Source organism: Rhynchophorus ferrugineus, unplaced genomic scaffold (assembly GCF_030347505.1).
Source record: "Rhynchophorus ferrugineus isolate W39M unplaced genomic scaffold, kcgeb_rfMv2 rfM8, whole genome shotgun sequence".
Classification (NCBI taxonomy): Eukaryota; Metazoa; Arthropoda; class Insecta; order Coleoptera; family Curculionidae; genus Rhynchophorus; species Rhynchophorus ferrugineus.
In genome coordinates, this window is record NW_027472587.1 from 14,072,790 (window position 1) to 14,355,000 (window position 282,211).

Below are 282,211 nucleotides of genomic sequence, written 5' to 3' on the forward strand. Positions count from 1 at the left end.
GACCATGACAACAGATGTTAAGCGATTATTGGATAATAAGCCGAAAGTAACCATCTATTAAATTTTAAAATTACACCGTTGTATTTACTAACATTACTGCGTGATGGCTTAAACACGATTACCAGTTTCTTTTCACATCTTGATAACTAGTAGCGTAATGTTTGACATGTGTTTCGAGCATTTTTTTTTCACTTTAAAAAGGTATTTATCGAGAAAAATTGATACAAATTAATTATGTTGGTTTGGCAACGATCGAGTCATTGAGCTATTTTCGCGTTTCTTCAGCGTTTCGAAATCGTGTGCCAACTGTATCGACCTGAACAACTGGTAGCCAGAAAGTGCTATGTCTGATGTTATCTAGACACGACAGTGTTATACTTCACATAGAATAATATATAGTGTTAACTTAAAACATATAATAGGTCAATTGAAAGTCCTTGGCCTGACACATAGATGGCGCTATTAGAATTAAATCCATATTTTTTAGTGAGCCCTAACTCTCAAAAGATGCGTGTGTAAATTTGACAGCGGTCGGATCATTAGTTTGTGACTTATAGCATTTTGAGTGAAACAACTAAAATGGATAAAACGGAATTTCAATATTGCTTTTTGAAGGGAAAAAATACAGTTGAAACAAAAACTTGGCTTGATGCCGAGTTTCCGGACACTGCCCCAGAAAAATCAACCATCAAGGATCGGTTTGCTAAGTTTAGACGTGGTGAAATGAGCACAGAAGACGGTGAACGCAATGGACGGACCAAAAGAGGTTGTTACCGACCAAAACGTAAATACCGACCGTAAATTGAAATTGAATGAAATAGCAGACACTCTAAAGATATTAACTGAACGTGTACATCATATCATTCACGAATATTTGGGTATGAGAAAGCTCTGTGCAAGGTGGGAGTTTTTGCGTCGATATGTGACAATGGATGACACATGGCTCCATTATTTCACTCCGAAGTCCAATCGACAGTCATCCCAGTGGACTGCACACGATGAATCCGCTCCAAAGCGTGGGAAAACGCAAAAGTCGGCTGGCAAGGTTCTGGCGTCTGTATTTTGGAATGCGCATGGAATAATTAATTCACCAACTGTTAGGCTGTCTGAAGGTCTCAGTCCTCAGTTTTCATCGTCATCTGAGTGGACAGCAACTGGCAAAGTTCATCCAAAACGTCTGAAGGCACATTAATCGGTTGGAAAGGTTATGGCCTCGGTATTTTGGGATGTAATATTAATAGCCTATCTTGAGAAGAGACATACCTTCAACAGTGGATATTATATAACGTTATTGGACCATTTGAATGTCGAAAAAAAGAAAATTTTTTGTTTCATCAAGGCGACGCATCGTATCACAAGTTAATCAAAACAATGGCAAAACTACATGAATTGAACTTCGAATTGCTCCCACATCCACCGTATCCGCCAGATTTAGTTCCTATCGACTACTGACTGTTCGTAGACCTCAAAAAAATGCTCACCGGTATGAAATTATTCTTAGTATTCTGCAACGCCTCTGTTAAACACATTTTAAAAATAAACGCATGTAATAATTATAACAAATACAATTATTAATCGCGGAAATGTCATGTCAGTCGCTACATATTTATTTATCTGTTTCAAAACACCACATTAAAATAATAAACAGTTTTGGTTTATGTAAAATAATTGGCATACCACAATAAGGAGTATGATTATGAACACATGGACTGAAAATTCAAGAGTGTAACAAAGAAAATGCGGTTTTTTGTTCAAAATTGGCTTTATTCATCAACGCAATCGCCATCAAAAGCCATACAATCATTTCAGCGCTGTTCTAACATTTCAGTACCATTTCTGTAGAATGATTTATCTTGAAATGATGATGGATCCACATTTCATCCATTGTCACTTATCGCAAAAATTCGGGTTAGTTACGTTTGAACACAGCCAAAGACTGCTTGGAATCATCAACACTTGTTTTTCGTCAACAATGAGCGAACGCGGCACCCACTTTGAACAGACCTTTCTTATAGTCAAATGCTCATGCAATATAAAACCAACACGTTCTTTTGATATCTTTACGATGTTAGCGGGCTCACGCAACATCACTTTTTGATCATTCAAAACGATTTTGTGGATTTTTTAATGTTTTCTAGTGTTACCTCCTCATTTGGACGTCCACTGCATTCTGCATCATCGGTGTCTCTACGAACACGTTTGAAGTCAGCAAACCAACATTTTATTGTTATTTCTGATGGAGCGGAATCCTTACAAGACTTTTTAAGGCATTAATTCGCTTGAACGGTATTTTACCCATCAAGAAAAAGTGTAAAATTAAAACACGAAATTATTTTTGATCCATTGTTTTGAAAATAACAAAAGTAATGTCACTATTAGCACAATAACTCACAAATTTACCAGTAGAATATTATGAAATTTTAACAGCTTTCTTCTGAAGGTTAGTACTAACTGAAAAAGCAGTGAATGCAATAAAAAAAAACTAGCGCCATCTATATGTTAAGCCCGGGACTTTTCAACCCATGTGTTAATGAAACCATCATAAAATGCTTGAAGGTGTTTACAAATTAAGAAGTAAATTTCTCACAATTATTAATCACTTATATTTTCGAACGAACGGCGCTTTAATTTGTCTATACTTGGTAGAAAACCAAAAGCGATAGTATTTTAGTATTTATTAATGGTGTTATTCAACTAATAAAAGTGCAAGGAGAAAATGCGGTGGGCTAAGACGATTCCCTTGAAAAATAATCACAATTAAACGTGATAAACACTGTCATATAATATGCAGATTTAACTAACGCCTACTATTAATACTGTGAGTTGGAGGACAACTAGAAAAATGACTATACGCCTTTGTAGCTTTCACATGTTGAAAAGCCTCTGAAGAAGAAATAGCAGCTGAAAAGAATCCAGTCCAATTAATAAGAAATGCATTTTAAATAAACATAAATTTATTCAATATTACATAAAAAAAGATGAGAGATTTTTGTAAATCTCAGGATGTTTTTATTATATTTTACATTAGATAATAGGTTAATTAAAAAGTCCTCGGCCTTACACATAGATGGCGCTACTAGATTTAATTCCATATGTTTTTTATTTAGCCCTAACCCTCAAAAGATGCGTGTATAAATTTGACAGCTGTCGGATCATTAGTTTGTGAATTATAGCATTTTGGGTGAAGCAACTTTTGTTATTGTGAAAAAAATGGACAAAAAGGAATTTCGCGTGTTGATAAAATATTGCTTTTTGAAGGGAAAAAATACAGTTGAAGCAAACTTGGCTTGATGCCGAGTTTCCGGACACTGCCCCAGGAAAATCAACCATCAACAATTGGTATGCTAAGTTTAGATGTGGTGAAATGAGTACCGAAGACGATGAACGCAGTGGACGCCCAAAAAAGGTTATTACCAACGAAATATTTAAAAAATGCACAAAATGATTTTGAATGACCGTAAATTGAAATTGAATGAAATAGCAGACACTCTAAAGATATCAACTGAAGGTGTACATCATATCATTCACAAATATTTGGATATGAGAAAGCTCTATGCGAAGTGGCTGCCGCGCGAGCTCACTTTTGACCAAAAACAACGACGAATTGATGATTCGGAGCAGCGTTTGAAGGTGATCAAGCGAAATAAACCCGAGTTTTTACGTCGATATGTGACAAGGATGAAACATGGCTCCATCATTTCACTCCGAAGTCCAATCGACAGTCATCCGAATGGCTGCACACGATGAACCCGCTCAAAAGCATGGGAAACGCAACAGTCGGCTGGCAAGGTCATGGAGTCGGTATTTTGGGATGCGCATGGAATAATTTTCATTGGCTACCTTGATTGGCGCCTATTACATAGCTTTATTGGACCATTTGAAATACGAAATTGCCAAAAAACGGCCGCATTTGAAGAAAAAGAAAGGGCTACTTTATTAAGACAATGCACCGTGTCACAAGTCAGTGAAAATGATGGCAAAGATCCATAAATTGGGCTTCGAATTGCTACCTCATCCACCGTATTATCCAGATCTGACCCCCAGCGACTGTTTCCTGTCCTCAGATCTCAAAAGAATGGTCGCTGGAAAGGAATGTTCGTCGAATGAAGAGGTGATCACCGAAACTGAGGCCTATTTTGAAGCAAAGAACAAATGGTATCGGAAAGTTGGAGAGTCCCCATAATCAGTGTGTCACACTTGAAGGGAATTATGTTGAATAAAAAAAACTAATTTTGCAAAAAAATGTGTTTTACTAGGGTAGGCCGGGGCTTTTCAATTGACCTGTTACGCTTAGACAACTTTGATTTGCAAATTAATTTATTGATATTGTTCATTTATGCTTACATCAATACACAAGCAAGACGAATGTGGGATAGATACATCAGTATATATTTCCCAAATTAAAATTAGATTAGATGAATTACTGTTAAAACTAACACTTAAATGCTATAGACATTCATCGCGCAGTTCTTCGTTACTTACATATACGCTTTATAATTGACTGATATCTTTAATTTTAGGTCAAGTTGAGGGTATCTTCGTGGTCGATATCTCAATAAGCCAGATCAGATATCATCTTGTTCCAGGGGACTCTTGGATTCTGATAAAACTGAATACTCTATTCGGTTTCATCAATACACTTACTCGTACCTGCGTTCGTAAGTTTCTGCTTTTTATGAATCAAGACTCGTTAGTTATTCATCTAAAGAAAGTAGGACTCATCGAGTACATTAAAACTAAGTTATCATTGAATTAAACGCTATCAAAAACCGCCAACCTGGACTACGCCGTTTTTTCAAAGTAATTCAATGTGATATCCCTCCCATAACGAGTATAATTCAAATCGGTAGTGCTAGTAATTCAAAGGAGTGTCAGTGCACTCCAATACACTTGCCAATCAGCTATGTGTGAGTAACAACAATAAAGTGCAAAGATTAAAACTTTTACTGCCACCCGATCTACTCATTTAGAGCAAGATTCAAAATAATATATTATGCATAGATCACTAACTGAAGTAATTTTCTACTTCTCATGTATATAATAGTTATTGTAAGAAACATTTACTGCCGATTAGAGGAATTGTGAATCACTAAGGATAATAAGATAATAAAAAATGTCTAAAACCAAAATAATAACAGCATATTAATGAATTATTAATCTATTTATTTCTATTAATTTTACACAAACAACATAATATTTATGGCATAGCAAATTATTTTGACTTGAGTAAATAATATATTCAATAATATATTAAGTAACCGTTGATAATGTTTTATACTTATACCTATTTAGATAAGAAGTGTTTAGAACTGACACATCATTAATTTTAATGAACAAAACTGGGAGCTTATAACAACTAACGCGCTATATTTAGAAAATTCCTATAAAAGACGGAAAACATATTTGTTTGAGTTAAATTCAATAAATTATTATGGGTAAAGTGAACCATTATGTATGGTAGCTAATAATATTTAAAAAAAAACTAACCTGAGATACGATAAATATATATAAATAAATTAACCTATATACAATGAGAAAAGTAGATAAAGGTCTATAAATCTTCTCTTAATACTCCAAACCCCAAGAAAAGTTTTAAATCAGCGGGTTTATATTGTGCAACCCGTTAATTGGATCTAATTTCCATCAATCCATCAGTGCAGTACTTAACCTATCTCTATTTAATAAAAAATAACTAAATAAAAATGTTCTAAATAATATATTTTAAGGCATTATAACCAAATCTTAATTATCTTTTAAAAGTCACATGTTTCATTAATCATTTTTAATGTTGCACATCATAAGCAGCCTTTTAATACTTTTATTAGTATATTTTAAACAACAGATTAATCATCAATAAAAATGTTATGAAATTGCATTAAAATAAGTAACTAATCTTCATCTAACGATACATTTTCAGAAAATATAATGGTTATTACATTTATATTTGACAAGTAACACGTATGCAATATATTATCAATTAAAAATTAGATTGCATTTTTAAGTTTTAAAGACTTAACCAAATAAAAGACATTTATACATATACAGAGTTCAAATGTTAATTTCTGGATAACAGTTATATTTATTAATGAAATTTTATGACTCCATCTAGCTCTTGACAGACTGGTACATACAAGTGCATATTATATTAATATATGATTTGATAAACTCTAAATATCATTAATAAACTAACTAGTCAATTATATAACTACTTATTTTACAAATATACAGTTATTTTATTTCCGTAAATTGACATTTTCTCTCAGTAGCATGTGTGACTAACTACGTTAGCAAAAACATCATTTTTGCTAGTACGAAGATCTATGGAACATTAATTTTTGCCCAAAAAATATCACCCACCCAACAATCGTTTCCTGAACTTAGTCCGTCCACGAATTACTGTTTAAGAGTTTACTACTTGTCCGACCATATGGTCAACCCACATTTCAGATTAAAAACACTTTCAGACGCCATATATGGTCATGGCGATGCCGGCTATCCTTTGCTAAGGTCGCTCTGGCGACGACCTGCCGCTATATAGTCTCGCCATTGCGAAAAGCGCACAAATACGCTCATACACACATGGTCTTAAAACGTACTCATGCTCCTTAAATTTACTTAAGCAAAAGAAATATCTTAGGGATTTTAAAAAGTAGGCAGTAAACGAGTTATGCGGTCCTTCTCCATACACAATTTTTATAATATTTGTTGATATACTATATTGTCGTGCTGATTGATTTAGATTTAAATTAATCCCAGAATGAAAAATCAGAACATGCAATAATGACAAGGTTAAACAACTATGAGTAAGAGGATAAATTAAAATAATGTTAAAGTTTACAAATCTTTATTCAAAACAAAACATACATGTTTGAAAAAGTAGAAGTATATGGAGAATAATTTAAAGATGAACAATATTTCTGACACTGCTGAACTTTTACTAATATTACATAAATTATTACTTAATTTACTATTAAAATAAAATATTACCTGATATATTTAAAAAATTAAAGACATGCAATGAAACACATTAAAAATAGCATTTTATAAAGCATATATGGAGAAATACTAATAAAACTAATTAATAGGAAGGAAATTCCAATTGTTTATCAATCTGTAAAATGGCCTTGCAATATATTATAATAAATACAGAATAATAATATGGTACTCTTTATGTTTCTGCAAATTATAGTTTATTTAAAACACTATTTCGAAATTATAATAGACAAATATGCTATTGTAAAGAATCAATGTTGTATTGAAAAATATAAGACATGATCATAAGCCATCCGTTCAATAACACATCAAATGGATAATTTTATTAGCCATGCCTTGGTTAAATTTAATTTTAATACTTACAAGTTGATAAGACATATTATTTAATCTGGGGAATAACGATAAGAAATGAAACAGCTAACTTCATGTTTATTTACTAATTGTTCAAATGCTTGAATTTGACAGTTTCGTGTTTCTAAAATTAATGATTACTGTATAGCTTCTAACACCCTTTCCAGCAAACAGTTCGAAATAGGTCACATGTAATAGTAACGATTAGAATACTAAATGCATATATATAATTAATAATATATATATATCTATAATTAATTTTCTGACATGGATCACAGATCTCCACTTGAATCTCTTTTTGGTGTTATGGGCAGTCTTCCCCATGGACATGATAAACCAGTTAAACAAGCCGTGTATAATGCTGTTGCCCTGTTCCTGTTATTTCTTTGTGGTGCAGCAGCCCTGTGTCTCTATATGATCCTAGAACCTTTCATGAAACCATTGATGTGGGCTTTACTGGTAGGTTCAGCTTTACACCCGCTTAAACGATCTTTAAGAGACAGATTTCAAAGTTGGTTTGAAAAGTTAGAACGTAATAATACACCAGCTATACTGGGTTTGTTATTGTTACCAGTAAATATCTTCAATGATGTATCTGAATGCATCGGTCAATTTCTGTGGGATAGATTAAAATTAATTATAGCAGTTACTGTTCTAGTCCCTTTAGCAATAATATTGTATAATTTTACACCAGGCGTTATGATATCAGTTTTATGGAACTTATTTTTGTGGACCTACAAATCATTAAATTTCATTATAAGCAATTCTTCAATGAGTTTGGTAAGTATTTAATTTGTTTTAATATTTTATAATGCTATACAACAATATTTCAGATTTTTCTTATTGTTATTGCTTATTTGTCATTAGTATTTATATGTTGGAAACAAGAAAACAATGTTCTTTTTCACTATGCATCTACTGCAGTGTGGTTATTAGCTTCGTGTAGTTTTGCTGGTCTATTTAACAGCTTTCAAATGCCAGTATTCATAGTTCTTCAAGTAATATTTTTTGGAGGATTTATATCTGAAGTATATGAAGTTTATTATAATATGAATGAAGCAGGTTTTTATAAAATACACACCCATTTTAATTTATTTCTTTAATGCAAGTATTTTTGTAGGTCACAAAATATCTTTTACCAAGTTATTATCGTACGCATTTCATGACAAACCAATTGATATTGATATTAATGAGGATCAAGGAATAGAAAGTAAACAAACTGTCACAGAAGAAAAACTTGATAGTAAAGAACAAGATGGGTCAAAATTGCAAGACAACAAACATTTGGGCAATGGAGACCAAACATCAGAGGCTATTAACAAAAGAGATGATGACCCATGGTCTTTAGAGCTTTTCAATGACAACAAATCAAATACTGAACAAGATCAACCAGCTACTGGTGTACTGATAACAAATCATGGCATACATCTGGTACAAGCTACAGATAGTTTGAATCCATCTCCTATAAAAATAGACAGGCCATCCTTTCAAAGATCTCTTTCGCAACCGCAGTTCTTATCTAGTCGCTTAAAAAAATCTAATTTACTCGGTCTTAGTCGTAAAATTAACTTGAGAAATTCCAATCTCTCCATTAGCGATACTACTTACGAGAGTACTTTCTATCTATATTCAGTCATATGGTGTTGTGTTATAATGTTATTCTGGAAGAACATTATGCTTCTACCTTTACTTCCATTACCTATTTTATATTACGTAGTAAAACACAGTGGTACATATTTAGGACTCTGGAGCTATTTGTTTGAAAAAATAAGCCAAATATTTCAGTCTGTTGCCAAATGGTGTGCTGAAAGGCACGATGCTCTTGTACCTGTTCCAATAAGGGGATTGTATAAGGTAATACATAAAATAAATGCTGCTGTAAAAAATGCTATAAAGGACAGTATTGACACGGTAGCAAGTTGCGTTGTTATTATTGGTTTGATAGTATTTTTAATATGTGCTTCCATCTTTACGGCTCTACAAGTAAGTAAATGATCATAGAATTATAACAAGAGCAACTGTACCTTCCTTCATCTAGATATATGCTGAAGGTATTATGCTAATACAAATGGTAGGAAATGTTATCAATCAAACTGTCGTTCAAAATCCCGAATTACGTCAATTATTACCGCCTACTTGGGATGAAACTATGGATTCTGTTTTAGACAATGCTTACCAGTATGGAAGAGAGGGTATATCTAAAGCGGTAACAAAAATCTAGACTTTAATAGGTATTACAATTAACACAACCTTTATTAGATCAAAGGTGTTGTTAATGATGCCGATTCTGCTCAAGCAGAAAAATTAGAGAAGCAAGTCCTAGAATTATGGGACAGAATTTATCAGTCATGGATGACTTCCAATCATAACGGCCCAAAAGTAACAGAAGATGCAGTAAGAACTACATGGGATGCCTTTATCGCGGATATTCAGAAATCACCTGGTAAGTCATATGCACTAAAATAAATGTCGTGTTAAATTTCATTTTTAGAAATGTTCAATATACATGGAATGGTTGATTTTGCTAAGCAGAATGTGGGGACGTTAATGTCGTTACTAGAGTCAGTGTGGGGCATAGTAATTAGTAATATTAGTCTCATTGTTGGATCGTTTAGTACTTGTGTATCTATAGTTTTGGGTGGTGGAACAGCAGTTTTGAATTTTATTGTTAATATGGTAATTTATAAATGTTCCTTATCTACAGTAATTCATAACTGAAATTCAATAGATCGTATTCCTAACAACGTTATTCTACCTACTAAATTCAAGTGGAGAATATTACAAACCCGTTGAACTAATGACCAAATTCTCTCCAAGTGGAAAACGACTTGGACACGCACTGGAAGCTGCCATAAATAGTGTTTTCTCGGCCTCGTTCAAAATGGCTGCTTTTTACGGAATGTGGACATGGTTCATCCACAATTTATTTAACGTTAAAATTGTTTATCTCTCCTCAGGTTAGAACCAGTTGGAGCTCTATTTATTGAAATAAATAAGTTTTATTTTTTAGCTTTTGCTACCATTCTGGGAGCTGTACCATTTTTAGGAACATATTGGGCCTGTGTTCCTGGAATCTTAGACCTCTGGTTGTCCCAGGATAGATGGATATCAGCCTTAATATTTGCAGGTTTTCAATTTTTACCAACATCTGTTGTAGACACAACCATTTATAAAGAAATCAAGGGGTAATATTTATTTTTGTGCGAGATATTAATAACTTATCATTTCACTTGTTAAAAATTTTAGTGGACACCCATATTTAACAGGCTTAGCTATAGCCGGTGGCATATTTTGTTTGGGTGTTGAAGGTGCTTTAATAGGCCCATTATTACTTTGTGGTCTATATGTTGCAATAGATCTTTCTTCCAACTTATTTAAAGAATCTCCGACGGAAGAATCTCTTGATATGGGCCTACATAAATTGCAACATAATTAATAATGCACAACGTTGAAATTTTTTTTGTTAAAGTCTTCTTAGTCTTCTGATCAAGCTTTATAAAAAAAGTGTGCTGTGTAAACTCAATTATTGTTGACACCTAATTTGTTTGTTTATATTTGTACATTCTACTAGTCTAATGTGAAATTATAAGGTACTTATTTGTATTTAATACACCGTTGTATGTTTTATACTTTATTGCAAATAAAAGTTATAATATGCACTGTATATCGTTATAAATTAAAGTCCTATTATTTTCTTTTAATATCTATTTTTACCGTATCAAGTGACAAATTCGAAAATTTCCTTATAAAATTTATAAAAAGGAAGGAATATTTTATTTAACAGACGATATCAGTCAGTTCCTCCTTAACATACATAAAGCAATTTATTTATTAATAACCTACCTAATGTTACATACATATACTTTCATTAAAATATTTACAATTGTTCTAAGGGCATTAGAAAATGTATAATATAAAGTTTTCTATTAATTAATACAGTATACATATAAATAAATCATAATTTTAGTAAAAAGTCTTCAATAGAAAAAAGGATAATTTTTAACTCAATCTATCTTAAAATTAAAAGTAATTATATATTTAATGCAATGTTATTTAAAACTTACCTGATTTAAAAATACTCAGTTCCAAAAGCTATGGCACTACATTCCTTAAAAATTTATATATTCTACCATAATTCACATACAGAAACCTTATTTACAAAAGTGTCTTTAAAACCTTTGATATAAGTGTTAGAGCGACACCAACAAATATTTTTTTCCATAAAATTTGGGGGTAAGTCTTTTTCTATAGTTACAGTGTCGCCACATTCATTATAACAACAATTAGTCCTTTCCGTAAATTCACAGTTAAAACAGAATACTGATTTTTTTGTGCTAGCTACATAACTCAAAGGTTGGCACGATTGGAATCCTTCATTTAAACAACTTTCATTAGCCACTGATCTCTTTAAATAGATATAAGTATTAGTGCAATTAAGAGAGCCATCAATAGAATCCATCCATGACTGAGACAAAAAAATGTTTCTTAAATAAATAATAAGAGTTATATAAATATATTTATCTTTAATACTATCTTACCTTAATATTTTTTGCAAATGTTTATTTATGTCAGACACATGGTTTTTTTCATCATGTCCCATTACTATTGCAGGTAAATTGAGTGTATATACTTCTTTTGGATAATTTGGAGTTGATCCAAATATAATTACAACCTGAAGAATAACATTGCCACTTTCACAAAACTCTTTTAATATGCCATTCATAATAGAATTAATGTTATCATAAACTGTAGAAACCATACGAAAATGATTTTCATATGTAATATTGAATTTCTTGGAACTCTGTTGCTCAGTTGTTTTTTTTCGCCTCTTTTCAACCACATTCTTTAACCAATTATATGAATAAGGTATTTGACATTTTTGAAACAATAATCCTTTCAAAATTTCATTAACTAATGTGGCTACTATAAAAGGGGTTGGTAATAGTTCGCAAATATCTACTTTAATTTCAGTTTCCTTACTTGGAGACATTTTTTACTTTTAGCCCCTTTAATGAAATTCATAGAAAAAACTTAGATTCAAAAATAACAGTTTAGGTTAACGGTTTCTTCTTCATACAAAATGTGGTACTATAGAGGTTGTCAAATAATATATTATTTTGACAACGTCAGTTAATATATCTCAAATCGGTTAAGCTATATTTACAAAACAATAGCAACAAATTTTTTATAATATACATTTTAATATAATATGAGTTTAAAAGATACAAAATGGAAATCTTGGATAAGGGTATTTGATATTCCTGATGTAAGCAAGCATCCCAGGGGTTTTACTATATATAAGATTATATCAATAGTAAGTATTAAAACAATTTATATGCATAAAAATAAGTTTCATGTTTCCAGTTATATCCTGAAACTTGTCCTGACGCTGTAACAAAAATTACGGTTTGGAAACGCTTTAATGATATTAAATGCTTGCAAAAAGAAGTCAAGGTTTTGCAAAAAAAACTAAACATAAAAGATTCCATTCCTAGCTTACCAAAGTCAGTTATATTTAAGAGGTAAATCTATGCAGGTCCATAAAATAAAAAAGAACTAATTATGTTTTTTAGGTTTGAAGATGAAACCATTAATAATAGAAAAAAAGCTATTTTAACTTTCCTTGAATATATTGGAAAACATTCTGCATTGTTTACATCAGCAATAGTTGTTAAATTTTTTGAGGTATAAAAATATATATCCTTTCCATAATACAGTAATTAATTAATAAATTACAGACAAGTCACACGCCAGTGGAATTGTTAAGTGGCAATATAAATACAATTAGAGCTAAATTAAATCTACCAGAAGAAACTGATTTCTCTGTAAATTCTGATGACGATAAAATTAGTGATACTGATTCTTTTACAAGCAGTAATTTGGGATCTGTTATACAAGTAATTTGTTTCTTATTTTAATTTCTTATCATTTAATGTATGTTAATCAGTCTCTAGATCAAGTACCTGAAGCAGCACCTAAATTTAACACAAATTTAAGGAAATTAAATTCCATGACATCCATTGATTCTCACTCATCAAAAACATCAGAATTTTCGAGTATTTTAAATGCTGAAAACAGTTTATTATTGCTAGATGGACAGTATCAAAATTTTAATAGTTCTATATTAGATGAAACTATTCAGTATTTAGTTGATGCTTCAGTTCATATTAATTTAGCGATCGAATTAGAGAGTGAAAAGAAATATGAAGAAGCTTTCAGTGCTTACAAAACGGCTGTAGAAATACTAATCAATGGTGGTCAAAGTAAGCCAGTTGATATTTATGTCGCAAATATCAATAACAGATTCTTTTAGGTGATTCTGTGTATGAAAGAAAACGAATGGTTAAATATAAGACTGAAAAGTATCTAATTAGAGCAGAAAAAATTTATAATATGTATTTAGCTCCTGAAGTCAGGGACCTTATGTCATCAGTAATGTTTAGTCGATTTACAATTTACAATTGATTACAAAATGGTTTTGTAGAAAAAAGCTGAAGTTGATAAACCTAATATTATAAAAGGACCACTTTTTAATCTCTATAAATACAAAGTTATAAAAATTATTTCCCCTTCTGGTATGTTAGTACTCCACTCAGAAAACCAACAAATATATTACATAAAGGTAAATCAATTAATTTATTTCTAGAGTAATAATATAAGTAAGTCTTTCCAAAAATACAGGTAATACACAAAAGTGTTCAGTTTTTGAATGATCATCTTATTTTACCGGAAGATGTGCCTTACATGATGAAGTTAGTTAATCATTACAACAGTGATTATGCATTGTTTCTTGTTTTAGAATATTGCAGGTAGATATTTTTAAAGCATGTAACATAAATAACATAACAAACTAATTTGCTGTTTCAGTGGTGTAAAACTAATGGATTATGTTAAAAACGAATCGGTATCTTCAGAAGTAACATATAATCAACATCTGCTACAAAACATACAAGACCAATCTGATAATGAATCAGAAATAAGCTTTTCTGAGCTTCTAAACGAGTATGCCATGACTAGAGATAAGGGTGATGTTACTACTCCAGATAAAGTAGACAGTGACAGTGATAGTTTTGTTAAAGTTGACCATAGTGATGTTAGTACTGAGATAAATTTGCCTAATATTTTTGACGAAGAAATTGAGAAGATTGACGAACCGGTAATGTGTAGTATAAAAAATGCTGATGTAGAACAGAGCACAGTTTTAACCAAACGACAATTGGACAAAATATCCAATATAGATTTGGATGAAGGCACTGAATATAATAAAGTTATTTCAGAGTTGCAGATTGTTAGATGGGGATCTCAGCTATTAATCGCTCTTGAAAAATTACATTCTATAGGAGTAGTTTGTAGGTAAGTGCTTTGGGTGGTAATATGGCAACTATATATGTGTAAATGTGCTGGTACTTTTAGGGATCTCTGTATGGATAACCTCCTTATAGATGAAAATAAGAATTTAATATTGACATATATGTGCAATGTTAAAGAATTATGTGACCTCTACACTAAAGGTATTAATTTTGATTTAGCTCCTGAAGTGTATGGCTTCGAGGAAGTAACTGTAGCAGCAGATTGGTGGAGTTTTGGTGCAATTTTATATGAATTATTAGTAGGGTTGGTAAGTAACATAAGGTGTCTGTTATCTCATGCTTCTTGGTTGTGCTCAATATTCTTGTTCCTCTTTTTTGCAACATCTCTTTGATGCCTTTGTATCTGCTTTGCTTAGGTCCTCCTCTGATCTTTTCTTTTTTTAACCTTGCACCCAAACTCTCTTCCTTACTATGTTGCTAACATCTCTGACCGATAAAGTTATTTCCTTTCTATGAGTTATTGTAACTCATGATTACTCATTATTATTTTCCAGCCATTAAGGAAAGTACATACAAACGGTATTAGCAACTACACCCATATAAAAATTCCAAAATATGTATCACCCGAAGCCAAATCGCTTCTTAGACAGGTAATTTATAATCTTATATTAATAATCATCAAAATGTTTTATTATCGGTTCGGGTTTTAGTTACTGATCTATGAACCACGTGACAGAATAGGAACAGGAGTTAATGGAATACACCACTTGAAGTCACACCCATTTTTTAGGCCAGTGGCCTGGGATTCCTTGTAGTTTCCTACTGTTTATTTTTATTATTGTGATATTAAGTAATTAAGACAAATGTACTGTTGTATCAGTCTAACTGAGTTCCCTGTTATTTCTTAACGCAAACAGTATATTAATATGAGACAAAAAGTTTTAAAAACTTTTAAGTTGAACAGTATCTTATATTTGAAAAATATACCATACAGTAAATGATATTTATATATATTATATGTAGTAAATTAAATTTTATCAATAAATAATAATACTGAGTTAAGTTTATTTTTAAATACCTTTTATAGATTAATGGCATTACTTTTAAGTGAGTCATTTGAGTTAATATGTTGAAAATATTAATGATTTTCTGAATGATTCTGGTTCACTTGATTACTCACAAATTAAAGTGATCTTTGATATCTTTGTTTCAGATCAGTCACAGTAATTGTTCTCGTGATTTTCTTTTCCTTTTCGATTTTGACGTCCTTGATACTTACAAATGAAATTTAAAAAAAAACATTTAAAATTATTGATAAATAGCCTACATAAATTTCAAGGTAGATTACTATATTGTTTTTCACAAATCACGAAAAGTATTCCCATGACATAGATACAACTGGGACATTCAATGCCAAACTACTTCCAGTGAAGCTAATAGTGCAAAAATTATTTCTATAATAAGGTAATAAAACAACATAAACAATTACTTATATGTGTTTGTTATTGATACATAAATATAAACAAAAATCCATTCAATTCAAATATGTGTATAAATTAATATTTAATTAAGACTAGGGCATTTGCTCTAGGTTATTTCTTTGATATTTAAATATAGTTATAAAATATTACTTTATAAAAAATATGTTTCTTAACAATTGTATCTCATTGCAGTTGAAATAATGGTTTAATAAAAAAAGAAGCACTGACAATAATATATAACAAAATTTTAAACTAGAATCATATATTGCTGCTACATAAAATCGTCATATTCATTGAACTCATTATAGTCGTTAACATAGGCTGAGAGCTAAAACAAAAAAAGAGTTCGAACTTGCATTAAACACATTGACAAGTGTACTTACATTATCCCTGTCGCCTTCAAGCTTCAATTTGGCTCGACCTTTGCCTTTTGTCTTTTTGTTTTTATCACCTTTCTCTATTTTTTGCTTTTCTAAATATAAGTTATCTAATGTATTTTTTATTTTCTTAATATCAGCCGAGTTCACTAAAATATAACATTAAAAATAATATAAAGAATAGCTATATAGTATAAGCACCTACTTGATGCACACAAATTCCTAGTTAAAATTTCAGTAAAGTTAACGAAATCATTTGTATGTCTTGACAGTGGTGAAAGTTTCTTTGAAAGAGTTTCTGTAAAATCTTCAAATTCCTCCTTTGTTGATGGTAATTTTAGACCACCAATTTCTTCATCATCCTTTTCTCCAAAAGTAGTTTCTAAAGCGAGTTTCAGATCTGACTCCTTTTGTCTCCTTAATTTCTCTTCGGGAGATACCTCCTCTTCTTGCTCCTTTAACCTTCGCTCTAATTCTTCTCTTTTTAACCTCTGACATACATATCAATTCACAATACAATACAAAAATACCTAAAACAATATGTTAAGCTTACCTCCTTTTCTGCAATTTTCTCTGCAATCGTTTTTTTCTTCTTTTTTACTTCTACCTCCACCTTCTTCTCCTCTTCTTCCTTTTTCTCATCATCTTCATCTTCCCAACAATCCTAAAATATTTTATGAATTAGGTTAATGAACAAAGTGTGATAACTGTGCTAATATAATTTCTGGTATGAATTAAAAGAGAAAACGTCCATCTCATAAATAAAAAAACATACTTTTACATCTTCTTCTTCATCTTCACCTTCCCATTTGTTAACCCTGGCTATAGAGCGTGGAGCAGAAGGTGGTTCAAAACTATCTTCATCTTAAATATATAATTAAAAAGCTTCAAAATAATTCAATATACAAAATGTACTAAGCTCACCCCAAGATTCCATTTTTATGTCTTTAATAAGCAAAAATAAAATATAAAATTGGCACCAAACCGAACTGAAAGTTCACGTGTGAAACGTGTGCACTAAATGTCTCCCGAGAATAGACAATTGAGGGTTGTAAATTTTTATCGATGTTTATAATCTGAGTATCACCTAACTTTCGATGGATATCAGACTACAAATTTCACTCTTTTATGCTTTTTATTCAAATTTACTATCCGATTAAAACGAGCACTTTCTTTTATACACAAATATTCAACTAATTTCGGCGTATCCATTTCACTCTTGGCAAAATTACAACATACTATTACCAACATAATAAAATGACATTTAGTGTAAAATATTTTCAATTTATTTTAAGATACTAAATTTATATAATATGTAAATATATATATTTTAAAATATTGATATATGTTATAGTGCTTATAATTTGATCCCAATTTGGCCTAGTTTTGGATTTTTCTAAAAATACTTCAAAATAATACATTTCAAATTTGTATGTTGACAACACTGAATATCATTGACGTTACTGATTAGTGATTTGTCATTAGTGTTTGCACTTATGTTGCACTTTTATCATATATAGCAAGAGGACAATATATTACAATTAGTTTTCGGTACATATTTGAATATGCGAATAAGATAAATTGGTACGTGTTTGTGATAAAGTGAAAATGGCGGTTGGAACTACAAAGGTAGTACAAGTTACTAATATCGCGCCTCAAGCTACAAAGGATCAAATGCATGTGCTTTTTGGATATTTGGGGAAAATTGAAGATATAAGACTTTATCCTACTATAAGAGATGTTTCATGCCCAGTACAATCTCGGATTTGTTATATAAAATTTGTAGATCCTGCCACAGTAGGTATAGCTCAGCATATGACCAACACAGTATTCATTGATAGAGCCTTAATAGTAATCCCTGTCCAAAATGGTGAAATCCCAGATGAATATTATGCATTAGAGGTGACAAGAAACGGTACTATTGTACCAGGACTAAATGTAAATGAACCAAAGTTGCCTCCGCATATTGTAAATTCTGTAAAAGGATCTGGCACTGAGCAAGTTATTGTAACTATGGATCCAACACTTGAAAGCAATGGATTACCTAATTATCCGCCTTTATCAGCAACATATGATAGTGTAAAAATTGAAGAGACTAGAAGAACTATTCTTGTCCAAAATATTGATAACACCATTAACCATGAAGATTGGATAGAACATTTCAGTTCAGCAGGTGAAATAAAATATTTACGCACTTGCACCAGAAGCTCAGATAATTCAGCACATCTTCTAATAGAATTTTCAGAACAGAATAGTATAATTAATGCATTAAAGCTTAACGGTACTGAATTTAAAGGATCAGAGTTGATGATTCAGCATGCTACACAGCCCATAACAAAGCCACAAGCAAAAAGCAACGAGGCTGCTCAAAAAGAGATTGAAGAGGCCATGACGAGATTTAAGGAAGCCCAAAATATGATCAATGCTTCAATCGAACCAGTCATTGGGATGTTAACTAAGGACAAAAGAAGTTCCAGGAATTCGCGATCCAGATCGAGATCGAGAGACAGGAGGCGTCGAAGAACACGGTCGAGATCGAGACGTCGGTCGCGTTCTAGGCGCAGGGGATCATCCTCGAGAAGAAGATCAAGGTCAAAGGATCGTCGCCGACGGTCGCGTTCGCGAAGGCGGTCTAGGTCGAAATCTCGTCGTCGCTCGGGATCGCGTTCTTCTCGACCGAGAAGAACGCGTTCTCGATCAAGGAGAAGGTCGCGCGATAGGTCCAGAGATCGAAAACCTAGGGCCGTATCGAAAGATCGAAAGTCGAGAGATAAGTCGAGGGACCGCAAGCGATCCAAGGAGAGGGAGAAGTCCAAGGACCGTAAATCCAGAGCTGATTCTAAGATTAAAGAGAAAACGCAGGATTCGAAGGAAAGGAAGAGCGAAAACGCGGACGTCGATAGGAAACGCTCCAAGTCCAAATCCAGAAGTCGGAGCAGGAGGAGATCTAGGTCGAGAGATAGAAGGAAGGATAGGAAGAGGTCGAGGTCGCGAGGAAGTCGTCGGAGGTCCCCATCGCCGCGCAGCTCACGGCGACGTAGTAGGTCAAGAAGTAAAGACAGAGACAGCAAGCGCAGAGATAAGAAGGATAGAAAACGTGACGTCTCCAAAACGAGATCCAGATCGAGAGATAGGAAAGCCGACAGGGGTAAATCAAGAGAGAAATCCAGATCAAAGTCCAGGTCGAGGTCTATAGTCAGATTAGTGAGAATTGAGGAAGAAACAGAAAAGTCTCTTGATCAAGAATCCATGCAAGTACATTTAGAAGAACTAGAAAAAGATTCCGGAGAAAAGTCAGATAACATGGACATTTCAAATTCTCCATAATTAAAGGAGTGTTATTTTAATCGGTGTTTAACGTGTATTATAAATTTCAGTTGTAACTATGCAAATAAGAATAACACAAACAACACAAAAAATTGTTTTATTTAAACCCATAAGTAATTTTACAGTACTTATTTTTACTGTCATATTTTAATTTGTTTTTATATATTATAGGTTTAAAAGCATAGGCTAATCGGGCATCCGATATGGGAGGTCATCCTTTTTTAATTTGTTTGTTGGTTTTGAGTAAGCTATCTGACTGTATCTCTCCATGTGATCTGGCCTATAGTGAACCTAAACCTAAAGTTCTCTTTCTTTGGTTAAAAGAGAAATATTGGTCAAAAACTTACTTCTTCAGTAGGTAGACTGAAATCGTTTAGTGGAAGTTTCCTATATTTAAACAGACATGGTATATCATCAATAATATATTCACGATCTAGCTTGAGATATTCATCAAAATATTTCTCATCATTTTTAGCTTAGGACTTAGGTTTGCTTAATGCCTCAGCAACTTTTGACTTTCTTCTTTTTTTCATTTTTTTTTGTATTTTCATCAGGTTAATTTTTATTGAATTGGGATGGATTAAAATCGGTAGCTATCTAGAGTAAATATAAAATTAAAATAAATATAAAAAAAATAAAATTTACTTGGTAGTAATTCTGTAATATGAAATAATATTGCATAATTATGGTTATATATATATAATGATATCTAAAGTACACTTAAATAAAAATAAACCGAAACAATATTGTGAAATATTATAATTAATGAATAGTTCATACCTAACTATTAACTCTTCATCAATATCAGGAAATTCTAGTTTTTATTCTTCATGTCCCTCATAAAAAGATTCATTAAAAAGAGATTGCATTCTTTCATCATACGTGTCTTTCATCAAACTCGCATTAGTATTTCCTGTAAAAAGTTAATTGTAGCGACCAAGATCGAACAATGCTCATCTGTTTTTCTTACAGACTTTTCGATTGTTGTAGGTTATTTTTTGATCTAAAACGTAATGAATAGAACCAACCAAAATAAATATGTAAGACTACAAAGCGCATCATAATATACTTAAAAATTCCTGTTCAGGTTCTTTATTTCTTTCTTTAACACATACAAAATAAAGTTAAACCAAATGTTTAATTTAAATCATAATAAATACTTTTTATTTTTACTTTAACTTTCCTCCTAACATTCCTTGTATTTTATATTTTCCTCTTTAGATGTTTCTGGTGATTTGTTCTCTCTTTTAATCAAATAATTGTCCTCATCATCCATGTTTGAAAATGAATTTTTTATATCTTCTTTTAAAATTTTTTGCTCCATTACATATGAAGAAGATCAAGTCTAAAGGATCGTCACGAAAGCGTTCTAGGTCGAAATCTCGTAGTCGCTTTCCTCCCGACGGAGAAGAAGGCGTTCGAGATCAAGAGGTCGCGCGTTAGGTCTAGAGATCGTAAACCAAGAGCTGCGCCGAAAGATCTCAAGTCGAGTGATAAATCGAGAGATCGCAAGCGATTCCAGGTGAGGGAGAAATCCAGAGCCGATTTTAAGAGCAAATGTAGGGTTCGAAGGAGCGAAGTCGCGGACGCCGACAAGAAACGCTTCTAATTCAAAAGTTGAAGTAGATCTAGGTCAAGAGATGTCACTAAAGAAGGTCGAGGTCGCGTAGCTTACGGTGACGTAGTAGGTCAGGCAGTAAGGACAGATAGCAAGCGCCGATAGAAAATGTAACCTCTCCAAAACCAGGTTGAGAGATAAGAAAGCTAACAAGGATAAATCATTGGGGAATAAACAGAAGCAAGTGTTTTGATCACGAAACCTTGCAAGTACATTTAGAACTAGAAAATGGTTCCGGAAAAAATCAAATGATATGGACATTTTCGATTCTCCATAATAAAAGAGCTATTATTTTAATCAGTTTTTACCATGTACTATGAATTTTAGTTGTGACTATGCAAATAAGAATAACAAATACAAGACACATAAAAATATTTTATTTACATCCCTAAGTAATTCTACGTTACTTATTTTTATTGCCATATTTTAATTTATTTTTATATTTTTTAGGGTTAATACCATAGGCTGATAATCGGGCATCTGATATGGTTGGTGTACTATCATCCTTTTTAAACCTTTTCTTCTTAGACTCATTATTCGAGACTTTTGCCTTCCTTTTTACATGTGTAGTCTTAGGACCATCTTGTGTTATGTTGGAATTTCCAGAAGTAACTTTTAATGACTTTTTGCCTTTATCTTTCTTTTTCTTGCTTGTATTCTCCATTTCTTTCGAGAGTTCTTCAGTAATATCTGTTTCAGTTAAACTTTCATTAGTATTACTTTCTTGACTGGGTTGATTATTAACATTGACTTCATCAGCCTCTTCAGAGAATAAACTAGGTAAAATTTTCCGTTTTAGATGTAAATTTTTTGCTTTCTTTGAGTAAGCTATCTGATCATATTTCTCCACATGATCTGGTCTATGTTGAACCATTTTTTTAAGAGAACACCACCTGTTAAGTTCTCTTTCTTTGGCTAACAGAATCTATAAATAAAATGTAGTTAAAAGAGAAATATATCCACTCAAAAACTTACTTCTTCAATAGATAGACCAAAATCATTTGGTAGAACTTCCCTATATTTAAACCGACATGGTATATCATCAATAATATCTTCACAGTCTAGCTTGAAATATTCATCAAAATATTTTTCATAATTTTTATCATTGGGATCATATTTAGGCTTGGGTTTGCTTAATGCCTCGGCTACTTTTGACTTTCTTCTCCTCTTTTTCCTTCCTTTTGTACCTTCGACAGGTTCATTTTTCTTGAGCTGGGATGGATCAAAGTCAGCATCCATCTAAAGTAAATATAACATTAATATTGCGATTTTCTTAATTAACAAGAATTCATACATTAAAATCATCATCCTCACAATGAGATTCACTTGGTAATGCATTTTCTTCTGAGTGTTCATCAGCATTCCAGCGGTCCCAATTTTCTGTAAATAACATGAAATAATATTGCATAATTATTGTTATATATTAAACATTGATAACTAAAGTACACTTAAATAAAAACAAACTGAAACAATATTGTGAAATATTATAATTGATAAATAATAGTTCATACCTATCTCTAGCTCTTCATCAATATCAGGAAATACTGGCTTTTGTTCTTCTTCAGGCCCCTCATAAAAAGATTCATTAAAAAGAGATTGCATTCTTTTATCATACGCGTTAGGGTCAAAATCTTCTTCTAAATCATTCTCAAGAAAACCCACATCTGTATTTCCTGTAAAAAATAATTTGTAGCAACCAAGACATAAAAAAAAACTAGTAACAAGACATACCTGTTATTTCTTTCAGTTTTTCAATTTTTTCCTCTATTTCCTTCCTCTTCAATTCCTTTAGCTTTTGAATTTCAGCCATTTTCTCTTGTTTTTCCATTTGTTTTCTCTGCTTTGTTTCTGCCCTTTTCATTTTTCTACGATCATCTGTTTTTCTTAAAGACTTTTCGATTGTTCTAGGGTATCTTTTGATCTAAAATGTAGTAAAATAGAACGAACCAAAATTAATAAGTAAAACTACAAAGTCCATCATAATATACTTACAAATTCCTGGTCAGGTTCTTCAAATCTAAAATTAAATTTATGCTCAAATTCTTCTTGTTCTTCAATAGCTTTTTCATCACCTGATAAACTATCATCAGAATCATGTACAATTTCATCATAAGAAGGTATATAATCAGCTTTTTCGTTATCTAAATACCTAAAATGACAGTTAAACCAGATGTTTGACCTAAGTTATACCTTTAACAAGTACCTTTTATTTAATATGTAATCCCTTAAAAATTTCTCTCCATCATCTAAATTTGGATCATTCCAGAAGTCTTTTAATGGTTTTAACTCAGATTTTATATCATTATCAGTTAATTTATCAGACTTTCCTCCTAACCATTCCTTGTATTCTGTATTTTCCTCTTGAGATGTTTCTTGCGATTTATTATCTCTTTTAATCAAATAATTGTCCTCTTCATCATCATCTATGTTTGAAAGTGCATTTTTAATATTTTCTTTTAAAATGTTTTGCTCCTCTACGTATGTTGGAGATCTATACAATTCAAAATATATAGTATATAACAAAATAAAAGGTGTGCAAAGTAATACCTAGGCCTAATAGTTTCATCATCACTTATTACACCATCATTTTCCAAAATTAATTTTCTTTCATAATCTTTAATAAACATTGATTCATTTTTCTTTTTTTTACTTTTGTTGATATTTTCATTATCCTTAAAAAATTTTATGTTATTATCATATATTTTTGGGTCTTTTTTCTTTAGATATGATAATGTCTTGAAAAAATCTTTTTCCACTTCCTCGGTTAACTCTGCACCATCTTCGTCTTCTTCTGATGATGAACTGGTATCATCTAAAGCATCTTCGCCATATTTACTTTTGACTAAAATTTATAAAAAGTTATATAAAAATACAATAATAAATCATTATAATCCTACGCTTATTTAGCTCCTCTTTTTTTCTCCACGACTCATAGTTTTTGGCGAAATCATTTTTGCTTTCAAGTTTTATATCTGAATCTAATTCAAAAATATCTGTCGATATTTTATCCATGTTATAAAATATTATCCAATATTAGGTCACAGAATACGTGTAGTATTTGCTTATTTTGTGATATTAGCTTTAAAAATACTCATGTCTAAAAAAATTTATTGGAGGTTATGTTTCTATTTTCAGTGTAGCCATAGTACTTTTTTTGGGGGGATTTTCAATCACCAAATTATCAAAAGGAACACTGAGAAGCTTTGTGAGAACAAGTTAACCTAAAATACCAATTGTATTTATAATATATTATATATTATTATATAAATTAAGTTTTTCAAACAAAATACTAAATTATTATTACATATTTTCAGATACTTTCCTAATGAATGCTTACGCTGAAAAATTGACTAAACCAAAAAATATGTCTGAGGAATTAAATGGTGTTGCAGTAGTTATTATAATAGGTTTAGGAGTTTTAACAGTGATATTATTGTTTATTTTTGCCAAAAGACAAATTATGAGATTTAGCTTGCGCTCTAGACGAGGGCCTCATGTCCCTATAGGTCATGATGGTCCAAAGGTGTGAGAAATATTTTGAATTCAGTTTTCATTTAATGTTATTTTGATTCCATATTTTAATAGTCTTTGAAAAAAGAAATTGAAAAAAGACTGGACGCAATACCACGAATTATTTGTGATCCTAAATTGATTAGTAGAGATGATCCCCGATATATTGTTTGCCCTGGTCAACAAATTCCTGCTCATTATTATAGATTAAAAGCAGTTGATGATGTAAAGGTTTTAGGTAACTAGAAATTAACATTAAATATAAAAATGAAACAGAAATTTTGCAGAAAATGAAATTACCAAACAAGATCCTATTTTGATCCGTCACCCTAGTGAAAATCTAAGGGCTTATTTATTAACCACTCTAGCAGCCCCGTTGAATGGAAGTGGTCAAAGATTGATTCATCAGTTCTGCGATTTTTATGAACATGCTCGTCATGATCCAAGTCATTTTGGGGATGAAGAATATCAGCAGTACAATAGATTGCTTCTAAAACTTGTTGATGCGTTGGTTAACACAGAAGTTGGCCAAGATATTCCATTTTATCTAAATTGTTTTAGGGCAAAACTTTTAAAATCATACAACAGTAGAAAGTCTTCACCAAACAGAACACCACAGAGAAAAGTTTTAGTTGAAAAGACCAGAAATATAAATTCAAATTATTCCACTGAAGAAGAAATACTTAGTGTAACTGACTCAAGACCTACATCTCTTTCTATGCCCCTTTCTGCAGATAATGAAACGTCAGTCTAAAATGTAAGACTAATTTAAACTATTAATTGTAGAAATTTTAAATTAAAAGTCATGTATTGCTTAAGTATCATAGTTTAATTGTACTAATAGGCATTTCACAATCAATATATTTCATCCAGACACCATTTTTTAAGAACTCTTCGTTATGTCTTAAACTACATAGAGACCACATAAAGATATTTTTGTACTCTTGGGATATACTATCAGCTGTGCTCATATAATGTAGCCATTCTAATACCTATAAGTAAATAAAAGATATCAATATATTATTACTTAAGGCAAAGCAAATTACCTGGGAGGTAGTTATAGCCCAAAGGGGTTCGTTTAGTAAAAATGTAATAGATGCCGGAAAGAAGTACTTAATACCAGTATAGTTATCTTTGGGTAAGAGAGTAAACATCCCAGAAAAATAAACAATCACTAAACTGAGGATATCACAGAAGTATTGTATTTCTTGAGGGTCACATCGATCCGCAACTTGAGCCTGTATCTGCCCAAACAGATCCATCACCCAGGAAGGTGAATGGGAATGGTTTATATTATGTATTATACATTTGCAAATATCGTCTCTATATAACTCCAACCTAAAACGTGTTTTGTTATAATTAATAATCAAATGTAATCGGCAATGTTACATGAACAGTTATACTCTTTTGACTTATACGAAGTTTGACAAAAATGCCTTCATTACTTGAAGGCATTGAGATGATGTTATTCTCATATATAAAATATTAATTAAGAAATAATAACTTACCTAATGTCACTTCTTGATGCTATAGTAAAGACGTCATTTAACCATTTTAGTGGAGTCACATCTCTTGTACTACAGGCAATTTTACACCTAATCTTTGTTATTTTCATAAATTCTTTCTCTTCATAAGCTATCATATTGTACCTCGTTATTAATTCAAGGCTACTATCAGAGAATGATGTGACACAGTTCAATAAACGACTAAAAGGCTGTAAATAATTGTAAAATGACAATCATTATATTTTGTGCATCCATTACCGTTGACGACATATCTGTAAGAAGCAAAAGTTCCCCAAGAACATCTTCGATGGATTGTTTATTACAATTTTGGACATCTTTATCAACTAGTACTGATGTTAAATCCTCCAGTATTCTATCCAACAAATTTTCAGTTTTATAATGGGTAAAAGCATATCGGATTGAGTATTCCAAAAATGGTTTTAAAATAACTGGTTGAATACTGTTAGCTATATATTTTAATTTTCTGTATATCATTAAACAATCTTCGATCTACAATATATTAGTATGACGTAAACTAACGTAAATACTATACTATTATTATTATTTATTATTTACTTACATTTCTCGTCTCTGTCAAAACCGCGATATAATTTTCTACCAATCGCCTAGCGGAACCCGATAAAACAATCTGATGACAAGCTATGTCTATACAGAAATGTTTTAGTTCTGGTTTATGAATAAGTTCTTGCAAAAAACACCAATTCAATGGCGGTAATGGCTTATTATATTTCCTACTTAAAATTTTCATACAGTCAATAAACAGACTCTCTTTAAAACCATTCACCTACATTATTGTTGAAATGTTATTAAATTAATGCTAAAACTTCATATTTAGAACTACTTGCTTGGTCTCTGTTGTCTTTAATATACTTTGCGAGTACTTTAACTATGCTATTTGTGGGCAAACCAGCATAATTATCAGGTTCTTTTTGTTTTTTAAGGTGATACACATACTTTAAATAATTGTTAATTTCATTTGAAACTAATTCAATAAGAAAATCCACAGCTGCCTCTCGACATTTACAATTAATCAAGAATTTTATCCATGTTTTACCTGAAATGTGTAATGATATTACCAGATACAGCAATGAATGAAATGATATTACCGGATACAGCTCTTTGACCAAATGATTTATCTTGTGGCTGTTTTTCCTCGTCCAAAAATTCACTGGGAATATTAAGACAGATCAATTCCACCCTGAAGGTTGTTAAAGATTCTAATGCTGCACCAATGACTTCTTTGTTATCATTTCCAATCACATACTTCCACAAATGCTGAATAACTTCATTATTAAACTCATCCTCGGATTCAGTGTAGGAAAACGATGGTACTTCACGTAGAAGTGAACAGATGCTGTAAGTAGGTGGCAAGAAACAGTTTATGCCATATATAGAATTATTTAAAAAATCCATTACCTTTTGATAACAGGTACTCTTCTTTCATTTCTAAACTGGGGGGAAATATTTTCCCAAGTTCTAATAATATCAATTATTTCAGCCTTGCATAGATATTTTAAGCTGTCAATAACTAAAGAACACGGAATAGCTCCTGTTGAATCTGTATACTCATTTAAAATTTTTGATATATGTGGTATAAGATCTCTTCCGTGTAATTCAGGTCTAAAATTCGTAAAATCATAATAAAGGACATCATTTCTTAATGCATTACCTTTTTTGTGCTATCATTTTTATTATGAATGCTTTAGAAATTATCTCTTCACAACTAATATTCTTCTTTTCTTGCAGCAACAAAGATTCTAAGTTCGAATAACAACTTGAATCAATCTCCCATACCTTATACATTAAGTATCTAGCGTGACAATTTAAGCTCTTTGTCTGATTTCCTATGGTGTGAATTGTAGCTAATACCTTCTTAAGGTTTTCTCTTTCATGAACCATTAGAGGCAATGTTTTTAATAGTTCAAAAATTAGTTGACTATCCCTTGTATTAGAGAGATGATATAATATGTTACTAAATACAATTGGAAGAAGATTTGTGTAATGTAATGAACATTTACATAAAAGAGACATAACTTCCTTTTTAATAACAAAATCTAAATTTTGCAAATGAAGTAATGCACATAATGTGGAAAAAAAATTATTTAAAAACAATATAGGTACTTTATCAAGTTGCTTTAGAAAAGCTAAGAGAACATGATGATTATCACCTATATTTTTAAGTTTCAAATCTAATTTATTATATATAAAATAAATTGGATTGCAAAACAATACCGGTTCAAATTTGTGTTCTTCTTGTTTAGAATTTGAAACGAAATTAGCAATACGGTTTTCTATTTTTAAGATATTTTTAGCTATTAATAAGCTATCTTCAGTTAGTAAAGATGGACTTGTCATCCACAATAGCAGTGAAGATTTAATAGAGAGGTAATTATATAAGCAGCAACTATTATTAATTAAGGCATGACCTGAAACAAAATTCATCAAATAACTAAAATATATTATCTGAAATATACTTACATAATTCTAAGAGATCTTTAATATATAACGGTGAACAAATAGTTATAGCTTTTGATATGATCTGTAGATAAACATCATAATTTACATTGTTAAAATGATTTTTAACAATGAATTGTTTTAATGTTCTCAGAAATAATCTACAGTCTCTCCCACATCGTATTAGATTGTTACAGGCTAATAATAGTAGTGTAACTAAATAATTAATTTCATTTTCATCTAAATATGATACAGTTAATGATTCCAAAGCCTTGTTCAATAAAATTCCTGTTACTTCACAAATACTGTCATTTTGAATCTAAAACAACATGCTGTTAGGTCGATACAGTTACTATGGGCTGACCAACCTGCATCCAGCTTAATATTTTACAAATATGTAGCTTATTATTTTGAAGATTATTTAAAATATGAGACCATAAATTATCTTTTAGAAAAAACATTTCTGGTCGTAAATTAGGGTTACATAAACAATATAAATACAGTGGATATATAATTTCTCCCAATTGTTCTGAACTAAAAAAAAAGTGTATAAAAATATATTTAATATTATCTGAAAATTATTTTAGCATAACATACCTTTTGCTGTTGTAACAGTTAGCTATGCATTTGAAAATGTTTAACTGAATTTCAAAAGTAAAGTTTCGTTGTAAAATCTTTATTATTGGATGTTGTATTAACTGATATTTTATTTGCTTTTTAGTTGAGTTAGTTTCAATTTGGTGGCGTATCAAAGAAAATATAACTTTTGTGAGTGGTAAAATATTGCTAAAATAATTTATCTCCATTATATAAATCACTTAAGTGTGCCAAAATTATACCTTGACGTTGAAATATTGGTAATAAAATCTGCTAAAACTTCTTTAATATCATATTTCCCATTCTGTATTAAAATCAGTAGTGTAGATTGAGCTGTTTCTTGAATTAGTGTATTTGAAACGGTACATTTACTTTTTAAATATAAATACATCTTATCATTATTACTATTTAATATACTTTTGTATAGATCTGAAAAGGCTTGTGCTATAAAAGCAGGGTTTTCTGATTGTAATTTTGTTTCTAGGGCTTCCATATTTCCAATTTTTATTAAAATAAGTTAAATAAAGTAAGGTTAAGTTTACAATCATAAAAAATTTACTTTTTTTTCCACCGTTTGGAACTATCGGTTGAATGAAAGTAGTCGATTTGTATTATCTAGTTACATTTATACTACTTTCATTCTTTCGAACTATTTTGTCGATAGTTCCCAACGCTAGGTCCTTTTTTCAATTAAATTTTTATAGTTTGCTAGTTTTTAGCAGTTAGCGCAAAAATTAAATTTATATAAAGTTCGAAAGTTCGTTCAAACAAAAAATATAGCTTTTTTATTTCGATATACCTGATTCCTGAAAATGTACTATGGCAATAAAGATGTGCATAATATATAAAGATTAAATAAACCAATGTTGTGTGTGATATATTTCTGTTCTGTCTATTATATATTCGAAAAGCTTAAATATCTTGTGAACTTTTTTGGTTCTACAGAATAATCAAAAATAAAGTCACTCATATTTGACATTGTCATTGTCTCTATGATTAAAGTAAAATTCCCCATTAATGCTAAACAATGTTGTGATGTGTTTATGTGATGCGGTAATTAGCTTTGCATTGTAGTTGTGGGGCTTATCACAGAATATATATCTTATGGGTGCAGCAGTGACTCTTGAACAGTCCGTGGATTTAAATAATTAGGAACCTTTGAGGTGTTTTTTTTATTATGGCTAATCACTATGATGTTCCAAATTGGTATGTTATTAATTACATTTAATATTAGAATATTACAAGATTCATTTTAATTGACAATTATATATATTTAATGTTAATGTTCTATATAACTTTTAATTATATAATTTTAGGGCTGGGAAGCCACCTGTTGGTTTACATTTAGATGTTCTAAAAGGAGATAAATTAATTCAGAAGCTCATGATTGATGAGAAGAAATGCTATCTTTTTGGTAGAAATGCTCAAATGAATGATTTTTGTATTGACCATGCATCATGTTCAAGGGTTCATTCAGCTTTAGTGTGGCATAAACATTTGAATAGAGCATTTTTAGTAGATTTGGGAAGTAGTAAGTATAATTAAAAAGATTACTTTATGTCACTATTAATATAGTATTTCTTTAAGCTCATGGTACATTTATTGGTAGTTTACGGCTAGAGGGCTATAAACCTACTCAATTACCTATCGACTCCAGCTTTCATTTTGGTGCTTCCACAAGAAACTATATAATAAGGGAAAGGCCACAAACTGGAATTAGGCCCATTATTGATGAAATAGAGAAAGCAGGAGAGGAAACCGAAGGAGGTTTATTAGGTTTGCCAGAAACTGAAACAGAACTAGATGTGTGTATTGATATTATGAAGGAAGATTTATGTTTTATTGAGTATTTTGTAGAATCTTACTGAATTCAACACTGCTCATAATAGAAGAATATCCATGTTAGGAATAAGTGATGATGTAGAAAAAAGAAATAAAAGCAGAAAAAGAAAACGACACTCAGTGTCATTTAATGAAGATGAAGAAATTATAAATCCAGAAGATATTGATCCGAGCATTGGAAGATTTCGTAATTTAGTACAGACCACAATTGTTCCTACTTCTAATAAAAGAGTTAAATTCGGTGAAAGTTTAGGAGTACCACATGGAACATCTGAATTTAAAGTGCCTAAAGTTTTACATCATCCGCAACATGATTTATATAATGATTTACCACCTGAAACCCAATCAGCTAGTATGAGTAATATGAGTATTTACAGTTCATTAAGTACCAGGTAAGTTTACTTTTTTTATGTTAAAGTGTTACATTAAACAAAAATGTTCTATAGGCTAGGTATGGTATTACCTAATCCAGCACCTGAAGTGGATATGGGTGTGCCTAACCCTACACCATTTACACCCCAACAAGTCCATATTACAGACCCATTGGAACCAAAAAAGAAAAAATATGCCAAAGAAGCTTGGCCAGGAAAAAAACCTGTACAAACTTTACTTGTGTAATACGCTCGAATACTTTTATGTTAAGTGAATTTTTCATTTGATTTGAAAAGATTTAATCATTTTTTATATTGGAAAATTTTTTTGGTTGTATTAGTATGGACATAAAATTTAAATTAAATTATTATATGCAGTACTGTTATATCACAGGAATATTATATATACATTACTTTTAAATCATATATTATAAATTAAGTAACAGGTAGTGAATCTTTATTTTGTAATTATTGTGTTGTAATAGGCCTGTATAGAATGAAGAATTTCAATGTTTAATTAATTGAAAATTTTGTTATGTTATTGACAAAGACAAATGTGTTTGAAAACATTATAAATAAAGAAGGGAAATGAATATACTATTGTTTTATTTAGAAATGGACTGTGGAATCAATATCTGGTACTTCTATCCGGCTCAAAGGATCATGTTGAATTACTTGTTTAATTCAGTAAATAATTTTCGAAACGCTGGTTCAAGTCAATAAATAAGTTGTTCTAAGATGTCAGTAATTCACGAAACTGACATTAATTAGTTCCTGGGTATCGTTCTTAAGTAAAAGTAAAGAGTTTGTTAATTAAAAAGTGAATATTTCATGAATACTTATGGTTCTTTTTTTCTTGTTTCAAAATGACCAGCTAGAACCAAATGGTCTTTTGCTGATATCGCTTCGGGTTCGGGGTAAAGAAGCTCTGCGGGCAACAGAGACCCTGTTATGACTGGGATTGTCGTAGTTGATTATCTAGCGGGGTCTATGGATGGGTAGGGACTTTAGTAAGCTGTTATTGTGTTCTAAGGTGCCTAGGGAGAACCTTACACTGAGCATGTTCGTGAAACTCTTCACGAACGGGATGCCTGGTTCGAGGCGAGTGTTGACGTTCCTTATAAACCATGGGGCATTGAGTAACGCGCGGTCTTTTTTGGACTTTAACACTTGGTGTAGTTCAAGTTGTCTTTCAGAGACGTATCTATGCTCCGAAGGGGCAGACTGGACGAACTAGCATTTTCTACAGAGTCGCTTTCTGGAGGATTCAAATTAATGCTTCAAAACATTTACATTTATATATATTATAAATCATTTATGTCTAAAAAAAAATCAGTAAATACAACGATTAGGTATTTTCAAAAATATCCGCTCTTTGAATTTTCAAGTAGTGCTTGCGTGACCAACTTTGAATATGATGTTCTGGATTCCGAAGCATCTCATATTGCATTTTAAAAAATCTAACAATTCCGAACATCTATTTCCTTTTGACAATATGTTAACGGATTCGTTTCCATCGGGTTTGCAATATATAATGTCATCACGTATGTCTTCGGGTATGTTAATTCGAATTTGGTCGCTTAACCTTTCAACAGCACCCGCAATATTAGCATTTTCGTCCATAAGCAATATGAAGTGGCCACCCAAACCTAAATAAGGAATAAAGCAGCATTAGTTAGGGTTAATAAATATATTATTACAAAATAAAGCACTATTAATTTATAATCAAATAAAGGAAATTTTTAAAATTATTTTACTATTACATTGTTACTAGTCGTTTCCGTCTAACTTACAATTTGTCTTTATGATAACTTAAATCTAGGTATATAACTATCGACAATATATATAACAATGACTATATATAATATCATATATAACAATGAGCCATCGGCCTTATATCAGTCTCTTATGAAATAATATTTATACATGTCACAGCTGTATTTTTTATTATATGCACCTCACTACACAAGATCAGATGGTTTGATTCTTTTGAGTCTGTGTCCTGTTCTGTTGGTATCCAAAAGCTGCAATACTTTAATATTCTCATGATAATGGAGTCTTTCCTCATGCCCCCTTGCAAATCTCTTGATTTCTTCTGACTTTTTTCTTGGGTTCTGAAAAATGTGTATTTTATTTATGTTACTCTTTGCAGAACATCCCCATAATTGAACTTCGTATGTCCATATAGGTTTCAGTATTTGCTTATATAACAGCAATTTATTATATACTGATAATTGTGATTTTCTTCCAATTAGTCAGTACATTTTCCTATATTTCAATTCCAGTTCTTTTCTTTTCTTCTTTATATGTTCCTTTTAGCGAAGTTTTGCATCAAGATTCATTTCGAGATATTTAGCATAGTTGCTATATGGAATGATAGTATTATTTAATGTTATTGGTGCTGGTACGGTCTGTTTATAGGTGAGCTGCACATTTACAGATTTACTTTCATTAATTCTTATTTTCCAAGCTTGTGTCCAATTATTTATTCACTTGCTTTGGTTGTAATTTTCGTGAGGCTTCTTATCAAAGCAAAGGAGGCAAATGTATCCATCGTAATATTCTCCATTTGTGGTATATCACAAGTGTAGAGTAGATAAAGCATTGGTTCCAGTATACTTCCTTGTGGTACCCCTGCTGTACGCTGCTTCATTTATTGTAGAGTTCTTGTTTGACTCTTAAACGATCTGGTTGTAATGTACGATTTTAATAGTTCGGTGTGTTGTTTTGGCAGCATTTTCTATAGTCTATGAACAAGACCTTCATGCCAAACCTTCTCGAAGGCTTGTGCTACATCTAAGAATATAGCTGAGCATAATTTTTTACATTCCTAGACTTTTTCAATAAAATCTGTTATTCTGTGGACTTGGTCAATTGTTAAATGCTTGTTAATAAACTCAAACTGGTGTGTTGGTATTTCGTTTTTTCTCTCTATGATCGGTTTTATTCTTTTCAACAGGAGCTTTTTTTCGAAAAATATTCTTTTCAAAAATCTTAGATATTACTGGCAGCAGTAATATAGGTAAAAGGTTTTTATTTCCTTTGGTGACTTCCCAGGTCTTGGGATCATTATAATTTCCGCCATTATAATATATATATATATATATATATATATATATATATATATATATATATGATATATTTCTATATATATTCTAATATATATTTCTTGGGTTAATGTCATTTTTACTGTCAACATTGGTTAGCTCAAATAAAGGACATGATGTGACAAGTATGTTCGTTATATGGTAGCCTAGTAAATAAAACACTAACAGACACTTTATTATGTAAAAATGTATAAAACAACTTATTTGATTATGATAAGATAACACATTAAAAAAACTAACTTGATAGCAAGCGAGTTTGGAGGTATATTAAAAAAAATGAAGGATTAGCGTCGTGATACTTTTCTTTTTAACCACTTTTATAGACATTTATGTATATAATGGCTGTTATTTTATATGTCGGGTAGAAAATATGATAGTTTAAAGATTACTTTGACTAAATAACTTAACTAAACTAGTAAGTAAACTAAATAACTAGAAATGATGGGTGAGAAGCTAGAAAACAATTGGTTAGACTGTAATAAAGACTCACAAAAATATTGCCTTATAATAATAATAGAACAGGTGAGGCTTGATGATCTTGTGGAATATATTTATTCATAATAAAATTTGGACGTTTACACAACACAGTGGTTAAAGGTTTTTTCTATAGTTAAAGAGAAACTGACCTAAACGTCTCATAACCAAGATAAAGCGCAAAAATCAAAATGGTAGCGGGGCTTTCGCCCCACCCTATCGTATAGCAAATAATAAAAAATACAATTATGTTAAAATTAAAAGTGGGGTTACTAAGATTTTACTAGAAATAAAAACTCAATTTCATTAATAGAAGTAGTAGTTTCATTAATAGTAGAATTGTCATAAAGTGTTGAATTATCTCTGTTGTCTGTTACAGGTACCGACGCATTTCACAAATAGAACACATGAACATATGAAACACATGCAAAAACACAGGGAGGTAGAGCCATTATCATCATTTTGAAAGGCAATAATTCAACAAAGATTACTTGCAAGCAACTAGCATAACTTTATAAGAAGTCCACAGACTAATAACATGTATGCTGTTTATTGTCCACCAAAACATAACAAATCGGAACATTTCCGAGCCTTCTTTACGGATCAAGGATAGTAACGTCAAAAGGTAGGGATGAAACGGATGAACGAGATGAAAACAGATAATTTATATCATATCGCTACTGGAGAGCCAATATATTGGCCATTAGAGAAACAGAAAAGATGACTTATAAAATCCAACGAAATAAAATCCAGTCATATAACTTTTACGCTGCGTAGAAGAAGATGTCCACCAGTCTATGTCAATAATTGTCAACTCCCACAAGCAGAGGATGCTGAACATCTTGGTATGCACCTAGATCGACGCCTAACTTGGAAGAAGCACATATTCGCCAAACGGAAACAACTTGGGCTTAAACTCTACCAAATGTATTTTATTATCGGGCGGAAATCCAAGTTATCATTCGATAACAGGATATTATTGTATAAATCTATAGTCAAGCCGATTCGGTAATATGGAATTCAACTATGGGGAACCTCGAGCAAGTCCAAATATATCCATCATACAACGGTTCCAAAATAATGTGCTGCGTGTCATTGTCGATGCTCCGTACTATATTTCAAGTAAAGTGATACAACACGATATTCTTCTAGAACTAATAACGAGTGTAATTCAATGTGTTTGTATGAAGTACTTCGAAAGAGTGTCAATGCATCCCAATGTACTCGCTAATCAGCTAAATATGCGAAGTGGCAGTGAAGTGCGTAGACTAAAACGTTTAACACCACCTGATCTGATTACTGGACATATATAAACTTTAGAATAAGCTTTAAAATAAGACTAATTAATTTAAACAGTATTTTGTACAGGAGATCACTTAATGAAGTGATTTTCTAGATGTTATAATGTAAACATAACACATGACTTATTGCCCTCTGGCAAATTGTGAAACTACTAAGAGTAATAATAAAAACATATATTTACCTTTAAAATAAATTGCCATTAGAATCCATGTTTGTCTAAAGTAAAACAAGTAAGAATAAATATTAATACAAATTCAATATATTGATTAGGTATCTTCAAAAATATAAGTTACTATTTAATTAGTGTTTAATACTCACTTTATATGTTTATTTGGGATTGTGTTGATCGAGATATGCTCGATTTCTAAGTGTTCAGATTCTAAAAATTCACACAATTCGACGCATTTCGTTCTTTTTGGTAATATGAGCATGACTTCGTTTCCATCGCATATATGACAGATAATGCAATTACGTATGATTTTGGATACGTTAATGGTAATTTGATTGATTAGTTTTTCGACAGTATTGTCCATATTGGTAGTATTTTTCTTAACATGCAGTGTTAAGCGGTAACCCACATCTAAACAAGGAAGAAAAACGTCATTAAATATTTTTAATTAATTGCTAATAAAATGATGAAATCTTTAATTACATTTTAAAGGTTTATTGCACTTTTGTGCTTAATGCGGCTCCCGACTATAACTAATAGGTCAATTGGTAAGTACCCGGTCTGACACATAGATGATGCTACTAGAATTAAATCCATATGTTTTTTAGTTTTAATTTGTGAATTATTATAGCATTTTGAGTGAAGCAACTTTTGTTATTGTGAAAAAAAAAAGGGATAAGAAGGAATTTCTAATATAATTTCGGATAAGAAAAATATAGTTGAAGCAAGAACTTGTTTTGTTGCCGAGTTTCCGAACACTACCCCAGGAAAATCAACTATCAATGATTTGTATGCTAACTTTAGACGTGGTGAAATGAGTACCGAAAAACATTAAAAAAATCCACAAAATGATTTGAATTACCGTAAATTGAAACTGAATGAAGTAGCAGACACTCTAAAGATATCAGTTGAACGTGTATATCATAAAATTAACGAATATATGGGTATGAGAAAGCTCTGTGCAAAGTGGGTGTCGCGCGACCTCACTTTTGACCAAAAACATCGACGAGTTGATGATTCGGAGCAGTGTTTAAAGATGATCAAGCGTAATAAACTCAAGTTTTTGCATCGATATGTGACAATGGATGAAAAATGGCTCCATTGTTTCACTCTGACAATAGTTATCCGAGTGGACTGCATACGATGAATCCGCTCCAATTCGTGGGAAAACGCAACAGTCGGCTGGCAAGGTCATGGCGTCTGTATTTTGGGATGCGCATGGAATAATTTTCATTGACTACCTTGAAAAAGGAAGGACCATCAACAGCGACTATTATATGTAATAACCGTTAGTGGACGAAATCGCGATAAAAGCGGCCGCATTTGAAGAAAAAGAAAGTGCTGCGTCACCAATACTGGTCTGGTCTGGATCTGGTCCCCAGCAGAATAAAAAAAACTAATTTTGCCCAAAAAGTGTGTTTTACTATAGTAGGCCGGCGATTTTTCAATTGACCTGTTACCTAATTACCTTTACTTCATCTAATATCCTGTCCAACGTCCTCCCGTCGAACACATTTAGTATTTAAGATAGAAATAAATAAGTTTTTACTCAACCGGTATTTTCTGGTAAACAATCGCCTCGACAGCCCCACATTCCGACCGATAAGACGAACAACAGTCTACGAACTGCTGCTCCACCCGTCGTATTCTCCAAATTTGACCCCGTCTGACTTATTTTTCTTTCCGGGCTGGAGCTAAAAGGAACGTATGCTGAGAAATAAATTACTACTTTTCCAAAATTTTCGTTTTTCTTTTATAGGCTAAGTACTTTTAAGCGGACTCATATTTTTTGACAAGTTTTATTTTGTTGATAATTTATGATACAGATTAAATCTATTAAGTTAAATATTACTTCATGTTTCAGAAACAACATGCTAGCAAGGAAAGCATAAATATTTTAATTTAATTTTTTTAGTGTTTTTTTTATAAAGTTTTTATATAATTATACTTATCAAACACCTATATAACATTCAGACCTTCGTAAAACATCTTTGTAGTAATAATTAAATCATAATAAAAGCAGGGTTATTTTCTCAAAACCAAATCTTATGTCATTCATGACCCCGTCAGTCTTTAGACCGTAGCGTATTGCCTTCTCGGCAAACTTCGAAATGGTACTGAGAAAGGCTGATGGGCCTGCAGTCGAATGGAGATGATTTTGCTCTATCCTTGGGAATAACCGCTATATGTTCGTGTTTTCAAAATGCCGGGGAATGTTGCAGGCTCATGGTGGAGTTAATTAGGTTTGTCAATTCCCATTGAGTTTGGAAAGGCCAGTCTGGATGATGGAGATAAAGACTTGGAAACTAGGAGATGGAAACAATAAATACACTAATTCTATTCTATAGGCGTACCCACCGACAGAATAAAAATAGACAAATTCATTCGAATCGAATATTACGTACGAATTAACGTCGAGAAATAAACGTATTACAAAACTATAAATATCTGGAATCTTTACAAAGTGCTTTATGTTACGCTTATCTGGATCGTTCAAGTTCTAGAAAAAGTGCGATAATCACTTGATTATCATCTTACTAATAATATATTACTTACCAAATTCCTTTTTTAAAGACATTGCTATTGCTTCTTCGGAATTCGCCAGTTCGCTTTTCTCCACGTTAGCAACCAGATTGCGCAAAGTTCGGCACAAACCATCCTTGGGATAGCGTAACAAATAACTCAGTGGGCTCATTAAGCTTGGATCCACATCCGAGAATGTTTCAATGCAGTAAAAAGTCTGCAAGTATGGTTTCAGATTTGTTAGCATAATCTAAGTTCTTTTATCAGACTTACCTGGCGAGCGTTTCTAATTATAGTATTATAGTAGCGGTCTTCATCCATTTTAAGACTTACCTATAATGAAAAATAGTTATATACTCGATCAGTAATAAGCAACACTTGGCGAATTTCGAAAAGTTAGAAAAGGTCTTGGTGAATGGTTTTGTTTAAAAAACAAACATTTTTTTTGGAGTGGCATCCATGAATTGCCTGAAAGATGGGCAAAATGTATAGAATCAAATGGCCAATACTTTGAATAAATACATTTTTCCATTTTCTTGAAAATAAAGCAGTTTTTTTTGCGAAAAAACGGTAATGACTTTCCAGTACACCTAGTTTTATTTATTTATTTATTTATTTAATCTGTTTAAAGATGTACAATATAAAACACCTTTACATAAGTTAAAGTATCCAATGTTATTACAAGTATAGAATGCAAAGAACAATATAAATAAATGGTCGGATATAAAGCATAAGTCTAGAGTTACATGTGTAGGATAAAGAGTATATATCGCAACATGATACGTAAAATATGTAAAAGCATACAGATGCATGAATATATGAATGCTACAGCACAATGGTCACACAACATATGACACTGATAAGGATACAAGATACAAAAAATGTAAACGAACCTGCATGAGGTGATATAGTTGCGCACTATTATATTTCTAGTAGTAGTCCTGTTACGGTTAGAAAATTATCAGCTTGTCCAGGTTCTCCAGCCTAAGACACTGGTCCATCGTCTCTCTCAGGTTGACCAACCGCCTCTGCAAGTTGTATCTTCGGCATTTAGTTAGTATGTGTTTGATAAACAATGAGGAAATACATTCGACCCACAGTGGTTTTTCCTTTAATGAGAAACTTATGGGTCAGTTTGCAGTGACCAATTCTGAGACGTGAACATAAGCTTAAGTTGCGTCTGCTGATGTTAGTGGTGTTAAGGCCCTGATAATACTATTTTTTCACCTTCCAAACCTTGTTGTTGTTTTCTGTTAGATCCCATCTGAGGTCACTTTTTCTTAATTTATTTACTATTTTGAAGGCCCATCCGCCCGTCTTGGGCTATTTTGGTTCGAGTTACAATGTGGTTTTTAAATAAAGTATACTAAACAATGACATTTAAGTTAAAATAATAAACAATACAAATTGCAATAGAGGAGAATCACAGGAGCTGTATCAATCTCGCGGCCGTTAAAAAGTTGATAGCATGTCCAAATGCTTGGGTTGGACCAGTTGCTCTAATGAACTTGGCATCCCAAGTTGCTGTCTCAATATTTCAAGCTTTCCACAGTCCAGAAGGATGTGCTTGACGCTCTATTGTATTTGAGATTCATCACATTGTGGAGCTAATCACACTACTCATGCTAATCTCTGTATCGTTCCAATTTTAGTATATGTACCGCCGAAGCGTGTACAGAGTTGGTCTAGATGTCTAAAGTCATGTTCGTGGTCAGTGCCATATCTCTACTCCAGAAGAGGAAGTTCTCCGTAGGGCTTCTTCCTTTTTCTTGGCCAATTAAACCGCTTTTTCATTTTCAATAATCCCAGAGTGAGAAGAAGAGGAAGAGTCAGTAGAGGGCGCTGTAATTTGTTCGAGTCTGTATAAAATACCAGGGATCTAAATAAAGTTTCTCTTTTGTTCCAGAGCCATAAGTGGTGAAGAAACCACGTTGTCGTTGTTGTTTGTAACAAACTTAAAGTAGACATTAGATCCGTAGAGGAGTACGGACCGAATTAACATATTGTAAAATAAGCTTTTGATGGAGATGGGAAGTCTGCGAGAAGGGCAGATCAGAGAAGATAGCAGGTTTGCTATCCCCGAACCTTTTTGGATTGCTTTCTGGATTTGGGAATGCCAATCGAACCGCCGGTCGAAGTGAAGACCTAGGTACGTGACGTTATCCAGCCATGGAATTATTGCGGTGTCGATCTTAAGTTGCGAGACGCGCACTGCGTAACGCTTCTTATGGCAAATGATGGCCTAGGTTTTCATTGGGTTGATTTGCAACCTCCAGAATTTGAACCACTTGACCGCATGATCGAGCTGCTTTTGTAAACGTTCATGAATTGTAACTTGGAACCTGGCGGCTACAAAGAAAGCAGTGTCGTCAGCGTAAAACGCGACGTCAATGTGCTCTTTTCTCGGCAGATTTGAAATAAAGAGGTTAAATAAGGCTGGGACCGGCGGGGAACCTTGAGGTACGTCAGCATCGATTTGTTTACGACTGGAAAGTGACCGATTTAATGTTAGTATGCAAAGTTTTGCATATTTCACCAGCAAACCTTGAAACATTCAAATCAAATTGGATGTTGTTAACTAAAAATGATATGAGGACATTCGAACAGCTAAAAGAACAACTTTATATGAACAACATGTTTGAAAGGAATTTTACAAAAGTTAGTGATGTAATAGTTCAACAGGAAGTTTTAGTGGTAAAATCATGTAAAGTAAATCAGGGTAACAGAATTAGAAATAAGTTTAAGGGAAAAAGTACTTGTAACTATTGCAAACAACCAGGCCATTGGATTAGACAATGTCAAAAATGGAGTGCTGATGAACGACCATCTAAGGATGTAACACTGAAGGAGGAAAAGGACAAGACAGTGGAGACAAACACGGTACTATTAACGACGTGCGGTGAGATTTTTCTGTAGAAGTAGACGAAAACAATTGATGGATTGACAATGGGGCTATGAAGCATGTGACAATTTTTTTTTATTAATCGCTTGAAACAATCTGCCCGTGGGCAATAAGTATTATTGTTTGATTTCCATTATATAACATAATCATCCTAACATGTAGAAGATCACTTCAGTAAGTGATCTGCTGTACAACTTATAATCTAAATCTTATTCTAGATGCTATTCTAACTTATTTTAAAGTCTATTCTAACTTATTCTAATGACTATTCTAACTTATTCTAGAAATTATTAAATTTCACTCTATGTGTCTATTAACCAGTTCGTATGGTAGTTTGCGTTTGAGCCTACGCACTTCACTATCATCGCGCACATTTAACTGTTTGGCGAGTGGATTGGGATGCACTAATAGTCTTTCAGAGTATTCGAAGTGCTACGAATCACACTCGTTATGGGCTCTATGTGGATATCGCGTTGAATCAGTTTGTTGGATACATAACGTGGAACCTCTGGAGGATATCTATGTTAGATTTGCTAACTGTGGGGTACCAGTTCAATACCGTTGGTCCAGATGGGCTTAAGTATTGACTTATACAGCAAAACCTTGTTATCTAATGATAATTTAGATTGAATGTGACAAATAGACCAGATTATTTTGTCAGCTATGAAGCATTCAGTCAACCACAATGCATTAAATGTGCTGGACAAGAATTTTTAAATGTTTATCGAAAAGGAACAATTCGGTTCTCATCAACAGTTAAAGACAGATGTGAGGAAATAGCATTGGAAGATGTATGGTATGTACCGAATATTTCCAAAGATGTATTTCTGTTCTAGCTGCTCATGCCTGAAATAAGAACAGTAAGTATGAGTCAACGCTTATGACCTGTTCGGCAAAGATTCATGGTCAATGATTGTGTGATTTTCGTGCAGTAAATGGTACTCTGTACAGAGCAGCCATTAAACCATTACTACTTGAATATTGAGTTGATGCATGTTCTGTTGTCGAGGGTGTTACAGTATCATGAGAGGTGGGGTCACCAAGATAAACGTCATGTGAAAGCTAAGTTCAAGAACGATTTTTGTATTGATGTCATGAGCACAAAAGACACGGGTAATTGAAGTGCTGAAGGACTTTTTAAGGCACACAAAGACATTGGAGCATTCTGTAAAAGAGATGCTGAGTGATAATGGCAAAGAGTTTGATAAAAAAGAGATTAGATCTATCTTAAACAAAAACAGAATTACACAAAGGTTGATGGCACCCTACACTCCTGAGCAGAATGAAGTTTGTTAGCGAGACAATAGAACTGTAGTTGAAATGGCCAGGACCTTGAAATATACAAATCCATAAGTGACCTATCCAGCAGGATTATGGACTGAGTTAGTTAATACCGCGGTATATATTCTCAACAGAACGGAGAAATCATCTATAGATGGTGTTAGTCCTTACGAATTAGGGAATGAAAAGAAGCCGCGATCCAAACATCTAAGGATCATTGGTTCAACATGTCATGCGCGTATCCCTAGCTAGAAAAGAAGAAAAATAGATAGAAAAGCCGTAAAAAGGCGCCTCATGCAAAAAGTGAAACCAGAAGAGAAAACTGTTAATGATGAGTCACAAGTCTGTTAGAGAAACAGTTCAAAGGAAGACTTTAATGAAGTTGTTTCAGAGCTTCAAGAAGAGGGATGAGATACCAGGCTAAGAGATCGGTCAACTTTGAAAAGGCCTCAGTCTTTGAATTATATTATATTCGTTACAATCAGGGAAGGAAGATAATACAAAACAGAAATTTCCAAACAGAGAAACAGTCGGAGCATTAATGTATCTGATGCTTGGGACCCGACCAGATCAGGCCTATAGTCAGGGACCACTAAAAACGGAATTCAACATGGCTCAACGGAGTTTTGTGTGGTGAATTTCTTGATTACTGTAATTAACAAGGGAAAGTGTTAAAGTAAATGTTTCTTCTTTAGTTAAAAGAAGGAATATGTGTTAAGTACAATAATGAAATGTGACTAGTTTCTAGGGACTTTCGAGTTTTGTAGTTGTCAGATACATAAGTGTCAGTCAAGAGAGAAACCACGTTGTTGTATATAGATTAATTAATTAGTTCGTTTATATAGAGTCTTTAACTGTTTAGATAGGTGTATTAAATAAAACTATTTGTTAAAACTAATCTCAGTATATCATTTAATAACCGTAAAATTTCAACAGAAATACCAGAAAACTAGAAACATGTGATCTTGAGTTATCAGTAGGATAGAAGGAAACATTGTATTTAATGTAGTAAATAATAATGTAATTAAAAATTTAGAAAATTAACCTTATGTATAATTTGCAAGCAAAAAAAAATTGTCTTGCTTTGAAAGCAATGGAGAAGAATTTTTAATCTGTAAGGATGAAGAACAAAGTTAGTTAGCAGAGTTTAGTTACAAAATATAAGAATTTTGATACAAATATCAATTCAATCGGAACATATGTGGAAAATAAACCAAATGATGTTTGAATCACATTTTTAAATGGAATGCATAGAAAAAATAGAAATTTCACGGTACAGGCGACCTTGGGGAAATGTTTTGTTTAGTTCAATCAACGGTAGCGCTGCGATCGCAAATTGTGATTGGCTAGTTTAAATTCCTGGTGCCGCCACTAACGTGGAACGTGATTGGTCGATCAAATTGTATGAAGTCAGCATTTTCTATGGGCGTCCATTTTTAGGTTTGTTGTTTGAAGGTCTTGGTTTTTGTTTAGATCAAGAAATCTTCGTTTTTCGTTGTGCATATTTTCTGTTTTACATTAATTATTATAGAGTAATAATATAAAAATTGATGACAATGTGTCAGTGTAGTACCGGGGTAAAAATATATTACGGAAATTAGACATCGTTTCACAAAGAATGATCTCACTCCTTTCCAAAAATGGGTTGATCAAGTAAATAGTAGTAAGTTACCACCAGTTACCAGGATAAACCACAATGCAAATATATTAACGTCATGGTGTCCGTCACGGACATTTTAGTGAAATATTTAGAATTACCCTTCCTTCACGAACAGGTATTAGGGTAAATGCATATCCAACATTGTTTTTATCAGGTACATATAGAATTATCTATCTACTACATGTATGTTTATGTATTGTTTGTTTATAGAAAATCAAAACCTACTTATGAAGATGTTAGTAGTAATAAAATTCAATTAATCTACCAAGTTGTTCGTATGCTGTCAGTATCAGTCTATACATAAAGAAGTCTTACAAGAAGGTAATAATTAAGGTAACTGGATAATTAGTAGTAATAAATACTACTTTTAATTGTAAAATATTCCTAAAATATTTGTAATACTTTAACTGTTTAGAACAATCAGTGTTCAATAATTTTATAGTAGAGGTATTGTATATTTATATTTGATTGCTTTGTTAAGAAAATATTTGTTACGGTGCCATCAGTTAAAAATTTAATTGCTACTTTTAGGGGATTTATTACCTTAAAGAAATCTATTTTGTCTAAATTTACAAATAACTACATTTGTTTAACAAATCTTAATCAAGATTGCTTCAAGAATTTTGTTGGATCTATTAGAGGTCATGGAGGTAGAAACAGCATCCTTCACCTAGTATATTCGAGAAATCTTTAAAAGGGAACATCATCACTTCCATTTTTTCACATCATTCTCCCGGGGAAAATTGTGAAGAAGATGAACATGTTAGATAACTTATATTCTTTTTTAACGGGAGATCTAGACCACTTGAGGTTGTTAAAGTTGAGTCTATATTTTCAGTTCCAGAGAACTTTGCCCTGAGAAAAACAAGAGTCTAATGTTGTATTTTAGTCTTATTTCAGGCTATTTAACAACACTTCTGAAAAAGAGACAACATGCAATATTTGTCTACATTCTATATTAAGTAGTTCCACAGATTAAAGACTCTAAAATCTAAATATCTTTAAAAAACACATACATTTTTAGTGTTTCAACTGTGCAATCCATAATGATTTTCAAGACCAAATTTTAAAAGTTATTTTGAGGTGTGATTGTATTTTTGGTTTAATGAAGTTAATGCAATATCAACAGGGAATGATTTAAAGTTTACCTGCAATATACCAAGATAAGTTAGAACTCTAATAGATCCCATAAAATTGATGGCACTAAATAAATATGGGAAGGCGTTATAGAAGAGTTATAGATATTTTAATTTTGCCTAGAATAGAGTTCATAATTGTTTTTTTTTTGCTTTTTTTATATATATTTATATTATTTACACTTATGTATATTTGTATAGGATTTTATTTTAATATATTAATTTTAAAAATTAAATTTGATTTTCATTTAAATACTATTGGCCAATAAATGTGACGTCACAAAGTAATCAGGCGAAATGCTTGACCAATCAAAGCAAAGTATTTTCCTTACAGGTTTCTACATAACTATTTTAAACTAACCAATCAAATTCACGTTGTCAGCGCCGCCAATGATTGAACTAAGCAAAACTTTGCCCCACTACTTACCATTAGAGTTACACACCCCTGATGGAATGCGTCGGCCGCCCGACATCGCCCGCGACAAGACGCTGGATTGCGTCGATTATTTTGGTGTCACTGTTTTGGTCCGAACGTGGAATGTTTCGGTATTTATATCGAAATTGTTTCAATCATTCCTTCCAACGTTGACTCGATGTGACACTTAAAGAACTTGGGGGAACTATACCATAGTACGCTGGTGGAAAAGATCTCGACAAGTGGGTGTGGCACAACATAAATTAAGTTTCGAAGATACAATGTTAATTTTCACAACTATTTCAAATTTTTACTCGATAAATGCAAATGAACTGTTTAATTATGTTTTATTCATTGATTCTAACCACTCCTTGGACAACGTTTAAAAATATAATAGTTGTTTCCAAATTACAGCTTTTGACGCAACGCATATTGTACAAGATAGTTTTTGAAATGTGTGTCAGAAACAATTTAATAAACTTTCAAACAATTGCAGATGCAAGGACAAATTTATGATTTACTAGGAGCACTCTTACTACTACTTGATGCATATCAATTTTTATAAATATATTTTATAGGCAATTGAGATGCGAAAAAACTATCAATATTCTTTTTCCAACAACTAAGAAAAATATCGGTATTTTACAGAAAATATGTCGATATTTTTAAGAAAAAATAAAAATATATATCAGTCCAAAAAATATCGACTAATGCGAGCGAAAATTACATCTTATTTAATTATTTAGCGAAACAGAAAATCCGATGCATTCATATGGATTATCAGAATAACCATCACGTAATTTAATATAAACTAGTACTTACTATTCTATACAATATCACTTGGTGGAAAGAACACTAAATAATCAGCTGCAGCTACACGTTAATGCAACGAAATAAATATAACCTGAAACAACTTTTTTTGGGAAGCTGTCTTGTCATTGCTGATAAGTATATTATATAAAATACAAGTATCACACTTTATATTAAAATAAAATGGCGCATGCGCTGGTTCACGGACCTTTTATTAGTACCGCGCCTACTGCAAATTATATTATCTTATTTTTTGAGTTTTGAAGTTGAAATAGTACAGATCGAGAATTTGTTAGGTGCGCACTAATTATTTTTGTTGTATAATAAAGTGTATAAATGGTAAGTATTTTTCGAATTCGTTTGTTAATGTTGTGTATTCGTCTGTGTATTGTTCTGTATTGTGGTGTGTTAATTCTGTTTTATTGCTGAACATATTATATATATATATATATATATATATATATATATATACATAGTTTGTTTTATTTTATTTATGTTAATGATAAAAATATGATGTCAAATAATGTAGTAATGTAATTTTTTACAACTATAATATTAATAATATATTTAACGGGATGATCTAATTTTTGCATCGGTATTTTATCTCGTCGTACGGTTCTGATAAGAATTTTAAAATATTAATGATAGTGGGGAGACATTTGGCGTGTTAACTTCAATAAACCTGGTTGGGATTGTAGGCGTAACGTGCGGCACTTTGTAGACTCTCCAGATCTTCTTCCTCGTTCTGTAGTAGGTTTTTTTGGACGTTGGCCCGTACGTACGAAAATAACATTTGGTTTCCCCGAGTTTGTCTAGATTTCTTCTGCCCTCGATGCTATTTATATCCGTAACTTGTCAGGTAAACGATCGGCCGTTACGCCTAGAGAATAGAACGAATGGCTGGTGCATCGTGCTGTATTTTTTGTTGCCATCTCCTAGTTTCCAAGTCTCGGAGGCTCGCAAGCTGACTTTCTATCCTTCATTAGAACCTTCACGAGGTTAAGGCTCACGAAAATCCATGAAGTGGATCATTGAGCGTTCTTATAGGGGGGTATATGCTTTGGATATTTGAGGATCGATTTTTTTCACCTTTTCAAAGTTTAGCCCGTACTGGAAATATTGAAATTTCAATGCCAATGTTGACAGTTGATGGTCCAATTGGAATAATTCTTTTCTTTTGCTGACAACATGCCTAAGAGTCTAGTATAACTACTGTATAACACGTCTTTTTGTTAGTGGGTAATTGTTAATGGTTTTTTTCATAAATAATGAACAAAATACATTCGTTTTTGTTATAAGAGTACTATAAAGTTCAACAAAATGTTTACTATCACTTTCGATGCATCAACTATGAGTAAAGCAAGTGGTACAACCGTTTTCAAAATTCCAACTTTGAACCAAAAAGAAAATGGCGAAGAACCCGATTAAAAATAATCGCCGAATACTATACCTGCTAGTACTTCAAAAGAATTATTAGTAATAGTCGGTAATTAATTTCCTTTTTAATTAATTTCTTTTTTTTTTTCGTTTTACCTCCATTCACCGAGCCACATCATTTACCCTAAAACAATGATGGACAATCATAACAAACAACATTAATAGACAACAAATAATATACAACGGATTCTAGCGATAATTGATAACAATGATAAAGATGCTAGGATGAAGTATGACTCATTTTCTGCTGTAATCTTCAACACAATGGTGCATTCAGATCAAGGGAAGGCAAATTTTCGACTATTCATTACTACACATCAGTTACTTTGGCCACTTTAGCGTCAGCTTATGGCTTATAAAATATTTATAATTTATAGTTTTACAATAATTTTAAAATTTTGGGAAGGATAGCAATAAATAATAAAATAGGGGAAAATAAAATATATAAAGATAATTGGGTGAATAGATAAATAGAACAAATACAATGCAATGAAATTAAAAGGTAAAAAGGGAACTATTAAGGGAACTATAGACACTAGATGGGAACTAGATGACATCATATTTTAGAAAACGACCGATAAAAAATGATAATTAGATGAAATTTTAAATACCACGAAGAAAATATCAACAATAGAAACTCGCTCTTACATTCATACTCTTAAAGGTACCCTCGTATGCTGTTTAATGATTATTTCTAAATTTAAACCGGTGACTGGTTAAATAAATAGCGACGATATACGATCGTCTGGGGTCAGAAAGGCATCGGCCTGTGTCAGTCAGAAAGTGACGAATAATTAGGCGAAAAAGAAGCCTTCTTCAGGCTATGCTACAATACCTTCCGGACCTAGAGGACCAGATGATTCGAAAAAGAAGCCTTCTTCAGGCGATTCCACAATACCTTGCGGACCTAGAGGCCTTCAAAGCCGAAAACAGTTGAAGGACCTAGGAATGATGTAGAAATAAATTATAAAACAACCGATACAAAATCATTATCAGATAGAATTCTATATAACAAAAAAACTTTTAAAAAAATTTTAAAGAAAATATAAACAATAGCTACTGCACGTTCATATTCTTAAAGATTTAAATTCTAAATTTAAACTGGTCACTTAGTTTGTTATTATTTCGTATTAAATATGTTTGATAATTTAACAGATTGTATGTTAGAAATGTACTATTTTCCTAGCAATATAAGCGGATTTTACAATAATATTGTGCATTAATAAATAAATAGCGACAATATACGACCGTCTGGGGTCAGAAGGGCATCAGTCTGTGTCAGTTAGAAAGTGACGAATAATTAAACGAAGCCAGCCTTCTTCAGACCGTCCATATAAGTAAAAGATTTAGCGAAACGTAGGAGAGAAGTGGTGGGCAAGAACGCGCAGTCCGTGGCCCACGGACTTATAACCTGTTCGACGTCGCGCTCGACGTTTCATTACGAAAACGACCGGCAAGCGGTGCGCGCCAGACCATTTTATTAGTTGCCAAGTTTTGATTTTGTTTCGTTTCCATTATCCTCCTTTCAGTTGCGCTTGTTATTTTGTTTAGTTACGCGTTTCGGTTTTGTTTCAGTGCGGAATCCCAGTGCCACCCCCGACCGAAAGATGACGGTGAACAAGAACGCGAAAAGCGCCACGGGCAAGAAGAAAAGTTCCGCGACCACCACCACGAGCAGCAGCACGTCGTGCACCACCAGCCAACAAAAGAAATCCTCGTCCACGTCGAAGACGACGTCGTCGTCGAAGGTGATCTCGTCGAAAGCGAGCAAATCCGAGAACTCGGACGCGTTATTATCGAAATCATCCTCGGCGTCCAGCCTGCAGATATCTGACGTGTCCCATCTACCGATCAGCGCGAACGCGGTGTCGTATACCGTCACCGAGGCCCTGCCCACCGGCACCGGCGAGAAGATCACCATGTACGGCGAGAGTGGCGCCACCTCTACCGAGTACCGGCATTTCGTAGTCGCACAGGACACCGCCACCTCCACCTCAACCTCCATCCAACAGATCAGCTCCACGTTGAACGAGTCTACGTCGAACCTGTCGTGCGCGTCTGGATCCACCTACACCGTGACCGAACCCAGGGAAGAGTACAAGCTGACCTACAACAAGAACGACTCGGGCTGGAACGGCAAGTTCGTGGTCGAGGACGCGGCCACGTCGACGGGCGGCAAGGACAAGAGGCAGGTGGTCCGGGACGACGGGGGAACGACGTCCGTCGTGGAACAGAGCAGCACCTCCACCTCGCACCAGCAGAGCTCCTCTATCGCCAAAAGTTCCTCCAGCAGTTACGTGATCGAGATCGTGGACGGCAAAGAGCGCGTCGTCGATAGCAAACACCACGAGGCCGCCCACGCCCAGTCCTCCAGCAACGACGAGTATCTAGCCTCGAGATCGGGCACGGACGTGGTGCCGGAGGTGCACTACAAGCAGGCGGCAAAGGAGAGCTCGACCGCCTACGACACGGCCGTTCCCGAGCTGAGACAGCCGAAGGGGCACACGTCCGAATCCACCAGGGAGGTGCACCAGGTGGGCGATCAGGTGTCGTCGTCCCAAAGCCAGATCAGCGACGGTACCCCTTTGCCCTTGCCGATTACCCACGACAGAAATACCGTCCTGAATTCTAAGAGAGAAAACATCGTTTCCGACCTCAAATCGTCCGCTCAACTCGTCGACTCGACCGTCAGCGAGAAATCCACCAAATCCACCGCGAAAAGCAGCAGGGCGGATAGCAAGACTCTGGAAACGACAAAAAACCTGGGTCAAACCGAAATCATCACCACCACCTATACGTATTACGACTCCAAAGGCAACGTGATCAAGACGGAGACCGATGTCGATACACATCTCATTCCCGGTAGCGTCTCGACTGTCGAGAGCAACGTGTCCTCCAGCAACGTTCAAAACGACAGCGTGTCTGATCAGTCCAAACGGACAACCTACTACGTGGATGAGAGCCACGTGGATTCATCAAATATCCGATCGACCGATTCAAAAAACTTCTACGGCCGTAGTACCGATTCGAAAGATATCACGACTAATGTTTACGATTCGAAAACAGTCGATAATAAAGAAACAGTCACGGTAGATCGACAGCAAAACAGAAGACAAGAACCTAGGAGGCCCGGAGAGACACCACAGGACTACGCCAAGAGAATTGGAGAAATCACGACCACCACGTATTACGTCGACGAGGACTACGTCGATACCAATAAAGTTCGTAGAGCTCAAACGTCCACCGACTCTAGAAACTTTTACGGGCACAGCGTGGATTCCAAGGACACGGTGGTGCAGAATGTCTACGACTCTACAGCGACCCAGAACACCATCGGGACCAGCGGAAAGGTCCTAAAGGATCACGTCGTCGACTCGACCGACGTCATTTATTCTTACGACCGCAACTACGGCAAGACCGGATGGAATGGACAATTTACTTACGAGCAACCGCAAAAACCGAAATCGCAAACTCCCCAGGATGTTAAGAAAGGAGAACCGAGACTGTCAACATCGCCAACGAGGAAGCCGCAACCTGGAGATAAATTTCCTCAATCTCAATCCCCGCAAGAACCAGGAAGAGCGGGACCCAGACAGTCAACATCGCCGACGAGGAAGCCGCAACCTGGAGATAAATTTCCTCAATCTCAATCGCCACAAGAACTAGGCAGAACGGGCGCCAGACAGTCTTCGCCATCAAGGAAGCCACAACCTGGAGATAAATATCCTCAATCCCAGACGCCGCAAGAACCAGGCAGATCCGGACCCAGACAGTCAACATCACCAACAAGAAAGCCGCGACCTGGACAATCATCGTCTCCGACCAGAAGACCATATCCAGGCACACCTGGAAGACCTGGGGAACCGGGTGACAAGACCGTTGTAGATGGATCCACCACCACCACATATTATGTAGATGAAAATTTTGTCGATACCAACAAAGTTCGTCGAACTCAAACGTCCACGGACTCTAGAAACTTCTATGGACACAGCGTAGATTCCAGAGACACGGTGGTGGAAAACGTGTACGACTCCAAGGCTACACAAAACACAATCGGCACTTCCGGTAAAGTTTTAAAGGATCACATTGTCGATTCCACGGACGTGATCTATTCCTACGACAGAAATTATGGAAAAACCGGATGGAACGGACAGTTTACCTATGAGCAGCCACAGAAACCGAACAGAACAAGCGATCGAACGTCTCCTCAACGAAAACCAACGAGTTCTCCAACGAGAAAGCCGAGCGACAAACGCGATAAGCCCGAAGACCATGCCAGACGCCCAGAGCAATCTCCATCCAGAAGACGACCGGAAGAATCCCCTAGTAGGAGAGGGCCGAAGCGTCCGGATGAGCCATCGTCACAAAGAGGTCCCAAAGGTCCCAGAGACACTACGGACTTTTTGTCCACCGAAATTTCCGAAAACATCAACCAGTTTACCGACATTCGGGACATCACTGATTCTACTACTACTATCATAAGAGATTCTAAAACTCTGGTCGACAATAAATTCATCACTGACAGTACCAGTGTTAATGAAAATTACGTGATCGTCGACGGCCAGAAGGTCTCGAGGGATAAACTGGTACCAAGGGGACCCCAAGGAAGTCCTCTCACGGATTCTAAGACGGTCATAGAAACATTTGAGACCGTATCGAAAACCTCTGATTCTAAAACATCGATGACAAAAGATTCCCAAACCTTCGTCGACAATCAGTCTTCTGTCGAACATTACTCTACTCATGATATTTGGGACAGTTCAAAACCTAGAGGGCCAGATGGCAGCAAACCTTTGGGTCCTAGAGGACCTGATGATTCGAGACCTAGAGGTCCAGACGATAAGAAACCTTCGGGTCCTAGAGGACCTGATGATTCGAGCCCTAGAGGACCAGGGGATAAAAAACCTTCGGGTCCTAGAGGGCCTGATGATTCGAGACCTAGGGGACCGGATGATAAGACACCTTCTGGCCCCAGAGGACCTGATGATTCCAGACCTTCCAGACCCAAAGGACCGGATGATAAAAAGCCTTCAGGTCCTAGAGGACCCGATGGTTCGAGGCCTTCCGGACCCAGAGGACCAGACGATTCGAGGCCCTCGGGCCCGAAAACCATTAAGGGACCTAGAGATGATGTCGTAGAAATAATCCTGGACGATATCACAAATCAGAAAATAACCGATATAAAATCGTCCGTGGTCGAGGATGTGAAAGTGACCACGTCTGTCGATGAAAGGTTCACCACCGAAAACATCTCCAAGACCGACGTGATCTACGACACAAAAGTGGACAAGAAAGTGACAGACGTTACCACATTCGACACCGTGGATAAAGTTAACAAGACATTCATCCAAGAAAACATCGTTGATATCAAAGACATCGTAAGTCTTTAAATTAATATGAACAAGCTTGTATCGCTGACGCATTTATTTATATTTATTTCAGAACGAAGTGGAGAACATCACCAACATCAAGAAAATAACCGACAACAAAGTCATCAACATCGTGAAAACCATCAAGGAGAAACCAGAACCCGCCAAATTAAAAGTGCCATTGAAGGAGCAATGCATCTGTGAACTCTGCACTTGCGGGTAAGTACCATTGTTTATTTTTATAATGTCGATATATTCATTCTTCATAGTGAAAAGTTATTTTTGTTTTGCTTTTATGAATTATCCGCCCAATGATTACTATAATAAAATCGATCAAGGCCTACTGCTTCGAGATAATTTGACCTGATCAAATATTATTATCCATTGTTGTTTTTCAATTATTTCTGTGATATCTTTATTTTTAGGAATTTTGATATAGCGCATTTGTTTTTATTGTTCAAATATTGATAAATATTTAAGATTACTTTGGCAGCAACAAGAAGAAATAGGGTTTTAATGATCTTTATCGATATTTGTTAAGATTTCCTAGTAGGATTTTGATATACCGATTTATTTGTTTGTTACATTAACTGATTGCTTTTGTATTGTTTGAGGTTCAAGGTCAAACTGGACAAAGTCTGCCCGCAATTTATGTCGTTTATCTAGTACTATTATTGTACTTGTGTTTTAAAACTAAATATATTTATACAATTTATCTATATAGTGGAATTTGTTCCCGTTAAATAATCTCTATTTGTTTGGGCATAGTGGTTTTTTAAACCAAACATTTGAACCTGTCATTTCCGCTTTATTCACCTGATTTAATACCGTTTTGTTATTGAAATTGTGTCAAGTTGTAAATACTTTAAAGACATATACGTGGTTTTACACACATTTTCTTAAAACGACATATTAATAGAAGGAAACCATACGAAATGAGAATTAACAGGATCCGAAATTATCATAAATGCTCAGTACCTCTTCAGTTGATTCTGTAATATAATGAAGTTCTCAGCATTAATTTACAACTTTAGAACTTTAAAATAATTTAATTCACTATAATTTATCATATTCTGAATTAATTGTAAGCAATTATTATCTATCTGTAATGTTGTGAATGAAAAATGGTAACTTTTTGTGAACATTTCGATTTATATTGTCGTTTATTTGAAACTATACACACATTTGTTTAATATATTTTATTGAAATGTCAAGAGGGTATTCCAGCCTACTGGATATCGTCACGTTTAAAGGAGAACGCGAATGCTTTTGGACCAATTGCCCGCCAAAGTGTTACCATTTTTAAAATGAGAACAAGACCTTTATTAAAAACGAAAACTGCTATCAAAGTATCAGGGATTCATTATTATTTTGACTACTCTTTAGAGTACTAAATGTTTTGCGAGGGAATACGATCGCAGGTAGACCTAGAATTCCTATCATCTATTCTGGCCGAGTCGGTTTAGATGTCGCGATACTAAATAGCTCTATTTCTAGTTCTATGTTCCGTTGTATATATATTTTTTAATGTATGATCGCTGATTTCTCCGTGAATTATGGGCAGATTTTCAAAATTCAAAATTTTTTATTCGAAAGAGTGCACTTCCGAGGTAGTCCCAATGGAACCAAGTCAGGATCTGATGGGGGTAGGGGGGAACTGGAGGGAAAACCTCAAATTTCAAAGGCACGTACAATGTTTTCACATATTTTTTATCTAAAATAATCAGATATCGGTGTATAATGTTAGTGTTGAACTGATACGGCTAAAAATTGGTAACAGTGTAAAAGTCAGTCATTTTGCTTTTTAAGCACTAACCATATCGTATGAGACATTGTAGAAACATTGTGACCAACTGTTTCTATGGCGTAATGGTTAGAACGTTGAGCTGATACGCGGAGGTCGCGTATTCGATTCCCAACAGGTCACCAATTATTTTTTGATCTAGTTTGATTGGAACGTTCTTTATATTCAATAATTGTTTCTTTATTCCTATTTTTCCTCATACGGGCTATCCATTGTAATATTTAATAAAATAACTGCGTAATTTAATGAGTAAATATTTAACACTTAAAAGAGAAAAATGAAATACTTTTAACAAAAAAATTGAACCGACTTCAAAAAATAAATAAGGAACTCACTAAAACGTAAACAATAATCAAACTTAGATTTTTAACACAAAAAGAAACCTTTTAAAATAAAATATGTACATAATAATCGTTGTAATAACTAAATAAAAACAAACAAAAATCCTATTTAACCTTTTAATCTACTACACGTATTTTATATTCTACTATATACACACAATTTTGGCTTAATACTGACCTAAATCTACTTATTTAGTTACAATATTATTTTAACTACTACCAACTGATCATTTTGATGACGGTGCCGAGCCTAAACAATACAAAAATAATAATATAATTTAGTGACATATACACAAAATTAAACTACGAACAAAACAAATCTAATTTATTGCTCGACCCCCTTATTATCTGATTATAATACTTATTAGATTATAATACCCCTTATTATCTGTCGCAGTATATGTTGAATGCTAGATGGCCCGCTGAACTTCTATATCTATCTTAAACATTTTCTTCGACTATAACACTAGTCACTAGTCAATTTTCAACACTTTGATTAAATTAATGCTCTGATGAAGGAACGTTTGTAGATCTTGGACAAGAGTTCGCTTCAGTGTTGGATTATGAGCAGAACGCTTATGAATTTTAGCATCTGGCAATAGTGGTAACAGTGCTCATAATAAGCGATTAATTTGTCCTTTCGTCTTCAATTGTTTAAGATTGTTTTAACTTATTTTTGATACAAATTTTAATTTGCGGTATCATACCCTTGGAAGTGGTCATGGAAATATCCTGTACAATATGCATTGCGCCAAATGACGTTATCTGGAAACAAGTAATATATTTTTGAATGTTGGTCAAGAAATATAATAATTTCCGACCCTAGAAACTAAGTACCAATGAGCGTAATGTATTTTATATCCGCTGTATTTTAGTGCTTTGCACTGTTGATAAATGATTGTCATTTTCCCAACTTGTGACTGAATAATAACAAATCTAAGATATATTTACAAAGTATGCTTTATTATAAACAGTTACTACATATTTTAACTCTATTCTTGACAAATGTTTACTCATTAGTTTTCGAATCGATATACCCCTTAAGAAACACATACATTTGTACGAAATATAAATCGTGGTAAAGTATAAACGGTCAGTGCTGAGAAATTATATTCAATTTTTAATACATTACACTCTAAATAATAGATAATAGATACTCTAAAGATATCAACTGAACGTGTACATCATATTATTCACGCATATTTGGGTATGAGAAAGCTCTGTGAAAAGTGGGTGCTGCGCGACCTCACTTTTGATTAAAAACAACGACGAGTTGATGATTCGGAGCAGTGTTTGAAGATTATCAAGCGTAATAAACTCAAGTTTTTGCGTCGATATGTGACAATGGATGAAAAATGGCTCCATCGTTTCACTCCGTAGTCCAATCGAGAGTCATCTGAATGGACTGCACATGATGAACCCTCTCGTAAGCGTGGGAAAACGCAACAGTCGGCAAGGTTATGGTGTCTGTATTTTGGGATGCACATGGAATAACTTTCATCGACTACCGTGAAAAAAGAAATACCATCAACAACGACTATTACATAGCGTTACTGGACCGTTTGAAGGCCGAAATCGCCGAAAAACGGCCGCATTTGAAAAAAAAGTGCTGCTTCACAAAGGCAATGCACCGTGTCACAAGTCAGTGAAAACGATGGTAAAAATCCATGACTAGGCTTCGAATTGCTTCCTCATCCAGTGGTAAAGTATAAACGGTCATTGCTGAGAAATGATATTCAATCTTTAATACATTACCAAGTCTACCGGAAAGTCATTACCGTTTTTTTTTCGGAAAAAAAACTACACAATTTTCAAGAAAATTTAATAAGCAAAATTTATTTATTCAAAGTATTGGCCATTTGATTCTATACATCTTGCTCATTTTTCCGGCAAGGCACACCTACTATTCGATGAACAACTTCCGGTCATTCCTTTGAAGTAGCATTTCACAGACGATTTTTCGATTTTACATTCGCCTGATTTGGATTTTCCCCATCGCTCGTAATCGGTCGCTACTTGTTTCTTGGGTCACATTTGACACTTCTGCCAATTGTGTTTGAATGCGGGTGGGGTCCTCATCCAATAACTCTTGCAGTTTCGCATCTTCAAACTTTTTTCGGTCCACCAGAACGTTCTCTGTCTAGCACATCGAAATCCCACTTTTGAATTTTCTTTTTAAGGTTAGATAATGGTCACCGACGACTTTCCACTGCTTTTTTCTTTTGATTAACTAAGAAAAGTAATGGGTGTCGCAAAGGCACGTTTTCAGGCACGAAACTTGACATTTTCACAGACGTGTATCTATGACGGTTTTACTTTCGTAAAATGTAATATGTATAGCTTTGAAGCTTGATGTTAGTAGAATAAAATGACATAAGTGTTAAATCATAACATTACATACTTAAGCTTTATTTATCTGCTAGAAAAACCGGTAATGATTTTGCGGTACACCTGATATCGCGTAACGAACTACGATTGGATCCTTTGTGACAGTGGACTACAAAACTGTTGTTTTATTATTTTCTTCGCAACTTTTCCAAATTTTTCCGCTATATAAACCTTCCCTGGACATCCCTAAATGTTTGGTTCTCGAGTTTTATCGAGCCAAACGAACAGCAATCCATTTTCGTACATACAGAAGATTATAATAAAAAAAATGACCTACATAGTAGCATTATTAGAAATTATAATGGTATTGAAAACTGTTCACGTCCTTATTACAATATGTTATTGTCGTGCCATCGTAAATATCCATTCTATGAATACCTTATCGCAGTGACTGTGATACAAGTGTTTTTAAAAATAGACGGTGCTTCAAACATTTTAAATACTCATCGAACTACAAAGTATTTTGTATGTTTATAAAGTCTGTTTTGCCTTTCACCTTACGACGGAAACCCGTACAACAGAGAACCCGGCGGTTTGGTGAGATCATCGACGAGAATAGGCCAATTATGTTGAGATCACGACCGGCAACGGCGGCGGTAAGATTCAACCGAAGAAATCGCGTTGTGGTTTTAGCCTGTATCGTCGATAAGGTTATTCTTACGACGCTTTGCTCACTGTTATTATTAATATGAATGTTCGGATCTGGGCCGAATACGTTATTTTGGGATGCGGTGTCCGAATCTAGGAAATAGTTCGGAAATAATATCGGGAAAATTGAAAACTTTTAATAAAAAATTCTTGTTGTGTAAGAAACACTTCTATAACCCACTTGTATTAAAATGACTGTAAAAGCGAGAGTTTTATTTGTTTATATTTTCTTGATATTTTTTTCTTAAAGCGCAAAGACATATACCACTCTTAAGATAGAATTCCATCTGACAATTGATATTTTAGGACTTTTAATAATTGTCAAATATGTCGCAACAGAAATAATTACCATTAATGGCAACATTCTTGATGCTTCTTCGTGGGTTGTATTTGCCAGATGTGGTATCTTAGCACGTCCAAGGGACGTTAGAATTTCATAAGAGTTCGTTTCTGAAGGCGCGACGATCAGAAGTCACTACCTTTTTCTTATTCAGTTTATTTTACTGTATTTTGTGCACCTCTACCTGACTTTCATCAAATGGTGACTTTGTTATCAGAGTATTTCAGCTTTTTCTATTTATTTATTTGACAATTTAGCTTAGTTAATCCTAGTGAGGCCTAATAACTCGCGCGGTGCTCCTCCTGATTTCATTGCACGTCCATTGTTGTTAGTGTTAGGGTACCTAGCTGTTACCTTCCCTTCGGTAGCATAGTTTATCATTGATATCATTTACTGTTATTGTCTGTTGTGTTATGATTGTCCATCAAAATGTTATTGGCTACTATGGACAAAGATTGTTGTTAACCATTATACCATCATTGCTATTGATTACCATTGTCCTCATCTGTTATTGAGATTAACCATACCATTTTTCATCAGTACTTGTCGGTACATTTATTTATCGATACTATTGTTTATCAGCACCAGGCGCCGCCATCATAATTAATTATCCGTAGCTAATAGATAACTGTCAGTACCGTTATATGCCAAAATGACCTCACATTAAAAGTATCTGTCGTGATAATGATCGATTATTGTTATATTTCGAGTATATTTTTAATATCACCCTTATGATTAAAAACTGGTTGCTCAGGTACATTTTCAGAACTGTCACCCGACCAACTCGACATCCCTTATCACGCACGCTTAGAATTTGCCTTATTTATTTTGCCATTTACTGTGTAAATAGTTGTTGTAATCATGTATTTTGATCTCTATTATTTTTTTAAGATGTTAAATTGTTTGATATTGTTTTATTAAATATAATTTTATACCCTATAAGTGATGCAAGGAATTTTTTCTTGAAAAAAAATTTCTTATTACACAGATATACAAATGGGCGCTGAATACGAATCTGAGGTAGAACTCAGTTATGTTTTTGTGTTATATGGAATATGTTTCACTCTTAGGCCTTAGGGTAAATGATATGGCTCGGTGAATGGAGGTGTTTACATGATGTGACCGTTATTTATTGATAATATAAAATATTAAGGAAATACAAATAAATGAAAGTTATCGGCGCTGGGTCTACCTGTTGACGAGGCTTGGACAGTCGATGGTGGCACGTCTGAACCCAACGCTGGTCAGTGACTGAATGATCCAAAGTACCCCTCAATAATCTCCCAGATAAACGTCTCGGGGGTTACCAGATATTCGTTATCATCTCGTAGTTGGCGTTGCTAACACCCCGCCCGTGTTCAACTTCTGGCATTGTATTTCTGGGTATTTTGTAGATAGTTATTCCACGATGTAAAATTCGACATGCCTCAAGGTCACTACAGTGGTTCAGCAGTAATCGCCCATCAAGCCTTCGTTCCAAAATCCTTGGTATCGCCTTCCGATTTTCGTTATGTCATGTAGTAGCTACTCTCTTTGCTCGCCGCTCGTGTTATCCAAATTTTGTGGAAAAGATCAAGATTTAAATGCAGATAATGTATTTTAAGAGACATTCGAGCTCCAATCTTATAGTAATATTTCAATAAATTGTCGATTACGTGCTTGAAAACCGGTGATTTATGATTACCGAGAACGTTGTGAACAATACTTTGAAACGATAACCATTTTGTTAACTTTGTATCAACCATTATTTTCGAATATCCTGACAAATCTTTTAAGTCGACAAATATGCCTGAATATGGTCATGTACTGAAGCGTTTTGACAATGTTCTTAACATGGTTAATGTAAAGAAGTGACAATAAAACATCCTTTGGGTTCACAAGTGATATAGAGAACGGCCATCCTGCATTTTAAAAGGATTTCGTTGGAGCTTTCCCCCAGTTATGCGGAGGGTACGACACTTGTCCAATCCAAAATGCATACCCATATCTTTGGAATGCTCTTCAACAATTTTCAGCATGGCGTATTTGGTTATTATTTGTATTTAGTAGAACCATTTTCAGTCAGTTCAGTAGTATTTGGCCGCATAACTTAAGAATGGACATTTAAATGGCACATTTTATTTCTTAATTAGCTAACCACATGCTTTAAAAAAATGCAAAAGGCTAATTTTCGAGTTATTATTTTTATAAAGACTTCTAATGTCATCAATTTCACAAATCTTTTCACATTAAATATTCATGTAAATATCTTGTTTATGCTCCTCATACTAATGTCCAAGGATGACTCAATCTCATTAAGGTGGCATCTTACGATATCATTTCTCGCAAATTATTAACGTTTTCCGCCACAACAACTGATTTTGGACGACCTTTCCGAAATCTCCGAGGAAACCGCGGCTACACTTGTAATCTTTATAACGTTTCAGAGTGGCTAAGAATTGAACTTCATCGCCAAGGGTTGAATTAAGTTGATCGATGCACTGACTACTGTCTTGATAATCCACGCCAAAAATCGTAAAAAATAATCGCACAAATATATCCAATTTAAACGTCGATACAAGTTATTTACAGGGCCTTGAATCTATATGAATTATGTTGATATACTGAGAAATAAGTAGGTCCACTGAAAAAACGATAGATATGGCAACGCGTAATATTTTGCATAGCAGTCTTTGATTCTTTTATTAATTACATCTTGTATTAGATATGCTTAGTATACTTAATTCACAAATTAATTTATTATTGCTGTTTTGTTGTATTTGCATTAATAGACAAAAAAGGCGAGTACGGTATTAATACATCAGTATGTATTTCCTAACTTAAAATAAAGCTAAACTACTTAAGATAAAGTTAAGAATAACACTTATGCAGAATAACTTAATGCAAGTTGGTGTGGTTTGACTCGCTTCAATCTTTTGATTTCCTCCGTGTTGTCCAGTGACTATATTATTTCCACGTTTGTGATTTAGCAATGTTATTTCAGGGTTTAATTATATGGTTGATAGGAGGTCTTGTGGACTGCCACTTGTACTTTTTCTAAAAGTCTATATATATATATATATATATATATATATATATATATATTTAAAAAAATATCGATATATCGTCTTCGATATTTTTTAAAAAATATCAATTTTTTAAGAAGAAATAAAAATAGATTATATTAGCATAAAAAAATCGATATTATTTCTAAATATCTCAAAAAGTAGTAATTATAATAAAATATCAGCTAAAAAAATATCGGTCTATGGATATATCGGGCAAAAGAATATCGGCCAAAAATATCGATATTTTTTCTGCACCCTAATGTATATGACTGATTTAAATTGCTTTCTAGTTTTTCAAAACAAAATAATTTATCGTTAGGGACAAATGTTAATATAAATGTCGTCTAAAGGTGATTAGAGTCGTTTAACAAATCTAAAACCATTGTCCGTTAGTAAATGGACTACTTTTATTACGTAATAGAATAAACTCGACTGCGCCAACAACTTTTATTGATGCTTCAACTTTTTGGCTGTATTTTTTTGAACAATATACCGGTAGATATCAAGGTAACACTCACATTAGCAAACTGTAATAGATTTATTATATATATAACTATACGCCAAGGCTTTTATAGGTAATTATAGACGGTGATATAATTTGTTGATCTAGATAAACTGCATTTTTTTAAAAAAGCAAAAGTCCAAATCGCTTATTTAATTATTGTAGGATTATTACTACGTTTTTTTTTCATTACAAGATGTCTTATAGACGACATAGATACTCGAACTTAATATTAGCTCACAGTAATTAATTAATATGTACTTGCTTATCACAAAAAGTGTTAAAATTATGACAAAGCTCAGTATTATTTTAATTATCAAATATTCGATTTTAATGTAAAATAACATCAAGCAACCTTATTAAATTGTGTTTTATTATTTAAAGATTTGAATTATAAAAATCCTAAAACAAGTTAAAAAAATCGTTCTTAAGAATTATAACATGGAATGCGAATGGGCTAAATCAGCGAGTCCTGGAATTAGTGTTGGGAACTATCGACTGAAAATAGTAATTACTATATTAAGTCAAATGCACGGTTCGACTGTTTTTCTCAGTTTGTGATGTCAGATGAAGATGTAGGAACGCTTTCCTGTACAAATTGTGAGAGAGGAAAGGATGGAGATAATTGCTTGGGGCAACTAATTTTATATGTGGTTATATTTTCCAACGGTAGTATAACCTTATAAATTCCTTCACTAATTAACTTTTAAAATAAAGGAAAAAATAATTACTGAATACTATTATAATAATAATACATAACATGCAATTTATAATTTAATTTTAAACGAAGTAGAATGACTTTTATATTTGAATATTCTGTGGATCTGTAAAAAGAAATGGATTTTTTCTATGGAATGGAAAAATACCCCACAAATATTTTATTGTGTTTCAATGTGTTATTTCCTATTTTTAAATAATATACTATAATAAATATAGACAATACAATAGAACTAAATCAAAACCTAAAAACTAAAGATGTTCAATAACCATAAATACTATATAAAAATTAAACATATACCTAATCATAGAAAAAAGCTAATCCTATGACATAATTAAAAATGATCTGAATGAAATGATATAAATGCTTTATTTATTCTTAAACAGATATATTTTTAGCAAAAGTCGAGAGAGTAATTCAAATATTACCTATTATTTATTGCCATAAAAACATCAAAATATTTTACTATTTATCATTCCCAATTTCAAACTTTTTATACTATTACATTAACAATCTTGATAATAAATACTATGATAAAAGCAATATATTGTTATTTACAAGCAAACTATCAAAAAATCATAAAACTACAAATATTATATATAAATCTATGTAAGCATAAATTGGGTACATTTTTGTTAAGGTCGTGGCTAGGACGACAGAGCCAGAACGTTAAAAATCAGTCGAATGAAACAAGTTGAACCAAAAATAGTAACTAAAAGTACGACTGACAAGTCGATACAATAAGTATATAGTCGATACAGTCGATAGTAAATAGTAACAAAATCGGTCGGACCGAAAATAGCGAATGAGAACAGTCGACTGAAACAGTCACTGATAAAAAGTTCAGTAAAATCAGTCGAACCAAAAATAGTGACTGAAATAGTCGATGGTAAGAAGTAGTCAATTACTGAACGGTCGATAGTTCCCAACACTACTGGGAACTAAAACTATTTCTGAGAACAGTTAACATAGATATAGTTAACATAGGATAGTTATAGTCAGTTAACATAGGATAGTACACCACAGCGAAGGTGTTCGAGGCAGAACAGCGCTAATTAAAAAACAAAATATACAGCATTTTCCAACAAGACTAGATCAAAAAAGAAGAAATACGAGCTACGATAGTTGGCACTGAAAATAACGGCGCTGAAATACACATAGGAGCTATATACTGTCCACCAAGGTACAGAATAACACAATAACAATACAGAGATTTATTTGTAAAATTAGGCCCAAGCTTTATTATTGGGGGGACTTTAATGTTAACACACAGCCTGGGATTCACGATTTATAACCCCTGGAAAAGGAAACTAAATACTTCGGAATACATCCCGACGGTGGTTTAAATTGGAAATATCGTTTAGATAAAAAGCAGAGCAGATGTACTGGTTAGTCGCAAGATACTCTCAACTTGACCTAAAATCAAAGAGATTGGTTTATTAGCCAATCGTAAAGCTAATTTGGACCTATGGTTTACAAATATGGGATTGCACTAAAGCATCAAACCAAATAGTAACCCAACGCAGCCAAAACAAATGAATACACGAAGTGATCCAAGGTTTTGCCTGAAAATATGAAATAAGGTTGCGAAATAACAGCAACGTGGAAGCAATACAGCTACTGGATAAAACGCAGGACACCAAAAGGTTTTAGCGAACCAAACCACACGAACTTGTTTTGTGTATAAGTTGTTCTTAACTTTACCTTAAGTAGTTTAGTTTTATTTTAATTTTAGGAAATACATTCTGATGTATTAATCCCGTACTCGCCTTGCTTGTATATTAATACCGGTACAGCAGAACAGTAGTAATAAATTAATTTGTAAATTAATATTGTACTAAACCATATCTAATGTCAGATGTAATTATTTTAAAAAAATATTCCTAACACGATTTTTCTGAATACTCTATGTATAAAAGATAATAATCTTCAATATGATTTATTTCAAATGATATTCAACGATGTGTGAACAACTGTGATGATAGTAAATAGTCGGAACACAAATTGACGCTTTTCGTCGAAATTAAAAAAATACTGTTCATAATTAAAACGGTTTTTACTTACAACTCAACTGTTTGCGAGTCAGAATACCTCTTCGCCTTGCTGTGGGAACCGAAATAATATCAAAAAATGTTTTCACTCAAAATAAGGCAACCGATGAAAGAATCGAATGATACTAAGCGTTTCTCAACGGATCTATTTCGTAACGCCTTAGTGCTGTAAAGATAAGAATTATGATATGCAAAATAATTATTGAATAAAATAGTCCAGGGTTTCTGGTTAAAATTTTTTTATTTAGCAGAATTGTATTATTTCGTAGTCATGAAAACATTGAGATATAAGGCTGGGGAAAATTCGGGTTTTACTGTTATTATACAATGCTTTAAAGTCGCATATCTCTGGTAATACTTATTCACTGATGTTGCTTGAAAGTTAATTATCCATAGAATAACAGTTGAATTGAAAAGTCCCCGGCCTACCATAGTAAAACACAGTTTTTTTGGCAAGATTAGTTTTTTTTTATTCAACTTAATTCCCTTCAAGGGTGATACACTGATTAGAGCGACCCTCCAACTTTCGATACCATTTTTGTACTACGATTTGTCCCTTGCTTCAAAATAGGCGGTCAAATAACGCTATGTAATGGTCGCTGTTGATGATCCTTCCTTTTTCAAGGTAGTCAATAAATATTATTCCGTGCGCATCCCAAAATACATCCCATACCATAACCTTGCCAGCCGACTGTTGCGTTTTGTCACGTTTTGGAGCGGGTTCATCCTGTGCAGTCCATTCGGATGACTGTCGATTGGACTTCGGAGTGAAATGATGGAGCCATGTTTCATCCATTGTCACATATCGACGAAAAAATTCGGGTTTATTACGCTTGATCATCTTCCAACACTTCTCCGAAACATCAACTCGCTCGCGTGGCACCCACTTTGCACAGAGCTTTCTCATACTCAAATATTCGTGAATGATATGATGTATACGTTCAGTTGATATCTTTAGAGTGTCTGCTATTTCATTCAATTTCAATTTACGATCATTCAAAATCATGTTGTGGATTTTTTAAATGTTTTCGTCGGTAATAACCTCTCTGGGCGTCCACTGCGTTCACCGTCTTCGGTGCATATTTCACCATAGCATACCAATCCTTGATGATTGATTTTCCTAGGACAGTGTCCGGAAACTCGGCATCAAGCCAAGTTTTTGCTTCAACTGTATTTTTTCCCGTCAAAAAGCAATATTATATCAACACGCGAAATTCCTTTTTTTTCACAATAACAAAAGTTGCTTCACTCACAATGCTATAATTCACAAACTAATTATCCGACAGTGTCAAATTTATACACGCATCTTTTGACGGTTAGGGCTAACTAAAAAACATATAGATTTAATTCTAGTAACGCCATCTATCTGTCAGGCAGGGGACATTTCAATTCACCTGTTACTTCTGATACTTAAATAACGCCATTTAGCTACTTATTGGTAGCTACTTTGATATACTAGGCTATAACTGTGACCCGTATTCTATCTACTTGACGTAAGTAGCAAGTTTATTTGATAGTTTGTTTATTATTTTTTAAATTGATTTAAATGAAATACTCTCGTGGGGTCATTCAAGCTAAAAATATGACGTAATTTCCAATACACCTATTTCCAATGTAAGGATGAATTCTTCTAAATCGTTTTAATATATATTCTTTTCTTCCTGGCGTGCATATTTTTTAAATGTATCAAATACCTAGTTTCTTATGATTTAGTTTCTCAATCCTCACTTTCTACTAGTACTAATTAATATTATAAAATATGCAGAAAATTAAAAATTTGGACTTACCAATGATTACTGTCACCAGCAAATATTTGCAATGAACGTTAGGATATAGGACATCTTATATATCCTATATGTAGCGATATCACATTGATATTGATAAGATAAAATTGGATTTATATATCTTAAATAAAATTTTTATTAGAGAAGTTTAAACATAAGGAATTAATATACTATTACAAGATAAAATTAACAAGTCTTACAAGTTCAAATGGTTTGGTTCGCATCAATCTTTTCTGCGTGTTATCCAATAGCTATATTGCTTTCACGTTGCTGGTTCATTTGATGATGAAGTCATCGTGCAGCTCTTCATTAGTTACGTAGCGATAAGTATTGGTAATTGATCAAATAACTTTGTTTCGACAGCGTTTGATTACTAGCTGGTTTGATGTCTTAATGCAACCCCATATTTGCACCACATAAGACCTAGTAGGTTTTGTAATTGTCTGATGGACCTATCACTCCAATCTTAGGTCAAGTTTGGAGTATCTTGGAGGTCAAAACTATCGAATTTAACAGTTAATCTGGGTTGTTTACATTAAAACTGATGTGTATAGGAAGTAGAAAATATCCGAGCTAACACAATTCATAACAAAAAGTAAAATAATTTGACATAACTAAGACATGATGAACATTTTATAAAAACGCATATGTGTCCGATGCGATATAACATAAATACTGCCATATCAATTAAAAATGCTTCAAAATTAATTTACAGTCTCGTTAAGATAATTGAATCTGAACAAGAACTGGAAATATCGACGCCTTGAACCAACTGTTTTAAGGTCATGTAAGATTGTTAAGCATAAACATTTTAAGAACAATAAAAATAGAAAATTGTTTTCGAGAAATGGCAGCGTTAGTCATCCAGTGGGACCAAAAGTGGGTGATGAGGTGGGCGATATCGGTACAGAAGGTGATTGGTACAAATATAGAGATAAAACGGAGGCCTGTAAAGACTAAAATGGTCAATACCGTTGTTATTTTTTCAACAGTAATTAAGTTCAATAAGGATATATATGAGAGTAGACCCTATACAAACAAATAGAACGAAATATCTTGTAGTTTTCCCTAATTACCGAATTTCCAGACAATATGCAATGTATGGCATTCTCCATTTTATATAATTTTTAATATATTCCTTAGTTTATTATTCTAAGCGATGGAACAATTTTCCAGATGGTCTAAAATATCTTAAAACACTTAACATATTGTCTATTTAGAGTTATTTTGTACGTACGTCATCTAAATTTGTGACGTCAAAATGTCGCAATATTGCCGCATCAACTCTATGTTTTAGTTCAGTTTGGCTTTGACAAAACAAAATTCTAATCTAATATAATTGAACAAAAATGTTATCAAATATAATTTGTTTTAACATTATAGTGCATTTAAAAATTACAGTTAGTTATACAGCCACAATAGTTTATAGGTTAGAGTTATAACCTCTTATCGCTATTGCTTTCAAGAATTTTTTGTGTTTCTTTTTATTGAATTATTGTGTCTCTTTTTAAGTAGAATATAACAAGATGGAAATATTGTTTGATTCTAAAACGAATTTACAAATTGCGGCAGGTAATACATTAAACATCTTGATGACGTATGTACAAAAAAACTTTGAATAGAATATATATTACATCATTTTATTAAATTGAAACCATCACTTTTAGAAGAATTATCTCAAACACTAATATGTTGAAATTTAGTTTAATTCCTAATTTAAGGATGAAGTTTTTAATTTTAATTTTGATGTTTATACGAGGGTCACTATTTATATTTCGGGAATTGGCAACATTGTTGTCTTGTGAGTCCATCTGACGGTTCCATCGTAAAGTTTGACATTTTTGACGATACACGTACTCAGAATATTTTGTCGCACGGACGCTATTTGTTTATTTTATATGTAGTTGAAAGTTTCGTCTTGTTAAAAAATGGAACTGAATCGCGACCATTTTCGTGCGATTATTTTTTACGATGTGGATTATCACAACAAGAGTGCATCAGTCAACTTAATTTGACTTTTGGCGATGAAGCTCCATCAAAAATCACCGTGTGTCGCTGGTTTAGTGAATTCAATCATGGTCGTAGTTCGCTGTCCGACGAGTTTCGTGAAGGTCGTCCAAAATCGGCTGTTGTGCCAGAAAACATCGATGCTGTGTGAAAAATGATTAAGCAAGATCGTCATGTCACCTATTGTGAGATTGAGGCAACCCTAAGCATCAGTTCCTCCAGCATATATGCGATTTTACATGAACACTTAGCTGTGCAAAAGTTATGTTTGTGTTGGATCTCACACAATTTGACAATCGCTCAAAAAAATAGGCTCGTGTCTATTAGTGTAAAAAAATGCTTAAGAAATTTAATCGCGGTGCTTCGAAAGACAAATTCAACAAAAGTTGAAGTTGTTCGCACATGAAACAGTTCAAAGAAAATGGCGGCCAGTTTCTTCGGGAAAACTGGTCATATTGCAAGAGTGCCTCTAAAGGATCGTAGAACAGTAAATTCTGATTGGTACACAATCATTTGTTTGCCAGAAGTCTTCAGTGAAATAAGGAAAACAAACAAGAGACGCCGGATTGTTCTTCATCATGACAATGCGAGCTCTCACACATCGGCTCAAACAAGAGACTAGTTGAGCACTCAAAACATCGAATTGATGGGTCATCCACCGTACAGCCCTGATTTGGCACCCAATAACTTCTTTTGTTCCCATCCGTGAAGAATAAACTGCGTCAACGATTTTTATCGCCCGAAGAAGCGTTCAAAAATCATGTTTCGAAGATACCTCATTCGGAATGGAATAAATGCTTTGAAAATTAGTTTAAGCGTATGCAAAAGTGTATCGATCATCGTGGCAAGTAGTTTGAAAAGCAATAAAAATATATTCGCAGTTTAACTATTCGTTTTTTTCCTATTTCCGAAATATAATTAGTGACCCTCGTATAATGAATTCTTCCGTAAATATTAATCTTATTCACTTGGTTGAGTAATCGATGTTTAAAACATAACAGGCAATATATACAAAAGTCAATCGCTTAGAGAATAACAAAATATTACGTTTGTTTTCGCATTCCCATTTCTGTTATAAACTTTCTTTTCTTTTAATGACATTATTCGATATTACAGCACACGCTCGTTAACGGGAACTAACCCAAAGAAATGTGGCTCACATTATCGAACATAATTTAAAAGATTTGAAAAGAAATTAAAAAAATATTTTCAACAAATAAAAATTGAGCTGACTTCAAAAAATAAATAAGGAACTCAATAAAAAGTAAAAAGTTATGAGATTTATTTAACCTATTTACTACACGTATTTTATATTCCACTATATACACACAATTTAGCTTAATATCTGCCTAAACCTATTTATCTATTTACAATATCAATTTAACTACTACAAATTGACTACTTTGAACTCAGTACCGAGCAAAACATTAGATTTGTATCGTTCGTAATCTTATGTTATGTATATGACTCATTATATTATTATCTTTTTATTATTTAGGCTCGGCACCGATTTCAAACTGATATATGGTACTTCTTTTCTAAAGCTTTTCCATTAAATATTTCCAGTTTCAGTGGAAAGGACCTCATCATCCTCACTGTATTTAATTGAAATTGTTCCCTAATTACACTCAAGGGAACATTGTCATATTCATCATTGGTACATAATAGATTGTTATAATTGTCAGGATTGATTAATAGGTCAGCAGTTAGGTGGTAGGTACAAGAATTAGTACATTCGCGCTCTTTTGAAGATGAAGATGAAAATCTTTTATCTACTTAAATGAAATTCTGTATGAATAATGTATCTGTAAAGTCTCTTTAATATAATCTTTATAACAAGTGGGCTGAAAAGTCTCGGACGTAACAAAGAAAACGCGTTTTTTTTGTCAAGAGCCACACAATCGTTCCAGCGCAGATTTAACATTTCAATACCACTTTTATAGAACGATTCTATTTTTTGTCTCAAAATAGGCTTGTCACCAGTTGCTGTCCACTCAGATGACGATCGTTTTGATTCTGGAGTGAAGTGATGGATCCATGTTTCATGCATGGTCACATATCGATGCAAAAATTCCGGGTTGTTACGTTAAAGATGACCAAACACTGTTCAGAATCATCAACACGTTCTTGTTTTTGTTCAACAGTTAGCAAACGCAGCACCCATTTTGAACAAAGCTTTCGCATAGTCAAATGCTCATGCATTATAAAACCAACACGATTGAGATAAAGTAACATCGTAAAGATTTCTTTTGATATCTTTACGATGTTAGCTGACTCACGCAACTTCAGTTTTCGTTAATTTAAAACAATTTTGCAGATTTTTTTTATGTTTTCTGGTGTTACCACCCTTTGAACTGGTATCTCTACGTCCACGTTTAAAATCAGCAAACCAACGTTTTATTGTTGTTTCTTTTTCAAGCCTTTCAAGCCATCGCTTCGCTTGAACGGTATTTTTTCCCGCCAAGGAACAGTGTAAATTTAAAACACGAAATTGTTTTTGATCCATTGCTTTGAAAAAAAAACCAAGAGTACTTTCACTCTTAGCACAATAACTCACAAACTTAAGAGTAGAATACCACAAAATTTTAACAGCTTTCTTTTGAAGGTTAGTACTAACTAAGAACTTCTTTGACCTTACTTCAAGTTGAGAATACCTACCGACTAACCAGCATTGCTGTTTAATTTTCAAACTGATCTGTTCAGCATTTTGTCCAACGTGATATTTTTATTTTAATTTATCACCTTTAACAATATCTGATGCGTGTTTGTTTGATATTTTACTTTTTTCGCCTGTTTTTTTATTAACGTTTCCTATTTTTTAGTATAATTAGAATTATATAGCTAGTTTAAATGAAGCTTCAGTAGAATAAAGGAGATCTGCTCTTCTTCATCTTCTTTCATCTAAATATGGAGTTTACTTTGTTGATATTTGAATTTTTTTCTCCAATTTTCTAATTTTTCTTATTTTTTCAATAAATGCTGATTATGTCGATATTACAAATTTGATATCGACAGTATAAACGCAGGTGTTTTATCTTTTATCAAAATCTGAATATTGTTTGGTTGTTTTCAATTCATTTCAATTTCAATTTTGTCCCCTGTTGTTTGTTTTTTAATGTTTTGTTTATTATTTATTTTAGCACTACTGTAACATTTACATATCGGACGTGATATCGACAGGGATATGTTATCGATTATATTTAGATAGTCATAGGAAACGTAAATAAATAAAAGAGCGATTATCCAAAACAATATTCACGCTTGTAGTATTTATATTTATATAAGGAGGTTCCATTGAATGCAAAAACAGTTTGTTCTTTGACTTGGTGCTCTTTTAAGAATACCGTTATGCTTGCGTGTTAGCTTGGCATCGCGGTAGTGATATATACCGACAGACAGCGTTAAAATTCGTAGAAAAGTTCGCACATTCTAATGAGTTAATTCAACTGTAAATATTCTTTGGTAAATTAGGCCTTGTTATGAAATATTCTGTACATTACGATTTTTAATAGTAGTTTCCATTGCTATATTACTTTTTATTTGGGTAGTTTGAACAGTCGTATCAGTTGATAGTCAAAAGTAGTCGAACGAAAATATAAATTACTATTTTAGTCGAATACATTTTTAATCCATTTGATTTAGAGGTCATCGTGCAGCTCTTGATTGTTTGCGAAGTGATGAGCATTGGTAATTAATCGTAGAACTTTATTTTGGGTACGTTGGATTACTAGTTGGTTTGATGTCTTAGTGTAACCCCATATTTGTACCCCATCGGTCAAAATTGGCTTTATGATTGACTGATAAACCAATATCTTAGTCGAATACATGCCTCGAATGTTTGTTTTCACTCGTGACATCAGATGGAGATGTACCAATTCCTTCTCATACCATTTTTGAGAGATAATATGAAATATATAAATATTCGGATCTTGTGTGCTGCCGATTTATGCTGCAGAAACCTATTCATTATAAATACATTTAGAGGCAAGTGGCAGTGTAAAATTAATTTTATATTTTAGCGTTTTGGCTTCAGTCTGATGGCTGAAAAACGTATAAATTTTGAAGAATATGTTATCAATCCAGAAGCCCGTCTGATAAAATTTTGTTTAACAGAGTTATTATAACAATCATCAATCTATGGATTCCTTTCGAAATTCTCTGTGAATAGTAACGCCGAGTATTCACTCTGGAAAGCTACTAAACATGCTCACGTGCTTTCTATTAGAAAGCCTGATGTGAGGTGGTCCGAAATAATATTGAAAAAGCAAATATATTTACAAACCATCTGGAAGAAGGATTCCATCCTAACCAAGGGGATACTTTTCAACCATGCCTCACTATCAATACCTGTTCTGAGATGATTGCAACGGTTATACCTAGGGAAGCCTGCAATATTTCGACGGTTTCTCATATGATATTATTATTGCCTAAAAAGCAAACTGAACGGCTTTTAAACTGAACGACTTCCGGTCTTCCATCATATCGGTTCAGCAATAACATTGTAGCGACCTTGAGGCATGTTGAATTTTACATCGTGGAATAACGGTCTACAAAATACCGAGAAATATAATCCCAGATGGTGAACACGGGCGGGGTGCCAGCAGCGACAACTAGGACACGATAACGAATTTGCTGGCAACCCCGAGACGTTTATCTGGGATGTTATTGAAGGGTATTTCGATCATTCAGTATCTGACCACCGTTCAGTTTAGACGTACCACCATCGACTGCCCAAGCTTCGTCACCAGGTAATACCGTTGCCATCCGTTTTATCTATGTTGTATTTTCCACATTTTTATATTACTTCAATAAATAACGGTCGCATAATGTAAACACAACTGTTTCATTTCGTTCTACCTCCATTCATCGAGCCATAATACTTACCCCAAAACTGTATATTTACATGTAAGTCTATGCGAACATAAATACGACATAGTATCTTCAAGGTCCCATCAGTTAGAAGGGAATATCAAAAACTAGTCATTATAAAACTAGTAACGAATATTTAATTTACACTTTTCTTAATATTGAATCTAGAGCAGGATTTAGCAAGAGATCTAAGTTAAAAGTGATAATAACTTGCAACATTATTGTCAGTTTTAGCCGACTTGGCGACGCAATGGTAAAGTCGATAGGACGGTCCTCCTACTGTTGCGATAGCCGCGGGTTCGAATCCTGCGGTGGCATGGTCGTAAATTTATGTTGTGTTTAATCCAACAAGGAAAATGATCCCAGTCACACGAGTAACCAGGCTGGGTAAGACCGGATGTCTTCTGGGATGATTTCTAAAGTTGGTCACTCGCCAGTCGGTAGGCTTAATGCTGAGGACCGTGGTTCGGAGCCCACGTTAAACTGTAGGTCCGGTCCAGATAAACCCATGGTTGGTAAAAGGAGATTTTAAAATAAATTTAAAAAAAAATTATTATGAGTTTAAAGTCTAAGCCTTTAAAATAAATTAGAAACCACCAATTTAATTAAGTCAGGAACATTAAAATAATCGGTAACTATTCTGTCTTTAAGTAGCTAAGCGATTTTTTCCACAATATGCAACCATGTGTACGGCGAATCGGTTTTTATATCCATTAATATTGACCCACATTGAAACGATACAAAAACAATGTATACCTTCGTAATTTTCAAACTTTTTTCCTTTAATATTCTAATTGAAATTAAAGGTGTTTCGATTGAAATCAACAAGGACGTTATCTTATGGAGGGGGAACTGATAAAAATCGTTTAAAATCCGCACTATTGTTGGAATTTTCCAAGCGTGAATCCTTTGGACGAATAAACAAAAACCTGACTTTTTTATAGTAATTCGATTTTGTGTATCGGAAATTAGATAAGACAACTAATTAATATTTTTAACGGTAACTAGTTATAATCAATTTAAAATAATAATCCAAGTCATATTCAGATAATATTAAGTCCAAATGTTACTTAAATAATGATATATCGCTAATATAATTTTGATTTATCTGTTTAGAATTGATGTTTACATTAACGAACGTGAATAGTATCTGTTACAATACACATTGGGTGTTAATTTACAGTAATATTAAAATAATTAACTAACAAAAATAACACTGCCAACATATGGTAATATTTTGAAAAATTGTCATTGTCAATTTTATTCCCAATATGTTTTTTTTCTCTTAAAAAGTTACTTGTATTTACTTGTCGTGTATTTATTAAAACAAAATGTCACGTCTTAATTCAGAAGTAGGCTGTAACATAACTATCGTTTATAGAGACCTACGAATAATGTAAATGTTAGAGACCAGGTTGCAAATACGCGTATAAATGCAATCCGAAAGCAACACAATGAACGTCTTCGAACTAACTGTATTTAGACAACAAGAGGCACGACCCGGTCGAATATGACGTTAAAATAGATAGAATATAACTCGTAACACCCAGACATCCTTATCGGACATATGAAAAAAATGCAAACATTGTTATTTATTTAAAACTGTTATTTATTTAGTTAAAAGTTAATCTACCGGTCATTGCTGCGCATCAGGAAAAATTTCACTTCCTAACTTATTATTAATTATTATTATATAATTAATTATATTATTATTAAAAATGCCAGCAGAACCGCTGAAAACAGTATTAACTACAACTTTTATTTTTTTATTAATCTCTTAGAACGTCAACAGTCTGCCCGTGGGCAATAAGTATTATTGTTTGATTTCCGTTATATAATATAATCATACTAACATGTAGAAGATCACTTGAGTAAGTAATCTGCTGTACAACTTATCATCTACATCTTATTCTAGATACTATTCTAACTTATTTTAAAGTTTATCTTAACTTATTCTAATGACTATTGAACTTATTCTAGAAATTATTAAATGTGACTTTATGTGTCTATTAATCAGTTCATATGGTAGTTTGCGTTTGAGCCTACGCACTTCACTGTCATCGCGCACATTTAACCGTTAGGCGAGTGCATTGGGATACACTAATAGTCTTTCAGAGTACTTCGCACTAGCACTTTGAGCTACAACTTAATATGCAAAATTTCTAAATTGTTGCTTATAAATTCACTTCTTTTGAAGTAACAAAAATTGTTCAGTATGAGCATGATCCGGGCTAAGAGTACCATCAAATTGGTTCTTTGTTTTCCATACGAAATCAATTCAAACTACGATATGAAGAGCAGTTAAGAAGATACAATACATGAACTCTTTCTTAATGATGTTCCAATATGTTATGGTTCTCGACCCATTTAAAGATCCAAGACAATCATCATTCCTACGATGCTTCGCAATATTCATTAATATTTTGAGAAGGATATCCATTCAAATTCAATTTCCAAGAGGATATCTTCTCAATTTTAAACAACGAAATCCACTGACAAGTTCAACATGTTCAATATTCTATTGAACAGGATAAAACTTTGTCAGGGCCTTTCTCACTATACGAGTAAATTTGTACTAGACATATACTCGTATGATGCTAATTAAATTGTTAGTATATCAATATCTGAGGATTATAATAATTTGTAGGATTCATTTAAGTCAGAATATTTTGCTGCTGCTGGTGATTTAATCTAATAAAAGCAGCTGATTTATACCCAGATCGTTTTATCAGTTTGCCTTGACATTTTTATGAATAACATCGATACTTAAAATATTTTTAACAAAAAAATTAAACCGACTTCAATAAAAAAAGGAACTCACTAAAAAGGTACTACCAACTGATCAGTTTGAAGTAGGTACGAGATTCACTAACAATAATGGACGTGCAATGAGATTAAGGGAAGCAAACACACGAAGTCCTGTCATTAAGATTAGTAGGCTTAACAGGATTAAGTTAAAGACTCAAAGAAATAAATAAACAATACTCTTTCTATTGTGTACTCACTTCGCCAGCTGCAGCTATGATGAACGTGCAATGCGTACAAGGGAAAAAGTCAAAGGCCACGAGCTAGATACGCTGCCACCAAGCGCCAGCAGAAACTTTCGGTGGCATTATGTATGCCTCAGTTATCTATACATCAGTACCTTTGACCACTTTGGTGTTAGATTCTGGATTATAAAATAGTTATAATTTATATTTATAGTTGTAACCATAGAACTATTGTCTTCAATTTACCGCAATTTAAGAATTACGGAAAGAAATAATAAAATAGAGCAGACGACCACATCCGTTCGTCACACGTACGTGCATTCCAAACTGGGATTGAATTAATATTTTGTTGTTACCAGGTCAAAGATCAATGCATCTTCACGATATCACTGCATGTCTATTCGTCATATACTCGTATGATACTAATTAAATTATTATTATCTCAGTGTCTAAGTCTATTTTAAGTCTATTTTCCAAAACTTCTGCTGCTGTTATAACCAGGTCGTTTTATCAGATACTAGATGAGATTCACCTTGAGATTTTTATTAATAATGTCGATTTATGACTCTCTAACACATATGCATTAATTTTAAACATGCTACACGATAACTAGACATTGTCTTTAACCATATAAAATGCATTTTTGCCAATAGTAGAATCAGTTACGATGAACTGGGCGTCAGTATACATCGACGCCGATGTTCATATGTGACCTATATTCCGGCCATGTCCGAAAACGAAAAACTAGACGGATTATCTTGAAACCTCGTCTGAACTCGACGGCACAACCAGAGAAATACCTCGAACGGTTATAGTGGGGGCCGGTTATACTTGATGCTACTAAATATGGTCAGGATACAAGCGACCAACCTCCAACATACGACGCAGATACATTGCATGCGAATGTATATGATATTCGTGAAAAATATTTCTAAGAAAGGACGTGGTTTGGATTTCAGCTTAAATACTGTACGATGTACATATAGATAATCTTGTAGTCTAATAAGGATCGAGATAATACGGTAAATAATGGGCAGATTTTTGTCGTTCGAAAATTGTTTAAAAACTGTTTTAATTAGTTTTGGAACTTAGGCAACGGTTCAGTCGTTATTTTGTCGTTGAAAGGTAGGAATGTCGAAAAAATATCGATATAACGATGTATCGATATTTCTTGAAAAAAGTATCGATATTTTTGGCCGATATATCGATATTTTTTCAGCTCAGGTTTAGTGATGGGCTAGAAATGATAAAGCATTATTCTAGACCATCAATTTGGCTTCTGTAATAAACACGTAACAGCAGAACAAATACATAGATTAGGCAACCAAATTAACAAAAACTTAAACGATAAAAAATATTACCCCGCTGCATTTTTCGATATTTCTCAGGCCTTCGACAAGGAGGGGCACACTGGACTGCATGTAAAATTGAAAAACCTTTTGCCTCATACGCACTTTCGAGATAAGTCATATTTAACACTTACACCTGGTATATTCGGATGTTCCGCAGGGCCGTGTTCTTAGCCCATTGTTATATCTATATTATACAGCTGACCTACCGACCTCAAAAAACACTACTGTTGCAACATATGCTGACGATACAGCGGTTTTAGCATCACACGCGGGTCCAATATCAGCCACAAGAAACCTCCAACTTCATCTAAACAAAGTCGAATTGTTGTTGAAAAACTGGCGTATCAAAGAAAATGAGACAAAATCTACCCATGTGACATTCACCCTTTGCAGAAGAACATGTCCCTCAGTAAAATTGAATAATCATGAACTTCTGCAAGCAGACAACGTTAAATATCTGGGAATCCATTTTGATCGACGTTTGACACGGAAAAAACATATAGTGACAAAACGCAAACAGCTTGAGCTTAAACTAAACCAAATGTATTGGCTGATACGATGATAAAGCAGGAAAACAAAACATATAGGGTGGGACAAAAGTCCTGTTATGTTTTTGATTGCGCGCCATCTTGATTATGTGACGTTTAGCTCAGTTTCGCGGGGTTTCATGGTAGCGGGACTTTTGCCCCATCCTATAAGTTTTATTTTAAATAATAAATAAATAAAACATATTCGATTGTTTATGGAAATTGACAATGAGGTTACTGAAAAATAAGACTAGTTTTTGTTATTTTTAGCAATTTTCATCACGATATTACTAGTATTCTGAATCATGGAACGCTAAAATACAATACGAAAGATAGCACGTCAAAAAACGAACCAGCATGTCAATTATTAATGTAAACAGTCCATTTCGTAACAGTTTGCAAACGTTGGTTGCGAGCAAAGCACGTCGTTTTTTTTTTCACGTTCCTACTCGGGTAAATTTATTTTCAATGACCCACTTAAATGCATTTAAGATAAATAAATGTTTAATTGCAGACAGAAAGCGCTGTGCACGTTACTATAGTCGGCGAAAACCAGAAACGGAGGCCAATTCAGTTTTGAGAAACGAGCGCGAGATCGTCGTTATATAAAAGGAAGTTTTTTCTCGACCAGTATTGCATATTTGCAAATATAAACGTTACATATACATAAAAAGAATGTCCATATATACAAGTGCCATAAGTAACCATCTTATGCTTTATTGTAAATTTTCTGTGAATTAGTATGAGTGTTTTTTTACTGTCGTGGACATGAAGGTTTATTTATATAAGTTGTATCATTCGCTATATACCAGGGAGTCTCCAAAATTTACAAGCAAGCGTTTGAATATTTGTGTTATTTGTAATATTAAAAGTAAAACGTTAAAACATTTTAAGTAAATATTTGGATAATATATGACTCTCTCATCACCCTATTATCCAAACCGAAGTGTTATTGTAATCCTTGTAATGCTTTCCATATATCAAAACAGTTCTTGTCTGTATATTTTTGATCTGCATATCTACTGTAGTAATTATTTGCCACATTTGCCACACTCATAACAATTTGATTTGATTGAACATGCAGTGATAGGCAGGAAGACGTTACACTCTGTGGCCATATTATTCAGCCATCTGATCTACTGTGCATCTTTTTTCAGGCCTATTTCTAAAAAAGTAAATTATATAAAACAATTAAACATTTCATTTACATTTACCAAGTGACAATTTGAAATACTTCACTCTTTAACAGGGTTTCTTCCAAATTTAATTTATGTTTTGTAAGCCAATCTTAATTATATATAATCTTTGCGGACCACTTGTTGGGTTTTTTCTTTCTAACATGAATTACAATATATATGCAACGAATTATTAAAATATATTATGATTTGCGAAACTGAATCAAATTTTATTCTAACCCTTAATTTTAAAAGCAATGTCTGGAAGTTGCACTGGATCTCTTCGTGGGTTATCTTTATACTATATTCTATCTAAATCCTATGTTTCCTAACGATGTTTGAAGTCATGACTTTGAAGAATTGAAGAATTAGAAGAAACACATTTGTCAACCGAACGACTTTTGCAGGCTGATTCGTTCAAACGTTACGGACGGCATTGTATCTCTTTTTAACTGGAATAAAATGAGAAGGAAAATATTGTCTGATTCTAATACTAATTTAAAAACTGAAATAAGCAATACATTATGACGTGAGTTCACTGCTCCTTTGAGTATACTCTATAATTTGATATATAAATTTTCTGAAATGAATATATATATATATATATATATATATATATATATATATATATATATATATATAATTCGACATTATGCATATAAATTGAATTATATTTAGATATATCAATAAAATATGTTTTATCTTTTGCAATAATATTACCACTAATCCACCCTAATACTCACTAAATCCCCCTAATACCCACTAAACCTCCCTAATACCCTTTAATCCCTCCTAATACCCACTAATGCCCACTAATCCACCTTAGTACCCACTAATCCTTCAAAACTAATATAAAATATAACTAAAGTGTGTTCTTGTGCTAAGTCTTGCACATAATTTTCATCAAATTATAGTATCTATTAACTCAAAATCAAGCCTCATTAACTAATAAATTAATATACCTCTCAAACTTTGCTAGGTTATATCTATCACACTGACGAATTTGAATAAATTCGGTGTTATTTCGTATAAAGCTGAAACAACACACATGTTATATTAGTTCAAATCAAGATATGTAATTTATATAAAATCATTTACACTTCTTGCACATTTGGCTTTATAGTCAGTCTATATAAAATGTAAACTACTAACCTCTTATATCTTATTATTTAAATTTAAGTTTCTTCTGATATAAAGCAGGATTCCTTGGGAAATAATGCGTTCAATATTCATACAACACATAGGTGTATAACCAAAATTCTAAGAAATGCTACTGACGCAGAAAATATTTAAACATTCTAGAAAATACTACAGAATATAATTACCAAATTTTTTTAAAAACCCTGTATTTATTCAATAGAATTAACGGAAATTCTTAATAATCTGAAATAATAATTCTTGAAATAAACGAAGCCTTTCTTGGTGTAGTAGTGTCATTTTGGTAAAAGTATCAGTAAAATCGCAAAAGGTGAACTGACCCGCAATCATAAACTATTCCAATTAACGGACTCGCTGCCAATAACGCACTAACGTATAATGTGAAGCTTTCATTGGACGCCAATTACGCTCCAGCGCGTTATATATGCGGAGGTCTTTCTATATGGGTGTTGACAACACAAGATTATAGGTGAGTCATTTACGTGCTTGGTTTGGATTTTTCCTTTTTGATTCATATGTATTACAAAATTGCATATGGCGGGAAAATATATCGATTTGTCAGGGCCCTCTCGTCCAAAAAGTGGAGAAATAGATATGAAACGTGCCCTAACTTTACAACAAATATCCAGGCAATCGTATTCCAATTTGCGACTTTCGTATGTCTGTCATAAAAAGGTTACTATAGGCTCCGTACAAACCTACTTCCAGAGCGGTTATCAGCCGAACACGTTTTGAAAATACGAGAGGAGAAGAAAGCAGGAAAGGTAATAAGAAAGCAATGTAAAAATTGTTATTTATCAGAAAAAAGAAGAGTCACTATTTATGTTTACAGTATATGTCCTGGATATCCTGGTTATTGTTTAGACTGCTCAAAAATTAGTCATGAGTGACCTCTTGAAGTGAAAATTTGTATTAGATTATGCTCGTTCATTTATTTCTATTGACTTCTCAATTTACTTGCATAATTATTTTGTTTGTAGTAACATTTACTTTTTTTTGTCGTTGTTCTGCTGAATATTTTTTTCTTATTTTAGTAATTGATTCATTCCCATTATATATACATAATTTTGTTGTGGTATATTAAATTATATCTTCTAATCAACAATGTATTTTCCTATTCTGTCCATTTTCATTCGCCACGCGCTCGCGCTTTATTCGGCCATCGACAATAAAATTTGACTTTGATTAGTGCCGACCACGCCCTGGCGCACGACACAAAAAAAATGTCTATCAAAAAATATTAAAATTTAGACTGGACACACGTTAAAAACTTTATTAGGAATATTTTGTTGTTGTAATCAGAAAAACGTAGTCGGCTTTTAGGGTAAATATTTCATCCCAGATCGGCAGCGAACCTGTTAAGAAAGATCCAAGCTTTAAAAAACGTCCCTAGTCAATGGATTCCCAGTATAAGCATCGCAGTTCAAGGAGTAAGGCCACCAAGGGCGGATTGATATAGTTCACTTTATCATCTGTGTTTATATAGGGTATACCATGGGAAATGGAAAGAAATTGAATCTCTGGTCCTTTTTTTGTATACTTCGAAGTAATTTTCATCAAACGACTTACCGTACCATCATTTGGTCAATGAAATAAAAGGTACAAATCCAATAATCATAGGTATATTTAAAAAAATCCCGCATATAGTAAATTCGGCAAGCCTTCGATACAATTGGTAAATTAAAACGAACCCGTTTCCGAATAAGCACAATGAACAACCCTGAATTTGAGGAAATAAACCATCATTTTTCAAAATAATTACGGATATAGTCATCAATTTCGTTCGAATAACCTCCTTTCTAACGCATAGGCTATTTTTATGATTTTTAGCACACTATCGGTGTTTGTTTAGACTCTTTGAGCGCGTATGAAAATGTTGATACAAACGTTGACCCTAATTTCATTAAACCAATCGAAATTACATGTTTTACTTGTTTATAACATCGAACACCAAAATTCGGCATAAAAATAATCAGTATCATTATAAACATATTACGAACAATTACTTTTTTATGGGCGATGTTTATTTAATTCTCGAGTATAGAGGCGGTTTTTTTTATAACCAATAAGACCAGAACAGCACACAAAACAAAAAGAGCTGGCCTTGACAACATATTACTTGTTGCACGAGAAACGTGGGTCGCTGGGTGATCAATTGTCTATTACAGATGGCGAACATTAAGTCCAATCTGTCTTAATCGAGAAGTTCATTTTAAATTATCCGATTCCAACGAGATATTCAGCGACGGCCCCATATTGTTAGGTTTGTTATATTCGACGATATTGTGATAAGGATCTCAAAAACTTCTTCTTGGGAAGTTGTTTTATTTTATGGAAAGGTATACATGGCCTCCTAAGATATGGCCTAAGATAATATATAGTCTATTCAAAATCTATCTGTATATCCGTCATCAAGATGTTTAATATCTTTCCTGTCCCGCTTTGTAAATTCGTTTTAGAATTAGACAATATTTTCATTTACAATGCTGTCTGATTAGTTCGAACGCGTAAACGAATGAGCCTGTCAAAGTCGACCGGTTGTCAGACGTATGCAAAATTCTTGAGAGCTATATCGATTTTTAGTTTGTAGTTTACGAACAAGGCCTTCATGCCGAACCTTATCGAAGACTTTTTTACTTTCGTAGGCTTTTTCAATAACATCTGTTACGTTGTGGACCTGGTCAATTGTTGAATGCTTATTAATAAGCCCACACTGGTGCGTTGGTATTTGGTTCATTCTCTCTATGATCGGTTTTATTCTTTTTAACAGGAGTTTTTCAAAAATCTTAGATATTACTGGCAGCAATGATATAGGTCTATAGGTTTTTATTTCATTTGGTGACTTGCAAATGCTTCTACTTTTTGGTGATTATCACGTGCCCAATTCTCACATAGGTCTCTTATAGGTGTAGACATGAGACAGAGTGAATAATCAGTTTTTTTATCATCTGTTAAATTTCTCAGTTAATCCTTTATTGATTTATTTTTAATTTCCAGTATTTCCCTTTTCAGTCTTTGAATTATATCGCTTGAAATATTTTTATTTTCAGATGTTCTGTTTTGTTGCCTTTTTTTCGTAATTTTCGTTTTTCAGCTACCATTTCCTTCACTTCTTTTGGATTATTCTGCTTCAAAATTTAATTGTTCAGTTATCTTGAGGGGTACATTTAATTGAATTCGTTTGTTCAATTCTTCAACAAATCCTTCCCAGTCTGTTTTCTTGTTTGTCAACGTTGGGTTTCTTTGTTTTCTTATTATATTTTCGCTGAACGTCAGAATCACTGGCGTATGTTCTGAATTTAGCTCAAAATTTTCTTCAGCTTTTATATAGATGGATGTTAGGTTTCTTACTATGAAGAAATCTAACAGGTCTGGGGTTTTCTCTTGATCAGTTGGCCAATAAGCTGGTTTTCCTTAGTTACCCTTTGTTGTTGTCATTCTGGATCCCCATCTTGTATTTTTTTCATCGAAATCACCTCCAATTACAAACTTTTCTCACAGGTTGTATTCATGAAATGATCGCAGAACATTAAATGATACACTACCTCGTCTAAAATGTTTAATAGCAAACAATGTAGGAGATACGTCGAAGGGTGACTAGACAATGAACAAACTCCCGTGACAATATCAGATGCAAAAAGGTGTTTCTCAACACTAAAGCTCGTCAAAACGTGTCTCGGAAGTGCAATGACCGAAGATCGTTTAACAGCTCTTTCCATGCTATCTATTCAAAATTTATCTATTGAAATTGTCTCCGAAATAGACAATTTTAATGGCACGGTAATTACAAAATTTGTGAACAGAACGTAGGATGAACTTAATTTATAAAGAATAGTTTTTTCTTTGAAAAAATTGCAGAACACCTTAACATTTTTTATCAGGAGGGGATTTTATTTATTATTGTAGAGAAACATTGTAAGTTAGTCGGTAACGACTAATAATATATCGATAAATTTTAAAAAAAGTAAATCGATATTTTGTGATTCCTTATTAAAGTTATAGCGCCTATTCCAAATGTGACCGAAAAAGTTAAACCAAACACGAACCTCGATGGAAAGAGAGTAAAAAAGTAGGCCGTTGTGCTAGGAGTTTCCGCTATTCGTTCAGGACGGTTCAGTGCCTCGACGCCTGGCGTAGCGGTGCCGGTCACCGGGACGCCTCGTGACCTCCACACGCCTCAAATTAGGTTAGGCCGCCGTCGCCGATTCGACAGAAAATAAGAGTGTATTGTTCCAATTATTTCGTACATCGTCGTAGGTTGTTTTTTTATCGCTATTGGTATATTTTCGGCTTCTTAGAGTGTTAGTTTCGCAGACAGTATTGTTCTTTTATGAATTGGCTTTCCAGAAATAGCAGGAAAAAGTACACAAAGAAATTCAGGTAAATTAGAACGAACACAATATAGGAAGGCGACAAAATAACGTGAGAATCCCTGTGTTGCGATGATATTTCGAGAATAAATTCGTTTTATCCCCACTGGAACTAAAATCGATCAACTGTCTATATAAATACTTAATTTGATTAATGTTTATATAGTTAACGTTTATATTGGGTTATTTGGGTAATTAAACGAGTTACTACGTTATTTTTTAAAAGTACACTGTTTAAAAAAATGTCTATTAATATGGTGGTCCAACATGTCACGTTACTTAGTAATAGTGTGAATACTATTTACATTTAAAAGCTGTATTACTCCACAATGACAGCTGATATCCTTCCATATTCCTTATCAAGTACAAATAATACAACTGGAAAGTTTGTGTTGATTTAAAAGTTGTTGCAATATTGCTTGGGCTTCAGGGAGGTTTCACGAAATATTGTTATTGTTTCTGCTTGTGGGACAGTAGAGAACTGACTCTGTTTATGGTGATCAGCAATCGATATCATCTCCATACATTCTTCTCAAGTTGTAAGAACAGGCTTGTATGCTTATTTTGTCGGTTATAACATTCATTTTATTGCAAACATTCCAATTATAATGATTTTTGAACATTGTATTGATGATGAATATGCAGCATCCCTCCCTGTACGTAGTTTATTTCCATCTAATGCCACTATTTGATTTCATTATTTAAAAATTAGGTATTTTATCGCCATATATCTATATTAAATTGTTTTTGTTGTTTCACTAAACTACAATGTTGATTATGGCTTATGGCCAATTTGCTGTTTTTTATTTTGTAAGGTATGCAAGTCTGGTTGAAACTTTTACTTCAGCAAGCTTTAGCTCACTTTCAAGTCCAACCAGTGATGGTATACCAGGCGAACAACGGTAGTATCTAGACCAACCCATATTACCTAGAATCCTACAAAGTTTGATTAATATTATTTCACCGCAATATTTTTAGACGTACTCTCAGTTTTTCTTCTGTCCCTGTCAGATAAAAGGTTCGATGAATAAATATAAAACATTATTTATCGCTGATTCTGATCTCAAATAATTATTTTTTGGTTTATAAGAATTAATGCTGTTTGTTTAGGAATCTTTTTGTCAATTCATTTTGGCCTAATATATTGTATGATAAAAATATTACAAAATGTGGTTTGGTATTGACAAGGCCACCTTATCATTTTTCAAACTTCACGAAAATTACAACAAGCAAGTGACAATATACATAATTGGACACAAGCTTGGAAAATAAGAATTAATGATGTACATGTACAGTTCACCTATAAACAGACCGTACAAGCACCAATAACATTAAATAATACTATCTCATATAGCAACAACGCTAAATATCTCGGAATTAATCTTGATGCAAAACTTCGCTGGAAGGAACAAGTCCTGAGAGGTATTGTGGACGCACCCAAATACTATAGGACTGATTACCTACATCGAGACCTTCAGGTACCCACAGTCAGTCAAGAAATTAAGAGTATTACAAAGGGGCATGAGGAAAGACTCCATTCTCATGAGAATATTGAAATATTGCAGCTTTTAGATACCACCAGAACAGGATACAGAGTCAAAAGAATCAAACAATCTGATCTTGTTGAGTGTTGTGTAGTGTGGTGCATATAATAAACAATACAGCAGCGACATGTATAAACATTATTTCACCAGAGACTGAGATAGGGCTGATGGGTCCTCCTAGTTGTATACCTAGATTTAAGTTATCATAAAGACAAATTATAGGTTAGACGGAAACGACTAGTAACAATGTAATAATTAAATAATAAAAAAAATCATTATTCATCGTTATACTTGAGCATAGCTTTTTGTTTGAAGCTAATTTCCTCATATTCTTATATTAATACAACCTTTTGCGTGATTATATGATATTTAATGTTTTTGGTTTAAAAAAATACATATATGGGATTGGCGAGAACGAGTTTTCGACTTTACACCGTGAAATTATCTAAAATAAACGTTAAATAAGTCTTTTGCCTCTATGAGTTTATGTCATTCTTATTTTCTTATTGGGAAAACAACAGATTAAGTAAATATGAGCTAGTATACCTTATCATGATGACCTGAATCATTATAAACAAGCCACTAAGCCAAATTAATCATTGTTGAATTTAATTAGTGTCATACTTATATCAGGTTTATAATGCAATATTTTCATTTTGCGATAACTTCCATTTCATCATCAATAATTTTGAAAGTCAATAGTATATATATATATATATATATATATATATATATATTAATTTTAACCGTTAACCTTTCTGATCTTTCATAAATGTCGTGAAGCATAGTTTTTAAGATATAGTAACGTTTCGTTAAATTTTGTTTAGTTTTTTTATTTAAAATAATTATGCTGAAAACATAACAAGTTGCATTACACGATTTTTAGTTATATATATATATATATATATAGTAAAGTTTTATCAAGCAAGTTCTTCATAGAAAAAGGGTTTAGAAATTCATCAATATTTTATTACAATGTGTTACTGATCTTTTAATTTTAACCATTAACCTTTCTGATCTTTCATAAATGTTGTGAAGCATAGTTTTTAAGATATAGTAACGTTTCGTTAAATTTTATATAGTTTTTTTTATTTAAAATAATTATGCTGAAAACATAACAAGTTCTTTTATACGATTTTTAGTTTCTATGGCACCTTTTTGCAGAAAACTTTTTCACGAATGCGGTGAACTTCAGTTCAGCCTGTCATCGATTGAGTAAAACAAATACCATTATGTGTTATACATACATTTAAAGGTTATCTCGCACCTAGTTATTGTCAAATACAAATATTGCTATATATAATACGTACAACATCACTGGACATGAAACATATACTATTTAGTCAGTTATTAAGAATATCATTACACCGCTAGTTTCATTGAATTGATTTAACCGTTGAACCATTGAACCTGAATTAATTTACCATTTTCTTCCACAGACGTCACAGTTGTCCACACAATCCTGATGATTACAACGATCATCTGCATCCGGAAGGTCCCATCTACGCCCAGCCAAAAGACGAATATAACGCAATAAAAGGCGAACGATTCCCCATTAAAAAACCAGAAGATCATTTACATCCAGAAGGTAATTTCCTCAATTTTTCCTTTCAATTATCATTTCTTCTCTTGATAGAGAATTTCTTTAACGGACGGGCTGAAAAGTCTCGGGAATAATAAAGAAAACGCGTCTTTTAGTTCAAAATTGGCTTCGTTCTTTAACGTAATCTCCATCAAGAGCCATACAATCATTTCAACGCCTCTCTAAGATTTCAATACCATTTTTGTAGAACGATTTATCTTTTGCTTCAAATATGCCTCATTTTCTCTGCAAACAAGCAGTAGTCGCTGGGAGCCACATCTGGCGAATACGGTGCATGTGAGAGAAATTCGAAATCCAATTCATAGTTATATTCGATCAAAAATTCCATTACACTGTAAAAACGGACGTAAATACTTTCTTAACCACTTTCTGAAGCTGACTTCACAGTTTTCATAAACTGTACACAATATACCTTTAATCCTTTTTAATAATTATATTATATATTAAAAATTGATTTCTGCAGCGTTAATTTATGCTGCGTTTGTTTTACCGCATCTCTACACATCGTGCATATATTTCCATCCACGGTTGTACATTTATTTGGTACCGACCCATATCAGCCAACTATTTAAACACTTATTTCCCTAAAAGAACAAAGGAATTGAACAAAAGAGAGATGCACGTCTTCGCGGAAGATGTACGATGCTTTCGACCTGCTATATGGTGTTTTTAATTTCTTCCTTTTTGTAATCAGTTTCTTTTTTTGTGATCGTTTAGGTGAATTCGTGAAAAGAGAACCGGAACAATGGAAACCCGGCGACAGGGCTCCCGTCAGAAGGCCCCAGGACAATCTTAAACCCGAAGGTAAGCTATGGTGGCAATTTTGAAAGTCGTTGTACGCGTGGGTTAGCGGGATATATTGAAAATAAAAAGAAAGACGTAAATCAAGCGCCGGGCAGGCAACGATGATGTCATCAGGAAATTGAAAAGATCAAAATGGAAATTGGTTTGAATCCCACCGAATGAAATAACAATGGGCGAACATGTTGTAGTGGGTGATAATATATATGGTGAAACTTAAAAAATAAAATGTAATAAATAAACAGAAAATAATGTTTATTATATATAAATATATTTATTATACTTTGCAACGTTAAGTAATCAATCTTTGTTTTACTCCAATGACAACAAAAAGGTCTTAATTGGCTATAAATAATTATTATGTCCGTATGAAAAAAAAATGAACTCATTCTAAACAGTTGTATCGCTTTTTATTAAAAATAACGTTGTCAACATATGGTAATATTTTTAAATATTGTCATTATCACTTTTATTCCGAATGTGTTTAATCGTATTAGTGAAATTTCGTCTATATTCTTATTAATATATATATATATATATATATATATATATATATATATATATATATATATATATATATTATAAGTTGATGCGATGATGAAAATACTATTCTCCGAATTTAGCAGGAAATGTGAAATCGCAAATGTGATCGCGGTATTCGTGATGCACCATTAAAAGTAAAATCTAATTACAGAGCTCCGCTATGAATATAATTACACGATAATAAAAAGTTGCATAACAATAATATATTTGTTGGTACAGCAGACGCCCGGTAACGTAAACATCGCGTTAATGTAAACACAAAATTAGACGAAAATCTTCTTAAAAGCGTTGTTACCGTTTGATAACGGACCTGGTCATCCTACAGAACAGCAATAGAACAGCAAGAATAGGTCATTTTTTGTCATGCATATGTCATCGTGCGTAACTCCATTAACCAATGGACCAGAACGTAATACTTAAGACTTACCAAATTATATTATCGAAAGTGTTTACTTTCATCTGTTCTAGCAAAGAACCTTGAAAACATATCTAAGATTTTGAAAGAGGTGGCACTACGAAAATCTGAGATAGCCTGAAACGTTCTAATAAATAAAAAGCTAATGAAATTTGTTGGAACAATATCTTTTGTACCAATGATGAAGACGGCATCAGTACAATTAGGAAACAATTGTCATCGAATGTGGATATCCTTATCATTAATTAATTTGGAACGCAAAATTACAGATTATTTTTCTTATAACTAAAAAATAATTATAGCTGTTAAAATATTTTTTTAATTAAAACGTTTAGTTAATAAAACATTTATTATTTAAATCAATTAAATCACGTCTGTTAATATAAACATTTCGATAAAGTGAACTACACTTGGTTTGAATTAGTTCACATTAAGGATTGCTTGCTGTAATATTACAGCAGTAATAATAAAATTATATCGTAATCGTATCTAATAGTTGTTATTATGCAACCCCCCATACTGCAAAATTTATCGGTTATTTAGATGGTGTACATCACTGCTAATAATATTTCCACGATTGTTAGAAAAAGTATATTAGTGGCACCAAAGTGAACTGTACTGGATAAAACCAAATTTTAAATATGATAAGGAACGACAGAATAGGTCTTATGGTGTATGACAAAAGCTAACGAGGACAGATGAACTAAAGCAACTTTTCTGATTTTTTTTAATTATTAGAACGGTGAATAAATTTTAAAGCAATAAACATATATTTTAAAATTAATTAACAGTATTTATATACCAGGTGAGTCGGTAATTCGTTTCCGTTTGTTTTTCGCTGAAAAAAACACAAGTTATTTACAAGGAATAGTTAAAATGTGTGTATTCAAAATTTTGGCGGTTTGATTATATACATTTTGCGCATCTGCCAGGCAATTTATGGATGATATCCCAAAAGAACAGTTTTGAGTTATCCTTTGAGCTAAACCATTCATCGATTAATTTTTTAGCTTTTTGGAAATCGGCGATTGGAAAAGTTGGTAGTCGGATGACGGCGGGTGCGATAAAACTTCTCATTCAACTGATTTCAACACTTCTTTGATTGGTTTTGCTGTATGAGATGCCATGTTATCATGCGCAATGATTGTAATCACCTAATCATGTCTAATTTGTCTTTGAATCAAGTTTTTAATTAATAACTAGTTAAAATTAAAAAAAATAATTGTTAACGGCTTCTCCAGGTTTCAACCTGGTCCCATCAGATACAGAGCATTGTCTTGCAATCGATGAGTAGGCTTCATCAGATGATAATTTGGAATAGCCTTGATTGCTTCGCTTGGGATTTTCGAAATAAATCCACTTTCCTCACCCGTTAGTTCTTATCTTCCCGTCGCTTGTTCACAAATTGCGATTCGGCTCACATTCAAGCTTTCTACCAATTGGTCTGAGGTTTGTACTGGTTCTTCGTCCAATGACTCGTACAATTCCAAGAAAACTAACGCGTAATGCATTTGCACGCTTTCAGGCACACAACTTGACTTGGTGGGGGAGTTTTGAGGTTTATATGAATAGAATAAAATACTTATAGATAGTAAAATCTGTTAAAAACTTGAAAGTAATCACCGACACCCCTGATAAATATCCACAGATGAAATCAGTGGTTGTTGTGATGCTTCTGAACAAGACTGATGTTTCAAAACACAATAATATCAAACAATCAACCACGCTCATTCATTTTGCAGGCGAATTCGAAAAGCGACGCCCAGAAGAATGGAAACCGGGAGATCGTGCTCCAGTAAGAAGACCCGAGGACAACCTCAAGCCGGAGGGCGAATTCCAGGTTCCAGAGAAGCCGGGTTACCGTCCGGCCGAACGTCCCACGCCCAAGAAACCGAGCGACAATCTCCGTCCAGAAGGCGATTTTGAAAGGTAAAACCACGAAAAATAGAGAGTCTCAATTGACCTGTTAAATCTCTGGTTCTCTGTGCTTCAGCGTTACTTCTCAAAATTAATTACGTCAAATTTGTCATTCATTTTCTTTTTGTACTTCTAACATTTCACTCATTACTTTTGTATTTTGTGCTTCAGGCCGAAACCCGAAGAATGGAAACCTGGTGACAGGGCGCCCGTTAGGAAACCGACCGACAACCTACGACCGGAAGGAGACTTCGAACGACCCGAGAAACCCGGTTACCGGCCAGCCGAGAGGCCGCAACAGAAGAAGCCAGAAGACAACCTGAGGCCGGAGGGCGAATTCGAGAAGAGAAAACCGGAGGAATGGAAACCGGGCGAGAGGGCTCCGGTCAGGAAACCCGAGGATAACCTGAAACCGGAAGGGAATTTCGAGTTACCAGAACCGGAGAAATGGGTAAGGATTTTAAGTCCACTTTATTCCTTCCATCAATGTTCTAGGCGAGAGAAAATATCATCAAGTCTACTCACCGATAATTTTTTGAATTATCATTTATTATAGCACTCTAGGAAACTAACACCAATAAGCTATTTGATTTTATCTTAATTTACTACGGTTTTCAAAATTACTAAGACACATATTCTACCAGGTGTATCGGGAAAAAACGACATAATTTTCATAATTCAAAGTATTGGCCATTTGATTCTGCACATCTTGCCCATCTTTCAGGCAATTTATGGATGCCAATCCAAAAAAAACTGTTGGTCCTTTGAGCAGAACCGTTCATCGAGCCATTTTCTAACTTGTTCGAAATTGGCGAAGTGCTTTTCTGCAAGCGCGTATCCCATTGATACGAAAACTTGATAGACAGACGAGGCAATGCCTACAAAGTACGTCAGATGCGATCACATGTCCCATCCAAGTCCTTTCAGCGCTTTCTTGACCGGTTTTGCTCCATGAGACGGAGCATAATGCTGTAAAATCACCTTACCGTGTCTTCGGACCCACTCTGGGCGTTTTTCGATCAATGCATGGTTCAAATTGATCATTTGTTATCTCTAGCGATTACTATTAACTGTTTCATCAGGTTTCAACAGTTTGTAATACACCACGCCACTCTGATCTCACCAAACACAGAGCATTGTCTTGCGACCAAAACCATTTGGTCTTGGAGTCGATCGGCCGCCTTCGACAGGCGATAACCATTGTTTTTTTCGCTTATATAAATCCACTTTTCATCACCCGTCACTATTCGATGCAAAAATTACTTCTGATCATACCTTTGGGGCAATATTTCACGATTTTTCGATTTTCCATTTGCCTGTCATTCAACTGATGTGTTCAATTACTCGTAATCGGTCGCTAATTGTTCCTTGGGCCACATTTAAAGCTTCTGCCAATTGTTTTTGAGTTTGGGATGGGTCTTTATCCAATAACAATTTCGCATCTACAAAATTTTTCGGTCTACCAGAACGTTCTCTGTCTTGCACATCGAAATCACTGCTTTTGAATTTTCGAAACCACGCCACGTATGTTTTTAAGGTTGCTTACTGTAATCTACCAACTATTTACGAAAAATAGAAACAATACAAAACGCTAACTTGAGAATGACTCTGGGAAACTTTAAATGTAGTCTTCTTTTGACACGGTATCGCCATGATGCCTAATAAAAGGGAAAAAGTGTAGAAAATGATGCAAATTATTTTCATTAAAATATACCGTATCATTATTTAAATATAAGCCCTCAAAAAAAATTGAAAAATTTTGAGTATATATGCAAGCATCTAATATTATTAACTGATGAAGAATTTAACAAATTTCTTAGTGCTTTTAATAATTTTAATAGAGACAAGGAATGCTCATTTCCCACGGATTATCTATTATTGAAAATTAAAAAAATAACAAAAATATTCAAAATATTAAAACGAAAAACAAAACAGTAATTTTAAAAAAATAATGAAGCGCAATAATGTATATATACTTCTTTTTCACATTCTCATTTCTTGACACTTTCATTTCAACTTTTTCTTCACTACAATTATCCAACTCTATCGATCTGACTCATTAATTTTTCAAGAGCAGTAAAAACAACGAACAAAATCAATAATGACTTTTTGTCTTGGTTACCACCATTAGATCCCGGCAGAAAGGCCGAAACAGAGGCGGCCCGAAGACAACCTGAGGCCGGAAGGTGATTTCGAGAGACCCGACAAACCAGGCTATCAACCAGCCGACAGACCGGTCGCTAAGAAGCCCCAGGACAACCTCAAGCCGGAGGGAGATTTTGTAAAGAGGACCGTGGACGATTATCGTGTGATTCGTGGAGATAGAGCGGAAATTGTTCGTCATGAAGATAACATCACTCTAGGAGGAGAGTTCACTGGTAATACAATTTTTAATTTGCGATTTTTTAATGTACCTATAGACGCAAATACATGTTTCATGTTTTAAAATTAATTCTCAGAAGTTATATTCTTATACATCTAATAATCATTATTGATATTGATGAGGGATCTCACTAGATCTTCACGTAAAGATTGATCGCCTATTCGGGATCCTGATGGTCTTCCATGTACCCTTCATGCTAATCTACCTCCTTTAGTATTAAATGTTCTATTAAGAATCTACAATGAAATATGGAATTCTCATAATTTGCCCTTTAAATTGAGACTCAGTACCTTAGTCCCAATATCGAAGCCTAACAAAACCAAAAAACGTGCTCTCCAATTACGAACAAATCTGTTGAAAAATATTTAGGAGAATGGTGGAAGTAATTCTAAATTGGTATCGACACTCTAATTTCGTTCTTTCCCTCTACCAGTTTGACATGACTAATTACAAAACATTAACAGGTCAATTGAAAAGTCCCCGGCCTGACACATAGATGGCGCTACCAGAATTATAGCTACCGACGAAAATAATAAAAAATCCACAAAATGATTTTGAATGAGCGTAAATTGAAATTGAATGAAATAGCGGACCCTCTAAAGATATCAACTGAACGTGTAGATCATATCATTCATGAATATTTGGGTATGAGAAAGCTCTGTGCAAAGTGGGTGCCGCGCGAGCTAATTTTTGACCAAAAATAAAGACGAGTTGAAGATTCGGAGTAGTGTTTAAGGATGATCAAGCGTAATAAACCCTAATTTTTTCGTCGATATGTGTCAATGGATGAACCATGGCTCCATCATTTCACTCCGAAGTCCAATAGACAGTCATCAGAGTGAACTGCACACGATGAACTCTCTCCAAACCATGGGAAAGCGCAACAATCGGCTGGCAAGATTATGGCATCTGTATTTTGGAGTGCGCATGGAATAATTTTTATCGATTACCTTGAAAAAGGAAGCACCCTCAACAGCAACTATTACATAGCGGTATTGGACCGTTTGAAGGACGAAATCGCCGAAAAAACGGCTGCATTTGAAGAAAAATAAAGTGTTGCTTCACCAAAACACCGTGTCAAAAATCCATGAATTGGGTTTCGAATTGCTTCCTTATCCACCGTATTCTCCAGATCTGATCGCCAGCGACTATTTCCTGTTCTCAGATCTCAAAAGAATGCTCGCTGGGAAGAAATTTTCGTCGAATGAAGAGGTGATCGCCGAAACTGAGGCCTATTTTGAAGCAAAGGACAAATCGTACTACAAAAATGGTATCGAAAAGTTGGAGGGTCGCTATAATCAGCGTATCACTCTATTAATTTTGTCAAAAAAATGTGTTTTACTATGGTAGGCCGGGGACTTTTCTCAATTGACCTGTTAGGAATAGCTAAAAATGGCGCACGATTCCAGTCTTCCTCAACATAGAAAAGACATTAGATCTAACCTGAAACTACTTAATTATTTAACTACACTCCTGATACATAAAGGGCAATATTCTTTATTTTAGTAAAATCATTTTTCACATTTAAGATCCGCTTAGGCAACCGTCTCGTAAGTGTAAAATGTCAACAATCATTTTCGCTGATGCTGTAACTCCCTTTTGTTTTCCACCAAGTTTGAACGAGTGAAATTATCTTAATACCATCGCTCAATGGTCTAGTTCTTCAGGTTTTAAAAACTCAGCTTCTAAATCATCTGTCATCCACTTTTGTGGAATCAGAAACTGTCCAAAACATCATTCTGGGTAATAATTTCGTACCAGCAAAACCATCTCCTAAAATATTGGGCATCAGGATGGGCTACCACGTCTGCTTGAGAAAACACATTACAGTTAAGGATCTTTATTTTATTAAATATTTGTCCTGCAGAAAAATATTGTCATTGATCAATCTTTCTGTTGACATGACCTATAAATCTATTATATAATCTGACCCAAACTATTTACTAATAAATAAAATCAACCAAAGAATACAAAATCTTGCAAGTTATCTAATAATTCATGCACAGCATATCATAAATGGAGTTAGAGTTAGTTCGCTTCCTAAACGATAGAAGTAAAAAACCATATCATACATGAACGCTAGTTTTAGCTCATAACGCAAGTTTGTCCCTATAGAAAGACAGTTCTCAATGGCAAGTTTTATTTATTCCCCGACAACAGTTTGTTTTTCTGATAGTACATTTAGAAAGCTAATATTCATGGAAGAAAATTGTTCTTTTACTTATTAATAGGCCGTTCTGGATTAGTTCTGTTCTATTTACATAACCTAATACCTGACATGTAAAGTATATATTTTTCCCAGCTCTGATTATGGCCTATTTCCTCTCATCTAGCTCACCATATTCAAATACCACCTACCAGATAAATAGGAAAAGATAGTGGTAAAACGATGAAATAACATAATTTCTGATATCGCGAAATAACATTCGCGATATCAGAAATGTATTCTTGGGCAAGTAACATCTGGTAAAACTATAAATCTTAATTTTATTTTTAGATATTACTACCACAAAAGTTGATTTCACTGGCGAATTGGTGCCACGTACCAGTCCAGTGAGGAGGAACACGTTCACGAAGATCGAAGGCGACTTCGTGTCCGACACCACCTCCAAGACTGATTTCGTCGATTACACGACAACCGTGGAACGAACCACGGTACAAAAACGACGCGACAACCTCACTGTCGAGGGCGACATGACTTTCGACACTTCTACCACCGTGGAGTACACGGAGAAGACGCCGCAGGTCGACAGGCGTCGCAGGACCTGGACCAAGGACGACGTGGAGAAGTTTTACTCGACCAACAACACGGAAATCACCACCACCAATCAAGACATCTATCGCAGTTTCGACACGACCGATTTGAGAGAAACAGTCATCATTCACAGGGACAATCTAAGACCGGAGGGACCTTTCGAGGGTACCCCCAAATCGAAGGACGATTACGCGCCCAAGTACGTCGAGCGTGCGACGCCCAAGAAACCTCAAGACAACTTAAGGCCCGAGGGTGATTTTGAGAAGCGCACTCCGGAGAAATTCGTTCCTGCCGAGCGCCCCAAGCAGAAACGGCCCGAGGATAATCTGAGACCTGAGGGAGACTTCGAGAAACGCACCCCTGAAAAGTTCGTTCCCGCGGAAAGGCCGAAACAGAAGAGACCAGAGGATAATCTGAGACCTGAAGGAGACTTTGAACGTCCGGAAAAGCCTGGCTACCAACCCGCTGAAAGACCTAAACAAAAACGTCCCGAGGACAACTTGAGACCTGAAGGAGATTTTGAAAAACGTACACCAGAGAAGTTCGTGCCCGCTGAAAGACCGAAACAAAAAAGACCTGAAGATAATCTAAGACCCGAGGGTGATTTCGAACGTCCCGAGAAACCGGAGTTCAGACCTGCTGAACGACCTAAGCAGAAGAAGCCGGAGGATAACCTCAGGCCTGAGGGCGAGTTCGAGAAAAGAACACCAGACAAATTCGTTCCTGCCGAAAGACCGAAGCAAAAAAGGCCAGAAGATAATCTTAGACCTGAAGGTGATTTTGAACGTCCTGAGAGGCCGGAATATCAACCTGCCGAGAGACCCAAGCAGAAACGCCCTGAAGACAATTTGAGGCCTGAAGGTGATTTTGAAAAGCGTACTCCAGAGAAGTTCGTACCCGCTGAAAGACCAAAACAAAAAAGGCCTGAAGACAATCTAAGACCTGAGGGTGATTTCGAAAGACCCGAGAGGCCAGAGTTCAAACCCGCCGAGAGGCCCAAGCAGAAGAGGCCAGAAGATAACCTCAGACCCGAAGGGGAGTTCGAAAAAAGAACCCCTGAAAAATTCATTCCCGCCGAGAGACCTAAACAAAAGAGACCAGAAGATAATCTTAGGCCGGAAGGTGATTTTGAAAAGCGCACGCCTGAGAAATTCGTTCCTGCTGAACGGCCGAAACAAAAAAGACCAGAAGATAACCTCCGCCCCGAGGGCGACTTCGAACGCCCTGAAAGACCCGAATATCAACCAGCAGAAAGGCCTAAACAGAAACGTCCCGAAGACAATCTTAGACCCGAAGGAGATTTCGAAAGACCCACTCCAACCAAAATTGGTCCGGCTGAGCGACGTCAACCAATCCGACACGATGATAATCTCCGACCAGAAGGTGATTTTGAAAGACCCGAGAAGCCTGGATTCCAACCAGCCGAAAGACCCAAGCAGAAACGCCCTGAAGACAATCTCAGACCTGAAGGCGAATTCGAGAAGAGAACTCCCGAAAAATTCGTTCCTGCTGAAAGGCCTAAGCAGAAGAGACCGGAAGATAACCTCAGGCCTGAGGGTGATTTCGAACGTCCAGAGAGGCCTGAATATCAACCTGCAGAAAGACCCAAACAAAAGCGGCCAGAGGATAATTTACGTCCTGAAGGTGTGTTTGAAAAACGCACTCCTGATAAATTTGTGCCAGCCGAAAGGCCAAAACAAAAAAGACCAGAGGACAACCTTAGACCTGAAGGTGATTTCGAACGTCCGGAAAGACCAGAGTATCAGCCAGCCGAAAGGCCCAAGCAGAAACGTCCAGAGGACAATCTCAGACCTGAAGGAGACTTCGAGAGACCCACTCCAACTAAAATTGGCCCAGCAGAAAGACGTCAACCGATCAGACATGACGATAATCTTAGACCTGAAGGTGATTTTGAAAGGCCAGAAAAGCCTGGCTATCAGCCGGCAGAAAGACCCAAACAAAAACGTCCAGAAGACAATTTACGCCCTGAAGGTGAGTTCGAAAAACGTACCCCTGATAAATTTGTGCCAGCCGAAAGACCAAAACAAAAGAAACCAGAGGACAACCTTAGACCTGAAGGTGATTTCGAACGTCCGGAAAGACCAGAATATCAGCCAGCCGAAAGGCCCAAGCAGAAACGTCCAGAGGACAATCTCAGACCTGAAGGAGACTTCGAGAGACCCACTCCAACTAAAATTGGCCCAGCAGAAAGACGTCAACCGATCAGACATGACGATAATCTTAGACCTGAAGGTGATTTTGAAAGACCAGAAAAGCCTGGCTATCAGCCGGCAGAAAGACCCAAACAAAAACGTCCAGAAGACAATCTACGTCCTGAAGGTGAATTTGAAAAACGGACCCCCGAGAAATTTGTGCCTGCTGAAAGACCCAAGCAGAAGAGACCTGAAGACAATCTTAGACCCGAAGGAGATTTTGAAAGACCCACTCCAAGCAAAATCGGTCCCGCTGAAAGACGTCAACCGATCAAGCACGACGACAATCTCAGACCAGAAGGCGATTTTGAAAGACCTGAAAAGCCTGGCTATCAACCAGCCGAAAGACCCAAGCAGAAACGTCCTGAAGATAACCTCAGACCGGAAGGAGAATTCGAGAAACGAACTCCAGAAAAGTTCGTTCCCGCTGAGAGACCAAAACAAAAGAGACCAGAAGATAACCTCAGACCTGAAGGAGACTTCGAGAGACCCTCTCCAACTAAAATTGGTCCAGCTGAAAGACGTCAACCGATACGACACGATGATAATCTCAGACCGGAGGGTGATTTCGAACGCCCCGAGAAACCTGGTTATCAACCTGCAGAAAGACCTAAACAAAAACGTCCAGAGGATAATTTGAGACCTGAGGGTGAATTTGAAAAGCGTACACCTGAGAAGTTCGTCCCTGCTGAAAGACCTAAACAGAAACGCCCTGAAGATAATCTTAGACCCGAAGGAGACTTTGAAAGACCCTCTCCAACGAAAATTGGTCCTGCTGAAAGACGTCAACCAATCAGACACGATGACAATCTCAGACCGGAGGGTGATTTCGAACGTCCTGAGAAGCCTGGCTACCAACCTGCTGAAAGACCTAAACAAAAACGACCGGAGGACAATTTGAGACCCGAAGGTGAATTTGAGAAACGCACTCATGATAAATTCGTCCCAGCAGAAAGACCTAAACAAAAACGTCCCGAAGACAATCTAAGACCTGAAGGAGACTTTGAAAGACCCACACCAACTAAAATCGGTCCAGCTGAGAGACGACAACCAATCAGACACGATGACAATCTCAGGCCAGAAGGTGATTTTGACCGTCCCGAAAAGCCTGGTTACCAACCAGCAGAGAGGCCCAAACAGAAACGTCCGGAAGATAATTTACGTCCTGAAGGTGAATTTGAAAAACGCACACATGATAAATTCGTCCCAGCAGAAAGACCCAAACAAAAACGACCTGAAGACAATCTCAGGCCTGAGGGAGATTTCGAGAGACCGACACCAACTAAAATCGGTCCAGCTGAAAGGCGCCAGCCGATCAGGCACGATGACAACCTCAGACCAGAAGGTGACTTTGAACGTCCTGAAAAGCCTGGTTACCAACCAGCAGAGAGGCCCAAACAGAAACGTCCGGAAGATAATTTACGTCCTGAAGGTGAATTTGAAAAACGCACACATGATAAATTCGTCCCAGCAGAAAGACCCAAACAAAAACGACCTGAAGACAATCTCAGGCCTGAGGGAGATTTCGAGAGACCGACACCAACTAAAATCGGTCCAGCTGAAAGGCGCCAGCCGATCAGGCACGATGACAACCTCAGACCAGAAGGTGACTTTGAACGTCCTGAAAAGCCCGGTTATCAACCTGCCGAGAGACCTAAACAGAAACGACCCGAGGACAATTTGAGACCTGAAGGTGAATTTGAAAAGCGCACCACTGATAAATTCGTACCAGCTGAAAGGCCTAAACAAAAACGTCCAGAGGACAACCTCAGGCCAGAGGGAGACTTCGAGAGACCAACACCAACCAAAATTGGTCCAGCTGAAAGACGCCAACCGATCAGACATGATGACAATCTTAGACCGGAAGGTGATTTTGAAAGACCTGAAAAGCCCGGTTATCAACCTGCCGAAAGACCTAAACAGAAACGTCCAGAGGACAATTTGAAACCTGAAGGTGAATTTGAAAAGCGCACCACCGATAAATTCGTACCAGCTGAAAGGCCCAAGCAGAAACGCCCAGAAGACAACCTCAGGCCAGAGGGAGAGTTCGAGAGACCAACGCCAACCAAAATTGGTCCAGCTGAAAGACGCCAACCGATCAGACATGATGACAATCTCAGACCAGAAGGTGATTTTGAAAGACCTGAAAAGCCCGGTTATCAACCTGCCGAGAGACCTAAACAGAAACGCCCAGAGGACAATTTAAGACCTGAAGGTGAATTTGAAAAGCGCACCACCGATAAATTCGTACCAGCTGAAAGGCCCAAGCAGAAACGTCCAGAGGACAACCTCAGGCCAGAGGGAGACTTCGAGAGACCAACACCAACTAAAATCGGTCCAGCAGAGAGACGTTCACCGATTAAGCACGATGACAATTTACGCCCAGAAGGTGATTTTGAACGTCCTGACAAGCCCGGCTATCAACCCGCCGAAAGACCTAAACAGAAACGCCCAGAGGATAATTTGAGACCTGAAGGTGAATTTGAAAAACGTACCACTGATAAATTCGTTCCCGCCGAAAGACCCAAGCAGAAACGCCCCGAGGACAATCTGAAACCGGAGGGAGAGTTCGAGAGACCGGAAATAAAGGAGGTGGGTCCGGCTGAAATACGCAAACCTATCAGGCACGACGACAATCTGAAGCCGGAGGGTGACATGCTGATCACTAGACGCGACGATTTCAAGGTCGTGCGGGGAGAACGAGTGGACGTGGTTAAGCGCGAGGATAACCTGAAGATCGAAGGTGAATTCATAGATACGCGCACCAGGGATGATTACAGGGTGGTGAAGGGCGAACGTTCGGAAGTGATAAGGCACGAGGACAACTTAAAGGTGGAGGGCGAATTCACCGATAGAAGAACGAGGGACGACTACCGCGTGGTTAAAGGCGAACGTGCCGATGTTGTCATTCGCCAGGACAACCTGCGAATGGAGGGCGAGTTCAACGAATACAGGAAACGGGACGAGTTCACGACAAGAACGGAGAGAACCGAGGTGATCCGCCACGAAGACAACCTGAGACTGGAGGGTGACTTCGATCGACCAACGCCAACTAAAGTGGGACCTGGCGAACGACGTCGTCCCATCAAGCACGACGACAATCTACGTCCAGAGGGCGAATTCGACCGTCCAGACAAGCCCAAGTTTCAGCCAACAGAAAGACCGACTCCCAAGAAACCCCAGGACAATCTGCGCCCCGAGGGTGAGTTCGAAAGACCCACGCCGTCGAGGATAGGACCTGGTGAACGTCGATCGCCGATAAAACACGACGATAATCTCCGTCCGGAGGGCGATTTCGATCGTCCCGAGCGACCCGGCTACCAGCCGGGCGAGAGACCGACTCCCAAGAAGCCCCAGGACAATCTACGCCCCGAAGGCGAGTTCGAAAGACCGACGCCGTCCAGAATCGGACCTGGTGAACGTCGATCGCCCATCAAACACGACGATAATCTCCGTCCGGAGGGAGACTTCGATAGGCCCCAGCGGGCGGGATACCAGCCGGGCGAAAGACCGACTCCCAAGAAACCCCAGGACAACCTTCGTCCGGAGGGAGAGTTCGAGAAGAGAACGCCCTCGAAAGTGGGTCCCGGCGAGCGTAGAACCCCCATCCGACAAACCGACAACCTCAGGCCGGAGGGTGATTTTGACCGTCCGCAAAAACCGCACTACCAACCCGGCGAGAGACCCACCCCCAAGAAGCCCCAGGACAACTTACGGCCCGAGGGCGCGTTCGAGACTCCCCAGAAACCGAAGTACGGGCCGGGCGAACGGGCCGATATCGTCAAGCATCCGGATAATTTGAGGCCGGAGGGAGACTTCGTCGGCACCCCGAAGAGCAAGGAGGATTTCAAGCCCACTAGAGGCGAACGGGTTCCAATGAAGAAGCCGCAGGACAACCTAAAGATCACCGGCGAGTTCCAAGATACCACCGTGGCAAGATCGCAGTACACCGTGGTGCGAGGCGAGAGGGCCGAAGTCAAGAAGCACGAAGATCACCTGAAGGTCGGTAGTGGTAAGATGGAGACCGTCACGACGTCGAAGGAGACGTTCGAGAAAACACCCAGGAAGACGCCGGAAAGGAACGTGGTCGACAAGAGGAGGCATATGGAGTCGCACATTAGTCTCGGCGATGACAGGACCACCATGCAGACGACGAATCAAGTCAATTACAACACCTATATTCGCAAGGTGGACAGGAAGGTTCAGAACGTGGAGAACATCGACAGGAAAGTCACTAATGTCGTCGAGTCTGTCGACAGGAAAGTGGTCGATACCAAGGTCGTTAACAATGTGGAGCAGGTAGACAAACAAATCAATAGGAAGGTGGTCTCCAACGTAGATAACGTACAGAAGCACGTCGTCAACAAGAAAGTGGTCAACAACGTAGAAAATGTCGATAAACGGGTGGTCAACAAAACAACCATCATCAACGGCACCAACAGAGACGTGGTCGATGCGGGAAAACGCGACGTCAATGTCTCTACCGATGTCAAGACACTGGATGATGGTACGATAGTTAGGGTGACTCGCACCGTCACCAGACAAACGGGACAAGCAGTGAATGAAATCAAAAAGTCTTCGTCGCAAACACACGTCCAACAAACCCAGTCTCAACAGCACGTCGAAAACAGAAACGTGGTGAGACAAAACAACATTATTCACTCCAGTAGTCAAACGAACGTATCAAACGTGCAGCAGCAATCCTCTGGATCGCATCACAGAAAGAGCACCATTAGTTCCGAGGAGATCAACAATCAGATTCTTCACCGTAAAGGAATGCACACCTCTAGTGAGGCTCTTCACGCCACTAGCTCGTCCGCACTAGACATGAGAAAGTCGGTCTGTAACATACACGACCAAGGTCGCACCGTTGTAAATAACGAGAGGCACAGTTTAAGTTCCATGCACAGGTCTCAACAAGAAGCCGTTAACAATTCCAACCGGAGGAGTCTCCAGTCTACGACATACCAAGTCATCGAAAGGCCCCAAAAGATTGTCCGTAGAGATAACTTATCCGTCGGCGGTCACTTCTACGGTCAATCCGAAGCAAAATCCTACGGCGAATTCACCAAACAACAGAACATTCAACGAGTCGAAAGAGTGACGAGACGTTCCAACGTCTCCAACATCACTCTAGGCGACACCAACGTCAACGTGGTGACCTCTTACAAGAAGGAGTACGCGCCTCGAAACATCGGACCCTGTCCAGCCGGTCTGGTTAACACACCCAAGGGACCATTCAAACACACCAGAGACACTAAATCTCACAAATTTTACATGCCCGTCGTTAGTAATTAACTTGTTTCAAAATACAATTTCATTCCGTTTAAAAGTCTCAATTATTATTATTATTATATAGACTGTTATTAACCGGATTAACTTGATATTGTGATAGAATTTGTTTATTTGTTAATCATTTTTGGAAATTATTTTATGTTTCCTAATGTTTGTTTATTATTATATTTACTCATTTATATTTTTTTCGACAAAGATAGCAATAATTAAAAGGCTTGCGGTAACTGGGTTTTATACGATAGGGATTAATTTTTTTTATATACAATTTATATATATTTACCTATAAAGATAAAATATTTTTATATATTTTGCTTGCCAAGCTTAGAAAGTGTAAAACCCAATAAATATATTTTCATTAATTAGTTTCTTGCTTATTTATTTATTTCATTTCCTTGCTGTCTTGATTTTCGTTTCGTTTTCCGACGTTTTGGTGAACTCTCCGTCTTTCTTCTTCCAAGGTACTTTTATCTGGATAAAAGTATATTTTTGGGAAAATTCTCAGCCGCACTGTAAACACCTTCAAATAAGGAAACTTATCGTGGGGGGTGTCAAAGGATTTGTGAATAAGTAAATAAATAAAGAAATCTTTTGTACTATCATATGTTTTATTTAAAATGAATTAATCGCCTCACTAACAGTAATAAATTAATGACATGTTCTAGAGCGTTAAAACCATTAATAAAGTGTTTATTAATCCAGCTAGGCGGTTTTATTTGTATGAATGAAAATCGACAGTAAGTCAAATATTTAATCAACTTATTCCTAGTAGGATATAAAATAAACAACTACCAGCAAACAGTGTTTTTTATAGCTGGTTTTGTTTTGTGAGGTTAGATTTCTGAATATCACAATTGGTAGGCAACCACATATTTCTTTATACAACAAATAAAACAGGAATTCCAAATACACTGGTATTTAAATAAATGGTTCGAGACCGAGATACCTTTAGATGTTTCGAGAAAAGTTAACTCAATAATATTTAAATGAAATATAAGATAATTATTTAACCCATTAAATAAAAACAAAGTTGAGTTAAAGATAAAAACCTCAGTTCTCAATAAAATATGAATAGATATATTTTAATTTAAAATGTTCAATGTATTTCAGGTTATATAAGTTTGGAGGTTTTTACGATTATTAAGATACTTTATAATTAAAGATATTTTTAAAGCAGTGTTAAAAAAATACCCATCTTTTGAAGCGTCCAAATATTGACTGAATTTTCTAGCTATGTTCTTTATTTAAATATAGTTCACTACAAAATATAATATGGTATACGGTCTTGAGCCTGAATTTAACCTGAATGAATGCCTGAATTTTTTTTACAACAGCAGCTTATTATGTTACTTATTCGCTGTTGTGTCATTGTCATCAGCAAATCTATCCATGGTGATATTTTCCATTTGTAATATAGTACATATTACATAGTAGGTAAGGAATTATCTACAATATACTGTATACTTGTAATATTTAATATATATTGTTCCGGTAATATTTTAAAATAATATATAATATGTTAAATCTTGTGTAAGTCTTGACCTGTATCTGAGAATATTATAATTGATACTAGAACCGCATTTTTTAAGGCTTTCCTGATTGGTCTTCATTTTACACTAGGTATGACACCTGAGTTAATTAATGACGTGCTGTCATTACGAGACATGTAATACAAGATACTTATTATGAATATATACATCGCTTTTTTATATCTTAGTCTCATGCTTATTATTCCCGACATTTGGCCGAGTGAGATTTCCGAGGAGAAGTAAGACGAGTCAAGTTAAATTAGTATTATTGTCGGTTGACACCAGGTGATTTTCAGCGAGGAAGAACAGGCTGACGCTTCCGACGATCAGAGCGAGTCGCTCCATGAAGGATACCGACCGCATCGCGTTAAAAACAAGAATTTCATCATTAAGGGTCATAAGAGAATGAGGAGGGAGTATTTCGATGGTAATTCGAAGAGAATGTGCGCTATCATGTACAAGAACGAGAATCCCATCGGTATTTTAGAGGTAGGATCGATTAAATAATAACAGCTTCTGTTTGTCACGCCAATGTCTCCTCCAGCCTTACCAGGACAGTTATAGACTGTTACCAGTCGACGCCGAAGATCAGATACCCGTCCAGATCGATCCAATAATGACCAAGCGACACGCGTCCTCGGAGACGTCAAACTTCGAACACGAAGAAGAAGACGACTACGGCAAAGGTTTCAAGTCTGCTAGTATCAACGAACGATATCCATATATATTTGCCAAATTCAAAGTTGACAGCAGATTGGACAGGGTGCCGCAAGCCAATCGGGCCAAGAGAAACTCGAACCGGAAACTGATCGGCGAGAAACACATGCATTCGCTGACTGACGCCCTGTCGAAGATCGAGAACAACGACGCCTTGGCCGAGGAGAAATTAAAGGGCATCCTGAGCGATATCGGTCTGATCGAGGGAGACGACGCGATCGCCAAGCGCGAAACTAAAACGGGCGAAGACAACAAACCCCAAGGGCAGCCGGCGCAAGCGGCGAACAAGACGGCGTTAACCGAGGTAATAAAACGACCACCCTGCCCTATACCAGTCAGTCTTATAACAACGTTACACAGAATGAAGATGGATCGAGGCGCTACGAGGACGCCAACGATGCGGAAAACGATCAAGCCGAGGATGACAGGGAGAAGCGAGATGACCTATCCGAAGAAATGAAGAACCGCATCCAACAAAAACTGAGCATGCTGAAACAGGAGGTTCAGAATGAGATAGAGCGGCTGAAAGCCGATCAGGATACCGAGAACGAAGAGGAGAGCGAGGACGATCAAGACTCCATTCAACGGTTATATCACAATTAATTTAAAGTAACCCGTTTTAACTCATCCTGATTCTAGACGAAAGAGAAATATTATAGCCACCCTGGTAGATGAAGAGACTAGTGACATAGATCCCCTGAAGAATAACGAGGATAGTTTGGTTCCCCATATAAGACGAAGGCGTCAAATCGACAATCCCGGTAACAATATAAATTCCTTGCCTCGCTATCATTTCATTCCAACTACATCATTACTTACAGAAAATATCGATGCCAATTTATCTCAGATACGTTTCCAATCTCGCCATCTACAACATTACGATGACACTGACGAGAAGCAATTAGATAAAGACGATAACGAAGAAAGGATAATCGAAGAAACAACGAGGGAGAAGAAGAACTGTAAATGCAAAGGGGAGAAAAATTGCGTGTGTCCGGCCGAGACAAACAAGCGAGCTCACCAACAACAAGCTCGCTTTCAAGACGGCAAGTACTCCCTGGATATCGACCCCGATATCTACCGGATAATCGATCCATCAAGCGACGCGATGTCTGCGCGGAAAAAACGTGAAAGTTTCGCCGACCTGGTGGCCATTCACGGGGGCGGCCCAGTGGTGAATCATCTGTTAGCGGTGAAGGAGCGCAGTATGTTCAAGCGCAGGAACAAAAGGGAATCGAGAGGGAATCAGCTGAAACTGGCCAATATGTTAGATAAGGATTTATTTGGTCCTTTACCTCAGAATTACGAAGGCGAACTAATCAGATACAAGAGAGTGAAAAGGGATTAACAACAATACAATGATTTAGCAAACTAAGTATCAAATATTTACAATAAAGAGATATATAGTATATCTGAAATATTATATGGCAAAATAAATATATACATATATACACCGACTTTTACTTGAAATAATGTATACCAAAAACATACTTGATTTTATGATATTAGCCTATAGCCTTGAAATAAAATTCTATGCTTCATTCGACTAATTTAGTTTCGCTTGATATATCAGAGCTCCAATCTTATCACAATAATTTCTAGAGCCTCTTTGTCCTGTCTGTCTCTAGCTTAATTCATAATAATAAGACTCATATTAAGAGGGTATTAGGGTCTAGAATTGATGATATATGAAGTTGTGTATCAACTTTATATTTTACATAATTTAAATTTACTTTACAAAAAACATGTTCTCAAATAGCTCTTAGAAACAATGGTCCTTTTCAGTTATTAAGTAAAAATAAACACTTGTATCGATAATAACAACCCTTCAACTGGGCTATGTTTTGATATAATTTAAAAATATTAATAAATGTTTGGTTTTTTATCAAGTTCACAAAACGCCCAATCCATACCACCGGACCCAAAAATACCTTTAAAATAATCTAAGAAATGTAAATACTATTAAAATTTACATTATTTTATAATAATGGGTGATAATGTTATTTGATGTCTTGATACTTAAAATTGGTATTCTTATAAAAATATAGTCTATTAAGGGATGTATCTCTTCATTTCATAATTGTTGTGATTTTGAAATCCTACTTATAGTTTCATTTTTTTTTTAAACCTAAAACTTGGTTTGAACATTGGTAAACCAAAAGTTCAAGCCGTCATATCAATCAATACACCCTGGGTATTCAGTTGTTTCAATTATTACTGAAGTTTTGTTATTCAAAATGGACACAATTTGAATAGATCATGCAGAACTGCTTCTTAAAAAATAAAATTACAAACGAAATAAGGCCGTATCATAACGAACAACCTAGTAAATAGACTCAATAAAACCATCATAATTATCAAAAAGATTTTTTATTAGATTTATCCGAGTAACACGAGACAATATACTTTTTCTTTGTCCGTCTAATGGACTGATATTTGTTTCTTCTTTTTTCGAGAGTAGAAAAAAACAGTTATCAGCAAAACCAAAAACCATTTATAACATGCCTTGCTGGTCAAAAGGGTACACGTAGGATACCGATTAGGTAAAAAAAACTGAAACTGCAGAACAAATGGTTTCAATTGTTTGAGCATGTAAATTTGTGCAGGATAATGCTGTTGATAACATTCAACAGAGAGTCAATGTTTCTTTTGTCATAGAATCGTTTAATCTGGATCGTTCGGGTATATAAAATTATAAAAGAACGATAATTCCTTCGTAAAATATGTTGGTCTCCTGATGTCAACACTACCCATATATACAATCTCGACCAACTCGGCTTTTGACCAGCAAAGCAGATAAAACACTATCTTGATATCTTGGAAAAATTAAGTCGACTGGTCGACGAACGCGAAACAGAACGCAAACATCTAGTACAAACATTGGTAAAAGTCGTTCCATCATTGTTTCTGTTATATTTTTTTATAAAATTTTTCACTTTATCACCTAAGATAAACAATTTATACAATATATAAAAAATTTAACCGATCTATAAACATTTTGGTAAACTAAACAAGTTGCAAGTACCGAAAAATTAAAATCATTCAATCTTCTACGATAACAGTCGTCTAAAAGACTATCCTTCAGTCTTTGATATTAATTGTTTCATTTCATGTATTTCAGCACAACGGGAGTCCCAAAAAAACAAAGGCCGAGGGGTGGGGGGGTAGAGTAGTTCGTCAACGTCCGTCCAGGATGCACCGGCGACGGAGGGAGCGCGTAGACTTCTGTTTTAATATTAACGAATAACTACTAGAACATCCGTGTAACTAGACCAGATTTGTCGATAAATTGACTAGTAGATTTGGGACTATATATTACATATACACCGGTGACGCTCAAAGACACTATTTTGATGGCGCCGAAACAGTCATTTATTTTCAAGGCCGCCTGCGAAATATGACTCATCTCGACGTAACGTTGAAGACTGGTGTCTCCAATAAACTAGTCCCTAAAAAGTGCTCTAGTTTCATTAAACATGTGAAATGTGGTATTCGTGAATCACACCTCCTGAAAGTCCTTGGGATATATAACTAAAACGATCAAAGTACGAGGATCAATGGGGATACTCTGAAGTTGGATTATTGATTCTCGCATGGTGACTATAAAGAAATATCTAAAGCTTTGTGCATTTGAAGACATTCTCGAAGAAGTGTTTTACGTTGTCCCTTTGTTAAAATCAATGAGTTAAATTTTTTTCGACATATTTAATTGATTTATTTAAATGTTAGGGCTTTTTGTATTCATTTTCAACTCGAGTGTCTGTCGAGAACCAAAAGAATAACTGTTTATTTTAGAATTGTAATCAATTTATGTAATCTTATTCTGTCTAAGTACTGAGGATAATTGCAAGAAAAATATATATCCATGACATGATTTATTTCTCTGAAAAAAATTCTACATGAGTGTATTGGATATATATGAATGTAATGATACCAAAAACTAGACCAATATGTATTGTATAAAACACTCCAACCCCAGGGAACGCTCATATAATATAGAATACTTCAAAATGGCAGTCCATCCATCCAAATATTAAGCTCATATAACAAATCTGTATGTTGATATTTGTTTTAAATATTTATAACCCTAAGATTCAGAGACATTCAAAAATTCACCAAACAAGACAAGATTCTGAATGCTTCAATCAAGGTTTATTTTGTTTCAGATTTATTTCTCTTAATATTAAAATTGTTGGAATGAAATGAATTAATTTAAAGACATCTGATGCACAATATATGTTTATAAAAAAACTTTCACAATACTCTTTTGTTATGTTTTAGTTATTCTAAGTAAAGAATAATTCACTAATTAGAAAAACTGATTTAATGTGAAAAGGTGTGTGTATCAGTGAAAATAAGTTAGTTCTCACGACTCAAAACTTAAAGCCTAAACTGATACACTACTTTGGAGAAACATAGCAAAACAATTCTTCATATTCCTTTACTCAGATTTATGGTCTATGCATGATGATATATTAAAACACAATTGCTAGAATATACTGAAGTAAAGTAACGTTTTTAACATGTACACATTTAATAAAGGTAATATTCTCACTCTTATGGTGACAGCCCTGAACTGATCAAACTTTAGCGTCCATTTGAGTAATGCAGAATATTTTTGGGGGAAGTAAAATGTCAAAAATAATTGAAATTAATCGATATCTTGGATTGAAACAAATTAACTCATTAAAGTCTAAGTCGCTTAGTCTTTTCTCCAGTCGGCGTTTTCGTTGCATTTAAGTGGTGATTCTTCCATTCATGGAGCTAGATATGAAAAAGACTCGCGTAATCAAAATAGCTTTGAGCGTCACGCTACGTGTTTTGTTTCTTTTTGTTTTTGGACGGTTTTCGTTTTACATCGTGCGCGATTCAAAGTGAACTTGAACCGGCTGCTGGGGCTGCCCCCAATGGTCTGCTGTTGATTTCACGACCAAAAACAAACGGGAGAAATCGGCAACACTTCGTTTTCTTCATCTTTTTCTTCGTCCTCTTGGCAACGCATGTTCAAAATGTCACTAATTCTAAACGATCACACTTAATAGAGGTCCAGGTAGGATATTGCGATGAACTGGACAGGTTGACTTTACTTCGTCGCCGATTCCCTGCGAACAAAACAAAAAGATGGCCGTTAGGTTAATGCTGCTTAAGGCATGAGTTAAAAAATCAGAACTGGGGAAACAAACACAGACCACACGGCAATCTTAGCACCTCACGGGGGTCCAATAATGGAATTACGTATAGACTCCAATAAGACACCTTAATAAGATACAAGTGTGGCTGAAAACTTGACGAATTAAATCCAATGAAACTAAACTTACTATGTTAACTTTTACGTTGCATGGAAGAACATTAATATTAGATAACTAACTTGGCAACTAGATAGACATCTTAGACGAAATGTAGTGGTTTATGTAACAAGACATTGCTGTACAAATTAATAGTTATGCCCAATCAACGTTTGCAAACCCAGGTGTTACGAGCTGTAGTTGATGCTCTGTACTACATCACTAGTGAAGTGATACAGCGTGATTTCTCTCTAGAACCCATAACTAATATAATTCATTGTGTTTGAATTAAGTACTTAAAAAGAGTGTCAGTGCACCCCAATGCACTTGGCAATCAGCCAAATGTAAGCAATAGTGGTGAAGTGCTTAGACTAAAACGTTTAGTATCATCTGACCTAATTAATGTAGTGATGCAGAGTTTAGAACAAGATTTAAAATTTATTTACATACTTATTAAGATAAGAAATACTTATTGCATATTGGGCTGATTTTTGAATCAAGGAAAATAAAAAAAAAACATAATCGAAATCAATACTCCATACCTTTATAAAAACATGTGGAATTTTTACACTGACAAGATGATGCAGAAAAGTAATTTCCAGCGAAGAAGAAAACTTTTAAATTAATAATATAAACAAATAAGCATCCAAATTATAAAAACTCCAATATCACACTTACTAATATTCGTAGAAATGTATATCGAAACCAGCAGCAACAACTTACTTTTGTTATGACCTGAAATCCTCCACTATATCCGATACCCCTATCGAGTTAAGCATCTGGAGTTCGTCGAAATTCAACACTCCAAGATCCTCTTTCAGTTCGTCGGTTAGAAAATCGCTGTCGAGCTGTCTGCGTAGGTCCTGATTGGCTGAACAATCTACGAAAAAAAAAACGAGTAGTTCAGGTCGCAGATAAAATAGAGATTTAACTTTGCAGGCAATTTTGTAGTAATGTTTCGCGACGTCCAATATCTAGATGTCACTACTTTGAACTTATTATTTAACCAAGGCACTCTGAATTTTCGTTTTGAATCTCAGAATTTCTTTTGAATCATAGAAATCCGCCAATTTCAGAGCGAACTGTTAGTACTGAAAGTTTTCATAAAAAACTATGGATATGCAGCTCTTCGAGAGTTATACATAATTACTTCAACTGTTACTGTTAGAAGACATAGAATTTAAATAGTATAAAAATAACAAAGAGGTCAAATGAAAGTTCCAGACATTGATTTTAAAATAATATAATATTTAAAAGTATGTTATAAGATTAAGGGATAAAAGTTACTTCAATTTATGTACAGACATCGGTATTTCAATATACATATAAGCAAAAACTGTTTGGATATGTCGAAATGATTGTCTACAATAACACCATTCTGTTTGGATGAACTCTCTTCTGTTTCTATCTTTCTGTTAGAAGAAAATAAGGAGAAATACAGTGATATCAGAATGACTTGACAAGAAAACCCATCAACGAACGAAACAAGTATTAAACATAAAAAGGTAAATTGTTCTCTAATGAAAACAAAAAAAACATTACGCAGTTGTACAATTATTAATTAGGTTGATTAAGCCTCCAGCGGATACCATAGGTAGTTTAGAAAAGAGCTCAATGTAAATATAATAAAACAACTCTAATCTACAAGCTATTGTGGCTGTTTAATTAACTGTAATTGTCAAACTTGAACGCGGCAACATTGCGACATTTTGACGTCATAAATTGAGATGACGTGTGCGTTCACTGCTATCTTGGATAATGATATATTACTCGCAACATCTCCGGATTTGGCGCATGCGCACTCTCCTGCATAGAGTAAACCATAGAAAAGAATAAACTATAAAAATTATCAACGACACCCTAATGATCAAATGACAAGGAAAATACAATGCATTATTATTTAAGAGCATAGGTAAATAAATTATTGTTTTGTAAAAATAATTATGTATCGACTGAGATGTTTTTCAGTTTTACAGCACGATCAACCATTCGTCTTAGGCCCGTAAATGTACAATATGTTAATCGAAAGCTCGACGTAGTCAATTCATTAATGGGGTTAATGGATCAAGAATAGCAGCGATAATATTTGGAGATTTTTAGGAAAACTTTACTACTTTCGTATATAGTGGTGGCTTTTTCGTTTGGTTTTAACTATAATGGCTGTGCTTGATATAAACGACTTTGGTCTTTTTTATGGTAATGTTTATTTATATGGTTCTTGGAGTTATTATTAATTGTTCAAATATAGTGTTTTTATAAAAATAGAAAGGCATATAGAAATTATTTTTATTATATCATTTTATTCAATATTTTTTTTTACATAAAATGTGTTATTCAAAATTTTTTTGTTTATTTCCCTCCTTTTATATAGTTTCAACATTAAATCAATTATATATCATATTTGTGTATTTTTATTTATAAAAAAAACTGATGTATAATATGATGTTTTTATAAAAATAGAATAACTGTTCGTATATTAATTATATTTTTATTATTTCGTTTTATTCAATCCTTTTTTAAATAAAATGTGTTATTTCAAAAATTTTACCATTTTTATTTACTTCCTGAACCTATTTACCTACTTAATATATTCGACATTAAATCTAATAATCACGATAAAAAGATAAGTAAATAAAGCTGTATGTACGCATGCGCCAAACTCGGATAATTCTGTTTTAAAATTAAATGGTCCTAATAGGCGCATTCGCAAAAACCGGAGATGTCTAGTAATGTATCGTCCTTTTATAAACTACAGTTATTGAATGTTGTGCAACTTTTCTCCAGAGACACCTATTGAGTTTTCTGCTACTTTGGCTTTGTGGTTCAAGTCTTTATAAGTAAAGATGTCATTGCTAACCTGTTAGAATTATCTCCGGCAGGCTGGTGGGCGTGTTAGGCGACGTGTTCTGCAACCCTGGCGACGGGGACGGAAACACCAGCTGCTGCGACGGCGAGGTAGGGAAGTACCCGGTCTCCGCGTTCTGGGCGTGCGACTGCATCATCTGCGCGTTGGACGTCTGGTCTCCGTACGGGATTTGACCGATGGGCGAGTCGGACTAAATAGCGCGAATAGAACAGAAAAAAAGGACACATTAAGAACGAATATCGGGTCGTGCGGGGAACTGGGGTGGGTTGTCACTCCATGGCGGTTTATTATTTCGGCATACTGGAGTCTTAAGGTAAACCCTATCAGTGCTGTCAGGAGATGCATGCTTGTAACGAAGAACACTAAAGTATTTCATGCTGCTACACAATGAACAAAGATGCGAAACGGCTGAATTATGAACAATGGAATGGAGTGGCACACATATAAGGCGTTCTGATGAACTAAAAAGGAACAAGAAGCAAGCTTGAATTTCCATATCCGTTAAAATAGTGGAAAGCAATTTGGTTTTCTCTAGGTGTCGATAGTCATCAAGTTTAACACCCAAACTTTAACTTTTCTGGCCCTTGAAATATTTCAAACAATAAAATAGTTATATATAAATAACAATCACTTGACAATATTATAATTATGTTATTTGGCTTATAAACCATAATTATAAAAAAAATACTTGTATAGGCTCATTTTCACTTAACCACAAATACAAGGTACTCTTTGGTTTATAACCAGTTACTCTAAACCAGAAAAAAAACGAATGATCTTATTTAATTTTTAAACAGAAAATATACATTTGATACAATTGATTTAAAAAGCAAAGATCATGATTAAATTCCATAATATTATTTCAACTTTAATAAATAAAAAAAATGTGTTAATATAAGAAACTGATCAAAACTCATAAATTCCATAATGTCTATATGTCTAAAAATAAAAAAAGAAGGACATATTCCACTGTATTTCATTAATATATATGAAATGCATCAAAACTGATCAAACATTCGCAACTTAAACCGGAAAAAACCAAATAATATTATGTTTGTATAAATAAAAAACCAAACATTTATATTCAAATCACAATATTGAATTTATTCTTATAATAATAATAATACGTCATAATTGTGAAGAATAATTTTTCATTTTTAAACAGAAAAAAGTCACAAATTGATTTAAAAAGCTTTAATAAACATAAATATATACCAGAACTATTCATGACATTTAAAGATAAAAGGTGCCAGAGACCGATAAAAACTTATAATGCATTATTTTTAGTAAGAGAATTGATCAAAATTCATAAAACTTTAAACTGAAGGAAATAAATTTAATATAGGAAATAATTTTTAATTTTTAACATAATAAATACACACAAATCAAAATTAAGAAATGTGATTAAATTCTATAATATTAACTCATCTTCAAAAAAATAAACAGTGAAACAGAAATGATATATTAAATATAATACGAATAGGGTGATCAAATTCATAATACATTATTTAAGATTGTGATTAATTTCCATAATATACCTGTTTTACATTAAGATGATCTTTGAAAGAGAACGTTACAAAGACACGTTATTTTTATTACATATAAAGATAAAGATATAGTGTGATTAAAATTTATAATATATTAGACAGGAGCAAACCAAATAATTTTCCATGTTTAGACGGGAAAATGTATATACACAAGTATCATGTAGCCAGTATCGTATATAGACTTAATAAAATTTACGGAAACAAAGGAAGAAGGATACAAATAGTGATAGAACATTTTGTGCTATTAATCGAAGATCGATTGAGTGCTGGGAAAGCGTTTAATATTTGGCGCGCGAACCAATATCAAAAAAAAGTAAAAATAAAAACAATAACAAATCCTTATACCTAGATATCAAAGAACTAAAATAAACAATAGTCAGAGTAAAAGGTAATAATGGACAAAAGAAACAAAATTATCTGCATATACCTCCAGTTCAGCGCTCCAAGTGCAGCCCGACTCCACTAGGCTGGCTACTAGCTGTGCCCAGTCCTATCAACACAACATGCACTCACATTTATACACTTAACAGCGCCACTGTTTGTATTAATTAGTGTTATTTTTAATTTCCGTACGGTTTATCACTCAACTATACTTTAATTATTCAGAAAATAATAGTTTTTAGATGTTTTATGGGACATATAGCATTTCATGTTAATAAACCGTGAAATTCCCAGTATTTTATATATTTGTATCTGCCAAATGTTTAAGTATATGCCGTATTTTGCTCTTTATATCAGGATGTTCAATAAGCTTTGTCGTTCGACAAGAAAATTACCATTTTATTAATTTTACTGTTGTAGTAAGTTCATGGAAAAGTGTAGTAAGTTCATATACATATTTTAATTCATACAGAGTGTTCATTGAGACAACTTAAACTTTAAATTTGAACGATTTTACGCTGCCGCTCCAACATCCGTCGATGATGGATATGGATGATCAAAGATGTATAAGGAACAGATCCTAGAACAAATTTTGCACTAGATGAATCGAAACTAACTGGAAAGTTTTTCTAGCTAGCGCAAACTAAATGACGAAATATTCAGTCTATAGTTAATTTTTAAAAGAACACATAAATTATAAACATTGAAGTTCCTCATAGAACACTCTGTACTTGAAACTTTGTGTTCACAAAAAATAGTGTCAATTAGATATAGTCGCCAAACAAAGTATTTCGATTAGTTACCAATGCTGATCGCTACTTTATTAATGAAGAACTGTATGATAACCTCGAAATCAAATGGACCTATGAATTTCTCCAAGATATGGCCTCAAAACATCAAATATAAATCACAGCAACGTTGAAGCAACACTAAACTACAAAGAACCAAACTACACGAACTTGTTTGGTGTATAAGTGTAATCTTAACTTTAACTTAAGTAGTATAATTTAATTTAATTATGGGGGAGAAATATTGATGTATTTGTCCGATACTAGTCTTGTATTGAGGCAAGTGCAAACCAGTTAAGATGTAATTAAAAAAAATAGATACAGTCAAACTTAAAACTTATTGAACAGCTTATTATTGTATATATTTTCTGTGTAGTTCATATACGATTAAAATTTGATTACCACTTTCATTAACAGACTCATATTTCAAACGCACATACTTCGGTGTTAGTATAAAACAGCCTGAAGAGATTTCGTTAAATTTCAGACCGCTTCCAAAGTCGCACAATCTATTCTAACGGGTTAACAGTAATCAAGAAAGATGATCTAAGAAGCCGGATGACGGATGACTCGATAAGATCATGATGTCAATCACGAGGAACATCGGGAATGGACATGTGTGTGCACTAGGTTATAACAAACGCGACTTACCACTCCCTGACAAGCAACAAGAGTATAACAAAATTAGTTTAAATTTCGCTATACGACTACAGCGCCCTCCCTCGATCATCCCGAAGTACTTGCGGCAATGCGGACTCGATTCATTTAAAACGTGATGCTAAAACCCAAACCATAGTATTTTAATAATAACAAGTTCTCTAGTAAATACCCGCTTTATCTCAAAGTATGATAACGAAAAAAACGTTATCACTTATGTATTAATTAGGAGAATTTCCAAGCATGCAAGTATTTATGTTGCATGATTTAACTAAATTTTACTATTCTCACTAATAAAATCTTGCCCCTTGTATATATACAAACACTAAAACCTGGTGTGTCATTCATGACGATATTAAAATACAAAAAATAAGCAAGCATACATACATCTCAAAGGTTTCAAATTTTAATATGATTTTACTAGAAATAATAAACGATTTACGGTATTAATTGTTTCGGCAAACTATTCTATAGCAAAAATATCCTACGTTCACATAATATCTGAAGGACAATCTATCTAATAAAGAAAATGAAGAAAGTATCGCATTCTTTACCCCTTCATTGGAAAAAAAACTATTTTCAGTAACTCCAATGGTTTAAAGAGAATTTGAATTTATTTAGTCCGGATGATCGAGGTCGCCCTGTAGTATATTCGTATACCATATAAATATAGCCAATATCAAAATCCCGAGGCCCTAAGGGCCTGTCCTTACTTTAATCACAACGTCTTGTTTGTTACATTGCAATTTGAAGAAAATGTACGATGAGCGGTAACGCGGGATTAAAAAGTATCAGGACGGAATCGAGGCCTCAGCTGATCCGAAATCAGTCAAAACAGATCGAAACAAAAAAGTGTCAAGGTCGAGGCCGGCGAGGTCGAGTCTCCTCGACTTGCAACAAAACAACATCGTCGTACTGGAACTGATACGTTTTAATCCTCACGGTTTTCCATAATGGTTCACGGACGCTGCCTAGAGACGACCGATACTCACCACCGTCAATTGTTCGAAGTGTTGTTGGAACTGAATGTTTTGATTCTGGAGGTGGTAGTCATTTGGTAATGAATTCGGCTCGCCCGGACTACACGGAGCTGAGTGCCTCCCGCCCAGGGTCGGCGACGGCTGGGGACTAGGTCGTGGGCTTCGGTACCCGTCGATTTGCGTCAGCTTGTTAGGGAGAGACAACGGACATTTTTTAATCACTATCGGACAATGAGCAACAGCCAAACTTACCACTGGAGAAGACGGCGAGCCTGTCTGATTATAGATCTCGGTTAAAGCGCCCAGCTGCGAGAAATCTGATTCTAAACCTATATTTTTATCACTCTGGAAAACACAGAAATCGCAATTTAAATACGGGGAAAATCAACAAAAGCCGTAGTGCGATGATTGACGATATCATTCCTAAAAATCAAGACCATCAAGTTGAAATATTTCTATATATTAGCAACATTCATATAACAATATCAAAAACTCAGATATCGCAATAGTGGTAGTTCTTATATTCTTATATCAAGTCTAGTTTGAGTCTGAATCAAATTAAAGTAAAATAAAAAAGAATGTGGTCAACAGATGTCCAATATTAACTGTTGAATCTTTATCTCAGTTATCTATTTCACATAAACTTGTTGGATTGTTTCAAGATACATAATTTCCATAGCTTACTCTTAGATTATGATTTCTCTTAGATATGTTACCTCCATTATGATCATTAATAATTGATCAAAGAATCTTCATTACTTTTGTTTTAATTTCATTTGTATTCATTTCAGGTTTTTCTAGGACACAAATCTGCATTTCTGAATTCTCTCCGTCTTTTTTGTCTTCCAAATTAATACATTTATCTGATCTACTTAAATTTTTCAGATTACTCAGACTGTCTATATTGCCATACATTATACTTTGCATTACCTTAATCGAATAGATATTTTTCATTATTCTAGTTCTTTTATTTTCTATACCTTTGTCAATATTTTAATACGCTATATTTTAATATAATCCAAAAATAATTCCAGTATTTTGGAAGAAAAAACATTGGGTTATATTTACTCAAATCTTCAGGGGATCAAATATTGTTCGAATCAATTTAAACAACATTTGTTGTCAGGGTATCATCATCATTGATCTCCACTTCCGATTCATAGTTAGAATATTGCCTTCTATACATCAATTCTTCATAGCAATCTCAGCATGTTTGATGCTAACTTTGGAGATTTTCATTATTACGTCTAATCCCGCCGCTGATTTTTCATTTCAAACAATTATATTCGAGCAAACATTATTCACAAATGACGAAATACATATATTGATAAGAAACTCAAATAAAAAACAAATAACGACAAAGAATAAAGAAACGAGACAATTCGTCGTCAATCATCCACTACAAGAACACGATGATGAGAACATAGAGAACATCAAAAAAGAAACGACACGTTAATTCACCTACCTACCTGTGACAAAGATCGATGGTGATACCTAGAATTACTGGGAACTAATAAATGATTCTGAAACAAAATAACGAAAAAAAAACGTGCAAAATAAAGATGAAATCTATCGCATTTGGAGGCAAAATAAAAATGCGCCAGCGTAAGCGGCTAATAGACAGTAAGTTTATATACAAACAAGTAGAAAACATAGTCCAGTATTGCCCATTTCAGAAATTATATGTTCGTCTTAATTAGTCTGAGCGCTGACTTAGTGAGTGAAAAAATTTAGAGTAGCGTTGCAATGTATTACTCTTGAAAACCTAAAAAAAAATGTTTATCTTAATTAGACCGGAGATTTATCAAATATGTACATCAATATTGATTAATGTTAGAATTAATTTTAAGTAGGTTGTGATTAATTTATTGAATATCTAAATTTGGAGTACGTTACTTTTCCACAACGCATAGTATTTTAATAAGTTCTCTAGTAAATACCCGCTTTTTTCAGAGTTTGATAACAAGTTGTTTTCATGAAGGATTACACTAGCCTCAAATGAAATAAAAAAACGTTATCGCTTGTATTCTGTATTAATTAGAAGAATTTCTAAGTATACAATTATATATCTTGAATGATTTAACTAAATTTTACTATTCTCACTAATCACATCTCGCCCCTCGTATATATACAGTTACTAAAATCTGGTGTGTCATTCATAACGATATTAAAATACAAACAATATTAAATTGTTCTGTACTACAATCCCTACTTATATATTTAACTTCGAGAAATAGGCAACACACATCCATACATTATATTAGAGTATCCAAGGCTAATTATAAGCAATATAATAACACGTCTGATTTATGTGGTTGGATAATGGTAGCGGGATGTCAAAGCCGATCCTCTAATATAAAATATGAGATTGTTTCATCCATGGAACGGCATCATCTTTAATAATAACGTATCCAGTGCGATTAAGTGCTTTTTTATCCTCAATAAATGGATCGAGTATTTTAAAAGAAATTGTTTTTAATAAATTTACGTCAAAACAATGAAAAATGATTATCAGACAAATAAGATATAAAACTCTTGTAGGAAATAATATTAAATGTTTTTTAAAAAAGGGCTGTGTTATTACAAGCTTTTGTTATTTTTATATTAATTATAACATTAATCTTTATTGTTGCCAGTAAATGGTATATAAAATACAAGAAAAATGCATATTGTTATCCCATTTCTATTAATTCATTTTACATCACACTAACCTTATTGTTTATTTATCAAACTTACAGATTATAACAATCATTTAAAATATTACCAAGATATTTCAAGAATGAAAATGGATCTTATATCTTCTAATAAGAGGATCTTCTCAAAGTTTGAGTGCTCTTAATGAAAAACACTATACCTTCATTAAGAATATTTTCAACGCTAGACTATCGATATTGATTTACGAATTTAAAGATGATGTTCCCAAGGAAGAAACAGGACGCAGTTATCACACAAATTCAATTTTTTAGGTATAAATACTCACACACAACACTTACGCTAGAGGTTTGCTGATAATAAGCACTACCTACCGAAAGAGGTTGTGATTCACAGCCCCCATGTGGGAAATTAAAACGAGTATGTGCTCGAACACCAGTCATCATGCTGGTGGGAGACAATGTGGATGGGCTGGTGTTAATGGGACTCTGAAAAGTTGCATGGTTTCCAGATGAGAATAACGAGAGACTATCTATTGGGGGACGGAACTGTTCTATCTTTCCTCGAGGGGGATCATCTATTAGTTTATTTCTGTGGGCTATGTGTTAAATATGTAAGTGTCTCAAAATGCTGAGCTTTTTAAAAAAAATTTGGTTTGGGGGAAAAATGGAACTCTCGATTTTTTCATTTGGTTTATTTTAATAAGCACACTTTCAATAGTGTTTTTATATCTCCGTTAAAGTTCTACTTGAGTTCAATAGGCATGATGAAGTATACCTAGATATTTAGATTTGCTGAATAGATTTTGAATATTTTTATTTATTTTCAAATTTAGATCGAAATTGATAATTCATTTGATGAAATAAAATTACAAAAGAGAGAATCACCTACTATCTAAAATCAAATAGTTCTAATTTGCTAAGGGCTAATTTGTTAATTTCTAACCTCAAGCAAAGACAAACACTTCTTTGTAGATAGATTAACACTACAGATTCTATTATAAATATTGATTTTATGAACTATATATTAAATTGTTAACTATATTCTTTATTTTTAATTCGCAAATATCAAACATTCATTCTACGCATTTTTTAAAATTAAAAAACACATTATTTTCAAAACTCGAATTATTAATTATTTTCGAACAAGATATAACAAAAATGCATAAAAAAAACAGGTAGATTTGGATAGCAATTCGTGATCAGATACCAAATCAAGGATTTCAAGGAATCTAATGAGCTTAGGTGGTTTTTCTGAGGTGAACGAAGTCTGAGACAGTGAGTGAGGCCAACGGGAGCCGCAGCGAGGGCATTGAGGAGGGAGGTTACCTCTCAGCAAATGTGAATGGGTGAATATACAATGTCCTAGAATAAGTCGGTTAAGGATAATTTAGCATGATCTGGATTTGGAAAGGTGGTTGAGAAGAAATCGTGTTTTATTCCATTCGGTCCCAGCTCACTTGAGTTAGATAATAGGTCTTTGTATTGTATGATGTAATGATAGTTAAAGCCAGGTGATATGGCGTTCTTGACGGTGAGGTCAACCATTTCGTTTTTCTCAATTCTCTTATGGCTGAGAATCCAGGCAAGTGTAATGGTGACTACGGTAAGTTCTTGGGGCGCGTAATGAGCGCTTATTAGTAATGAATTTATTTAATACCTCCTAATGTTTATGCTTTATTTACATAGACATGACATCATACCACCGGGGAGCTTTTTTGAATTCAAAAATTAATTTAATTCCTTATTAAATAGAAATAATATAATTATAAGAGATTATCATGCTTATTGCTTTTCGAGGTATTCCTTAAACTAACAAAAAGTGTACAATTTACTATGAAATTAGGTTAAGAAAATGGATTGGTTGAAGAGAGAATTCATTTAACTAAGATTATTTTCCATAATTAACGGAAAGTTGTACTCTCTTGGATCAAGCATTTTGAGGATACCTTCAATTGTAGTGTCGGTAGCGTCAACAGAAAGAAACCAACAAATGTCCCGGCCTATATAGGGCCAACTTACAGAACTGTAGGGCGAACTGTCTTGATCCTGGTCGAGGGGGGCGTGGATGGGTGATGTGAAGTCCATGTTGGTCAGGTCCGGCAGCGAACCTGTATTGTTACCGATCGGCACCTGTACGATCCCGAGATCGTGAGTTGACGGGTATATACTAGGACCATTAAATCGAAGTTAACGCATCAGACCGGTTATGGGTCGGAACAAGGGCAACTTACTGTATCCCGGGCGCTCTTGGCAGGTCGCAACTGGACCTGGGCCGTCCATCCTGGCCCCTCTCCGGTCCGTTCATCATCGACGGTAGCATGCCCCACGACACCCTCTGAGCCGCGTCATTCCTCTCCATTCCCATACCCTGCGAAAAACAGGAAAACGCTCAACGTTTGCTGGTTCTCCCTCAGAGAAGATAGAGATTTAACTTTACAGGCAACTTTCGAAAAATGTTTCGTGACGACCAATATCTAGATGACGCTACAATCGGTTTTTTGGAATGTTTTTATTGGTTTGTTTGAATTACTAGGCCAAGAGCCGCAAAGGCACTTGATTGGTTCATTTCATTTCTATAGTGAATTTGTTGGTTTTGAATATATTGGTGCCATTTTCTAGGTGTGGGGCTTTTTAGCATTTTTTTCTACGCTTTCGTGACTGTATGATGAAAATTAGTTTGATATAGTGTATTTTAGTTATATATATATATATATATATATATATATATATATATATATATATATATATATATATATATATATATATATATATATATATACATATATATAGAAAATTTAAACTAACCAATCAAATTAATAGCATGGCTGATATATTACAGCGCCATCGGGATGTTGGACGTTGCAAAACATTTCTCCAGAGACACCTGATTGAGTTTTCTCTCTGTCGTCCTATGGATTCTCCGTTCAGGAGGGTCTTAGATTTACCTGCATGGCGCTCTGGTGCAGAGCAGAGTCGCTATTCGTCCGCCTCCAACCTGTATCCGAAGGAAGACTCAAATAAGGACCGCTGGAGTACGGCGAGGGTTTTCGGTCCCGGGTGCTGCGGATGGGTCCTACGGGTGATCGCGTCCGACTCTGTCGCGTCGTCTGGTTGATCATTCTGGTCTGTGGGGATTCTTCGTTTGGCTGGAGAAGAAGAAAATAATACAATACAGTTCATATTAACCAATAATAACGAGCCACGTATATAAAAGTGAATCGATGTTCGTTAGTCTCGCTAAAACTCGAGAACGGCTAGACCGATTGGACTAATTTTGGTTCTAAAATCTTTGTGGAAGTCCAGGGAAGATATATATGGTATAATCAATTCATGAAACCTAAATAACTAAATATCACTTGAAACATGATGATATTTTTGAAACCTCAATACATGATCATAAAATGATTGTTTTATCGCAACTTGATAAATAGTTTTGTACGATTTTAATGTTTTTTTATCCAACACCAACTAATTACGGTATTAGTAAAGTTAATTATAACCGATGCATCATAACTGACACGATTTTATTTGATATACTAACTGATGCCAATCCACCGACGGCAATTATTTTTTTCACAATCGCCATCAGGTCTAGCATCGGTTAATTTCAATAAAATATAACGTTAGGCCGCTTCACGGCTAATTCAAGATAACCATCGAATACAAGCATCACAAAAAAGGTGATATTAAAGAAACGTGTGGCTATTTATTACTATTCCCAACTAACGTCGGTGCCCATTAAAACAGATACAAAACAACATAAAAACATTTTTAAAAAACGAATTGCCTAAATCGAATGAATATATTAATTATATAACTGGTATTATCAGCATAGAAACATCATTAGCGTTGGTAAGTAGACAACGAGAAAAAACGTTTAATACCAGTGGTACAAAATAAACACTCTCTGGGGTCTATTAAAAATAACACATACAAGAAAAAAATCATGAAAACTTGATTGTTCTGAAAGCTGAGTTCAAAGCTTCTTGTATTGTGATTATTACCTGTATTTTATAATAAATTCAACATTTTTTCCACAAATATCTATTTAAAAATTAATCCGCTAAATATAACTAAATGTTATTTTGGGACACCTAGTATATTATGTAAGAGGCTTGTGTAGTAGCCGTTTCCCCCCTTTTGGACCTTTCCCGCTGCATGATTCATTTTTGTCTAGGAGTTCATTGAGAGTGTGACGTCGGTTTTCATCCAATATGTCTTGCAATAATTCATCTAAAGATGCATTTGGATTGGATTTAATATTTTTATAAACATAATACAAAACAACAGGAAATTTATTATAGAACAAAATGAAAAACTCTCAGAATATCGATATCTAGAAGAACATTAAAAAAACAATAACAAATAAAAATATTGTATCAACAGTAGCCCATCATTACTTAATAAATTTAACATTTCTAATAATTTAATTAAGTCAATAACGCGCTAGCGCGTAATGTGAAGCTTTCATTAGACGCCAATTACGTTCCAGCGCGTGCCCTAACTTTAGATTAAATATTCATGCAATAGTACCCCAAGTTACGACTTTCGTTTGTCTGCCATAAAAAGTTTACTAAAGGCTCCGTACAAACCTACTTCCAGAGCGGTTATTAGCGAACATGTTTTGAAAATAGGAGAGAAGAAGAAAACAGGAAAGGTAATAAGAAAGCAATGTAAAAATTGTTACTTACAAAAAAAGAAAAGGCACTAGTTATGTATGCAGTACATGTTAGACTGCGCAACAATTAGTCATCAGTGACCTCTTATGATTTATCTGAATAGGGTTTTTATTTATTTTGTAAGTTTTAGTGAAAATTTGTATTAGCTTATGGTCGTTCAATTATTTTTATTGACTGCTCAATTTACTTAAATAGATATTTTGTTTGTTTGTAGTAACATTTAGTTAGTTTTCTGCTGAATATTTTTTCAACTTTTTTTAGTAGTCGATTCATTCCCATTATATATATAATTTTATTATGGTATATTAAATTATATCTTCTAATCAACAATGTATTTTCCTATTCTGTCTATTTTCAATCGCCACGCATTCGCGCGTTAAGCGTAGTAAATTTAACCTCAGTGGCGATCACGCTCTGACTGGACACACGTTAAAAAAACGTTATTAGGAATATTTTATTGTTATAATCCGAACAAACGCAGTCGGCTTCGAGAGTAAGTATTTGATCCCAGATCGGCAGCGAACGTGTTAAGTCATGAATTTGAAATATAAAATACAAAATACAATATTTGAACTAAATTTTATTTAAAATACAAATTACAAAATACAGTCGGGTGTTAGGTTATGTAAATAGATAAGAACTAATCCAACCCAGCCTCCTATTAATCAGTTTAAAGAAATTCCTTTCATGAACACCGATTCGTAAAAAATATATATCATCATTTTTACTAGTATTTCTACTCCTGTTTTTTCATGATTTGTAATTTGCCTTTAAAGCATGAACTGCAAGATTTTGAAGAGGCAAATACTCTCATCTGTTGTGATGCTTTGATGCTTGATCTGTTGTAACTAGGATGGTAGTGGCTCCATTTATTTCAGGTGACAGTTTAAAAAACTCATTAAATGTCCCTTATAAAAGCTCCTTTTCAGTTATCATGACGCAATAACAGTGAAACAAACCCTTAAATTGTCCACATTACTTATTATATTTTTGTTGTGTATTTGTATTTCAATTACGTATTTTAATTATAAGTAATTCAAATATTGCCGATCTCTGCTTCTGACTAAATAAAGACAAAAACAAAGATACCTCCGCATATATCATTTGTTTTTTTTTTAATTTTCAATCGACTATAACAGTCAAGCATGTTAAAATTAGTATTTTGATAAACGAATATTTGCATCGCCACACTCAGTCATTCAAATATTAAAATTATCAATAAATATAGTGGTAGCTGGTAAAAGATTAACAGGTAATATTACCCAAGACCACCAACTGAATGCTGAAATTACAACCGCAATAAAAATCGACGCGCCCAAAATCTGCTTTGTCATAGAGTCGATCCTGTTGCATTCACATTTTCGATATTTTTTTCTGGTTATGAATAAATAAAAGATCAATATCCTATTGCCGGAAGAACCAAGGTCGTGAAACTCGCAGACAGTAAAAATGATATGTTCCGACCGTAAGAAATTCCTAATTTGCTTCCAATTATTAGAGTTTCTCTAGTTGTATTATGTATTTTGTTATTTCTCACTGATATTTTCTTCGAGTCAGTCATCAACTATCACAAAAATGGTATATTTATGTTGTGATCGTAATTTATTTAGTAAAAAAACACAACCAAAAAATAGCAATCCGCCGTGATAAGTTAAACATATTGATATATCGTACGTTAAGTAAAAAATAGTCCAATTTCATAAAAAATAATGAATATTTCCAAATTGGTTGTTTACTTCTTTATGTCCAATAAATTTGCTGAAAAATCTATTCAAATTACATTTTATCTATCACAAAGTATGAAAAGAATTAATAAAAAAATTGAACAGTGATAGTAGGTAGTATATAAGCCGAATTAAAAAGTCTGGCGTATCTTGTTGATAGATTTAGCACCCTTTTGTTTGAATGCTCAACTAAAAATTATATTTTTGTGTTACTGTCATGCTGTCATTTTCATTGCAAGTTGATGAAAAACAGAGGGATTATAAGAAATGTTACGTTGAATCACATAGTAGTGTATATAATTTTATACAACCTTTAGTTTTTTTAAGTTATATAATAAACTGTTTATTAAAAAAAAACATATATATCTATTTCATATATCTTATACATTATAAATTCTAAAGAAATTTAACATTGATTTTCGTTTATATCACTCGTTATCATTCGTTATATTTATCTGGTCTAGTAGAGAATTTTACGCTGATAAATAATAAAATGAGTGGATTTCTGTCACATATCTTAAGAATTGTAAATTTTAAAGCAATTTAACATGGATTTTCATTTCTTTCGCCCCAAAACACATGTAGTTTCAGAGTTTCATCTTTATCCGAGATATTAAAAAATTAAACATTTTCTATATATATATATATATATATATATATATATATATATATATATATATATATATATATATATATATATATATATATATTCCAATATTCACAGATTTACGAACATTAGAGAACTAGTAGAACCATACAACCTTTAGTTTTTCCGTTAAACAATAAAAAGTGTTTTTGGTCACATATCTTAAAAATCATAAATTCTCAAGCAATTTAACATGAATTTGCATTTCATTCGACCCAAAATATAGGTTGGGGCAAAAGTCCCACTACCATTTTAGGTGGGTGCGAAAGTCCATCTTGGTTTGTGACATTTAGCTCAGTTTCGCTTTAACCATTGTGTTGTGTAGACGTGGACTTTTGCCCAACGTTGTACATATATTTAAGAACTTGAGGAATTTACTTTTTGTAACAAATAATCCCAGGTTAATGAAAATTACATGGTTTATAAATAATTTTATGTTGAATCGAATGGTAATATATTGATTTTTACACAACTAACACAGTTCACATAATTTGTGCGTTTTTGCATCACTGCGAATGAAACTGAATGATAATAAGTTGGATGAAAACTAGTGAAAACACCATTTTTACAAAAAAAAATTATTTGTAATATCAAGATAACCTGCTGACACAGTACAAGAAACTATCGGTAGAATCGGAGAATTAAAACACAAATCATTTCAATAACCCACTTATTCGCCAGATTTAGTTTGTGAAAAACGATTATCCTCAGACCAAGAAGTAATATATGTTGTAAAGCATACCGGAAGATCTCTATAGTGATAGAGAGATACAGAGTTGGGAAAACTTGCGTTTCTAGTAACAATATATAGTTTAAAACTTACTCTTTAAACGTTACTAAACATAAGTAACACCAATTATTAGAAATCCCTGTTGATTAGATGGCACGCCTAATAAAAATTTGATCCTGATAATCATAATGATTAATTTAATAAATTATGGAAGAAAGTTCTCGAGCTCGGAGCAAGTAAAGTACTAAAACCCAACAGCCAAGACGTCGATGGACAAGTTTATAGATCGGAAAAGGCGATTTTATTATTTATTTATGTTAGATATGAGATTAATGTAAAACGTACGAGATTTTTCTTGTTCTTAACAAGTTTTTTTAATGAAAATTACGTCAAGAAGGTGTGTTAGCTTCTAAACGTAGTAGAAAATATCGAGTTATCTACTACAATCGCAAATTATTGAAATATAGAAAAAATAGATACGAAAGAAATTGTAAATAAGTTTATGTGCTTGTTTTTTTTTTCATCATGTCTTAGGACTAGGAAAAATGGATACTCTAATAATAATATGAGTCCTAACGTACAGTTGAATATCCGAATGTATTGAAATAATCATTACTGGAAGGGTTTTCTCATAACGGTCCCTTTCAGGTAGTACCTGTATTTAGAGACCGATGCGTTCTTCTAGCGTCAGATCGTGACAAATTCTAACAGTTTTTACAGACTTTGTGTTATTGTGATTGATAAAGTGCGACATGAAGGATATTAACCATAGTAAGTACTTCATTTTGACATATTAATATAAGGGATTTGGACTTTTAAATGTGTGGAAAGCACCCATCATAGTTAACGTGTTGAATCGCTTAAAAGAAAGTAAAATTTAAATTTGCACTTGAGATGAAGTAGCATTTTTAGTGTCTTCTAGCTTTGATTCTTTCTTGAAAATGTAGCTAAAGGCTTAACGTATCTAACTTTTCTGGCACTTTTCTGCCTATTTTTAGAAATTTTAGAAATTTTTGAAGAAGTAGAATTAACTTCCAAAATTATACTCCTTATAATGTCTCTTTATAAATAAAATAAACATATATAGTTTTAGGTTAAATTTGCCTTCATTAGTGGTGGGCAAAATCAATATTGTTGTTGATTAAAAAAGTGTGTAAAATTCTTCTCTTCTTTTAACAAACGAGAAACAAATTTCTTGAGAATTACAATGTAGGTTATTCTTAAATTGTTATATATAAAAATATATGAGGCCTTAACTAATATGAGGCAATTACTTAATGGCTTAATATGAAGTTTAACCGCTACTTCTTTACATCCTTTACGAACTTTAGGGATTCCATCTCGAAAGAACGATGTATCTTTCTCATATGTCGGAAGAAGTACTAATCAGAAGGAGCAAGGTCTGGAGAATAAGGTGGGTGAATAGAGTAGCACTTCTCATTGTAATGTTTCCAATTGTGTTTTCACCGATTTTGCAACATGTTTCCTCGTATTTTGGCTATTTTCGATAGTGATCCCCATTGATGATTCCATTAGGTTTTAGAAGCTCCTTACTAGGAGGACTATACTATACTGGTATACTCACCACACCAAGCTGATCTCATCAAACATACATTATTATACAGTCTCTATGATTTTTTTTCGCTTACGATTATCGTAATGGATTTTCCGTTGAAGGCTTTGGACTACTTCCGAATTCTTCAAACGACTGGAAATTGCTTCTTGTGTTACTCCTAATAATTCTGAATATTATTCTTGCGTGCTACAAAAATCCTCTCCTTCACATTTCTTTGGCTGTCTAGATTGCTCTTTGTCTTAGGTACCAAGATAATTTTTAAAACGTCTAAACTAGTATTCACATGTTGAAATCGATGGAGCATAAACTTAGGACACCATTCAATGACCTTTTTCTTCCACATGAAGTTGGTTACAAATTACACAGTAACAGCATCTAGTAGGTCGATAGTTTTTTTAAATTCTTGTTTCTTGTATTTTATTAGTTTTTTTTTGATGGGATTTACTTTAGTATTTCGCTAAGTGGTTAGTAGTTCATTAAAGTTTCATTCAAGGGACAGAATGTATCATAAACATAACACATAACCTCAAATACCAATGAATGTCATACTCATTTTAAATCAATCACGATCCACTTCAAGCTGATGATTCAAGATTCAAGTTTGAAGGTTCGTGTAGTCTCACCTTTCCAACCGGCGCCTAGGAGTTTCCAGAGTTGTTTGCAATTGACGCCGTTCTTCCGGACCTAGAGAATATTAATCGCTACAAAAAATCATCGAGAACTTACTCAAGGTCACGTATCCATTTCGACAATGTCGCGCTATATTGTTCTCGCCAATGGCGTAATATTTCGCCGTTTAATCTTTATTATAAACACGACACTACGTTATATCACTTCTCTATATACAAATATGGTCGAAAATCTCGTCGAATTCCATGTAAAGGTTTGCGTGTCTTCGGAAACATCTTGACACAAACAACATGTTCTGCCCCATAACAAAATAAACTCGACTAGAACGAAAATAAATAGACTCAAAGAAGACGGTCGCATATGGGCGTCTGTCTCGTTGCCGTATCGTTTATGTAGCGCCATATCCGTTACAGAACGACATTACCCGTCGATAAAACAATAGGCCCGTCTCGTAAATCACTCTGCGGTTTTCTAATCAGCACGATTAATAGAAGAACATTAATTTTTCGCTAAAAAATATTCTGACTACTGATTTCTAACCATAAACCAAATGATATGTGACAATGGATGAAACATGGCTCCATCATTTCATTCCGAAGTCCAATCGACAGTCATCCGGGTGGACTGCACACGATGAACCCGCTTCAAAGACAGTCAAGACAGTCGGTTGTCAAGGTTATGGTTACACATGGAATAATTTCCATTGACTACCTTGAAAAAGAAAGGACCATCAACAGCGACTATTACATAGCGTTATTGGAACGTTTGAAGGACGAAATCGCAGAAAAACGGCCGCATTTGAAGAAAAAGAAAGTGCTGCTTCTCCAAGACAATGCACCATGTCACAAGTCAATTAAAACGATGGCAGAAATCCATGAATTGGGCTTCGAATGGCTTCGTCATCCGCTGTATTCTCCAGATCTGGCCCCCAGCGACTATTTCCTGTTCTCAGATCTCAAAAGAATACTCGCTGGGAAGAGATTTTCGTCGAATGAAGAGTCAGTCTCGCCGAAACTGAGGCCTATTTTGAAACAAAGGACAAATCGTACTACAAAAATGGAATTGAAAGTTGGAGGGTCGCTATAATCAATGTATCACCCTTGAAGGGAATTATGCTGAATAAAAAAACTAATTTTGCAACAAAAAAATGTGTTTTACTATGGTAGGACGGGGAGTTTTCAATTGACCTCGTAAGTCAAGACATGTCTGAGTAACGCTTCACTTCTTATAAAGATAACAAAAAATTAATAGATTCTAGTAGGAAAGTAGTGAGTAGAAAAAGAGAGATAGAGAAGAAAATTAGTGGTTAGCCTCAAAAGATACATCGTTCTGTCAGGATAGAATCCGTAAATTGCCCGAAATATGGGAAAAAGTAACGGCTATCCATTGACAGTAGTTTGCATAAAATACATAGTACAGAATTTTCGCAATAAATCTTCAAATAAAAAAAAAATTAAAACTAATTAATAGGCCTTTTATATTCCCAAAATGTGACCATTTCCACCATGGGAAACACATGACAGCCATTTTGCGCGGAATTAACTGCTAAATTATACAGAAACAACATAAGGCTATCTGCCGCTATTATAAACACATACACATCGATAACGCAATTAAAAAGCAAAGGATACAATATATTACAAAACAATTGGTATGCGAAAACGGAGGGGCAAGCGCGCGACATATACGATCCCATTTCCGCAGCGCACATACGAAACAAAACAAAGATTGTTGTCGTTTCAGTTTAATCATCATCTGATTTAAAAACATGGAACATCCAGTAAGAATTAATTAATTTGCATCGCATACGATACGGTGACGAATCCAACAACTGGCCCATTGAAATTTGCAAACAAAGAATTACCGTGAATTTTTTCATATAATGTGTTAAAACGGTAGTACGTAATTTTATTGTAATCGAAGAGCGCGCGATGTTGCCGGTTTGGTCAGATATTTATTAAATCATGATGATTAAATTAAATTAAATCATTAGTATTATGATTAATAAACTCTAAACTTAATTTGAATTCTTTAATAAAATAACTTTTAAGGATGGAGAAAAGGTAATTTCGGTTTTTCTAACGTGTAATTTTATATGCGCGCTAAAGCGTTACAAATCTGTAGTTGCACTACATAGTTTGCATGTACAAGTCTTATTTATACATTTTTAAAATAATTTTGTGTTATAATTAGACATTGTAATATGTATCCATGCTGTGACCTTCCCCAATGTAATAAAGTAATAAAGAATATAGATATAATAAACAGTAATATAATACAAATAAATATAATAAGAAATAAGTAATAAAGAATAATAAGAATAATTAAGATCATTCTAATGTAAGTATTTACTATCTTAACTACTTTTAATAGTGTTTAAAGTGTATGAAAGGAAATGAAAATATTTTAATAATTTTGTTCTTTTTTTTAGTTATCAATTTAGATGTAAAATTATATTTAATATGTGATGGATATATATTTATAAGTGTGCATAAAGTCAGCATATATTTCTACAATATTCGAATGTTAACCAGACAGAAAAAAAAATAGATTTTAAGAGAACACACTGAATATTCACTGCTACACCTTACTGAACGAACTTATTCTCACAATGCTAAGAAAAATATTAATTAAATACACGCCTTCAACAAATACCAATCAAATCCCACCATGGTTAGTCTTGTACGTCAAACAGTTCCATGAGCTACACTTCACCATGTTAAGGGTAAGTGACACATATTTGATAGAACATTGTAATTTTATCAAGTTTTTATAGCCTGGTATGTGTGTGTTATGACAGAGAAGTTTCCAGCAAACAATTCCCCATATATAAGTACAATCCATACAATCTGGCAACAATGCAATCTGGACTAGCTTGTCCCTTTACTTATAATGTAAAAGAAAAAGTGTCGTTTTTTACCCCTGTCCGATCATATAGTTATATTTTTTTCCAGTAGAATTACTGTATGATATTTCTGTATTTATTCTGTATTATTAGGTGCATAAATAAGATTCAGTTAAGTACCATAATTTAAAACAAAAATTTGATCATGAAAATGAAATTCAGACAAAAAACCAATAGTTTTTCATCGATAATATATAATTTCATTGGTATTGGAAAGGATAAGACGATAAATGCATTTTATGAATCTATATTAAGCCCAGTAACTCTCTGTTAGTACACTGTATGTTATTAGTGCGAAACTCATGGAAAAACCTAACTAAAATAATGAATCTAACCAAAGAGGGGAAATAAGAATTAAAGAATGTGAGAATGTATGTAAGATTATTTAGTAGGGTATGTTAAATGTGTATATATAAATTTTAGTGTCATTGTTTATAGCACTTACTAAAAAAAATGTGTAAGTACTAGATGAAAAATATAAAGTTACAGGAAAAAAGTCATACAAGGTACACTACATTAGTCCCTAGGTGGTATGAAAAAATCAAATACAAACGTAATACGTCTATAATACTTGAATCTACAAAACTGTATATCATAATACTTAAAATACAATATTTGACAATCATTTTGTTGAATTTTATTCAATTTTTATTAAGTTCCAATTTCACTAATTATCCTAATTGCAAAACTAAATCATATATCACATCCTGTTTTTTCCTGTAGTCTTACGAGATGTTACCTAAATAAGTTAATCAATGAAACAATTTCCATATCCATAATTGTTGGTTGTCCCTCGTATGCGAATATATCTCTCAAGGTAGCCGAGGATCCCGTACAATACTTATTTCACATAATTAATGCGTCACATTTCCCTTAAAACTGCAAGATTAGATTTTATATCAACAATAAAATCCCTTCCTCTTAGCCGCCGCGGTGTACACTATTACAGAATGTGGAGCAGTTCTTACGTGAATCAGCCATAATCCCCGATGTAAAATTTCGGTTTATATATTTTTATTGCTTTAATTTTAAACTCAGCCGTGTTAAAACGAGTTAAGTGTCATCTTCGTTAGTTAGAATGTGATTTAGGCGAAGACTCCTGAACGTTTATGGCGCTAATTTACGTTTAATGCTGTATTTTATTGTTTAAGATGACTCATTTAACATTATAATTATTGTTGGTGTAACTTGTCTATAGAAAATGACTTAAACCGAGATGTTTGTACAAGTTTACTTGTGTTAATAGCAGTGATATGGCTTCAAGACGAAAAAAAAACATCTATTAGTCACTGACAAGTACCTAAAATATTCTCCTTCATGGTCTGTATAGATTCTTCTTTGGAGTTTTTAGCTCATATGTATAGAACGATGATACGTTGCATATTACAAGGTTATACCAGATATGTCGACAAGAACTTTCCAGATTTTGTACCGGATTTCACTACGAAATGTTATGTTCTGACACATATGTCATTTTATTCTACTGGCATTAACCTCAGCACCATATAAGTTATGTTCTGCCAAAGTATTATGAAAGCAAAAACTTTAAATTCAAATGAAGTCTAACAGCACTGCGTCGAATATTCAATCAAAAAGCAGATTTCGTCATAAAAGTCTGTGAAAAATTCGTTCAGCTTTCATTCGACAGATATGATTGGGTTTTGCTTCTCAACTATATTCTTCGAAGTTAAAAATTAAGATTGGTAAAGCAGCAAAAGCTGTGTAGCTGTAAAAAACGAAAAATCTTAATTATACAAGGTCGTATGACTAATTATCTGACAAAAAAAAATGTCACCGAAATCAAAATAGAGATACTACGAAGAAAACCAACGAAGCCAAAGATATCGCAACGCTTTTGTCTCAACTCCAAACCAAAATCGTTGAACAAAATTAAGGTATCAGATACTACATGGAAAAATACGTATACATACAGAACCAATATTTTATTCAATCCAAAATCTGTTAGCGTTCGACAGATTATTTGAAGATCCGAAACTTGAGAAGTCGGTTTTCTATTTTTTGCATTAATACGGGAGCACAGTAACGGCAATTTTTATCAGGTGTTTATTTTTGTATTGATAATTTCGATAGTCTAATCAAGATGAAATAATTAACATGTATTATTAAGGTTATACATGATCGTTTAATATCTGGCTTAGGTGAATGGTAAGGGAACATATGTAGGGATTAATTTTAAATGTTGACATTCCTGTATTCGTATAGTACAGGATAATGGAGGCTCTCTTTTACCTATATGTTTATTTCCGTTAGAGAGGTAATTACTGATGATATTAAGTCTCTACAATTTTACTGAAAATGTTTCTTAGCTGGTTGCTGTCGCGTTAAATATTAGTGTGGGTACTGTGAATAACATCGCTTACAAAATGAAGAATAATACGTTAGATTCACCCAAGAAAACCACTCTACATACAAAGTGGGTGACGAATCTTGACCATCTTGATATTGGCTTTATTCGGGACCAAATAAACGAAATATATAAGAACAGTAAGTACACGAACTATTTTATCGAACTATTTTACAGATATAACGATAAACATAATTTAATAAAGAAAATTGTCTCTGAAAACTATACATAAAAGAATTTAGAAGTTACAATAGCATTCAATTATGTTTTGTTGGTCATTATACTCATTAATTATTACCTGCAAATATATTGCTGATCGAGAGGGATATTCCATCAAAAACTGTTCGGATATTTGGAAGGAAGCATTGTCAACCATAACACTTTCGGTTTGGATGAACTCGATAAGACATACAGAGGAAGTAATTGATAAATGGTGGAATCGTGAACATGTCTTTAGACAGATTAGAAATTAACAGTTTAGTGATTGAATTGGACAGTGAGTCGGAAAGTGACTGAAGGAGACTTTCAGGATATGTGATAATGCTGTGTAATGCTGGAAATTCCTGAGACAGAGTGATGAGAGTGGAAATAACTAAAGGTATGCACATAATTAATTGAATATAACTATAGAAAATGGTATTGTAGGGCGTGAAAGATCGCCCTACAGTAGAAGATGTCAAAGCCAAATTGAACTAAAACTCAGAGTTGATACGGCAATATTGCAATATTTCGACGTCACAAATATACATGCCGCATTACTAAAAAAAACTTTGACTATATTTGGCCCAGCTGTGTCCGTATATATTAAGCAAAAGGGTACAAAGAAGTTAGTATTTGTTTATACACTCTATTAAAATCGACAAGGAAGCAAAACGAATATCAATAACTTTCCGCATTTTTATTAATTAAAAAAACCGGAGTAATTATCGGGTAAATACCGGGCCGTGTCTAAGAAACCGACGAGGTAGGAAAAAAGCCGGCCGTTAATTATCCGTGAAATAACGCAACATCATTAAGCCGGTCGCAGATCGATCGATATTTTTCTGCTTCTTCATCGTTCGACCTTAAAATCCTTGGCCGATTCGTCGATAACAATAAAATCGCGAACGATTTAATATTAAAACCGTAAAAAATCGGGCGGCCAGATTTCGTCGAAAAACTTCACTTCACTAATGTTTCAGTCTAAACATCAGGAAGTGATCCGGATCAGATATAGTCGGTTTTGATTAGCGTTGAGAACTATCGACTGAAAATATTCGAAACAGTCGACAATCCTAAAACAATCGAACTAGTCGTTAGTAAAAAAACTAGCGACTGAAAATAGTAATATCTATTTCAATCAAATGTACACTTCCACTGTTTTTCTATTCGTGATAACAGACGAAGATGTACGAACTCAATAATGTACTAATTTTGAGAGCGGAAAGGACGGAGATAATTGTTCGATTATCTGTCCTGTACAGATCAGTTGATTTTAAATAATTTTAAATTGATAATTCGCGGCATGAAAAAAGAATTGGGGTAATGATCCCAAATATATTTAATAGTCTTTTTATATTCGAAAGTAACAATGACACAATACAATAAAAATAATAGGTTTATTTCTATTTCATTCCGACATGTGCTTATTAATTTTTTTCAACCGCGCCACAAGTGAGAAGGAGATGTACATATTCCTTTTCGAAATGTCTTTGGATAATTGCTGAAATGTATTCCCTTCAAAATAACAGTTTCATTTTGAATGATGCACCCTTTTTAAATACAATAATAATTTTATTTATCATTAATAAGACAAATTTTAACATTATTATTTGTTGAAACTTGAAAAAAATTATTTGTTGAAAAAAAATACCAGAAGTTTTAACAATCAAGGGGCTTGAACAAATGTCGAGAGATTTAGAAAATCGAAAAAAAAAACCCAATAGTTGCAAAGATAACATAAATGCAGTCAACATTATTTTCCTATTTATCAATCAAAATGTTGTTCTTTTCACCTTATTACATCAATAAATAATCTTGAAAAATGAGTTCCAAATGCTGCTATATTAATGTACAATATATTCTTATTTATAATCATACTACAAACAAAACATAAAACCATATATATTACATATAAATCTATGTAAGCATAAATTCCGCACATTATTTTCAAGGTCGCGACTAGGACTGCAGGGCCAGAACGTTAAATCGGACAAATGAAACTAGTATGTTCGAAAATAATGATTGAAATAGTCGATAGTAAAAAATAGTCAATTTCTAAATAGTCGATAGTTCCCAACGCTAGTTTTGATTTTTTTCTGGTTGAGTTCTTTCGCGAAAAATAATTTAAGTATCTCTGGTTACTGTTAAATGAAAGTCTTGGTGCAGATTAGCTCTGCAGCTCGACTATCTTTTTCGTTACCAGTCTACGTTCCATCTAAATATTTTCCAAATGTAAGGAATATGCCTGGTGACTATTTCGATATTTTTTTAAAATTTATTTATTATATTCTCACTAGTCGTTGGCGACTAACCTACAATTTGTCTTTACATTAATTTAAACCTAGTTATATATCTAGAAGGACCTATCTGCCCAATCTTAATCTCTGGTGTAATAATGTTTATGTATACTCATGTTTATCTATTAAATGCACCTCACTACACAAGATCAAATGGTTTGATTCTTTTGAGTCTGTGTCGTGTTCTAGTGCTCATCAAGAGTTGTATTACTTCAATATTGATATGAGAATGGAGTCGGTCCATCTCTTTTTGGAATTCTTTGGATTTCCTGCGTGACAGTCGGTATCTGAAGGTATCGGTGTAAGTACTCACTCCTGTAGTATCTCGGTGCACCTACAATACTTCTAAGGACTATGTTCTGAAAAACTTGTACTGTATTTATATTATTTTTCGCGTAACATCCTCCCAATTGTACTCGGTGTGTCCATATAGGTTTCAATACTTGCTTATATAACAGGTCAATTGCAAAGTCCCCGGCCTACCATAGTAAAACACATTTTTTGGCAAATTTAGTTTTTTTTAATCAATATAATTCCCTTCAAGGGTGATAAACTGATTATAGCGACCCTCTAACTTTTCGATACCATTTTTGTAGTACGATTTGTCTTTTGCTTCAAAATAGGCCTCAGTTTCGACAATCACCTCTTCATTCGTTGAAAATTTCTTCCCAGCAAGCATTCTTTTGAGATCTGAGAACAGGAAATAGTCGCTGGGGGCCAGATCTGGAGAATACGGTGGACGAGAAAGCAATTCAAAGCCTAATTAATGGATTTTTCACTGACTTGTGACACGGTGCATTGTCTTGGTGAAGCAGCACTTTCTTTTTCTTCAAATGCGGCCGTTTTTCGGCGATTTACTCCTTCAAACGGTCCAATAACGTTATGTAATAGTCGCTGTTGATGGTCCTTCCTTTTTCAAAGTAGTCAATAAAAATTATTCCATGCGCATCCCAAAATACAGACGCCATAATCTTGTCAGCCGACTGTTGCGTTTTTCCACGCTTTGAAACGGGTTCATCATATGCAGTCCACTCGGATGACTGTCGATTGGACTTCGGATTGAAATGATGGAGCCATGTTTTATACATTGTCACATATCAATGCAAAAACTCCGGTTTATTACGATTGATCATCTTCAAACACCGCTCCGAATCATCAACCCGTCGTTGTTATTGGTCAAACGTGATCTCGCGTGGCACAGAGCTTTCTCATACCCAAATATTCGTGAATGATATGATGTACACGTTCAGTTAATATCTTTAGAGTGTCTGCTATTTCATTCAGTTTCAATTTACAGTAATTCAAAATAATTTTGTGGATTTTTTAATGTTAATATTTTTAATGTTCGTCGGTAACAATCTCTTTTGGGCGTCCACTGCGTTCACGGTCTTCGGTGCTCATTTCATCACATCTAAACTTAGCATACCAATCCTTGATGGTTGATTTTCCTGGGGCAGTGTCCGGAAACTCGGTATCAAGCCAAGTTTTTGCTTCAACTGTATTTTTCCCCTTCAAAAAGCAATATTTTTACCAACACGGGAAATTCCTTTTTATCCATTTTTTCACGATAACAAAAGTTGCTTCACTCAAAATGTTATAATTCACAAACTAATGATCCGACATCTGTCAAATTTATCCACGCATCTTTTGAGGCTTAGGGCTAACTAAGAAACATATGGATTTAATTCTAGTAGAGCCATCTGTTTGTCAGGCCGTGGACTTTTCAATTGACCTAAAATTCTTGCAACTAAATATTGTTCAGTGAATAATCAAAATTACGAACATTATCAGTATCCAAAAAGTTTCTTATCATTTCCTTAGATCTCCTTTATTTCATTCATACTAGCATCATTAAAGCTAAACTGCGATTTGTATGGTCAAGAAGCATTCAATATAAACATTTTTCGTCGTCCGTAGACCTATCTTTGAAAACGGCACTAGATAGGGCGAATTTGATGTTCTAAAGTATCCTATTTAATTTACATCAAATACAATAAATAAGTTTTTCACGGCTAATCTTATAGCGCGAACATTATGATTAGAAACTGAAGCAGGATAAACATTCATCATCATCATCTCGCTTCATTATCTGAAATATTTCAATGCATTACCTGCTTTAGAACAAAACCGTATTTATTTTTGTATGTACAAAATAATAACTCAATTGTTTTTGTCATTTCTCAATCAAACTTCAATCAAATTCAATCGATCAACAGTAGAGCGTCATTAGAAAGTGCTATCTGGGAAGCCAGCTAATAATAGTCATCAACTTTCAATGATATCACATAATGCCCGATTAGCACTAAAGAGACCATAAATATATCACGAAAAATATCAAATAATAAGAAAATATTTGATCAAGTCGTAGAATAAAGGAAAACTTATACAAGAACTGCAAAAAATGAATTAAATAGCGGTCCATCACTGCCAATGTCGGGCTACTTACGCCTGGTTTAATTAACTGAATGTATCTAAAAAAAAACACTGCGTTTTAATTGCTAATCGGAAATACGTAAGATATTATGAAAACTTCTATAATTATATGTGTTAAAATATTTTAAAGAACACCTTTTTCATTTCCCATCTAACGGGTAAAAATCAATTGATGTTTGTTAGTATCACTCAGGCCCAAAAACGGCTGATTTTTTGGTTTTGTTAACTAACCTGAGACAAAAATTAATAAAAGCTGAAAAATCTAAGGTTTGAAAAGTGGCAATGCTGCATAGAGGGATTCGTCTGACATAATACACACAACCGTCATTTCTTCGTCGGGTTGTGTAAGATTTAATATATTTCCAACCGTTTTTAATTTCTCGCAAAATCACGTGATTCGATTTCACTGTGAAGGAATTATGACTTTAACGGAAAAGTGGCAAAAGTTCGTCGATCAAAACTGCACAAATATTATTGCGATTTAGTGTTGTGATGTAATTTACTCATATTTACATGATTTTTAAAAAAACCGACAATATTTTTTCCGCAACTGATTATAAGAAAGAAAAACAGAATTCTACTTCAAATAAGACAAGTACTGGCTACTTCTGGAGAATCCCAATCGTATTCGGTAAACTTCGATAGTTTCCGCCTGATTATGCGACGTTGCCATTTACAAGCAATCCAGAAGTTGATTCCAACGTACTTCAGCAGCCATTCTGAATTTGATACTGGCGTTGGTAAGAGTTCTGTTTTGTAAGGTTAAGAATTGTTTATTTGTTCTTGTAATGTTCATATTCTGATGTAGATAAATGGTAGACAGTAATGGATAAATCAATGAATCGTGACTATTGTCAACAAACATTTTATTCAGGCGCGTATTCATTCAATTTTCAACATTTCATATTAATTTTAATTTTGCAAATTGGATTCAATTCTATACCTATATTTTAGGCACAGTTGACCCTGCGAATGTACCGATACATATGACTCGATGTTCTTTGAGCATACGTCCTCAAAATCACAGCTTATTGGTCATATAGCCATTCCATAACATCAAAATGGAACAAGAAACATAGAAGTTTGGCTCGCTTGAGGATTTCTAAAGTTGGGGATTCCTATATTGTTAAAAATATTGCTACATTTAAATTTGAACGTAATCGATCAGGAATTCATAAGACTGTATAAGAGAGTGAGAGATGAATGTTATTAAAAAAAAATATGATTATAGCCACTAACTGCTAATATTCAAATGGATGCTATATTGGAAGAAACGAGCTAATTTAGGTAGTGGAAATTTGAAACGACTATATTCATTGACTCATAAAGATTTATATAACATTCAGCAAGCAAACCAATTGAATTCCACAGGTACAAAACAAGTGACGTTACGAGTGTTGAACCATGAGTAATAATTACAATAAAAGAATGACAATATGAAATATTAAGAGAATATAGTATAATAAAGTGGTTTCCATGCTGTTTTCGCATTTTGAAGAGCATACGATGAGGAAACAATGAAGGTATTTTTTAGTCCTGTGGAAGATATATTATTGAGTAATTTCAAAGATAAATCGGTGCTTGCGTGTTTATATATTGATAAATAAATTATATTTATTACCTTATATGTTGTTTTATTTTTTCTTCTTCCCTTTAAAATTAAGTATATTCATAAAAGGTTAAATAACTTAGACATAATATATAAGCTTAAAACAATAGACAGTAAACTTACTTACAAGAACTATAACTTTGGTTTGTTACTGTAATGTTTATGTATTGATAAATAATTACTTATTCTCTCATTCTCTCTTATTTTCTCCTTTTTCTTTTCAAAATTATTTTAAAATGAAACATTTCTATGTTATAGGCGACGAACAATATATAAAAACATTTTAACTTGGGTCTCAACAAAAATATTACGTTAACTTGTGAATTTAAGATAATTTATTCTATTTATATCATATTGTTCAAATATAAGTAAAATTTTCAACAACTGACAACGTTGCAAATTCAAATACTTATGCGCATCAGAGGATTCTCCTGAACTAGACTCTTGTAAATGACATACTCATTTTTGTATCAACTACTAGACTAAGCATTTAAAAAAATACTTTAATACAAATGTTCTTCGTATTACAGAAATTTACATTATCGACTCTCTAATAGTCTAATACGTCGACATCTATCAACATTAATCGCGACTAAAAAAACTCCATTTTGACAAGTTTCTCAGAATGGAACACGACAATTTTTTTCTCTATGATTTCCAACAAAGGACATGCAAAACAAGGGTCCTGCGGTGAACTGTTGAATAGGTGCTGCCGCATTGCATCGCGCTATTCGTTGTTCATGTGGCGTGAATGGATTTTTCGCCGCTATTACGGAAACCGTAACCGTTTTTCATGCATTCCCACGAAGTGGAAAAAGATACAGATACCGATAAAAATTATCGTACAAGCTAATTTGAATAATTCATCGGTGATTTGTTAATTTCCGCGACAAAAAAACGACTTCGATTTACAAGTGCTTGATAAAACGAAATAGATTGTCCGATAGTCGCATTCAACAAAAAAAAACATCCATAACTATTTATCACTACAAAAAGATGGAAACATCATCAGCAAAATCAAAGCAACAACAGCAACAGAAAAAAATTCCATCCAAAATTATAATAACGATTAAATCATATATACGGTATGATATAATCATATAATCATATATTGTGCAGCGGCTGTCAAATGTAAAACAAAAGAACGAGAGAAAGAAAAATTATCAACAAAATAAAAAAAGAGAGAAAAGGGCACTGTTGTCAGTCACCTTGTTGATTTTGTCGCTAGGGCGCGCAGCCGTCGTCGACGCTCGCTTATCGGGCGGCCGAGGTGCGGACACGTCGGGCAACGAACCTCCCCGAAAAGCGCCGAGCGACTGATTCTGCGCGGGACTGATGCGCAAGGTGTTTTTCGATTGCGAGACACGATCGAGATGTGGCGACGCCACCTGAAACAGGCAATAATTAGACACTGATCATGCTGCGAATGTCAATCTAAGAGTACGGCGAACATAACCTCGAAAAATTGACCGTTTTCCACCTACAGTCACAACGTGAAACAAAAATAATAACAGAAATAAAATCAACTAAAAAATAACCTCACACTCGACGAGCATGAATCTATAGTCTATCCAGAGTAGCAGTGAACTCAAGTCATATCAATATATGACGTCAAAACTGTGTAAATTTGCCCAATTTAACGTTGACATTTTACGCATTTTAATTTATTTTTGCTTCGATATATAACAACATATATTATCAACAACGTTTGTCGGTTTCTAACCTCTTATTATCACTAAAAAATATGAAGGAAAATATTGGCTGATATTACAAACTGCAACAGGCAATACATTATACATCTTGATGACATGGGTTCACTGCTACTTTGGAGAGTTTATTTAAAACTTCAAGAATCGTTCCTTAACTTGAAAAATATTCCGACGCTGTCCTCATTTTGTCGTTCATTTCCTGGTGCATATTAATGCGAATTTATTATTTAAAACATTAAGCAAACAATCACTGTGGCTTCTAAACTGGTTTTAGGAAAATTGCTCACTTCTAAGAATATCAAACAACTGCAGCATATTGAATAAATTCACTTACGTGCTATATATCTATGCCGTCTTTGTAAATGAACGACGATCACAATTGATTTAAATTAGTACCAAGAAAAATCATAATCGTCATTCGCCTTGTAGTTTGAAGTGAATAAAAAGACTTAACACAACAGTATCCTTCTGGTCTATGAAAGCATTACCATAAGGAAAACGGGAGAATGTAGAGAAGATACCCTAGAGAAAATAGTTCGGAACCAAATAAACAATGCGATTAAAGCAAAACGACGTCTGACGTTTACTGCGGTTTGGGAAGCACAATGGTGTATATGCGTTTAGCGGAAAATCATCTATTATTAACAATGTATTTTTCGCCAATTTTACCACTTTAACTTTTATACAGAAATCCGCGCAGAAAAAATCTCTTCTCGCATAATACTACAAACGCCAGAGGACCAGCAAAAACCGCAAAAATTAGAAAATAATTCAGGATCCGTCAAGGCCACGCGGCAACACAACGAGCGGCAACAGGGACACTTATTTAATTTAATTTATAGAAATGCTACATTTTAATATCAAAGAAAAAACCGGTTCCTTTGTATTTCGGCGCTTTATACCGCGATATTTTTTTGATGAAACCTTATGAAAACAATGTTTCCACAAATTTCAAGCGCGCCAAGTTAATTAACTAAACTAAACTTAAAATTATGTTAGATCCTAAAAACGCGAAAAGCTAAGCCACAATTATCTTCACCAAAATATAACACCCTGTATAACAAATGTCACAAGAACCAGACTTAGCATTGCGTTCGAAATATTAATGAATTATTTAAGAATAGACACAAGACAATAAACTTCCTTATAAAACATTTCTGGGAAGATTCCCACTTTGTTCCTTAATTGACACACCAAGATCATCAACGTTCACCATGACTATAAAAAATCAATTCAATACAGAAAGTACACTTAATCTAAATATAACCGAACGTCCTGAATTTATTTTAACAACCAGGTTGGTCTATCTCCCTCATATCGCATTTATATAAACTAAATGGAAGAGTCAAAAACCATTAAATCCTATAGAATCGTGGAAACCTTAATTACAATACTTAATATAATATTAGTATTTATTGTTTCGAGAAATTCATTAGTAACAAAATATCAATTAAAGCAAATCAATTGAAAATTCTCACTAAAATACCTAGTAACCTTAATTATAAACATAAAAACAAGTATATTTCTGATACTAATCCACAAACAAAATCCTTAAAATTCTATTGATTAAAAATGTAATTAAATCCAACATATGTTTCAAAAAATTGTCCAGAAATATGACAAATAAAGCCAACTGGATAACCTCAATAAAATAATCTAATATGAAATTAGTATGGGTCAAGCTGGATGAGTCAAGAAGCCTTACAACTATGAACATTTTAAACAGTTAAGATTAATGTTAAATATTTTGGAAAATATTTAAAAAATTAGTCATTCCAATACCTCCAATGAACTAGGAAAGATCACTCAAACACTATGACATGAAATTAAAAAATTCAATATCGTCACAAAATAAACGAATAGAAATTATTGAATATTAAAATATTTATATTTTAACCATTTAAGAACTATACACAATACATTTAAAAACAAGAAAACAACAAACAATCAAATAAATAATTCATCACCAGCACATAATACTAAGTTCAGTGTTAGTGTCAAAATATAATCTTAAATTCCACTATTTCAAAGTATCTTGCTCAATATTTAGACGAGGACAACACGAATGTTTAAGTTTTATTCATTTTACCAGGCATTTGTGTTGAGTTCTTCCACGATTGCCAAAAAAGAAGAATGTGTTTATGTTTACATAAATCATGCCACATTACTTATCATTGAAACATCCAATAATATCGTAATTAATGACCATTAATAATAAACAAGTTTTTCACTAAATTAAGATAATTAAATCGGCATATCGCTTTACCCCAATGAATATTTTGTTGTTACTTGTTCTGTCAAATAGATATTTTAAGTTATTGATTGTCATAAACTTCCAAAAAACATAAAGAAGACAATATTTGTGAATTGTTTCAAAAATTTATAAAATTCCACACAACAAACACTAAACATCACAATTTATTATAAAATAATTAATCCTGTGATCATTATGCTGATTGCAGCACTAGGCAGAAGAATGTTGTTTACGTTGTAGTTGGATCAGATTTGTTGCTGTTATTTTAGAGGTTACGCAAATATCTTTTCACGTACCTTAACGTCCGAAACTTCTTTCATGATTTTCTCGAACGCAGCCGTTTCCTCCGCTTGCCGGTGAGTGTGTAATGCTATTTTTTCACTAAACTTTCTCGGATTCGCCATGATTGCCATACACAATGTTCACTATACTGCACTGCGCGGTCCTTATCCGAAGAGACGAGAGTCAGTTCTGTTCATATGTCGGCACAATCGATAATGGAGTTTTCTTTATTATATATCGCCATAATTTGGTCCTTTCGGGGTGTATTTCCAGCACAACACATTTAAACCGTCATTTGCTTGAAGTAACATCACAGAACCATAACATAAAACATTTCTCTCACTTCGGTAATTGACTAATACAGAAAATTGCGTTCTCACGTTTCGACTGAGGCATATATTTTGAAGTAATACTGATGTATGTTGAGTGGCCTACACATAACACAGCGACCTATAGCGGCAATCATTATAACCACCACATCGCCAGAAATTCGCTTTTAGAATATTATAAACAATCGTTTTTTTCTATGACAATCGTGAATGATAATGAAGTTGAAATCCACATAATTTAGATTGAGGATATAACGTTTTATCGTATCATTTACAAATTAGCCATATGTGCATCAACATTAAAACATAAACATAAAAATTATATAACATCTTACAAAACAAACTTCAGATTGTATTCCAAAATAATTTAATCTTATTAAATATTATGGACACTATACATCCCAACCTTCATCATCACCTTGTTGAAAGTGATTTAATAAATTCACTGTCCAGTCGCTCTCTACTCCTTTAGTAAATTCCTTTATAAAACGATAATTACATATAAACATTTTTGACTGATACTGTGGAATCATCCCCGCATTTATAGGTATCTCTTCACCAGCTTTTCTCATGTCTGCCAGCCCTTTTAATGTATGAAAGACCATGGTAATTTCCACAAATCTTTTTTGATTTTCCTTATCTTCATCTTTAAATATCATTCCAATCTAAAAATAGTGTATAAACTAGGATAACAGAAATAGAATTTATCACTATACTTGATAGGGGAATGCAAAATATATATCTTCGGCATTAACTGATAACAATTCTCTTTGAGTTAAGGTCAGTAACTTTACAGTACTTTGTAATTTTGGGATTGCATCTGATGTGACAAGACCTTCTAAACTATTGACATCACCATCGGATAATTTATGAGATATAACCTAAAAACATATTGAGGAAACTTATTTCATAACTATATTTTATCCATACCTCAAGCGCCTTCTTTGATCCTTTCACAAAGTCAGCTATTTTAAACTCGGCATCGTAAAATGGTTTTATTATGAAAGTCGTCAGTAGAAAACTTTGAAATACATTAAATGTACTAGGCCATATAAGATGAGGAAAAGTCATTAAAGGGGGTATTTTATTGTTGTGGGGATTTTTATCAGAATACCGCCTTTTGAACGTTTCATTGTATAAAATTCCTTGTTTTGTAGCATAGGACGTACGTTGTTCCGCTGAAATGCTACTATGGGAAAAGAGCTTATTATTACATAATTTACTTCGATCGAAGATTCTGTTAATCACTTTATTAGAATTTCTTGAATTTCCAAATAAATTTTTAATAAGGTTAATGTTCATTTTTCGATGCAAAATTGACATATGAGACAATAGTTGTTCGATTATAAGTTATGCAATCGAAATCTATCGATCATGGTAAAATATAGCATATATTCACTAATGTAACTATGAATAATTCTCGATTATGACTTATAAATAAGTTTTATCGAGCAGGTGGATTAATATTTTAAAATATACTCCAAATAGTAGAATATAACAATATATAATAGTTGAAAATGAATCTTATTGTTTAAGGCAATATTCGATTACGCTCAGTTTTATATGACCTTTACCATTCACTGTAACCAACATAAATGTTGTTTAAGAAAAGTTAAAATATTTTAGAAATTTTCTGTCATGTTACTACAATAATTATTGACACATTTATATTTATATAAAATCCCTTGATACAGTTAAATATAATTTGAGATACTATATTTTTTACATATTATTGACGCACATTGGTATAAAAGAATACGGTTTCAGCTGATTTTGGCATTTTGACTGCATCTGAGAAAGAGATGGCAATAGAAACACGAGCGCCCTCACTCTGCTCGTATTTAATTTGTTCAGGTTCTTTGAGTTGAGAAGTGGAAAGCTGTGGGTGGTAGAACGGAGTTCTTTGTTTTTGTTGATTATTTTCAGTTTTAGTCACTTTTATTACGATTTAACGTAAAAATATCTCTAAACGACTTTTCAAGTAGTCAGATTTGTCGTGCTATTTCTACAGTAATAGATTTGTTTAATTTTTTTTATTCTAATGTCTTTAATGGCGTCATTCGAATTTATTTGAGGAACGAGTATTGAGACATACTAGTGGTGAAATTACTTTGTCAACAGTAAATTTTTTTTCTACTGGACAGTTACAGTGATTAATTGTAATGGCCGCTACTAAAGCTACAAGTAGTGCTCTACGCGCTCTAGCTGTAGAGTACAAGAGCCTACAAGAAGAGCCAGTTGAAGGTTTTAGAGTAAAATTAGTGAATGAGGACAATCTATTTGAGTGGGAAGTGGCAATTTTTGGCCCTCCAGATACATTGTACATGGGTGGTTGTTTCAAGGTAAGGATAAACTTTACAGTTATGGAATTTACATACTACAATAACAAATAACCAATCTTTTATCATCCATATTATGTGACGAATTAATTCTTTTTAGGCAAGAATGCGATTTCCTTCAGATTATCCGTACTCGCCGCCATCCATCAGATTTTTGTCAAAAGTCTGGCATCCCAATGTATATGAGGTAAGTGTTTCTAATTTTATAGTTGATATTTCTTTATTGTTCCGGTATAAATCAGTATCCTAGAGATTGTGAGCATGTTTAATCTCAAAAATGATAAGCCATTTTCTATGATAAATTAATGAATCAGTCAGCCATTGAATTCAAGGTAAGTTTAGGTCAACAATCTTTTGTAAAGGTACACTAGGAAGTAGTTATTGATAATGACCTTTTAATTTTTTTATTCAAGTTGGTATAGTTTGCCTTGTATGAGCTTATTTTTCAGTATCCATGTGATTTTCTTGTCATTTTTATATAAGATTACGTAGATATAATATTAGATACATGCTGATGAGCAATTATTTATTATTATTGATTTATGATATTTGATGAACATTTATTTGTACTGATTTATTATTGTCTAATAGTAAATAATTCACTAATTTAGTCCAATTTATTAAGAAAAACAATGTTTATTGAATTTGATTATGGTAGTTTAGGTAAGATTACACACTATTTAAAAATTAATGTTTTAAAATCTCACTGCTGTCATTTATTTTGTTTAATGTACTACGTATATCGCATTCAAATATAAAACAAATGATTCCGGGAATAGCATTCAACTCGCATGAGTCAGTTTACATTGTAACAGTAATTATTTCCATCGATTTTCAATTTGCTAGAAAGTATTGATATTCGTAGTTAACCGTTATGGAAGCAACAAAATACTTTCTCTCGGGAAAAAATCAAACCATGAAAAGAGATAACCAAAAGTACAGATCGCGCGGACACGCTCTAGTTGCCGATAGAAAAAGTGTTTTTACCGTTTCAAGACGGCTTCTCGCTCCGATTTCGTTAACAGTTTCGTGGATGGTACCGTTGGGTGGATTTCGGTTATGTAGCTCGTATCGAAAGCTCTAACTTTAATTTTAAGATATCACCGCCTCAGATTAGGAAAGTCCGGAATGGAGATTAGTTGGAAATCAATATTAATCACTATTTTTATTGAAATAAACCACGATATCTGCTATCCAGTGGGTCGAAAGATAAATAATTTCGGAGCATTTTCTTTTTATAGAAAATTACTAATCCCATCGTTTTATTCTAGCCAGTTTAAATGGAGTAAAGACCGTTAACCTTTAAAAATAACCAGATAGTATATGGTGGTATTGAGAAGTTTTTTTTTTGGTCGAGGAAATTCCAAAACATATGCGCGAGCGATAGAGACAAAAGAGCGTCTCGTTTTCGCAACAGTAAAATCTATGTTACACTTGCCAAAAACACACCACGTGACTGCCTCGTGTGGGTGTCGGGCAAAAAGGAAACCTAACAAAGAAAAACCGAATTTTATTTATCAAATCGCAGTCGTCCTATTATTTGTTTATATCGTGTATTTGCGTTTGTTTTCTCGTCTATTTTGGGATGATACCTTTTATTGTTAACTGAAAAAAAACGCGTCGGGTTTATTAAACCTGGGTTGCCACCGAGAATTGCTTAAACACAGGTCGAAGGAAGCCTAGATTTTTTTTTGTTTCGAATCGCACAATGAACAATGGACGTGAATTGAGGATATTGAACACCAAGTTGGCGGTAGTGGTAACGTAATTGTGATACACGTGCGCCGAGGCTCAGTTTTGTTTTTTATATTTTAAGTAACCTTGGCTACTTCAGGGTATGCTCAAACTTAAATGTTTATTATTTAATAAGAAATAGATTATTCTGTTGTTTGAAATACTTATTATTAATCATTGAAAATTCCCTGAATATCAATACACTTGTTTACATCAATTGATCAATCACGCAATCGAAGAGATCTTGATTTTTTACAAATTTGTATATTCAGTTGGTCTACAGTTATACTACAAAGGGTACTAAATCCGACAAATAACTTGATTCGCTAGTTTCTTGATGGTTTTTGTTTAGTTTAAAAGTGTTTTTGCTCTGCCTTTTTTCTTCATGCAATCGAGGGAATCTGTATTTTTTTGCAAATTTATATATTTAGTTGGTTGACCAGTTTACAACAATTATATGAGTATATGAGTACTAGCTTGGAATCCTATAGCTATTGAAAATCCCTAAAATTTCAATAAATTTATTTACATTAATGTTCTAAAGATATTGTGAGCGTATTCGTCAGAGGGAACTAAAACCAGCAAATGACTTGATTCGCTAGTTTCTTGATGGGTTTTGTTTAGTTAAAATATGATTTTGTTCTGTTTTTTCTTCATACAATCAAAGGGATCTTGATTATTTTACAAATTTGTATATTCATTTGGCCTACACATTTATAACAATTATCTGAGTATATGAGTACTAACTTGGAATCCTCTAGCTATTGAAAATAGCTTGAATTTCAATAAATTTGTTTACATGTAGATGTTTTAGAGATATTGCGAGCATATTTTAAAATCAGGGGGTACTAAATCCGGCAAATAACTTGATTTGCTCGCAATCCTATAGCTATGGAAAAATCCATAGCTATAGATCTTCTAATGGGTATATGAGTACATAGTTCGAAGCTAACCCTCGAAGAAAATTCCTTCTAGCCGCTAACTCGCTTTGGAGGTGAGGTGTCGAGTTCAGATCACTCCTTAACCTCACTTTTTGATTTTGAATCATGTTGATATATCTATCTTTCATCTACTGTGGTGAAACGCGGATGTCATAATCATTTTTATTTTAAGTTTTATTGGAACGCGGCGTTCAGACAGAGTCTGGCTCTCAACCAGTGCGCTAATTTTTCAGATTGTTTTTGTTATCCTGGTCCATGTTTTTTTTTCGTAGTTGTTCGCTGCGTCTTTCTGACTGAGTCTGAGGAAGTCCTTCAACTTTCATTCGATTGACATATCCAAACCATTGTTTCTGTGAATTTGTTCCTCAACTGTGCACCGATTGTCGTATCTTAATCGAATGACTTAATTTTCAGGAATGTGTTTTAATTCCACTGTTTTTTTCGAATGTTTTTGTCTAATCTAATCACTTATCCATCGCAAAACTGATTGAACAACCTACCATAAACTAAAAAATATCGTTATCGAGCCTTTTTATTTTTAACTAATCATAGTAGAGTGTCGATGGAACGATTGATAAATGATTTTTTTCCAGAATGGAGATTTGTGTATAAGTATCCTACACCCCCCGGTAGACGATCCACAGTCCGGCGAGTTGCCTTGCGAACGCTGGAACCCCACCCAAAACGTACGCACCATCTTGCTCTCTGTTATTTCACTGCTCAATGAACCGAACACCTTCAGCCCGGCCAACGTTGATGCTTCCGTGATGTATCGACGCTGGAGGGATTCGAAAGGTCGAGATAAAGAATACGAAAATATTATTAGGTAAGAATATCATGATTGGTACCGTAAACATAGTTGTGTTTTCTGTATGATCTTAACGAATGAAGTACCTAATAGTACTCGAAGGTGTATAGCCACTTGAGAAAAAGCCTGTTAAATCTTTGTGTTTTTATCTTGTTGATACACCCTTACTCATAGTTTATTTTCATTTTGTTTCATATTGGCATTGCCTCTGCATTCACATAATGAATATACATACTTATTCATATAATGAATAAGTCTCTATCTCCATAACCGATACAACAAGTCCAAGATTCAAAACATCAGCTTTAAAACTCAATCGCCAGTAATTTTGATAAATCTGAAACTGCTTTCCCATCAAACAACAAAGACAGTATCAGTTTATTTTAATAATCATTTTCTAATCAGTAAAAGTCATTTTATCTTTACTCTGTTCTAGACACTTCAGCTTTTACGTCATGGACAAAGAGCAGAGAAAATCAAAGAGATTGGTTTATCGTAGAAGCCTCTGTTTGTTGTAGTTTTATTATTTACATAACTCTATATCATTAGCATTAGTAATCCACAGTAATTTTGATATAAACGAAACTACTGCCATGTCAAACATCAAAGACAGTATCTATTTATTTTATTATGGGCTTTACATTTCTACATATATCGTATTTTACATTTTTATATGCGAAATACGAAAACGGCTAATATCGCTGATTACTAAAAATTATTTTATTTTTACTCTGTTCCCTGTACTTTCGCTTTCAAACACAAAAAACTAATATGGGGTTGCACCAAAACACCAAACCAACTAGTAATCGAACATCGGTAGTCCATACATATAATAATAAAACGATATTTTTTCTTTAGTTAAAATTTTCATTATAAGGATTTTAAAGAATACAAAATAATCCAAATGTGTATTTTTGAGAGATTAAAAGCATACATTCAAAAAATACTAGTGACCCTAGTCAGGTTGGTGATTATCATTTTTGTTTTTGTTTCGTTTTATAGGAAGCAGGCGATGGCAGCTCGCGCCGAAGCGGAAAGAGACGGCATCCAGGTACCATTAACTCTCGAAGACTACTGCATAAAGACTCAGGTCAAGCCCAGTAACTCAGAGTCGCAGGTTGAAATGACAGACTTCTATGACGACGACTATGATGAGGATTACGACGATCTATCCGATGATTCCGAATACGTCGATGAAGACGATAACGACAGCGGAAACGGCGAGTCGTGATAATATCTCACGTGAAACCCATCGACTTCTTGTACATTTTGTCACGCTTAACCTGTTAGCTATCCTTTTTTGATTCTGTACTTCTCAGCTAGTCCAGTACCATTTCGGATAGAATTGCACGCGTTTCACCCCAGAAATGATACATATGTTCGAATTTTTAACCGAACGTTAGCTGAAAAATATATTTGCGAAAAAGGATATCGAACTTAAATCGAGTCCTGTCATCAAATCATGGAGGATTAAGGTGACAATGATTTTCAATTGTTCGATCTCAATTTTTTTGTGTTTTAACACTACCTGTACATATATAATTCGTGTTAACAAATATACACAGTCGTTTTTCATCAAATACAATATTATAATCAGATACCCTCATGTTTTAACACTAGCAGATATAGGTTTAAAAAGGTATTTATGTTGATTATTTGTATATATATATAAAAGCCTTTCATATTTCTGTATTTATTTAGACCTAGGTTATAGGATTTGAAAAGCAAACTCTGGTGTTTCCTAAATGCCGCGTGAGATGGCGTCCAATCACATATATTTTTTCTAATTCGATGAGAAGGTTATATTGGGTCGCTAACATACGGATAGATCGGGAATGTTAACATTCAAAGACACAAAGCCACCTTTAGACAGTCACATCATCGGGATATAATCGAGTACCCCCCGTAAAATCGATGTTATGTATTAAGGGAAAGTTAACATTAATATTATCGTACGTTTAGAGATAATTGTGTAGCTTTAGTCCTTGCTTTTTAATGGTTAAATTGAGTTTGTAATATTTTCAGTATAAGAATTTGAATAAATGTTTGAAATATCAAGCCATACGTCTACTTATTTTTAAGTACTCCCTAATCAATAAAGTGCCTAAACTTAATTTCATTACGGGCCTGTTATCGTTGCCTAATAGCGTATGTATTTAATCGTTTTAATTGAATAAATTATTACATATAAATAATGATAAATAATACACTTTATAGTCTAGGCAAATATAATTAGCATCAAAATAATATTAATCTAATTTTGTTCAAAATCCATAAAGTCGACCTTGGTTAAGAAAGGAAATGACTAAAGTGACGTGGAAGCTCTCGATTCCGCGTCATCAGGATTTGTTTTCGTTGGAGGTTAGTTCTGTTTCAGGGAGACGGGCCCGATAAGAAGTTTTATCCGTTAGTTAAGTTTTTATTTCTTCAATAAAACCACAATGTCCGGTCAATGGGAAGTCGTTCGGGGCAAAAGCGATCGTCGAAATAAACCGCAGCCCCCGAAGTCTGCTAACAAACCTGCCGAACAGAAAAACAAGAAAAATATTTTGAACAACGTTAAGTTGGAAGAACTTCGTGAGTATTCGGTATATCGAAAATATGTTTGTTGTTCTCAAGAAATTATTTGTTTCAGTGCCCAAATCACAGGTTCAGAACTTGTATTCTGGGAAACAGAATAATAAGGAACAACACAAGCAACAGGAGAAAGTGAAACATAAGGAACCCAAGAAACAGGAAACTAAAAAGCCCAAAGCACCCCCAGAGCCACCTAAGCCAAAACCACCAAAATCCATTGAGGCTGGTTTGATAGCTGTAGGGGAAATATTTGCTTTCAGGTTTTTTTATTTGTAAATGTGCACAATTTATTTTTAGATTAACTCTGAAGAATTTAAGACACTATATGAGAAAACAAAGAAAGCGTATCCTGATGCCCCCATATTATGGCTGAAAGAACTAACTCAGTTTTTGAATCAAAAGATATGTCTAGAAATTTCTGATCCAGTATTTTCTTCCAAACCTCAGGGGTTCCCCTATAATGTGGTAAGTATGATCAAATTTTAATCAGTATTTTCAGAATTTTTAGTAAAATCTATATTCAGGTACCATCTAGCATCAAAAACATCATAGAAAAAGCAATAAAGGAGGCTGGGAAAAATAATGCCCAGTTATATTTTGATATTGCTTTAACATCAATGGTTACAGATTTAAGTAAAGGCCTACCAGCTGTGGGCTATCGGTTCTTTTTGCAATACATAGCTCTCAGTGAGCCCAAGCTTGTTACAGAAAATCTTTCTAAACATGTAGTTTTAAGGAATTCTTATCAAAATAGAGCTAATGTTGCCTTAGCAATTTTGTGGGCATTGAGTCATGTGGGAACAAATGATCTCAAATGTGGTCTAAAAGGTGTGTATGAAGATATTATTAAATGACAAGCAAGTTTTCAGAAAAAGTGTTGTTTCAGTGTTTGAAGAACTGATGTTACCTTTAATTGAAATGAAGAATTATTCCAAATATGTAGTTAAATATCTGTTAGATCTTATAAGTCAAAAAGAGAAGGTGCAAATTACAAAAGAACAGTACCTACTTATTTTGGACATCATCTATACAAACAGGAAGAACTTCCCGGTTGAGTTACAAAAGGAGTTATATGTACAGGCGCCACAGTTGAAGAGCTTTTTGTTTGCGAACAGCAAGGAGAGATATCATAATTATGTAGAACCATTTTTAAAGAGACTGTCCATGACCACCAATTCTTCATATCAGAATGTGCTCTGTGATACTATTATTGAAATTTTTACAAAGGACCAGTCCACTATGGCTCACTGGAATAAAATATATATAAAGAATTTATCATCTAGTGCTATTTTACTAAATTATATCAGTAAGTATACCAATTTGTTACTGCTTTTACGGTCTCTAATCAAACATTGTTATTTTAGGTGATAATTACGATAATATTAACTCCTGTGTATCAAAAGTTTTAAAAGACTTATTAGTTAACTTTTCCAATACCAATAAAGAACTAAGTTTAAAGAAACGCAAGGATGACGGCTTAAAACCTGCCATAAATGCCATTGCTGTAAGTTTTTACCCAATCCGGTCCTGAACATTTTTATGAATTTTAATCATGTCATCGGACATGCGCAGACAATTTCCTAATTCATTTACGATCTTGCGCGCTGTCATACTCAGTAACCAAATCATTTATAAATCGATATTAGACTGGTTTTCCTTATTAACGGGATTAGTTGGTTTGGGTATTGTTTTATTTGATTTACTATACCTGTTTTAACTTTTGACAATATGGCTTCAAAACATTCAAAGAAACAAGAGGTACATTTGATCCGTCCACGTTCCACATACCCGATTTTAAATATGTTCGAGTAAACATTGTACTTTTTTCAGAAACTCCAAGCCAGAAAAACAGCCCCAAAATGTAAAAGCGGACTATGTAGGAGGTTGTTTGTTTTTTCGTTCTTTGTCGTCCTTTTATTTGTGATCACGGAACCACTGAGATGTCCAAACACACCAAGGGAAGACCTATACATGGTTCGATTTAGTACAAAAGTTTGTAATATCACTGGGAAAGGGTTGAATTGGGTGGATTCCAGACTAGAGCAAAGTATACCGGATCAATATAAGCAAGTCAAGCTGGTTTTGCAGCCATATTGGTCTCTGGCCAGTGATGTTGGGAAAGTTATATTTAATATACAAGAAAATGTGAGGCAAACTTGTGTTGGATATGTAAAAGAAAAGTATCCAGTTATTATGGCATCAGTGAGTAGAATGAATAAAATTTATTTCTCAAATAATAATTGATTGATTATAGGTGGATAGTTATGCCCCAGGATTTATTGACAATACTAAGACTATCTTTACAGATGCCTTTGCTAAATCGATTAACTACTACCGTATCAGTGTAAACTATTTACAAAAGGAAGTGTTTGTGTATGTACTGTAATTAAAAAAAAAACAAAATATTTATTTTATATTTTTATTCTAGAGGCCAACTTTCACCTGAAAATATTCAAAAAGTAATTGGCCAAGCGTACAATACGACCTCAGAGAAAGCTATTGAATACTACCATTGGGTCTATGAAAAAGTTCAAACTACTATTAAATAAGATTAAAGGAAAGAATAGTTCTTTTTAAAAAAAATTCTGACAGGTTTTTAGGCAATTAATTCTTTTTATATGAAAAAAAAACCATAAGACTAAATTGATTCTTGTGTATTATTTTGGGTGATTTGTGAATGAAGTTATTTCTATTACATTTTTTTACTGTATAATAATATATTTATTTAGATCTGCATATTGTTATAAACATATGTTGTTAAATACATTTTTAAGAAACGGCTGACTATTTATTTGAAGAATATATTAATGGTATTTTGATAAAATTGTGAGCCTAGCTCTTCGATTGGTTCATTCTTAACTGCTGATATAACATCTAGAACTTGTCTGTAACAAAAAAAATAGGTGTTTCAATAGGTCAAACTTTGAACCTTGATAATCAACAAGTTATTAATCAAAATGTAGCAAAACAATAATGTCTGTGCTAACCTTATATTCATTGGTTCATTCCTGCTCTTTATCATATGGTCTGGCTTCCATTTTTCTTTTTTTACTGTTGGGAACTTGTTTTCCTCCGAGATATATTTGTAGCCTGCATGTGTTGGACGGATTTCACACCATGGACAATCTGTTTCTAGCATGATTTTATCACTTGGTATTTCTTTAACTGTATTCAAATTTTCTTCTGTTTTTAAGGAACTAAAATGACACATATAAACATTCGATTTTGTCACGCTCCTGAAAAACCAGACCATCCATTTAATCCAATGTAGTAACCCAAAGCTATGAACTTCTTAGCATCTTCTATTGAACCATCAAATGAATGTACCACTCCAGTAGAATTGTAGTTAGATAAAATAGTATATAAATCAGTCGCTGCATTTCTACAATGTAGAAATAGCGGCAATTTCAAAGATTCGTTAAGTTTCAATTGCTGTTCAAAATACCTGCAAAAAATCTATGAAAAAGTTTAATTAAGGCATATTAAAATTATTACTTTATTTGTGTCTCCTTGGCGCAAAAATTCAAACGGTCATAATCTAACCCACATTCACCTATAGCAACCACTTTATCTCTATTTTCTTTCGCCAAATTTTCAAGGCCTTCTAAATATGTGACTGGATCTTGACCGTTGCTCTCAAATTCTGAACACCGCGTTGGATGACAACCGACCGTCGCATATAGCCGCTCTGAAATTAATTCCAAATTAAACAATGCCTCTCTATGTAGCCTAATTTTACCGTCGGTTCTAGCTATCTGGATAGCTCGTCGACTCTCGTCCAAATTCCCTGCAGTTATAATAAGTTTGTCCAAGCTAAACTCAAAGCTTCTTTTCAATACATGCTCCAAATCTGGTTGATGCTTTTTAGATCCATTGTACAAACCCTCGAACATAGGATCAGTTAAATTCGCGCCTATATCTATAGTTTAAATTAAAATCTTTAAACTGTGATAAATTTATTTATTTAATTTATTACCGATGAACTTCCTTATCCAACCCATTATTGTTTTTAGGTTATGTAATGTTAACTTTACAAAACACCGTACGCAATATATGCAGAGAAAAGGTAAAATGCAATATTGGAGGAAGCTTAAATGTTGCGAAAGAAAAGTATATTTTTTATTTCCCTGATAATCCTGTCTATATTCTTTGTTACAACATATATTCTGTTGGCCTATTTACCAGGGAGTACCATTGAGGTTAAAAAGAACAGGGTGGAAGAATTAATATATAATGAGCTTAAAACCCTTCCTAATATTTATTATTCCTCACAAAATGAAGACAACGACAAATTTGAGAAACTCTTAGAAAGTATAAAAAGCCAACAGGGAAATGATGAAAATCTAAATAGCATTTGGCAAAAAGCAAATTCATGGGTTTCAGAAAATCAATTGTTAAACATATCTAGCTCTGAATTGGGGAAGGTGATAACTGCTATGAAGAGTGTAAAAATTATTAAATCTGATATTGATACAAGAGGTACTCAGTTGAAACTGTTACTAACTTTGAAGGTATTTGATTTATTTCTGTTATTAATACTTATATATGTTCACGACACTTTTAGGGTGATCAACAGGTAGTTTTTAAACCTAAATGGTATAATGAAGAAAAAATAATAGAAGGACCAGTATATGCGGGAAAAGACAGATATCAATCTGAAATTGTGGCATTTTATTTATCAATTTTATTAAAAAAACCTCTTACGCCTTTTAGTGTTAAGAGAAATGTATCATTTAAATATGAGATACTACCAGTGGCCACTAAAAGACTCTTGGCAACTAGTTTTGAGCAAAATGAAAGCAGATGTATTTATGGAAAGTGTTTTTATTGTAAAAAAGAAGATCCAATATGTGAAGATAAGAATAATATGCTAACAGGGGTTGTGATATTTAATGTCAATAAGAGTTTCAACAATTACAGGTCACCTTGGCAACGTACATATAAAAAGAATAAAAAAGCTTTATGGCAAGATGACCATAATTATTGCAAGTAAGTAAAAAATTGTTAAATTTGTAAATACCTGTAACTTTGAAAAAATAATTTAGGACTGTGAAAACAAAACTTACAAAGAGGAGGCTGCTAGATTTAATTGAGACTTCCATATTTGATTTTCTTATGCAAAATGGTGATAGACATCATTATGAAACGTTACACAATCAAGTCCTCTGGATTGATAACGGAAAGGGTTTAGGAAATCCATTCATACAACATGTTGATATTTTAGCTCCTTTGTACCAGTGTTGCATGTATGTCAAATATTTGTCCATGTTACACAGAATTATTATTAATTCTTACAGGATCAGGGATGCAATGTTGAAAAATTTACTGAATCTAGCTGGTGGTGAATTATCCAGAAAAATGTTATTGATGCCTGATATCACAAATTTAATTACAAAAGATCATCTCAATGCCATGGAAAAAAGACTGTTGTTAATATTTGCAACTATTGAATATTGTAGGAAACAAGCAAGTTCAGAATATCTACATAAAATTATTTAAATCGATCTATTTATATTTGAAAATAGTATTTATTTTCTAATAAAAAATATAAATACATATTTAGATGAGTATTGTTTTTTTTTAACAGAAAAACCGTCATTTGTTATTTTAAGCATTTAAAATAAAAACTGCAGGGTAAAGTCAAAATTTCAAATCTTTGTTAATCTAGGGTTATTAAAAATGTTACCGAATATTTGTGTTTAATAAAAAAGTTGTGTTTTCTTAAGTTGAAAATCTGTTAATTAAATAGTTCTTAGATAGAAATAAGATAGTTGTTTTACTACTGTCTACTGCTTATATTACCTCATCTAACTGTAAGTAATACATCAATAAATTTTTATTTATTTTAAAACATTTGAATACTAAGCGCGAACAAACGTATACATTACATCACATTACTATAACCTTATACTTTTAAATACCTGGCTCATATACCGTATAACCTCGTTTTTTGTTTTGTTATATCTATTTTTAAGGAATATTCAAGATGTTTACCATACATAATTTTATAAGGTGTAAAAATGTCTTCAGTTACTATCGTTATACATTTCAGAAGGCTGGTTTGGGTTGTCGACCAAATTCAACTGTGTTATATAGACCAAACACCAGTTATACCTCTGGAACGGTAGAAAATATAATGAAACACAAAAAAAGTAAAACACAACGTTGTTTGAGTCTCACCGATGTAATAAAGAAGGTAAACGCGACGTTACCGAAGGATGAACATGTAAACGCAGAGAAGTTAAAAAATAGTTTTGGGGAAATGAAGGATATATCGAATGAGTTAATGGAATTATTAAGATGTGAATTTAACAGAAGCATAGTGATAGAAAAATCATTTACACAAAATAAAGGGATATGGTTGTGTAATTTAAATTTTGGTGATTGTATGAAGAAAAGTTTTGAGGGTATAGGTATTACAAAACAGACAGCTGAGTATAACAGTTCTTTAGCCGCAGTGTTGTGGTTAAAGAAGGTGTCTACAAATAGAGAGTTGTTAAAAAATAATTACTCAATTTGTTTAGATAATGATAGTTTAAATAAAGAAGAGCAGGTTTTGGACCCCTTAAAGAACCAGAAGAAATTGAAACAAAAAAACAAACATAAAAATTCTATGGCTACTCTTTCGAATTCAGAAATGTTTCAGAATTTGTTTAATATTGTTAAAAAGAAATCAAACAAGTTCAGTGTCCAAAACAGATTAATTTATACATCATCTTCTTTAAGTGCAAGAAAAGCAAATTTTGAAAAGAATGTTGAAAATTCATTACCTTTAATTTCAAACACAAAAGTGCAGGAAAATTGTTCTAATGAGGGAAATCTTCAACAATATAGTGATCAAAATAATAATATATGTGATGAGCATGTGAATACAATATCAAGAAAACATCCAACGGAATATAAAAATATAACATTGGGGAGTTATTCAGAGGTGCAACATATTCATGCAAAATATCCAGAGCCGAAAAATGTTTTGCATGCTTTCTATCAGGTCTTGCAAAATCAGTTACACAATAAGTCATTAAATTGGGATGTATCTTATAAATCTGTGAGAACTGGCGGTTCTTCAGAGTGGATGTGCGTCTATCATTTGAAATGGCCAGAACACGTCAAGATTAGTGCTAGAGAGAAGACTAAAAAGCAGGCCAGTATGTTAGCAGCTTTAAAATGTTTAGCATACCTTTCAGAATGTGGAAAATTATCAAACGATGGTATGCCGCTAATTTATACCAAAGATGAAGTGAAAACGATAACACAAAAAAAAGAAAAGGAAATAACGATTGATAGAGATAGTCTGGCTAAAATGGAAAGAATTAGGCAAATTTTTGACACCAACATACAACCTTTAATAAAAGACTTTGACTATTCTTACGAAACCGAATCAATTAATATCGAAGACCCAGAAAAAATGTATTTAAAATCACAACCCAAGTACCTGCAAATATCTAAATACGTGACAAAAGAAAAGACTCATCTACCAATTTCAGATTTAAAGTGAGTGTTAGTTTTTTTACTCACATTAAGGTAAGCGCGCATTCGTACGTTTCAACTATATATACTTTTATATATATATATATATATATATATACTTTTTTTTACATATTTTCATGTTATATTATTAACATTTTCAAAAATAATCTGAAAATGTCGAGTAAATAAAAAAATTCTGTTATAAAATTCATTACTTTACTTTGGTCCATCACTCCAATAAATTTATATCATTGTTTCATATGCGATTACCATAACAACGTAACAATGACAAATAGTAAATTATTAATAGGTTTATAATATGTTTCCGTTGAAATTTTATAATAAAAAGCACATATAAACATTCTTTTGTTAATATACAGTGTCTGCCTACTTTTCGAGTTTTACAGTCACAAACATGCAAGAGGATAAAGATTTTTAATTAGAGAAATTTTGAAATTGATACATACGAATGTACGCTTATTTTGACTGAATCAGGTTAACTAAATAAAAAAATCACAGGGAATCGTTTATGGATCTACTGAACAAAAACAAATGCGTTATAGTGAAAGGGCAACCAGGTTGCGGTAAATCAACGAGGATACCTCAGTATGTTTTAGAGTCTTGGGCATGGCAAAATGAGGGTAGGAATAAATTATGCCGCATAGCTGTTACGGAACCTAGGAGGATAGCGGCGATTTCTTTGGCCGAGAGGGTTGCCGACGAACGCGATGAATCTGTAAGTCCAAATCAGTTTTTTTAATTAATTTACGTTATTTTTCCCTCATATTTCAGGTAGGGCCGATTGTTGGATATCAGGTTCGACTTAAATCGAATTTTCAGCCCAGAACCGGAAGAATATTGTACTGTACCACTGGTATTTTGTTAAGACATCTTCAGACCGATCCAAAACTTACCAACTTCAGCCATGTCATCCTTGACGAGGCGCACGAGAGAGACTTGAACACCGACCTGTTGATGAACCAGCTGAAGAGGGCGATGAAAGAGAACGAAAACCTGAAGGTACTCGTTATGAGTGCTACGATAGACGCCGGCGAGTTTTCGAAGTACTTCGACGACGCTCCTATCTTCGAAGTGCCCGGATTCACGTACCCGGTCAAACAACACTATCTGGATCACTGCAAGTTGGATGTTTCAAAGACGTTGAGAATGTGCGCGGGGGATCATCCGCAAGTCGTTCACGAAGACGTAGCTAAGGTAAGAGCCCGACTCTTAAAAGGTGGATTCTTTGATTTAAACCTGTACACTTGTAGGTCGTAGAGTACATTCATAAAGTGAAAGATGACGGTGCCATATTGGTCTTCCTGCCTGGCTGGGAAGACTTATCCAGGATCCAGCGGCTGTTGAGCCATCTGAGCGATGCCGTCGTGTGTATGTTACATTCAAAACTGAAGGATTCCGAACAGTATAAGATCTTCTCGAGACCACCTCCGTCGATGAGAAAGATAATTTTAGCCACGAACATAGCGGAAACGTCCATTACCATTGATGACGTAGTTTACGTGATCGATACTGGCCTCCACAAGGACCAGATATTCGATAATGATAAAGGTACCGTTGTTTTGACGAATCTTCTTCGGTCTGGTTGATGCCATTGTGTCGAATTGTAGGTATCAGTGTGATTGATATGGAATGGATATCAAAGGCTAGTGCGAATCAGCGAGCGGGCAGGGCGGGAAGATGTGCACCAGGCGAGGCCTATCATTTGTACAGCTTGGATAAGTATAATTCATTTGATGAATATACTACTCCTAAAATAATAAGTAAGTTTTGGTAACCTATACCTATTCACCAATAATTTCAAAAAAGTACATCATATTTTTATTTATTGTAAAATCATCTAGATTTTCTTAGTAGCTATTTTATTCTATTAATTAAAAAAAATATATTAAGTAATTATTATTACTAACAACTTAAAATAGGTATAAAAATTCCATTTAATTCCTAAGTACTGTAAAGCTTATATGTTAATGTTAGTATACTTATGATTTAGAAAAAATTCATGTTACTGACACTGATGTTATATTTAAATTCTCTGATCAACCTTTAGGTGGGGAAATACGTGTAGAACGGCGTATCTCGGGTAATTTCTATTAATATTTTTAACCAATTAAGAATACATTTATTTTATTGATATTTTGAGATTGTATTTAAGAGTTTATAAACAGATTTTCAATTTTTTTTTAATCAAAATGAAGATATCGACTGTGTTGTGAGTCTTCGCTGAGGTAGGTGATTTGTACACGGCGAGCAAGTTTGCGGTAGTAATTAATTAATTTAAACAACTTACTAATTAATCAGCTATCCCACTATCATATTGCAGTCCTTCATCAGCTTCATATGTGTCATTTTCGGCTTCCTGCTATTCTGTTTGAGCTTTTCGAGCTTCTTTACCGTCCAGAGAGCTGCGTCGATTTTCAACTTGGGCATAATTGAAACTTCTGCTACTAACGGTAATATCAAGCTCGTTCAGAATGGTTAAAATACTGGTTGTTCTTTACAATAGTTCCTCCATTAAATAAACACGTAGCGAAATATGCTGACACCTCAACGATTATTAAACCAGAATACAAATGTTTTGGAGCCAATCGCTGAAAATGAATTGAAGCTTTCATGTGAAATATGGGTATGATCATCGGAGACATCTCTCGACTAAATTATCTGTCGTTAAATTTTAATCTTCTTCTTTCTTTTTTTATTTTCTTTCACCTTTTCTTCTTCATTTTCACTACGGTTATTTGACTCTCGATTCGTATTCCGACTTCCGTGAAACGATCTTTTACGAGGTCTAATACTACGGCTTGAACTATGATGCTAGTTTGTTGGATGCCAAGACATTTTTGTATAAATGAAACGCATACTATGAAAGTTAATTTAAAATTCATTCTAAAATGTAAGTAACCTTGCTGAGTCACTAATACTTGTATACATTTATATCAAAAATCACTATTGTTCAAAGAAACAAGAATCCTTCCAATACCACCCCGTACTACATTACTCGCTCCACCCATTAGTCCGGTGGACGCTCCCTAAAATCGTTATAACTATTAAATGGTGTGGAATTTTATTTTGAAATTTACAGAGTATATTCTTGAATAGTTGTACTATTTGTTTATGGGATAAAAAATGATTTTTTTGAAGCTTCTACACCTATTTCTTCTCTTAAATAATATTTAAAAAAATTAAATACGAAGGTTATTCTTAAACTTCTTTACGTTGCCTTTAGCTGTAGGTTCAGATGACCACAGTTCTATTGTTTGTTTGAAGTTCGAACTGGTGTACTCGTACAAGTATTATAATTTAATCTTCCATGTTTTACTCATTTTCAGATAGTTCTTTAACGAAGGTTGTTTTGGATTCAAAAACGTTAGTGAACAACATGAGCGCTTGCGAATTTATGAATAATCTCATTACACCACCAGAAAGACAGGCCGTTGAACGAGCAGTGGAGGAACTGAAGCAATTGGAGTTGTTGAATGACGACGAAGAGCTCACCCCGTTAGGCAGGACCTTGGTCAATTTCCAATTGGAGCCGGATCTCGCTAAGGTTAAATTTAACATTTTTAATGCTTCGCGATTGTTTTGTTGCAATATCCTCATTTCAGACAATGGTTAACAGCGTGGTGTTCAAATGTACCACGCCGATTGTCGATATAATCACCCTGTTCTCAGCGGAAAGTGAGATATTCGGTTCGTTATCCTTAACCAGTAAGGAGTCGATAAAAACAATGAAGGAGGGTTTTTCGAAGAACTCGGACCACTTAGCTCTGATGAGGATTTACGAGCAGTGGCTGGAGCTTTTCGAAGAGGATAGTCGTCATGAGGCGTATAGATTCTGTAACGAAACGAATTTGGTGCCTCATAGGATGGAATACATTTCGAGTGAGTGTAATATTGCTATAATATTAGATATACGAGAACATTTTTAAAGTTCCATTGTAAAACATCACAAACTTCTTCAAAATAACTTATCGTCTTCTAAAAATTTTGAAGTAAATAATATTTGATCGCTTGATTTCCAATCGTAGTTCGTTCAAAAAGAAGCAGGAGCTTTATCCATAATTTTTGTCACAGTTATTCATGAATTAAAAGAAATATATCTGATAGATTCACAATGTAATTTTTTTATTAACTTTTTGATTTATATAATCTTACATATATTTTCCAAAAAAATAATTGAAATTAAAAAAAAACCAAAAAATGTGAATTCCTTTTTCATCAAATATTAGACGGATTTTAACACTGACTTTTTATCGTTCCATGTAGAGCTGAAGGACATTCATATAGGATATTTATACAATGGATTGTACGATTCTTTACCAATATGCGACGATTATTCCGACAACGATGAATTGGTGAAGGCGGTCTTGTATTCCGGAACCGGAAATCTACTAGTTCACCGAAACTGGGATATGGTGAAGAATCGCTTGAAAACCAACGTCAACGTTCTCGTCACCAGGTAGCTTCCGCTAGCCGTTGTAAGTCCTTCGTTTTTTTATTCACGCGCTTTTGATTTTGATAGAAACAATCACAAAGCTACCATAACACCAGATAGCGTAAACTACAGACGAAACAAGTTCCCGTCCGATTTCTTGGTCTACATGAACGAAACCCGGTCGAATATCCGAAGAACATCGATAGTTAGGGAATGTAGCTTAATACCAGCCGTGTCTGTGTTGTTGTTCTGTAACAAAGAGCTGCTCGTCAAACCTGTAAGTTTTTCGCCGATTATAGACTAGTTGGCGTTGAAATAATCACGAAATAATACGTTCCAGGTTCCAAAAGAATTAGATCAAGATCTCGTCAATGTCAGTATTGATAATACTAACCTTACGTTCTTGATGAACAAAGAGTAAGTTATTTTTTATTTATTTCATTCAATTTCATATAATCAAATTTTCAGTGAGGCAGGCGTATTAGTTGATTGTAAATCAGCCATAGAATCTTCATATAAATACTTAATACATCAACTGGTATATTCTGGCGAGGATATATCTGAAATGTTAGGACATTGGAACAAAATTCTGAAAAATTTAGATTCTATCCTCACGAATCACAAGATTAAATAAATCGTGTTACCAACACAAAGAGTATTGTTTATTAGTGTAAGTTTCCTATTATTTTTTATTTATTGTTATATAGAAAGTCAATAACTTTTTCTAAATTAAAGTTTGTTTAAAATTGTGGCGTTTTATTTAATAGATAGATTTATAAACATTTGGTTCCTCCAGTATTGGAAAGTTAACAGCAAGTTATACCATTACGAATCAAAAGGTAGGTTTATCAGATATTAATAATTTATCTTGTTAATAATAAACTTTTCATTGAGACTTTCAATACTTTCCTAAACTTGTAAAAGCCAAATTACAGCGTAGATTTAATATGAAGATGGGGAACCAAAAAATATATATACTAGTGATGATAAACAGAAATTTTGCTGTTGATAACGCCAACGTATACTTAAATCGTCAAAAAACGTTATAAAAATTCATTATTTATGTCCTCAAATTTGATACCTGGAGGAAAAAGCTTCTCATTTCTATTTATAAATCCAAGGAGCTGCCATAGCCGTGCATGAAAATGTATCAGAGAGAGGACTGTCAACTAAAGTTACATAGCATATAAATATTTAACTACATACGGAGACTAGCTTTGTCCTGAGATTTTTTTTTTCGATACCTCCAAAAGAAGTAGATTACAAGTCAAAAGAGTAATTACATTTTTATTTACGCAAACCTTAAATAAGAAGTATTTGGAGTTTTACAGGAGATATATCGAAAATAATTTTTGGTAAATATCCTACTTCGATATCACCGGTTTCCAGGATATTTCAGAAAACAAAAAACCAATTAATCAAACAACTCGGCTCATTTATGCCTTTTGGTGTTTGGATTTTAACTGATTAACAAGTCAACTGGAATCACGTTAACTAATAATTTTTTTTGACATAAGCACTTTAGACGATGCTACTCACAATGTAATTAAGATGTTATGCTTCCTGTATTTTTAGTTTATAAATTTTTTTAAAATTAATATAATGCATAATTGGTGGTACTGCTTAATAATGAACTGTAAGGTCTTAATCCAATCTGAGTAAAACAAAACAAGTGATTTTTAAAAAATTTATTACATACTTATATGTACTTAAAACTTCTTGAAGCTCTTCTTTGAGCTACTACTCTTTGTAACCTTCAATACATTAAATCTAACTGTTTTGGACAGGGGCCTGCATTCACCAATGGTTACGACATCTCCAATTTCAACATCCCTGAAAATAAATCCAAATTATGCTTATATTCATAGTTTAGGTTTGTAAAAGACATACCTGAAGCAAGGTGATAAATGAACAGACATGTTACGATGTCTCTTCTCAAAACGATTATATTTCCGAATATAGTGGAGGTAATCACGACGGATTACAATTGTGCGTTGCATCTTCATCTTTTGTACAACTCCTGTCAAGATACGTCCACGGATCGAAACATTTCCAGTGAATGGGCATTTCTTATCAATATATGACCCATCAATAGCCTAAGAAATATAATGGTTTAAATTTCTAATTATTTACTAATCAATATGGTTAAATGTAATAGTATTTGTATGTATATCTTATGTAAATATAAATATATCAAGCTCCCTAGGCATTTCCAATTACAACCTATTGTATCAACCACCTGTACTGAAAATTCTCTGTTAATTATATATATATAGCGTAAATGTTAATTTATCAAATTCCATGCAAATCTACGTAAGATAGAGAAACCATAAACCAGTAATAAATTAAAGATTCCCAATAATATATCGGTTCAAGATTCATGTCCTCAAGTTAATCAGTATATTTCAAAGTAGATTTTACCTCGCGAGGAGTTTTAAACCCTAACCCGACATTCCTTGATAAGCGGGCTGTTTTCTTCCTTTTGCCTAATTTCTGGTTTACGAAAACAGTGGGTTGTTTTTGGAACGCCTTTTCAGTCTAAAGAAACAAATAATGTATTAGTACAATGATAGTAGGTACCTCTCTTGGTGTTTTAAATCCCAGGCCGACTTCTTTATGGTAGCGAAGAGACTTCTTCTTGCCTCCGGCGCCTTTTTTATGATTTAAGAAAATTGTGGGTTGGCGTTGAAAAGCCCTTTCGTTCTAGAAAATTAGGTTTCATTTAAATGCGGTAGATACATTCTTTTTGACACATAAAACCACGTGTGGTTATATTCTAGTAAGGCCTATAACTACAGTAAGCGTCAACAACACAATATTTGAAAACAATAATAATAATCCGGATAGCATTATAATATGAAAAAACTAATGGGATGCAGATGAAATGATAAAAAATATCATAAATTCAACAAAAATTTGGAAGAAAACCTAAATACTTACTTGATCCGCCATGTTCACAATATGAAAGAACTAAGTAACTGAAATACCGATAGAACGACAGCTCGCGATGGTGTTGCCACCTAAAAGTTAATAAATTTTATTATATTTTATATAGATAACCAATAATACACCTATTTTCTGTTTTAGTTTAGATATATATTTATAATTTTAATTAATAATAATGTTGATGTTTTAAATAATCTTATTTTCATATTTCAATATTACCATATAAATTTAAAAAATTAAAATAATTAAATAATATACGCAACTAAAAATACTTATAGTTGAAAAATTTGTGTATTTAATTTATTATAACTATAATATATTGTTTACAAGAGTCACCATGTAACATTGGCACTTGTCGTGGTAGTTATATATACTGTATATTGTTACAATATATGTAAAGATGCATTTTGTTTATGTTAATAGAAAATTCATACACACTTGATCATAAAATCAAATAGTGAGGTATTTGACATCTAAATATGTACAGGTGCTCGCATACAATATAACGAATAAATACGATAAAAACAGTATTGAACATTTGCAGGCTATAAAATGTTTTTATAACCCAATGTAATATTCATAGTGTGCGTCTTGTAACTTAAATGTATGTGACTGAACATGAAATAAAGTTACATGCTGCTGAATATATGACTTTTACAGTGAAATATTTGTTAGTATGAATATTCCCAGGAAAATATCTATTAGACTGTATAAAATTAATATTTTTAGTACACAATAAATTTTGACATATACTATTCAGAAATGTATCAAAATACTTTTAATATCATTAGTAAATAAAATAATAGGATTTTATATAACAGGTAAATTGAAAAGTCCCCGGCCTGACACATAGATGGCGCTACTAGAATTAAAGCCATATATTTTTTAGTTAGCCCTATGGCCCTAATTCTCAAAAGATGCTTGTGTTCATTAGTTTGTGAATTATAGCATTTTGAGTGAAGCAACTTTTGTTATTGTGAAAAAAATGGATAAAAAGTAATTTCCCGTGTTAATAGAATATTGCTTTTTGATGCAAAAAATACAGTTGAAGCAAAAAGTTGGCTTGATGTCGAGTTTCCGGACATTGCCCCAGGAAAATCAACCATCAAGTATTGGTATGCTAAGTTTAGACGTGGTGAAATGAGCACCGAAGACGGTGAACACAGTGGACGCCCAAAAGAAGTTGTTACTTATTAGTGTGTTACTTACGTTACAGCTATTTTTTTATTTATTTCATTCAACTAATATATAATAAAATTTTCAATGAGGCAGGCGTATTAGTTGATTGTAAATCAGCCATAGAATCTTCATATATTTACTTAATACAGCAACTGGTATATTCTGGCGAGGATATATCTCAAATGTTAGGACATTGGAACAAAATTCTGAAAAATTTAGATTCTATCCTCACGAATCACAAGATTAAATAAATCGTATAAACACAAAGAGTATCGTTTATTAGAGTAAGTTTTCTATTATTTTTTATTTATTGTTATATAGAAAATTAAAAAATGTTTCTAAATTAAAGTTTGTTTAAAATTGTCGCATTTTATTTAATAGATAGATTTGTAAACATGTGGTTCCTCTAGTATTGGAAAGTGATGATAAAGAAGTTTCAGAAAAATTTTGCTGTTGATAACGGCAGCTAAATCATCAATAATCGTTATAAAATTTTATTTTCGTCATTATTTATGTATCTAAATTTCATCCTTCAGAAAGGTTTGAAAATATTTTTAATATCATTAGTATATAAAATAACAAAATTTTATATAATTATTATTAAAAAATATTTGAATTATATTAGCTGTAATTGTATAGTGTATTTGTTATGCAACTAAAGATACATCTGGGTATAAAGTAGAGTTCTTTTTTACCGTTATTATATTGGTAAATGTACATTTTTTAAAATTAACGTGGGTATAAAGTTGTATCGTTGGTTGGACGTTGTTTTACCTCTTCGTCGGCATTTTTCATTCGTCAAACGACGGGCCTTTTCCTGATCAGGCCGCTGCTTCCATATTCAAAACCTTAAAGGCAAATACGGGCAAGATGCCAATTCTATCGGCGCGGTGATTAACGATGACGCGATATGTCCACCGTTTAAATTAATTTGCGAACGAGGAAGCGGCTTGTTGGTCGCATCAGATTAGAAAATAACGCTAACGCTAATTAGAAGGAACACCTAGAGGCAAAAAGACGGGAAAGATTAATGCCGCCAGAGCGATTAGTCGTATCTGAGTTTTGATTGGTAACGGCGGCCGTCCCGTGTATTTTAAAATGATCGATTCGAACCGGCAAAAAATCCGATTTATAATAAACATAAGAAGAACGAAATGACCAGAAAAGCACGCATTCGCCATAATACAATAATAAATAATATTATTAACATATGAAGTAATATGACAGATGATAATGACTGTAAATCGCAGTTTTTTTTGTGGATATCCTCGTAAGTGTGACAATAGACATCGTTATTGTAAAAAACCATCTGATTTTAACCTCCTCAATACTCTGTAACATTCTATTGGTCTCGGACCTGACGTATAGAAGGCGCTACCTCCTAACCTTCTTAAGTCCAACACAACAATGATCTAGTATGCAGCGTGACATATTCAAATTGGATGCCATTGCATACCAGCCACCGCACAGTTCAGATTTGGCCCCTTGTGACTATAGGATACTTGCAGGCCTCAAAAGAGAGGTCCAAGGAAAGAGGTTTGGCCTAAATGAAGCGGTGATTGCCAAGATTGAAGCCTATTTTCAAGGCAAAACAGTGTTATTCCGAAACATGTATACAAAAGAGCACTTGATTTAATAAATTTGAATTGAACAAATATTTTACGTATATTTTATATTTTAACAAAGATATGTTATTTTTTAATTACTAAACATCTTTTTAACTAACCTACTTATTTCCTAAAATTAGGACTAGCAACATTGCATAATAGCGAAGTAAGAAATCTAATTAACAAGACCAGCCACATATAGCCTCCCCAAGAAACAACCAATGCTTGTCATCAAAATTTGTGTTTGCTGGTTTATAACCTTTTATTATTACCACTAGCGTTTTAAAGAATTTTGCAGACATTTGGCAACATGGTTCGATAATGCCAACTCATATCGAATTTTATAAGCTGCGTTTGAGCATGTTCCAATTAACAATATATTCGACGTCATAAATGACGTACATAAGCTGTTTTATTGCACGGGCTAGATATTTGCGTCATATTAATATATTGTATTCAAATATTGCGTATATATTAATACAATGATAGCAACTTTACAGTGATAATACTTCAAGAAAGATCCCACTGCCATTCGTTTGACACATAGCGAAAGCCCTAATGCTAGCCCTAGTTCTTCCTTAATGAATATTTCCAAATAATCCAGTAGAGTTATATAAAAATATCCAAATAAATTTGGCATATTTGAAGTGAATTACAAAAAAGAAACATTTAACACTATCTTTCTAATAAACAAAAATATTTTAGATTTTAATTGTCATAGTCTAAGAAGACCTTGTAATTTTTGTCATGTATTGTCAATGTATAGCTGATTATAGTTAGGATTATATTACTGTCACCCTATTACAACATTATATTTCATTATTATGTGGCTATAACATAAAAACTACAGAACTTTTCTCGTTAAAATGCGATAAAACATATGTAAACACCTACTAAAGTTATCCGGCGACAAATGTACACAATGATGCAGTCTAATCTCGAAAATTACCCGGCTCCCTCCCCACATAACGTCATAAACTTCTTTAAACAGATCTTTATGGCTGGCCAGTACCTTAAACCAGTGGGGAGGGCGTGTCCGGGGGGAAAATGTTAATTTTCTTTGTATCCGCCACGGTCGGCTACGTCATGAGAACTCAAATTTAGTTCCTACGTCAATTATGTTAACAACTGTGTTTTGTCTCTCATTCGAACTGGTAGAGCACAAAACAATAAGACAAGACATGCATTCATTCATAGAATTTTCTTTACAGTCGATGGCGGTACACGTCAAGGATTGTAATAGTATATTTTTGTGATAAATGTGCGGTAACTGTTTTATAACATAGTTAATGTCATGTTATATTTTACCGTATAACTGGTTATCTATATTATAATTTTTCCGTCATTGATTAATGTAAAGCGATTGTATTGTTGGTTATCTAAATTAGATGTCAAAGATAAATACAAATAAATTATTTTAAGTTCAAGCATACTGATAAACTAACTTAATCCATCGGTTTAACGTCAAATCGTTTGACGTTGAACGTCATCTGTCACGCTGACAGTTGAATTCGTGTATTCCAGCTCGATTCGTATAGACTGTTCGCGTTCATTTCTCTCCGATAACAATTTATCGGGGCCTGCGATCGAGCCAACCGAATAAAATGGAGATTTATGGAAAAGCTCCAATGCGGTACGGCTGCATTTGCATTTTAAAATCGGAAAACGGAAGTGTAAGGGTACGATGCATAAAATAGAACGAGTCGTAATTTTGTGGATGGGAGAGTACTGTCCGTAAAGTTCAGAGAAGTAGAATGTTTCATTTTTAGGGTGAACAGTTGAGAGCTTTACATGTGTTGGTTTTAAAGCAATTTAAATTTTGATTTTGGTGAAGTAACGAACTACTTTACGAGTTTTATTATGATAAATTTTTAAATTCGACGGAGTTAAATTATTTGTTTTGATTCCAAATCTCCCTCAAATGAAATCTAGGCAAATTAGAGCTATTTGCTTTGGTGTATATTTGTTCCATGGCTAGCTTTTATTTTGACAATGCAAAAACTAGACAACTGAGCTTAAATAATTGCGGAAAACTTTATAAACGTAGGTAAAAACGTTTGATTGTTGTTGTGAGATAATAAGAAAATGTCATTTTTACCCGAGTAGAACCATGTGATGTAATTTGCTCTAATTGGTATTTAATTTATCATGATGATCAGATATTCACTGTTTTATAGAACGGACTAAAGTGTACTAACAGATACGTATTAATTCCAGTAATATATATTTATGAACTGAATTTATCGTCAGCATTGCAAGAAAGTATAACCATAGAATAATAAAGAAAACCAAATGTATGTTATGGAAATGTGCATTTAGTTTCCTTGGAGTCTGTGTCTTATGTACGTTACGTTGGCAAATACTTGACACTAATAGATATTTTGGTCATGTTTCTACGAAGTATTTTTGAAACTTATGGAATATTTAGTTATACTATTGATGAACAGATTTTCTATTCATATAATTATATGGTTTGATTGGTTGCATGTCTGAAAATTATTAAGGCAGCTTGTTTTGACGTTTCAATGATTGTTTAACAATAGGATTAGGGATGTTTAAAAGTATCGATATTTTTATTGACCAATATTTTTCGGTATATATTCGAAAAGATATTAATAGTTTCAAAATAGAATATGGATGGCTCGCCTCGCTTTGTAACCAGAAAAAAAAATAAAACGTGGATATTAAAAAGGCTTTTGAAGTAGAGTTCTAGGATTGGAGTGATGGAATATCGATGTTTTTCTCTGCGACCGATATCCCTAGTTAGGACATCTCCAGGCTTCTTTTTATTTTTCTAAAGCACTGCAACCAAACTGATAAAGAAAGTGTTTTGTTTCTAACAGTACGAATTCCGCGATACGAATTTTCGATCGCGTGTCTCTGTTCTTCGGCTCGATACCACCGAGATGAAAACGACATGGAAAAAGCGAATACCAACGACTCTTTTTGTCTTCTTCAACTTCTTCTTCCTTTCCCGTCTGCGTCGTCGTCGTCGTTCTTTTTTCTCTATCTCTTCGATTCGAGTGCGGAACATGTTTTCCCAAGCTATCGTTTAAATGCTGGGGAACCATTTGGTAAGGTCGGTAATGCGTACCCGAGCCACTTCCGTGGGTGGTACTGTGGTACGGCGGAGCGCTCGGGGGTATTGGGAAACAATTCGAACCAGTGGAATCGTACCGGTCGCAGGTTTGCATCGGAATTGTTTCTTGACAATTTGCTGTAATTTGCAGCGGGAAAATACTGGTTGTGAACCCATAAAGTTCGGTCTCGGCATATTAAAAAAGAAAATGGCCGAGGAAAACGGTCGGATGGATTATTTCGCGGTACGTCAACAGAAATCGTAAACCGTTTATTTTTTACGGAAGTACTGATGTGCCAAGAAGTATAGTCTATTCAAAGTTTTTTTTATCTATGCGTCCTAGAAATTTGTGACGTCAAAACGTTGCAATGTTGCCGCATCGACTCGTTTCTCTCGCTGTTTTAGTTCAGTTTGCCTTTGATATACAACACAATTTTAATCTAAATAAAATAATTGAACAAAAATGTTACCAAATATAATTTATTTTAACATTATAGTACATCTAAAAACTACAGTTAATTATACAGCCACAATAGTTTATAGGTTAGAGTTATAATCTTTTATCACTATTGCTTTCAAGAATTTTGCGTACGTCTGACAACCGGACGACATTGACAGGCTCATTCGTTTACGTGTTCGAACTAATCAGACAGCGTTGTGTCTCTTTCTGTGTGTTGATTCTAAAACGAATTTACAAATTGCGGTCGGCAATACATTAAACAACTCGATGACGTATGTACAAAAAAACTTTGAAACTAGAACTTGTTTGAAAAAACGTAGACTATATATTGCCACGGGAGCCGAATTCTGGAGTATCGAGGCATGCGCACATGCTGCATGCGAGCATCGAGGATTTAAATTAGCAACGTTGCCAGTTCTTGTAAATTATACGTATATTTGAAGAATATGATATAAATAGGATAAATTATCTTGAATTAGATTCGTGTTAAAATTTTTGGTACATTTTTATCTCCTATAAAACAAAGAATGTAGTGCGAAGAGAAACCTTTTATAAACATTTTTCATTTTAAAATAATTTTGAAAAGAAGAGAAAATAAAACAATTTGTAATTATTTATCAATTGTGTTTTTGTAAAATATTTTGCTCAGCTCTGAGTGGTGGATACACCTAACTAATATTATCATCAAAATTTTCATTGTCAGAAAATGATACTGTTTCTTAACAAGTTCTACTTGTCTGCGAGGAGTGGAGTTATACAAATATTACTGTCACTTGTTCACGGATGCCCTTAAACATTTTGCAGTAATAGACTTTTTAAATATATCAACTATGAACTATCATAAAATTGAAGCTTATAATACATTACAATATTTATGGTTTTGATGACAAGAACTTTATTTTGAACGTCAAATTTGTTTCTGTTAGTATGAGTTTTGTTCTGCCTTGGTATGAAAAATAGAATAAAAATGAATATACTCGAAGGGAAAACGTTGTCAATGTCAATCCTTTTGTCAATTACCTTCTCAACATAAAATAAAGACACATAGAAGGCGATGTGCCATATAAATGTAATTGTAGCCAGGTTTTGAGCGCTTTAACCGCTAGAGGGCGCGCGCAAAATATGAATATTTATAGCGAGAAATAAAAAAATCTTTCATTCGAGATATAGCATAATCTCTAAAAAATTAAAATAGATTCCTGGCATCGTTAGATAACATTTCGATAATTATAAGAAAAGCAAAATAAGTTTGTCGATGTTTACTTTTAAAAATCATTTCTGAGCTAAAACAGGATCTTGGTATTCAGGTACACAACACTTTTTTTTCGTTTTTTTTTCTTAACAAATCATTTTTATCGTAAAAGCTATGAAAACTGCGTTATAAGAAAAATTTTTTAACAACAAATAAACTAGGTTAGGAATGTTGTGTCACTGTCAGTTAGTGGTGTCAAATATTTATTTTTATACATGTTTTGACAGATAGGTGACAGTATTGATTGTTTCTTTTTTATCATCCATCTAATGATGATTCAACATCGTTCGGTATTAAATGCCGTTCAGGTCCAACTAATAACCGACAGCTTCATAAAGATGAAAGAAAAAATAATCCGGGATTTGTAGATGTTTTGGCCCGATAAGTTTTGACGGTACCGTTATAAATAGGGGCGGCCATTTTATTTCGCACCTTTTGTGCCCGCTGGATTTCAGCATATTCTGATCTGACCCGCGATACTGATTGGCTTCAACTTAACGGGCCAAAATGGGTTTTCCCATGGCGTCGCGTTACTTTTATACGCCGAAAGAGGTCGCCCCCAAAGATTTTGACGTAGTTTAATCGATAATTTGCATATACGGATTATTTTTATGCATTCTTTTATTATTTGTTATTTATCAATAAAAAAGAAAACTGTAATTTAAGATTTGATTTTATTAGATTTCTTTTGATATGTATATTTATGTTTTTGATGTATTTGTTGTTGTATATTACTTGCATAATTAACCATTTATATGAATATTTCGTTGTTATAAACATATATTTTTAACATTCTTTATTATTTGATAAAAATAAAAGAAAAGCACTAAAATGTATGAATAGTTAAAATATGTAAAAATATTTTTCTGTCACTGTCACTGTCATAAATTTGAAATTTGCAATTTTATTAGATTTTTCTGGATAAAATTAGTATAAATATGTTTTTGATGTACTTGTTGTGGTATATTACTTGTATAATTAACAAATTAGATAGATTAGACTAGAAATATTTTGTTGTTGTAAACATACATATTTAAGCATTCTTTATTAGATGATAAAAATAAAAGAAAAGCTCTACAATTTATGAAAAGTTAAAACGTGTAAAATATATTTTTCTGTCACTGTCACTGTCAAAAATTTGAAATTTGGAATTTTATTAGATTTTTCTTGATAAAATTAGTATAAATATGTTTTTGATATATTTGGTGTGGTATTTAATTTGTATAATTTATAATTTTTATGTATATTTCGTAGTTATAAACATATTTCTTTAAATATCTTTTCGATAAAATAGAAGATCTAGAAATGTATGGGATATTAAAAAAATTAAAAAAATAAACTACATTTCTGTCACTGGCACTGTCACTGTCACTGTCAAGTATTTGAATTTTTAAATTTTGATAGAGTACTATTGATATATAAAATACAATTATGTTTTTGATGTATCTAAGGTGGTATTTTGCTTGTATAATTAATAATTTTTAGAATGCATGGCTAATTCGATGGAAAGGAGAGAATTTACAGGTTCCAATAATTATCGACTGTGAGAGTGAACCGATGTTATTGGCCAGGCAATCGAGTATGCGTTGATGTATGTTCGGCCTTACAGGGATCGACATCTCACAGAATCCTGTTTTACCTTATAAATAATAATTGCCGCATTAAAATTTCTTTTATGGGGACGAAGGAAAAAAAATCAACAACGGAGTGAGAGATGCGATGTTACTAACCCGCGTTTGAGTAACCTTGAACTTTTGCCCAACGATTTTTATCGTTGTTTTTGTTGTTAATTTTCACTTGGCGCTTTTGTTTGTTTATCTTTCTTTTTTTTCCTGTTGCCGTTACTGTAGACGTTTAGGTCTATGCACGTTGACATTGACGTTGTATGTGATGAGAAGTTTTTTCTGTTCGGTTTAGTTATTTTTAGTGATATTTGGAGCCTTAATTATTAAATTAATCGTATTTTTTTAAATTAACTTTCTGTAATTAATGATTTATTTTGGTTGGTGTTGATATATTTATTCAAGGCCTGCTGGGACTAAATATAGTAACAGAATATGTAATAAATAATTCTTCAGATGATTTTCTTAGTTTTAATCCCCTTTAAATGTTTCTTGTTCTATAGTGTTTTAAAGGATCGGTCTAGCCTTGTCTCTCATAGTGTTTTTACCATATGTGTGTCTTTTTGGTTATGTTTACCTTCATTTGTTTCATATCTTTTAGTAATTTAGTATTTTTAAGCTCTATTATCTCGGTTCCAAATGTCAACAGATTTTTTTGTTCCTCTTGCTCTTGTAACCTTTCTTCTTGTTTTTGTGCTACTTATTTCGTTTTTTTCCATTTCCAGTTTAAGAGTTTTTCTATAAATACTGCAAAACTCTTTACTGCCATTCTTCTCAATTTTTTCTTAAATGTTTTTATTACAATCGTGCCTAAATTACTTGAATTTCCTAATTTTTCGCTCTTTGGGATATTGTAAGTGTGAAATAAATATCCATATACCGATATTAAAAAAAAATATTGTCAATATATCGGAATAAAAAATATCGATATATTTAAAAGTATATAATAATATCGATATATTGGTGTTGCTCTATTTATTATTTACTCTTCCAAAGTAGGGATGTTCGAGGTTGGAAAAACATCGACATATCGTTTTCGATATTAAAAAAATCGATATATCGAAATAAAAAATATCGACCGAAAATATTGGTATGATTTTCAACACATCGAGCTATCCCTCCTGCTTAATTTGCTCTTTATTTTATTCCCTTCCAAAGTGGAGATGTTGGAAGTTGGAGAAATATCACTATATCGTTTTAGATATTAAAAAATCGATATATCGAAATAAAAAATATCGACCGAAAATATCGGTATGATTTTCAACATATCGATCCAGCCCTCCTGCTTAATTTGTTCTTTATTTTCTTCCCTTCCAAAGTAGAGATGTTGGAAGCGGGAGAAATATCACTATATCGTTTTAGATATTAAAAAAATATCGATATATTGGAATAAAAAATATTGACCAAAAATATCGGTATATTAAAAAAAATCGATTTATCGTACTTGCTCTGCTTACTACTTATTTTGTTCCCTTTCAAAAATAGGGATGTCGGAAGTTGAAAAATATCGATATATCGTCTACGATAATTAAAAAAAATCGATATATCGAAGTTTAATAACTATCAATCCAAAAAATTCGATATATCAAAATAAAAAATATCGACGAAAAATATCGATATATCGCTCTTACTCTATTTGTTCCCTTTCAGAATAGTATAAAACAGGGAGCGGAAAATATGTCGATATGTCACTTTCGATATTTAAAAACAATTTTGTGCAATATTTTTTAGGGTTTATTATACTTAAAACCGAAAAAATTCATTAGACTGAATGAAATAAAAAATATCAAGAAAAATATGATTTATTAAAAAAATATCGATATTCGACAATCCTATTACAGAATAAGAATTTATTCAATATGTTATAATATTGCTTCTTAATCAACCCCCGAGTTTATTAAACATTGTTAATATTATACTTTCTATCGCATTTATTAGTTAATTTTTAATTAAATTCAGTTCAATACAACATTTTTAAAAAATGTTTGGCCTACGTCGAGTTGGTTACAATCGTACATCTGAAATAACGTTGTATAATAAATTTCCCTTCATCATTCTGTCATCAAGTTGAGATTTTAATATCTTGTGACAACGTCAAGTAGAAATAATTCGCAAATTTCACCCTTAACGTACGGAACCGGCCTGGGCCGTTAATTTACTGCTTTAAAAGTTTTGTTTGTCAAGTTGAAATCGGTCCGAATGCCGATGCAAATAGCTTTTCTGTTGTTTCGCCAGCATTCGCGTGATCTACCAATATAAATGTCGACTAGAAAATTAGGGTTAACGCTTTCCTATCTAGCCGTGGCAGTTAATTTAACATTCGGGTTTACACGGTAAATTTCGGCGAGCTGTAATAGGCAAAGTTACTGAATTATTCTACTAGTTTCCGTTTGATTTGCTATTATAGTAAATGATGGTATCGCGTATACCTGCACCGTGTTTTTACGTAATCTGACAGTTGGTTATTTGGGGTTTAGAATTTTGACGTTTTTAATGACAGTGACAGGTTTAATTGGTTTTTGAATTGATTTGTATATGATTTTAAATAATAATTAATAATAGCTGTTATTATTAATTTATTATTATTTAAAATGTCTCTGTCATTGGAGATTTGATGAGTTCAGTGTTGTCAACCATACTTTATAATAACGTATCCTACTACATTTTTACTTCTCATGTTGAGCATGAGAAAATTGTTTATTTCCAACCTTTACACTTACGTAGCTAATTGCTGAATGATTTGTTTACATATAGTTAACTAAAAACATAACTAAACGCATAATAGACTTAGATTACGATATCCCATATATATATATAGTTGTAACCAAATTTTGTTCGTCTATGTCATCCGAGGTTTATTTATTGCAGGGAAAATTTAAAAACAATATTTTAATAAGACATATTATTTAAACACACTAGTTAAAATTTGTATATTTGGACACAAAAAAGACAGTTAGGAATATGCACATTTAAATTCCCATCCTATTTTTCCATGTTTTGTGATATTAAGCACAGCGTTAGATGTTAGATACGATACATGGCGCCTGGTCTTTGACAGATGCCACAGTCAGCCACAAAATACGGACACATAGATGACGATTTTCTATATATAAAGTTTTAACTAATTTTTGGTCGTCTTAATCACAGAGGGCGCGTTAAGCATGCATTTTCATATCGAGAAATTAAGAAAATATCTGAATTAAATAATTTTATTTACATTTTGGCTAACATTTGAATGAAACATTTTCAGAAAATATCAAAAGGTTCCATCTAAACTGACAATTGATATATTTAACAAATATGAGAAATTGTTCATTAATCTTATTAATAATAATATTAATTAATTAATAATATTATTATAATATATTAATAATGTAATTTTAAATGGGAATATAAACCATCTCTCTTTAATATTAATGAATATTTTTATTTTATTTGATAACAATTATGTTAATTTATTTTATTTAGATTAGAATTTTGTTGTATGTCAAAGTCAAACTGAACTAAAACTCAGAGTTAATATGGCAACATTGCGGCGTTTTGATTTCACAAATTTAAATGACGTATGTACAAAATGACTTTGAACTACTGTCAACAATTTTACTAGTTAATTAAAATGGTCTGTCGTTTGTGATACTGATAATGAAATGAAAACTTTGAACGGTGATTATTTTATCCATATACTTTTTTGTATCTTAGGAATTTGATCTCATTTTCTCAAAAAACTTATACTATTAAAATATATGTATGTAACCATAAATACAAATAACATGCTGTCATTTGATGAGAGTTCTGTCACTATTTGACAGTGACAGGTACGATAATTTCTTAAATAGATGTAACCATATAGAAATAACTGATAGCCTATCGATTTAATTAACAAATACGTCGTCTCGGGACCGGTTATTATTACCGTAATGGACACAGAAAATCGATAATTAAAATTGTGCAAAGTAACATTACGGGGAATCGAAAATAACGAAGAAGGTTCGGGCCCGATACTCGTGACATTTTCGCGTTTCGTCAGGCCGTAGTCGCAGCGCCGCGCCTCGGAAATGTCAGCCCGACTGCAAAGGTCAAAGGCGATTTTATAGGTTATGTACCGTTTCTCATTCGAACGCTTCGCTGTGAAACGTAAAGGTTTTACCAGTTTTACGGTGGGTAAACATCGTAATGAGTCGATTTGCCTAGAATTTCGCTTAAATTATTAAAGTGGAACGACATTTTTATAAATATATATATATATATATATATATATATATATATATATATATATATATATATTAATTTTAGGACAATAAAAATGAATATATAGTCTGTTCAAAGTTTTTTGTGTATACGTCAAGATGTTTAGTGTATTGCCTATCGCAATTTGTAAGTTAATTTTAGAATTAGACAATACTTTCCTTGTCATTTTATACTAGTTAAAAAGAGACGAAATGCTGTGTGATTAGTTTGAACACGTAAACGAATGAGCCTGTCAAAGTCGTCCAGTGGTCAGACGTATGCAAAATTCTTGAAAGCAATTATGATAAGAGGTTATAACTCTAACCTATAAACTATTGTGGCTGTATATGGGCTGTATAGTTAACTGTAGTTTTTAGATGTACTATAATGTTAAAATAAATTTTATTTGGTAACATTTTTGTTCAATTATTTTATTTAGATTGGAATTTTGTTGCAACATTGCGACGTTTTCTCGTCACAAATTTCGATGACGCATATACATAAAAACTTTGAATGGACTATATATAGTCTATCCAAAGTTAGTGTGAACGAACGTCATAGTATTCATAGTATCATAAACATATCCTCACTAAAAACCCTGGCAGCTTAATACTTAATAGTAATAATACGTATGTTACCTTTCTAACGAATTTCACCGGTAAGAACGGGTCCCCTTTATCTTGTTCCTGTTCGAAGTTGTTGATTAGAGAAGTCACCTGTTTCTGAGTGACTATTTATCTGGCTGCGAAATTCTCAATCAGGGTAATCACAAATACTAAGCGGCAATTTTAAATTTATCAAAAAAAGTAAAGCTCCAAAACAACGTTTTATTATACCCCTAATAGATATCTTCCAGAAAAGAATAATCCAGAATAAATATATAATTATAATATTGTATACCGCCAATGTCTTGAAGAATTTGACAACCGAACCACTTCATTAACATGTTCGAATGTATCAGACAGCATTGTATCTCTTTTTAGCTAGAATGCATTTTTTTATTAATCTCTTGGAACGTCAACAATCGGCCCGCAGGCAATAAGTACTATTATATGATTTCCGTTATATAAAATAACTATCCTGACGTGTAGACGATCACTAGTAAGTGATCTGCTGTACAACTTAAAATCTAAATCTTATTCTAGATACTATTCTAACATATTTTAAAGTTTATCCTAATTTATTCTAAAGACTATTTTAACTTATTCTAGAGATTATTATTTCTCACTCTATGTGTTTATTTTATTAACCAGTTCGTATGATAGTTTGCGTTTGAGTCTACGCACTTCACTGTCATCGCGCAGATTTAACTGTTTGGCGAGTGCGTTGGGATGCACTAATAGTCTTTCAGAGTACTTCGTACTAACCCTCTGAATCACACTCGTTATAGGTTCTAAGGGGATATCGCGCTGAATCAGTTTGTTGGACACTTAATATGGGGCATCGACGATGATTCACAAAACTTTATTCTGGAATTTCTGGAAGATATCAATGATAGAGTTGCTAGTAGTACCCCATAGTTCAATACCATATGTCCAAATGGGCCTAAGTATTGACTTATACAGCAAAACCTTGTTATCTAACGTTAATTTAGATTTACGCCCTATCAGCCAATACATTTGGTTTAGTTTAAGCTCAAGCTGTTTGCGTTTTGTCACTACATGTTTTTTCCATGTCAAACGTCAATGAAAATATATTTCCAGATATTTAACGTTGTCTGCTTGCGGAAGTTCATGATTATTCAATTTTAACAAGGGACATGTTCTTCTACAAATGGTGAATGACACATAGGTAGATTTTATCTCATTTGCTTTGATACGCTACGTTTTCAACCACAATTCGACTTTGTTGCGATAGGGTTAGAGGTGTCTTGTTGCTGATATTGGATTCTCGTGTGATGATAAAACCGCTGTATTGTCAGCATATGTTGCACAACAGCAGTGTTTCTTGAGGTCGGTAGGTCAGCTGTATACAACACATATAACAATGGGCCAAGAACACTGTCGAATATATTAGGTATAGGTCAGTGTATGCGTCACTCTGTGTAATAGTAAATTGTCTGTCTGTGAGGTATGATTTAAGCAGTTGAAAGTGCGTATGGGGCAAAAGATTTTTCAATTTATCATGCAGTTCAGTGTGCCATAACTTGTCGAAGGAACAACTTGAGAAATATTGAGAAATGCAGCGAGGCAAAATTTTTTCTTGTTTAAGTTTTTGTTAATTTGTTGACTTATCTATGTATTTGTGCTATTGTTCCGTGTTTATTATGGAAGCCTAATCGATTTTGAGTTTTTTAATGTATAGTTTTTTTAAAAGTTTAGAGATTACAGATAACAGCCTTGTAAGACGATAAGAGGATAAGAAAAAATAGAAGGAGGACTATGTTATACATTTTGATGACGTAAGTTCACTGCTACTTGGGGTTGACTATATATCGTATATGGACGAGAAAAAGTTGTTGATTAACAACCCACTTGGTAAGGCTCAGGGATCGACGCAGCGATAAGAAAAATTGGATCGGCAAAAAGTGACGTTCGATGGCAGAAAAGGCCCCGCGGTACGCATTTTCACAACGACGCTGCTGCATGAGCGCATATCCGTTCCGATGCGACAAAACAACCGTTAACTCCATTACCATTCTGTGTATGTTTCGTGGCCGTGCTCGAAATGCAACCCGCCTAATCCCGATGCATTATTTATTACGTGGAAAAATTGATAAACCGTCAGGCAGCGCCGACTTCGCTACCGTACATGTACCGACGGACGAATGCACTTTTCCCCCCTTCGCGGCATGGGCCACGGCTTTCCTCCTTTGTTTTCCTCATTAACGATCGCCTTCTCGGAAGCCCTATTCAATATTTTCCGTTCGTCGTACTCCGGTACGGCGGTACGAACGAAAAGTAATAAAATGCAACCGTTTATTTTCCATTCCTTGCATATATAATCAGTTATTCGTAATTATTTTAGGATAGACGCCGTATATGGTTGGCGTAGTAACGGCGAGTCCTTAGAATCATCGAATCTGTGAGAAAATCTAATTTAATTGACACTTTAATAGTAAAAAGAATGATAAGAATATTTTTAACAAAAAAAAATTATAACCCAAAGACTGAAAATGGAAATACTGGAAATTAAAAACAAATCCATAAATGATTATCTGAGAAATTTAACATCTGATAAAGAAACTGATTATTCACTCTGGAAAGCCACGAAATATCTAAAGAGTTCATGTCTACACAGTCCACCTATAAGAGACCTATGTCGGAATTGGGCACGTGACAATCACCAAAAAGCAGAAGCATTCGTTGAATATCTAGCATTTGAAATTTTCAAATTGAATATAATTTGCCGGACATAGACACTGAAAATTCGATGAGTGTATTAGTTACGCCGAAAGTGCTAACAAAAGTTATTAAAACTGACATTAATCCCAGGAAATCACCAGGCTATGATTTAACAACAGGAGAATCACTGCAAAAACTACCAAGAAAGGGAATTATAAAACTCACCAACTTGATCAATACAGCTTTTAGATTAAAACATGTCCCAGGCATTTGGAAATTGGCGGAAATTATAATGATCCCAAAACCTGGGAAGTCAACAAACGAAATAAAAGCCTATAGATCTATATTACTGCTGCCAATGATATCTAAGGTTTTTGAAAAACTCCTGTTGAAAAGAATAAAAGTGATCATAGAGAAATAACCTAATACCAACACACCAGTTTGGGTTTATTAACAAGCTTTCAACAGTTGACCAGGTCCACAGAATAACAGATATTATTAAAAAAGCCTACGAAAGTAGAAAAGTATGCTCATCTATATTTTTAGATATATCACAAGCTGTCGATAAGGTTTGGCATGAAGGCCTTGTTTTTAAAGTATAGAAAATGTTAGCAAAACAACACAACCGAACTACAATCGTACATGAATCGTGAAATCGTACATTACAGTCAGAATGTTAACAAAGAGTCAGAGTTAAACAAAAAGAAGCTTACTCTACAATAAAAGAAATTAAAGCAGGTCTACCATAAGGAAGTGTACCGGGGACAATGCTTTATCTACTCTGCATTTGTGATATACTACAAATGGAGAATATTACCAAGCCACACGAAAATTACAACAGGCGAGTGACAATATAAATAATTGCAAACAAGCTTAGAAAATACAAATTAACTAAAGTAAATCTGTGCATGTGCAGTCCACCTACAATCAGACTTCAGTCAGAGTCAGAATTCCATACAGCAACAACGCTAAATATCTCGGAATGAATTTTGATGCAAATCGTCGCTGGAAGGAACATATAAAGAATAAAAGAAAATAACTGAAATTGAAATATTGGAAAATGTACTGGCTAATTGGAAGTAAATCACAATTATCAGTACATAATAAATTGCTATTATATAAGCAAATACTGAAACCTATATTGACACACGGAGTTCAATTATGGGGATGTTCTGCAAAGAGTAACATAAATAAAATGCAAAGAACAAAGTCCTGAGAAGTATTGTGGGCGTACTTAAATACAACAGGACTGACTACGTACATCGAGACCTTCAGATCTTGTGTAGTGTTGTGTAGTGAGGTGCATATGTTAAAAAATTCAGCAGTGACATATATAAACATTATTTCATTAGAATATGAGATAGGGCCGATGGGTCCCCCTGGTTGTATACCTAGATTAAAGTTATCATCAAGACAAATTGTAGGTCAGCCGGAAACCACGAATAATAATGTAATAATTAAATAATATTAAAATATTTATATATATATCGGGAATCGCCTGTTGGGTTCTCTATATTCTATAGGACCACTTTCGAAGTGTACTCTTTCGAATAAAAAAATAATTTCGAAAATCGGTCCATAATTTATGGAGAAATGAAAAAAAGGAAAGATGGGTAACAGGTTCATTAAGAGAGTATAGAAGGGACCAGTCAGGGGGACTTAAGCGAACCTTAAAGTGAAGCTATCAGGGAGATATTGCGAAGAAGAGAAAAACCTCAACTGAAGCAAGAATACTAAGTATTATAGTTACTTAGTGGTATAAAAGATGTTTTTAGTATATTATTGGATTTGGAGGTGTTCTGTAGAGCAATGTCCTTCGTCCATTGTTACATTTATTGGATACATGCTGACCTATTGACCTTAAGAACTACTGTTGCAATATATGCTAACGATACAACGGAGAAGCCACAAGGAACCTCCAACTTCATCTAAACAAAATCGAAATGTGATTGAAAACATGACGTATCAAAGCAAATGAGACAAAATCTACCCATGTGACATTCACTCTTTGTAGAATAACTTGTCCCCCAGTAAAAATGAATAATTATGAACTCCCGCCAGCAGACAATGTTAAATATCTCGTAATGCATTTTGATCGACGTTTAACATGTAAAAATACATATAGCGACAAAACAATTTGGACTTAAACCAAACGAAATATAGGGAGTAAATCGAAATTATGCTTAGATAACAACTTTTCGCTGTATAAATCAATACCTAGGCCAATTTGGACCTATGGTATTGAAGTGTGGGGTACTACTAGCAAATCTAACATAGCTATCCTTCAGAGGTTGCAGAATAAAATGTTGCAAGCTATCGTTGATGTCTCATATTACGTCAGGATAGTTGTATTATATAACGGAAATCATAATATAATATTTTTTACCGACGGACTATTTGTTGAAGTTCTAAAAGGTTGTTAAAAGATCGTTTTAAGCTTAAGATCATATATGGTTTTGCTCCTATATCTAGTTAAAATCGACTGTTATAAATAATTCAGGAAGTCGTCGTTAAGTTTTAATATTAAGATTATACTAGAGTCCCAATTAAACACATAGTAATTTTAGTAAGAGCTGACGTCAATTCCGCCACCCATTTAGGAATTACATTGTTAAAAAATAACCGAAACAACCTCGTTCAATCATTCGTCTTTAATTACGACTACGACTACTATATATACGGTTCTACCTAATCGAAGCCTTATGATTTCTGTCACGCGGTCAATTGAACACCCTCAATTCATCCGGCCGCTTTAATTGATGCCCCAACACACCCAAACGGTATGGATCCGCGCCGCGGCATGAATGAAAGACCGACATGTCAAACCGAAACGATCGAGAAAATTAATCGCTCCCAATACACTTAAGTTCAACGACGGATATCCGTCGGCGGTGCCTAACTCGTCCCGACCGCGAGCGGTGGATTCGGCGTGGGGAGAAACGCGACGTCGGGACCGGTTCGGACGTGGTCCGATCAAGAGACAATCGAAAATAAATTGGCGGCGGGTCCACGTGGGACCGCGGAGACCGCTCACGCCCGCGGCACACCCAGCCGACGGGGATTAATAATAAAGAAAGGTTCGTCTTCGGCGACGTCGATAAGCCGGGGCCGTCTCTTGGACGGGAAAATCGTCGGGATACTTTCCGTGATTAAAATTCGGCACGGTTCTGTCGTGCTTTCGTTTCTAAGGGTGGAGACGGATGGTTGGTTGGTTGCCTAATCGACAGGGGTGTCGGTTATAATCAGACGACATTTGTAAAGTAAAAATATTTAGCGTAAATTATTACAATCTATTATCTAATTGATATTGGGTTTAATCGTTGTGACAGTTCTATGTTCGATTATATATATATATATATATATATATATATATATATATATATATATATATATCTTTTAACAGGTAAGTTGACAAGTCCTCGGCCAACCATAGTAAAACACATTTTTTTGGCAAAATTATTTTTTTATTTAACATAATTCCCTTCAAGGGTGATTCTTTACTGATTACAGCGTTTGATTACTTTGATTGATTACCCTCCACTATTTCGATACCATTTTTGTAGTATGATTTGTCCTTTGGTTCAAAACAGGCTTCAGTTTCGGCGATCACCTGTTTATTCGACGAAAATTTCTTCCCAGCGAGCATTCTATTGAGATCTGAGAACAGGAAATGGTCACTGGGTGCCAGATCTGGAGGATACTGTGGATGAGGAAGCAATTCGAAGCCCAATTCTTAGATTTTTGCCATTTCGTCCTTCAAACGGTCGAATAACGCTTTGTAATAGTCGCTGTTGATGGTCCTTTCTTTTTGAAGATAGCCGGCTGTTGCGTTTTCCCACGCTTTGAAGCGGGTTCATCTTATGCAGTCCATTCGGATGACTGTCGATTGGACTTCGGAGTGAAATGATGGAGCCATGTTTCATCCATTGTCACATATCGACGCTAAAACTTGGGTTTATTACGCTTGATCATCTTCAAATACTGCTTCGAATCATTAAATTGTCGTTGTTTTTGGTCAAAGTGAGCTCGCGCGGCACCCACTTTGTACAGTGATTTCTCATACCCAAATATTCGTGAATGATATGATGTACACGTTTAGTTGATATCTTTAGAGTGTCTGCTATTTCATTCAGTTTCAATTTACGGCCATTCAAAATCTTTTTGTGTATCTTTGAAATGTTTTCGTTGGTAATGACCTTTTTTAGGCGTCCACTGCATTTCACCACGTCTAAACTTAGCATATCAATCTTTGATGATTGATTTTCCTGGGGCAGTGTCCGGAAACTGGACATAAACCCAAGTTTTTGCTTCAACTGTACTTTTTTCCCTTCAGAAATCAATATTTTATCAACATGCGAAATTCCTTTTTATCAATTTTTTTCACAATAACAAAAGTTGCTTCAATCAAATCGCTATAATTCACAAACTAATGATCCGACAGCTGTCAAATTGATACACGCATCTTTTGAGGGTTAAGGCTAATTAAAAACTTTTTAATAGACCTGTTATACATAAAATATGAATTTCGAGCAATTTGTAAAGTTTTCTCGATCCCCTCGTATGATTATCGTTGAGATTCGTACCGCGAAATCGCCATTAATGAATCAACATCCCAATAATCGTCGAAGAGCCCATCCGTGTCATCTTCCGAGAAGATCGGCCGGGAACGTTATAAGGCGCAATATCGAGCCGGAATGTTCATGCCAACGTATTTAGTCACGACTTAATTTTATTTGGTTCCCCGGCCAGAAAGAGTCGGTAGCAGAAAGGCGCTTGACACGACGTCTGATATATTCAGGACTGGAAGAGATCGGTGGGCGTGCGAGACAATGCCCATGTCGCAATTCGGACGCTCGAGAGATCGAGTGAGCTGCGCGTCGCGCCGAGTACAAAAACGAATGATTACCAATGCTTCGGTAATAAGTTAAGGTCAAGCCGGTATGCGATTGGGTGGCTAATTTCGAGAAACGTCTGGTGACCAAGGTCGGTGGGGTTAGCAGTTTTCGGAATTTCAACCGCCGTGGTCGTAGGCACGGGCCACTTTGATGCCGTAGGTGGACAATTGTATTCGTTACTTAATTGCATTCCTATAATTGCTCTGGGTATCGGTACAATGCCAAGCAGGCCATGATATATTCATTAGAAATCAATATTCGACAATATGAGACTTTCCTTCCGGTATTTTCATTGTTATATGGCGTCAAATAAGGAATATATTAACGAAGGAATGTAAAATCTATTAAAAAATTGATATTTTGAACGTAGTACAATCCAAGCATTTCGTTAGAGTATTTAATGATCAAGTAACTGGAACAAAATGTCCAACCAATTACACTACACTGCTTGGGGTTGGTATATAATTGCCTATATATGCCTATTATTGTTTTGAGTATCAATGCTATACCAAGTAGCCATGGCGCATTCATTAGAAATCAACGAAAAATTTAAAAATATATTAAAAAGTAGATATCTAGAAAATAAAACAAACTACATATCCTTCCAGTGTTAAATGGTCAAGTAATCCCACCAAAATAAGGAAAAAAAAGAAAAAATCTCCAACCAACCATACTCCAGTGATTGGGGCTGGTATATAACTATAACTGGCTATAATAGGTCAATTGAAATGTCCTCGGCCTGACACAAAGATGGCGCTACTAGAATTAAATACATATGTTTTTAGTTAGCCCTAACCGTCAAAAGATGCGTGTTAAATTTGTTTGTGAATTATAGCATTTTGAATGAAGCAACTTTAGTTATTGTGAAAAAATGGATAAAAAGGAATTTCGCGTGTTGGTAAAAATACAGTTGAAGCAAAAACTTGGCTTGATGCCGAGTTTCCGGATACTTCCCCAGGAAAATCAACCACCAAAGATTGGTATGCTAAGTTTAGACGTTGTGAAATGAGCACCGAAGACGCTGAACGCAGTGGACGCCTAAAAGAGGTTGTTATCGACGAAAACATTTAAAAGATACAGAAAAAGATTTTGAATGACAGTAAATTGAAACTGAATGAAATTGCGGACACTCTAAAGATATCAACTAAACGTGTACATCATATCATTCACGAATATTTGGGTATGAGAAAGCACTCTGCAAAATGTGTGCCCCGCGAGCTCACTTTTGACTAAAAACAACGACGAGTTGATGATTAGGAGCAGTGTTTGAAGATGATCAAGCGTAATAAACCCGAGTTTTTGCGTCGATATATGAGAATGGATGAAACATGGCTCCATCATTTCACTTCGAAGTCCAACTGCACACGATGAACCCGCGCCAAAGCGTGGGAAAACCGCAACAAGTTGGCTGGCAAGGTTATTGCGTCTGTATTTTGGTATGCGCATGGAATAATTTTCATTGACTACCTTGAAAAAGGAAGGACCATCAACAGCGACTATTACATAGCGTTATTGGACCATTTGAGGGACGAAATCGCCGAAAACAGCCGCATTTAAAGAAAAATAAAGTGCTACTTCACCAAGACAATGCATCGTGTTACAAGTCAGTGAAAGCGATGGCAAAAATCCATGAATTGGGCTTCGAATTATTTCCTCATTCATCGTATTCTCCAGATCTGCCCCCAGCGACTATTTCCTGTTCTCAGATCTCAAAAAAATGCTCGCTGGGAAGAAATTATCGTCGAATAAAGAGGTTAATGCCGAAACTGAGGCCTATTATGAAGAAAATAAGAAATCGTACTACAGAAATGGTATGGAAAAGTTGGAGAGTCGCTATTATCAGTGTATCATCCTTGAATGAAATTATGTTGAATAAAAAAAACTAATTTTGGCAAAAAAATGCGTTTTACTATGGTAGGCCAGGCACTTTTCAATTAATCTGTTATGACTTGATATGTATTGATGGACAGGGAATAGAGCTTTAATGAAATCTTGTAGGTACGTTTGACGTGCGATGTCACGTAAACCGATGACGAGTAAATGGCGTTGTACCTTTGCCAGTGTGTGTTATGGGACCTTACTAATAGCGTTTATCACTTTTATGATCTGGAAGTGTGTTCTTTGTTGCGCAACAATGGCGTGGCGTGTGCCCGAGTCGTTAGTCTGGTCTCTCGTTTGCACAAAAATGTCACAATCGCCGTATAAACATGCCTAATTGTCGTGCCACTCCTTCTACTTGCCGGTCGATCCATAATTGTCTCGTATTTGGTGCAGGTCTAATGGAAAACATAACCTGCAATCTTCGAATTTAGCGCAGATTATAGGTGTGCGCTTCTATTATCTTCTTCTTTTATACACATGAACGTACACAAAACTGATGAATGAGCTCTAGGAGCGAGATGAAAGATATTTGGATATAGAGATTTGTATTATTACATTCAAATATTCTAAAAAACTGACGAGCAACGAAAAAAATCACCACAAGAAGTTTCACATTTACAATATTGTGTGAAATTCGTTTTCTTGATCTGTAACAAGTCGTGTTACAACATTTTCCTTATAGAAAAAGCAATTTTACGTCTCTTGTTAAGATAATAATCTCTAAAGGGATTTATTTTTGGAAATAGAGAATCTGTACATAAATATATAGTCCCCTAAAATTCTAGTAGCGCCATCTATGTGTCAGGCCGGAGACTCAATTGACCTGTTAGCTTGTTACTGCCATAGTACGTCAACTATGGCACGTAGCACTTTATTTTGGAAGTAATTCATATATCGAATGATATATTATATATTATTGTAATTATTAGCCTATTTTTTGGATATCTTAATTTTTCTTGATTCCTAAAGATTGAAAAACAATATATTAATAACGTTGTATAGTCACATTTTCAATTTTTTATATTAATTTACAGTTACAGCATTATTGACATTCAACATTTGATTCCATGATAATTTTAGAATGTAATTTTTTTGGGCTCAAACCTGATTACTATATACATACGAGTAACAATTTTAAAACAAAATCAGAAAATAGCCGAAAATAACTTTAATTTTAAACAAACGAACCTCTTTATGGTATGGCTAGAAACATTGAATATAGAGTCTATAGAAGCAAAGATACAGGAACTAGATCTAGTGTTATACAAGTTGATTCATGATGAGTTCTTCGTCCTTTGGAATTTAAATCGCCCATTTTAAACAGTGCTGAGTTTTCCGGCTAAATAGACACATATATGTACATTAATACCTTATTGTATCTTGAAATTGCCATCTATTGCCATTGTATCAATATTAATCGATATATCAAATTAATCAAGACATAAAAATTGAAATAAAAATTTAGCAGCAACGATATTTGATGACCTAACCACTATCCAAATGTTCTAATACCCTACCAAACTGAAAATGATCTAAACCAGCAGTACCATTCAATATTTATTTCCAGTTAAACAAAATCAGATAATGACACGTTATGCACCGTAAACATACAACACTCGAAACCCCGGAATGCTTCAATCGTTTACGTTAACGACTGCTCAAAAAATACCAGTAATTTGCGAGCAAATTAGAAGTGACAACGGTGGTCAGGACGATACAGGATGAATCAACGAAATTAGTTAACAATGGGTCTTTGAAAGTGGAAGACAATCGACGATTCTTCACGATCGGTACCGAGCTTGTTGGAAAAAATATTTGAAGACGTCGTAAATTTATAATATCATTAACTTGGGTCGGGTATCGGTGAAGATCAAATGGGTCTTGGTACCTAGTGGTGATGTTTGGTTTGGGTTCTTTCGTGACTAGATTAAAATGAAATAAATCAGAAGAAGCACTAGTTTGATCTCTGATCCCGATATATTGAATTATTGACTTCAGTTTTAATTGTGTGTTATCTTTTGATGTTCTTTTTTGTGAACATTAATTATATGTATTTTATGTATTTATCTTGTTGCCAAAACAAAAAACTTCGATTAATTTTCATTGCTTATCGCTACGTAATTAACTAAGAACTGAACGAAGAACTCGAAATAAAATGGATCAATGAATTTATCCAAGATTTCGCCTTAAAACATTGAAGAAGATTATAAAATCACAGCACTATGGAAGCAATACAGATACTGGACAACGCGCAGGAAAGGCGCGCTGTTATTAGTAAGTTTGTACCTTTTTCTATGGTTTGTACTTAGCAGTCATATAAATGGTTTGTAAGTTTTGACCAAACCATAGACACAGCAGAAAGAATCGCTAGTTTTTTTATCATTCGTTATCATACGAGGGTCACTATTTATATTTCGGGAATTGGCAACACTGTTGTCACGTGAGTCCATCTGACGGTTCCATCATTAAAGTCAGTTCGATAAAGTTTGACATTTTTGACGATATACGTACTCAGAAAATTTTGTCGCACGGACGCTATTTGTTTATTTTATATTTAGTTGAAAGTTTCATCTTGGCAAAAAATGGAACTGAATCGTGAACATTTTCGATGATTTTGTACGATTTTCGACGTGGATTATCACAGCAGGAGTGTATCAATCAACTTAATTTGACTTTTGGCGATGAAGCTCCATCAAAAACCACCGCGTATTGCTAGTTTAGTGAATTCAACGTGGTCGTAGTTCGCTGTCTGACGAGTTTCGTGAAGGTCGTCCAAAATCGGCTGTTGTGCCAGAAAACATCGATACTTTGTGCAAAATGATTAAGCAAGATCATCATGTCACCTATTGTGAGATTGAGGCATCCCTAAGCATTAGTTCCATCAGCATATATGCGATTTTACATGAACACTTAGCTGTGCGAAAGTTATGTTGGATCCCACACAATTTGACAATCGCTCAAAAAAGGCTCGTATCGATTGGTGCAAAGAAATGATTAATAAATTCAATCGCGGTGCTTCGAAAGAAGTTTGTAAAATCGTGACAGTTGATGAATCATGGTTCGTGTGAGCCCGAAAGTAGGCAGCAGTCAACTGTATGGGTGTTGCAAGATGAACCAAATCCAACAAAAGTTGTTCGCGCACGAAGCACCTCAAAGAATATGGTGGCCTGTTTCTTCGGGAAAACTGGTCATATTGTAACAGTGCCTCTAGATTATCGTAGAACAGTAAATTCTGATTGGTATACAACCATTTGTTTGCCAGAAGTCTTCGATGAAATAAGGAAAACAAACAAGAGACGCAACGGATTGTTCTTCATCATGACAATGCGAGCTCTCACAAATCGGCTCAAACAAGAGCCTATTTGAGCACCCAAAAACTCGAATTGATGGGTTATCCGCCGAACAGCCCTGATTTGGCACTCAATGACTTCTTTTTGTTCCTATCCGTGAAAAATAAAGTGCGTGGTCAACGATTTTCATCGCCCGAAGAGCCATTGAAGCGTTCAAAAATCATATTTTGAAAATACCTCATTCAGAATGGAATAAATGATTTGAAAATTAGTTTAAGCGTATGCAAAAGTGTATTGATCATCGTGGCGAATACTTTGAAAAATATATTCGCAGCTTAACTATTTGTTTTTTTCCCTATTCCCGAAATATATATAGTGACCCTCGTAACATAATTGAACATGATTTGCAACATATATGTGGAACCTATGAATTATTCAAATTCTCTATCTTCATTCTATAACTTTCACAACGAAGGCAACGAAGTGTTCTTTCAAGTTAAGAAGTTTCCACTGCTAATGTTATATGATTTAATTTTCAATCAGAACACAGAAGGTACATTTGAATAAAACCTATTCAGGCATTCAATTTCTTTGAACATACATTAAGATACCCATTTTTGGCAACTAGTTAAACTTATAATGTTATGTTCATTAGTGATCATTGATGATTGTGATGTAATTTATGAATATCTTTAAAGTATCGAGAAGATCTAAGAAACTATGTCAAAATTGACGGGAGCTTTGGTTGTTAGATATCATGAACATGGCTGATTAAAGAGATTTAGGCTTTAGAGTGACTCTGAGGAAAGACTGTATTATGTATATTCCATTAGAAATATTCCAAAAAATACTTCATTTACTGTTAAGTGTGTAATGGGATCAGTCAGTGTAGTTTAATGAATCTCAATCGCGGATAGATATTTAAATGGTGTCGGATTTAATAGGAAATGAGTTAGATTGCTTTTATGCTATCCTTTATGCGTTAGATTTCTCGATAGGATAAAAAAATACTTTGGTTGGAAATAATTTATGTTTTTATCTTACATTAAGTATCAAAACTAGCATCACATGTTTTTTATTATTTTTTATACGAGTTTTGAGACAATTAAGCGTTATTTTCGTAAATTTATTAATAAATTATTACTAGCCGTTGCCGACTAACGTACAATATCTCTCTACACTGCCTTAAAAATAGGTATATAAGTTCTAAGAAGATTGATTGACTCTTATATAGTCTCTAATAAAATGAAAGTTAATAGCTCTTTTCAGTGTTTGTATTATTTAGTATACTTCACTACAAAATTAACATCAAATTTCTCTTAGTATTTCTTATGTCTTGTTGCGAATCTCTTAATTTCCTGTATTACACTTGGAATCGGAAGGTCTCGGTGTAAATAATTGTTCTTGTAGTATTTAGATGCATCCACAATACTTCTCAGAACTTTATTCAAAATCATATCAAATTCAGCATCTCCATAATTGCGTTTCGTAGGTTCAAACAGGTTTTAGTATCTGCTTATACAGTAGAAAATTATTATGTACGGATAATTTAGTTTTTCTTAATTGTAATTTAATTCGAGTCATTTCTTCTTCTTTTTAATATGCTACAGATTAAGTGTTTCAATTATCTGGGTGTATATAACAACGGGGACTTAAAATCAATAATACATGGAAAAGTTTTAAATGGGACCCAGTAGCTTAATATAATCTTTAATATATAGTCTATTCGAAGTTTTTTGTACATACGTCATCAAGATGTTTAATGTATTGCACATCGCAAGTTTTAAATTTGTTTTAAAATCAGACTTTCCTTCTCATTTTATTCAGGTTAAAAATATACACAATGCTGTCTGATAAGTTCGAATACGTAAACGAATGAGCTTGTTAGTCGTCCGGTTGTCAGACGTATGCAAAATTCGTTAAAGCAATAGTGATAAGAGGTTAGAACTCTAACCTATAAATTATTGTGGCTGTATAATTATCTGTAGTTTTTAGAAGTACTATAATGTTAAAATACATTATATTTGATTACATTTTTGTTCAATTATTTTATTTAGATTAGAATTTTGTCGTATGTTAAAGACAAACTGAACTAAAACTCAGAATTGATGCGGCAACATTGCGACATTGTTTTGATATCACAAATTTAGATGACGTATGTGCAAAATAACTTTGAACAGACTATAGCTTTGTATGAATGTTCGTCTGGTGTGTGGCTGTCGACGCGATTGTTTGTCCGAACACTATCTACTATTTTGTGGAAGGAATTCGCACGAGAATTGAAAACACTGGTTGAAGAAATACTTGTTTATTTCGATTTAAATTGATATATGTGGTCGACGGGAGAATCGACAGGATATTAGGTTAGGTAAAGGAAGTACGGTAGCGTTGTCTAAGTGGTACTGTTATAAGGGGATAGAGCAAAGAAAAGCGAGCGAGACGTCATCATGGTGGTCTTTTATAGCCGGGAACCGTATGGTACCAATCCACCAGCTTTGCCAACCTTTGACTTATAAGGCGTTAAAAATACTTTTTGGTCATTAAACAAAATATGGATATTTCAGTTTTGGTTCGTCCTGTATAGATCCCAGGACAATTTTTCGTGTTCGACCTAATGAGTAACAAAGACAAGCAAATAGTCTTAGTCGAGAACAATTCATTAGCGTACGGTATCTTCACATTTCTCATTCTCGTTGCTTCTCCATGTCGTGTCAATTTTCAGTTTTGTCCTTCGACGAGATCGTCGAGAGCCTCTTACCATTTTTAGGTCTTCGCTTCGCGTTTTTAGTGTTTTGAATTGGTTTAACAACTGGACGATTGTTATTCGATTTTTTTTTGGATATGCATAATTAAGCGGTAACAGGTTTGCGGAAACACGAAGCGGTGTAATGAACATTAACCTCATAGATGTTTGAAATATACATGGTTATGTTATAAACTGCCGTTGTTTTTCTTAGGCATAATACTGTAATTGTAAATAGAAATAATATTATATACTAACTAGCGACCCGCCCCGGCTTCGCACGGGTGCAATGCTGATACTAAATTAAATACACTACAGAAAAAATATGAACGTTGTATATAAAAACATAGCGGCCCGCTCCGACTTTGCACGGGCATAAAATATATATGCCTATGTCACTCAATGAAAACATGATTAAAATCGATCCAGTATTTTTGGTTCATTCATTACTGCCCTTGGCCTGCACGCATTAAATTTGGAGTAAAACAATTCCTCTTCCCCTATACTTACTATGAAGATTTCCTGCTATCTTTGGAATATCTAAATTCATACAATTTTTATTACATTACACATTTTTAAACGCAAATTTTAAATTTGTAATATCTCCGAAAATATTTGTTTAATTTACATGCTGTAAGGAACCATATTGATCTATATTAATTGCACACTGTATTTAAGGTACTTAATTCGATAAGGATTAATGCCGTATTGCTTAAAATAGCTTCGTAAATAAGCCATTTTCTCACGTAAAAAGTAAACAATAAAAATGGTTAATGTGGGTTATCCCTAAAAGATAAACATATACCATCGCGGACTTTTTTGTAGACCTTTTTATGGTGTACAATACTGTAGTACATTAATTTGATCTAACTCGTAGGGTTAGGCAGCGTTTTTGCTAATTGCTAAATAAGCCTAAAAAAATAGGTTAATTTACGACATCACGTTAGAAACCTCTAAAATTAGCAATGTTGCTTTAGTATATTATGCATGTATTATACATATAAACCTTCCTCTTGAATCACTCTATCTATTGAAAAAAACCGCATCAAAATCCGTTGCGTAGTTTTAAAGATTTAAGCGCACATAGGGATATAGGGACAGAAAAGGCGACTTTGTTTTATACTATGTATAGATTAATAAATACACAGTCCTAAGAATTACATATAGGGTTGCAAGTTAAATTAAAAAACCTTTTCCTCATCCACATTTTCAGCTACTGACTTCTGACCCTACGGCAGTGTGGTGCAGTGTCGATCTTAAGTTGCGAGACGCGCACTGCGTAACGCTTCTTATGGAAAATGATGGCCAGGGTTTTCATGGGGTTAATTTGCGAGCTCCAGAATTTGAACCACTTGCCGTGAAGAAAGCAGTGTCGTCAGCGTAAAATGAGACGTCAATGTGCTATTTTCTCGGCAGATCTGAAAAAAAAGCTAAGCTTAAAAAACTACGCCTAATCTGCTTGGAGGCTGCTTCAAGCTTTTTATGTTGGTCAAGAGTGTGTTGGATGTGTGCGGCCAGACGGGTGGCCTGATGGACGGATGAATGATGATCGCGAGCGCCGAATTATTTGTCAGGAATGATGTTGTTTTTCTTAGTGAAGGAGTTGAGAGCGAAGCGGTGTTGTTCTCTCGACAAGCTTTGAAATGGCACTAAGAAAGTTGATGGGCCTATAGTCCAAGACGCCGGGAGATGTTGAAGCCTCATGACGGAGTTAATGATGTTTGGCAGTTCCGCGAGCTGCTCATATGGGAGCTCTTTTAATTGGCTAATAGATATTCCGTCGAAACCCCGAAATTCTTTGGTTTGAAGTTTGTCTATCATAGTCTGTAGAGATTTTGGAGACATTGGATTATTAAAAAAAAGGTTAGAGTGGCTGGTCTTTTGATGAAATCAGATTCGTTGATGATAATGTCGTTGTCTTTAGGTTTGATGTTTTCTACGGGATGGAGGAAATTCATTTGGTCCCCGTAGGTCTCTGTGAGGAGCTCGAATTTTTCTTAGTTAGTAAGTGCGAAATTTCCTGCAACCGCTGACTTCAGGGGGGGGGGGAGTTTTTCTCTTCAGTTTTCGATCCGCTGGAAATGAGTTTTCATGGCTCGACGGTCCCCCGAGAAAGAGTAAGAGACTAGCTCGTTATGCTACACCTTGTCATTTAATCAAACTAAATTATGTGTTTATAAAACCGTAAAGAACATATCGTACAGAAAGCTTCAAAAGGAATACGTTGCTATGCTTATCGACTATCTGTATCGTGATAAACCATCTAGGTCTCATAATAATGACGCCTCCGCCACGAAAACACTACCATCAACCTAGAAAAACGTCGACCGAGGTTCGGGCGAGGTTCTCTCGATCGCTGGCTGCATGATTACGGTTCGTAACCATCCCATCCGTGGTCGTTCCATTATCGACCGATTCGTTTCGCGTTTAAAAATCGTGTTACTGTGCCACTAGGTAACGAAAATTACGTAACGCCAACAGAAACAAACAGAACGGCGAAAAAACGAACGATCGGCAGTGCCTCAGGTGAGATATATGAACCGACGATCCTATTAAACTGCGAACGGATCGTGACGACCCTTGCTCTGACTCGGTCGGCTTCGGCGTCATTAGAACGCTGCTATTTGGGCCATAGCGGCTCTTGTGATGCTTAAAATTCAGCTGGCAATGCGGACTTAATCATCGGAGATTCGAAAGAGGCACTTATTAGACAAGAAATTTTTTTAACATGGGTCGTGTGCGCTGTGAATGTTTTGATGATTTGACACTTGATCGGACTTGAAGCCTCTTACCGTTTTCATGTTTTAGATTCGCGCTTTTACTGTTTTGAGTTGGTTTAATAACTGGACGAATAATTGCGGATTTCTCCAGGTCGAAGACGTTTAATATCTTGATAGAGGCTACTTGGGTTCATGAACTATATGTATAGGTCCAATACATACGGTTTCCTCTGATCATAAGATCCCCCTGAAGGGTCCAACAATGGTTTGAGATCATTAAGATGCCCCATTTTCCTTGGAATCTCTTCTATATCTCTTTAAGGTTCTGGTGAATTCGTTCACTTTGTTCTTCATTCATATTTTCCAAATTTGAATTTCGGGAAAGTAGTCGGAGTAGTAGAGGTGGGAATCAAGTGAATGTACTTTTAGATTCATTATGGAACCCAAAAACCAGGAAAACCACTAGAAAATGTCACCTCCTATCAGTCTATAAGATTACTACCAATAATCTCGAAAGTTTTTGAGAAATTATAATAATAATATAACAGAAATAATAAAAATAATTCCAGAATATCAATTTGGATTTTGTAATAAGCATAGGACTATAGAATAAGTGCATCGATTTGTAGACATAATAAATAAGGACTTAAATGGCAAGATATTATTCAGCTGCAATTCTGAACATATCTTAAGCTTTTGATGTAATTATTATGTTGATAATGTTATTGTATTTAGAAGTATAACACAAAGATTTATTAAAACAATCTTCTATATGTCATTGTATAATATAAATCCCAAATACTTATTGCTCATTGGGTAGAATTCTAAGAGAACAATAACAAAAAAATATCAACATTAGAAGTAGAAGATACACAGGATCTCTTATATGTCAACAACATTCCAAAAGACGTTGAAATATATAATATACACGTCTCTGTCTTAACTGTGAATCTAAAGGATGTTCTTCAAACATATTATGTCTGTAAGCAGGACCTGCTCAGTTAACTCAGTTTATATTTCATATTTTTCACTGTTTTTGTGGCAATAATAGGTAATATTTTGATTACTCTCTCGATTTTTGTTAAAAAATATTTCCCTTCAATAATAAATAAAGCATTTACTTATTTTAAAAAACTTCTAGTAGTTATTGCGTGATCATTTTTAATTATGGTCATGGATTAGTTTTTTTTCTATGATTAGCTATATGTTTAATTTTTATTTAGTATTTATGGTTATTGCACATCTTTAGTTTTTAGGCTGTGAAAATAGCAATTAACATATTAAAACACTATAAAACATTTGAGGGGTATTATTCCATTCCATAGAAAAATTACGTTCCTTTTTACAGATCCACAGAACATTCAAATATAAAAGTATATCTACTACGACTAAAGTGAAATTAGTAATTTCATATTAATAGTATTCAGTAATTATTTTTTCCTTCTTTTCTTATTTAACGTTAGTACGTGAAGGAATATGTACATCTCCGTCTCGCTTATACTACCGTTGGGAAATATTAACTGCTCCAAGCAATTATCTTCGTCTTTTCTTCTCTCACAATTTGTACAGGAAAGGGATCGTATATCTTTGTCTGATCACGAATTGAAAAAGAAACAGTCGAACCGTGCATTTGAATGAAAATAGTAATTACTATTTTCAGTCGATAGTTTCCAATGCTAATATATATATATATATATATATATATATATATATATATATATCGAGCCTAAACAATTACATATTACCATTTCGGCTGTCTATTAGGAACAATCTATTACCGCTTCGTCATTCTCTTTCTCCAAGGATAGAATACATATATTGGTGCGCTGCCATACCTATAGTAGCCACGCGTCATACCCGCGACATACCTTTTTTGATTGAAACCCAACCTTGACATAACGTTTCTCTCTTTTCTCGTGGCGTTTTCTTTCATTCTGTCGATTTATGTCGGCCAACTGCACCCTACGAATTTTTATCATTGTCATAGGAACGTATCGAATATCTTGATTACGACACAAACGGCTGACACAAGTTCGTACTATGCTGGTTTCACGTCTGATTAACTTCGTACAGTATATTACATTTATATATTTGTATTGAATATTTCGCTGGTTTGTTTTATCTGACGTCCTCTGGTACTCCAGCGAAATGTGATCAATTCTGAAAATTCGCCCAGATATCTCAGAAGTTATACGACGTGACGGGACTATGGTTTTACCAGAAAAGTGGTAAAAGGTCATCGATTGAAACAGCACCTACATCATTACTAGTGTTAATTTATATGAATACATTTTCTATATATGAAACAAAGTATCCTGTTTATTCGATTGATGAAATACTGGCTTTTGAACATTTTGAGAATTAGGTATATTCTGTAGTATTTCATAGAATGTTTAAATATTTTCTGTAGCAGTAGCATTTCATAGAATATTTGTTATACACCCATGTGTTGCGTTCTATGTTATAGTAGATCGAATAAAATGAGTTATTTTCCAAGATATTAAAAAATAATATTAAATATTGACATAAGACCAAATAAGTTAATAGTTTGCATTTTAGAATATGACTATTCATACTTGTAATATAAATAGTAAATCCTTAATTTTCAGAACTGTATATAATTGATTTTAATACATAATTTATACTTTTAACAAATTATTTTTAATACATCCCTACATGAGAATATTTTACGACACTTGGAAAATGAAAATTTGTCTCTTATTGACTTAACACATCGTCTAAAAAGGCCCAGGCCTAACACATAGATGGGGCTTGTTTTATTGCATTCACCACTTTTTTAGTTTGTGCTAACCTTCAAAAGAAAGCTGTTAAAATTTCATGATATTCTACTCATAAATTGGTGAGTTATTGTGTTAAGAGTGATAGTACTTTGATTATTTCCAAAATAATGAATCAAAAACTAATTCGTCTTTTAATTTTACATTGTTCCTTGATAGGAAAAATACTGTTCAAGAGAAAATAGCTTGAAAATTGTTATAAGGACTCCGCTCGTCAGAAACAACAATAAAACGTTGGTTTGCTGACTTCAAACGTGGTCGTAGAGACACTGATGATGCAGAACGCAATGAACGTCCAAATGAGGTGGTAACAATAGAAAACATTTAAAAAAATCCACAAAATCGTTTTGAATGATCGAAAAGTGAAGTTACATGGACAAGTTAACATCCTAAAGATATCAAAAGAACGTGCTGTTTTTATATTACATGAACATTTTACTATGAGAAAGCTCTGTTTAAAGTGGTTGCCGCGTTTGCTCACTGATGGCCAAAAACAATAACGTGTTGATGATTCTGAGCTGTATTTGGCCATCTTTAAACGCAACAAGTCGGAATTTCTACGTCGATACGTGTCAATGGATGAAACATGGATCTATCACTTTACTCCGGAATCAAAACGATCGTCATCTAGTGGACAGCAACTGGTGAACCTCGCCCAAAGCGCCAGAAAGCACAACCAACGGCTGGAAAGGTTAAGGCCTCGGTATTTTGGGATGTGCGTGGTGTAATATACATCCATTATCTTGAGAAGGGAAATACCATCAACAGTGAATATTATTGGTGCATTTTAAGGTCGAAATTGTAAAGAAACGACCGTATATGACAAATAATAATATGTTGTTTCATCAAAACAACGCACCGTGTCACGAGTCAATCAAAACAATGGCAAAACTACATGAATTGAATTTTTTGGACGAGTTGCTCCCACATCCACCGTATTTACCAGATTTGGCCCCAGTGACTGTCTGTTCGCAGACCTTAAAAGAAATGCTCATTGATAAGAAATTTCGCTCGAATGAAGAGGTTGTCGCTGAAACCTATTTTGAGGAAAAAGATAAATTGTTCGACAAAAGTGGTATTGAAATGTTAGAGCGGCGCTGGAATTGTGTAGCTCTTGAGGGAGATTACGTTGATGAACAAAGTCAATTTTGTACAAAAAAGGACGTTTTCTTCGATACGCATTTTTCAGCCATGTGTTAAATTCGTCCACTCCTGTACCTGAATCTTGATACAAAACTAGTATCGACGGGTAATACGTTTCGGAACCCCCTCGATTCGACTATTGAGTCGTATCGGTGCTCGGTTTTGCAATACGCATGTAATGGCGTAAAACCATATGACATACCCGGCCTGCTTGATGTATAATTTATAACAGGAATTGGCAGGAGGGCGTGGCTCAGAAATAAATGACTATTAATAGAAATTTGGGATCGGTATGTTAGAATTTTACGAGGTGGCCGTCGTAGGGATATCGCTTCAAAGAACGGTTATTTTATTTTCAATTTAACTGATTTATATCTGATTTAAATCTCCGAGCTAATGACTCGCATTAATTAGCGCTAAATGAGAAACTGTCCATATACCAGTTCATAAAAATACCATATCATTTGTAGTTAGTTATTTTTAATTATGTTTCTCACTAAAGTAATAAAATTAGTATATGTTATGGAATGGATGCATGGATTTTTGTTAAATTAGCAGCGAAATAACGTTCTCCTCGTAGATATGCAATTTGTCGTCTCTTGTGTAGAATGTGGTCCAAGAAATGACTAGCGATCGATTACAAGCAATGGCGAAAATCGAAAAAATAGGAATATAGCTAGCTGCCACATCAATTTAATGACAAACAAATGGAAAATCGAAAAATCGTCTGTGAAATGCTGCTTCAAAGAATAACAATTGTTATTGAAAAAGCCTACCAAAGTAAAAAAGTATGCTCAGCTATATTTTTAAATGTCGCACAAGTCTTCGATAAGGTTTGGCATGAAGGCCTTGTTCATAAACTACAGAAAATGTTACCAAAAAAAAACACCGAACTACTAAAATCGTACATTACAGCCAGCATATTTAGAGTTAAACAAGAAGAAGCTTACTCTACAATTAAAGAAACTAAAGCAGGTACCACAAGGAAGTCTACTTGGGCCAATGCTTTATCTACTCTGCACTTGTAATGTACCACAAATGGAGAATATTACGATGACTACATTTGATGATGATACTGCGATTATAGTTGTCGGAGACAATAGTGAAGAAGCCACACGAAAATTACAACAGGCAAGTGACAATATAAATAATTGGACACAAGCTTGGAAAATAGAAATTAACGAATGTAATTTGTATTTTGTGCAGTATGTGTTGTGCAATATTTGTGCAGCAGTTTGTGTGTATGTGCAGTTCTCCTACAATCAGACCGTACAAGCACCAATAACATTAAATAATACTATCATTCCATGTAGCAACAATGCTAAATATCTCGGAATGAATCTTGATGCAAAATTTCGCTGGAAGGAACATATAAAGAAGAAAATATAAGAACTGGAATTGAAATATAGGAAAATGTATCGGCTAATCGGAAGAAAATCACAATTATCAGTACATAATAAATTGCTATTATATAAGCAAATACTGAAACCTATATGGACATACGGAGTTCAATTATGGGGATGTTCTGCAAATAGCAACATAAACAAAATACAATGTTTCCAGAATCAAGTCCTGAGAAGTATTATGGGCGCACCGAATTGGACTGACTGACTACTTACATCGAGACCTTCAAATACCCACAGTCGGTTAAGAAATCAAGAGAATTGCAAGGGCGCATGAGGAAAGACTTAATTTTCATGAGAATATTGAAGAATTGAAACTTTTGGATACCACCAGAGCAGGGCACAGACTCAAAAGAATCAAACCATTTGATCTTGTGTAGTGTTGTACAGTGAGGTGTATATAGTAAAAAATATAGTAGTGACATGTATAAACATTATTTCACCAGAGACTGAGATAGGGCCGATGGGTCCTCCTAGTCATATATCTAGATTTAAGTGATCATAAAGACACATTGTAGGTTAGCCGGAAATGACGAATAATAATGTAATAATAATAATAATATAAAAATATTTATACATATAGGGAATCGCCTGTTGGGTTCTTCATATTCTGTGCACTCGGTCCTGCAACACCAGGCGCCACACGTTGTATTTTCCCGTTGATATCTTGTTGTGCGTTGCCAACAAACGTACAAACCGTATCTTTTTTGTTATTTATTTGCCTCGTCTCGGCCTGGCCGATCGCGAAAAGCCTTGACAAGTCTTATTTAATTACTGGTCTGTATCTGCACGGTCGATATGTTAAAAATAATTAGAAAGGCGAATGACAGTATGGCGATCGGAAGCTAGGTTCGATTTTGATTATCGGAAAAACATAGCGTCGGCGGCCTGGACCGAGCCGTTAATGTAACATGTATGGGTGCCCTTGAAACACAACGCGAACCATTTCGTAGACAAATGTTTTCATTCCGCTTGTTATACTTACTCGAAACTTGGTAGCGCTTTTACGCCGGTAACTACACGAGACTGGTTGTAATTAAACCATGATTTGCATAGTTTTTTTCATCGGTAAGTTGCGACGAAGAAAAATATCGCGACATTCTTTATCAACATATATATAGAAACCATTATTTGATGTTTAACAAATAATCTTACATAGATGCATTCACCATTTTATTACAAATGTATCTCAGTAACAGGGTTGCTAATGCAAATGTATCATATTCCCCAATGAGTCAAGTAAAATTCCCCAAATTGGAGAGAATTTTTTATATACCTTAGAGTCTTTTTTTGCCAACCAGGATCTATTATTTGCAGTGGACTCCGAACTACGGTCCTCGCCATTAAGTCCATCGACTTGGAAGTCATCCCAGAAGACATCATACCCAGCCTGGTTACTGGCGTGACTGGATTCCTTATCGGAATTTGCACGGTTGCCTAAGGACAATCACAAACATAAATTTACAACAGGAGGACCGTCCTGTCGCCTTTATCCCTGTGTCAACCAAGACGGTGGAGAAAAAATTGATGATTGTCCACAAATTGCTCTCAATATTTTTTTCTAAATCTGTTTATTACATTTTTATTAGTCGTTGCCGAGTAACCTACAATTTGTCTTTATAATAACATGAATCTGTCGTAGCTCTATCGTAGCCCTATCGTAGTATCTAGTGTTTATATGTTAACACTGATGTGTTTCTATTAAATGCAACTCACTACATGATACTACACAAGATCAAATGATTTGATACTTATGAGTCTGTGTCCTATTCTGGTGTTATCCAAGAGTTGTATTATTTCGATATTAACATGAGAATGGAGTCTGTCCCTCATGTCTTTTTGTATTTCTCTTGATTTCCTGAGCTACCTCACTGTAAATATACAGTCTTTAAGTATCTTGGTACACCTACAATACCTACCTACCTCCAGCAATATTGCAGGACAGTATTTGCTTTCTTCGAATGCCTTTTCAACGACCGCTGTTACTCTCTGCACTTCGTCAATTGTCGAATGGCCTCTGGGTTTACCAATACACTAAACCGAAACCGCCCCACAGTTGACCACTGTGGATTGCTACTGCTACTGCATTAAATTTGGGAATGTGGCACCCGCTGATCAGGCAGCCGTTATTGGGCACGAGGACCCGGCGATTCTATTGATTCGCGAACTTGAGTTAACATACGACTGGATACTGTCGTATGACTGCAGCGACGGATGAGGTCGTTTCAGCCTGGAAAAGGGGGGGAGGTTAGCAGTGACGCGGTGCTAAGCTCCCAACATGTCGACCAGCTCGCGAACAAGCGCGTTTTCAGAAGAAATTGAGCTGAGTTGTTGTTTGTGGAATCATTAAGATACGAAGTGCTGAATTTCTGGAGTGTCAGTTTCCTTATGAATTTGATTATTTCTGACAAACCATGGAGCGTTTAAGATTCTCCTGAGGAGCTTATGTTGAAAAACTTGAAGCCGTTAGACCTGGTTGGGTGTAACAAACTAAAGTAGACATTAGATCCGTAGAGGAGTACGGACCGAATTAACATCTTGTAAAATAAGCATTTGATGGAGATGGGAAGCCTGCTAAAAGGGCAGTCAATGTGCTCTTTCCTCGGCAGATTTGAAATAAAGAGGTTAAATAAGGCTGGGGCCAGCGCGGAACCCTGAGGTACACCAGCATCGGTTTGTTTTCGACTGGAAAGCGTTTTCCTGATCTTGACCTGGAAAGATCTGTCCGATAGATATTACTTTTGACGCACGCACGCATTTTGCGATCAAACCGTCGTGCCAGACCTCGTCGAAGGCTTTGGTTAGGTCCAGAAGGACTGCTCCAAGCTTTTTACGTTGGTTAAGAGCGTGATGGATGTGTGCGGCCAGACGGGTAGCCTGATGGACGGAGGTGTATATAGGCGCCGATCATTGAACGCTCAAAATTGGTTATTTGACAAGCATTATTTTTATTGTTTAATTTAAAGCAATCGGCTACCGAAGCATATAAATATTTTTAGAATTTTATGGTGATACTGCTCAGTCATATTCCAATACCCGGTTTTTCGGTTTTAATGATTTAAAGGTCGTTTTGATGTTAATAATAAAACTTTTTGGACGAAACTCAAACCCAGCTATGCGGAATTGAGCTGGAACCCTCAGGCAGTTCAACAGTCTGCCAAACAAATATCTCCAAACGTTTATATCTGATGGTAGTGATGTAAAAGGAGGGAAAATGGCTACTACATGAATTGACGGAAACTGTCATTTGACTGAATGATAGCAGTCTTGAGATGTTTTAGTAATAATAATAATGGTAACATTATTATTGACTTTGATGGAGAACTGAACAAAAAAGGCTATCTGAAAATACAACGTGGGGCAAAAGTTCCGTTACCAGTTTGATTGTATATAACTGGGGCCAAACAATAGATAAGTAAGTTCCATTTTCATAAAAAGTTTATTTGGTCTTTACGTTTTTTATTTCGTTATGATATGATATCGTATATTTTTCATGACATCCTGCAACATCTGGCGATCAATTTCTTCAATTTCGTGACGAATATTGTCTTTAAGGTGTTGAATGGTTTGAGACTTATTCACATAAACTTTTGATTTTAAAAAACTCTATAAAAACCTGGTGCTGTTAAATCCGGATATCTGGCTGGTCATGCTAAATCGCCACTTTGCGAAATTAGTCTTTGTGGAAAAGCGTCATTCAATAATTGAATTGTTGAACGAGCTTTGTGTGCTGTGACCTCATCTTGCTGAAACCGTATGTACTAGTCTTCTAGTCTTTGCTCTTCCATTTCAGGCATTCACTATGTTTAACAAAAATTGAGACAGTAATCGAAATATTTCCTATTATTGCCATAAAAACAGTCAAAAGTATTTTACTATTTATCATTCACAATTTTAATCTATTTAGCCCATTACATTAACAATCTTGGAAAATTTCGTTCCAAATTGCTGTTATATTAATATACAATATATTGTTATTTACAAGCAAACTACGAAATAATCATAAAAGTACATATATTACATATAAATCTATGTAAATATAAATTGGGTACATTTTTGTCAATGTCGCGGCTATAACGACTGAACCAGAAGTTATCAAAAATAGTAACTAAAAGTACACAACTGAAAACAGTCGACTCAAACAGTCACTAATAAAAAGTAGTAAAATCAGTCGAACCAAAAATAGGGACTGAAACAGTCGATCGTAAAAAGTACTCAATTACTAAACAGTCGATAGTCGTTTTCAGTCGATAGTTTCCAACGCTAGTTGATCTCGGTGTACATCATGGGAAGCAGTTCTCGCGCAATACTGGTTCGAAGTCTGTACGTGATTGCACTATATCTCGATTTTTACTCGAGCATTAGCCATACATCGTCGAATAACCATATTAAAATTAGAAACACTGTAACGATAGCAGTTACGCAACCGGAGCCGTCGAAGTAAGCGTATTTTTAAACGGGCGACCGCGGCGTCGAGCGTGGCGCTGAATATTCGCATAAATCGAAGAATTTACCGACCAACAACGGAGTGTCAACCGAGGTCAGCATCCTCGACGTGGAAGAAGATGCGTACGATCGACCTCGGTCGTTCGATTCCCAGGCACCATCGGAAACGGAGGAGGCGCACTATAAAACCTCGCCTTTACGTCGAGATGGTGCAGTTTGATAAGGAGGGCGAGGCCTCTCGGTCGCACATGGACCGTTTGACCTTCGGATCACCTCCCGTACGTACCGCTTGATATACGCCAGAGATGTCTCGAATTTAGTGCTGTTTAAACGAGTAATTCATACCAACGCCCATTTTTTTAACCGAGAAATACCCTTACAATGTTTAATAATAAATATAAGGTTGAGGGGAAATAAATTTAGATATTTCTAAATAGATGCAAATCCTAATAGGTACAAGTAGCGGAAACACGCAGGAAATCAGAAGATCGAAGTGAACCAAACCACACGAACTTGTTTAATGTATTCTTAACACTAGTTAAAGTAGATTATTTTTTTTAAATTTAGTAGTAGTAATAATAAACAGTAGTAAACAAAGTTTAACAGTAGTAATAAATTAATTTTTAAATAAGATTGTTAAATACTACGCATATCTAATGTAAGATATAATTAATAAAAAAATCTTAATAGATGGCTTTAATGTCGCGTATCTCTAGTGATATTTATTAATTTTTATTTTGGTCTGGAACCGAGTAGAGGAAGGTGGGGTAGTAATGGATCGTAGGCTGATAGGGGAAGATGGGGTAGTTTGACTCAGTACTCAATAAACCTTACGCTATCAGCTCACCCCATAATGTTTACAGATGCTTCTTACAATTAGTAAGGAACGCACGGGAAATCCGTTGGAGGCAAGAGGGCCCGGCTGGAGACACCTCCAAAAGTACAACGTCTCGCGCAGACTGCTCATGCGGAGCTATTCTAAACTAGCCTGATATTTTTTACAAATGTTTACGAGATGCTATAGTCCGGTTAAGTTTAATTTTCATATTGCTGTTGGCAACAATTGCGTGACAGAATGCAATGATTAAAGGAAATGTACACAGGGAGTAACGGAAGAGCCGGAAGAAGTAATATTACACAAGTTTCTTCCTTGATATAAACTTTAACCGTGTCAAATTTCACGCCACCTATTATCCCCAATTCGTTAAGCTAGATACCATTTCGATTAAGGAAAAAAAAAGAAAAACAGAGAGAGAGAGAGAGAGAAATCAATATATTCTCTCAAGTTTAAATCGGGCAGTATATTAGTAGCAAATTTATCGACTGTTGTACCTTCCATGCCGGTTATGTTATAACCAAGCCGAGGTACTGGCTTCCTAGAACCTCTCCCAGCGGCTCATATTTACTCCACCTGTCTCTGCGAGCGTTTCCTTACATATAAAAACAGAATTTTACTCTTTAGCGAGTGTGCACCCGTGTCGGAATTGTAATAATGTTCGCGGTCGGCACCTAAAAAGGTCCGTTCCGCGGCTAAACGGTCGTACCTTATCTACCGAGCGAAATTTTGAAGTATTACACCGGCGGCTAGCGTCGGACGGGTAGCCGAGGCCGACAACGAGCGCATGAAGAACATAGAGTATCATATAGAGGTTTAACATAAAGAGGCGAGACCGAGGAAAGGTTTTGCGTGGTACCACCGATGCGGGCACTGAAACCACATTTTTAATTGGTTTCTTTAATTTCCCTAGAGAGATATTTGATTGCCCCATTTCAATAATGTGATCGTTTGTTTCTATGATTTGTTCTGGCAAGCTCTACGCAAGCGCATACACGCATAACTGGTGTTGAAAATTTCAGCCTACTATGTTTTTCTTTATTTATATTTCTGCGATAGATAAATTTAGTCCCATGAAATGAAAAAGCAATAATCAAACATTTGCTACAAAGGAAGTAAAGGAAGTGTTAATATTATTTAAAGACTACCAAAAATAGTAATATAAAACTTTATCATTAATTTTGTATGAACTATGTTTAATTAAATAGTAATTAAAATGTACATTAATTGAAAGTTTACCAAGTAGATAAAAATTGGGAAGCATTTGGAAATAATAAGTCATATACTACATATTCAAGCTTTCGATAAGGTTTGGCATGAGGGCCTTGCTCATAAACTACAGAACATGCTATCAAAACAACACACCGAACTATTAAAATCATACATTATAACCAGAATGTTTAGAGTCAAACAAGAAGAAGCTTACTCTACAATAAAAGAAGCTAAAGCAGGTGTAGCGCAAGGAAGTGTACTGGGACCAATGCTTTATCTACTCTACACTTGTGATATACCACAAATGGAAAATATTACGTTGGCTACATTTACTGATGATACTGCGATTATAGCTGTCGGAGACAATAGTAGAGAACATTATTCTAATTTAAGTTCCTTCAATTTTCCCTCAAAAATTCTGGCAATACTTTACCTATAAAAGAAAAATTAAATCGTTACTAAAATATAAACATCTTTATTAGATACGCTTAGTACAATCTTAATTTACAATTAATCTATTTCTACTTTTCCTGTGTACTTGGATTAATTAACAAGCAAGATGAGTGCGAGAAAATACACCAGTATGTATTCCTCAATTATAAAATTATAATTATTTATTAATTATTAACTTATAGCTATAGTTTACACTAAATGTATACACTTTATATAAGTTCGTATGGTTTTGTTCGCTTCAATCTCCTGACATCCTGCGCGCTGTCCAGCAGTTGTATTGCTTCCACGTTAGTATGATTTTAGTAATCTTCTTTCGTGTTTCAGGGCCAAATCTTGGATACTTCGCAAATCCATTTGATTTCCAGGTCATCGTGCAGTTCTTCATTGGTTACATAGCGACATGCATTGGTAATCAATCGAAGAACCTTGTTTTGACAGCGTCGTATGACTAGTTAATTTGAATTTTTAGTGCAACCTCATATTTGTACCCCATAGGTCCAAACTGGCTTTATAATTGTATTATAGATCAACCTCTTTGATTTTAGATCAAGTTGAGAGTATCTTCCGACTAACCAGTATAGTTGTTTTATTTTGGTTCTAATGTGTTTTGCTTTTTGTCTAACGTGATGCTTCCAATTTAATCTACCGTCAAGATGGATTCCAAGGTATTTAGCTGATACTGCTTGAGGAATCGGGCATCCATTGAGTGATATAAGTAAGTTTTTATTATTTCGCCTCAATGCAAAATTAACGTGGACAGATTTGGAGCTATTAAGTTGAATTTTCCATTATTTCGTCCATTTGTAGATTTTGTTGACTGCCACTTGCACTCTTTCTATTCCACTAGGCAGAGATATATCTTTTGCCATAATAATTCTGTCGTCAGCAAAGGTTCCAAGAAGTGTTTCTTTTGTTGTTGGAATGTCAGCAGTGTAGAGCAGATACAGGAGAGGTCCTAAGACGCTGCCTTGAGGAACTCCAGCCGAGATATTTTTAAATGTCGAGAACGCCTTTTCGTGAGATAGTCTAGTTACTAAAATGTATCATAATTAATGTAAATGTCTAATTTTTATCAGTTACTACAATTTTTGCCTAAAACAAATAGGTGGTTAATTACAATAGAATGTATATAAAAGTTATAATTACGTTTAATATTACTTCTAGAACAATTGTATATTATTTCACTCGTACCCTCTGCAATGTTTTTATTTGAACAAAAAGAATAATTTTATTCATTGCTTCTTGTTATGGCTTCGAAATCTGCAGCTATATCGAAGTGAAATTTTGGCATATGTTGATTTCTATTTAACGTCCTTGAAAATATTTTGTTACAAATTTGCAGTCTTTATTTTCCCACTCGCAACATAATGGATGATGTTCAGATATTGGAACTTTTCAAAATGTAACCTTACATACTTACCTTTGTTCTTCCTTATTTTAAAACCATTGTATGTTACAACACTAAGAATAAGACTCTTAATTATTATTGTTAAAGGCTTGTTAATGCATCATAAAATCCAAATATTCTAGATTATTTGTTGTTTTCACTCGATCAACAGTAAATTTTGCCGGCTTGGTGGCGCAGTGGTAAAGGTAACAGGACGGTCCCCCTACTGTTGCGATAGCCACGGGTTCGAATCCTGCTGAGGCATGGTCGTAAATTTATGTTTGTGAATGTTTATTATTTGTGATTATCCTAGGCAAAAGTGTAAAATCCGACAAGGAAAATGATCTCGGTCACGCCAGTAACCAGGCTGGGTAAGACCGGATGCCTTCTGGGATAATTTCTAAATTAGTCACTCGCCAGACGGTAGGCCTAATGCCGAGAACCGTGGTTCGGAGCCCACGTTAAATAGTAGGTCCAGCCCAGATTAACTCAGTCGGTAAAAGGAGACTTTAAAATATGTAAAAAAACAGTAAATTTTAAAATTTCCGATTATATTTACTACAGCTAGAAAAAGAGAGTGCAATGTCGAATCCGAAAATTTGTTTCAACATATCGTATTCTACGTCAGACGGATAGCCGAGACCGAGCACATGAAGAACTACAGTACGATAGGTACACTCATATGGAGGCATTAAATGAGTTTGTGCCTCGAATATTGTACCTGGTGGGTTTTTCCGCGGACGTTTCTCCAATTTTTATCGCAGATGTTGATAAATCTTGAAGATTCTTCGAGACGATAAAGCGAAATGGTGTTGTAGGAATGTTCGTCGGGTCGGTCGGTCGGTCGAAACGTGTGGCTGCCACTGCGGTTATCTATCAGAACACTCACTACTATTTTTGGAAGGAATTTGCACGGGAACTAAAAACACTGGTTGAATCAAAGTTGTTTATTTTAACTTGCGATTGATACATGTGGTCGATGGGAGGATTGACAGGATATTAGGTTAAGGTGAAGGAAGTACGGTAGCGCTGTGGAAATGGTACTGTTACAGGGGGACGGTGATAAGAAAAGAGAGCGAGACGTCGTCGTGATGGCCTTTTATACTCCAGAACTGCATGGTACCAATCCACCGGCGTTGCCAACCTTTGTAGTTATTGATGGTGAATTGGTGGTGGCCTAAAGGGTCGTGGCGGTCGCCACAGTGTTGTATGACTCCTATTTGAATATATGCTTTATGGGACAGGTTTATAGCGGATATGCATTGGGTTCGGCAAAGAATATTGCGTCTCTTCTTTCACGTCACCAAAAGTTCTTCTATCATAAAGAGTATTTTGTAAAGACCACGACAAGTCATGTGGATAAGGTTTACCGTTATTATACGGTATGAGATTTCCCTAGTTAACCTGCCAACAAAAGTTTTAACTAATCCCGGTCAAGTACTTTCATTCAAATTCGAGGTATTTGGTTGATGCTGTGAAGGCATAATGTGAGTAATTCTTAAACAGAGTGTACCACAAAGACATAACATCATATGACCAACAACTGACGTCGCGTTATTTAGACAATAAAGTGTAAATAAAATAATGTAATTGCTGAAGCAAATTTGTTAAAATAAATTAAAAAGTATCAAAATAAGCATAAAGAAGATTAATGTTTCCCTTTCTTCATATTTATTTAGTGTCTTGAATTTGATATAATCTTCACCCCTTGTATTCTGGACTAGAAATAATAAAAAATCGATTTTTTCTTCATATTCTCAATGGTTAACTTTCCAAGAATATTCTTCTTAAGAGTTATTTTAGTGAAGCGGAAAACGAAACGGGTCATTCTCTAAACTATTTTTTATATCTCGACCCATATCTCGGAAACTATAAGAGATAAAATGAAATGCTCTCCAGATTCGTTATTGGCGTGTTTTATGTGCTATAGGGAAGCTCCTCTGGCGAGTTATTCGCTTAGGATGGCGTATTCAGGAACTATGGAGCGGAAAAAAGCGCGCTAGAGACACAGAATGAAAGTCGAAGGACTATATCTCGGAAACTATAAAATGTAAACTGAATTGCCTCCCAGATTCGTAATTGGCGGGTCTTATATGCTATAGAGAAGCTTCTCTGGTGAATCCTTCACTTGATATGGAGGATTTAGCAGCTATGGAGCGGAAGTAGAGACACAGAGTGAAATCCGGCGGCCTATATCTCGGAAACTATAAGATATGTACTGAAATGTTTTCCAGAATCGTAATTGGCGGGTCTTATGTGCTATAGGGAAGCTTCTCTGGTAAAGCATTCACTTACTATGGCGAACTTGAAAGCGTGGAACGGAAGACGGAAGCAAGATTGTTTAGAGAAAGTTCAAACGAAATTTAATTTTGTAAATCAGTTCAGTAAGACTTGAAATATTATTTCAACAGCATCGAAAGAGTAGTGTTCGAAAACTGCTGTAATTTTTGGTGACATGACAGTACAATAAAACAATCTTTATGAAGTCAGTCAGCAAAAAATCAGTCTCAAGTTGTGCCATATCAGAACAAAAATTACATTTATGTTAGTCTCCTTTTTATAATATTCACCAAATAGACTAAAATGTCGGTTAGCTCACAACTTAATTTTTTTTTATTATAGAAACTAAAGGTATAGGGTTGATTGAGTTTGAATGTGATCTGCTCTGTTTTTTGTCTAACGTGATTTTAACTAGGATATAATGAAACGAAAACACTGAACTAAAGAGTATAAAAAATTTCAACAAAAAAAGATTTATTTATTTCATGTCACTCCATAAAAAACTTCTCTCTTTACTTTTCTTTAATTCTTTTTACATTTCGCCCATTCTTTACAGTTTCCCTACGAGATCCCATCATTTGAGCACCCAGATCAATTACTTCTTTGATTAAGCCCATTTCAATAAATCCTCATGGAACGGCCTGAAGCGCCATTTTCAATCAGTTCGTCTCGGGCCTGTTTGATAAGTTAGATATTCGTTTAAGGACTATCGTTTTCCGTCACGGTTTAAAATTAACGGAGATCTCTTCGTCCTTTTTCGAGTCGAGTAGATGGGTTCGATACCTCAGTCTCGCACGAGACCAGTTCGCGTTTCCTGCTTTCCGCCTTGTTGAAGATCGATGCCAGTAGGCAACGTTCGTAATCGCTCGGTGATGACTTGGAAAATTATCTGTCAACGGCTGATATAAAGATGCCCATCGAAGGTTAATCCGCTATGATTCTTGGGTTTAACGTCCTCTGTAACAGTTATGAGTTTAGGTGGATTTTTTTTGTATATTTAGTTATAGTTTAGTTAACTTTATGAGTTATATCACCAGTTATTCACTTTTGTGCTTCTCCTTTTCTTTATCTCTTTCCATATTTTTCTGTCTATGTTCGGTCTTCTTGGTTCGACCGAGATTCTTGTCCTCTTCTGAAGTACTCTACGTACTCTGATACTTTCGTCCTAAGCTTATTTTTCATTATTAACTTGTTTCAATTTTTATCAAGTTACTTAGTTAACTAAGTTAATTGAGCCAAAGGGAGCTTCCAAGCTTGGGGCTTTTTCTAGTTTTTAAGCCCTTTCTCAAAGCACTCTCACACTCTTTAGGCGGCTCTCTTATTTTACCTTCATGTGTTGTGTACTATTCTTCTTCACTATATATTTTTCGAATATTTTGAATTGAATTTTTTGAATATATTACTGCGGTTTTCGCACTTATAATATTGTATCAAAATCACTTGAAATAAGGCATAAGGATTCATAGGAAGAACTTTAATATCCATTATTCATTCTCTATTCAACTAATGAGGATAAATATGGATGATGTGTAATAAAGAATGTTAAATCTATACAATGTTATTAATATGTATATATATATATATATATATATATATATATATATATATATATATATATATATATATATATATATATATAGACGCCCTTGGATAAAGATAAAACTCTTAAGGTATGTGTATTTTAGTGTGAAATTAACAAAAATCCATACTAGATTGCAGTAGGATTTATTATATATTAATATCTCCTTTTAGCAACCAGGGTTTTATCTGGACTAGAACCTACAAATTAACGTCGGTTCCAAACCACGGTCCTCAGCATTAAACCTACCAACTGACGAGCGGCCACCTTAGAAATCCATCTCCAGTCATTAGAGACATCCGGTCTTACCCAGCCTGGTTACTGTCGTAACTGGGATCATTTACTTTGTCGGATTTTGCACTCTTGCCTAGGACAATCACAAATATTAATCAACCACAAACATACATTTACGACCATGCCCCAGCAGCATTCGAACCCCCGACTATCACGACAGTAGGTGGACCGTCCTGTCGCCTTTACCACTATGCCACCTAGCCGGAGTTTTGCAGTTCTATTTTTTCAAGTATACGTTTCGTTAGATTCAAAACTAAAATTGTACAAAAAATATTGTATTCAGTGTAAATTTCTTTATATGTTAATTTCATTAACCTCAAAATGGACCATATAAAATGTATCTACACTCAGCTAGCGCATTCACAAAAAAAAATTTAATATATATTGAATTTGCTCGATAACTTAAGGCGCAAAATCATTAAAATTCATAATGTATAGTAAACAATGAAATGTCCATTTATAACAAACAAAATTATACGATTATCAATAAAACCCAAACAACCACAACAAAAGCAACACCTTACATCATTGTACATATTAAACAACGTAAAAGACATCAAAACCATTCCCGTTATTAACATACTTAATTCACAGATGGCGCCATTGTTCGTCAACAAAACATTAACAATAGTTGTATAAATATTCATCTCCGAAGATGCTTTCAATGGGACTATTAATCATTCATCGTCCCGACGGTATCGCCCGTCTTCCCGATACGTCTTCGATCTACTTCCTCCCGACCACGTTGACATTCTCGCGTTTCCGGTCGTTTCCGGGCGTGCTAAAACAACAATAGATATCGGCAATCGCCTATCGGAACAAAAGAAGAAAGGAAGAGGCATTGTTCGCGGTAATGGAGAGATTAGTTGGACCACTGCCTAATTGCATTAGAGAATAATGCTTTCTATCGATTGTTTCGGACGTTATTGGTAAATGAAGCGGGTAAATCGATTTAGAAAAGCTCTTACGATTTTGCGAAATATATATAATGCACTTATTGTTGGCGAGTTAAACGAACTTTGAACGATTTCTCCGATCTCAATATGATTCTCTTAATATCTTATTATTCATTATTGGCATTGGTATAGTCTGTTCAAAAAAACAGTGAACTCACGTCATCCAAATTGATGACGTCAAATGTTGCCACATCAACTTTGAATTTCAGTTTGTTTTAGTTCTGACAAAATTCTAATTTAAATAAAATAATGAAACAGAACTGTTATTAAATATAATTTATTTTAATATTATAGTATTTCTCTCAAAGAGTTGCATGTCTCTAAACTTTCTATGGATTCATTTCCGAGCAAAACTTTATTCTGAAATAATTGTATTAAATGATATTTATATTGAAAAAACTACTCACTGTTCTTATGTAATAATAATATATATAATCTCTGATAGAGCTAACATCAAGCATATCTTGATTTATCCACCCGCTTCGTATGGGGACGGTTTCTATTCGGTGAATCCAAGATTATATTTTTAATTTTTTGAGGTATTTTATTGACAATGATTAATGATAACAATTAATATTCAGTACAGCTGTAGTACGCTAAAAATGTTTTCAATCAAAACTGCAAAAGCTTAATAATTAACAATGAAAATGCTTATATCTCTAACGAATTTTACTGGCAAGAGGTGGCCTCCATTATCTCGTCTTCTGTCTGGCTCCAACATTTCCTATTAGTATTAACTAGCAGCGATTTGAAATTTATTAAAACAAGCAAAGCATTAAAACAACTTTTGCCGGTTTATAAACTGTTGTTATTATAAGTTATTTTGAAGAATGTTGCAGATATTTGACAACCGCGCGACTTTTGTAAGCTCGTTGGAACATATCAGATTTTCATTTTCATTGTTAGGCTACGTTTATAATGTCTTCCGTTCGTTTCATGTTTATTTTAAATAATAAACTTTCATCCTTTTTTTGCAATTAATGGCTCTATAGTGCAGTGCGTTTAATAGGGTTACAAAATAGAAAAATGCTAGATGCTAATTGTATTTATAATGTGGAAATCAAAATAGAAATGAATTATGTGGCTGTCACTTGTCAGGGGACTTAAATTTGGGAATAAACGTGATTGTTATCTTCCACAAATCATGTATTTTCTCGGAAATTTTACTTTACGAATTAGCCGACTACTAGTGAAGACAGTGTCAAGTGAATGTCTGCCATGTAAAGGTTGAATAGTTCTGGGATGAAGAGGGAAACTTGTACAGCACCGGCTTGTAGCTTCCGATAGCTTTCAGCGGTCACTTGGAGAGAATTAACTGCAGTTCTAAGATAGCTTAGTTTATTTTCTTGAAGGCTTTAATAACATTAGAAGAAAAATGCCTGAAAATATTTAGTTAACCGAGACGTGATGTGTCAGATTGTAAGGAATATAGACTGTTTGAATAATAAGATGATTTTTCTGATTTCGGGATACGAAATGGGATAGGGTTCCTAGAAGGTCAAGGAAATTAATTTATTATCACTTCCATCTGAACCAACAGATGAGAGTGGTAATACTGATAAGCTAAGGATCAAATTTAATTGGTTTTAAAACACCTGCTAGTATTTCTGCAAGTCTTGATTCTTCGTTTGTTAACATGTAATTGTTAAAGTTGATGTTTGTTTCTCCCTAGTTTAGTTTAAACCATGCAAATTATTATATTTAATATTGAGTTTTTATTTCATTTTATTCATAAATATTTTGATTTAAATATACTTGATAATTTAAATCCAAAGCAGATGTTAAAACATGTATCAAATCACCGGTCCGGGCCAATTTTAAGACGGAATATATTTCATCATAATCCAATACGCGTTACCAAACAGTTAATAGAATTTATTCACTGCGCATTAATCATTTTAAAGAAAACAATAAACGCACTTAAGCAGATCTGTATTGTATGATAATCAGCGTAAACAAAATTGAACTTTCTCTCTGAAGAAATGGTTCCTAATCCTTCGAGACGTAGACGTCGGTTTGCATTTTTGTCATTTTAACGTTATACAATACACTCGACTTGGTGCATTGTTATATATTAGGTGTACAGCAATAATTCCGCCTGTTTTCCTGTTTGTATTACGTAGGATTCAGATGGAGTGTGTTTTTGCAGCTATTTATTTATTTATATTTTATTACTTGATATTAGCTTCACCAGACATCAAATAAATGAAATGTATAAAAGCAGTGACTAATTTTTTCAATATAAATCTAATCTAATACAATTATTTCAGAGGAAACTGTTAGTTTGGAAAGTATTCATGGATAGCTTAAAGATATGCAGTTCTTCAAAGGATGTAGAACATCCCTTCATATCATGTTAAGTAATATAGGATTTACATGGTGTTACATAGTGTCACATTTGTGGTACATTACAAATGTAGAGTATATAAAGCATTGGCCCCATTACACTTCCTTGTGATTCGTCTGCTTTAGCTTCTTTTATTGTAGAGTAGGCTTCTTCTTGTTTAACTCTAACATTCTGGTTGTAATGTACGATTTTAGTAGATCGGTGTGTTGTTTTGTTAACATTTTCTGTAGTTTATTAACAAGGCCTTCATGCCAAACTTTATCGAAGGCTTGCGCTACATCTAAGAATATAGATGAGCATAATTTTTACTTTCGTAGGCTTTTTCAATAACCTCTGTTATTGTATGGACCTGGTCAATTGTTGAATGCTTGTGCTTGTTAATAAACCCAAACTGGTGTACTTGTATTAGGTTTTTTATCTCTATGATCCGTTTTATTCTTTTCAACAGGAGTTTTTCAAAAACCTTAGATATTAGTGGCAGCAGTAATATAGCTCTATAGGCATTTATTTCGTTTGGTGACTTTCCAGGTTGTGGGAGCATTATAGTTTCCTCCATCTTCAAAATGCCTGAGACATGTTTTAATCTAAAAGCTGTATTGATCAAGTTGGTGAGTTTTATAATTCCCTTTCTTAGTAGTTTTTACAATAATTCTCCTGTTATTAAATCGTAGCCTGGTGATTTCCTGGGATTAATGTCAGTTTTAATTACTTTGGTTAGCTCTTTCGACGTGACGTGACTAATTCAATCATCGAATTTTCGGCTTCCATGTCCGGCAAATTATAATCAATATTAGTTTCGTTTGGTTTGAAAGTTTCTTCCAGTTATTCAGCAAATGCTTCTGCTTTTTGGTGAATCACTTTAGATGACGTGAATTTACTGTTTTATTGAACGGACTATATGTCAGGTATTTAAAATATTTTTTCAATCCATTGTATTTCCGAATCTTTGTTATAATTGTCATAGTTCTTGTTAAAATTAATAAATTTTAAGATTGTAACTATTTGCATATATCTGATAATATTTATCATTATTCCAATTATTTTTCTGTTAAGATTTTGTGTTAGAGCCATTTACTATCTTTTTGAGAATCAGACAAATATCAACCATGACTATTGTATTCCATTATTAGATTCATAATCAAAAGTACGACTATATATTACGTTGTTCACTAATATTTTAGCACCGAGCAAAGCACGCATGGAATGCCGACAGATATTTCAGCGGGTTTATGATTGGATATGATTATTTTAAAAGCTCAGGCATCGGTAATGGGTGCCACTCCCTTGGCAGACATAATAATCTGTCATTGGACGGTCGGGCTGTCATTGTTTTGTCATTGTCGCGAAGATGACACGATGCATCACTAATTGCCATGACGTCGTTGCATTTTAATTGCGGGTCCGCACGGTTAGTTCGTGCTATCAACGCTATAATTCAAGTCCCCAGGGAATAGGACCAACAAAAGAAGTCTGTTATATCAAAAGCACCAATTTTCGATATTGCCTCTACACTACCGTACAAAGGTTTGGAAACAATAAGGTAATTTTTAAAAAACGACAATAAATTGGACAAGCTATGATTTTTTACTCTAAAATCTTAATCAAACCTCAGACTAATAATTAGTTAAAGTTAGTTTTTCTATCAAACTTTAGGATTCCTTTCTTAATGAAAAAATAACTTCTGATAATTATATTCGCTCCAGAACGAATAGAATTTTTTTAAGGTATATTCCGCTACTTTTTTGAGTGCGCGCCATCTTGGTTATGTGACGTTTAGCTCAGTTTCGCTTGAACCACTGTATTGTGTAGACGTCTAAATTTTATTATGGATATACATACACCACAAGAACGAACAAAAATAGTGCCAATATTTATTGAAAAAAAAATCGTTCCATTATTGCCACTCAGCGGAACTTGCGTCAAAAATATTCTAATCGTCCAGTGCCTCACAAAACCACAATTTGTTGTTTAAATGCTTAAATGATTTACATTTTCGACAGGACGGTACGGCATAAGATAGGCCTCGTTCTGGAAGACAACAGACGTCTCGTAACGCTGAAAATGTGGCTCTGGTGCACGATAGTGTTGCAGAGTCTCCAGAAACATCAATTCGGAGACGTGGTTCCCAGTTACACATTTCTGCACGTAGTTTAAGGCGAATTTTGAAAACTGATTTGAAAGTGTTCCCGTACAAAATTCAATTAGTCCAATAATTGCTACAGAGCGATCCTGATCAACGAGTTGAGTACAGTAATACAATCCTAAGGTTGTCTGGTGAAATTGAAGAATTTTCGTATAAATTGATAATGAGCGATGAGGCCCATTTTCTTCTTAGTAGCCACGTCAATAAACAGAACAGTCAGCTTTGGGGAACACATAATCCTCAATTAATTCACGAAATATCACTGTATCCACTAACAACTCTATGCTGTGGTAAAAACAACTGTATGGTGTGGTATTCATGCTGGAAACATCAATGGTTCCTATTTTTTAAAAATGACTAAGATATTGCTGCTACTGTTAGTGCTGAACGGTACCAAGACATGATTCGATTTTTTTTGTCTTGAAGGCCATTAAAAACCGAAAGCGTTCAAATTTGCACTGCTTAACCGTAAGAGATCTATAGGGTGAACCTAAGGCCTAAAACAATCATCATTTGTTTGACGTTTTCCATCCTCGTAATTTCTTTTCTCAGTTTTTCGTTCTATTGACTTCTATATATCTTTTTTTCGTATTTTGATTTTACTTGTTTAGAACTAGGATAGCTCAGAGAAGAACATATTTATAAAATATTTTTTATGGACTAGTCGGTTATTAAAAACTGTATTCTTGAATATTTTGTGATTATAATTATAAAATGGTGTTAAGGAGTTAGTATTTTCGAGAGTTTGAAAAGAATATTTGTTAATTTTTTATTATTTTTTTTAAAAGCAGTTTTTTTGTTTGTCTTTATTGACTTTATTAAAATGAAACAGTTTTCTGGATTGTTTGGAGTGGACCAGTCTCTATACTGTTTTTATAGTTCTTTCCCAGATATCTCGGCGTTTCGTATACTATATCATTCATTTTTCAAGCTCCCAACATCGTTCTTATATTCTAGGAGTTTATTTTTTCTTTGTTTTATTTTTTAATTATTTTCTCTCATAACTTCTTTCGCGTTTTTTGTCCTGGTTCATCAATTCTTTGTTTTCTTTTTTTTTCGTATCCTGCTGGCTTCCTTGTCAAAATTGTTTTTATTAGTGTTCTCGCAATCTTTTTTTCTATTTACTTCTGCATATTCTTTTTGTGTTAATGTAATGGCTATTGTTTGTTTTCTTTATAATTTGCTCTTATGTGATGTTATTTTTGTTAAGCTTCCTCCCCTTTCTGTCTTTGAATCTTTTTTTCCTCTTATCTTTTCTTTGCTTTTACCTACTAGGTCTTCTTATTTACAATCTAAATATCTGCTCACTTACACCAATTTCTTATTCACACTTACAGCTTCGTGTTTCAGCATTTAATTCATTTTATTATTATAAGAAGTGTTACAACTTTGGTAATGCATATATATATATATATATATATATATATATATATATATATATATATATATATATATATATATATATTAAGTAACTTACTAGTATTATTACTGCATTTTTTCTTATTATATTTTTATATCATTATTGTTTCTTTTATCGTTTTCTTTTTGTTGTTAACTGTATTTTTTTATCTTACGTTTTAAATGTTTGCTATCCTTCTGTTTCCTTCATTTTCTTTTTTCTTCTGTTAGTGTTCTTTTCTTTTCTATCCTCTTTATTCTATTTTCCTTCTTTATTATAATATTATTATATTTATTTCTTATATTTTATTAATATTTTCTTATTTTATTATTATAAGTATTCTATTTAAAGCTATCTGTATTTTAGTGCATTTTTCACTTTTACCTCTCTTATTGTTTTTATTTTGTCTGTTATTTACCTTAACCTATCTTTGTTTTTTTCTATATATGATTTATCCTAATTATTTTTGAAATCTATTTTCTTTCTTTCTATTGATATCGTTTAATATTTATTATCAATGTATTTTTATTGTCGAAGGTAATCTTGCACGCACTGATAGATTCTTTAAACGTCGTTCTTACCGTTAAATTTGCATCGAAATTAAATATTCTAATACACATACATTTATGTCGAGTTAATTTATCAACTAATAAGCGTAAAACCCCTTCAAGGTCGTTCTTTGAGCAACCTAATATCCATAAAGTAGAGATACTGACAGTTTAATCCACAACGATGTCCCGGACCATCAGATAGGATTCGCTCGCCAAAATTACATGCATAAATGGATTAGAGAGCTAACGATGGAAATCTCGTATGTATGTACTTAAAAAATATATGCAACTAATGCCTAATGTTAGATGACTACTCTTACTTGCGTTATGTATATGTGCAAAAAAAATGTCTTAAAATATTTAATAGATCGCCTACGCGTAAGTTCGGATTATTATTGTTGGTTATCGTATCTCGATGTTGTTATATAAGTGAAAAATGTCACCGATTTGCCTATCGGCGTCCTCTCTTTGTCGTTCTTCGGCTGGTGATCTGTTTTTTATCTTTACGCCTGAGATAACGGTAAAGGCAGGTTCCTCCTGTGGCGGCGTACTGTAGAGGGGTCAGACTAGGTTGACTATGTCGCCTGCTGTGGACATACGATCTAGCAAGCGAGCTGATGTACCTTTTCGTCGTCATATTCGATCGCTTGATCGCAAAATCTCGAAACAATTTTGTGCAATTGAATATTTTTTATTATATTTTCATTGTAATGTATTTTTATAAATGTATGATATAAAAGATCTGATATCTGAGTGATATTATCAACAATTTGCTGTTCTTTCCATCTCATTTGAATTAATGTTTCTATCTATGTATATTTGGGTTTATTAACAAGAATTTAATTATTGACCAGGTCAATAAAATAATAGATGTTATTGAAAAAGCCTGCGAAAGTAAAAAAGTATGCCCAGCTATATTCCTCGATATAGCACAAGCGTTCAAAGAGGTTAAAAATGAAGGCCTTTTTCATAAACTATAGAAAATGTTACCATAACAACACACCGAACTACTAAAATCGTACATTACAGCCAGAATGTTTACAGATAAACAAGGAGAAGTTTATTCTACAATAAAAGAAGCCAAAGCAGGTGTAACACAAGAAAGCGTACTGGGGCCAATGCTTTATCTACTCTACACTTGTGATATACCACAAATGGAGAATATTACGATGGTTACATTTGCTGATGATACTGCGATTATAGCTGTCGGAGAGAATAGCGAAGAAGCCACACGATAATTACAATAGGCAAGTGACAATATAAATAATTGGACACATGTTTGGAAAATAAAAATTAAATAAGTAAAGAAAGTAAATCTGTGCACGTGCAGTTCACCTACAATCAGACCGTACAAGTACCAATAACATTGAAAATACTGTAATTCCATATAGCAACATCGCTAAATATCTCGCAATAAATATTGATGCAAAATTTTGCTGGAAGGAATACATAAAAAAGAAAAGATAAAAACTGGAACTAAACTATTAGAAAATGTATTGGCTAATTGGAAGAAAATCACAATTATCATAATAAATTGTTATTATATAAGCAAATACTGAAACATATATGGACATACGGAGTTCAATTATGAGGATGTTCTGCAATTAGTAACATAAACAAAATACAAAATTTTCAGAGCAAAATCCTGAGAAATATCGTGAGCGCACCCAAATTCTATAAGACTGACTACCTATATTGAGACGTTCAGATACCCACAGTCAGTCAAGAAATCAAGAGAATTGCCAGGGGGCATAAGGAAAGACTCCCTTTTCATGAAAATATTGAAGTATTGCAACTTTTGAACACCACCAAAACAGGACACAGACTCAAAAGAATGAAACCATCTGATCTTGAGTAGTGTTGTGTAGTGAGGTGCATATATTAAAAAATTCAGCAGTGACATGTATAAACATTATTTCACCAGAGACTGAGATAGGACCGATGGGTCCTCCTAGTTATATACCTAGATTTAAGTTATCATAAAGACAAATTGTAGGTTAGACGGAAACGACTAGTAACAATGTAATAATTAAATGATGAAAAAATATTATGCATATCGTCTTCTTCCTATCAACCTTTTTTCTCTGTTTTATTGGTTCTAGTGTTTATATGCTTTTCTTACTTGTGGTTTCATGTTTTTTATTATTACCTCAAAATCATCATTATTTTCGATCTATTTCATTTTCTACCTTTTCTTTTTCCCTTTTCTTGTCGTTATTCATATCCTATTTTTATATCACAACGCTATTCTTTCTAGCTATTTCACATTGCCTCTTTTCGTATTATTACTAAATTTATTATTCCTCTTCTGTCTTTTTTTTCGGGATGTTTTATTTAATTATTATAATTATTATATAATAATTATTATTTTTTCCTGTTTTCTTTATAGTTAATTCAAAATCTTCTTTGTTTTAGTTCTTGATTTTCTTCTTCTTTTTCCATTCCTTTTCTTTATGTTTTTCTTTGATATCCTATTTTTTTCTATTCCGTCTTTTCTCGTGTATATTTATTATTATTATTTTATTGTCTTCGTCTTTTTCTTTATCATTAACTTTATATCTTTCTTGCTATATTTTCATTTTCTTCCTGTTCCTTTCGTATGTTTTTTTTTGGTTCTTTCTAATATTCTGATTTTCTATCAGTGTTTTTCTTGGGTTTGATTGTGTTTGGTCTCGTTTGAACATACCAATGAAGCCATCGAGGAATTTTAGAATGGCTTATAAAATTTAAGGTGACTTTCATAATATTATATATGACCCAGTCCAGTCCAGTTAAGTTAAATAACTCTATATTCTAGCTTTAACTTACATAATTTTTGATCCATATATATAGATCATATAGCTTGAGGTACATTCTAGTGAATTTGTAATCAAAACTTCAGGTAGGGGAATAATTTAGAAGGTGGCTAGGATATAAAATGGACATAATGTTAATAGCGCATTTCTATAATATTACTTTATAGTTGCTGCTTGTGAGAAGTGTCTTTGCTCAGTCTTCTTGCTTCGGTCGAGTTTTTTCCTGAATTTGAATAAATTAATTTGCTAAGTCTCATTGCATTTTTTAGATGTACTTCTATGTTCAATTTATTTTCTTATCGTCTTTTTTACGATGTCCTGTGGTTATTAGGATAGTATCTCTTTTCTCTATGCATATTATCAGGTATATATATCTCACTCGCTTTATATCAATATTTATTTTATTACTTTTCCTGTTCATTTTTTTGTTTCTTTCCGAATCTTTTTACTTTAGAGAGAAAAAATCTAATACCTACAGATCAGTTTGGATTTGTTAATAAATATTCGACAATTGATCAGTTATAGAATAGCAGATGTAACTGAAAAAGCTTATGGAGGTAAAAAGGTATGGTCAGATATATTCCTCGGTGTAGCACAAGCCATGATGGCCTTGTTTATAAGCTATAGAAAATGTTACCGAAACAATACATTGAACTATTGAAATTTTATATTAGAGCCAGAATATTTAGAGTTAAAGGAAGCCGCCTTTATAATAATAGAAGCTAAAGCAGGTGTATCACAGGGAAGTGTATTGTGTCCAATTTTATATATACACACTGAAATTCTTGCTGTCGGAGGCAATAGCGAACAAGTCATACACAAGTAACAACAGGCAAGCGACAATATGAATAATTTGACTCAAAGTTTTCCAGAATAAGGTCCTGAGAAATAGTGCAGGCACACAGAGATACTACAGGACTGATTACTTACACCGAGACCTTCAAGTATCGACATGCTCCACAATATCTTACCTTATACCAATATGAAAGTAATACAACTCTTGTATAACACCAGAACAGGAGACAGACTCAAAAGAATGAAACCATTTGTTGTTGTGCAGTGTGAGGTGTATTTAATATTAAACCAACCGTGCCAGTACATAAACGTTATTACATTAGAGTCTAAGATAGGGCCGATGGATCTTCCAAAATATATACCTAGATTTAAGTTACTGTAAAGATAAATCATAAGTTAGTCAGCAACAACTAATAAAGATGTAATAAGTATATTTTCAAAAATCTTTCTCTATGTAGGGACAATATTTTCGTGTCAACTTAATTGTATTCCTTGTTGATATACAACAGCAGAACAAACGAAAATTTTTACTCAAACGATCAATCAAGTTAACTGGGATTTCGTCTCCGCTAACGTTGTAAAGTTCCGTTCGTTTCGTTTGTGGCGTCGTGCAAACGGTCCCGTCCCGTCATCAGGCAACGTCGTAGATTGGCCATCAATTATCTATTTTTCCGGACGACGGTGTTCCGTTGGACGGACGTCGCTCGTTCGTCCATTGTTCCCGCCGAACGCAAACATGGCCAACGTGATCGATCCATCACGACAACGGACCCAGGGATTCGTGACCGAATTTTTAGGTCCGATTTTTTCTCCACGTGCGAGAGCGGGAGATATACGGCGCCTCCACGCGCCCCTCTGCCGGTTCTCGTCCGGATCACTCAGTTAATTGGGACAGGATCATAGGAGATAAGCAAACACATTCAAAAAGTAACATTTGGCTAGCGTAGAAATTAGTTTTAGCAAAAAACCTATACATCCATGTCTACACAAGTTTAGATTGGCTGGAACTGCACATGCCCACTTGTTCTAATCCAGCCAGAGATTCTTGACAACTACTGGTCGTTTTCTATAAACGTGTTGTCGTTTAGTACAGTTGTGGTTAGAAGTCATTTTTAGGTTAATTTTGTATTTATATTTTGTTGAGGTAATATAATTATTTTATACGCAAAATTAGGGGCAGATAATGCGAAAATAAGTGTATAAGGATGAATTATTAGTACAGAATTATCATTTAATCTTAAATAATATGGAAACAGAACTTATCTGAAGATTATAGTAAAGGTAAGAATAAAATATGGTCATGTTTGTATACGATTTTACAGATATTTTAAAAGATATTTCGAATTAATACAAATATGGGAATGACTTCTAACCAACACTGTTACTGTTGCCTGGACGGTTCCGTTTATTTTCAGGTGGCATATGACTTATTATATCTAATTGCTCACTAATAATGTTATCAATATTATTTCAAATTTAAATAATACTGCGTTCAAAATTATCGATAGGTTCTCTTATTCCAGTAGGATTTTCCTTTGTTGCAGTGGGTTAAAAAGCCTAAGTGGGGTATCACATGATGAGAATAGAGCTAATTGATCTTCTATTTTATCCATATAGTCAATGAGATGGTTTCTATTTTCGTATACAACATTAATACGAGTAGTCCGTATATTAAAGTTCTAATGGGTTGGAGTACCGCGGATGATTCTTCTGTCACACATCACAATTTTGTTCAGCACATCTACTCGTATGGATGCCCGAGTCCTCAAGAAGAATCAACTAAATACCTCGGCATACATCTTGACGATAAATTAAACTGGAAACATCATAGAAGTTATAGAGTTAGAAAAAAAGCGAAGCACATTAGAACCAAAATAAAACAACTATACTGGTTAGTCGGAAGATACTCACAACTTGATCTAAAATTAAAGAGATTGATTCGATTGAAGTCAATTTGGATCTATCGGGTGCAAATATGGGGTTGCACTAAGTATTCAAATGAACTAGTCATCCAACGCTGCCAAAATAAAATTCTTCGATTAATTACCAATGCCTATCGCTATGTAACCGACGAAGTACGATGACCTGGAAATCAAATGGATTTGCGAAGTTTTCTAAGATTTTGCATTAATACTCGAAATGAGATTACTAAATCATACTAACGTGGAAGCAATACAACTACTGGCAACGCGCAGGAAATCACAAGACGAAGCTAGCAAAACCATACGAGCTTATATAAAGTGTATACCTTTAGTGTAAACTATAGGTTAAATAAGCGCATTTCATCTTGCTTATGAATTAATGCAAGTACAAATGAAATGTAGTATTAAATTAATTTATAATTAAGATTCTACTAAAAAAAAACTTCTAATCGTTGCGGTGAATTATTTTTCAGGATTCAAGTAGTTCCAAAAACACACAATTGGCTCACCATCGCGAAAATATCTAAAAATAACTACCAGTTGGGATTTTGCTGCAACTTCAGTTGTTCCATCCTCTATGATCGCCAAAAATGAAGAATTATTAATTTCCTCAATTATTTGTTCAAGTATGACAAACTTCAAGTGTACACTGTAACAGATCGTTCTGTATTCCCTTTAGGGAGGTATCTTTAAATACTGAAGCTTTCTTTGGATGCTCACTTAGAGTTGCATCTAGTTCAGCTGAAGAATGTATAAATCCACGAAATATCTCCAGATTATGGGAAATAACGTTCTCATCATCTCCCAATCCCATGAGCCAATTCAAAGTCTCCACAAAGTTTAATGCAATTTATATTTAATTATTATATCAATTAATTATATTATTATATATTTTTTATTAATATATTATTAATTATTATTACATAATTTGTTATTATAATTACGTCACTAACTTACAAACTATTATAATTGTTTAATTAATTGTAGTTTTAAGTCCCTCGATATACCAGTCCCCTTGATACCAGTATTTTTGTTCTATTGTTTTATTTAGATTAAAATGTTGTAGTTTTGATTAAAATGTCCGAATCAAAATGAACCAAATCTCATAGTGAATGCGGAACATCGCGATGATTTGACGTCATCAATCTAGATGACGTGAGCTCACTATATCCTTGAACGGAATATACGTTGTTGGTGAAGCCATGTGTTTTTTTTCTACATCTCTTTGCACCCTATTGATAAATGAAATCGCGCCATTACCGAGCGTAATTACGACTAAAAGCATTCGTTATTCCTAATCAATTTTCCCGACATCGTTTGCCTCCACAGAAAATCTCATCAAACGACTGACCTCGACTTTATAGTTTCTTCATTAGCTTTTACTGCCGTCGCGTACAGTATAACACCACCGCGCCAGCCAGGGAGATGCCTGTAAAATCGCAATAAGCCTCGGCGAAGCCTTCATTTTTTCGCCATTGTTCTACGTCGAGACCCGACGCTTTTATGGCTTTTCACGCGGCGAACTTTTCGATCTTTTGTTGTTGTTTTTTTTTTGTAGCGTTTCGGCCGTCCGTCGCGCTGTTCGTCGTTCTCGCAGCCGCCTTGATGAAATTTACATGTTAATTTAATCAGGCGTAATGCCACGGGCCCAACGTTTATATGTTTTTTTTCTTCGTTTCGCTTTGTAAATGGGTATATCTGTCGCGACCATACACGTAAGGATGCAAGTCATTCTAATAATCAGTTTTTTGCCTAGTGGCCCGAGGAAGATGTGCTCTACACGTCGGTCGAAATAACCGCCTGACGTTGCTGAGATTTCTAGGAGTCTGATGATGATATACGTCAATGTTGCTCAAACTTTTGAATGTATCAGCGATTTTGTTTCTAATTGATTATTGCTAACAGTAACAAAGAATAATATAAATTGGGATTTATAATAACTATTAATCTTTTAGTAAGAGAGTATGTTAAAAGCGTTTTCATTCCAATTTAGCAGCTTGTAATATACCACACCATGATGACACCATCATATGCACAAGATATCTTTATGATCACTTTCGTATCGATGTGGATGCCTCTCGTGGACTAACCCATGATTTTATTCACTTAAGATTGTTTTAATAGATATACTTTTGATCGCAAGTTATTATAATAATCAGGTTTTTGCCTAGTGGCCCGAGGAAGATGTGCTCTATACGTCGGTCGAAATAACCGCCTGACGTTGCTGAGATTTCTAGGAGTTTAGTGATGATATACGTCAGTGTTGCTCAAACTTTTGAATGTACTAGCGATTTTGTTTCTAATTGGTATGATTATTGCTAACAGTAACAAAGAATAATATAAATTGGGATTTATAATAACTATTAATCTTTTAGTAAGAGAGTATGTTAAAAGCGTTTTCATTCCAATTTAGCAGCTTGTAATATACCACACCTTGATGACACCATCATATTCACAAGATATCTTTATGATCACTTTCGTATCGATGTGGATGACTCTCGTGGACTAACCCATGACTTTATTCACTTAAGATTGTTTTAATAGATATACTTTTGATCGCAAGTTATTATAATAATCAGGTTTTTGCCTAGTGGCCCGAGGAAGATGTGCTCTATACGTCGGTCGAAATAACCGCCTGACGTTGCTGAGATTTCTAGGAGTTTGGTGATGATATACGTCAGTGTTGCTCAAACTTTTCAATGTACTAGCGATTTTGTTTCTAATTGGTATGATTATTGCTAACAGTAACAAAGAATAATATAAATTGGGATTTATAATAACTATTAATCTTTTAGTAAGAGAGTATGTTAAAAGCGTTTTCATTCCAATTTAGCAGCTTGTAATATACCACACCATGATGACACCATCATATGCACAAGATATCTTTATGATCACTTTCGTATCGATGTGGATGCCTCTCGTGGACTAACCCATGACTTTATTCACTTAAGATTGTTTTAATAGATATACTTTTGATCGCAAGTTATTATAATAATCAGGTTTTTGCCTAGTGGCCCGAGGAAGATGTGCTCTATACGTCGGTCGAAATAACCGCCTGACGTTGCTGAGATTTCTAGGAGTTTGGTGATGATATACGTCAGTGTTGCTCAAACTTTTCAATGTACTAGCGATTTTGTTTCTAATTGGTATGATTATTGCTAACAGTAACAAAGAATAATATAAATTGGGATTTATAATAACTATTAATCTTTTAGTAAGAGAGTATGTTAAAAGCGTTTTCATTCCAATTTAGCAGCTTGTAATATACCACACCATGATGACACCATCATATGCACAAGATATCTTTATGATCACTTTCGTATCGATGTGGATGCCTCTCGTGGACTAACCCATGATTTTATTCACTTAAGATTGTTTTAATAGATATACTTTTGGTCGCAAGTTATTATAATAATCAGGTTTTTGCCTAGTGGCCCGAGGAAGATGTGCTCTATACGTCGGTCGAAATAACCGCCTGACGTTGCTGAGATTTCTAGGAGTTTGGTGATGATATACGTCAGTGTTGCTCAAACTTTTCAATGTACTAGCGATTTTGTTTCTAATTGGTATGATTATTGCTAACAGTAACAAAGAATAATATAAATTGGGATTTATAATAACTATTAATCTTTTAGTAAGAGAGTATGTTAAAAGCGTTTTCATTCCAATTTAGCAGCTTGTAATATACCACACCTTGATGACACCATCATATTCACAAGATCTTTATGATCACTTTCGTATCGATGTGGATGCCTCTTGTGGACTAACCCATGATTTTATTCACTTAAGATTGTTTTAATAGATATACTTTTGGTCGCAAGTTATTATAATAATCAGGTTTTTGCTTTGTGGCCTGAGGAAGATGTGCTTTGGTCGTCGGTTGAAATAATCGATTGATGTTGTTGATATTTTTAAATGTTTGGTGATTGTTTACGTCACTGTCACTCAAACTATGGAATATACTATCTATTAGGTTCCTAATTGATATGATCATTGGTAACAGTAACAAAGAATAATATAAATTGGGATTTATAATAACTATTAATCTTTTAGTAAGAGAGTATGTTAAAAGCGTTTTCATTCCAATTTAGCAGCTTGTAATATACCACACTTTGATGACAGCATCATATGCACAAGATATCTTTATGATCACTTTCGTATCGATGTGGATGACTCTCCTGGACTAACCCATGACTTTATTCACTTAAGATTGTTTTAATAGATATACTTTTGGTCGCAAGTTATTATAATAATCAGGTTTTTGCTTTGTGGCCTGAGGAAGGTGCGCTCTGGTCGTCGGTCGAAATAACCGATTGATGTTGCTGATATTTTTAAATGTTTGGTGACTGTCACTCAAACTTAGGAATATACTATCGATTTTGTTCCTAATTGATACGATCATTGGTAACAGTAACAAATAATCATATTAATTGGGATTTATAATAACTTTTAATCACTTAGTATCATAGAAAAGGTGTTATCATTCTAATTTAGCAGCTTGTAACATGCCACACCTTAATGATCGCACCATATGCACAAGATGTCTTTATGACAATGAATGTTCTACTTTGGTGTCGATGTGGATAACTCTCCTCGACTATCCCATGACTTTTTCCGCTTAATATTGTTGTAATAAATACAATTTTGGTCGCAAGTTATTCTGATAATCAATGTTTTGCCTTATGGTCTGAGAAAGATGTGCTCTAGTCATCGGTCGAAATAATCTGAGGAATATCCCAACATTTTAAAAGGAAGTACTGAAGGGGGTGGTTATAAACCTGAACAAGTGTTAAATATCCTCCTTGGAAACGATCCGGACGTTGAACGTAGCGCTAAAATTTCTCGATGAATTAACTCAGCCATTAGCTGTTATAAATTACTGAAGAACGAAATAGAAAAGAAGGCAAGAGAACCAACGGTGGACAATTTTTTTAAGCCAGGCCAAAGCCTCTTATTTTAACTGGTATGGCTATGCCTGGCGGCAGTAACTACTTATAAATAAACAAAGTAGCACTATTATCACTTGTTATGACAATAATAACCACAAACACCGACTGTATATCAAGTTATATTATTGCCACAAAAAAAACGTGTCTTCTTTTAACAGTTGCTGCTTAGAGGGCTACGCGTATATTTCCTCGGAGGTAACTACGCTTCCTAGTCCTAATATTTATTCAAATTCTTCGCGATGTTCTCACACATTTTCATGTGTGATAATGGTCGAGCGGGTACCGTTTAATGTGCACCCATGGACGTCGTAAAAATAATTTATAAGCTCTGCTATCTGCTACATCTTTATGATTCGGGTTTCTTTTCCGTCATTGCAAGATCTATGGCCGAATAACATGGACGAGAATCCTCAGATTAATACTATCAAGATCTGGGAGAAGAGATTTGTTTGAAATAGTTAATACATAGATGGCCCTGGTTTAATTGCATTCGTCCCTTTCTCAGTCATTATAGACATTCAAAAGAAATCTGTTAAAATTTCATGATATTCTATTCGCAAGTTTGTCAGTTATTGTGCTAAGAGTGACACTACTTTTATTAATTTCTACACAATGGATCAAAAACAATTTCGTGTTTTAATTTTACATTGCTAAATAACGTTCAAGCGATGCAATGGCTTGAAATGTATTATAAGGACTCCGCTCCAACAGAAACAACAATAAAACGTTGGTTTGCTAACTTCAAACATGGTCGTAGGGACACAGATGGTGCAGAACCTAATGGAAGTTCAAATGAGGTGGTAACACCAGAAAATATCAAAAAAAAAATCCACAAAATCGTTTTGAATGATCGAAAAGTGAAATTGCTAAAAAAGTGAGTTAGCTAATGTCCTAAAGATATCAAAAGAACGTGTTGGTTTTATGTGGCATGAGTATTTGTCTATGAGAAAACTGTGTTCAAAGTGATCAAATCAAAACGACCGTCATCTGAGTTAACAGCAACTGGTGAGAGGCCTATTTCGAGGCAAAAGATAAATCGTTCTATAAAAGTGGTATTGCAATGTAGAGCGATGCTGGAAAGACCGTGTGGCTCTTGGTGGAGATTAAGTGATATAGAAGCATTGAATCATCTCTTCATCTATTTATTGATTTAAAGATTTTCAACAAGTTTTTGTATTAAATGCACACAGACGTACATTTATGCCATTATTCAGTGCTGTTTAATAAATCTACGAATCTTTTGTCCCATTGTTTCGAAGAATTAACACAGAATTCTAACAAAAGATTGAATGCAATTATTTGGTTCCAGATGGCTTACAAAATTCATTCTTTAGTTGCAAAATGAAATTATTTTGAATGATAAAGTTATAGAAAAAATATTTTTATATATCTGAAAGCAAGCAATATTGAAGACTCAATATCATATCTAAGCTAAAAAAGGCCTCAGGGTAATATAACTTCTTAATATATTGATGTTTAAATATTGTTATTCAGTTAATTAGAGTAAATATGTTTTTATTTTTGTTAAGTGTTATTCAGCCGTTCTTAGTGTCACAATCAAAAAATGTTGTGATACCAATAAGTGACATAGGCGTTGCCTCACTGTATGCGGTTTTTATTCAACAAAACATTGGATAAATCAATTCTGACGGTTAATAAAGATGAACAAGAATTGAAAATTTTTATAAATAATAAAGTGTACTTATTTATTCGTATTTCCGTATCTAATTATTCAATATTTAAGTATGTAATACGGTTCTGAAGCAGGATAATAATAAAAGATCTCAGAGAATATCATTAACATATAGAGAACGAGCTCGGGGAAAAAGCCGCAAGATGCCCGTGTGTTGGTCAGTTTTCTTTTGGCGGGAGTCTGTTGAACCAACGGATTAAGTTAATCTGGTTGTTTCACAGCGCGCCAAGCAAAAACCGACCGTCCAACAATTAATTCAATATTCTGATAGCGTTCTAGTTGATGACCTCAAACTTGATAGACGTATATGCAATATCATTTAAAAAAACGGTCGTATGTTCTTAACTAATTTAGATCCCATTCTGCAACTTTTATGATAAAAGATATTTATCTTGAGCTTTATTTTGCAGACAAATCAATCAATATATAGTATTAGTTTTAACGTATGTTATTATTATATATAGCATTTTAAAATTGTTATATTATATAGAATATTTTTTATAATTAATAGGTCAATTGAAAAGTCCTCAGCCTACCATAATAAAACACATTTTTTGGCTTAAAATTTTTTTAAAGTGGTTTTTTTTATTCAACATAATTACCTTCAAGGGCGATCCTCCAAGTTTTTGATACCATTTTTGTAGTACGATTTGTCCTTTTCTTCAAAATAGGTCTCAGTTTCGGCTTCATTCCACCTTCATCACCTCTTCATTCCACAAAAAATTCTTCCCAGCGAGCATTATTTTGAGATCTGAGAACAGGAAATAGTCGCTGGATGCCAGATCTGGAGAATATGATGGATGGATGGATTTTTGCCATCGTTTTCACTGACTTGTGATATGGTGCATTGTCTTAGTGAGGGCGGCACTTTCTTTCTCAAAAACTCGGGTTTATTATGCTTGATCATCTTCAAACATTGCTCCGAATCATCAACTCGTCGTTGATTTTGATCAAAAGTGAGCTCGCGCGGCACCCATTTTGCACAGAGCTTTCTCATATTCAAATATTCGTAAATTATATGATCTACACGTTCAATTCATATCTTCAGAGTCTCTTTTGACGAATATGGTAACGACAGTAGCAATTATGCTCTAATTTTTGTCTAACATGATGTTTCTAATTTAAGCTACCATCTGGATCGATGCCGAGTTATTTAGATGATTTTTGAAGAATCGGGCATCCGTCAAGTGATATAATTACATTTTTGTCATTTCGCCGCAACGCATAATTAACATGCACATGTTTGGAACTATTAAGCTGTTTTTCAGTCACTAGTGCTTTTGTAGATCTTGTAGACTTCTACTTGTACTTTTTCTACAGCCCTTTCCACAGATATATCTTTTTCCATGATAACTGTGTCTTCGGATAATATTCCCAATAGTTTATTTTGTTGTTGAGATATCAGCAGTATAGAGCAGATATAGAAGTGGTCTCAAGACATACCAAGACTCCTACCAAAATAGGTTTAAATATTAAGAGTGTCCCTTCATGTGATGCTCTAAAATTTCTTTCTAAATCATATGATTCCAGCGGTTGCTCATTTTGTAGATTAATCCCAAATGCCATACCCCTTGACGTCAAAGTCACCACTTCTAAATCGTTGAAATAATAATTAATATATATCGCTGATCAAAATTCTCTAGAACATTTAAAATTGCAGATAAATCCTGCATAATACAAACAAAAGCATTCCTTGTTATTGCTGGTCTTAATTGACTTTAAGCTAGTCAACAGAGAAAGTGCGAATGATAATTAATGTAAACCTCTTGGACGTTATTATTTAGCAGTGACAGATCATAAAATACCCGATGGTATTAAATGGCTTTGTTCCAATATCGAATATGCGGCACTCAATAATTTCCCTTTACTGCCTGAGTTTCTATTATAAGCTCGCCCATTGTCTGCCCTCCAATCGATAAAGCCCATTGTTACGTCTTCATTTGAAACAAAAGAGTCGTGTCGCAAATAGGGACGATTTCTTTTTAAGGTTAATTGTTACTTTATTATTCTCAATTAAAATGGGAACCGTTGATTTGTTCTATTTTTTTGTAAATAAAAAATTTGTTTGATAATTAAATGAAATATTATTTATTTCATTATAATTAGTGGTTTAAAGTATGTCTCTGGTTAAAATTAAAAAAAGTTCCATCTGTTAGGCTAGTTGCTGCTTCATCCATCTCAACCGAATACTTTTGCGGTTAGGATTTTCGAAATGTACCAATTTTTTATAAAGGTCCAAGATTTTATGTTGTGTTAGACTTTACCAGTTTATTTTATTTTACGCTTATTTGTATTATTTTGTGTTACATACATTTTTTTAATGAGAAATCTCAAATTTATGCTACATATATTTTTCTTAATTAGTTTATTGTCGTAAACGTTAGTATGCATACTACGCAATCTTAAGTGATAATGCAGTAACATTATTATAATGAGTAAAATTATATAGAAATAAAAGCAATTTATATTTCATGATTCTTGAAAATATTTTTAATACTTGGAAAAGGACGCAAAACTCTTTCTTTTTAAAATGTTCACCAAAACATCTATTCTACAGTTTGGTTCAACTTAATAAAATAAAACAATGGAATAATGTAAATGGAAATGGAAATAAAGTAAGTGAATTAAGAACATACGATGGCACGGGAATATTGGCTATGTTTATCCAGAATATTTTGTACATATGTCAAGAGTTATAAGCAAAGAATGAAATGGTGAAATTGCTGACTGTAACATAGGAAGCACTATTCTAGTTTTCATCAGGTTTACCAACCCCAAAAACAGTTTTGCATGCTTTTCCGAGGTACCTTCTTTCATTACTCAAAACGCTTTCTAGGAAAAATGATGCTTGTCAACAAAACGTCTATTCTACAGTGTGGTTCAACTTAAATAATTGAATAAAGTAAATAAAGGAAATAAAGTAAATGAATTAAGAACAACCGATGGCAAGGGAATATTAGCTATGTTTGTCCATAAGTTTTCGGACAAATTTCAAGAGTTACAAGCAACGAATGAAACGGTGAAATGCTGAGTGTAACATAGAAAGCATTATCGGAGTTTTCATCAGGTTTACCGACCGCAGACAGTTTTGCATGCTTTTCCGAGATACCTTCTTTCATTACTCAAAAATCTTCCTTTGAAAAATGATGCTTGTCAACAAAACGTCTATTCTACAGTGTGGTTCAACTTAAATAATTGAATAAAGTAAATAAAGGAAATAAAGTAAATGAATTAAGAACAAACGATGGCAAGGGAATATTGGCTATGTTTGTCTATAAGTTTTTGGACAAATTTCAAGAGTTACAAGCAACGAATGAAACGGTGAAATGCTGAATGTAACATAGAAAGCACTATTCTAGTTTTCATCAGGTTTACCAACCCCAAAAACAGTTTTGCATGCTTTTCCGAGGTACCTTCTTTCATTACTCAAAAATCTTCCTTTGAAAAATGATGCTTGTCAACAAAACGTCTATTCTACAGTGTGGTTCAACTTAATACAATAAAATACTTACTTAACTTAAATAAAGGAAATAAAGTAAATGAATTAAGAACAAACGATGGCAAGGCAATATTGGCTATGTTTGTCCATAATTTTTTGGACAAATTTCAAGAGTTACAAGCAACGAATGAAACGGTGAAATGCTGAATGTAACATAGAAAGCATTATCGGAGTTGTAATCAGGTTTACTAACCTCAGAGAGTTTTGCATGCTTTTCAGAGATACCTTCTTTTATCACTCAAAACTCTTTCTTTGAAAACTGATGCTTGTCAACAAAACGTCTATTCTACAGTGTGGTTCAACTTAAATACTTACTTAACTTAAATAAAGGAAATAAAGTAAATGAATTAAGAACAAACGATGGCAAGGGAATATTGGCTATGTTTGTCTATAAGTTTTTGGACAAATTTCAAGAGTTACAAGCAACGAATGAAACGGTGAAATGCTTAATGTAACATAGAAAGGATTATCGGAGATTTCATCAGGTTTACCAACCCCAGACATATGAATTATTAAAAGAAATCTAATATTGGGATATTAGTGATTGTGTACATATTACAGATGATATAAATAAAACATAAGCTTACTATAAGTGTTTATCTTGATTTGATACTAGTATATTGAAACTACTATTTATCTCAAACAGAATAAAAGCAAAATGAAAGCTCTAGTGTTGGAAGAGCCAGAAGTAATAAATATCCAAATTAAATATGTAAAAATAGAAGAAGTATATCTATTTAAGATAATGACTGTTAAAAGAAAGAAATAAAAGTTAGAGTTGGAAAAACCATTAATTTCGGAAGGAACATGGAAGAGTCAACCAAAGATAGACAAGATGACAAGAAGCAAGAACGGAGAAGAGAAAAACCAGAAGGAAACACAAACAAACCTGGGATGAATATATCATAGAAAGACTTCAGAAAAGAAGAAAGACCCCCAGAAATGTGAACTTATATATGAGCCAAGACAGAACAGGCACTTATTGTTCAATTTTAAATAAAAAATGTCAGAAACTGGCCCAGGTAAAAAAGATTACTTCAGTTATGTTCGAATCAGGAGTCATGCTTGAGAAAAATATCCGACTGAACACTTTCAAAATCAGATATTAGTTAATTTAATGTAATATTGTGTAAACCAACTTCGTTAAACATGTTTCTGATACATTTCTGAAAACTTATCTCAATAAAAGTCTATAATTTTAGTTATGTTTATAGAAAATAAATTAAACTGCTTTTATTTATCCCAATATAACATTATTATTAAAAAATGTTTATATTTTTATGTATCTGAAGTATCTGTTCTGTTGGGAATAACTCTATATTCTCTTGATATATATTTTCAATATCAATGGATGCGGTTTATTATTGATCTCAATTCCTAGACATCTGGTGACATGTTTCCTATTTATTATTTATTCAAATGAAAAGAAATGGCAAATTAATTACAACATAATATACAGGAAACAATGCACAAACTGGGAAGTTATGACTAGACAACAATTCATTCATTGTAGAAAATATTTAATGAATCATATTAGGGAGCCCTTGACTTTTTATCTCAAGCAAGAAGACCGGAACCAAAACCAATCCGATTTATTTATTATTCTTATTATTGAACTCATGATCTCGATTAATACGAATCAACCGCAAAAAATGGTTTTTAACTAAATCCTTCTCGAACGACACCAGCGTCACAAGGATAGTTTCTGAATCATTGAACTTGCATCAGTGTAACCTATCGGATATCGAAGAAAAACGTTCATTAATATGTGTTTCTTTGAAATTATTTCAATATACGAAACCTGTTTCAGATGCTGTGAACTATTACAGACTCCAGTCATTATTTTAATAATTTAAAGTTTCGAGTAAATTAATTGAAATAAAATTTCGAATCCGAAGGTTTTAGACACACTATATAATTTAGATGTGAGTACTTATACACTCAGTCATGTAGGGTGTTGATTACTATCGAGAAACCGAAATGGACATTTCCGGAAATGGAAAATGGATTTATGGTGGTAATAATTACTTTATTTTTCAGTACAAATTACCTCATTTCCAAGGCTAATTCGATTTATCGGATTCATTAATAAAGTGCTATTCCTGGACTATGCAGTTTTTGTTTGAATTTTTTGAAGCGTTAGGAGAACTCAAGAAAAGAAGTCATTGGGCATTGTATCTGGTGAATAAGCGGGAAGTTGAAATAATACTTTAATTCATGGATATTATTTTCAACTGTGGGAGAAGGAAATATACTTTAGCACTTTAAATATTTTTTTGCTTGATATTTGAACACGAATATGCTCCTTACCCTATTTGATTTTTGATCGTAGTGGTAGTTCCCAATTCCCAAGCATAGTGATAAAATGGTGCATAAAAATGATTAAATCTAATGAAGCATATCGTTACTCGGTCTTTAAAAATGTTAAATCAAATTATACATTTTTTGTTACATTATGAAAAACGAATACAGGTATCTAATTTTCATCTTTGTAATTGATGTATAAATAGTACTCCCCTATGCTTTTGTATCTGAAAATGTACATTTAACAAGTCAATTGAAAAGTGCCCGGCCTAACACATAGATGGCGCTACTAGAATTAAATCCAAATGTTATTTAGTTAACCCTCAAAAGATGCGTTTATAAATTTGACAGCTGTCAGATCATTAATTTGTGAATTATAGCATTTTAAGTGAAGCAACTTTTGTTATTGTGAAAAAATGGATAAAGAGGAATTTCGCGACTATTACATAGCGTTATTGGACCGTTTGATGGACGAAATCGCCTTCAAACTTATATCAGCCGCATTTGAAGAAAAAGAGAATGCTGCTTCACCAAGACAATGCACCGTGACCAAAATCCATGAATTGTGCTTTCAATTGCTTCCTCATCCACCGTATTCTCCAGATCTGGCCCCCAGCGACTATTTCCTGTTCTCAGATCTCAAAAGAATGCTCGCTGGGAAGACATTTTCGTCGAATGAAGAGGTATTATTATGTACAAGGAACTAGCGATTTAACTCTGATACTAGCTATACAAAGAATATTACAAGAATAATACTAGAAATATCTGAACAAACTTGTTTTAAATTCTTCTAGAAAATATATTTAATATTCAGACATTATTGGAAGGAAGCGTTACCAGTTATGGTTTAACTCGGTATCACGTGAAATTCAGAAACAAATTTGTCGAATGAGTACTGTTAATCATTAAGAATCCTTACACAAATATGTTTTATTGTTAGTTACCTTGGCTGAGTAAGAAAACATACTTTTTAAATAAGAAATTCTATAATTCTGTGACCAGCCCGCAGTTCGGATTTAAATCAGATAAGGAGATGTTGACAGTCGGACGAAATAAAACAAGTACTGTGGTCTTGTTGGTTTGAAATTTCATCTACGATACTACAAGAATAAATGGGTAGCGTGTCTGATGTATTTAATGAAGTTATTAAAAACAAGGATAAATGGATGAAAAAATAATAAATAATAAATATATTGACAATGGGTACATAATTATTCATCCATTGTTTCCTTATTACAATATTGGTATGGTATAAATGATTTTCTTTGCCATATTTATTTGGTATATTAATAATTATATTTTTATGATGGACAATTTTATACTAGATGAATCTTGAAACTCGTATTAGATAAGAATGTCTTAGCTAGTGATCATATTAAAGTCTTTTCAGACTTGCAAATAAAAATTGATCAACATAGTAGAGTAAATACGTTTTGAAATGAGCTTTGAATCATAGTTCTGTATCTTAAGACTATAAAATATAAAAGAAAAGAAAATACTTTAGTAATTGAAACTTGCTATTTGATTTTGAATTAAAAAAGCCTATAAACGTTGATTATAACATTGAAGATAACATTTAACATAAAATATTTCTTTCAAAATGGAATTGATAACAGAGTTATAGTGAACAGAACAATCTACAAATATAGTCTGTTCAAAGTTATTTTGTACATACGTCATTTAAATTTGTGGCGTCAAAACGTCGCAATGTTTCCGTATCAACTGTGAGTTTTCGTTCACTTTGGCTTGACATACAACAAAATATTAATCTAAATAAAATAATTGAACAAAAATGTTATCAGGTATAATTTATTGTAACATTATAGTACATCTAAAAACTACAGTTAATTATAGAGCCACAATAGTTGATAGGTTAGAGTATTAAGCTGTTATCACTATTGCTTTCAAGAATGTTGCATACCTCTGACAACCAGACGACGTCAGGCGCATTCGATTACGTGTTCGAACTAATCAGACAGCATTGTGTCTTTTTTTAACTGGAATAAAATGAGAAAGAAAATATTGTCTAATTCTAAAAAATATTTATATACTGCGGTAGGCAATACATTAAACATCTTGATGACGAAAAATTTGAATAGACTATGTATGGTTAAAAAATGCTTTGGTGGGCTGAATTATATGAAAGAATATCTCTGCTTTAAAGAAAATGTTATGCTCTTTGGAAAGGATCAGTCTCTATTCCGTTTTCATCTCATCTGTTGAATGCACTCCAATGCGCGTCTTTGTAATTTCTTGCAATACTTTTATGATTATTTGTTATCCTGTCAATGTTCTCGATCCTTTGTAACAGTGAGAATATTGACATCCGTGATAGTTGCATTTCGTATGGGTAAAATTGTTGATTTTATTACTCCTTTAGCAATTATACAATATTTTATCACTATATAAATCTTCCCTGAACCTCCACAAATATTTCAACACCAAAATATTCAGTAATATACTAACAGTTATTACTCTTAAGGAAAATAAAAAATATAAAGATTCCCTAAACTTCCACAAGTATTTTAAAAGCAAAATAGGCCTAACCTGTCTCGCCATTCTCAAGTTTTAGCGAGACTAACCAACAGCAATTAATTTTTATATACATATCACGGACTTGAGCTACTTCAGTAATACACAAATATAAACAAGGCACAAACAATTCATAATATACTTCAAAACTGGGGTTAAAAAATGAGATACTGTGAAGTCAAAGACTGAAACCCACCCTATATATAATACAATTCATAATATGATAATGAAACTGATAAAAATTAGACTGTCCCAACGTCGGCGACCTCCGCGCTAAGCTGACCGTCACCAGAGCATCATCTCGAACGAAATCCCATCGTAATATAATACACAATTTAAATATTAATATTACCTACTGATAACCATCTACATATTCATCATATCTAACCAGCGCGATGTTTAAAGCGAATAAAATGCGAACATTTCACACGTCGCTACCCGTCGTACTTTTATTGGTACGACCGTCTGGCGCCTAAACTATTTTTTACCATCATCCATGGGCATTTTTGCTACGCGTCCTACGGGGATGATCACAGAGGAAGACGGCCAAGGCAAATGCGCTGGATCAGCGCGAGGCGAAATGCGAAACGAGAAAAAAAAAGAAGACGACGGCAGCTCGGAATTTAAATTTTCATTTTTTCGTCTTCCTCCGCCTTCCCCTACGGCCTGAAGACGATTTCAGGAATGTCTGTCGCAGATGGAAGGTGCAAAAATATAAGTAGTTTTTGATTATGATATATATTTTTACCGATATAACGACGGTGGATTAATTTTGAGTTGTTTGAAAATAAAAATGATATATACAGGGGATTGAGGAAATAATATGACCACCATGTAATTAGCATTACGTCATATAATTTAGGCACAAATCAAGGCATTAAGACCACTTTTTTGATTAGCTCGTTTGAAATGCCCAACAAAGATCATTCATCAGCTCATTGCTATAACGCGATTGTTTTTTTCAGTTTGATCATGACGCCATTTTTATGTGCCTGACATGGAGTAAGTTCAGCATTTTTATGATTTAATTATAATCACTACTATTTGATTATAATGCATCTTCAACCTCAAAAGTGTTGTGTGTTCAATGAATGCGCGGAAATAAAAAACGATACGTCTTTTTCCTTGGACGAAACAGCGCTAGTTAACTATATTGGGGATGTGTGTGTGACTTAGCATTTAGTTTTTACCTTGTACATAAGCAATTAATTATATGCAGGATTTGTGTTCATATATATGTATATTGGTTTTCACAGGAATACAACGGAATAAATCAATGAATCAAGAATATATATACCACATTTTAAACCCAAAATATGTCCAAATAGAGCGATGGTAAAATTACATTGAAGGTAAATGTATATGTATACTATATGAAAAGTTTTATTGCAGAGCCATTCAATATATATGGAGCCAAGTTTTGTTTGTTTAAAAACTTGTTTTTAAAGTGCCATCAATTAAAAACTTAATTATTTTGAAGCAGTTCATTTACTTCAAACAAACGTATATTGGTTGAGATACTCATAGTTAATATTTTGGCTTAAAGCTACTTAACCGAGATGGTTAACTTAACAAGTATATTATTGCTGATGGAGTTCAGAGTTCGACCCAAGGGTGTTATTGAAGACAATCCTTCTTTCCACATATCCAAACAGTTCTTGCTTGTATGGTATATGTTTCTTGATCTGTAGTAATTCCACAGCACATAACAATTCGATTTGATTAAATATGTAGTGATAGGAAGGAGGACGTTACAGTCTGTGGCCATATTGTGCAGTTATCTGATCTACAGTGTACCATTTTTCTGTCATCCCTTAATTACAGAATTTGCTGATGCAATTGTTGGGATCTTTTCCACTATGGTACGCTGCATTGTCCATAACAATAACTGATAATTCCTTCTAGTGTTCAAATCAGAGTAATTCACTTATATCCCAATTCTCCATGTTTATTGTTTTGACATTATTTTTAAAAGTGTCTTGCCAAGGATGGACCAATGTTCCATTCTGAAATATCTATGTCTGTACACAAATTAGAATAATAAACCTTCCTTAATTTTACTATATTCTTCTGAAATTGTATTCCTTTAAGAGTGTAAGAATAATGCATTGTAGTCATTGTATGCATTGTAGTGTAGACTGTTAGAGATATTTTTGCACTATTTGAATCCTATGTTTCCTAACAGTGTATAAAGGGATGACTTACATCCCTAAAAGGGTTAGGCTGCATATCTCTAAGTTATCTAAGGAAACCATACCAACAGTTGTCTCTAAAATAATTATCCAGGTGTGTATATAATTAATATAGGATAAGTGTAGAAGATCATATTGTAAAGTATAAAAGATATATGTGCATAGATATGTCTGTAATTGTTCAGAATACATATGAGCATTTGATTAAAATGGACGAGGAGAGAATGAATACTAACTCTTTCGCAGATCAAGGCATCTACTTTATCAAGAAAAATGTACACACACAGTAACAGAAGGAACTAAGGAGAAATACAGTAATATCAATAAAAACACAGCAACTAAGGAAACAAGAACTAATCTTCATAACAAAATATTCTCTAATGAAAATAAAATACAATATTTGAATGTATAATAATTAATTAGGTTGATTAAGCCTCCTAAGTATACCATGGTTGGTTTAGAAAAAAGAGTTCAATGTAAACATAATAAAATACCTCTAACCTACAAACTAGTGTGTCTCTTTAATTAACTGTAGTTTAAGTCCCTCAAGAATATATGCATTATAATGTTAAATTAAATGAAATTTTGTAACATTTTTGTTTCATTATTTTATTAGTACTAGAATTTTGTTATTTGTCTAGAATATCAACGTTAAATGGGGCTAGTTTATTACTACTTTGGATACATTATAGAAGAATTATATTGGCTGATTATAGAAGAATTATATTGGCTGATTCGGTTACATGTTCGGATGCCTCAGACAGTATTGTGTCGCCATTGCATTAGGCACTATATTATACGTCTCGATAACATGAGGTCACTATTATTTGCGAGAGACTATATAGTCTGTTCAAAGTTATTTCGTACATACGTCATCTAACTTTGTGGCATCAAAACGTCGCAATGTTGCCGCATCAACTCTGAGTTTTAGTTCAGTTTAGTTTTGACAAACAACAAATTCTAATCTAAATAAAATAATTGTTACTAAACAAAAATGTTATCAAATATAATTTATTTTAACAATTTAGTATATCTAAAAACTACAGTTAATTATACAGCCACAATAATTTATAGGTAAGAGTTAAAACGACTTATCACTATTGCTTTCAAGAATTTTGCATACGGTCGTCGTCCGGTTGTCAGATGTACGCTAAATTATTCAAAATATTAGTTATAATTACTACAGGTTATAAACCGGCAAACATTATTTTAGCCCTCGATTGTTTTGATAACTTTTTAGTCGTTCCGTAATATATCATATCAGTTTGTTTGAAAATGCCGAAAATAATAGATATTCAGGGTCACCAATTGATTTCGGCTTTAATAGGTTATTTCGAAAAGGAATGAGATAATGGATGCCGGTAAATTCCGTTAGAGAAGTAATTATTGATGTTATATAATAATATAAGTCCCTACAATTATATTGAAAATGTTTTTAGCTGGTTGCTGCCGAGCTAAATATTACTATGGGTACTGTGAATAACTTCGCTTACAAAATGATGAGACCAAATATATGAAATGTATAAGAACAGTAAGTACACAAACTACTTTATTGATGTAAGCATAATTTAATAAAATTATTTTTGAGGAAATTGTCTGTCTGGAAAGTAAGTAAGTAAGTAAACATATAAGAGTTAGGGACAGCTTCTTGAGGGATGTAAGACATCATTTCAAACACTCTTACAGGGCATAGGGTTTAAATGGTGTAAAGATAATCCTCGGACAATTTTAATGGAACTTCCAGACATTGCCTTAAAAAGAATTAATTTTAAAGGAAAATAAGACCAAGAAAGATAAACTATTTGAATTTGTATATCTTGATGAAACTTGAATATTTTAAAATGATTCATTGTGGCACTCTTGGCAAGACACTAACAAAAAAACTGTAACGACAACAAAAATTGATGGAAAAAGATAAAATTTACAATAGCATTCGATTAGGTTTTGGTGGTCATTATATTAATTAATATTTGTTCAATGTTAGAAATTCCTGAGACAGAGTGATGAGAGTGGAAACAACTAAATGTATGCAAACAATTAATTTAATATAACCGTAGAAAATGGTATTGTAGGGCGTGAAAGATTTGTGTGCACAGATATGATTGTAAATGTCCAAAATTAAACATGAGCATTAGGTTAGAACGTATGAGAGGAGAATGAATACTAACTGTTTTGTAGATATGGTAAATGTATTAGACATAATTCATTGAATAATTTTATGAAGAATGGTATACATAGAGAGTAGCGGAAGAAATAAAATATACAGTGATACCAAGATGACTTGACAAGTAAACACACCATCGAAGGAAATAAGAACTAAACGTAAAAAGGTAAATATACTCTCGAATGAAAGTAAAATATGTTCCTCAGATTTACAATTGATAATTAGATGGATTAGGCCTCCAGGGGGATACCACTACATAAAAAATGCGCCTAGAAAGAGTTAAATGTAAACAAAACAATTCTAACCTACAAACTATTATACCTGTGTTCTTTATAGTTTTAAGTCCTTCGATAATATATGTATTAGATGGACTATAATGTTAAAATATATTATATTTGATAATATTTTTCTTCAAGTATTTTATTTAGATTATAATTTTCTTGTATATCAAGGCCAAACTGAAATAAGACTCAGAGTTGATGCGGCAATATTCCAATATTTTGCCGTCACAAATATCCATGACGCATTACTAAAAAAACTTTGAATAGACTATATTCTAATTGCTCTAGGAATGTAAAAAAAGTTATTTTAAGACTAATTTTGCAGGGAGCATACACGAATAATTGGCCCGATTTTATATTCGCTTGTCATGAAGGATATATTTAATTAAAAAAATCAGTATTACACGTACGCGAGGTCGTGCGTTTTCTTCACGTGAAAAAGAAATAATCGTACACTATCCTGGCTATTGTGGGACAAACGGACGCCACCGGGCTTTTATAAACGGCATAAACGAGATATTCGCCCATTTTTACCGGGACCGTCTCTTCTTGTTAACGCTAAATAGAGAAGTCATAATCATCATTAAAATGACCGGCGGGTAGATGCTCTCGTACGCGTGGACTGGCGTTAACTTCTGACAATCGTCCCCTTCTGCATCCCCTCGCCCGGTCGGGCTACCCCCGGCGGCATTCCGCGAAGGAATCCACGAGAACAATGTTATGAAATGATCTTATAAATGTCAAGTTGCGTTTTTAAATAATGCATAAAATGCATGACTGAAAATTGAGCCCATTATCCATTATTATATCTGCGCTCTCGGTTTTTCTCAGTAGGCCGCGGAATGTCATCTATATCTTTACTTTTAGTTAGTGGCGTCTTCATAATTATTAGGTCGATTCGTTTTTTAAATGTCTTGTTGTTTTGTGTCAGCGACAGTGACTCTAATCATTTGGTAACGTTTTTGAATTTATTCATTTTATTTTTATTTTTTTTTAAATATATAAAATCTCCTTTTACCAACTATGGGTTTATTTGGAGCGGACCTATAGTTTAACGTGGGCTCCGAAAGACGGTCCTCAGCATTAAGCCTAACGACTGGCGAGGGACCAACTTTAGAGAATCATCCCAGAAGACATCCGCTCTTATACCCAGCCTGGTTACTGGCGTGACTGGGATAATTTTCCTTGTCGGATTTTACACCCTTGCGTAGGACATTGACAAATTTTAAACAATCACAAACATACATTTACGACCATGCCCCAGCAGGATTCGAACCCGCGGTTATCGCAACAGTAGGAGGACTTTACCATTGCGCTACCAAGCCGGCTTTTGAATTTATTTATTACGTTGTTACTAGTTGTTGGCGACTAACCTACAAGTTATCTTTACAATAACTTAAATCCAGGTAACATATATATCTAGGAGTGCTCATCGACTGTAATTTAGTCTATTGTGTAATAATGTTGATGTGATAACACTGCTGTTTTGTTATTAAATGCACCTAGCTACACTACACTACGCAAGAGCTAACGGTTTAATTCTTTTGAGTCCTGTCCTGCTCTGGTGTTATTCAAGAGTTGTATTACTTTGATATTGACATGAGCCTCTGCTTATGTCTCCTTGCGTTTCTCCTGAGTGGCAGTGGGATTCTGAAGGTCTCGGTATGAGTAATCAGTCCTGCAGTATCTGTATGCACCTAAAATACTTCTCACGGCCCTGTCTAGAAAACTTTTCGTCGAACATCCCCATAATTGAATTTCGTATGTCCATACTGATAATTGTTCCACTTAACCAATACATATTTCTATATTTCAACTCTAGTTCTTTCTCTTCTTTTTTATGTATTCTTTCCAGCGATGTTTTGCATCAAGATTCATTCCCAGCTACTTAGCATTATTGCTGTTTGGGGTAATAGAACTCTTTATTGTTATTTTTGCTTGTTCGTTTGGGATTTTGTAATTGACGCTTACTGTCTTCCTGTACTCTTTAATGGACGTAACATCACTCTTCTATGTATCATAGAATAATCCGACATACATCCGATCAAACAGTGAACTCATGTCATCTAAATTTATGAAGTCAAAACTTCGTAATGTTATGGCATCAACCTACAGTTTTAGTTTACTTTGGTATTGACTTTAAAATTTAATTTAAATAAAACAATAGAACAAAAATAATGGCGTTAATTATAATTTATTTTAATATTAAAATATATCTAATGCATGTATTATTAAATGATCTAAACACTTAAATATACTTCCACAATAGTTAGTACAAGAGACTAGTTACGGAGAATCCTGGCATATACCCAAGGATTTGACTTTGCAACGTTGCAAGTTGTTGAAAATTATACGTATAGTTGAAGAATATAATATAAATAGAATAAATTACTAGAATAATCTAGTTGCTTCTCTATATCATAGAATAATGAGACATATTCAATCAAACAGTAAACTCACATCATCTAAATTTATGGGGTCAAAACGTCGTAACTTTACGGCATTAATTTTGAGTTTTAGTTTATTTTGACATTGACTTATAAAAATTCTAATTTAAATCAAATACTAAAACAAAAATAATGCTTTTAATTATAATTTATTTTAACATTATTGTACATCCAATGCATATACTATCAAAGGATCTAAACTGCACTTAAATATACAACCTCAATAGTTTGTACAAGACACTAGTTCCAAAAAATCCTGGCATGTGTCCAACGATTTGACTTTGCAACGTTGCCAGTTGTTGAAATTTATATGTATAGTTGAAGAATATAATATAAATAGAATAAATTGCTAGGATAATTTAGTTACTTCTCACACATCTGACATCATCTAAATATATGAGGTCAAAACGTCGTAACATTACGGCATCAATTTTGAGTTTCAATTTATTTCTATATCGACTTATAAAAAAATTCTAATTTAAATGAAATACTAAAACAAAAATAATGCTGTTAATTATTATTCGCTTTAACATTATAATATATCTAATACATATATTATCAAAGAATCTAAACTACACTTTAATATACAGCCACAATTGTTTGTATAAGAGTCTAGTCCTGAAGAATCCCCACATGCACACAAGGATTTGTGTTTGCGACGTTGTCAGATGTTGAAAATTATTCGTATATTTAAAGAATATAATATAAATAGAATAAATTACTAGGATAATTAATTACTTCTTTATATCATAGAATAATCCGACATATATCCCATCAAACACTGAACTGACGTCATCAAATTTATGAGTCATCAAAACGTCGTAACGTGACGGATTCAAATTTAACTTTTAGTTTATTTTGGCATTGTCCTGTAGAATTGTCCACATGCGCTAAGGATTTTAGTTTGCAATGTTGCCAGTTATTGAAAATTATACTTATATTTGAAGAATATGTGGCGATCGCCACGACCCTTTAGGCCACCACGAATAAATCAACAAGTACAAAGGTTGGCAACGCCGGTGAATTGGTACCATGCGGCTCCAGGGTATAAAAGACCATCATGACGATGTCTCGCTCTCTTCTCTTTTCTCCTATATCAATATATAAACACTACAATAATAAACTAAAGTTCTAGTTAAAGGATAATTTGAAATGTTAAAACAAAAGTAACTGTAATCTTTTCAAATTGCCAATTAGCTTGTGTGTTATATAAGCCATGATCTTTGTTTCTCAGTACTTTAAATAAAGAACCTTTTATGTTAATCATAACAAATGATGGATAATTTGAAATGTTAAAACAAAAGAGCCATGAATGTATATGTGTTATTTTACACACATTCTTAATGCATCTCAATTTTAATTGCATTCCTTGCTTTTATTGAAGGTTTTGGCAGAGGGATTTCCATGCTGTTTTACATATTGAATATATTCTGTGAGGAAGTAGTGCTGTGCAAGATATAATTTGAGTAATTTTTGAAGATATGTAGATTTACAAGAACTACTAATTTGGTTTGTTATTGTAGTGTTTACGTATTGGTATTGGTAAATGATTACATATTGTTTTATTTCCTCTTTCTTCTTTTAAATTTTTTAAAATGATTTTTCAATTAAAATGAAACATGTTTATAAAAGGTTCTTTATATTATATTTTTTATATTGTAGATGAAAAATATACCAAAAAAAATTTTTGAGTTTTAACAAAAATATTAGGTCAGTTTGCGAATTCAAGAAAAATTATTTTATTCTTTTCATATTCTTCAAATGTACGAATAATTTGGAAAAACTGGCAACCTTGCAAATTTAAATCCTTTTGGGACTGTCATGATTCTCCCGAGTTAGACTTTTGTTTTAAACCACGGTCACAATAGTTTGTAGGTTAGAGTACGTTGGTCGACTTCGCGATTGCTTGTAAATGGCAACGTAGCATAATCAGGCGGAAACTACCGAAGATTACCGGATACGGTTGTGATTCTCCAGAAATAGCTACTACTATAGTTTGTAGGTTAGATTTCTTTAATTATATTTACATTGGATTCTTTTGCATTCGATTGCTATAATAAATAATTTTAAAAAACGATATGAAGAACGCAGTAGGCTATGGGAATCGATTTTTTTTTGGCGAAATTTAATCGGAAATCGCAGCCGGCCGTATCGACCGAACATACCCGATCGCCGAACATGGACGGTCGAAGAATGCCGCCTTAACCTCAAACTTGATCATCGGTGTCCGCGGGCCGACGCCGCCGTTGCATAACGGCCGCGGCGGACGTCAGGAATTTTTGCGGGCGAAACACATGAAATTTCGCCCGGTCCCGTCTTCGGCATACGAAGAGAACACACGGCCGAGTCGAGTTCAAGGTTTTCCTAAACGCATTCTTGGTTGGTGACTGGCGAACAGTGTTGTGGCCGCCGTCGCTCTATTGAATTTCGGTCCGCCGGCCGAGCCAACTCTTCTGCTCGTCGAAGTCGGTTCTGGCGCGGCGGTTGCCTACTAAGTTGCAGGCCTGCATCTCGTCTGATAATCAAACATGTTGAAAATTCGTTTTTTTAGATGATTTGGTTTCTTGGAAGATCTGATGTATTCCTACAGACATAGTTTCTTTAAGATGTATTAATTTTGACTATATTTAATGGTTGCATCACCAGTTTCACTAATTATGACACTAAAATACTCTTTTAAATTTACAAAGCAGTGAACACGTCTATCCACTAAAACAATGAACTCAAAAATTATCAAAATGTATGACGTCAAAACGTCGTACTATTGCATTAACTTTGACTTTTAGTTTATTTTGACTTTGGCATATAACAAAATTCTAATATAAATAAAATAATGAAAAAAATATAATGTCACTGCATCTAATACGTATATTATCTAAGGATTTAAATTACAGTTAATTAAACAGCTCCATCAGTTTGTAGGTAAAAGTTGTTTTATTATATTTGCATTGGACTCTTTGCCATACCATCTACGAGATGTAGTTGTATGTTCTGGAAGCCCAATCCAAGTAATTAACAATTTTATATCCAAGTAATGTATTTTACTTTCATTAGAGAACATATGAATATATATTACGTTTAGTTCTTTTTTTCTTCGTTGTTGTGTTTCCTTGTCAAGTCACAATATTTTTCCTTAGTAGAAAGACAGGAAGAAGCGAAAGAAAATAATAAACCTGATAATATAAACATATAAGTGTTTATAGTAGTTGAAGAAAATATTAACTGTAAAGATTTTAAGAGAATAGCAATAAAAAAATACAAGAAAGCATAAAACAAGATAAACGATGACGATAAAATCGGAATAAGGAATAATGAAATAAATTTTTGTAAGTGATAAGAACAAACAATAAAAAAGTTAGAATAATCATCTGGAATGAAAGAGAGTAGAAACTGGAAAAATCATATAAATCTGAAGAAATATAGATAATAAAAACAACATGATGTCAATATTAGAAAACATTTGAGACGATATATTTTTTTTATTAATAGAATGGTGACGACTTACTTAAAAGCGAACTACTTACTCAGTGGATTTAATCCTGTTACAGAAAAACGAGCATGTGCAAAAAACATTATTCGTACATTTGAAGTAATGAAGACTATAGCTAGAATTGATTCATTTTAGCAAATTATTTCTGCTAACATTTTATCTAACGATGTGATATTTATAGAATAAAGTAATAAACAAAAGGAATAATGTGCGCTGAAAGAGACAGGCAGGGTAGAACTAGAGTAACGACTGCTTCTGAGTAGATTTGTATGGGTTTTATAATATATAGTGGCTTTACAAGATTTATTTGGTTATATTTTTGCTTGTATAATGATACTTTTCTTGCTTCCAGTACTAGACACACAAACGTTTTAATTCAAATCTGTAGTGATGCTTCCCTTACAGATTTTTGTTCCCATCTTAGAATGTTTTTATTGATCAACTTGTTCTATTTCAACTATATATAAGTACTTTTGACAGAATTCGGTGACTTCTGCTTGCATTATTTATATTTTAATGCCTGCAAGCAAATTGTAAATTCGTTTTAGAATCAGACAATATTTTCTTCTTATTTTATTCTAGTTAAAAAGAGACACAATGCTCTCTGATTGGCTCTAACTATTGTGGCTGTATAATTAACTGTAGTTTTTACATGTACTATATTGTTAAAATAAATTATGTTTCATAACACTTTGTGCAATTATTTTTATTTAGATTTGAATTTTGTTTCTTCTCTCTAGTCTTCAGATTATCAGTTTTGTTTTCATTTCGGTTTTTAATATTTCATTAAAATGAATCAGATTTATTATTTCAGGTTATAGAAATAAATTACATTTTAACACAATGTATTATTGTAGATAATATATATTATAGGCACCCGAAAAGTATTTTGCATATAAAAGTATATGCACAAAACAACTTTGAGCAGACTATAGCTATAATGTTAATATAGTGTTAGAAGTACTTTATATAAAACAATGTTGCATAAGTTATAGTCTTATAGATATGTGCTTTATTCTGTATTTTAAATACACGGCTTAAAAGTATTTTGTATTTCGTATTTTAGATGCATGCAAGAAAAGGTTTTATATACTAGTTTATGACTATAGTTATCTCAGTGTGCCTTGACTGCGCGTCTGTCCTGTTTAATCTGCGGTGCTAGCCTGCAAAGCGCGGAGCGGCCTTCGCTTACCTGTCCAGCGACAACTCCTAACTGGAGAACGAGGAGCCGCGGCCGCGGTTACAGCGTCAGTTTATTGGTGGATAGCCGTTCGCGAGGTCTGGCCGTCTCGTTTCACGCTCACCAGGAGAGAAAAAAGAGCCACCTCACTCACACTCACAGCGCGTCCCTGCCGTCTCACCTGCTGCGTGTGTGTGAGTGTGTGTCGCGGCCACCGAGGTGACAGATCTGTCAGTCGATACGCGTTCGCGCCCCCTTCTAGCCTCGCTCCGTCGCCAACCACCCGACTAAGCCTCCGAGCCCAGTGCCATTGCGAATGTTTTGACTTGTGTCCGGATAGGATGTGCTGTGATATTAGTGTCGTTTTCATGCATGGATATTAAGACTCGACCAGATAGTTTCAGAGCAAGTAAGTCCCATTGCTTTCATTTAAACCCGGATAAAACGGATATTTTATTTTAACTGCCAATGACAGAAACGAAAAAAAACCAGTTGCATACTACCGAGCCAACTTGATTGTTTCAGTTCCGATTTTATTTACGTTTCTAGCAATCTCGATTGATGTTTTTTGTGTTATTATTATTAGTTCTTCTTTTTTTCGAATGGCGATTTTAGTTCTTTCGTTCTCGTGCATGGATATTAAGAGTCGACTAGATAGTTTTAGAGCAAGTAAGTCCGGCTATTTTTCTCTAAACCCGGCGACGGAAAGAACGGATATTTTATTTTAACTGTCAATGTCAGAATCGAACAAAAAAACCAGTTGCATACTACGGAGCCGACTTGATTATTTTACCTCCCATTTTATTTACTCTTATTTATCGCAAAAATAGGGTGTTTCTAGCTATCTCGATTGATGTTTTGTGTGTTATTATTATTAGTTCTTTTTTTCGAATGGCTATTTTAGCGAATTTATTTTCCTGACCTGCTTGCCCACATTCATCGGCAATGAATAGAGAAAGTTTAAGTAAAATTTAAACAAATACATCAATTATGCGATCCTATTATGTTGATTGATGGGTTTTCGATGGAAGAATGTCGTCTTATTCGTTTGTCGACATTTTTGTTTTAATATCTCGTCGTTATAATTATTTTATTTTTAGTGTAACACTGGACGGAACTTTTTTCGGGTGATATAGTAACGTTTTTTGTGTGAGGTTGTTAATTATATAAACCGTGGATTTCGATTGGGATTGGCGTGAGCATCATCAACAGCTGAATGAAACTGGTTTTTTAAGTGTAACAAATATAAACTGGTTTAAAATTAAGTTCGGTGTATCCAGCGACTTGTTGGATTGATTGGGATTGTTGATTATACGTGTGTTTAAAAAATTAGAACACCAAAATTAACGGAAACATGTATGTTTCGTAAATATTATGGGACAAAATACCGTAAACATTGAGTCTTCAGTTTAGTAGTTTTTTTTTAATGTTTCTGATATTTTTATTAAAAGAAATTATGTGAATCATTTGGGGTTTCATTTTGATAAAATGTCAAAATTTTTTTAATGTTTTTCTCTGTTTGAAGGGATATTAAAAGAATAATATTAAAAATTGCCACTGGTATGTAATTCTTCAATTACTTTTAAATCAGTTAGTTGTTTTAATATATGATTAATTTTTTTTTAATAAGGATAGATGTTTTTCAGTATTTTTTACAAAATAAATTTATTTTTCAGATTATTAATTTTCTTTTCTTTTCAGTTTTTAATATTAATTAAATTAATAAATCAGATTTATTATTTCAAATTATGGAAATAGATAACATTTTAACAAAATGTATTATTGTAATAATATTATGGACATCCTAGAAGTATTTTGTACGTTTTTCTTTACAAAATTAAAAGAATAATATTAAAGATTGTAACTGATTGGTATTTTTTCAAGTACATATAATTGGTAGTTTTTTTATTTGTCTAAATCAGTTCTTTATATAAAGACACATATTTTCCCTAATTCTGAGGTTCTTTATTATTTTAATTAAAAATAACCGGTCTCCAAAATTTTACTAAAGGATATATTATTAATTATTTGAGGTTATCGAAGTAGTAGATTATATTTTAATAAAATATATATTTACAGATAACATTACGGTCACGAGAGAAGTATCTTTAGATGTTTTTCTTTATTTAAACCAAAATTAAAAGAATAATCTTAAAAATTGCTACTATTATATTTTCAAGTATATATAAAAAAATATCAGTGGTTTTAATATGTCTCTAATCATTTTTTAAATACAAACAATCTTTTCAATAAAGTGTTATGGTTAATAAAAATTATTTACGTCAAATTATTGTGAATCAAATTCTACGTGTCAGTGATTTTCATCGAAATATTTTTAAACTTTAAATTGTTTTGAAACAGTTGAATGATGACTGTGTTTCAGCGTTTTTGTCTTTTTTTTTTTGGTTTAGCACTCTATGCATTACACCATATTAAAAATTCAAACCTACAAAACGCTATTAATAATTGATAAAACATTAAATATATGGCATGCTATTTTTATCAGGATAATTCTATTTAAATTGGAGCTAAATTCTATTTCTGTCTTATTCAATTACGTCGCCTTCGATTTTTTTCTCTAATCTTCAAGTACGACCGGTCCGATTGTGACAGATAATGGGGAAAAATCGCATTACCTCATGCCAATTCAGTGCGGAGGCTGTAGTCGGGTTTTTTACGTCTCCGGTCTTGTTCATATTCTTCAAGACGATGAATAGAATCGATTATTATACTAAAACGTGAATTTTTTGACCATATTCACGTCAGTATTCGGCCTAATTGATTTCAAACGAAGAAACTGATATCCTTGACTCTTTTTTTGTGATATTTGTAATTTACTATATTTAAAGCGTGTTGAACCTTCGGTTTTTTCGCTCCTTGTTGCTTTGGTTTGGTACATGTACCTTTAATCACACTCGGTCGCGCGTTTTAATATCGACTGTCTGTTGTTTTTGTCTCTTTTCCGTCGAAGCAAGCGTTGTCTGAGTCACTGGATGAAATGCGTTTTTATTCAAATTATTTTTCGAGTTTGTCTTTCTCTAGTTATGGGTTACCTGGTGGATTTTGAATGAGTTTATGAGTATTTTGTTCTGTAATTAAGTAGCTTTCTATATTTATTCATTATCTTTTGACGTATCGTCGCTATTATATAAAAATAAAGTTAGTGAATGTTGAAGTACAGCTACTGAAGCTAGCTTAAGCAATCTACTTGACTTTGAATTTGAACGATAGCAATAAAGGTCGAAAGTTATGATTGTAATAAGTAATATCGAAATTTGCAAAATGTGATTTTTTTCCATATTCGAACCTTTTTTATACATTGGTTTTAAAGAAATATATATTCATAAAAATAACAGAATTAATGTTTTATTAAGTCCGGTTTAAGCTAATATGCATTAATAGAAATAATAGGCATTATTATAGAATTCAATGTCGAATAATATGTTATTTTTTGTTAATTTATAAAACACAATTGTTTAAATGATGTTGGTATAAGTTTATTTATTCAAAAAACTGCCCGAATAACTGTAAAATACTGTAATTTCTGGCTATATAAGAACAATCATATAAACACGATCATGCCAACTTTTTTTTTTCGTTCTTATCACCTCGAAATTGATAAAATATCGGCATATGTAATATAATCTTTTCTAATATGTATTCTCAGAAAAAAAATTCATTTGTAATTATTTATGACACTTGTTCACAGTTACAAATATCGATTTATTTTCTCATATATCAATATTAAATGCTAACTTCAGGATGAAGGTCTTGTTTCTTTAATATTAACAGATTTTCAATGAACAACAAAAATATGTTCATATTCATCGAGTTTTTAGTGTTAGAGTTGCTAAATAGTAAAACACTCATTTCTTTTTATGACCTCATCTTTAATTAATTATATTCTTTAAAAACGTTTCTCGAATCACTTCATAGTCTGTTTTACCCAAATTCTCATAAATCAAGCAAAATGTCGCTTTTAATTATCATTATTCCGTAATTACTTCAAAACTTTAACGAGTTTACAAGTATATTACGTTCATTTAAGGCCTTTTTATTTGTCATTGACCCAAAAAATCCTTTTAAATATCACCAGGACTGTGGTACCACCAACTTTTGCTTTCGTCAAGTATTTTTTACGCCGAGTAAAAGTGAAGACCAACGATAAGTGATTAAGAATTGAATATCAAATATCAAGGTTATCGAGATGGGGTTCTGGGTGTTTTTAGTTTCCGGAATCATCCCATAATGAAATGTTAAACGGATTTGGAGATATCCCGGTGCTTAGTCAAGCTGGGTGCCGATGTACCGGATCGACGGACGCGAAAATGTGAAGATTACGTTTGACACGATTCTGATGGAGCCAAGCCTTGTCAAGGTTATCACTTAAGTTGTATTCAAACCGTGTTCAACCAATAAACGAACTATAGAATTAGTATTTTGATTATACGAATTAAATGTGATTCATCCTCGGTATTACTAAGAGGTATTATAACAGATCACGTATAATATATGTTATATGTTAAGGAAAAGCATAAAAATCAGTTTGTCCACCTCTCTAGGAAAAATGTCGAAATAACAGGTCAATTGAAAAGTCCCCGGCCTATCATAGTAAAACACATTTTTTTGGCAAAATTAGTTTTCTTTATTCAATATAATAACCTTCAAGGGTGATGCACTGATTATAGCTACCAACTTTTCGATACCATTTTTGTAGTACGATTTGTGCTTTTCATTCGACGAGAATTTCTTCTCAGCGAGCATTCTTTTGAGATCTGAGAACAGGAAATAGTCGCTGGGGGTCAGATCTGGAGAATACGGTGGATGAGGAAGCAATTCGAAGCCCAATTCATGGATTTTTGCCATCGTTTTAACCGACTTGTAACACGGTGCATTGTTTTTCTTCAAATACGGCCGTTTTTCGGCGATTTCGTCCTTCAAACGGTCCAATGACGCTATGTAATACTCCCTCTTGATAGTCGTTCCTTTTTCAAGGTAGTCAATGAAAATTATTCCATTCGCAGCCCAAAATACAGACGTCATAACCTTGCCAGCCGACTGTTGCGTTTTCCCACGCTTTGGAGCGGGTTCATCATATGCAGTCCACTCGGATGACTGTCGATTGGACTTCGGAGTGAAATGATGGAGCCATGTTTCATCCATTGCCACATATCAACGCAAAAAGTCGTGTTTATTACGCTTGATCATCTTCAAACATTGCTCCGAATCATCAACTGGTCGTTGTTTTTGGTCAAAAGTGAGCTCGCACAGAGCTTTCTCATACCCAAATATTCGTGAATGATATGATGTACACGTTTAGTTGATATATTTATAGTGTCTACTATTTCATTCAATTTCAATTTACAGTCATTCAAAATCATTTTGTGTGTTTTTTAAATGTTTTCGTTGGTAACAACCTTTTGGGCGTCCACTGCGTTCAACGTCTTCGGTGCTGATTTCACCACGTCTAAACTTAGCATACCAAACTCAGCATCAAGCCAAGTTTTTGCTTCGACTGTATTTTCTCCTTTTTTTGTGAAATTCCTTTTTATCCATTTTTTTCACGATAACAAAAGTTGCTTCACTCAAAATGCTATAATTCACAAACTAACGATCCGACAGCTGTCAAATTTATACACACGCATCTTTTGAGGGTTAGGGCTAACTAAAAATATGTGGATTTAATTCCAGTAGCGCCATCTTTGTGTCAGGTCGGAAACTTTTCTTCAATTGACTTGTTAAAGATTTTTCACGCTCTTCTGTGTGATTTCAAGGATCTACATTATATCAAACGAGTAGTTTGATTTAAAATTTAAAAAAAAGTCCAAACTTTTCTCTCTGTATCAAGCAGGCATACCATTCAGTTTGGTCGTATTAATCGAGTTCTGTTTTATACATCAACAAAGGACCAAAAACCGGAGTTCAGCGGTATTTTCATCTAGCCCCAGCTCTTTTCAATCTTTATTTAACCGACTTCCCATTGAACCTCAAATGACACACTAAACTGGTTCAGATTTTAGAGTCTTCGGATTCCTTGGCTGCAGAAGATCACCTACCTTGATTCCTACCTTACAATATATAGAATAAGTTCCCTTTCGGTTTTGCTATACTTGTCTCTAGTAAGATCGTAAGAATAGAAACTTTTTTGATAATAACAACCGAGTATTGGTCACTAAACATCATAAATCTTGCTATATATAAGGAACATCTACAGAAAAAAAAGGATTTTGCAAAGTGAAGATGATTATAAGCCTATCACATGTCGTTATTGTCTGATGGTTATCATTATCTGTTTTGTTTTTGATGCTATATATATTGGTTAAACAATAACTCTAGATAATGTATCATTTTTACAATTTCAAGTATAAATTAGCGCTTAAAGATACAAAGAAATTGTAATTAACAAAGGTGAAATCATGTAATGTAACATAATTTTATTATGTGACAATTATCAATGAATTTTGAATTATTTTTATTGGCAATTAAAGTTTTTCAAATAGAAATCTCATGAAGTAGAAAAGATTATGTGTGAATTGGTAATTATTAGTAAGTGTTCATGAATGTATGTATAGAATGTCAAGGGTAAACAGTAATATATTATTCAAATTTCATCAATTACCATTGCTAATTAAATTTAATCAAAGAGACTCACTGAATTAACAACAATTTAACGAGGCTTATTATCAAGAAGAAAAATCATTAAGAATGTAGCGACCTTGAGGCATGTCGAATAACGGTCTACAAAATACCCAAAAATATAATCCCAGATGTTGAACCACGAGACGTTTATCTGGGATGTTACTGAAGGGTATTTCCAATGATTCCGACCATGGTTTGGTTTAGACTTGCCACCATCGACTGCCCAAGCCTCGTCTCTCCAGGTAACACCGCTGCCATCCGTTTTATCTATTTTGTATTTTCTACATTTTTTTTATATTGCTAATAAATAACGGTCACATAATGTAAGCAGCACTGTTTCAATTCGTTTTACCTCCATTCACCGAGCCATATCATTTACCCTAAAAGAATTACTTTGATTTTGACCCAATCTTTGTTAAATAATACAATTAAACAAAAAAGCAGTTCTTCATCGTTAGCCGTAAAATGCTCTTGTCTTATGGTAATCCCATGGTAGCTTCACTGCAATAACTTTTTTCGTCAGTTCAGTTTTGGCAGCCTCGGATAGCCATTTTTTGGAGTTACGGATATTTGGTTTGAAAATTCATTAAAATATTCAATTAAAAATGTGTTTTAATTCCTGAAAATATCTAAACTTTTGTAAATCAAACAACGAACATATGAAAATTAGTGTGATTGTTTTATTATTATATGGCATTGCGTTTAAAAATCTCATTGGTCATGGTTGATGACAATGAACAAGTCAGGTGTGAAAACATCGGGATACACTTACGGTGGGATTGTATTTTATTTAATTATATTTGCAGTGAATAGAGATTTAATTTGTTATTAACGAACAAATTTGTTAAATGGAATTTTTCTGGATCTAACGCATAGAGAGAGATTAATTCTTCAACAAGTATGTTAGAAAAAAAAAGAAACAAACGGCTTCTTTGTTTTTTGAGACAATTTAATATGTGATTTATCATGATTGCTTTATTGTATTGTTAATTATTGTAATGTTCCATCTTTAAGCTGTCTCTTTGAATTAAGTCCTCGATTTTACTTTACCTGTTGTAACATTTGCTGTTACATTTACCGTCATGCCATACCTTATCGAAGGCTTGTGCTACATCTAAGAATATAGCTGAACATACCTTTTTAACTTCATAGGCATTTTCCATTACTTTAGCTTATTAGACTTATTACACCTGCTTTAGCTTATTTTATTGTCGAGTAGGCTTTCTTTTGCTTGATTCTAAATATTCTGGCCGAACTGTAATGTTTTAATAGTTCAGTGTATTGTTTTGGTAACATTTTTTGCGGCTTATGAAAATACCATTACCTTATCGAAGGCTTGTGCTACATCTAAGAATATAGCTGAACATACCTTTTTAACTTCATAGGCTTTTTCCATTACTTGCCTTGTCAATTGCTGAATGCTTTTTTTTCTCTATAATCGGTTTGATACTTCTCAACGAGATTTTTTCAAATACTTTTGATTTTACTGGCAGCAGTCAAATAGGTCTATTTAATTTGGTGATTCTTCAGGTTTTGGATCATGATAAATTCGGACAATTTTCTGAATGTCCGGGACATGCTTTAGTCGAATTGTTGCATTGATCAAGTTGATGAGTTTTGTAATTCCTTTTCTGTGTGTGTGCAATGAACTCCGAGGAAATTCGAGGACGATCATGAACGATTCAAGTTCATTGCTGCGACCATTGAAAAGATACAAATCAAGTGTGCTATCATCGATTTCTTCACCCAGTAGACTGGTTGATGATTATTTCTCATTATTCGTCTAGCATCGAACTGAAAACCCATCGAGCTGAGGTCGATACTGCCACCTTGCAATGTCGACGCGATAACATCAACAGGAAATTCTTTCTCAACGTGTCTTCTGACACGGCCGTCACTTTCCGGTGTTTGTTTTGTTTTGTTTTGTGATCCGCCGTGTTGATGGTCGCCTGCTGGATTAGGGAAACCCAGCGGTCGCAGTATTATTATTCTCTCTCTCTCTCTCTCTCCTGCTGTTAGCACCATTCCTAATTTAGCTTTTCGGAATGGACGATGGGTCCGGTAGATAAACGCGAGAGATTTATGGCTTAACTGTACATTTCGACGTTTGCAGACTGGCCGAGCGCGGATCGAAGATGGCCGAGTATCCCGGCCGCGTTTCAATTTTTATCACGGTCTTGTGATGCGCTCGGGTTATCTGACGTCGATCTAAATATTTTTACATAAAAATTCTCAATTCCGGCACGTAAGTTCGACGCTACGACGTAAAAAGGAGTTCGAATCGCTGATTGTGTTAAAAAAAAGAAAGTTTTGATGTTCGTTTGTTTTTAATGGTTTTTCGATTTTATAGTAATGTTTTAATTCCCTATGAGCAAGCCAAGATGCTTGAAAAGCAAAGTGTGTGAATAAAAGACCAATATTTTACTTGTTTTCTATTAAACAACCTAAACTAACAGTTAAATTTGATGGTTTTGACATTTCTCTGCATAAAGTATCCGTTTTCCATTTACAATTGCTGAGTTATTGAGTTTTAGTCCATTCAAACTTTCTAAAAAAGCTTGGCAGTTATTGAATTAACTATTTTCAGATCTTTATGTACGATGAGGTATGGGTTTCCTGCCAGACAAAAAAATAAAGTTTTCGGTAACGTATTGTAACTGTCTATTTGCAATCTATATCGACATCGATGATGACCATAAAGCCTTGCCTCGCATATGGTGGGATTAGCAAGAAGTAGTGCATTACGATCTACTAAAACCAAATAAAACCGTTATTCCAGGTACCTACCAAAGTTATTTGAACAAATTTAGCGATGTATTGCTCTAAAAAAACTAGCAACAGTCAGTATTAGGCCCTAATTTGTTCTTTCCCATAACAACACTCGGTTGTAAGAATTGTGAAGAACTCATTGTTGCAGCTTTAATGGGAAATGTTGTCACACTTAACTGAACATAGGGCTTTCTGACTACAAAGTGTTTAGATCAATGCACCATGGCTTCGTCATGTTTCTAAATAGTTGGCAGAAATGGTTAGAAAATGATTTAAAATATCTTGATTAATATATATTGTACCAATTTTTCTCGATAAATAATTTTTACACTTAAACACTGTCACATATACTAGTAGAGCACCTAATTTAAAATGAAACAACTCATCTACATTCGCAATTGATACATACACAAAATATTAAGTAGCTAGGGAGTTAATAATAGTTCAAGTTTAATAATTAACCATAAAATATCCATCAACCAATTCAAATCCACCAATCTTTTCTAAAATATCAGCTCTAAGACCAGAAAAAATGAACTACTTGAAAATGTAGTTTGAACTTGATTTTCCAAATAATAGGTATGGTGACTGTAACAAAGAATCACAAAAAACGGTATATCACTTGACAAGAAAATTAATAAGCGCAAGTAATGAGCCTAAAGACTAGAAAATGATAGCACAATCATCTGTTTATAATTATGAGAATTGTGTTATTGAAATCAAATGGCCGATGTTTGCTAGGAAATATCAAAATTGTATTGATGAATAACTTACTGAAAAATTGTATGATGGTAATTTTAAGATACAGATGCAAATGTACTTGATAGGACGTTCAAAATGTTAATTTTACATAGTTGATAGAAATTACAATACAAAAAGGCCAAAACTATATACGTTTGATCATCGATGTTTGGTTTTCTTAAAATTTTAGTAGCTCTGTGAAAGATACCTAGTAATATTTGGGTAAATAAAATGCACAAATTGTAAATTTGAAGCTTATTTTAATAATGAGATTTTAAGAACAATGGCAAAACTTCATAGAATTATACTATACAAAATCCGTGTTTAGATATACTTCACCATATTACATTCTCCTGTAAATTCTTAAACTAGATCTCTGCTTAGTTTTTTTTCCTTTACTTGGCTTCAGGGACAATATTTGGGTCCATACATCGTCTGAAATGTTTGAAATTTCTGTTTACTATAGGATACACATACCCGGCTATAAAAACTTGATAATATCACATTGTTCAATCATATAACAGGTCAATTGAGAACTCGATACCATTTTTGTAGTACGATTTGTCCTTTGCTTCAAAATAGGCCTCAGTTTCGGCTATCACCTCTTCATTTGACGAAAATTTCTTCCCAGCGAGCATTCTTTTGAGATCTGGGAACATGTAATAGCAGAATACGGTGGATTCGAAGCCCAATTCATGGATTTTTGGTACGTTGCATTGTCTTGGTGAAGCAGTACTTTCTTTTTCTTCAAAGACGGCCGTTTTTCGGCGATTTCGTCCTTGAAACGGTCCAATAACGCTATAGTCGCCGTTGATGGTCCTTCCTTTTTCAAGGTAGTCAATGAAAATTATTCCATGCGCATCCCAAAATACAGACGCCATTATCTTGCCAGCCGACTGTTGCGTTTCTCCACGCTTTGGAGCAGGTTTATCATGTGCAGTCCACTCGGATGACTGACAATTGGACTTCGGAGTGAAATGATGGAGCCATGTTTCAACCATTGTCACATATCGACGCAAAAACTCGGGTTTATTGCGCTTGATCATCTTCAAACACTGCTCCGAATCATCAGCTCGTCGTTGTTTTTGGTCAAAAGTGAGCTGACGCGGCACCCACTTTGCACATAGCTTTCTCATGCCCAAATATTCGTGAATGATATGATACGATATGATGTACACGTTCAGTTGATATCTTTAGATTGTCTGCTATTTCATTCACTTTCAATTTACGATTATTCAACATCATTTTGTGGATTTTTTAAATGTTTTCGTCGGTAACAACCTCTTTTGGGCGTCCACTGCGTTCACCGTCTTCGGTGCTCATTTCATCATATCCAGACTTAGCATACCAATCTTTGATGGTTGATTTTCCTAGGGCAGTTTTGCAACACGCAAAATTCCTTTTTTATCTATTTTTTCACAATAACAAAAGTTGCTTTACTCAAAATGCAATCATTCACAAACCAATGATCCAACAGCTGTCAATTTTATACACGCATCTTTTGAGGGTTAGGACTAACTAAAAGACATATGGATTTAATTCTAGTAGCGCAATCTATGTGTTTTTAAGACAGGGGACTTTTCAATTTACCGGTTATGTATCAGTTACCCTTACTTAGCCAGGTGAAATATAGCTCATTGAACTATTTGGTATAAAATTGTATTATTTCAAATGTCAATTTTTCCTATAAATTCAGTTTTTTTTTGCAGAAATACGTTCAAAATTACTCATCAGGTATATTGGTTGGACATGTTGAACATCCTTCACATGTCAGTAATCCTTCAAACATATTCACGGATGCAATTTTAAAAACACGACATCATCACATAACCCACACGGTATTCGTACATCATCGATTAAATCATATTTACATCATGAAATAACCAGCAACAGGTGACCGGTCGATTAAAAACCGAAACCGACGGTATTGTTGTGGATTCTTGTCTCGATCGAGCTCAACGACTTTTGTCGGTTATTTTTTCGTTATTTTTATAACCGTTGCCTCATCAACTGACCTCCCGAATATTCGCAGCCATGTCCCGCGACTGGTTCTCGCTTTTGACAATCGAAGACAACCTTGGAATCGACAAATTGCCGTTTCGGTGTTTTCGTGTTAATCGTATTCGATACCTAACCTCTACGTTGTTTACCGAAGATTCCGACTCGTTTATTACTCAATATTCCAATAATTCCTTGGAACCGGAGACTTTACATAATGCAATGGATTCTCTCGACGTTAATTAGCGATCGTTTGAGGTTATCCGCGACGAACGTTTGACATTTTCTACGACAATTACCGAATTAAATTTGTTAAGGATAAAATCAAGTAGGCCGGTATTGTACTGGTATGTTTGAATGTTGCCTATGTTAGACCTTTGACATTTCTCGTGACGGTTCTGTTACGAATTGAAAACAAAAGATTTGAGGTCATGTTTTGTCCACTTTAATAAGAGAAAAAGACAGTAATTAATCTTTTTTTATTAACTTTTAACGTTTTCCGTAATTGATTTAGCTCATAATATCGTTTCATGATTCTTAGTTTTAATTAGCGATTATTTCAGGTTATTCGAGACAAATGTTTGACATTTTCTACTACAATTACCAAATTAAATTTATTGAGGATAAAATCAAACAGGCCGGCACTGCACCAAAATGTTTGAATGTTGCCTATGTCAGACCCATAGAAAAAATAGAAATTTCACGGTATAGGCGACATTGGGGAAATGTTTTGTTTAGTTCAATCAACGGTAGCGCTGCGATCGCAAATTGTGATTGGCTATTTTAAATTCCTGGTGCCGCCACTAACATGGAACCTGATTGGTCGATCAAATTGTGTGAAGTCAGCATTTTCTATGGGCGTCCCATTAAGTTTGTTGTTTGAAGGGTTTGGTTTTTGTTTAGATCAAGAAATCTTCGTTTTACGTTGTGTATATTTTCTGTTTTACATTAATTACTAGCGACCCGCCCCGGCTTCGCACGGGTGCAATGCTGATACTAAATTAAATACACTACAGAAAAAATATGAACGTTGTATATAAAAACATAGCGGCCCGCTCCGACTTTGCACGGGCATAAAATATATATGCCTATGTCACTCAATGAAAACATGATTAAAATCGATCCAGTATTTTTGGTTCATTCATTACTGCCCTTGGCCTGCACGCATTAAATTTGGAGTAAAACAATTCCTCTTCCCCTATACTTACTATGAAGATTTCCTGCTATCTTTGGAATATCTAAATTCATACAATTTTTATTACATTACACATTTCTAAACGCAAATTTTAAATTTGTAATATCTCCGAAAATATTTGTTTAATTTACATGCTGTAAGGAACCATATTGATCTATATTAATTGCACACTGTATTTAAGGTACTTAATTCGATAAGGATTAATGCCGTATTGCTTAAAATAGCTTCGTAAATAAACCATTTTCTCACGTAAAAAGTAAACAATAAAAATGGTTAATGTGGGTTATCCCTAAAAGATAAACATATACCATCGCGGACTTTTTTGTAGACCTTTTTATGGTGTACAATACTGTAGTACATTAATTTGATCTAACTCGTAGGGTTAGGCAGCGTTTTTGCTAATTGCTAAATAAGACTAAAAAAATAGGTTAATTTACGACATCACGTTAGAAACCTCTAAAATTAGCAATGTTGCCTTAGTATATTATGCATGTATTATACATATAAACCTTCCTCTTGAATCACTCTATCTATTGAAAAAAACCGCATCAAAATCCGTTGTGTAGTTTTAAAGATTTAAGCGCACATAGAGATATAGGGACAGAAAAGGCGACTTTGTTTTATACTATGTAGTGATTATGGAGTAATAATATAAAAATTGATGACAATGCGTCAGTGTAGTAAAAGATGTAATGTACCGGGGTAAAAATCTACTACGGAGTTTAGACATTATTAGACATTAGACACAGGATTCTGTGTTCCTCAAAACCGACTGTTTTATTTATTGACGTGGCCACTCAGTAGAAAATGTGCTTCATCGCTCATTATCAATTTGGACGAAAAATCTTCAGTATCACCAGAAAGCCAACTCGTTGATCAGGATCTCTTGGTAGCAATTTTTGGACTAATTGAATTTTGTACGTAATTTAGTTGCTTAAACTGCGTGCAGAAATGTGTAATTGGGTCTCCGAATTAATGTTTCTGGAGACTCTGCAACACTATGGTGCACCAGAGCCACATTTTCGGCGTTACGAGACGTCCGTTGTCTTCCAGAACGAGGCATGTCTGCTGTCGTACTGTACTGCCAAAAATTCGCGTGTAAACGATAAATTGTGGGCTTGTGGGGCAGTGGACGACTAAGATATTTTTGACGCAATTTCTGCTGAGTCGCTATAATGGAACGATTATTTTCAATAAATATTATCACTATTTCTGCTCATTTTTGTGGCGTATATTTACCCATAATAAAATTTGGACGTCTACACAATATAATGATTGAAAATGGTAATGGGATTTTTGCCCCACCTGTTATATTTTTAGCATATTGGCAAAATAAAAGTAACCACAGTTGTAATTTAAATCCACATAATTTTCTTAGACCCTTTATCCCATATTATCATTATAAATGAATATGTTTGACTCTTCTAATGAGGTAAAACGCTGTAAATGACGAAACTTCACTCCAAAATCAGACTCAAAGCGCGGGAGGATTACTAACATAATTATTATCATATTATTTTACATCACTCGTTGATATTTATAAATATATCAAGTTGGGAACATGAAAAGGTTAGACGTGACGTATTTATATTGTAAAATTGTTGTACATGCCATTCCAACCAATTCAAAAATGTTTTCTTCTTTTGTACGTCGTTTTTGATTGACGGTTTGCACCGGTGTTTTCTTGTAGTAATTGTTGGTAATGTTTGACATTTAACAACAAAGTATTATATGAAATGTTATTGTATGATTTAGTTCATTCATTTTATTAGATTCTTTTTTAAATACAATCATATAATCATAACTGTTGTTTTTTTTTGAAGGGAATTTTTGCTATATTGCACTGATGCCTTCTATTACTATGTGGTTTTACAGAAATGTAAATAAAACATTTTCTGTTCATCGAAGATGTTAAATTAGGAGTCAATGAATCACTATTTTCTGTGAGTTTCTTGACTAAATGAATACAGAATACAGTGTTGCTGTAAATATCGAGTGCTGTTAGAGACTGATTGAGAATATGGTTATGGTAAATATATCCGACTAATAAAAAAAAGTTTTAAAAAAGGAGCTAAAAAGGGACATAAGCAAAAAGTAAAACAAGTATATACAGTTTTGAACCTCAACGGCTGTTTGTAAAGTTAAAATTGGTTCTAGTTTTCGAAATATTCAGTAAATTCGTTATTTTATTATTTTTTACCATTAACGGCCATTTATTGAATTAGAAAGTATAAATTAGAAACGAACGGAGGTTGAACTGAGTGAATGATGACGAAGTTGAAGATGTGAATGCAGAAAATGTGTTTTCAGAGACATTCGAGCTCCAATCTTGTGCGAAATTAAATGGTTTTTTTTCCATAACGAAATCGCTTTCATTGTTTTCCAGTGATAAAGACGAAGCTATTAAGGAATTTTTTGCTCTTGTACCTGGATAAATTGCCAATGGTCCGTCAATACTGTACTGTTTTTGCCTTTATACCTATGATTTCCATTGAGCAAAAGTAACAATCATCTACATGATTTTTTTTTCTTTCCGTAACGTTGACACAGACAATGAAATATACACATCTTCACCAAGTGATCATTGGCATCTTTGTTTTGGAGGCGTTACAAAATAATTTCGGTATCCATGGCTTGTCGACGTTACCAAATGAGTAAAACATTGCAAATACGCATCTTTGAGTGGACTTGTCATTATTTTTCCATGTTTATCTAGTATATAATACCCACATCCATTTTCAATCGATTTTGCAACGTTATCTCTGCATTTTCATATATCCGAAGCATAATCACCGCACAAAACCAAGTTCCAAATGATGTTGAAAGGCCATTAGCTGACAGCCGTTATAAGAAAACAGTGCTACCACCACTGCAATTCGTAAACTTGAGTAATCAAGGGAGATTGTTTGTGATGTTTCAAAATTATTTTGTATTTTGATAAAACTGAGTTATCAAAAATCGACATCAAAATTGACCATCATTTCTTATTTTTTGTGGAGAGTCTTCTAATAATATCTCTTACCCAATATTATATCGAATTTGTTGTGTTAGAATGTCAGCAGAAGAAATAACAATAAATTGACGTGTTTTCTGCTTAGTCAATGGTCTGGGTAGTTCTAATTCTACGTGTATAATCCGTTCACGGAATTTTACGTATATATACGTACAAAGTCCACTGACATCTTTTAAAGTACGGAATCCACTTTTTCGTAATAATGTTGCACGAATATTTAAAGTTGAGTCAAAACTGAACAAGAAAACAATATCGCCCGTCGTTTTTTTCGGAACTCCTTGATGAACTGAGGTCGTTGATAAGTTTCCATCGTAACGAAAACCAGTTTAGCTCCGAAAAATCCGTAAAAATCTCTCTTAATAATGGTTTGTTTCGGTCCTCGGCCCATTAAAAGCCTATATCTTGTTTGTAAACTCGTTTTTATAGCCTTCTCCATCTTTCCGTCTCTCTCGGTTTCACGCTCACTCACGCATTGTGCGACTTTCGTTCTCTGTCTCTCGACGGTTCTTCTGGTCGTTCCTAACTTGACAAACCATCGGAGATTAGAAATTCGTTTTTTTTTTCTTCCGCGGCAACTCGGGTTATTGGTCTCGTAATCAGTAACGAAACTGGAGACCTCCTTTTCGTTCGTTTTTTTCCTGTCATCTCGTTCTGTTTTACTTTTTTTCCGGTTTGGTATCTTTGGCTTTGCGTAATGTCATCGATGATATGGTTTTAGTGAGCAATCTTGGTCTGGTTAGTTATTGATATTTGTGCTAATATACCAAGATAAGTGATAATTTATTCAATATATCGACCCGGAAACTTCCAGGTTGATTTAACATACAGATAAAATCATATTAAATTGAAAACTGAGTTCATGCTTAGTAAAACACGAAGAAAAAACAATATTTGGAACATTTTTTGATAACAGGCTAAACATACGCTGCGCCTAGAGAAGAAGGAAAATATAAAAAGTGCCAGTCAACTATTCCCTAAATGGACTAGATACTGGAAAATAAACTAAGTAGATACTAGATACTTAATATTTTTAATTTCTTAAGCAACATCATTATGAAAGAATCATTATGTTCAGACAAAAACCTCAACAGATCAGACTCATAATTAAACGACAGTACTGGTTGTAAAGGGAATATATTCACATTTTATATATAACAGGTCAGTTGAAAAGAAAAAAATACATTTTTTTGCAAAATTAGTTTTTTTTATTCAACATAATTCCCTTTGGTGATACATTCCCTTTGGTGAAGGGTGATACACTGATTATAGCGACTCTCCAACTTTTCGATACCATTTTTGTAGTACGATTTGTCCTTTGCTTCAAAATAGGCCTCAGTTTCGGCGATCACCTCTTCATTCGACGAAAATTTCTTCCCAGCGAGCATTCTTTTGAGATCTGAGAACAGGAAATAGTCGCTGGGGGCCAGATCTGGAAATTACGGTGGATTAGGAGGCAATTCGAAGCCCAATTAATGGATTTTTGCCATTGTTTTCACTGACTTGTGACACGGTGCATAGTCTTGGTGAAGCAGCAATTTATTTTTCTTCAAATGCGGTCGTCGGCGATTTCGTCCTTCAGACGGCCCATTACTACTATGTAATATGTGTTGGTGATTCTTCCTTTTTCAAGGTAGTCAATGAAAATTATTCCATGCGCATCCCAAAATACAGACGCCATAACCTTGCCAGCCGACTGTTGCGTTTTCCCACGCTTTGGAGCGGGTTCATCGTGTGCAGTCCACTCGGATGATTGTCGATTGGACTTCGGAGTGAAATGATGAAGCCATATTTCATCCATTGTCACATATTGATGCAAAAACTCGTTTTTATTACTCTTGATCATCTTCAAACACTGCTTCGAATCATCAACTCGTCGTTGTTTTTAGTCAAAAGTGACCTGGCGCGGAAGCCACTTTGCACAAAGCTTTCTTATACCGAAATATTCGTGAATGATATGACGTACACGTTCAATTGATATCTTTAGAGTGTCTGCTATTTCATTATATTTCAATTTACGATCATTCAAAATCTTTTTGCGGATTTTTTAAATGATTTCGTCGGTAACAACCTCTTTTGGGCGTCCACTGCATTCGCCGTCTTCGGTGCTCATTATTTCACCATGTCTGAACATAGCATATCAATCCTTAATTGTTGATTTTGCTAGGGTAGTGTCCCGAAACTCGGCATCAAGCCAAGTTTTTGCTTCAACTATATTTTTTCCTTTCAAAAAGCAATATTTTATTAACACACGGAATTCCTTTTTATTTTAAAAAATATTGGAAAACAATTTTTTTTGAAAGGATTTGCGTTGATATATGTTAGGGGTATATTAATTGCCACAATATTCACTAATATTTTAAGTCATTCTATGTGAATCCTACTAAAGTTCATTGTCGTAAATGAGGAGTTAAAAGCTGCCAACTGAAGCAGATTCTTTAAATATATCAAGAGATAATTTGGAAATTCGAATTAAAAATAAGTTTGCGACCACAAAAAGAACTGATAGATAAGGTATACCATATACTCTAATATTTATTTTATATCTTTAAGGTCAGTGTTCTCTTTACTTAATGTGTCTCTTAAATTTTAGTTGAATTGCTCATAAATGTTAAGGGATTCTTTGAAAGCTATCTTTCTGGGAGTGTTTGATTATTGTACCAAAACAACAATACGTTTCTTGAAGTTATTTAAGATCTAGTTTCCTTACGAGTACCTATATAATAATTGAGAGACTACGCAGTGGTATCTTGTCATATTTATAGAAAATGTGAGTCTATTAAATAAAGTAGTAAGTCAGAATTTCAAAACCAAACCTTTAAAATTAATTCCCTATCATATTAATTGTTTTTTCAGCTAATTTCAATGAAGAAGCATATCATTTCCTGCCTTTCTTATTTCGTTATTTTTTTAGTCCAAATTTAAAGTGGATATGATAATTTTTTTTGGGTATTGTATAGTAAACTAGTGGTACTGATCATTATCAGAGTTCGGTCAGTAAAAGGTGAAAAGTCAATGATCCAGTTCATGAATGTGGGATGAAAGTTGAATAAAATACGAATTGTGCATGGTGATTTGTACGGTTTAATTTGATCATTAAAATAACAAAAATATATTGTGTTTTATGTAAAATATAATTTCTTCTTGTTAAAATCATACCTCACAGATAGACATTTTATTGTGAAACAGGGTGACGAATACAGTGACCTCCCTCTAATATATTCAGCTGTT

General features: G+C 33.8%; 20 protein-coding genes and 2 long non-coding RNA genes across 37 annotated transcripts in view; 13 read left to right on the forward strand and 9 right to left on the reverse strand.

Moving 5' to 3' along the window:
• Positions 1-7,431: 7,431 nt before the first annotated feature.
• LOC143200867 (transmembrane protein 245) lies at positions 7,432-11,003 on the forward strand. Its single transcript, XM_076411619.1, has 9 exons — positions 7,432-8,124; positions 8,178-8,406; positions 8,465-9,327; positions 9,383-9,550; positions 9,604-9,787; positions 9,836-10,020; positions 10,073-10,301; positions 10,355-10,529; positions 10,591-11,003. Exons 1-9 carry the CDS (start codon positions 7,612-7,614, stop codon positions 10,778-10,780), a joined length of 2,736 nt encoding a protein of 911 aa, XP_076267734.1. The 5' UTR covers positions 7,432-7,611; the 3' UTR covers positions 10,781-11,003.
• Positions 11,004-11,423: 420 nt separating this feature from the next.
• LOC143200880 (uncharacterized) lies at positions 11,424-12,429 on the reverse strand. Of its 2 annotated transcripts, XM_076411644.1 has the most exons (3): positions 12,325-12,412; positions 11,883-12,267; positions 11,424-11,828 (listed from the first exon to the last, which is right to left on the reverse strand). In XM_076411644.1, the coding sequence occupies exons 1-3, from the start codon at positions 12,332-12,334 to the stop codon at positions 11,471-11,473; spliced, it is 753 nt and encodes a 250-aa protein (XP_076267759.1). In that variant the 5' UTR covers positions 12,335-12,412; the 3' UTR covers positions 11,424-11,470. The 2 variants fall into 2 exon arrangements, with proteins under 2 accessions (XP_076267759.1, XP_076267758.1); XM_076411643.1 differs by having other exon boundaries at positions 11,883-12,429.
• Positions 12,430-12,468: 39 nt separating this feature from the next.
• Srp54 (Splicing regulatory protein 54) lies at positions 12,469-19,946 on the forward strand. The gene is made up of 14 exons (XM_076411884.1): positions 12,469-12,658; positions 12,709-12,866; positions 12,918-13,029; positions 13,083-13,241; positions 13,292-13,607; positions 13,658-13,776; positions 13,829-13,966; positions 14,026-14,153; positions 14,212-14,697; positions 14,758-14,962; positions 15,209-15,304; positions 15,365-15,468; positions 16,785-16,843; positions 18,086-19,946. The coding sequence occupies exons 1-14, from the start codon at positions 12,554-12,556 to the stop codon at positions 19,837-19,839; spliced, it is 3,939 nt and encodes a 1,312-aa protein (XP_076267999.1). The 5' UTR covers positions 12,469-12,553; the 3' UTR covers positions 19,840-19,946.
• eIF3j (eukaryotic translation initiation factor 3 subunit j) lies at positions 16,140-17,742 on the reverse strand. The gene is made up of 6 exons (XM_076411647.1): positions 17,437-17,742; positions 17,288-17,376; positions 17,066-17,176; positions 16,718-17,003; positions 16,519-16,661; positions 16,140-16,463 (listed from the first exon to the last, which is right to left on the reverse strand). Exons 1-6 carry the CDS (start codon positions 17,447-17,449, stop codon positions 16,407-16,409), a joined length of 699 nt encoding a protein of 232 aa, XP_076267762.1. The 5' UTR covers positions 17,450-17,742; the 3' UTR covers positions 16,140-16,406.
• A 1,866-nt stretch (positions 19,947-21,812) lies between the features above and the next one.
• LOC143200868 (protein KRI1 homolog) lies at positions 21,813-24,584 on the reverse strand. The gene is made up of 9 exons (XM_076411620.1): positions 24,355-24,584; positions 24,005-24,299; positions 23,661-23,948; positions 23,450-23,606; positions 23,189-23,378; positions 22,969-23,130; positions 22,752-22,837; positions 22,433-22,696; positions 21,813-22,382 (listed from the first exon to the last, which is right to left on the reverse strand). Exons 1-9 carry the CDS (start codon positions 24,467-24,469, stop codon positions 21,861-21,863), a joined length of 2,079 nt encoding a protein of 692 aa, XP_076267735.1. The 5' UTR covers positions 24,470-24,584; the 3' UTR covers positions 21,813-21,860.
• Positions 24,585-24,653: 69 nt separating this feature from the next.
• Positions 24,654-25,785, forward strand: LOC143200881 (protein C1orf43 homolog). The gene is made up of 4 exons (XM_076411645.1): positions 24,654-24,980; positions 25,043-25,205; positions 25,255-25,474; positions 25,529-25,785. The coding sequence occupies exons 1-4, from the start codon at positions 24,783-24,785 to the stop codon at positions 25,719-25,721; spliced, it is 774 nt and encodes a 257-aa protein (XP_076267760.1). The 5' UTR covers positions 24,654-24,782; the 3' UTR covers positions 25,722-25,785.
• On the reverse strand, positions 25,778-30,128 carry LOC143200866 (focadhesin). Of its 2 annotated transcripts, XM_076411616.1 has the most exons (13): positions 29,787-30,121; positions 29,545-29,733; positions 29,316-29,481; positions 28,972-29,266; positions 28,163-28,919; positions 27,910-28,113; positions 27,600-27,847; positions 27,339-27,547; positions 27,053-27,277; positions 26,731-26,982; positions 26,476-26,681; positions 26,014-26,305; positions 25,778-25,959 (listed from the first exon to the last, which is right to left on the reverse strand). In XM_076411616.1, the coding sequence occupies exons 1-13, from the start codon at positions 30,035-30,037 to the stop codon at positions 25,789-25,791; spliced, it is 3,465 nt and encodes a 1,154-aa protein (XP_076267731.1). In that variant the 5' UTR covers positions 30,038-30,121; the 3' UTR covers positions 25,778-25,788. The 2 variants fall into 2 exon arrangements, with proteins under 2 accessions (XP_076267731.1, XP_076267732.1); XM_076411617.1 differs by lacking the exons at positions 25,778-25,959; positions 26,014-26,305 and having other exon boundaries at positions 26,502-26,673; positions 29,787-30,128.
• Positions 30,129-30,532: 404 nt separating this feature from the next.
• On the forward strand, positions 30,533-32,350 carry NiPp1 (Nuclear inhibitor of Protein phosphatase 1). The gene is made up of 5 exons (XM_076411636.1): positions 30,533-30,750; positions 30,861-31,075; positions 31,132-31,349; positions 31,402-31,778; positions 31,833-32,350. Exons 1-5 carry the CDS (start codon positions 30,722-30,724, stop codon positions 32,002-32,004), a joined length of 1,011 nt encoding a protein of 336 aa, XP_076267751.1. The 5' UTR covers positions 30,533-30,721; the 3' UTR covers positions 32,005-32,350.
• A 691-nt stretch (positions 32,351-33,041) lies between these two features.
• On the reverse strand, positions 33,042-66,274 carry LOC143200879 (uncharacterized). 3 transcript variants are annotated; one of them, XM_076411642.1, is made up of 6 exons: positions 66,195-66,274; positions 39,606-39,665; positions 39,366-39,549; positions 36,959-37,220; positions 36,822-36,856; positions 33,042-33,406 (listed from the first exon to the last, which is right to left on the reverse strand). In XM_076411642.1, exons 2-6 carry the CDS (start codon positions 39,651-39,653, stop codon positions 33,141-33,143), a joined length of 795 nt encoding a protein of 264 aa, XP_076267757.1. In that variant the 5' UTR covers positions 39,654-39,665; positions 66,195-66,274; the 3' UTR covers positions 33,042-33,140. The 3 variants fall into 3 exon arrangements, with proteins under 3 accessions (XP_076267757.1, XP_076267756.1, XP_076267755.1); XM_076411641.1 differs by lacking the exon at positions 66,195-66,274 and adding an exon at positions 47,549-47,675; XM_076411640.1 differs by lacking the exon at positions 66,195-66,274 and adding an exon at positions 40,226-40,359.
• On the forward strand, positions 45,049-45,517 carry LOC143200886 (uncharacterized). Its single transcript, XR_013006833.1, has 3 exons — positions 45,049-45,178; positions 45,256-45,329; positions 45,386-45,517. It is a non-coding gene; the product is annotated as an uncharacterized LOC143200886 (long non-coding RNA).
• Sdb (SAXO downstream of blistered) lies at positions 47,761-106,478 on the forward strand. Of its 3 annotated transcripts, none has more exons than XM_076411612.1 (9): positions 47,761-47,875; positions 50,549-54,351; positions 54,416-54,561; positions 89,397-89,545; positions 90,278-90,364; positions 93,062-93,248; positions 93,408-93,687; positions 95,368-95,614; positions 98,117-106,478. In XM_076411612.1, the coding sequence occupies exons 2-9, from the start codon at positions 50,581-50,583 to the stop codon at positions 105,883-105,885; spliced, it is 12,636 nt and encodes a 4,211-aa protein (XP_076267727.1). In that variant the 5' UTR covers positions 47,761-47,875; positions 50,549-50,580; the 3' UTR covers positions 105,886-106,478. The 3 variants fall into 3 exon arrangements, with proteins under 3 accessions (XP_076267727.1, XP_076267726.1, XP_076267728.1); XM_076411613.1 differs by lacking the exon at positions 47,761-47,875 and having other exon boundaries at positions 50,331-52,597; positions 52,685-54,351; XM_076411611.1 differs by lacking the exon at positions 47,761-47,875 and having other exon boundaries at positions 50,327-54,351.
• Positions 106,479-107,479: 1,001 nt separating this feature from the next.
• On the forward strand, positions 107,480-109,574 carry LOC143200871 (uncharacterized). 3 transcript variants are annotated; one of them, XM_076411628.1, is made up of 6 exons: positions 107,480-107,647; positions 107,705-107,897; positions 107,953-108,094; positions 108,152-108,429; positions 108,486-108,712; positions 108,765-109,574. In XM_076411628.1, the coding sequence occupies exons 1-6, from the start codon at positions 107,565-107,567 to the stop codon at positions 109,471-109,473; spliced, it is 1,632 nt and encodes a 543-aa protein (XP_076267743.1). In that variant the 5' UTR covers positions 107,480-107,564; the 3' UTR covers positions 109,474-109,574. The 3 variants fall into 3 exon arrangements, with proteins under 3 accessions (XP_076267743.1, XP_076267741.1, XP_076267744.1); XM_076411629.1 differs by having other exon boundaries at positions 107,483-107,647; positions 107,953-108,429; positions 108,765-108,886; positions 108,947-109,574; XM_076411626.1 differs by having other exon boundaries at positions 107,953-108,429.
• A 905-nt stretch (positions 109,575-110,479) lies between these two features.
• On the reverse strand, positions 110,480-149,747 carry Crtc (CREB-regulated transcription coactivator). 4 transcript variants are annotated; one of them, XM_076411630.1, is made up of 12 exons: positions 149,338-149,747; positions 146,287-146,466; positions 126,229-126,429; positions 125,515-125,651; positions 125,303-125,450; positions 123,656-123,769; positions 122,099-122,152; positions 120,882-120,974; positions 120,642-120,815; positions 116,268-116,466; positions 114,134-114,290; positions 110,480-113,227 (listed from the first exon to the last, which is right to left on the reverse strand). In XM_076411630.1, exons 1-11 carry the CDS (start codon positions 149,452-149,454, stop codon positions 114,139-114,141), a joined length of 1,569 nt encoding a protein of 522 aa, XP_076267745.1. In that variant the 5' UTR covers positions 149,455-149,747; the 3' UTR covers positions 110,480-113,227; positions 114,134-114,138. The 4 variants fall into 4 exon arrangements, with proteins under 4 accessions (XP_076267745.1, XP_076267746.1, XP_076267747.1 ...); XM_076411631.1 differs by lacking the exon at positions 122,099-122,152; XM_076411632.1 differs by lacking the exon at positions 146,287-146,466 and having other exon boundaries at positions 149,338-149,713.
• Positions 149,748-150,002: 255 nt separating this feature from the next.
• On the reverse strand, positions 150,003-150,980 carry LOC143200878 (m-AAA protease-interacting protein 1, mitochondrial). Its single transcript, XM_076411638.1, has 3 exons — positions 150,583-150,980; positions 150,369-150,533; positions 150,003-150,317 (listed from the first exon to the last, which is right to left on the reverse strand). The coding sequence occupies exons 1-3, from the start codon at positions 150,973-150,975 to the stop codon at positions 150,045-150,047; spliced, it is 831 nt and encodes a 276-aa protein (XP_076267753.1). The 5' UTR covers positions 150,976-150,980; the 3' UTR covers positions 150,003-150,044.
• A 454-nt stretch (positions 150,981-151,434) lies between these two features.
• LOC143200882 (ubiquitin-conjugating enzyme E2 R2) lies at positions 151,435-157,532 on the forward strand. The gene is made up of 4 exons (XM_076411646.1): positions 151,435-151,994; positions 152,092-152,178; positions 155,260-155,492; positions 156,477-157,532. The coding sequence occupies exons 1-4, from the start codon at positions 151,815-151,817 to the stop codon at positions 156,703-156,705; spliced, it is 729 nt and encodes a 242-aa protein (XP_076267761.1). The 5' UTR covers positions 151,435-151,814; the 3' UTR covers positions 156,706-157,532.
• Positions 157,533-157,548: 16 nt separating this feature from the next.
• On the forward strand, positions 157,549-160,830 carry Tmem214 (Transmembrane protein 214). Its single transcript, XM_076411621.1, has 9 exons — positions 157,549-158,051; positions 158,110-158,288; positions 158,349-158,516; positions 158,576-158,879; positions 158,938-159,357; positions 159,416-159,555; positions 159,882-160,253; positions 160,306-160,424; positions 160,480-160,830. Exons 1-9 carry the CDS (start codon positions 157,916-157,918, stop codon positions 160,598-160,600), a joined length of 1,959 nt encoding a protein of 652 aa, XP_076267736.1. The 5' UTR covers positions 157,549-157,915; the 3' UTR covers positions 160,601-160,830.
• On the reverse strand, positions 160,749-162,162 carry LOC143200877 (deoxyribonuclease TATDN1). The gene is made up of 6 exons (XM_076411637.1): positions 162,028-162,162; positions 161,791-161,970; positions 161,547-161,739; positions 161,302-161,496; positions 161,039-161,248; positions 160,749-160,936 (listed from the first exon to the last, which is right to left on the reverse strand). Exons 1-6 carry the CDS (start codon positions 162,050-162,052, stop codon positions 160,840-160,842), a joined length of 900 nt encoding a protein of 299 aa, XP_076267752.1. The 5' UTR covers positions 162,053-162,162; the 3' UTR covers positions 160,749-160,839.
• LOC143200874 (glycosaminoglycan xylosylkinase homolog) lies at positions 162,146-163,613 on the forward strand. The gene is made up of 4 exons (XM_076411635.1): positions 162,146-162,562; positions 162,616-163,040; positions 163,097-163,297; positions 163,349-163,613. The coding sequence occupies exons 1-4, from the start codon at positions 162,146-162,148 to the stop codon at positions 163,548-163,550; spliced, it is 1,245 nt and encodes a 414-aa protein (XP_076267750.1). The 3' UTR covers positions 163,551-163,613.
• A 113-nt stretch (positions 163,614-163,726) lies between these two features.
• LOC143200865 (ATP-dependent DNA/RNA helicase DHX36) lies at positions 163,727-170,720 on the forward strand. 2 transcript variants are annotated; one of them, XM_076411615.1, is made up of 12 exons: positions 163,727-163,864; positions 164,104-165,545; positions 166,041-166,257; positions 166,314-166,736; positions 166,793-167,090; positions 167,150-167,302; positions 168,869-169,086; positions 169,145-169,421; positions 169,806-169,998; positions 170,062-170,251; positions 170,315-170,391; positions 170,443-170,720. In XM_076411615.1, exons 2-12 carry the CDS (start codon positions 164,188-164,190, stop codon positions 170,606-170,608), a joined length of 3,570 nt encoding a protein of 1,189 aa, XP_076267730.1. In that variant the 5' UTR covers positions 163,727-163,864; positions 164,104-164,187; the 3' UTR covers positions 170,609-170,720. The 2 variants fall into 2 exon arrangements, with proteins under 2 accessions (XP_076267730.1, XP_076267729.1); XM_076411614.1 differs by lacking the exon at positions 163,727-163,864 and having other exon boundaries at positions 163,958-165,545.
• A 927-nt stretch (positions 170,721-171,647) lies between these two features.
• Positions 171,648-173,036, reverse strand: RpS11 (Ribosomal protein S11). Of its 2 annotated transcripts, XM_076411649.1 has the most exons (5): positions 172,915-173,036; positions 172,555-172,677; positions 172,396-172,512; positions 171,865-172,070; positions 171,648-171,807 (listed from the first exon to the last, which is right to left on the reverse strand). In XM_076411649.1, exons 1-5 carry the CDS (start codon positions 172,924-172,926, stop codon positions 171,684-171,686), a joined length of 582 nt encoding a protein of 193 aa, XP_076267764.1. In that variant the 5' UTR covers positions 172,927-173,036; the 3' UTR covers positions 171,648-171,683. The 2 variants fall into 2 exon arrangements, with proteins under 2 accessions (XP_076267764.1, XP_076267763.1); XM_076411648.1 differs by lacking the exon at positions 172,396-172,512.
• Positions 173,037-214,755: 41,719 nt separating this feature from the next.
• Positions 214,756-236,824, forward strand: LOC143200888 (uncharacterized). The gene is made up of 2 exons (XR_013006835.1): positions 214,756-215,227; positions 236,371-236,824. It is a non-coding gene; the product is annotated as an uncharacterized LOC143200888 (long non-coding RNA).
• A 25,874-nt stretch (positions 236,825-262,698) lies between these two features.
• Positions 262,699-282,211, forward strand: part of sano (CABIT domain-containing protein serrano) — a 105,715-nt gene continuing 86,202 nt past the window's right edge. Inside the window, exon 1 of one of the 3 annotated variants that reach the window (XM_076411652.1) lies at positions 262,699-263,037. The gene's annotated coding sequence lies outside the window, so the exon portion shown is untranslated. The remainder of the gene's footprint in view (positions 263,038-282,211) is intronic. The other 2 variants (XM_076411651.1, XM_076411654.1) reach the window with 2 other exon arrangements.

Excerpts from the sequence above, each read along its gene's own strand:
- LOC143200879 (XM_076411640.1), bottom strand. Across the intron at positions 39,550-39,605 it reads TAATTAGAAACGCTCGCCAG|ACTTTTTACTGCATTGAAAC; the intron begins GTAAGTCTGATA and ends CCATACTTGCAG. Across the intron at positions 36,857-36,958 it reads ATCCCAAATAAACATATAAA|ACAAACATGGATTCTAATGG; the intron begins GTGAGTATTAAA and ends GTTTTACTTTAG.
- LOC143200877 (XM_076411637.1), bottom strand. The coding sequence starts at position 162,052 with ATGGGTTGGATAAGGAAGTTCATCG. Across the intron at positions 161,971-162,027 it reads TTGGATAAGGAAGTTCATCG|ATATAGGCGCGAATTTAACT; the intron begins GTAATAAATTAA and ends TTTAAACTATAG. Across the intron at positions 161,497-161,546 it reads GCCAAGGAGACACAAATAAA|GTATTTTGAACAGCAATTGA; the intron begins GTAATAATTTTA and ends GATTTTTTGCAG.
- LOC143200882 (XM_076411646.1), top strand. The coding sequence starts at position 151,815 with ATGGCCGCTACTAAAGCTACAAGTAGTGCTCTACGCGCTCTAGCTGTA. Across the intron at positions 152,179-155,259 it reads GGCATCCCAATGTATATGAG|AATGGAGATTTGTGTATAAG; the intron begins GTAAGTGTTTCT and ends ATTTTTTTCCAG. Across the intron at positions 155,493-156,476 it reads GAATACGAAAATATTATTAG|GAAGCAGGCGATGGCAGCTC; the intron begins GTAAGAATATCA and ends TTCGTTTTATAG.
- LOC143200865 (XM_076411614.1), top strand. The coding sequence starts at position 164,038 with ATGTTTACCATACATAATTTTATAAGGTGTAAAAATGTCTTCAGTTAC. Across the intron at positions 166,258-166,313 it reads CCGACGAACGCGATGAATCT|GTAGGGCCGATTGTTGGATA; the intron begins GTAAGTCCAAAT and ends CTCATATTTCAG. Across the intron at positions 167,303-168,868 it reads TACTACTCCTAAAATAATAA|ATAGTTCTTTAACGAAGGTT; the intron begins GTAAGTTTTGGT and ends ACTCATTTTCAG.
- NiPp1 (XM_076411636.1), top strand. The coding sequence starts at position 30,722 with ATGGCTAATCACTATGATGTTCCAAATTG. Across the intron at positions 30,751-30,860 it reads CACTATGATGTTCCAAATTG|GGCTGGGAAGCCACCTGTTG; the intron begins GTATGTTATTAA and ends ATATAATTTTAG. Across the intron at positions 31,076-31,131 it reads TTTAGTAGATTTGGGAAGTA|CTCATGGTACATTTATTGGT; the intron begins GTAAGTATAATT and ends TATTTCTTTAAG.
- RpS11 (XM_076411649.1), bottom strand. Across the intron at positions 172,071-172,395 it reads GGTTTAAAACTCCTCGCGAG|GCTATTGATGGGTCATATAT; the intron begins GTAAAATCTACT and ends TATATTTCTTAG. Across the intron at positions 171,808-171,864 it reads CATTTATCACCTTGCTTCAG|GGATGTTGAAATTGGAGATG; the intron begins GTATGTCTTTTA and ends ATTTATTTTCAG.
- LOC143200881 (XM_076411645.1), top strand. The coding sequence starts at position 24,783 with ATGAATGCTTACGCTGAAAAATTGACTAAACCAAAAAATATGTCTGAG. Across the intron at positions 24,981-25,042 it reads TAGGTCATGATGGTCCAAAG|TCTTTGAAAAAAGAAATTGA; the intron begins GTGTGAGAAATA and ends ATATTTTAATAG. Across the intron at positions 25,206-25,254 it reads TGATGATGTAAAGGTTTTAG|AAAATGAAATTACCAAACAA; the intron begins GTAACTAGAAAT and ends GAAATTTTGCAG.
- LOC143200867 (XM_076411619.1), top strand. The coding sequence starts at position 7,612 with ATGGATCACAGATCTCCACTTGAATCTCTTTTTGGTGTTATGGGCAGT. Across the intron at positions 9,328-9,382 it reads CCATCTTTACGGCTCTACAA|ATATATGCTGAAGGTATTAT; the intron begins GTAAGTAAATGA and ends TCCTTCATCTAG. Across the intron at positions 9,788-9,835 it reads GGATATTCAGAAATCACCTG|AAATGTTCAATATACATGGA; the intron begins GTAAGTCATATG and ends TTTCATTTTTAG.
- LOC143200866 (XM_076411616.1), bottom strand. The coding sequence starts at position 30,037 with ATGGAAGCCCTAGAAACAAAATTACAATCAGAAAACCCTGCTTTTATA. Across the intron at positions 29,482-29,544 it reads AACTGTTACAACAGCAAAAG|TTCAGAACAATTGGGAGAAA; the intron begins GTATGTTATGCT and ends CTTTTTTTTTAG. Across the intron at positions 28,920-28,971 it reads TAAAGATCTCTTAGAATTAT|GTCATGCCTTAATTAATAAT; the intron begins GTAAGTATATTT and ends ATTTTGTTTCAG.
- Crtc (XM_076411630.1), bottom strand. The coding sequence starts at position 149,454 with ATGGCAATCATGGCGAATCCGAGAAAGTTTAGTGAAAAAATAGCATTA. Across the intron at positions 146,467-149,337 it reads AAGAAGTTTCGGACGTTAAG|GTGGCGTCGCCACATCTCGA; the intron begins GTACGTGAAAAG and ends TGCCTGTTTCAG. Across the intron at positions 123,770-125,302 it reads ACAGTTCGCCCTACAGTTCT|AGTCCCATTAACACCAGCCC; the intron begins GTAAGTTGGCCC and ends GCAACTTTTCAG.
- Srp54 (XM_076411884.1), top strand. The coding sequence starts at position 12,554 with ATGAGTTTAAAAGATACAAAATGGAAATCTTGGATAAGGGTATTTGAT. Across the intron at positions 12,867-12,917 it reads AAGTCAGTTATATTTAAGAG|GTTTGAAGATGAAACCATTA; the intron begins GTAAATCTATGC and ends TATGTTTTTTAG. Across the intron at positions 13,608-13,657 it reads ACTAATCAATGGTGGTCAAA|GTGATTCTGTGTATGAAAGA; the intron begins GTAAGCCAGTTG and ends AGATTCTTTTAG.
- Sdb (XM_076411612.1), top strand. The coding sequence starts at position 50,581 with ATGACGGTGAACAAGAACGCGAAAAGCGCCACGGGCAAGAAGAAAAGT. Across the intron at positions 54,352-54,415 it reads TCGTTGATATCAAAGACATC|AACGAAGTGGAGAACATCAC; the intron begins GTAAGTCTTTAA and ends TATTTATTTCAG. Across the intron at positions 93,688-95,367 it reads TACCAGAACCGGAGAAATGG|ATCCCGGCAGAAAGGCCGAA; the intron begins GTAAGGATTTTA and ends TACCACCATTAG.
- Tmem214 (XM_076411621.1), top strand. The coding sequence starts at position 157,916 with ATGTCCGGTCAATGGGAAGTCGTTCGGGGCAAAAGCGATCGTCGAAAT. Across the intron at positions 158,289-158,348 it reads TTGAGGCTGGTTTGATAGCT|ATTAACTCTGAAGAATTTAA; the intron begins GTAGGGGAAATA and ends ATTTATTTTTAG. Across the intron at positions 159,358-159,415 it reads TATTTTACTAAATTATATCA|GTGATAATTACGATAATATT; the intron begins GTAAGTATACCA and ends TTGTTATTTTAG.
- LOC143200880 (XM_076411643.1), bottom strand. The coding sequence starts at position 12,334 with ATGTCTCCAAGTAAGGAAACTGAAATTAAAGTAGATATTTGCGAACTA. Across the intron at positions 11,829-11,882 it reads CATTTGCAAAAAATATTAAG|AAACATTTTTTTGTCTCAGT; the intron begins GTAAGATAGTAT and ends TATTTATTTAAG.
- LOC143200874 (XM_076411635.1), top strand. The coding sequence starts at position 162,146 with ATGTTGCGAAAGAAAAGTATATTTTTTATTTCCCTGATAATCCTGTCT. Across the intron at positions 162,563-162,615 it reads AACTGTTACTAACTTTGAAG|GGTGATCAACAGGTAGTTTT; the intron begins GTATTTGATTTA and ends CGACACTTTTAG. Across the intron at positions 163,298-163,348 it reads CCTTTGTACCAGTGTTGCAT|GATCAGGGATGCAATGTTGA; the intron begins GTATGTCAAATA and ends TAATTCTTACAG.
- eIF3j (XM_076411647.1), bottom strand. Across the intron at positions 16,662-16,717 it reads TAGGAATTTGTGTGCATCAA|TGAACTCGGCTGATATTAAG; the intron begins GTAGGTGCTTAT and ends GTTATATTTTAG. Across the intron at positions 16,464-16,518 it reads TTGAAGGCGACAGGGATAAT|CTCTCAGCCTATGTTAACGA; the intron begins GTAAGTACACTT and ends TTTTTGTTTTAG.
- LOC143200871 (XM_076411626.1), top strand. The coding sequence starts at position 107,565 with ATGAATATATACATCGCTTTTTTATATCTTAGTCTCATGCTTATTATT. Across the intron at positions 107,898-107,952 it reads ATCCCATCGGTATTTTAGAG|CCTTACCAGGACAGTTATAG; the intron begins GTAGGATCGATT and ends TGTCTCCTCCAG. Across the intron at positions 108,713-108,764 it reads GATCAAGACTCCATTCAACG|ACGAAAGAGAAATATTATAG; the intron begins GTTATATCACAA and ends TCCTGATTCTAG.
- LOC143200878 (XM_076411638.1), bottom strand. The coding sequence starts at position 150,975 with ATGTCAATTTTGCATCGAAAAATGAACATTAACCTTATTAAAAATTTA. Across the intron at positions 150,534-150,582 it reads GATCAAAGAAGGCGCTTGAG|GTTATATCTCATAAATTATC; the intron begins GTATGGATAAAA and ends ATATGTTTTTAG. Across the intron at positions 150,318-150,368 it reads ATTTTGCATTCCCCTATCAA|ATTGGAATGATATTTAAAGA; the intron begins GTATAGTGATAA and ends CACTATTTTTAG.
- LOC143200868 (XM_076411620.1), bottom strand. The coding sequence starts at position 24,469 with ATGGATAAAATATCGACAGATATTTTTGAATTAGATTCAGATATAAAA. Across the intron at positions 23,379-23,449 it reads AAGAACCTGACCAGGAATTT|ATCAAAAGATACCCTAGAAC; the intron begins GTAAGTATATTA and ends ACTACATTTTAG. Across the intron at positions 22,838-22,968 it reads TGATGAAGAGCTAGAGATAG|AAAATTGGGACCGCTGGAAT; the intron begins GTATGAACTATT and ends TGTTATTTACAG.